Here is a 255,908-nt window from a genome sequence, read left to right on the forward strand (position 1 = left end):
TGCTGAGCTGTGGCAATTCACATCTGCAAGAGCTGTAGAGCTCCAAGGAACCCCGAGCTTCTTGGAAATGTTTTTCACCAGCATCATGTGGGTCTTAAAATTACTGGAAATGGCACTTGCGACTTGAGTGACTCAGGCTGATACAGTTTGGAAAATATCACTCAGGTCATTTTTCTCACCCTTTGAACATGATTTTGTCAAATCAAACACTTCCCCAATGCCCATTTCTCCTTTAGTGCCATGTCAGGCATCAATAGTGAAACAGCAGCACGTGAAGTTTGCTGCTGCAACACCCCAAACACTTGTGCGCACCCATGTTCTGGTGGTGACCCCGTGGGGTGACTCTGTTATCTCCTCATCTCTGACCCTGCGTGCCAGCAGATTCCAGCCTGGGCAGAAATGAAGGTCACAAGTTACTGAGCCAATCTGGGAAAGAAATTCCAGGAGAGCAGATCGGGATTGTTTTAATTAAAGGAAAGAGGCAGGGGAAGGGGGGCAGAGCAACAATTGAGCAATCAAACAACATTTTTCCCTCATGAAGATGAACAGTTGGAGGTAGGATTAAGATGGCTGAAATTGTCTTTTTAAAGGAATGTAAAAATGTGGATGTTGGATGATTGACAAATAAAGGGCACTTTCCTTTAATTTAAATATGTTCCTAGTTTGTGCAGAATATGTTAATTTATACATTGCCTAAATAGCCAGTAGCTATTGTCTGTAAAACCACATCAGATCAGGGCAGCAGGGCAGTTAATGTACTGGCTGGATGTTATGGCTGGTCAGTGAAGCGATCCGAGCTTCCTTCCACTGGCTCCCAACCCCTAAATGGAATAGCTGAGCTGTAAAAAACTGCCAGGGGCATAAACTGAAGTTCATTCTGTCAGCCTTCAATAGGACAAGGCTCTCCTTCCCACAAGGAGCCTCAGCCCCAGCGCAGCCCCTGCTCCTCTGTGACCCCAGAGCTGTTCCCCTTCCACTGGAGAGCCCTCCAAGCCCCTGTGCTCTCCATAGGGATGATTTCTTGGGGAACATACAGCCCACCCCAGGAGCTGTTCACAGCTTTACAGCACCTTCCCCTGACTCTGTGCTCCCCCCATGCCTCATCTTCCCTGGCTGCAGGCTCTCCCAGACCCTCCAGCCCAGCTCTCCTGGGGCCACGGCAGCTCTTAGCCTCTCCAAAAAATCCTGCTCTGCTCCTGCCATGCCATGACCTGCCCTGGGATTCTCAGCTGGGCCTCCTGAGCAGCCTTGGGATGCCAGCTGGATTTTTAACCCTGACATTCAGCAGCCTCTGCTCAAAACAGGTCTGGATTGTGATCCATCCATGCCTGACCTGCCTCTTCCTCTGCCTTCATGTGTAGCCATGACTTGGTCTGGTCTCTGGAGCAATTTTTAATGCAGAGAGGCTTCTAATTAACAGGATTCTGAAGTTAATTAAAACAATCTCATTTAGATCTCTCCATGAGTGCTCACAAGGGCAATGCTGCTTCTCTGGGCTCCTTGGGAGCCTCTGCTCACCTCACAAATCACACCCCAGGGGCTGTGTGTCTTTGGAAAGGGTCTGGGGTGTCACCTTAAAGGCTGCCAGGTCCTGGAACACATTTGTCCAAAGGACCAAAGGACAAGCATGGAAGTCCAGACTCCACAGACTCCAGGGCCATGCTCCAGCCTTCCTGGGTCCTCCATTCCCCTCTGGACAAAGCTGCTGTCTCCACAGGTGACTCTGAAAGAGAAACTTTTGTCTCCCATGTCAAACCAAAGCCAGCAACAATACAGACCCATCTTGTCCAAGAAAGGTCCATTGTCTGCATTCCCAAAGATCAGTCTGGATTAAGTTTACAGTGATATGATAAGTAGTAATAATACTGCTGCCTTGCCCCTAATTATTTTCAATATAATTACGTACCCTCAAGAAACCTTTTAAATAGCACACTCTCCTCAGTGCTCCGGTCCAAGGGATTCATTTGTCTCAGGAAAGAAATATTCTTGGGGCTGAATCTTTCATTAGTCTTTCCTGGAGAGACTCCAACTGAAGTCAGCAGGGTATGTGTGTCCCACTGGAGGATGTGGGGCTGGGCCTGCCTGGGCAGTGCCCACCACAGGAAGACTTTACAAGCCCCTTGGAATTGGGTTTCTTGGCAGCATAAAGCATTTGGCAGGGAAAAAAAGTCTTTCACTGTCTTTTATCAGCTTCTTATGCTTCCTTCTCTTGTGTTTTAATCCCACATAAGTGCTGCAGCTTCAGTGTGTGAAGGAAAAAGAGGGAAGGCACTCAAAGTCAGGGATCATACTGTGTGAGCAGGTGCAAAAGTGCACAACCTTCACATCACTGTGGTGCCCTGCCCCACCTGGAGATCAAAACGGGGAAGGAACAGCAAGGCCAGTGTGTTTGGAAGGAAGGAATTATATGCATACATTGAATTATTTATACAATATATTTTCAGGTGGTCCATTGTTTTTCTGAGCAAACTGACTTTTCATTCAGAGTGTGCTCAGGTGGGATCTTGTCTGTGGTACCCACATGGGTATAAAAAAAGATGTCCTTGACTGGATTCTCCACTGTCCCAGTTACCTGCTGCCCTCCTGCCCCATGGCTGGCAGTGTGTCCAGGGTCTGGGATTCCTGTGCATGCCCACAGCTGTGGGATGGGATTTCCATACATGCCCACAGCCCCAGGACAGGATCCCAGCTCAAATCTATTCTGATGCATTCCCACTTTCCATGTTCAAACCCATGGGAAGATCAAAGCAGGGTTCAGTTTGTGGCTTTTCAGCCATTCACAATCTTTTAAAGATAAAAAACCTCTATCAATGGATGCTTTCCTATGATCCTGTTTTATTTCCTTGCTGGCACAGTGGCTGTGAGTCCCACTTCAATTTTCATCCTGCAGAGACTCTTTTGTGCCTTATAGGGTGTCCTGAGCACTCCCCTGGATTTAGGGGTTATTCCTGGTGGATGAAGCATCTGTGTTAATCAACATCTGCTTGACCCCTAGACCTAGGAATAGGACCCGTGGCATCCCCAGTCTGCATCCCTGAAATCCTTTGGGGAAAGGGAAGACTCTTACTGGGAAGTGAGAGCCCAGCCCATCCCTCTCTGTGCATTCCCACACACCTGCATTCCAGGTTGTCCCTTCTGTGCACCAGTGTCTAAAAATCACAGAGGGCTTTCCAAGGAAATTTCCTCACTGAAATAGTTAATGAGGACTGATCCCATCCCCCAGCTCTCTCCCCCCAGCTCGCCACCCCTCTGAAAAAAAAATCAGAATAATAATTAAAAGATGCCTAGAAACGCTCTTGGAAGAGCATAAATTCTGAAGATGAAAGTAAATGATTAAAATAATTAAATACTTCAAGTTGACAAGCAGAAGCAGAATCTTGCCAACGGACATTTGTCGGTAATTAGTTAATTAATCCTAACACAAATTATAAGCCATAACAAACCAGTCAGGCTGAACACAGCCGGCTGTTCGGAATTAAACTTAGAAAAAGAAGGAGTGAGAGAAAGAAGAAAGAAAAGTTTGGAGATTCTTGCAGAAGGAAGATCTCCAGATCTGAATGAAGATGCTGAGCAGGAGCTGGTGTCCCTCTGGGAAGGGCAGCCAGGACAGGGGCAGGAGTTGGGCAGAACAGGGCTGTGCTCCCACCTGGCAGGAGCACATTGGGGCAGGATGCATGGAACAGGCAGTACAGGGTGGGATTTGGGATTTCCACCCTTTTTCTGAGAGTAAATTCAGCACAAAAGCTTCCCAGCTCTGTTTCCCACTCTGCACTGGTACCAGTGTGCACTTGAGAGCATCCCTGCCATGGAAATGAGCTGGTCTGGGCAGGTCTTTCAGGTCCACAGGCAAGTGGTGGCATTAATCCAGGGGTTTCTGGAAGATGTGTGGGCCAGCTCTGTGAGGGGCTCAATCCTGGGGTACCAGAAGGGCAGCTGGTTTGCAGCTGCCCATTAACACCCTGAAAGTGTTTCTAGAACAGGCTGGAAAAGGAGGGTCAGTGCTTGGGAGCTGGGTCCTGCCAGGGAAACTCGGTGCAAATGACACCAGGACACGTGTGTGGTCAGCAGGGACCCAGCATGAGCCTGATGCCATCCAAATCACTGGGACTGGGGAAGACAGAGCCTTTGTGTGATGGGAAGAGGTTAATGAGCTGTGGGCTGGTTTCTCACCTCTGGTCACCTTGGCTCAGGTCCAATTTTCAGCCCTAGATTAAGTGAGGTTGGTGATCTACAGGCACAAGACGGTGACTGACAGCTCATCTGTGGCTGCACTGCTGTGTTCACACGTCCAGCCGGGGCTGGGGAGGCACTGAAGGGCCAGGCTTTGCCCTTCCTCCAGCACGAAAAAGCTCTGGCGCAGCCAGAGTTGGTGTTCTGACAGGAGAGGACCTGCACATCCCTAGCATGGGGACACTGCTGGGTGACAGACTGGGCCAAATGACAGCTGGCAATGCAGCTTAAGTGAGAAATGGGACATACAGGTTGCAAATGGGCTTTTAACAGCACGGAAAAGAAGGCACGAAATGTTTTGAAAGAATAAACAGATAGCAGGGAAGTGTGACTATCCCACAGATCCCACATTGTCGGAGGAGCTGCCAGTGACTGATGTGCCACGTCTGGGCACATATCATGTGAGGGGAAGTACAAACATGTGGGTACACATGACCATCTCCTGATGTGATTTACAAGCAGAGGAGAAAGCGGTTACTTACAAGACAATGAGATTTAACACAGAAGAAATGCAAGGCCCGTTTCTTTTGGCCCAAACTCCCTGAGTTGCCTGCACAGCGGGCTCCTATTTTCCATCAAACCCATCCAGAGCTCTGCTGAAGAGAAAGTTTCATCCGCATGTGCGTGAGCATGTGTACGCGCGTGTTCTAAGTGTTTTGCATTATGTGAGCTCTGACCTTCAGAGGGGAACAGAAGGAATATTTTCCCCCCTGAGGCTAGAGTTGTCAGTGAAATGTCTGTCTTCCTTAATAATTTCAATCCGGGTGACAGGGGACAGGGCATTTTGCTCTGAACGAACGTACTGTAAAAACTGTCAGATAGAATTTGTCTCAAGAAGCAACATTTCTATCCATTCGGGGTCATAATTACAGGCATCTTATGACCTGTGGAGCAGCACATTTTTCTCAACTGAAAAAAAGGAGTCCTAAAATAGGTGGTTTAGTCTTCTGCAGAGCTTTGGATTGAACCTAAATGGAATCTAACAAACAACGGTGATCTGCAGCAGAATGCTTTCTTCGTGTTTGCTGGCTGCTTTTTAAAATCCAGAACAAACTGTGCACTGAAGTGACGTGGCAGAAAAGAGGGATAGAAATTGCCATTCACTGGGCTGGAGTAATGGCCTATTTCTCCTATATCCTGTCTCCTAACTGCCTGCCTCTCAGAATTTCTTCCACACTGACACTAGCCAGCGTCTTGTTAATGAACTGAATAAGTAACTAAATGGGTGATTAACCAAATGAGCATGACGATAATTTGATTGCGCTTTCCCCACTTTTAAAGCACAGGAAATAGTAAGAAAAGAAATCATTCAGTGACCAGCAGGAATTCAAAGAGTACAGAGCTAGAGGAACTAGGGGAAGCTTTGACTAGATGTGGCTGTCAATAAATCCCCCAGAGCATTGCAGAAATCTCTGGCTAAATATTTAGATTTCTTGATTTGTACCTCCACACAGGAGAAAAAAACTATTCATTGGTTTGAAGCAGCTTTTACTTTTATGGTTTGATTTTATAATTAACAACAATCATGAAATTGATTGTCCTGCCGTTATGTGCAGTTGTGAGTCACACACAACTCAGTGCTGGACATAATTTTGGGGTTACCAGCCTGGGTTTGTGTACCAGAGCCTGTAGTGCCTGCTGTTTTCCCACCTCACCAAGGTCTGAGTGACAAATCAGACCGGGAGAGGGAACCCAAAGTTCCCACAGTGGGGAGATGGTTTGCTGGGGAGGGAGAAAAGCAAAAACTGAGAAATAACACCCTATCCTCAGCCATCCTCTTCCCCACCCCAAGCAGACAATGGTGACCGTGACAGAAGCACAGGGAAGGAGCATCCAGCTGAGGAGCAGGGCCCCAGCTGGACTCTGGAATGCTCTCACCCTCAAATCAATCCTGCCAGAGATACAAACGTTAATCAGCTGTTGGTAGGGCAGGTTACAATCCATTTTCACCTGCACACTCCGATGGATGCCCAACAGGTGAAAGGAAACCACTCTGCAGTGAGCCTGGCAGTGAGGAGCAGAGCAGTTCTGGGAGGCAGAGGGATGCCTGTAGGATTCACAGAGCCAGGCACTGACATTCCCCAACACGTTCGCCAAGAATAAAGACCCTTGGAAGGAGTTTTGCTGGTGGTGGGCAAGGAGGACAGTGTCTGCACACTGATGCTAGCCTGGGAAATGTCTGAAGAGAAATGGGGCACCCCAGAGTCAGAACAATCCCCCTGGAATGCTGCTATGCCCCTGAAAGCAAGCACTGAAGAGAGATGCCCAGCCTGCTCTGCATGCCAGGAGAGCCAGGCTCAGGACTTAAATCCCACTGACATACACTCCATCCAGGTAGTGTCTAACACTGTCAAAATAAACATGTGATTCTGTAGCTTTGCTCGCTAAAAATTCAGCAAAAGCTGCTCTCCAAGCACTTTAGTGGGAAGGACAGAGCCAGACTTGGCACCAGGATTGCCACAGGCTGGGCATGGGATGAACAAGGCAAAGCTTGTCCCAGCCCATCCCTGAGGGGAATCTGTTAAAAGACACCATGTTTAAGCCTATGGAAAGTCAGTTCCAGGAGCTCTGTGGAGCCCAGACAGGGAGATTAGGAGCAAAGCCCTGTGTAAGCCTTGCAGGGTTCATGTTGGGGTTGGTGATCCGAACCACACGCTCCAGCAGCTGGAGAGAAGCTCAGTGAATCAAGACATTTCTATTCCCATCCCCTGTTACCCTGCCCTGTGATCTCCTAAATCACTTCTCCTCTCTGCACCTTCATTTCCTGCACCTGAAACAGCAGGAACATGCAGATTCTTTTCTTCTCTGGCAAGCAGGAGCTCCTGCAGGAAATTTCATCGAGGCATTCCAGAAACTGTAACATCATTTTTACTAACATCACATTGAGAGACAATAAAGGACAAAAGCTGGTACAAACATTCCCTGGAATGACAAATCCCTCCCATCCCACCATCCTGGGTCGCACCACAGCCCCACACTGGTCATATGAGATGGAGACTGAGCAAAAAGCTGAGCCCAGATCCCTCAGGACAGCATTTCCCAGCCCAAGGCAGCAGCAATGCACCCAGGAGGGCTCAGCATAGCCCTTCTGGAAGGAGAACAGGATATTGGGATCACCAGATTGGGAGACAGAGGTAGGCCTGGGATTGTCCCTTTGGCTGTGGGGAACCAACCTCAGTGGGTTTGGGGCATATGGACACTGTCCATCCCCCTGTGCTGGCACTGCTGGGCTGCACGTTGGATCCTGGGGCAGTTCTGGGCCCTTCATGGGAAGAGAGGCGTTGAGGGGCTGGAGCGTGTCCAGAGAAGGGAACAGAGCTGGGGAAGCATCTGGAGCGCCAGGAATGGCTGAGGGAGCTGAGGGGCTCAGCCTGGAGAAAAGGAGGCCCAGGTGGGACCTTCTGGCTCTCCATAGCTCCCTGACAGGCGGGCGGGTGAGGTGGGGACATCTCTCCTACTATGAGAAGAGTGAGCTCAGGGAAGGACAAGAGGAATTGGCCTCAAGCTGAGACAGAGGAGATTCACTGAAAAAAAATTTTCACAGTTTGCATGGTCAGACATTGGAACAGGCTGCCTGGGCAGGTGGTGGAGTCACTGTCCCTGGCGGCGTCCAAGAGGAGCTGGGTGATGTGGCTCCAAAGGCAGTGCTGGTTGAGGGACTGAATGATCTTAAATCCAGCCTTGATGATTCCGTGAGAATCTTTTCAGAACTTGGGGACGTGATTTAGTGGATGGCACGGCGGTGCTGCTGGGCTGAGAGTGACCTGGGAAGTCTTTTCCAACCTCAGTGCCTCATTCAGCCATTCTGTGTCTCTGGGATCTTTCCCACCTTTAACCACCCCATTATTCCAAAGGGATGGAATTTGACCTCCTCAGATTCGAGGCCACCCCGTCCTTTTATTCCACAGGGATGAAACCCAATCCTCTCAGATTCGAGGCCACCCCGTCCTCTTCCACCTTTAACCACCCTGCAATTCCAAAGAGATGGAACCCAACCCGCTGAGATTCGAGGCCACCCCTTCCTTTTCCACCTTGATCCATCCCGTGATTCCAAAGGGATGGAACCCAACCCGCTCAGATTCGAGGCCATCCTGTCCTTTTCCACCTTTAACCACCCCGTTATTCCAAACCGACGGGACTCTTTCCTTTCCCCTCACACTCCCACCCCCCCACCTCCCCTCAGGGCTCCACGGCCCCGCGCGGGCGGCGGCTCTCGCGAGCGGTGACGCCATCGGCGCGCGCGGGCGCGCAGGCGCGGCGGGGCGGGCCGGGCCGCGCTGTGTCACGGCCATGGAGTACCTCATCGGCATTCAGGGCCCCGACTACGTCCTGGTGGCCGCGGACACCGTGGCGGCCACCAGCATCATCCAAATGAAGCACGGTGAGACCCTGCGAGGCGCCGGGGCACCGTGCTGAGCCTTGGCCCGGGAGGGTGTCGCAGGGCCCCGGGCGCGCCCGCGGTGTGCGCGGTTGGGGTGCGGCGGGCCCGCCGCTCGGGCTGAGGGGAGGCTGTTCCCGGGGAGGTTTCTCGGTTTGAGCGCTGCCGGGCCCTTCAGGGAGGTGTAGAGGCTGTAGGAAGTGCCGGGCGGCCTTTGGAGCGGGGCTTAAATCGCCGCTTGCTCCGGGTAAAGTCCCCATCGTGACCGAGTGTGACCGCTCTGTGTTGGGTTGTCAGCTTAATTTACCTGTTCAGGTGAGCGTTGGCTTGTGATCCCAAACCTCGCTCTGCACAACAATTTAAAAGTGTTAAAAAACCGCACAGAGATAACGATGTGTGACAGGAGGTGCTCACTCGTGCCTAATTCACTGGTAAAACGTAATTCATGGGATAAAAGGGATTATGGGGACTAAACTAAAAGTATCAGTGAAATTCACAGCACAGGGCGCAGGAGCCAGACTGAAACATGGCTTTGGTTTCTTTGCATGGTAAAACATCTAGGGCATCACCAAGTCTCTGGAATTCTCTAAAATCAATTTTTTTTTCCTACTGGAATGAAGCTTGTTCTATTCTAAAGACTGTGCTTTAGTAGCTCTTTAAAAAAAAAGTTGTAGAATAGAACATTGCTGGATCTGTACAAATGAAAATAAATAAATCTATACAAAAATGTTATATGCTTTTACATAAAATGTTTCACTTCAAGTCTGTGATAGCCAATTGGAGCTGTGTTAGAGGATGTGGTACGTACAAAGCTGGTAGTACGTACAAAATAAAAATCTAATTACTGTAAATAATGTTTTCTAAGTTAATGTTGCTTCCAAGTAGGTTTGTTCACAACGTTTAAGTAATATGTACTTTGAACATAAGATTTAGTTGCTTTTGGGGGGGGGTTGGGAACCCATAAATTTCAGATCTATATTTAGACTATTTATTTGTAAATCAGTTTCAGCCTGGAGAAGTTTCGAGGTGACATAATTGCCCCTTCCAGTACCTGAAGGGAGCCTGCAGGAAAGATGGAGACAGACAATTTACAAGGGCTTGGAATGACAGGACAGAGGGAATGGCTTCCCACTGCCAGAGGGCAGGGTTGGATGGGATATTGGGAAGGAGTTGTTCCCTGTGAGGGTGGCAGGCCCTGGCACAGGGTGCCCAGAGAAGCTGTGGCTGCCCCTGGATCCCTGGAAGTGTTCAATGCCAGGTTGGACGGGGCTTGGAGCAACCTGGGATAGTGGAAGGTGTCCCTGCCCACAGCAGGGGATGGGCTTTGAGCTTCTTTCCAACCCAAACCAGTCTGGGATTGCAGGGCTGGGCAGTGGCAGTGGCTTTCCCTGAGCTCCAGACAGCAGCTCCAGTGCTGTGATGACTTTTGACATCATTTTAGAGGATTGTGACACCCAGTACCTGCCTTGCAGCAGAGATTGTTCAGCACCATTTATTGAGCTGGAGGGGAAGCTCAGAGGTGGAGGCTTGGTGTTTGTGCAGGCCCTCAGTGGAGAAAAGAGCACAATATCCTGTGTGAAGCTTTATTCTTTCCTACTTTGCTTCTAAGGTAGAAAACACTATATATTTTTGCAATGCCTCCCTTCCTGAAGGGCTTTGTTTCTCTTCAACAACTCTTGTGTTCTGTGTCACCAGCTGTGAGACACCAAATGTCAGTCTGTGCTCAGAAAGGCTTTTTACTGGTGCTCTAGGTCATGATGCAGTTACCCAAATCTCTTTATTGCTTCTGTAAAGTCCTGATGTGTCAGGATATTGACAAAATAATTTATTCTTCCTTGTGACCGTGGCACTCAATGTTATTTTTCTTTGCCTAGACCATGACAAAATGTTTAAGATGAGTGAAAAGATCTTACTGCTGTGTGTGGGGGAGCCTGGAGACACGGTGCAGTTTGCAGAATACATCCAGAAAAATGTTCAGCTCTACAAAATGAGAAATGGTGAGTGAAGCAGGACAGGCCCTGGGGGTTGGGAGCAGAGCTAAGGGTGGATTCCAGGTCAATGTTGGTGGAAAGTGCTGTTCTCAAACCTTCTGTAAAGATTTCTGCATTTTTTTAGTGTCCAGCAAAGGTGATGCTTCAGACAGGATGCAAAAATAGAGTCTGGATTGTACAGTATAAATTAAATGGTTTATCCAAATCCTAGCAAGCTTCTTCACCATATAAATGACACAAATATTTTACTGACAGACTTCTTATTCTCTAAATATGTCCATTGCATGCTAACTGTCACCAGGGCTTCTGATATACTGGACAAAAAAGTCAAGCTACATGTCCTTAATACTTTAATTTTTTGAAGCCATGTATTTCTGTGGTCCATACAGATAGGAAATACCCAGAATCTGAGGGCTCTGTTGCTTGTAGCTTTCAAAATAAACCAGAATTAGACAAAAGGCACTACATTTTGTCACTAAAGAACATTTTGTTATTTCTAAAAAGGCATGGGAAGGTGAAAGATGAATGATTTGGGCTGTTACCAAATAAAAATTTGTCACATTTCTTCTCCAGGTTATGAATTGTCTCCCACTGCAGCTGCAAACTTCACCCGGCGAAACCTCGCGGACTATCTCCGGAGTCGGGTGAGTAAAGCTGAGAGATTTTGGCACAGGCTTACAGGGAGCATTTCCATCCTCAATTAATGGAGTCTGAAAAAGGTGGGAGCTGCTTTCTTTGTGATGAATTTGGAACTGGCTGCTCAGGGATGTAGTGGAGTCAAGGAATAACTGAATGTTGCATTCAGTGCTCTGGTCTGGGTAACAAGGGGTTGATGGGTCACAGGTTGGACTCGATGATCTGGCAGGTCTTCTCCAACATCACTGATTTTGAGATTCTGTGAGTTCACATTGCTGAAATAATGTCTTAGTAAAATAGAACTTGATTTGCTTATTTTAAAAACTTATCACATCACTTATCAATAACTGATATAGCCATAGAGTTAAAATTCCAGCCTTGGGCCCGATAAACACTTTGTCACACACTGCAGACGTGAAGTGAATTAAACTTCTTGAACATCGAGATAAGGTTGTGGGTTTTCATGCAAATGCTCCAAATCCGTTTAATCTTCTTGGAAAATGATTTCATAGAGCAAAGCTGTTTGATGTACTTAGGAAAACAAGTGCCTTTTGTAAACAGCAACATGAGGCTTTTTGGTAAATACCACATCCAAGTTGGGGTTGTGTTTTCAAGTCACTGAACTGCAATTAGTGATGTTTCCCAGGGTGATTTTTTTCAAAGTATGAAAAGCTGCTGTGAGGGGGCAAACAAACCTTTAATGATCTAAGGTTAGGAAGCATTTCATTGAGAAGAATGTAATGTGCTACATGAAAGAAAACAGGAAGAAAGAGGATATTGAGAATGAAGTTGTTCAGCTCTGTCAAGGATAGAATGTGGTTAAACTGTGTTGCTGTTCTGACAGTGCACTGCTCGGGCCTGAAATCAGGTTTTATAGTAGCAAATAAAGGCCAGTATTAACCTCAGAGCTGTATTGTTGAGAATTACACATGTGGAGTGAGAGTTCTTCCAGAACTCATGCACAGGAACAGCCAGAGATTATTGTTCTGATTTCTGACACGGATCATGGGTGCAGGTAGAAATTTTTCCTTGTGGGTCCCTTCCAACTCAGGATATTCTGTGATTCCACAATGCTCTTCTGGTTTAAATGGCTTAATCCAACTGCATGGCTGGCAGGTGATGGTTGGCAGTGGTGCTGTTTGCTTTAGCTTGTGTTGAGGTGTGATTTGGAAGGTCTGTGTGGGTTCTGTGCATTCCTGTGCAGTTCTCCAGGCTGATGTGAAGCAGTGATGCTATTGGGGCCTGGCCCTGCTGCTGATGGGTCATCTCAGGGACATGACCTGCACAGATCAATCTGAGTGTCCTGTTCCCTTTCAGCAGGGGCAGCTATTTCTTCCATATGATTTAAAGTACCTTAACAGGCTTTTTGGTAAACCTGCACATCAGGAGGCAGCACTGATGTGGCACCTTTGTCTTCCTCTGTGCCACATCCCTTGGGGCCTGATCCTCCCTGTGGCTCCACTCCTTGCTGAGCCCACGCCTGTCTTCCAGCCCACCTTCTCCAGATGGGCAGCAGCGTGGGGAGGACACTGGCAGAGGCAGATGTGTTTATTTACTGGAGACAAAACGCTGCTCTGCTGCAGATGGCAACGCCCCGGGGCGTGCGGCGCTCTCTGACACTGCTGTCACACTACACTGATCTCCACATTGCAGGCAGAAGCTTTTTTCTCTGACTTAGCACTTCATGGTTTGTTTGTGGCATTTAGAATTTTACAATACAAGCCTTGCTATTGGAGTTGATTTTTTTCCTGTGAATTTTGTTACATTTTTGTGATAATATGTGGGATACCAGAAAGATTAACGCTGGTGCTTGAAACTGCATAAGGGATTCCTGGAGGCTACTAATGTAATCATGTGGATCATAAAAATAAAAATTAAAAGGTAAAACATGCCAGTGCCCCCTGTTAGGAGTAGGAAAATAGTTGAGAAGTAAAAAGTTTGGTGGGGAAAAGTTTGGTACAAAAATGTTTGGTACATTGATCTCACTGCTGAGGTTGTGTGTGTGGGGGGAAATAGGAAAAAAGCCCCCTGCCCTCCAAAGGTGATGAAGTTCAGTCTCTGATTGTGATGCTGTTTAATTATAGGTGACAGGGTCTGGCTGGATTCCAAAGGCAGCTTTCAGCTCCTCTCCCCATGTCCGCACTTGGCAGGAGGCTTCCTTGCTCCCACCTTTCCCCCCTCGCTGTGACTTTGGCTTCCGCCAGATGTCACGGGCTGTGTCACCCCTGAGCTGGGGTTGGGCTGTTTGGCACAACTGTGCTCTTCAGCTGTAAATTCTGAACAATTTCACACATCTCCTAATTGCTGTCGTTATTTTAAATCAAACAGCACCAAGTGCAAAACTACTTGGGATGAGAAATGGTGCTTCTGTAGGAATGGAAGTTTGGGTTAAAAATAATGTCCTGGAGTGTTAGTCATCACTCATTTGATGGCCCTTTAACACCAGCCTTGTAAAGAGTTGAGAGTTGTTGGCCTGGACCAAGTTACAGAAGTCAAGGAAGGAATGGACAAAAGGATTGGGATGCACAAGTAATTCCAGTCCCAGCATTGAGGTGTTACGCTGCAAATTTCATTTATTATCATGGAAGTAGTAAATAGATTATGTATATTTGCTAATGTTTAAATCCTGCCTTTCTAGAATAATAAGGCATGGGGGATAATTATTTACATTTGAGTTTTAAGAAGTCTCAGAGACCATTAGCAGGAGAACTTGAAACTGAAAATCAGTTTACAGATGGGTTTAAGTCTGTATAACACCATTTATTTATGGTTGAGTATCTCGCATATGCCAATGTTGGTAATTCCAAGTCACACAATAATTTGAGTGATCTTGTGTCATGGCTCTTAAATATCAACTTGTGTGATGTTTCAGAATAAATAAATGATGAAATACAGACTAATTAAACCAATACAGCTGCATGGTAACTTCTTTCCAAATATTCTTGGATGCTTTGAAGATTAAATCACACAATTTCAAGTGATGTTTTATATATAACTGTAGCCTGCTTTATTCTTTCATACTGTCTGAAAGTAAAAATATAGTGGCGTGTGATTTTTTTGTGTGTGTGTGTGGGGAAATTTACTGTATTGAGTATCAAAATGGACTTTTCCTATGATGCAGTTAATGTTTTGGCTTTAGGGTGAAATTTTGTTTGCTTTTTTAATCTGGTAGTTGCATCATCATTTTTTTTCTTATTTTGTTGCTTTGTTGATCCAGGTTTTCCAGCAGTTTGGAGATATCCTGTTAGTACAATTAATTTAATAAGAAACATTGTGTAGATATGGAAATACTGGAAGTATATAAAAGCTGCTTTTAAAAATACATACGATGCCCAAATTTTTTCTGATCCTGTGTTTAAAAATAATACAGTGCATGTGTGTTTCATGGTTTTACAAAGTACAGATCTTGGAAGGAGATATAGGAGAAGAAGAGATGTCTGATTTATTCATGATGGTGGAACACTAAACCCAGAACATGGAGTAAACTGCCAAATATTAAAGATTAAACTTGGTACATGCAATAAAAACCAAATTGCCAGTGAACAGGACACCGTGTGTAACTGCACTGTGTGAGAGCTTTCATACGTGCTGAGACGGGCCGTGCTCACTGGGAGGGGGAGTGGGAAGAGAGCACAGAGCAGGTTAAATGAACAAAGAGTTCTTAGAAACTGCAAAATGTTCACGTTGTGCTCACGTGTCAGCAGTAAAAATCCACAATTTTTATGTTGAGGTGAAAAAATCTGGCGTGAAAACTGCATTCAAGTTTTTTAAAGTTTGAGTGTGTTGTGAAAGCTGTAAAAAAACCCTGAACACACTGGTTTTCAAGAGAATAGGAGTTCTATGTTTTTATTTGCTTGTGCAGTCCATGTTACCAGAAGACCTTATCACTTTTAGCTTGAGAATGTGCTGCAGACAGGATTGATGTAGCATTTTATGATAAAGAATTGGGTAATCAACTCTGCTGCTGTTGCCTTGTGCACAGGGAATCAGGATTCAGAGATTTGCTGTGAGTGCTCTAACAAAAAAATCATTTCTCTTGGCAGACCCCTTACCATGTGAACCTTCTCCTGGCTGGCTATGATGACCACGAGGGCCCTGCCCTTTACTACATGGACTACCTGGCAGCTCTGGCCAAGGCTCCTTTTGCAGCACATGGCTATGGAGCATTCCTTACCCTTAGCATCCTTGACCGCTATTACAAGCCAGGTGAGTGGAGCCACTGGACAGGAAAATTCTCCTGCTTCAATTTAGGCCTTGAGTTTATTAACCAGTGAGACTGACATTTGCTGAATCAGGGGGCATTGCTGTGGTGCAACAGATTGGAACTTGACTTTTTGTTAGATAAATGGAGCTCGAAAGGTTGCCTTTGGTTTTTCTGGTAACAGAAAACTAGTCAACTCCGTAATTTTTTTTTCTGTTTGCAGCATAATAGACTGGGAGTAAAGGACATTTCAGTTATTCTAAAACATGATTAGACTTTCCTGGACCACTGGCAGCTGGTAGTCTGCTTTTAATAAATAAAAGTTTGACAGCTCTATCTTCTTGCTTGTCTGTTGGCTCTGACATGTACATTTTCCCAGAGTATCAATATTCAGAGGTCTGTCCAGATCCTATTGCTCCATATCTTGGATTGGTTTTGTGTATGATAAATTGAAAGCATTCAAATGATAAGATATTCCTAGCAAGATCATCTCCAACACTCTGAAGTGGTGGTGATGAATCACAGAGTATGGAATGGTTTGGGTTGGAAGGAACCTTAAAGCTCATCTCGTTTCACCTCCTGCCATGGGCAGCGACACCTTCCACTATCCCAGGGTGCTGGCCAACCTGGCCATGGACACTTCCAGGGATGGGGCAGCCACAGCTTCTCTGGGCAACAGAGAGGTTTTAGACTGATTCACAATTCTATGCACTTGGCAGCTGCTCATCATAACTCTTGCACATGTTTGTACCTGTCTAAACTTCTAGTTTTAGCATCATAATCCAGTGCCAAGGAAGATAGATGGCCCCATCCCCACTGTGCAGATAAGGAAATGTGCAAAGCACAGAATATTGTTAATCTGACATCTTTGGCTTTAGCTACAAACTATTTGACTTCTGTGTGCAAAACTGAGTTTAAGTTATTATCTCTGCTCTGAGATTAGAAATCCTTTCATCTACCTCCTTCAAGAAATGTAACTATAAACTGATAATTTTCATTTAACTTGCCTGAGCAGTGGATGCAGGTCTGGAACAAAGCCCGGAAAGAAGTTTTAGACCCACCGACCCTGTTTGTTTTCTAGTCATGTCCCTCAACAGTCTATTGTTCCATTTTCACCATTCCTTGTGGAACAGAGGAAAATAATGAACTTCATTGTCATGGCTTGTCACCCTTATAGAGTGCTGGATTTTATCCTGAATTGTGAGAATAACAGGAGCATCCCACACGTGCCTTGCCCTTTATTGAGCTCATACCCAGCAGGAACATCCACTAAACCCATCTCCACCTCCTGCCCTGGACTCGCAGCCGGCCGGGGCAGCTGGAGCTGATTTAGAGCTGCAATAAACTGCAGGAGAGGGAGGTGGCTGGGCTTCTCTGAGCCAGGCCCTGGCCATGGGAGGCAGAATTCCGTCATGCTTCCCATTCCCTGTAACAAATCGATTCTCAATGGCTTGTTGGGGCGTGAGCACTGCGGTGCAGGGCGTCCTCGGGACATCTGGAAAGTGTTTTCTGTGAGCTGGGAAGGAGAGGTTTTGGTGCTCAGCTGAAAAGTTGTTTAAATTTAATAAAAGTTTCTGTGGAGAGAGATGGCCTCTAATGAAATCAATCTGTGGATGTTTTCCCTTTCAGGTATCACACGTGAGGAAGCTGTGGAGCTCTTAAAAAAATGTCTAGAGGAGGTGAGTTTCTGAACTCAGGCCCTGATGCTCCTGAGAAAGGAATGTTTGTTTGCATTCATTCGCTGATACTTTCCTGTTCCTCTTGTCGCGTTTCTTGCTGCCTTTGCCAGAAGGGTAATAAAGGCACTGGCCAGATGTGGAATAGCTACTGAGGAAAAGGATTTACAGGCAGTTGCGTTGCCTTTGCACGGTTCACGTCCTCCAGAACGTAAACTTGAGCTTTTTGCGTGCTTAGCATAATACGGATCCAGACCTTTTCCTCTTGTGTTTCTTCTGAATGTACTGCAGCATGCTTGTCACTTCTGTTACACTTAAGAACTCTTAGAAGCATATACTAATTCTTTTCCAGCTTGTGAAGTGATACCTGAGGTAAAGCCTTGACCTTAAAGTTCATGACCAATTTTAGTGTCAGCATTAGACTCCAGACATTTCAGACACCAAGGCTTTTATTGTAGGAAAATAGTCTTTATCCTTGTCTTTAAGAGATTGATTAGAATGTAGATTTGAATCAAGAAGAAGTGCTCCAAAGAGGTCCTGTTTGAAGTATCTTTGTCATATGTATGCTTTATGTCCAAAATTTTAACCCACTCTAGTTTTCCTGTTTAAATGTCTTCCTCGTTAACAGGCCTGGCTATTTTACCTCTCTACCCAAGGTTTGTCTAATGTGGACCATCTTACAACAAACTCCCACTAATTCACTCCTGAGCAGTGAAAAAACCCACTCTAGTTCCTAATATTTCATGTCACTAGAACCAGGATGGAAATTTAAAGTATACTCTTCTCTTTGGTGTAAGCTTGGAGTGAATCTCATTTCTTCTGTCTTTTATCTTTGCTGAACAGCTTCAGAAACGCTTCATCCTCAACCTGACCTCTTTCAACGCCCGGTTCATTGACAAGGAAGGCATCCACGAAGTGGACAATATACCCCTTGCCAAAGTGGAGTCCTAACGCCCAAATCTTTCTTCAGCAATCTTCTTGTTTTGTTCTCTCTTGGTTTTTTTTTCTATTCATTTGAAGTACACGAGTAATGTACTGCAGTGGGAGCTCGAATAAAGCCTGACATTTATATAGCCAGTTTTATCTTTTTATTCCACTGATCCTTCCTGAGAGGATTTGAGTAAATTGTTCCACAGTGAAAGTGAAACTTGATTTACAGTTCATGGGGGCACATTCAGGTTATTTATCTTTCCTCTTCTGAGATTTTACTGCTCTCCAAATTTCTTATTTGTGGGAAAATTATGTTTTCTAGATGACATTGTGCTGTCATCCCTCTCATCACTAAAGCTCATCAAACCTTAGGCAAGTGGTCCCTGCCAAACATGCAGCATCTATGTTATTTTTTCAAGGATGTTACCACTCTTGCTGTATAAAATATTAATCAGGTTTTCAAAGACCTAATTTGCTTTTGATAAGAGTTTTTTTTTTCACTTGAATTAGATTGATACAAAGGTTTCCAAGTAGAACGGATTTTGACATGCACTTTTAGCTCACCTGGCAATGGTTCTGTTACTGGGAAAGAGCATTCTGCTGGCACAGTGGGTTCATATCTACATTAAATAGAATTTAAGTCATATTCTAAATAGAAACTAATATATCAATTGTGTGATGTTTCTTAATTGATGTGTCTGCACATTTAGAAATACATGAAAGCAGTTCAGTGAGAAATTAAACTGCAGCACTCCTCATAAATCTTTGAATTACTCTCAGCTAGCTAAAGCTTTGTTTCCTTGAGAATAATCCCTGATGATCCATCTAGGCTCAAGATGCTGCTTCCCTATAAAACCCCCATTCATGGAACAGCCTCAGATAATTATCATGTGGCTGATACTTGTGGTCTGCCCAGAAGTGATTTTTCTGAGAAGTTTTTGGTGTGACTCCTTCCCTATTTGAATTGGCATTAAAATTGCTCTGGGTGCTTATTTTATGTTTGAATAAGCTCAGAAAAAGAATCTTGGAATTAGGGTAGATGTGTACTGGATGGTGTGCAGACTGATAGTGTGTTGTGGCACAACACCCAAGTTCTCAGCTGGGGAAGGTGAGTGACAGACTGAACTGTTAATTTGTCTAAACTTTTTGGTCTTACCTCAGTGGTCTGTTTGAGAAGGTTCATTTCTTCCCAAAAAAAAGTTGTCAGTCTTAAAGTATTCCTGTCTTCTGGAATGGATGAGAACTGGATGAGACTGAGACTTGCTTAATGACACAGAAGAAATTTGCAGCTCCAGTGCCTTAACTCACCCTGCCTCTTACTTATATCTAATTCTTCCCTGGAGTCCCATCAGGCTTTGTAGTTTAATTCTTCCCAGAATGAGTTTAATTACAGCTGGTTTTGCTGTAATGGCTGCAATGGCTTTTATTTAAGGCCAATGGCACAGAACTCTGAAACATTTTGCTAAAACTCACTTTATGTCTTGAAAACCTTTTAAACTTTCACACTCAGCAATCCCTAGCCTGATGATTTCCTCTTGGCAGGTCACATTTTACACAAGCAGAGTCAGAGCGTTGTCGTTCCGCCACTGAAATCTCACCCCTTCGTGTTGCATTAATGTACTTGTTTAGCTTAATGCAGCATCTCTAATTTATTTTACCACTGATGTTGAATGTTTTTGCAGGTTTCTTGTCTCATTTCAAACTCATCACTGCAGAGGGGCTGAGCTGATGTGATATTTTTGTCACTGCATATCAAAGCAGCGATGCCTCTTCATTGGAGGGATTCATTGTTCAGACACCAAAACTGTGGTGTGGAGCTTTTGGATGATGTGAGCCTGGCAGAGAATCTGCCTGGAGTTTTTATTGGCACCTATTTGCATGCAGGTGATTAATAAACATAAAACAATTATGCTCTGGTTGGATCCAGGTTGGAGTGGAACATATGTTTTGCCCAAGGGCAGGGCCCAGGATCTGAATCCCCCATGGAAAGGAAGATCCAAGGGGTTGCATCTGAAGCCAATGGAGCAGCAACCTTGAGGAATGAATAAATACAGCCCTTGATTCCAAAGCAGGAACAAAAGAACTGGCCCATGATGAGATTGGACTGTAGTCTCTAACAAAGGAGATTTTTTTGAGGGCTTTCCAAGAATTCATGCTTTTTAAGGAAAAGTGTAATACTTTTGCTGTATAAGTTTTTTTTTTAATGTCTACAGTGCTGATATTCACATTCAGAAACCAGTTTTCATTTTTGACAGTATTACATGGAATCTGTTTGAAAAAACAATATTTAAGTTAATGAAAGAGTAGAAAACTTCTTACCTGCTTCAAGTTTAGCCCTAAAGCTTCTGAAAACCATATTTTACCTAGAATCCAGGAATCCCTTTTCGAAATAATTCACCTCTCCATTTGTATTTGTCATGACAGACCTCTTTCATAAGAAATCTCTGAAATAATTGAGCACTGCAAGAAAATACTGCTTTGTACTAATTTTTGTGGTTCATATTATGAGAAATGAATGTAGTAGTCAAGGTACCTTGTTCCTGGGGCACTGTGGCCACGGTGAGCTGCTCTGCCTTGCCTTGCCTGGTAATTCTGACCATATGTTTTATTCTCAAAGCCTCAGGGCCCAAAGAGTTAACAAGGCCCTTTTTCTCGTGTTAGGTTTCCTGTTTAAGGATGGTCTTTTCCTGGGGAGCAGATCATCACCAGCTCATCTCTCCAGAGCTTGGAGTTAGCTTCAAGATCAGTTTACAAATTCTCTGTGCCTTAGGCCACGTTGGGTTGGGAGTGCTTTGCTGGAAGAGGAATGTGAGCGTAGGTGCAGTGCTCAGGGGGCTTTTTCTTGGTGTTAATTACACCTTTCCATGGAAGAAAATCTGTGTTTTGGGATAGACCTCCCTGTGACCAGAAGCACTGGCCCAGAGGAGCCATCAGAGCTCAGCTGCCTTGTGGAATTGGCCTCACAGAAATTTGTGCCAAGACAGTTCTGCTGCCTAAAAGTGACTCCACGACTCAAAAGTCCTCCCTGAGTGAAGTGACAGCCAAGCAGGGACATCAATAAAAACTGAAATGCCTGGAAGGTGAAACTGCCTCCTACCCTGATGTATTCACTTTTGTGGGGAGCTGCTGGTGAGGGGGAGCCCCCCAGGCAGATTCACCTTCCTTTGCCCAGGATTTCTTTAAGAAATCCATGTCCCTGTTCTGTTAAACCAGGAGATGCTCCAGCCCTGGGCAGTGAATGGCCTCAAGCAGGGACTGGGTTTCAGTGCAAACCTGAGTGTCCTCAGCAGAAATTTGTGAGACTGCCTAGTAGTAGTAGTAATAATAATAATAATAGTAGTAACAAAAATAGAAATAAAGTGTGTGGGATCAATTCTGCAGCATATTCTCAGCAGTCCCTGAATTTGGCTTCTGCTCAGGATGATCAGCCACTGGCAGAGGCTTTGTCACCAACTGGAGCTGTCACTTCCCAGAGTCAAGATGTGGGAGCAGAGGGGAGAGATCAGGCTGAGCTCTCCCAAGGATGTGTTTTCCTTTGCTCTTGTCTCTAGTTTTGACAGTAGGCTCCTCCAAGAGGTATTAGCCCATGCCAGGGCTGACATTAGGCATTATGCTCATAGGATTTGGTTGAGTCCATTTTCCCATCTGAAGCAGGGACAGAATATTCCTTTTGTATTAAATAACTTGGCATTTAAGGAAAAAAACCCCTCTGTTTGCTACCTGTGGAGCACTATAATTATATATTTAAGGAAAAATTAATTTATCCTACATGTAAAAAATTTATCCTTCAAGCCATTTTGAATTCTTTCAGGGTTTAACCTTACATAGAGTTTCCATGTGTTGTTATCAGCCATCAACAGTAATTTAGTGCAGGAAATTTTCACTGATCAAGCTAAACAGACATCAGTTGTTTTAACAGATTTAAAAAAAAAAGGCAAAATATAAATGGTGGAATTAAAATACATAACTTGTCTATTTTCCATGCCCTTGACTGTGTTGGTTTAGATCTGACTGGCTGAGGACTATGTTAAAAAATAAGTTAGTTGTCTTGAAAATGTAAAGTGACAGTTTAAGTGTTTTGTTTCTGTGCTAATGTGCAATTAGGTCGTTATCCAATAAGTTGATTCATGTAGTTTAACTGGAGACAGCTGTGGAAGGCAGAGAGAACCCTTGGCTGTTGGGGCATGGGGAGAGGGTGTCTAAAAGGATCTGTTTCAGAACTGCCAGGATGGTATTTTCCCCTGTGTAATGCAGTAAAGTTAGCAAGATTTATGAAAAATTAAATTCTGCTGATCAGATCTATAGAGAGAAAATCAAAATGAATGCCAGCAAGTGTGGAATAATTTTTGATCTATAAATCAACTCTAAGACAGCCCTACAAGGTGGGGCCAACCTAATCAGTGAATCCTCTGAAGTGATTTCTTGGTTGGGTGTGTTTTGATTTGGTTAAATGACCTTTTCCTTAGTAGATGTTCCCTTGATGTAATTAAATATTTCTCGTGTTTATGCACAAACATGAAAATTGTGGATCTCCTCGAGTTAATTTACATCAGACAAAGGAAACTCTGGGGGTTTTTGTGTCATTATTTTGGGGATTATTGACAATATCCTGCTACTCTACCACCAAAACACCCGTGGGCCTCAGTGGTGCTGGATCTCCTCCTGCCAGATGTTGCCCTGGGAATGTGGCTGATGCCATTCCTGCTCCCAGAGGTTTTGGCTTGTAGGGAACACCTGTGTGTCTCCCCAGCTCTGGATTCAGCAGAGGGCAGTGATCTCGCACGCTGCTGCCTTCTCCCAAACTGGTTTGTCCTCTTGCAACCTTGCAGATCAACTGGTGGTCACAGAACCCATGGAGAGGGGACCAGAGCCTTGTCCAGCAGCGGCAGGTGGGATGTACAGGGTTGTTTCTTCCCTTAAGAAGACGCTTATTTTATTTTTCAGCAATTTTAATTTCACAAATGTTAGGCAATTGGGCCATGAAACAGGTAATTATCCATATTTTCACAAAGGAAGATAGCCAGTGACTCACCAAAAACTCAAAAAATAGCAGCTGGAATATATCCTGTCCTAGTTCATCCAAGCACTGACAAGCAGGGATGTGAAGTTTTTTAGGATATTACAATTCTCCCTTGCAGAGCTGCTCTGGACATTCACTGCTGTGTGCTCACAGTGAGGATGCTCACAGGATTTGATCAGCAGCTGTGCCAGGGAGGAAAAGCTCCTCCACCACATGGTACTGTTTTCAAAGGACTTTCTGTGATCCCACAGCAAAATTTGCTGAAGAAAAAAAAAAAATCAGGAAAAGTCTGCAAAGGCTGGTTTGGAATGTGGGAGATCACAAGCCATTCATTTGCTCCCTCCCAACAAGCCTGCAGTGTGCTGAGGCTGTGGCTCAAGGGTGGCATTATGGGCCTGGCTGCAGCAGAAAATGCACTTGTCTGTGTAATTAAAATGTCCCCAGCTGGATTATATGGGAATCAGAAACTTTCGAGTACATAGCCAGACTCTGACATGGGAATTAGGAAAACATTTCCAAAGCTGTCAGCTCATTTGGTGGTTTTCCTTTTTTTGGACAGCAGTTCCTTGTGTCTTTGAAACTTTTGTTACTGAGCAAGGCTGAGTTTGGGATCTGAAAGGATTTCCAGGGTTTACTTATTCCTTATTTTCTCTGATTTAAAATGATACAGTTCAAACCTGTTTATAATTTTTTTAAAAATCATCCTTAAACTCACATAGCTCTTAGTGAACACCTTCAAGAACAAAATAATTAAAACAGGGTTTTAATTTAATTTGTCTCACGGTGTTCACTCAACACACATGAGAAACCTGCCCAGAGCATCACTCTGGAGGCTTTGCTTGGGCACTTCTGATATTCCAAGGTTTTTGTGTTGGTTTTTGCCTCAGGATTGATGGCCCGTGCTGTGATGAAGGGGAAGGCTGCTTGTGTGAGCTCCATGTTCACGTGAGCCAGGAAAGGATTTGAGGTTGACCCTTCCTGATGTGTTTAGGAGCTGTGAAGCCACACAGTTACAGCTTTGGTTTTGGTTTCCATGTTGGCTCCAAAATTTACAGGGTACTAAAGCAAAAGGTTCTTTATGTTCAAAAGCTGTGAAAAAGCTTATTAACACATGGAATTAATAGAAAACATTTTTGCCCCAAGCTGAGCTGAACAGAGCTGTTTTTCCTCTCAGGATTTAATGAATTACTCCTTGGCTCAGCAGGTTCAAAGGCATTGACAACTTTTTTTAGGAATAGTTTAAAACAAGAATGTTCCTTAAATTTTTTAGCATTCTATCTAAATTTTCTGCTTTATCAGGTAAGACCTTTATATTCTCTAAATGATCCATACACCAAATATTCTGAAAGATAGTCCATAGGGTTTTCCCATCTCTTGGGCCTTCCTCACTCTCCTGAGGAGAGCTGAATGCTTCAGTTTGTCTGAAATCTCCCCTTTTTCCCAGTGCCCTGACAAGGCAGGGATGGGCTGGGGATGCCCTGTGCCTGTTTTGGCTCTGGAGAACTTCAGGGAAGTTTTTTTTTTGGAGAAGTTTTGTGCCAAACCCCATCTTCCTCACAAAGAGAACCTGAACAGGGCCAGTTCAGGGCTGGTCTCATCTCTCATGGTGATTACTGTGTGCTCCTGGAGAATCCCTGTGATGACCAAATTAGCAGGAAACTCCAAAAGCCATAATCTGTAATATATAATATATAATGTGCTGCTGCCATATGACAGGGCTGGGAGAGGAAATGAAATGAAAATGGGTCAGGAGTGGGAGGCCTGGGCTGAAATAATTCCCTGTGGTGCCAGGGTCCATTTAAGAGGCAAAACAGCAGCACATTACCAAGAGGGTGTAAGAAAGGTTGTTTTCATGGTCCAGACTGAGCAAACTGGCCTTTCCACCAGCCTCCTCCTCCTCAGCAGTGCCTGTATCCTGTGTCCTGCCCCCCTGGAAAATGTTTGCAGGTAGTGAAGTAGGACAGAGATGCTTACAGGAGAAGAGTTTTTTGTCATTGGAAATAAAATTATAAATGTACAGATTGTATTTTAGAAACAGACTGTTGAAATGAATTTTGGGGATTTTTGGAATTATGGTGCTCCAGTTGATTTGTCTGTGTTTGAATCCCAACCATCTCCTAAACTCCTCAGGTCCCTTCAGCTCCTTGTGTCACCTCTGTTTTCAGTGAGGTGCAGGTAACTGTTTCCTTTGCAAACTAATCTGCTGAAATAGAAATGTGCAGGTTAGATGTTTCAGCACAAGGTCTAATACAATGAGGATTTGATGTTTGATGGCACAACCAGGTACTGTGGGAACATAAATGTAACCCTCCTGAAACAGGGGCAGATATTTGGATTGCATAAAATGTTTTCATAGGAAATCCTCCTCTTTTTTTGAAAGTATTTGCTGCATGCTGAGTTAAAAAATATCTCTGACAAAGCAACATCCCTGGGAGATCCAATCTGCACAGGAATCTGGTCAGAATTCCATGTGGCTGGCAATGAGGTCCTCAACACATGGTGAAACTCTCATTACTCCTGAATAAAGACACTTGGCATTTCAGGCACTGATGTTCTGAGTCTCATCCAGTAAAAGAATCCACGGATCAACTTTGATCAGGTCTGTGACAGAGGAAAAGTTTGACTGGAAGACCTTGATTGTCCAGTGAGAAGAATGTGATTTACTTATAGCACATGTTTAATGATAAAGAAATCCAAGATGCCATTGCAGAATTAGCTGAAACTTCTCTCTTCTGTGAGATAAAAAACGGAATCACAGAGAATACCTGGAATTTTGGGCCAGAGGAGGATGATGGACCAGTTATTTTTTGTTGGTGCAAGTTGTTCAGTTACACCAAGAAAATGCTGCCCCTTGGGGATTTTTGAGTGAATTTAAGGCTCTAAAGAGTGGAAAAACTCAAGAAGGATTTAAGGCACTTCTGCACAGCAGAGCCATTTTCAGGTGAGAAGTTGCAGCATCCAGACACATCTTGAGGTGCTGCAGAACTTCTTGGCTTGGAGCAATAAATTGAAGTTTCTCTGAACTCATTTCACACCCCAAAAAGAGCTGAGTTGTCTCCACTTAACATTTTCTTTGGTATAACCTTTGCTACTAGAACAAAGCTATCCTAATGAGAAACCCTTCTGGACCTCAGGGATTTTATACATTTCTCTGCTGAAAATAATCAAATTAGAAGCACCTGAAGGTGTCAGGATAAAAACATACAAATGAACCATCCAGAACTTCACTGCCATAATTTTTCCTGCCTTGGAAAAGTTCTGGGATGCTTCAGCACCACAATCATGGGGTGGATGTTCAATGTCTGCAATAATTATTGCTATTTATAGTACCCTATGGAAATGCTCAGGTGGCCACAGTGGGAATTATTTTCCATATAAAGGATCTGAGATGGGATGACCAAAGGGATAACTTGGGTGATGGCTGGGTCAGACTCTCTGTGCCAGCTCTGTTTGGGTAATGAAGGCTCCACATCCTGCACATGGTCTACACCAATAACCTCAGGAGCATCTTGTCACCCTCACAAATGACATTTATTTCACTGCCTGACTTGAAAACATTTCCAGTGTTGGTGTTTTGATTCAGTTGCACCACCAGGAAAAGCTTCCCTTGCTCACAGGCTGTGTGGCTCCTGGACTCTGCATGCAAAGCTGGGAATTTAATGGACTCTCCTATAGGAAGGAATGCATTAACTACAGGTCAGCAAACTCTGGTTATTGGGTTGTTTCACACCAAGAGCTGTTATTACCCTGTTGCTTTTAAGGTGCCTGTTTAAAGGTAATTATTTAGTCTGTCCAAAGCTGTGTGGAATTCCAGCACAGCCTCTGCTCCCTGGTGTTAATGATGCAGCACAGTCACAGCTCCATGTTCCCCTTGGTTTGCCCTTGGCACAGCTGACTCTTAGGGATTGAAGAGTTTCTCTCTTTTTCTTTTTCACTTGTCAAGGATTGGTGTGTGGTTTCCCTGGATTTGTCATTCATTCAAAATTAATTCAAAAAAGATTTTTTTTTATGTTTCATTCCCCTTTAGAATTGAAATTCCAGCCTGTTCTGTAACAAGCGTAGAAACCCCGAGCCTGGATCTATTTTTACTCTTTGACACAATCCTATGTATTTTCCCACGATGAGATTTGTAATCAGTGTGGGAATTTATACTGGGCTTGAGCCTGGAATTGTGTAAAATGTTTTTTTCCTCTTAGGATGGAAAAGGAGAGGACATGTCAGGGGATGGCCTGGCTGGGAGGGGACTTCAGCACAAGAATTGGCCTTGCACGACCCCTGACTCTTCTGAAGTGTCTCTGTGGGCCTGCAGGAATGAGGGTGTCCAAAATTTTGGGAAGTCTTGATGCTTTTAGAAAGTTTCTCCTATGTGACGTGTCCATTACTCATCTTGAGCATCTGTGGTGGAATCAACAAGTGAATCCAAATCATGCAACTTCCTCCCACTCACAGGTCATTGGAGGTGTCCTGGCCTTTCAGGCACCAGACTGTTCTCCATAAAACATTCCAAAGACTTGCAGGTCCCCAAAAAGGAAAATGAGGAGGGAGGTATTTTCCACCCCATGGATGTGGTGTGTAATTACTGGAGGCAGATCCTGATTCTCTGTCTGCGTTGCTCATCCATGCTGTGTCTAAGAATTCCTTGATATTCAAAGTGCCCCAGCCAAGCCAGGTTTGCATAATGTGATTAAATTAGGAAATGATATTTCATGCCTGGATATTACAGTGTGCACACACACACTTTCATCCTGTGTTGGAGCGTCGCTTGCTCTGCTCTGATACCGTGCACCAGAGGATGTCTGCAAATGGAATTATTTCAGCATAGTTATCCTAAATAACCCCATGTAGGGAAACCTGTATTGTAGCACAAAAGCACCTTACTCTCCTTTATCATAATCCATTTAAATGTGGATTATGCTGATGCAGAACAGGGCACTCCTACTTTGGAATAATTTTAAATAGGAATAGTTTTTGTGCTTTTGGCTCACGCCCTGCATTATCCAAACTGGCTTTGAAGTGTAAACAAGCCTCTGATGTGTCTGTAATATTTCCATTCTGCTCTCTGACTCCTCCTTGTTTTTTGGCTCTTCCTTTGGGAAGGTCCAGAGCAAAACCAGACCTGCAGAGCCCGTCATTTAGGTCTTTGCTTTCACAAACCTCATACCAAGGGACGTTTCCAATCCAATTCCCAATTTAAATGCCTCCCTAAGCTTTGAAGGGAATATTTAAATGCAAGTTTCTGACGCTAAGCCATCCCCACAGATTATATTAGGACATTAAATGTTTCCTTTCACACTTTCCTGAAACGGAGGCTTGTGTTTCAAACCTCCTGTGGTCTCTTTTGGGACTGTTTGGGGTTTTTCCTCTATTACCATCAGCCTGTTCTGCACCTCCAGAGAAACCTGTGGGGTGCAACTCTGAGAAGGGTCCAATGCAGGCAGTGCTGCCATAGCTCAGTCCCTGAGCTGCTCCTCTGTGAGGAGCAATGATGTGTGGGGAAGGCAGCAAGGAGGCTCCCTAAAATCACCCTCTTCTGTTGTGTCAAAAGCCATTTTTACACCTGTTCCCATGAAAAGTCACAGCTTCTTACCTGAGGCACGTAAAATTTCCTTAAACCTGCTTCCTGACCACTTCATGGGTGTCCTGCCTCTTGGTTTGGTGTCGTCTTTCCCTGTTTGTGTTCTTTTATCCCATAATTTTCCATACCTCTGTCACATCCTGCTCATGTTCTTCCTCCTGCAGCTCCAGCCCTTGGTCCTGCCTCACGTGGGAGTTGCTCCCACCTGAGCTCCCCATGGATTTACCAGCTGGATTTTACCAGAGCCATTCAGGACAGAGCAATACAAGGCTAGCACACATAATCTGGTTTTTGCCTTGTTAGTCCTTTTCCTGACCATTCCCATTGTGTTTATTTCTAAACTCTGGGAGCTGGTGCAGAGTCCTGCTCGTGGCGACGCCACGAACAAAACACATTTGGAGCTTCATTGCCTGGAGACCAGTGGGGCTGTTTATCTTCTCTTTTATCACTGATACCATGAGGTCCTTCTGCAGCTCCTCACAGACAGGTTTAGATTTGACTACCCTGAGTAGTTCTGAAACATCAGCAAACTCATTCATCTCCACTGGCGCCAGCTGGCTCAGCACGAGGGCTGGGGACAGGGGCAGGAACCCCAGCTCCTGTCACCCCCAAGCTCTCTTTGTGACAGCACTCAACCCCCAGCCATGAAACTGGAGAATTCTTTCTTCAATCTATGCAATTTTATATCATTTCCATCTAATAAACTATATAATCCCTTTTGAGATACAACCAGAGAGGCAAAGGATCCTTCTCACAAAAACGATGGAGGTGCTTTCTTCAAATAAAAAGAGGTTTATTAAGAGAATGAGAATGACATTGTAGTGTGGGTGTTGTACATCTATTGCAGCATTAAGAGAAACAACAGCAAGTACAAAATCCTGCAGAACTTCTAGAGTCATCATCATCACAGCCTAGCTTGTCCATGCTACAGTTTGGTGGATCCAAAACTTCATTCCCATTTCTAATGGCAGAAAATCCAAAGATTTTCATCTTTCAAAAGAAAAAAACCCAACCCAAAACAAACAAACAGTCAAACAAAAAAAAAAAAAGGCAAAACAAAAAAAACCCAACTCGATTTGATATAAATAACTTGCACTGGACATTTTAAAACTTTCAGATTTTAATTACACATAAATAAATATATACAGATTTAGAAGAGTTCCATTTGGCCTGGTTCAAGTTCTGCTCCTTGTGCTTTATTTATTATTATTATTATTATTACTAAATTTAGAAACTTGTGTGCTGTTATCTGTGGGTTGTGGAGTTTTATTTAGTCCTGGGTTTAACTTCACCTGCCTTGTCCCCAGCCAGGAGGGCAGCGGTCAGGGGGGCTCCCCTGGATCCTGCCCTGGGACCCGTTGGCTGTGTGGTTTTTCCTCCCTCGTGCCGTGGCTTGGGGCTCCTCAGCCCCCAGGAAAATCCACAGTGAGTCTCAGTTTGAAGCTGTAAACAAAGCCTGGACCTGCTTTCAATCCACAGCAGTTCTGCCAGCAGTTTTCCTTGGCCTGGTGTCAGGGCTGGGCTGCGGGTGGGGAAATGGGAAGGTTTCCTGGGTGTTTGCCTCAAAACCAGCAGATAAATCCAGGTGGAGCCAGGGCTCCGTCCCCCTGCCCTCGGCTGCTCCTGCTCTGGGTCTTGCACTGATGAGGCTTTTGCTCTTTCCTCTCAGTTTTTCACTTGGAACAAATTCCAGGATTTCACTATGGGTGTTTTTTTTTTAAAAAGCAAAATAAAATCAAATTGCACATGACTTGTCTTCCTGCATCCACGTTACAGAAAAAAAAAACAAAAAAGAAAAGGCAAAACCCAAAGCCATCAGCCTGGCTTCTCTCACTCTCACTACGTTCATTAGCACTGTTTTCTTCTTATATTCTTTAAATCTTCTTTTTCCCCGTCTTTTCTTTGTTTGCTTTGCGAGTTTCCCCGCACGTTCAAGCTCAGCAGTTCAGAAAACAATGCTCTGGGTCACCTTTGGTGCCCGGGGGAAGCTCCCACCGGGGGAGGCAGCGCTGTTATTTCCGATGCTTCACCTCCTTGTCTGAGGCTTTGGAGTCCCCGGCCGTGTGCCCGTTCCCCGTGCTGTTCATGAATATTTTATCCAGCCCCTTGAGGGACTCCACCAGGTAGTTCTGGAAGGCGGTGAGGGCGGCGCAGATGGCCGGGCCGCCGAAGCCGTGGGTGATGAGGCTGAAATGGGTCAGGCAGCTCTGCACTCCCGGCTCCAGGATCAGCGAGGGGCGGCTGTTCCCCAGCGGGGAGCGATCCTGGGCGATCAGGTCTGCAAACTCCTTGCAAATTTGTCTGAAAGAGAGAGGTTTGGTCACTCTGATGCAGGTGGAGAGCTGCAGGACTCGGTCATGGAATCACAGAACAGTCTGGGTTGTAAGGGATGTAAAAGACCATCCAGTTCCAGCCCCTCTGGCTGCTCAGAACTTCATCCAACTAGCATGAAATGCTTTCAGGTGTAGGACATCCACAACTTCTCTGGGTGTATTTTGGGGTTCTTTTCCTGCTCTCTGCCTCAACAGCTGCCTACCCACTGGGAGTTTTTGGCTCCAGCCTGGGGAAAGCCCCTGAGTGCAGAACCACAGCTTTGAAAAGGCACATGGGGCAGTACCAAAATGCTCTCCAGGGCTGGGTTTACCCTCTCCCATGCAGGAACAAACCCTGGACACCTTCCCGCAGTGTGAGCCCATCTCTTCCCCACAGAAGAGCAAAGTTTGGGGGCTAATGCTGCCCTGCCAGGCTGCAGATCCCCAATGCACCAGTGGCTCCCTGCCCTCTGTACTCACTTGGTAGCCAGCAGCATGTTTTTCCTGGTGTGGAGCTCCGTGGGGTCGGAGTGCTGCCGGCACAGGTACTCTGCTGCTGCCTTGGCTGGGAACTCGGTTTCACAGACGTAGCCAAAATCCCGAGCCAGGTGAATGGCTTCACCTGAGAGCAGGACAGAGGGACATCAGCACTGTGCCAGCACCAGTGGGACAGGGAACTGGGAACTGGGGACTGGGAACTCCTGTAGAGCTTCAGCCATCTCGCTGTAGGGGCTCAGTTCTGGTGGGACTGGCGCCCTTCCCTGTCTCAGTGGCCACCCAAGAGCTCTCCCCACCTTCGTGTCTTGCTGCAGAAACACCACTGAGTTTCTTATTCTCATCTGTGAGGCAATTAGTCTGTGTGGGCCAAATAAGCCAGCCCTAAACAGCAGCTGGGTCCTTCCTTTACTACATTTTACAAGAGCATCAAGACAGTGCTGGCCTTGGAGCAGGGTGAGGAGTGACTCACAGCACCTGCTGCACAAGGAAGAATAGCAGAGGTGTTTCTCACTTGGGAACATCTCCTGCTGCATCTTCCCAAATTTCCTGCTTGGCCTCTCCAAATTGAGAAGAGATTGAAAGGGAAACTGGAGGGTCACAGAGTGACCTCAACCCCGTGACTGCTGGATGAGGCAGGGCAGGAGGAAGGGGCAGGAGAAAGGGGCAGGAGGAAAGGGCAGGAGGAAAGGGCAGGAGGAAAGGGCAGGAGGAAGGGCAGGAGGAAGGGCAGGATGAAGGGGCAGGAGGAAGGGGCAGGAGGAAAGGGCAGGAGGAAAGGGCAGGAGGAAAGGGCAGGAGGAAGGGCAGGAGGAAGGGGCAGGAGGAAGGGGCAGGAGGAAGGGGGTTACATCCCCCCCAGGGCCCTCGGGCTGGACGTGCAGGCAGCGTATCCATCACCCCGTGGAAATGCCCACCCATTGATGGAATTGATCCATCTCCAGGCGTCCCCGTGGAAATAATCAGAGCTGATGGCAATTGATCATGCCCAACACCCGAAATCCCGGTCGGGCAGGCAGAGCTAATTTGCCTTGCCCCCCTGCTGCTCACATGTATTAGGCCATCCATCCTAATAGCATTAACCCAGATCCCATCCCAGCCTGCCCAGCTCCCAGAGCTCAATCTGTGGAGCCCTGTTACAGGGAAGTGTCTCTGCTTCCCACAGAACAACAGTACTTTCCACTTCATCTCCTCCTCCAGAGAAAGAGCAAATAAGGTAAACCCAAAGCATCAGAGTTGCAGTTGTTTGGTGTTAAGAAAAAACAGTCAGAAAGGAATAACTGCTGAAAAACTGATACTGGGATAACAAAAAAGAGCTGAGTGACCTCGTGTCAGAGCCAGGGCTGGAGCCAGGATTTATTTCTTCCATGAGTGTGTGAATGGCTGCACATTTTAACGTGTTTTAAAGGCAATTTAGATGCTGGATTAGAGAGGTGCCAGGAGGAGCAGGACACTCTGGATTTAGTGTTAAAGACACATTGAGCCAGATCTTGAGGAGGAGAGGCTGCAGGAGAGTGCACAAAGGGCCACAGTGGGCAGCAAGAGCCTGGCTGAGGGCAAACCTCCTCCAAGAGCTTAGGGATGTTTCTGGAGTGGAAATAGAGCCCTGCTGCTCCCCTGGGTCCAGGCTGGAGGTGCTCTCATGGAGCACTTGCCCAAGAGAGGGTGAGTGCTTGGTGTACGTGGTGAGGACTCCCAAGGGAGCTGTTTCTACCTGGTGCTCCCTGGGCTCTGCAGGAACATCCTCCCCATCTCTCTGAGTGGCTGTGGGTCAGTGTAAGAAAAAATCTTTAATCAGCACTCAAGACCCCATCCATTGACTCTTTTAAATAATTAGACCTCAAGAAGGCAGAGGGGAGAAAACAAATTAAGCCAAGACAGTAAATGTTCTGTGTTTGGGGCAGAGGGGGACAAACCAGTTTGTGTGTGCTGGGTGATGGCAGGGCAGCAGCACCTTCCTCTGGGTGAAACATCCCCTGGTTCCATCATGCTTACAAGCAGGAGGAAATTATATCCATCAAACACACATGGCACCACTCCTATTTACTACGAGCTGGGAAGCAGGAACCAAAACATCAGCAGCCACTTGAAATCAAACTGTACGTTTCTTCCTTCCTTTCTTTCCTTCATTCTTTTCTTTCTTTTCTTTTCATGGAAATCAGCCTTTCATTCAGCACAACCAACTGCCCTGGGTAACAACCTCCGCCTAATGAAGCGGGTCATTTAATTTGCTGGCGACAATGGAGATGATTTTCTATTCAGGATCCCAAGGCAGCTGCCTGCACCGAGCTGGGCAGGGACACAATGGATTCCTGAGCTCAGAGGGAGGCAGAGCTGTCATTCCATTTGTTTGCATCCCCATGTGCTTTTCTCCCAGGGTGCAGAGGCAACATCATCATTTCCATGGTGGAGAGAAGTAGGAGGGGAGGAAGTAACCGAGTTAGGCAGGGGCACCTGACATGTCTGGGCAGGGCTCTGCCTGCCAGGGCAGCACCTTTTCCATAGCTCTGAGGGTGGCTGCTCCACACCTGAGCTCCACCTGCAAAACCTCAGAGCAGTTTGACATCTCCTTGGTGTCTCACTCATTTCCTGCAGGAGGGAAGGACTTGGATATGGGACATTTCCTTCTTTACAGGTGACATGATCCAGACCTGAGCTTGGGATGCTGCTCGAGGGTGGCGTGGTTGGAAGCACCTGAGCTGTGCCTTAGGTGGGCACATGGGAAATTCTTGGCAGCTTTATTCAGGCTTTTTTTGTGTTTGGTGTCTGTGACCCAACTATTAAAAACAGCTCAAAGAAATGAGGGATACCCTGAACCCCAGCCAGAAGGATGCTTACAGTCCTGCTTGGCACCCATGAGGAGCCTTTTCCATGGGCCACACCTGATCCAACAGAAATGGCTGAGTTTTGGAAAGCAAACATGGAAATATAGGCTTCTAAAATGGTTTGGGTTGGAGTTTGGGTTGGAAGAGACATTAAGGATCATGCAGTTCCAATTTCCTACCACAGGCAGAGCAACCATGCTCAGACATTTTCTTGGACATTTGCTGTCTTGGTTTCATTCGTGTTCTGCCCGCTGCCTTCCCAAGAGTCTGCTCATTTAAAAGGACACATCCTTTAGTCAGTGTGGAGACTTACACAGGGACATTGCCATGTTCATTCAGTGGTGACCACTCCATATTTAAAGAGTTCTGGTTTGTGAAAAGGTGGAAATTAATGGGATGGAAGTTTTGGCACCCCACCCTCCACAGGAGCAAGGAGAGACCCTTACCTTCCACGAGGGATGTGAGCAGGGTGACGTTGGCAGCTTTGCGCCTTCCTGCAGGTAGATTTAGTCCAATTTTCTCTAACCTTTCCCTTAAACACCGACCCCCATTTTTTGATTTGGCTCTGAAAAGAGAAAACAAAGAGGGAAAATAAATTTCCACGTAATTCATGTTAAAATAACCGTAATCCTAATTTAAGCTTTGACGTTTGAAAGGAAAGTAAAAAAAGCAACAGGAATACTATTCCTTAATGTACCACACACCAGAATTTCTCATCTCTTTATCTGAGGCAAGAGCTGGTGCTGAGCACAGATCTTGGGGCTCTTGGGGCAGCTTACCTGCGGAGCACCCCGCCGAGGAGAGAGGCGTTGAGACACTCGGGGGGTGAGAGCCTCCTCTGCACCTCCCCGACCGTCACCTTGTACTTGGAGGTGGAGCTGAGCAGAGACAGGCGGCCGGGCACGGAGCAGAAAACCTCGTTGGGATTGGTGACCCCTCCAATCAGGCCGTCCTTGCTCATGGACAGCGTGGAGATGGTGGTGCCGTTGGCCTTCGAGGGGATGGGCACTGGAGACAAGGGAGAGGGAGAGAAGAGGAGACCATGGCTGAGAGACCCAGACTCTCCAGGCAGCTCTCCAGCCCCTCCCAGACAGCAGCACTGGGGTGTCTCATGAGCTCCTTATTTTCCTCAATGAGAGAAGCGAGGTGGGGTGATGGAACTAAACTAAATAAAGGTTAAAGGAAAGGAAGAAGCCTGGACGCTGCCCTCGCCTGCGTTCCCACACCTGCCAGCCCAGCTGTAATTAAAGCCAAGGTTTGGGCTGGTCTCCTGGAAGATTGAGGATTGTCCATAGTGTGGCTGGCTGACCTGTGGCCAGCTGCCCTCCCTGTCCCCTCTGGGTGCTCCGTGGAGGTGGGTGGCCAGGCAAAACGTGGCTGGTCCCGCTGGCCAGGATGCCAATCCTCTCCAGGGATTGCAGCTGCAGCTCGGCTCTGTGCCAGCACACACTGCATCCCACCAGGCAGGATCAACCACCTCCATTCCCTGCCCCAAACCCAGGAGCTGCTGGGCTGGCCGAGAGCTCTGCTTCCATTATGTGCCCACGGGAGCCAGGGGAAAGAGTTCCTTTGCCTTCAGCTCTGGGATTAACCCCACAAATAGCCACAGCCCTAAACTTTCATCATCCCTGGCTTAAAGGAAGCTTGAGAAGATCAAACCAAATTAATCCAGCACAAACTTCCCTTTGCTTAATGGGCAAAAGTCAATTAACACAAGGTTAGGCAGGCACTGGTAACTGCAGCATCTCGTTGGGCCTATGGCATCACACAGGGGCACAGGGGCTTGGTTTTCCCATTTGTCATCCCATAAGAAACATTCCTAGATGCAATAAAGGTTTGTAAGTTAAAACTGTAGGTGAAACTTGTGCCAAATATCTTTGGCTTTTATGCTGTGAAATTAATAACGAATTTAACTTGGAAGAAAAAAAAAACAGGTTTTGAAGGAATCCAAAGATCATTTCAGCCCTGGCATTCTTTGTGCTTCCTCAGGAATGACTGTTCCACAGTCAGATGGTTCCTGCAAGTAATGCAGCAGTGACTGCATGGTTTATAAAGGAAATACATATGCCCAAAATGAAACAGAAGCCCCAGGATTAACCAGGGAGGGTACATGGACCAGACCTATGAGGGGGCACTTACAATTGGCATATTGTAAATCCAGCTCAACAACTTGCTGGCATGGCAATAAAAATCAGCACATGCTCCATAAAAATGACTCATGTTTTAAGACTAAGGGATGAATGGAAAGGAGCTGAAGGACATGGAGTTTCCTCCCAGCACAAAACTTGCACAAAGTCAGGCAGCAAAGGGCGAGATGCACCAGTGCCCTGCTGGAGCCGGCAGCTGCGGTCAGTGTTTGCCATGATTGAGGCTGGTCCAGGGCAGAACAAACACAGGAACATCCCCCTGAGATGTAGGAAACCAGGACTATTTCCAGGAAGGAGCAACTTCAAAGCTTTCTTCCGCAGTGCCAGAACAGGTTAGGTTAGTCTCTAGGGGATCCCTTAAAATCAAAAGTCAGAGCGTGGTTTGCAAATATCCGTGCAGAGCTGCTGAGCTGTGAGGCCCTGCAGGGTCTCAGTGATGGGGTTCTGCTGCAGAAAGGGCCTCCCCCAAACCAGACTCCCCTGGGGAGCAGGTGTTGCTTGTAGTATGGTGAGAAGAGCTGTGTGGAACTGATCCACTCTGTGATCTGGAGATATTTGGGTACATCTGTGCATGCCTGCCATCATGCCGTGGCTGCGCTCAAGCCGCATGCGTGGCCAGGGATCTGCACACACCCGAGGGACAGCAGAGCCATGCAGGGAGAGGGAGAGGGCTCGTGCCTCACCACACATCCATGGGACACAGCGCCTGGGGAGGAGGCAAACCCAGCTGTACCAGTGTGATTTCACACCAGAGCCTATGGAGAAGGGTCGGATAGAGCTCTGTGTTTGCCAGTCCCCCACAGGCAGGGACAGGGAGGCACAGGTGATGTTGATGTGCAGCATGGAGACACAACACTTGGGAAACACGTACTGGAGGTTTTAGGAATGATGCTACTGTCAGAAACAAAGCCCTGGAAAGCTGTGCCCTGGAGCTGACTGCTGGGAAGGGTAAAACCCAGCGCAGCTGGGTCAGCCCAGCTCTGTGCCACAAGCAAACCAGGCAGGCACCAGCACTGAGCGTGGGTTTTGGCATTGCTCTTCTGCCTCGAAGCCTCAGCCAAGGCCACAGCCCCGTCACTTTGGGCACGTGCAGGTGTGGGACAGGGTGGCTGTGTCACGTAGAGCTCGTGCCCTCACGGAGGATGTAAGGGACGCATGGAGCAGGCAGCAGTGCTGGGAGCTGAGCCGGGCCCTGGAGTCCTGCAGCAGTGCTTCATCCATTAGACAGCATTGCCTCAATACAACAAGAATAAACAAAGCCACATTCGCCATTAATCACGAATTATCGTTATTGAGCCTCACCTGCTGCTGTTTGCCTGGTCTGATCTGCAGCTTGTTTGCCCATAAACATGCTGCAGGAGGGAGACAAGCTACCATTAAAGCCTGACAGCTTTGTTTCCTTGGCTTTTGGGGAACCAAAATTGTCTCTTGTCATCTGAGTAAACCAAAAGTCCCCCTCGATCTTCAGTTGCTGCTTTCCTGTTCCCGCAAGCAGCAGGTGATCGGAGCACCTGAGCCAGCCTGCAGACAAGAAGGAAGCATGAGAGCGGTGCGGGCGCCGCCAGCCCCGCGCCCCGGCGCCGACCCCCTGCGCTCCGAGCTGCCCCCGCAGCCTCCTGCCGAGGGCTCATCCCGGCTGCGGCGCACAGGAGAGACCCTCCGGGGCACAGACAGGTGAGGTTTGAGGCACTGAACGGCCCCGATGTGAGTGGGGATTGCAGCGCTGAGAGAGGAGCGACCGGGCACAACGAGGATCTGAGAGCCACCCGTGTGGCTGGGGATGGAAATGTCACATCGTGTCACTGCGCTCGTCACCCCTCCTGCGGGATCAGCCAGAGGAGACACCCGTTTTTGGCAGAGTAGGACATCGCCTTTCCCACCGTGACCCGGCTCTTGCCCTCCCTGGTCCCCCTGGCAGGAGCTTGGGCAGGCTCAGGTCCCACTCCTGACCGTGGAAACCCAGAAACACATCCCAGAGATGCTCGTGCACACGGGGACATGCTGCAAAGGCTGATGAGGAAGGGCTGGATGCTGGTGCCCTAACAACCACACCTCCAGCCCTGCCTGGTGAGCAGGATGGGGCACCCCTGGGTCACCCCAGCCCACCCCAGGAAGCTATAAAGGGCTGGGCAGAAATGGGAGTTTGGGTTGATTCAGTCAAAGAAAGGGGAAGAAGGAGACCTCAGACCTTTAAAAACTGCTCAGAGCACTCCCAGGGAATGCAAGGTCCTCTTTGTTAGCTGTTCTTATTATTTATCAACTATTTATTCATGCTTGTTTGCTTCACTCTGTCCTTCTCCTTTTCTTAAGCTGCCTGGCATTTCTGAGAGGGTTTTTGCCATGGAAGTGCACTTTATTCAGATTAATCCTGCTATTTCTAAATCAGCAAATTCAGGTGAGCTCTGCTGCAGATTTCAAAAACTAAAGACCTTTTGAAGCATTTTGACCTGCCCTGGGGATGCTGCAGGTGGGCTGGACACAGGTAAGCACTGGAATGGGTCAGAGGGGTCAGACCTGAAAAGGAGAACAGATTTTGGAATAAAGTTATGCTGGCACACCTCAAAGGGCTTCACACATTGCTGATCCTCAGCCCAGTGCTGGTACAGCACCAGCCACCAAAGCCATTAACTCACTCCTGACTCAAGCCAGCTCCTCAGTGCAGCTGGGGAAAACTGAGGCACAGAGCAAGTGAAATGATTTACCACAGCTCAGGTACATGGGCATGAACTGTGTGTGTGTGCAATTCCAGTCTGTGGGAATGCCTTTCTAAGCAATCCAGGTTGCCCAAGTGTTGGGAAGTGCTGTGCTGCAGGCTGATTAAGTACAGCCTCTGTTCTCACAGCTCTGGATTTTCTGTAGGAAGCTGTGAAATTGAGCTGTTTGTCACTCCATCATCTTGGCTCCTGGTGCTGTGGTGATTTGGAGAAGGGCAGCACGGCAGTAACAGGCACAGAGCAGAATCTTGCTGAGTGTGGGAAGGGAAATGATCCTCATTTCTTCTGTTCACCTCACAGGAAGCTTTTCCATCAGACTCAGCCTCTCACTGCAGCCTTGAACCTCACTGGGCAGGTGCCACTTGCAATCTGTTCTATTCCAGCTGTGTGTGAGCAGCACTGGAGAGACCCAAACTCCCAGAGAGTCACTTGCCCCCATGACTTCATCCTCCCTGTGAACCTCAAGGTTTGTGATCTTCCATCAGAGGAGCCTTCTGTGTTGAGTCAGCTCTGATTTGTCTTTAAAATGTGCCTGGTGCAACTGTCAGATGATGAACCCCCACAACTTCATTTGCTGTGGCTCAAAAATCCCTAATGTAGAGAGTGATTTCAAACAAGTCCTGGTGTCCAAAAACACCAAAGGTTTCATCCCTTGACTTCCCTGAGCTGCAGAACACCCTGCCTGCCTGGGGTTATCTCTTTGTACCTGGCACAGCCAGAATGAAATTGTGCTATGACACAGGACAAGTCACTATCCCAGTTTGGGCTTGATTGTTTCCAGCAACAAATTGCAGATAATAATATAATAATGTCTACCTGGGAGGGATGTTATGATACCCAATTAAAACTTTCCAAGTAATCTCTGGTGGGAGATTTCTCCAGGTGAGAAGTCCTTGGGTATTGAATGCACCAGGAGGAGTTGGTCCAGCCCCTGAGCACAGGATGTGATGATGCCCCTTGGAGCAGACAGGCAATGGAAAGGCAATTCCACGAACAACAGGAGTCCCATACCTCCAGCGATGCTGCAGCCCGCGGGATGGGATGTTACAGCCTTGTCTCCCTGAGGGTTTTTCAGGAGAAAAACGCGGCTGAATGCATTGCTCAGCTGTGAATCCAGCGACTGGAATAAGGAGCCTCATGCCTTCAAAGTGTCCCAAAAGAAAGCACAAAGTTTCTGTATTTCTGGCTGGCAGAGGTAGGTCCTTTGGCTTTTAAGTTTAAGAGGTAAAAAGAAGGAGCGAAACAAACCCATTCTTCAAAGGCTTTTACTTAGAAAACCTCGGAGAATTTCCTGCTTTCGCCCAATGAAATCCAGCACGAACCGATCCGCAGCCCTGCGCCTCCTCTTCCTCATCCTCCCTCTCCCGCACGGTCCGGGCTGAGGATGCTCCATCCCTTTGCTCCTGCATTCCTTCTCCTTCCTCATATTTGTTCACTGAAGTCTATGGGTGAAATTACCATTGTGATTCCTGGAAATGGGCACTTTGAAATGTAAATATTCGGTGAAAAAGGTGCAGCTGCAGCCCGGCTCAGTCTTCCATGCAGGGATTGCCGGGAGCTGCGGGAGCCGGTGTCCGTGCTCAGGGCTAGCAGCAAACCATCGACTTTTGGGTTTAAGGGAAAAAAAACTTTGCCTACAAAAAGAGAAAAATACGAAGTACAGACTCGTTTCCATAGGAGAAATGCGGTGCCTGCTTGCAAAATTATCTATAAGCAGGAAAATTTTAGTACTTGGGAATTGAGTTGCTTCTCGTGGTGTTATTTGTTCTGTTCCATTTCCAGCTGGAGCTCGAGGTGCTGTAAGGGGAAAAACAGGTCCAGAGGGAACATGCAAATCGCTGCCCGTCTTACAAGTCTGTTTTCTTCTCTCTCCAGATACACTGCAGGTAAATTCTCTTCCTCGGTAAGGCGGAATCCCTGAATATCGGAGCTTTTATTGCGACATCCCTTCAAAAGTGGGAGTGTGCTACTCTTGAGGTTGCATTTTAAAGAGGTAGCAGTGAATCGCCTTAGGAGACGACCTGGGACAAAGCAATCGCTCATCTTCAGGCACAAGAGCTCTGTCTCCAGCCCCCCACCAAAGCCTCTCAGCCCCCCGGGCCCCGGTCGGCTCGGCTGCCTCGGGCATCGCTGCGGGGCAGAGCTGAGCCGTGCTGCCCGGCCAGGGCGCACCTGCACCCTCCCAACCTGCCGCAGGTGCCGAGGGTTTGGTTCCAAGACTCTGCAGGTGCAGCGGTGACAGCACCAACCCCCCGGTTTGTCCCCTGGCCGGGGGTCCCGCTGCTCTGACCCGCTCCGGGTCCAGGCTGAGGGATGTTTGTGTGCAGCCCCTGATGAAAGTGCTGCAGAGAGGAGAGGGATTGCTGTTGTCTTCCGGGAAGAGCTGTCAGCGAGCACATCTAACCTTCGTTTGAATGTCTCTGATGTAAATTATAAGATGGAGATACATATATAAAAAAATATCTGGATGTGGGTGTGAGCCAGGGCAGCTGCTCCTGCCATCCCTTTAAAAGCCCTTTTTCAGGGAGGAGGTGCTGCAGAGTTCAGCTGCACCAATTTCCTGGTGTTTCAGCAGAGAGGTATTTATTGATGGTCCAGGGAAGGAGGTCAGAGCCATCAGCTGTATTTCAAACGCGCAGTCTGTAATTATCCTCTCTTCCCAGAGGGGATTATACAGGTATTCTCTTTATCTCGAATGCACAACCTGAACCAAGTCCCCCTGTCAAAGAGCCTCTCTAGGAACCACCATCATTGGCCTTTTCAAATGGAAGGATGGAAAGAATCTTGGTTTTATCTGTGGGTTTTCCAGAGATCACCGAGCTCTGATAGGGAAATGAATCTCGGACCCTCAGAGGAGAGCAGGGATACAACCTCAATCTATTCCCATGAGAAAGCTGATCAGGAGAGGTCCCATGCCTATGCAAAACTCCCACATTTAACATTTTGTTTCCCATGCAAATCCATTCATCAGGTTGGGAAAGAAATATGAGGTTGCTATGCTATATTAATTCCATTTTTCATTCTGTATCTCTGTCTGACCCAGTGAAGTCCCAACTATGTGTCACTGCAGGTGTCTCCTGGGGAGCTTTGGGATGGATTGATGGAGCAGGAAGGTTCAGAATCCCCCAAATCCATGGGTACAATGACTTGGTTAAGAATGGTCCCTGCTGAGTACATCATGCTTTGATAGGAATGGCCAGCTGATATAATATTAAAATTTACTCAGCCTCCTGTGCTCCTGCAGGACTTGGGAAGAGGACTAAAAAGTGCTTTGCAATTGATAATTTCAGCTAATGCATTTTCTGCTTCACCATTTAGGAATGACTCGACCTCAAATATGCTGCTGTTCAGAATAGTTTGTCAGTTTTTTGGAAACTGCTCACAATTAATTTGTGGTGAGTTCCCACATGTTTCCTTTCCATGCTTCATTTCATGGAGTATGTTCTGCTGTCTGGGCAATCCTGATGTCACAGTCTGAGCAGTAACTGCAGAAACACTTCACTGCAAGGCACCAAACATCAGTGATTATAATGTCCCCCTAAACAGTAAAACTCAGGTGTCTGAACCTTTAAAGGGAATGAATGAAAATTATTTGGGTTCTGCTTTTGAGTGACAAAGTGTTTGGAGATATTTCCTGCGCTGTTGGTTGGAAGCTGCCCCGATGCAGCGACTTCATTGGAGAAGTCAGTTTAGTCTGGTAATTCCCATTATTTCCCTCCCCCTTGATTCTAAATTACTTTTTCTGAATCTGCAGCTATGCCTTTCCATATCTACACTAGAAAATTAACCGTTTCAATTTCAGTTCAATTACTGAATAATTATTTAAAATTCAGTTCAAATTCTGCCTGTATAGAATTCATGTTTCACAGCACAAACCAAGCAGGTTTAGAAATGGAGGCTGGAGAGCCAGAGGATTTAAGCCACACTGCTCCATGCTGACACCAAGGGAAGTTCCCCATCCAGTGTCACCCCTGGCTGTGCTGCAGCAAGTGCTCCCAGCCCCACACACTCCATAACTCTGCCTGCAGCATCAACCACCCCAAATTTACTCCTTTAGCAGCACAAACGCTTTGGCACCCAGCCTATGAGATCTTTATATGTTTAAACAGTTTGATCCATTTCACAACAACATGCAGGGGAGATTTTCCCTGTATTCCCTATAGATGCACCTGAGTTGGTGTGGCTGGGATCTCCATGAGCTAAAAGGGGAGAACAAAGCTGTGACGTCGCGGTGAGCGGTGGCCGATCCCGTGGAAGCCACTGTGATGTTCCTGTCAATTTGTTACATCTATTCAGGTTGTTGAAGGGCAAAAGACCATCCAGCAAAGATTAGACATGAATAATAATAGGGAAAAAATCTTCCCTTCATACTGAGCTCGCTGCCAGCCCGCCGAGCCGGCGGGGTTTCAGTCTGGGTCTGACCGCAGCAACGCGAATCTCTCGGTTCAGCGGCTCCTCGGAGCTGCTGGCTTGTCCAGGGATCTCTTTGGGGACAGGCACTGCTCACCCACTGTACAGCAAAAAAATCTTTTCCTTTTCCTTGCACAGATGCCCTGGGTTGCTGACACCAGTGTATTGGTGAAACAAACCCTCTGATGATGGTTTTTCAATGGCCACCCCATCTCTTGCTAACATTTTGTGCTGGAAATCTCCCAAAGCACCCCTGGTCAGATCCTCTGCTCACACCTCTCCAGCCCTGGGATGGTGGCTTTGCTTTCTCCCACACATGTGGCCACTTTGGGGCTCCCAGGGAGCCCTGGGGACACCGCTTGCTCCCTGGGACCTGTCTGACCAGTCCGGAGGGAACGGGGCCTGACCCAATCCCTCTCTCCCTGGCGCCTCGGCACTCTGGTGACTGATGCCAGATAAATGCCTGAGATAGAGGGTGGGGAGACTCAGCCCGGCTGGAATCCCAAGCACGCACGGCAGACACTGCCATGGATCTTTAAGCCACGAAGGTGAACCTGTTCCCAGCTCCCCTTGTTCTGCTCCCAGCCCCAAGCTCCTGCCATGCTGTGTTTTGGGGTTGTTTAATTGCAATGGGCACCTTGGCTCATTTCTAGCAATTCCCTCTCACTCCATTCTCTGCCCTTTTCCCCCAAACCACAACCAAAGGGAAGCAACACCCGGGCACAGTAGAGCTGGGTTGGGGACTGGCCAGGGAGATGTGAGCTGAGCACGCAGCAGCTCCAAGCATCACATCCAGATTTGCTAATTAGTTCCTCCATTAAGAATTAAAATAAACAAACAAATGGAAGGACAGCAAGAGTGAGTAATTCCCTGGATCACACAGGAAAGGGTGGGATGGTTTAGTGGTTAAAGTGCTAGTCTAGGACTTCAGAGAACCTCATTTAGGCTCTTCAAATAATTAAGAGAGATTGCAAACTTTTTTTTCTGAGATCATCTATCTTGGAATATTATTAAACTGGGAGGAATGATCTGTGTTTGCCTCTGCTCTGCTGCAGGTTTAGTGTGACTCTGGGCTGGAGTGACATTGGTGGGTCCCTATGGGTCCTGCCTGTGTCTGTGCTGCCGTGGGTGTATGTCCTGATGGACCCCAGTGAGGCAGGTACTTGTGCTGTCACACAAATTAAGATCTTGGCACCACTTCCTTTGCAGGGACAAACACCACAGGTGACACCTGGCCAAGGCTGTCCTGCTGCCTGTCCACCTGTGGATGAAGTTGCCCCCGTGGGAGCCAGGGTAGTGATGTGACAGTGGCCACAGAACTGCAAAAATACCTAATAGCCTCCAAAATGAAAGGAAAGGTGCTCCAGAGCAAGCCCAACACTGAGCTGCTCGCTTGGTGCTGTCCATGGAGAAGCCTCACCTGAGGTTCTCCTCCCAGAGCAGAGGTGCTGCTGCTTTGGCTCAAGCCACATGCCAATAAACAACCCAAGCTGGCTTTCCTGAACCTACCCTTTAACAGTTGCTCTTTATTTCAAACAAAGAAAAAAATTCATTTAGAAACATCTAATTAAACAGTAAGTCATGACAAGGTACATGAAACTTGGAGATAACACATGCCTGGGAGGCACTGGGGAGGTTGAGACAAAGCCCAGCGCCTTCACCAGTACCCGCGTGTGTTATCTCACATGAACACACACCTGGGCTTATCCTGGCGCAATTATAGGACATTAAAAATATAATTTTAATGGAGGAATGGTGATCTGGATGCAGTTCAGAGTAAAAACTTTCTTTTAAGTTTCTCTGTTTGATTAGTAGGTGTTCCCGCCGCGCACCGTGTGCGCGCGAGGGAGAAGCGGCGGGCTCGGGAGGTGTGACTGTGTTTTGAGGAACGCTGCTCTATCTCCCGGTGTGTGCGAGGGCTTGTCGAAACTTTAAAGCATTCATGAGCAGCACTAAGGCAGCAAAACTTCCAGTCAAGACCCGGCTTGTCCCGGGTGAGCCCCTTTTCCTACTCAGGCAAACTACCGCCGCAGTTGGAGGTGCAGAGAGCTGGGAGGGCTCCCCAGCGAGCCCAGCACCCTGCAGCTGACTGGAAGCCAAGTACCTCCACCCACGGCCCTGGACAGTCCTATAAAAGCTGTGTCTTCACAGCCCCAGGTGTTTTACAGGATGACCTCATTTATTACCTTGCTCGTCACAGGAAATGATGTTTATCTAATCTACCATTCTTTCAGGATTTTTTTTTCCCCCTGCCACATCTGGCTTCTTACATTTCTTACAGCTCAACTCCTCCTTGCACCAAAACAAAGGAGAAATGGCACTGCTGCTGTCATGCCAGTGCCCCAGTCCCACTGAGAAGAAGCCTGAGAAGAAGCTGAGAAGCTTCAAAACCTGGAGCTCGCGTGTGGTGGCGAGTGGATTTAAGTATCTCAGTCTTAATCTCCCTCCTCTGCTGCATTCCTTAGTAGTGACAGCTACTTCTTGCAATATTCCTGACTGTGGGCTCTGAGGCACAGCTTTCCATCTGTCCAGTATCCAGCCAAACAGGTCCACATTCCTGAGCAGAAACGCTAGCACTGCCCCTCGGAGCGCCTCGAAAGCTTCGGATGGAAACTGGAACAAGTCACAAACATCAGGGAGGGCAGCAGCAGCCAGGACCAGATCCACAGAAACGAGGGACAGATCTGGCAGAACCAGATCCACAAACACAAGGGACAGTGGCAGGAGCAGATCCACAAACACAAGGCACAGTGGCAGGAGCAGGTCCCATGCCCCAGCACGGAGCCCGGGGACGTGCACTGTGCGTGCCTGGGTGCCAGTGTGAGCCCACGCTGGTCACACCCTGCCCTGTCTCTACTCCAGGTTGTAAAATGCCACAGCCAAAACTTGTGCCCGCGAGCGGCTGCACCGGCCCCTGTGGCTCACGCTGCTCCCGCTGCCACAGGGCCCCAGCTTGCTCCTACCCACCTCCAGCAGGACCCAGGGCTGCTCCCGCACCCCAGCCTGTCCCCAGGTGCCAGGGAAAGAGATTTGTATTTTTCTTTGTAATAAAAAGGCTCTCCCAGAAGCTTTCTGCTGATCCCAAAAGGATGTGAAAGCAATAAAACCCCTCCTTATTTTACAACCAAGCTGCAGGATTTTTTGCTACTGAGCACAACGACCTAAATGCTTGATTTCATAACCAGAAGGTCGCACCCTGCACCAGGAGCTCGGGACTTGCTGAGTTCCCAGTTTTATGTCTGGGGGGTCTCACAGCCAGACCTCGGTAGCTGACCTGGACAACTAAACATCAGGGCAGCAGGTGAGTGAAGCAGAAAATTCCTGAGCTGCTGTAAACTAAAGCAGCCAGAACCCCAACTAAACTTATTCAGGGCTAATTTTAACGTTTCCCAGTCTAATATTTCCTGGTCTTATATAAATTCTTGGAAGGGAAAGTAAAATTAATAATAATAATAATAATAATAATAATAATAATAATAATAATAATAAACACAACCACAAACAAAACAACAACAAAAGAAAGGCAAAGAAAACAATTTCTGAAATACTGCTGGGAAAAAAAGGGGAGAATGAGTACAAGATATTCATAAATGCTCTGCTGCCCTATCCAAGATTTTATCCATTTAATTCCCAAACGAAATCTATCACCCCATTTGTCACGACACCACGGGGGAAAAACTCATCCTCCGTTTTTCAGAGCTATCACATCTCTCCCTGCTCCAAGTGAAATCCCAGCTCACACAACGCACCCCACAACCAACTGGACCCCTTCACCGGGGATTTCTCGGTGCCCTTCATCACCTGGCGCCTCCAGCCCGCGGGATCACCACGGCGATAACGAACCAGAACCAGTCCCGAGGGCAACGGTGGAAATGGGTATTTGAGCAGGGATCTGCCTCCCCGGGCTGCCCCCGCCGCGATGCCGGCACCGCACAGCCACCGCCGGGGTGCGGGATGGGGCTCCCGGGATGGGGATCCCGGGGCGGGCTGGGGTGAATCCCCGCTTTTCCTCTCCACTTGATTAATTCGGAGTTACCTGCAGCCAAGGGGCCGGAGCGCAGGGAAAACAGGGAAAGAAGGGCTGGGAAAAACACTCGGAGGGGAGAGGGTGGCAATGCACCGCGTCTCCGAGATGCCCACAAAATCCCCGGAATTATATTAACGGCTGGAAGTTTATTTCAGAAGGAAAAGGAGGGAAAACAGACACGCGCGGTCAGGGATGCTCCCACAGAGCGCTCCAAGGCTCCGGGCAGCATCTTCCCCGCGCCGGGCAGCGCAGCCCCGCCGGGCAGGGGGACATCGGCAGTGACCCCCCTGCAGCGGGGATGGCCCCGAAACCCGGGGTACGGGAGGGGAGAGGCTGCGGGGACAGCGCAGGGCTGCGGGCTCTTCCCTCCCGTTCCGGGCTCTTTCTGACCGAGGACTAAACGCGGCTCCAAGGACGAGAGTTAAAAGGGAGGTTTGGGGATTTGGGGCAAGGTGATTAATATTTTGTTGAACCAGGACAATTGTATCTGGGCAACTAATTAGGCGAGATAAATCTATTTCCACACGCAAAGATTTCTATCAGGTTTCTGTCCGACGGCCATTCCGCCAGGAATTCCAGGATTAATCGGCATTTGGGATCTCGGTGCGATTTAGGACAAAACTGCGCTTTTTAGGTTTAACCTCGCTGCCTTCAGAGAGGGGGTTCTCGAGCCCTGCTGCCCAGCCGCTCCCTCCGGCTCTTTCTGCCCGGGACCCGCCGGGAGCTGCCTCAGATGGCTTTAATTTAATTTTATTTTTCCTGGGGTGTCATTCACCCGCGGGGGCTCGGGCTCGGCTCTGGCCCCGCTGGGGTTCTAGAACACAGCTCAAAGCTGACAGAGCCAGCAAAGTGAGAACGACCACATTTTATACATTCTAAAAAATTAAACAAAGCCGAATGTAAAGGAATTTATTCCCCGGGCCGTGTGGAGGGCAGAACAGTTTGACCCGGGATTCTCGGCTGCAGCTTCCATAATTCCTCCGATTTCTTTAGAGCTGAACTCGCCCGTTTGGGAGCTTCCAGGGGCAGGGAAAGAGGAGCGTGGCCATGGGCTCCGGACCCGTTCTCCCGGTCCCTGACAGCGGGGTGGGACACGGAGCGGTGCCGGGACGGAGCCCCCGCTGCTGCCGCCGCTCCAGGAAGCGCCGGTGGCTCCGTCCCGCCGCTTCCAGTGCGGCTGCCCAGCTCCCCCCACAAACACGCTCTTGGCTTTGGATTTATCGATTTCTCCAGCAAACTCGGAGCTTCGCTCTCCAAGTACAGGAATAATAATAGAAAAAAATAAAATAATAATAAAGAGGGCAAAACAGAGACGGAAAAGAGATATTAATATTAAAAAAAAATTAAAATACGCAAACAAGAACGGGCGTGGAAGAACAAGTGTCCATGAGCACAGGGGCTGTGGTCGGCCAATTTTTGCGCCGTTCCTGCCTTCAGCCATAGATATTTTAATTTTATTTTTCCTTTCCTTTTTTTTTTTTTTTTTTCTTTTCCAAGACTAGACAACTAGAAAATCTCCAGAGGCAAAAAGAACAGGCAATAAACAACGACAAATCCTCCCGATAGGAGACAAAAAATTCTAAGTAATGGCGCTTTTGGAAAAAGGAGGGGAAAAAACCCAATGAACCACTATAACTCTAACCGAACTTCCAGACAAACATTCCTACTGCGGGATATTTCCCGAGCGTTCCGCGGTGCTCCTGCCCAGCCCAAGCCGCGGAGATAAGGTCGGTGCCGGCTCACGCACCCCTCAGCTTCTTGCAACCATTCCTCACTCCCGCATGTTTAATGGAACGCCTCTCCAGCGTTCTGATTAAAGCTCAATTAATGCGGGTCATTAATGTCCCGCTGGCAGCCGCGTGTTCCCAAAACAGCCTTTTCTAGGGAAAGGGGATGCGGCGCCCCGGGAGCGCCGCTCCCCCCGAAACGACCGGCGGCAGCTGGGGAAGAACAGCACGATCGGGAGGTTTTTCATGCAGTTACCGGGGATCGGCTACGGCCCGGACCAGCGCCGGGACTGCTGGGCTGTAGCACCCACCGGCCCACGTTACCGAGCCGTCCCAAGGGCTGCGGTTCCATTCTGGTTAAACGCGTCCTTCCTATCCACATATTTCTGTAAAAAATCGCCGGGAGAAGCCAAGAGCAGCGCTGGAATATTCCCTAGTAGGGATCGCCCCGAGTACCGCACAGGACGCTCCCGGGCCCCCCTCATCGCTCTCGCAACGCCCCGGCGGAAAATTTAGTACAGAAATATTTTAGGGAGTTGAGCTGTTTTACCCACCGGTTCCTTGGGATGTGGGGGACTGCTCTGGGTGCGGAGCAGAACCGAACGCGGGAGATCTCGGGGGTCGAACGGGACCTCTGCCCGCAGCCCCGATCCCCGCGCAAGCCCCGGAGGGAAAGGCTGCTCCTTCCCTCCGGTCCCGGAGCGAAGCCCCGGTTCTGGAGCGGCAGAGAGGGGTCTCCGCAGACCCGGGTTTTGCCGAGATGGGGATGCGGGACGCTCTCGGCTGCAAGGACGGGCAGCACCGGCCTGAAAGCCGCGCTACTTCTCGTCTCCGTTAAACGCGTCCTTCCCCTCGGTACCAGTCCCGCCGAACGGGCCCGATCCGCCGCGGTGTGAAGCAGTTCGCGGCCCATGCTGCCTCCCCCGCCGCCGGGTGCGGGGCTCCGACCGCGGGACGGCTGGACCGAGAGCACCGAGAGCTGCCCCCGAACGCCGCCGGGGCATCCCCGGGTTCTCCACGCAAACTGTACGCGTTCGCCGGCGGGGATGGGCCCCGGGGCTCGCCGACAGCAGGTCCCGCCCGTCAGGGCCCTCCGGTACCGGGAAGGAGCGGCGGCCGCGGTACCGCCCGAGGGAGAGCGGTGGGCGGGCGCGGGTGGGCGCGCTGGCCCTCCGGGACCCGCCGCTTTCGTTTTAGTCTCGCCGGGGACAGCAGCGAGCCTTTCCCGACGGGCGGGGGGCAGCCCCGCGGGAGGGCGGACGCGGGGGGACCCGACGCTGGGGAGCCCCGAGGGCAGGAGCGGGGCCCGGTGTCGCTTTCCGCTGAGCCGCCGCGCTCTTCTTACCTTTCTTGATCACGGACTGATCGAGCAGGTTCATCCCGCCGTCGTCCACGGCCTGAAAGCACCGAGGGAAGAGCCGTCAGCCGGCTCGGGGCACCGGCCGCCCGCGGTGCGGGCACGGCCCGATCCCCCCGCTGCCCCCGGTCAGAAGGAATTCTGAGGGCACGAGCGAGCCCCAGTAAAGGGAATCCTCGGCCCGGTGTTTCTGCTTCCCCGGGGGTACGGACGCCGTGGGGCCCGACTTGTCCCGGCCTGGAGTCCCCGGTCGCACAGGCAGAGGGATCTGGCCCCGTCCCCGGGCAACCAACCCACCCCGGGCACCCTCCCGGTGCTCCCGCCGTCCCCCCGTACCTGGATGTCCTCGAGGCCGTGGTGACCGAGGCCGTGGAGGCCCAGCGGGCCGTCGGCGAGGCCGTGGCCGCCGTCGGGCAGCCCGTGGAGCAGGCGGGGCACGGCGGGGTACTCGCGGCGAGGGTCGAGCCCCAGGGCGCGGTGGGTCTGCGAGAGCAGCCCCGGCTCGTCCTGCCGGCCGCGCTGCGGGGGCCAGGCCGGCTGCTGGTGCTGGTGCAGAGGGCTGAGCGCCGCGTACGGGTCCGCCAGGTGAGGGTAAGCGGGCTCCTGGCCCTGCGGGTAGGGCAACGGCGGCTGCGGGTACGGCGGGGGGAAGTAGGGCGGCTGGAAGTCGGCGGCGGGCGTGTGGCAGAGCGGCGGTGCCGAGCCATAGGGCGCCTGGTTGAGCGAGGGCAGCTGCGGCAGGCGGGCCCCGGCCGGCGCCCCGGGCAGCCCTTCGGCTCGGTCCTGCGGCGGCGAAAACAGCGACGGTGAGGGGGGCACGGACCCCCGGCCCGAATCCCCGACCCCCGTCCCGTCCCGTCCCGCCCCACCCGGGCTCGTCCCGCACTCACCATGCCCGGGTAGCTGTGCACAAGCATCGGTGCGGGCCCGCGGCAAGCCCCGGGCGGGCCGGGCCCCGGGGGTGCCCCCGTCTCCGCCCCTCTATCCCGCCGGAGCGGCGTCTCCCATCGCCCGCCCGCTCCTCTGCGCCGGCCCCGACTCCATGCACGCCAGTTATAGCGGCGGGGGCGCGCCCGCCGCCCCGGGAGCGCGCGTCAGAGCGCGGGGACGGGGACGCGCCGCCCGCTCCCGCGAGGCCCCGACGGCTCCCGACACAGCGGGCGCGGCGGGACGGCAGCGGGAGGCGGCCGGGGCGGGGGGCGAGGGGCACCCGCCGCCCCCTGGGAGCGTGGCTAGTGCTACCCCCGCGCCGTCGGGCGGCTCCGGTCCCCTGTCGCACGGTACAGCACACCCTCCCCCCGGTGCCACCCCGGGTCCCCTGCCCCGGGCCTGAGAATCCTTTCTGGGAGCGCCCCGAGCCGCACCGAGCGAGCCCCGAGGGTCGGGAGAGCCCAGGAGTGCGGGCGGGCTGCGGGGCCGCGGCGATGCTCTACGGTTTGACTTTATTAGCCCGAGCCGGGTGCGGGGCCCCTCCGGGAGCGCTGCGAGGGCCCCGGCGGCAGCTGCGACCTCCCGCGAGTGCGGCGGGAGCGGGACCCGGGCCGGTCCTGCCGGGAGAGCTCCGGGCTCCTCCCGGGGCGCTTCACGCTCCTCCCCGACGGGGAGCGGGGAGCTGCATCCCGGACTGGGGACAGCAAGAATTGTCTGGGGATGCTCCGGGTCTGGCTCCCTGCCCGAAGCGATGGACGGGAGGACGGGAGCCGGGTGCAACAGAACCAGGGGAAAACGGGGAGCACCGACGGGCAGCACGCCTGCCTCTCCGCCCTCCTCCTCCATCCCTCCCTCCGCCTCTCCGTCCCTCCCTCCGCCTCCCCATCCCTCCCTCACTCTCTGTTTGACCCCTCCCTCCGGGGCAGGACGAGGCGGGACCGCAACACCGGGTCCTTTAGCGCGGCACCGGGCACCGGACACCAGCGGGACGAGCCGGGCAGACGGGAAGGCCTCGCCAGCGGCACTGACATCCCCCGCTCCCTCGGATATCACGGCCACGCCGGTCCCACGGCGGAGCGGCGATGCCCATCCCCACGGGCGCACGCACACGCTCGGCCGCTCACACCCGGCGCGCACTCGCGGCTCCCGGACACCACGGTCACAGCTCCCCGCGGCCCACGGGCGCCGTGGCCGGGCTGTGGGGTGGCGTGTCACCGCGGGTCCCCGCGGTCTCACCGTGCCACCCGCAGGGTGCCGGCCGCCCGTCGCTGGGCGGGACGTTCCATTGGCAGCGCGTGTTTTACGCGGAGCAGAGCACAAACCCTTCACCCCCAGCTGTAGCACGCCGCGCTGTGTGATCGACATCAACACACACAGCCCCACACTGCAGTTAATTTAATTCCACTCTTCCCGCCCCGAGCTACAGCTCCCTTCATTTTCATTTTTCCTCTGAATTCCCACAACTCAGACCTCTTTGATTTCCAGGTTTAATTAACAATGCTCATTAAATGAATTTTTATTCATTTCTTTTAATATTACCCTGCCACCTGTCTTTAGGAGGCATGGGCTGATCGTTTATTCTAATTTATTTGAGTTAAAGATGGCATTTAAGGGTGGGAGGAGGGATATGAAGAGGTATAGAGGGTTGATCCATTCAAATCTCTTCATCCCCCTCAAATGCTCTTCAAGGACGCTGCTCCTGGAAGTTCTGTATTTATTTTCCACCAGATCCATTTCATTTGCTAGGAAAAATTGGATTGGACATGCTATATTTTGCAGTTATGTTCCAGTTCATTCTTAATGTCCTTTGCTCGTCTAGTGCGTATAATCTCGAGTCTTTATTCATCTGAAAGAGGTGAAACTGTGCAAAATCCAGGCAGGAAGGGTTGTGAGTCAGCCTGCACAGGACAGCAGGCAGCAGCCTGGAGGGAAGCAGTGTTTCCACCCAAAAATGAGACAGAGCAGAGGAAACCTGCAACACTGACAGACAAAGGGAAGGAAAAACAAAAGGCAGAGCTGTCCCACTGCCCCTCACAGAACATGCTGGGTGAACTGGGGTCGTGGGAACACATCAGGCTGGGGCAGGGCCAGGCCAGCCTGGAGCTGTAGGGCTGTGTGGGGGGGTGTTGCCCTCCCCAGTACAACACAGCATTGCTCAGGAAGGAGAAAAGGGACCTTGCAACAGACTCTGGGCTTTAGGAAACCCCCAGAAGTTCCCCTGCCCTGGCACCTCCTCTTACCTTCTCTGAGAGCACAGTCAGCATCTTCCCAGCCCTGGTGTCCCACCCAGCAGCACCCTCAGAGCCCTGCAAGAAGCAGAATTGTTGTTGCAAGATGTCCAACACCTGCCTGAGCCCTTCACTGCCCCAGACCCTCTGTACAGAACCTGTCTGATGATGAGGGCAAACCAAACTCCTGGGCCTCTCATGGACAGGAGGCCCTCATTAAGCCACCAGTGCTGATGATGAACAATTCTTCACTTTTTGCTGTCCTAGGGTCCCAGGCAGGGCACAGGGGGTTGTCAACACATTCTCCCAGCAGCTGCCTGGTTTTGTTACTGGTTCAACCTGGCCAGGACAATTGCTGGGGTCACCTGAGCACAGGAGGCTCAAACACAGCTCCCTGCTACCTGTTCTTTAGCATCCCTGTTTAAGAACCACAAATCCAGCTGTGCTTGTGTTTTTCTCTGCCAAACATTCTTTGTGTTTTCTGACAGTCCTGCTGAGGACCTCAACACCAGAGCTGCCCCCTCACTCCCCAGCTACAGAGAGCATTTGCTGTGAGTCTGGGCAAGGTCTCCACCCCAGGGACCACTTCTTGCACATGGATCCAAGCCAGAATCCCTGAAAAACTGGTTTTGTAACAAAGGTCCCAGAGCTCCTTCCCAGGAGATCCCCAGCACTGTCATGAGCGTGCAAGGGGCTTGAGGCAGCAACCTCTGCTCCTGGGGGTCAGCAACAACATCCTGGTGGAACAGGGTGATGAGAGCACCAAGACTAAAGTATGTGAGCAGAGCTCTTCTCTAGTCAAAGATGAACCAGTTCTTCACCAGAAGCTCAGCTCCTATCAACGCCTCAGGGTAATACAGGCTGCCCCTATTAATTCCCTCATCCCCTCCTCAGAAGGAATGTCCTTCCTATGGGGCTGGAGAGCCAGGCAGGGCTTTGGGGAGATCAGGGAGCCTGCTGAGGGGTGGGCAGGGAGTGTGGCAGCCCCCTTGCTACTCAGGCCTCCACTTTGACCATCCCTGCTACATCTCATGGCAAGAGGGAAGGGGCTGCACTGGGTTCTGGCAGCACAGCAGCCAAATAACAACCTTATAAAATATTTAATTTTATTGTCAGTGCTTTTGGGGTGAGATGAATAAATGCTGTAAGATAACGTATACCATGGTCAGGTTTGCAATGGCATTCTGATGTTTAAGTTGTCAAAGAGAAACAGAATGTGGATCTGCTCCTCTGGGGCCTTGTCCATCTCGTTGGAGCACAGTGAACAATCATCTTGCTCCTGGAGAGCTTGTACTGGTGTTGGAAATGCACTGGGAGATAAAGCACAGTTTGCTTTGCGTGTTGCTGGCTGCAATCCCACTCCGTGCTGGGATCTCAAACATTGGCAGAGAGAGGATGTTAGATGATGCCACATCCACCTCTCTGGCACCAGATCGTCAGTGCCCGTGGATGCCAGCTGCCAGAGGCAGAACCTGTGGTTGGGCTTGCAAAGATTGGGGTGGCTGAGGACATCCTGCAGCCTTTGAAGCCTTGGCCAGGCTGCCAGGGCACCATCTCCCTCGCGTGGGCTGAGCCAGCCGGGCGTGCTGGGGCTTGTGGACTGGCACACATGGAGCCAGCGGAGATGCCCACGTGGCAGGAGGCTTCCAACAGCTCCAGTGCCCTCCCCTCCTGAACATGCAGTGCACATGTTGTTAGCACTCAGTCCTGGGGAGGCACAACAGTCTTTTTAGGGGTGCACTGTCCAAGACTGTTTGGAAAGTGCCCTGGGACAAGAGAGCAATGATACTGCTCAAGGAGCTGCCATCTCCACTGGCATTCAGCCTGGTAGCATCCCAGAGCCATGTGGGTGTCTCACCCCTTCCATTGCCAGCTCAGAGCTGTGAGGGGCTCATGAGGAACGTGTTTTGTTTCATGCAAGGACACAAGTACATGACAACATATCAGGGACTCAGGGAGGGTCCAGCTCTGGCAGGGCACAGATGGTCCTGCTCACACCTGAGGGGACTTTACACCAAAGAGTGTGAGAATGAGGTGCAGATGCTCCTCTCCAGGCACCTGCTGGTGGCCAAACCCTACTCCCTAAGATGGGGAAGGATAAAACTGGGCTCTTGGTTTGTGCCCAGGTAGCCTCTCAGGAAATTAAAGACCAGCAGCCAAAGGCCTCTGGGTTAGGACTGTGCTAGTCTTGGAACTGTGGGCACAGGCTGGATCTCTGGTCAGGTGTTGAAGCTCCAAACATTGCCCACGGGAATGAACCATGGCCAAACCAGCTGCCCACAGCAAGCCCAGCACTGCACTGGGATAGCAGAACATCCTCCTGGTGATACAGGTCATATCTCTCATTAGCACTAATTAGTGGCTGTCATTAATGGGAAGCCTGCACCCCTGACCAGAGGCAAGAGAGCGTACAGGACTGGGAACACTTGAAGGCTTTGAGGGCTTGGGTGTTTTTTCTGACACTGCATTGTATTCCTAGCTTTTCCTGCTGCTGTGTCCCTGCGGTGCAGGGATGTGCTCCCGGCAGGCTGAGGAGCCTCTCCCAGCCCAGCTCCACAAAGTTCTGCTCTTTTCCAAGGCCAGGAGGCTCATTTGCTGGTTTGGCTCACACCGCTCTGCTGGCAGCACCTGCCTTTGTTCCAACTTGCACTGGCTGCCCAGGGCTGAGCTGAAAAGATCTGAAGATACTTTCCCTGAGCAGCAGCCTCATCTCCAGTTGTGTAAGGCACTCGCTCTAATAAAGCAGCGAGCCAAAACCACAGTATAAAGCAGGAATACACCCAGAGCCAGCTCTCCTTTTGAGGCAGCTTCGTGCTTGATTTTCCCTTGATCAGACGATTCCACAGCCCCCTCCAATGAGTTCTGATCAACGCCTCGGGCTGGCAGCAGAGCCGGTCCTGGCGAGACAGCAGCTCCCAGAGAACTCCTCGGCTGACACCTGGTGGAAAAGCGGGAGCAGGGAGCGCCGCTCGGATCAGCCTCAGCAGCCACCCTGCGCAGCCGCTCCTTCTGGGAAATGCCCTCGGGACAACGCGGTACCCCAGAACTGCAAGGCCAAGCTGGAAAGCCGCTGCTACTCCACGGTACATATGGCTTTCTCTTCTGTAAAGCAAGACGTTCTTTGGTCTGCAGGGAATCAGCAAGGGGGAGTTCACTCATTTTGGTCTCCACACCCTAAATGGAGCAGAGGCAGACTGAATCCTTCACCTTGCAAGAGTGGAAATCTCTCCCTGTACATTCCATCCTGGCAGTGAGAGGGAGCAAATAGAAAATCCCATGGATGTACTTTGTGCAGGTGTTTGATGGGGCAAAACAGGCAAAGCAAGTGGTGCTGGGAAGGTTTTCTAGGTATGAACTTGGAATGATGATACCAGTAGAGGATATGAACTGGGAGATCATCTGGCTGCACAGCATCACGTCACAAGGAGTTATTCCCAGTGCTATCAATAAATAATAAAGCTTTTCCCATTCCTGTATTTTTCAGGATTCTATGTGTAGTTAATAATATGTGCAGGACTCAGAGAAGGTAAAGTGAAAATCTGCAGGGCTTACTGTGACCATATTAATGGGAGAAGCAAGTATCCTGTCAGGGCCTTGGGGAGAAAGAAATCCCAGCACTGAGGAGTTTAAAAACCAAACTGACAAAATGTCTTTAATATCAAAACAGGCTGTTTTTACAGAGAAATCTTCACAACAGGTCAAGCAAGGGCAGGGTGAAATGTTCTGAGGCAGCATAGCTCTGCACACCGATGCGGACAGTGCTGATCATGCTGGGTGCTGCTGCATCACTCCAGTTTTGTAAAGTTTGGTCATTAAAATGTTTTTTTTGTGCCCATCTGGGAGCAAAGAGCACGGCAGAAGTGCTGAACAGACCTCGTGCAGGTGTCTGGCTTCATTTTCCACCTAGAGAGCTGCTGGCTCCTCCCTGTTCAGCCAGACACTGTTCCAGAGCTGCCATTCCATACAGATTGGCCCACTCCGTGCCGTGGTGGGACAGGATCACATCCCTGCACTGCTGGCTGGCTCTGGCCAGCTCCACCAGCACAGCCTGGAATGCAGTGACCAGCTCACAATCCACAGAGGCTGGAGCGACGCGGGACAGCAGCTGTGCCAGTCCCTGCAGGCAGCGCGCCCGGAGAGCGGCGTGGGGCAGCCAGGGGAGCAGCGGCACGCAGCCGGCCCAGGCCTGCATCCCCAGGAACCAGAGCTCCCGGATGTCGTCCCAGGCGCTGGCGTAGGAGGGGGACACGGCCAGGGCCAGCCCGTCGCTGCTGGGGTCTGCCTGCGCCGTGTGCGCCTGCGAGAGGAAGCGAATGGCAGCTCCAAAAAACTCCTTGGCAGACTGCGTTCCCTGAAGGGCTGGAAATAAAAGGAAATGAATGTTACAACACAGAGTTTGCTCTGTCAGAGAAGGGCCCTGTGGTGGGGCTGTGTGGAGCAGAATATCTTCCTGCCCTAGAAATCTCTTTACCCCAGCACATCAGCCTGCTGATTGTTTCATGTATTCCTTGCTCCTGAACATTTTTGGTTGATCACTTTTCCAATGACAAACTGGACCAGTTTCCCTTCTATTTAGTTTCTCCAGCCCAACTACCCAGCTCCTGGTCTCTGCCCATGCAGCACAACGTGGGCTTTGCCAATGGGAACTTCCTTTACCTGCTGATCCTGCGAGGATCCTGGCCATCATCAGGCCCAGAGTGGCAACGTTTGCTGCCAGAACCAGGTGATGCTTCTGGGGCAGCAGAAGTGGAAGAGACTTCAGCAACACATCCATCAAGGAGGAAAAGGTTTTGTCACGCCTAGAGAGAAAATAAACCCTTTTTGACACATTTACTGAGCAGAGCCAGAAGCACCTGAGAATGTCAAGGTTAAACACAGCACCAAAAATATAATGAATCTGGGGTTGAAAAGGGAACATCCCTGTTCAGCATGGCAGCTTAACAGATCCTCAAGTTTGATACACAAGGCACCCTTTCTTCCCAACCTCAGAGCCAGCTCCCACAGCTGTTACCTGACCAGGTCTGGAGCAGTCACAACCAGGTTAAGGAAAATCCCACACATGGTCTGGAGACTCATTTCAGTGCTCAGAGGCGCTGGGGCCGTGGACTCAGAGGTCAGAACCTCCCACTGCTGCAGGAAGTACTCACACAGCAGTGCTGGGGCCCCTTCGGCAATGAGGATGTCCCGGGGTTTGTCCTCTGCTGTCAAATGGCAAAAGCCAGGCAGCAGAAATCTGGAAGGGGAAAGAAACTGGGAGCATGAGGTAGAATGGGTCTGAGCCCTGCATTTACATCCATCTCGGGGGAGAAAACCCCATGGAAGTGGCACTGCAGGGAGAATGAAAATAGAAAAAATATTTGAGCAGGTTTGTGCTAAAATGCAACAAATATGTGCTTAAAATGCTCACCTCAGAGCATCCCGGGGTAAGGCAGAGCCCTCGGTGCTGACCAGCTCTGCCTGGGGAAGACTCACAGCTGGGCTGCCCTCCTTGAAAAGTTTCCTGGCATAATCAACAAGGAAAGGCAAGAGCTCACAGATTTCCTGCTTGAGGGAGGATGTCTCTTCAGCCATCCAAGCTCCAAGGACTCGAACAGAGGCGAAGATGAAAGGATCTTGCAGCTCCTCCTGTTTAACCTGCATGAAGAAAAAACAAAGTGACACATTATTGTCACTGTACATCAGCTACCACAGGTCTGGAAATCACAGTGGGACAAGAGGGGGAGTTTGTTCCACACAGAGACACCCCCACAACCTGCTCTTCTTTAAAAGCCCAGCCTTACCTGTCTCAAGTAGAATATTACAGCTCCAAATGCCTCCTCCATAATCCTCATAAGCTGCATTTTCTGCACATTTTCTAGCAGAGGGTTCTCTTCCCTCAGGCACTCCTGGATCCCCATCTCCATAAGGACATAGCAGGCTGTCACCACTTCTTTCTTCCCCTCCACCTCCAGGGGATCTGGCTCCTCCAGGGTCAGGCGGACCTCCACGCAAGCCAAGTTCACCAGCAGGGCCAGGAATTTGCTGCCAGCACTCCCTGCTGGGATCCACTCAGCCCCACAGGCCTGCACGAGGCTGGCTGCAAGTTTCAGAGCGGGGTCCCGCTGTGACTGGCTGAGTTTGCTGCCCAAAACATCAGCCAGCCCTTTGTAAAGTCTGCACAGGCACTCGGAGCCCTGCGAGTTCTCTGTGAGAGGAGGTGACAGGGGGATGAAGTGAGGCAGAACCTCACACAGCTCAAATTTGGTCATGTCTTCAGCCTTGAGGAAGTCACTGGAGAGCTTGCTGAGCACAGCCAGGAGCTGTGGAGCATCTCTCTGCCAGCACCTGGCCTCTGCTACGGCCAACAGCCCCATAAGCAATGTGAGGGCACGCTCAGAGCCGTGACCACCATTCAGGTAGGCCTGGCACAGGGCAGACACTGTCCCTTTGGTCACCAACTCCCTGGGGCCCCTGGCCGTGGCCAGGACAGCACTGAGGCATTGGTACACGTCATCAACCATGGATGTACAGTCTGGGTCGCAGGGGGACAGCAGGACATCATTGAAGGTCGGGATTTTGTTCAGGATCTGGGAGTGCCCAGCTAGCTCTGGGTCGGTGCAGAAACAGGCCAGCAGGGTGAGGCCGAGGGCACGGAAGGTGTGCGGGGGGCAGTCGGCTGGGGGCTGCTGGGAGATCAGCAGGCGGGTCGGGAATGTGAAACCGATCGCGTCGAAGATCTGGCGGCGGGTCTTGGCATCCACATCTCCGGCTCTGACTGCTTTGGTCACCTACGAGGTAAAACAGGAGTGAGCACAAGCATAGCAAAAGGATTTGGTATATGTACAGGATGGAACTGCTGCAAATCAGAGACCAAAACAACTTTATTTAGTGCAGGGAAGTAAGCACCGAGGTGGCACTTGGTCCAGTGCTAATCCAGACATTTACCACAGTGTTTCAAGAGTGTGGCAGCACCGACTGACTCTCCACACACCCAGGTCAAGGCCAGGCTCAACTGCTTTGCTGAAGGGAACCCCAAAGCCCTGAAGCAGCTCTGCTCAGAGGCACTAAAACCCATCCCCCAGCATCCCCCAGGCAGTCCCGCGTCCAGCAGGGTGTATGGCCTCCCCTTTACCCTCTCCTGAGCCGATCCCACGGTTCCTTACCAGGAGCAGCGCTGCGAACTGCTCGCTGTCGTTCCTCGAGTCTCTGAGCACACTGAGGCAACGCTTCAGCGTGGCGAGCCTGTCCCCGGAGTCCGAGGCCATGGCCGGGAAGCGCGGCTGAAGGACTAGAGGGGGACACGGGCAGACTTCCCTCGGCCCTGTCCCTCGCGGCTCCGGTCCCTTCCCTCGGCCCTGTCCCTCGCGGCTTCGGCCCCTTCCCTCACGGTTTCCGCTCCTTCCCTCACGGGCCCCGCTGACCCCGCCTCCCCCTCCAGCCAATCCGCGCGCCGCCTCCGCGCCGCCGGCCAACCGCGTGCCGCCTTGTTGGGCGGTGCCCGAAGCCGCCGCCTCCGCGCGGAACTGTGGGCAAATCACCTGTGGCTGCGCGGCCTCCGCGCCCGCCCCGCCCGGTGCGACCGGGAGCGGCGGGGGAGAGCGGCGGGGATCCGCGGCTCCGCAGCCCTGGCACTGCCCGCACGGCCGGACCCAGCCCTGGTGCCGGGAGGCGGCGGTTCAGCTTCCGGGTGAGCGTGCGCCGCCATGGCCGCGGGGCAGGAGGCCGCGGTGCCCCCGGGCCCGCCGCGCTGGAGCCCCGGCCGTGCCCGGCGCCCGGTGCCCGCCTGAGCTCGCCGAGGAGCCGCTGAGGAGCTACCGAGCCTCGCCATGCGCCCTTGGTACGTACGCGCCGGCGGACGGAGCGCTGCCGCCTCCCGCGGGGCCCGGGCCCGGCCCGGGGGCTCCGTGCTGGGCTCCGGCCGGGCAGGGGCGGGCACCGGGGGCTGCGGCGGCGGAAAGTTTCCTCAAGGACCTGTTGGCCGAGCGGGCGCGTGTTTGCATCCTCCCCCGTGAAGTTTCCCTCCCGTGTCTGTTTCTGCTCTGCTGCGGACGGTTGAGTCTTCTTCGAGGTGTGAGAAGCTCTGAGTGCTTGCGGAGCGCTGGTGGATCCGGCTGTCACAGCATTCCCTGTCACAGCATTCCCTGTCACAGCATCCCCTGTCTCAGCATTCCCTTTGGATTCTTCAGAACTGGCCTATTTAATGCTGTTTAGTGCCTAATGATGCTTTCATTGCTCCTTAAAATAGATACTATTTGTTACCTGTGAAATAATTAATGTTCTCCTACTGTATCGCCTAGCGATAATTTGCATTCAATTAGCATGTAAGCCTATTAAATAGCCTTTGGCATTAGAAAGGCAGAGAAGTTTGGTGGTCTCTGCCCTGTGGGACAAAACAAGAAGCAAACCAGGGTGTTAGCTCCCAGTTTCCCAGCGTTGCTGTGCTCTCGTTTCCCTGTTTCTGGCTGGCACCAGCCAGCACGGATGTGCCTGTGGTGACATCGCCGGGCAGATGTGCAGGGCTTGTCCCTCCCTGTGTTATCCTCGTGCTGCTGCTGGGTGTCCAATCCTCAGGCATATTTGAAATTGAAATGTCCTAAATGCCTGTTTGGAGACCAGTGGACAGCTATTGTGATATCAGATGAAAAATGGGGTCTGGAGGAGAAAACCACAAGGGAAAGGCTCTCTGCACTCAACACTGAGAGCTGTGCCACTACAGATTTCATTTTGGTATCAGACATTGATAGTTCCTTAGCAACAGCTGGACTAATCGCAGCTGATAAGACATTCCTTTTCCTCCACAAATGCTCTGTTCGCTTTGCACTCTCGCTGGATCTGTGCAGGAACATTTCAATTGCCACAGGATGTTTTGTGTTTCATACCCTGCGTGTTTCTAGAACCCTGCTGCTGCCCACAAAGGCCATGGAGAAGAGGTTGGAAGCCAAGCCCAGCATCAGCACCCGGTTCCTGTCCCAATACTGCCTGGGAAAAGCTGTGAGGGAGCTGGGAATTCTGCAGCTGTTCTACCTGTGCACTTGCCTGTGTGCCTCGTGCTCCTCTGCAGGTGACTCTTCTGTTCTCTCTGGGACTCTGTATGGATTTTTATAGTCTTTATCCCTCTTATTTGTTTGAAATACTGTGAGAGAAAAGTGAAATTATTTACTGGTAGACATTATAGTGTTGGTTTCTTATTGGTTTCCTTTTTAATTGTTTTTTTTTAACTGAGAAACCAAAGCAGTTGTTTTTTTTCAAACCAAACAAAGCACCACCCTCAGCAGTTACTAAATGAGCTCTCAAAATTGTAGCTTGTATCTCAGAGAGAGCTTTTTCTGACCTTAATTTTTGACAAAAGGGACAAGTGATAATCTGAAAAATAATTTAATTTAAGGAAAGCAGCCTGGAAAGGCAGGAATGTTTTTTAGCCCTAAGATGTTTAATGCTCTTCCCAAGAGCAGTGTGTCAGAAGTCTTTATTTGCCTACAGGCAATGGTTATGTTTGTTTTTTTCTTTATTTCCTGTTCAAACTTGAGCAACCAACCTCCTGCTCAAGTAAATAACCAAGTTAGTGGCTTGGATGGAAGTTTTCCTCTAATGGATTGTGTGATGTTTGGTTTGGGAAGGGGGTTGGTCTGCTTTGTTTCCCAGTTATGTGGGCATGTTCTCCAGGCAGCTGCAGCGTCGCTGTTGTGCTACTGGACCTTCCTGGACAGTTCCCAGTGGCAGATTTGATTAAGCTAATGAGCTGTGTGATCTTAATCAGCTAATTCAGACCCTGGAAAAACATGTTTGTATTCCTGGTAAGGGTTGTGTGTTTCAATGATGAGGGTTTCCTTGTCAACTGAGCTTCCTGCCTGCATTTCCTGGCTTTGGTAATTTCTTGGAAGTTCAGAGTTAGAGCTCCTATGAGACTCCTAGAGGGTGTTCTAGACAGTGTTGGTGTGTTTAAGGGCTGCTATGCTTAAAAGAGTTAAAGCCAGGACTCACAGAAATGTTAAGATTGGAACAGTGCAAGTCTGAGATCATCAAGTCCAACTGTTAAATGAGTGAAGAGTCCATCAAATTAAGGCTTTTGCGTGTGCAGAAATAAATATAATTATATGGGCATAGTTACTTTGATGTGGACATTTTTTCCATTGCAGAGTTTTTGTTATTTTGGGCTTGTTTGTGTCACTCAGGCAGCAGAGTTTGTGAAGCTGAGGAGGAGTTATGGCTGCCTAGAAATGAGCGTGGTCATGTGGAGTTACGCAAGGGGGACTGTGTTGACATAACTGACTGACTGACTGTGTGGCAGGTTTAAAAAGTCCATAGAGTCAAGTCTTTAATCATTAATCTGCTATCAGGCAGGATTAACTGCCTGGGCAAGTCTGTAAACCTAAAGTTATTAATAGAAGCTGTTCCTGTGTGTTCCATTCCCCTGCTGCTCAGCAAAGCTGTGAGCTGCTTGCCTGGGACAGGAACTCCTGAGCTCCAGGGAAGAGCAGTTTTCTCCACTGATGTGACAAAAACAGTATGGAAAAGTGACTAAGCACACCCACTGGGCAGGTGTCTTGTGACTTGTGTGGTGCTGAGCTTAGGAGGGAACTCATCCTCAGGAATGTTCCTGCTTTCCACTGATGAGTGCAAGTGTAGATTTTGTTTTCTCCCAGGGCGTGTAAAGTTGTCTGAATGTTTGATGCCCACCAAAGGCCATGGAATTTGAAAATGCGAAGTGAAAATCAGTATGTCTCTGTGGAAAATTCACATTTGGCATGCTGGGAGTTGCCTGTTCACTTCTGTCATTCCTGAGAGTTGTCTGAGTTTTAAGCTGTCCATGTACAGCAATTCAGAAGAACATACTGGCTAATTTCGAATAAATATGTCCCAAGTGGCCATTAACAGAGCTCTGGAAATGAAATGTAGCCAAAATATTATTCAAATCTTGTTTTAGCAGTGTGTTAAAAGAGAAGCAGAATGTTCTCAGCATGGCAGTGTTGTGTCATCCAGGCTAAGTCATGGCTCTGACATGCTGAGATGTTTCTGGGGGTCCAGGCTGTACATTTGAGATGAATAAATATGGTACATGTGTTATGTAGTGATTTGTCACAAGGGATATCTTCCCTGGGAACATTTTACTTTTAAATGTGCCCCCTTCTGTGTGTGCCCCAGTTCCAAGCTTGGTACTAGAAACTGCTGCTGAATTTCACTGCTTCCATATCAAGCCTTAATTTGAGTGGTATGTGTGAGCCAGGCGTGACACATGAGGAGAGATGGATGAGCAGTGATGGAGGAGGAGGAAGGATTTTAGGAATGTGGGAAGCAGCACATTTCCCTCATGCACGGGATAAATTAGCAACAGTGATTCACCTTTAACAGAAAGGGAATTTTACAGGCAAAACGTAAATCTGAGTGGATGAGATCCTGATGAAATTCACAGGGATGGTGTAATTCTTCAATTTGTTATTGTTTCTCCAAGTCTGGAGAGGGTGTGTGTGCATACACATGGATTTGGTGTGTACACACGTTCCATATTTTGCTCTAATTCCAGCCCCCTCAGGTTGGTGCCAGGAGCTTGTCCCTGCCTGTGACTGTGACAGTGGTGCCAGGGACTGGCAGTCCTGGCATTGCAGGTGTGATGAGGCTGCCAGTTGCCCTGGGCACACAGATTCCCTGTCTGCTCTCTCTCCAAGGAAGTGCTTTGTGTTGATGAGGTGTGACAAGGGTGCTGAGGTTTTTAAAGATCCTGATGTCAACTTCTCTTGCTGTTGAACATTTGCAGAGTTTCTTTTACACATTCCAGTGCTCAAGTAAGGAGCTTCTCCCCCTTCTGCACAGTGGTGGGTTCAGACACCCACAGGGAGCTCTGTCCCCCATGACTTAGTCACTAAACTCGAGTTCATTCTCAATCAGGATATTGTAATTTAAATTCAGACTTTATTTTAATGGAGAAAAATGTTTCCCATTTGTGTTGTGTTCAAGAACTCAATTTTTGACAGGAAGGGAGCCAGATCTGGAGCATATTCTCCAGCTGCACAACTCCCAGTCCAGCAACACTGTTTGTAATCTTCCAATGACCTATTATTGCTTGGATGCTGAACACAGCACAGTGTAACAGTCCCATAGGTCATTAGGCTATTTTTAGGGAGTCCTTAATCTGCAGAGCTCTGAATTTTGGAAGCCTTTAATCCATTGATCCCTGCAAGCACTCAAAATTTTCATGCTAAGAAAAAAAAGAATCCATATGCAAAGCAGTTGTTGCTTTACTGCAGAGCTGAGACTAGAAGTGACTTGTCTCTTAACTGAAATGATGTCAAATGTTTGAGGGTTTTTAATGAAAAACACTATGGCAGGGTGGGTGGCAAGGCTTTGCCTTGCAGAACCCTTTTCTAGAAACTGTTAACAACTCCCCAGGTGGAGCAGATTCATTCAGACTAAGCAACTGATGTCAAATATCAGCATGGAAGAGTTAAAAATGCCTCTGTACTGTGCACCAAGCCAGTGTCAGTGTTTGCAGTGTTTTCCTTCTGGGCAGACTATGGGCAGAGAGGCAAGACCATAACTGGTTAAAGAACTGTGCTTGGGATTTTGGGGTTCAGCTGGACCCCAAAATTTTGGGTTTCTGGCTCTGAACTTGCTGTGTGGCCTTGGGCCAACTGCTCAGTGTGAGCATTATGGGCTCCTCTGGAACAAACATTTCTGTCTTCACTTCTGTTTCTCCATCCCTGTTAGAAAGGGTGGTGGTGGCGTAGGTAGGAGGAGCAGATTGTTCCTTAAAATCTTGTGTGAGTACTGGATAGTGAGGCCAGGTAGAGATTCTGAGAAGTCAGATTTACTTTCCTGTATTCTCTCTCCTGCGTTTTTCCTGTGTCCCAGGTGATGAGATCTATTATCCACTGCTTTAAAGGACTGAGAATTGTCTGTTTGTCTTCCCTCTTCTTTCCCAGATGCAAACTGGAACGGATCTAAATGTGAGCTGGGGAAGATCCTGCTTGGGGGCCGTTTGAGATCGTGGGCAGGTCACCATTTGCAGCTTCTGGAAGGGTTCCATACTCTGAGCTCCTGTCAGACCACTTGCTGCCAGCGCTCCACCTGTGATGCCTTTTGGTTCTTGGAAAATATGTGCATCCAGGTGAACTGCACCATGCCTGGCACATGTCAGGCCAACAAGACTGGCTTTTCAGATTCTGTTTTGGTGTTTTTAAAGAAATCAAAAAGCACAGAGCACTTGTTAAACTTCCATATGGAAAATGATGGGAAGACTTGGAGTCACAAGTGGTTGGACTGGGACATCCCTGTCCAGAGGAAGAAAAGACTGCGGAGATCATTGCAGAAGTGGAGGTTGGCAGGTAACAGGGTGCAGCTCCTGAGAAGGGATCTGGCAGAGAACTCCAGAAACAGTGGAAGTGAAACAGAACACTCGAAGAATCAGGTCCTGAGGCACTTAGTGGCAGACAGAGCTGCTCCTGAGAAGGAAAAACAAAAGCAAGACTTGCTGAAAAATGGACAGAATCCAAGAGAACTGAACCCCAGAAGCCCACTCCCTCCTAAGAGCAATAATGTGAACAGGTCACAGGATGCTGACGGTGACTTGCCCCAGGTAAGTGATGGGTGGGGCTGTCTGGGACAGTTGTGTCCCTCCTCAGTCTGACTTTAGGTTGATTTTTGACTTGGAACTGCCCTGGGATGGGATACGTTTTCAGGTTACCAGTTTTTAGCCTCCTATCAACAAGGCATGGCCAGTGGTTTGGGGTTTTGTTTGGGTTTTGGGGTAGGTTTTTTTGCTTCCCTTTTCTTAGCTGGGATAAACTGTGTTGAAGCTGGAAAGTGAGGCAGGATGGAGTCTGTGGTAATGATTATCCTCTGTATAACCACACAGTATGCTTGCCAGAGAAGGAAAGGTGACATGTCAGTGGGAATTGTCTGGGAGTTGAAAACTGTGACCTGTAAAAGTACCTGTTCAGATCCACACAATAAAAAAGCTGTTTTCATTTAAATGCTGAATTGAGGCAGTTAAATACATTATTTTATAGAGTCATGCAAAGAGCTCACAGTGTACTTCAATGTCAATCTGCTTGCTTGAGTTGGCATCTTAATTCCAAATGTTCTCTTTTTTGAAGAGTGCTCCAGTTTCTCAAATCCTCCAAAGCTTACCTTGGCACTGGGTGAATGAAATCAGTTTAGTCTCTACTCCAAATACATACAGTGTTAAGCCAGTACATCATGATGTTACAGAGAATTTGGCACATTTGAATTGTTAAGTGATGTTTGTGTTTTTACATCTGCAAATGATTTTTTGAGCCTTATCTCAAAAATGCTTGTGCACTCCTGATGTGAAATATAATTCCACTTTGTTAAACTGCTCCTGAAATAGCTTTTGCCATGTTTCAGGGATTTGGCTTTGTACAAAACCGGTGCCTCTGGTTCTGGAAATGACTGACTTTCAAATCCTGGTTGCAGGTAGGGCTGTGACTTCCTGAGCCACCTCCCTGGAGCAGGATGTGGCCAGCAGCCAAGGGACACTGCTGAGAGCTCCTGGGCAGCCTGGGTGACATGTGAAACCAGGCACTAAAACTCGACAAATGTTTGATTTCCCAGAACCCCCCCAGCATTCCAGGCTGACTTGAGCTCAGATTTCTTTCTCCCCTGCAATGCTGCAGCATTTCCACCCTTCCTGTTCTTTCCTCCTCCTAGGAGTTGAGCTGAGATGGTGACCCCATTCTCTCAGCTGTCATACATGTGAGGAGATGTCTTTGCAGCCCTCTTAAATGTCTTCTCTTGCTCTTGGGGAACAGCTTTTACATCTCCCTGCTTGTTCTTTTTGCAGTTTTGCTTTCCAGGTTATCCTGCTATTACTGTCCAACGTGTGTCTAGTAAACTGGGTGGAAATATTAAATTACACTGATTAATCAGCTTCTGAATGTTGCTGAACGTGCAGCATTTTCCATCTTTAGGAATTGCTCCCATTGTCATTAATCTGCACTGTTGGATGTGTGCTGGGGAGAGGTTTTTACTCTCCTTGATGATTTTTGCTAATAAGAAAGTCCATGGCTCTTAATAAAATAAAAACATTATACAAAAATATAGTGACATGATGGAATTCCTGGCATTTGTATTTTTGAGGTTTAAGATGGAGTTTTTTAAGAGAAGGAAGAATTAAAATATCCACCTGGGCTAATTCCAGGATTATTGAACCATCCAACTTTACCTGCAAAATGCAGAGCCAGCTCTGCAGTTGTCCTTGCACTTCAAATCCAGCAGTTTAATGTGAGCCAAGGATAAAACACTGGGGGCTGTGTTCTTGGAACATGGCCAGACCTTCCAGGAGGGAGGTATTCCAAGCTGGGACCAAAATAAAGTTACACCCATGCTGAAATCAATAGAATTTCTCCTGGGCTACGTTTGGCCCCATCCATGGAGCACATGGCTGGGGTTTCATGCTGTTCTTTAGGAAGGAAGATGGGGACAGTACTGGCTGTTCATACCTGAGAGCATCAAACACCTGAAGTAGGAAAGGACATTTGAAATCAAAGTGCTTTTTCTCCTCTGCTGCTGCTGAGCATTGAATGTATGGAAGGTAAATCTTTTCCTTTGCTTTTGCAGGCTCAGAGAGGAGGAAAATGATAGTTTTGGGAAAACATTGCCTCTGTGGGTTTTAATTTTCCTCTTGCAGTTCTGATGGCTCCACAGCCATCTGCAATGGCATTTGCTAATGTGCACTGAGCATTAATTTCTGGTTTTACTGTATCCATGCTGTGGAACCAGGATAAACCACAGTGCAGCCTGCTCATCAGCCCTTAACTAAGGGAGATTGGTACTTTTTCATTAAAGTGAGTGACATTTTCCAGGCACCAGGATTTTTTCTGTCTCATTGTAAAATTCCTTGTCAATTTTAAAATATAGCCACATATTTAATAGCCAGTCAGGAGAAGTATTTAACTGTAGCACTGCTGATGAGCAGGGTTGCTGCAGCACTGCAGCAGCTCTGCAGACAGACTGGGAAAGGCTGGAGCAGGAGTGTTGCAACAGAGCCAGAGAACTCATTCCTGCCCTCACATCAAGCCCACTGTTTGGCTCTTGCTGTCACTCTTCCTGCAAGTGCTGGGTGCTTTTCATCCACAAGTAACAAGGAAATGTCTCTCTTTACCACCAGCACTAACTCTGTAATGGTTTGTGACATTACCTACATTTTAGTGTCTTAAGAATCTTCACAGATGTGGCACTTACTGCAGAAAGCAAGGAAACCATCTAAGTTGAAAAGAGCCCATTTTGTAAATTCAGACCAGGCCTATTTAAATTAAAAAATAGAAGTAATTTCTAGAACAAAGGTATTTTTCTCTCAATTAACTTGGGCTCAGTGTGGATTCTGATGCGCAGGGCTGCTCTAGTCCCTCTACCAGACATGGGACTCTCAGACAAGGACACTGGGTTATTTGTCTCAGGCCAAAGGCATTTAGGGGTGGAATCAAAATTGTCTGAGGCTCCTGTGTTGACTCAGGCCAATGTGTCACTCCTCTATATTTTCTAAGCTAATAAGATAGGACAGCTGGCAAACTTCTAGTCTCCTTGTCATTTATCCCCAAGAATGAAATAATCTGTTCTTTGCTTTAAAGAATTCAGAGTTATGGAGCAAAGATAAGAAATGTCTCAGCTTGCAAGCATTAGAGGCATTTTTGACTGTTGTGTTGCCCCAGGCAAAGCTTATCTAATTCAAGCTCTCCACAGACATTTGGCTGTCAATTCATCCTGAAGATTTTTGGAAGGAAGAGGATGTCTCTTAACTGTAAAGTGGGGTTTTTTTGGGAATTAAAAGTGAGTCAAGAAAGCATTCAGCTCATTGGAAATATTGCCAAGCAAAGTGGGGACTCTGCTGTGGCCAGCAGGTGATTGTGGATCTCCTGTGTGTTTTTTGTGACCCTTCTGGGTTGATTCTTGAGAAGCAAAGAGTGATTTCCCATAGTGATAGGAAGTCATGGGAAATTCTGCTCCTGTGCCTTTCCTAAAGAGTCTGTCTCACTTGAGTTCCTGCCTGGCTGTTCCCCTCTTTCTTCTGCCAGCATTTCAAACTTTATCTTGAGGAAAGGGAGTCAGTACCCTTTGCAGTTGTCAGTGGGTGGAAGATGATACAGCTTGGGACATCCAGCTGTCCTGAGGCCACTGAAGAAGAGCAGCATGCCAGATTTTTCCTGCATGGATTCCAAAGAATCCGTACTTCTGTTTAAGTAAGCCCATTAGCAAGTAACCAAATAAAGGAAGACAGCTTATGTCTGTAACACCAACAGTGTTTGATTCCTTGGTACATAAAGCTCAGATGTTAATCAAACAGTTGTTTCATATTCTGTGAGCTAAGGGAGCTGAGATGTGGTGAGAGGAAATTATTTCCCCGAGGCTGGAACAAAAACCTTGCAGAGAAGCCCTCAGTGCCTTCACTGCTGCTCCTGGCTTGGCTGGTTGTTCAGTGTGGGCAGCACAGCTTTATTTTTACAACCAACATTTAGTGTTTTCTAAAGCCCAGCCCATTTACTGACAAGGCTGTTGCCCACCATGGTCTGGAGTGTTTTCCCAGTTCCTGTTTCCTGGACTGAATGCCAACAGCATGATCTAAGAGTGTATTTGAGTATATTTCCTTCAATATGAGCTTTTAATCACTCCTCTAATGGGCAGTAGTGGTGGGAAATCCAGCTCCAAAGCACTTTCTGAATCAAAGATGGTAAATTGCTCCATTTTAAATATTTAGCAGATATTCTCAAAATAGTTAGCTAAAAAAAAAAAAAAAAAGAACATGCTACACACATGGGCTTCACAGTGGATGGTAAATTGTCAGGAGTACGGCCTGGCAGGCTGGGGACTGGAATGGGGCTAGGTAAAAGGAATTTTCTCATGAACCAAAGGAAATTGTTCCTGCCACTCTGATTATTTTCAATCAAGTGGCTTATCCTGTGTGGATGTGAGCAAACTTTGTGCCCTCCTGCTCCTCTCCCTGCCCCAGCAGCATCTCCTGGGGCAGGCACGCAGGGAGCTGTGTGTGTCAGCTCACTTTGCTTTGAAGAGTGATTCCAAAATAAATTTCCTCTTGCTGTAACAATTCAGTTATTACATAAAAATGCCACTGCAATCCTCCAGCTTCATGCTGGCCAACTGCACAGCTTCAGGAAATCACAGCCAGAGTAAATGAACCCCAGTTTGTGGTCCCTGTCTTCAGGGTCTGTCTTATCCCACCTTTCTGTTCTTTTGGCTCCACTCACTGCAGTTTTGAACCTGGATCTTGTCTTATATTTGCCACATCAACAGCCTTGGTGCTTAAATGCTGTAGCTAAATCTGGTGTTAACTGGTGTTCAGCTGGGGTAGAAATGGCCTGTCAGCTCTGGAGGAAGAACATGGAGAAACACTTCAGGAAGAGAGAAGGGGAAGCTGTAAAAATTCCTGCTTCTGGAAAAACAAACCAGGGATTTTTCAGCCTCCCTAACTGTGGAGGAGGAGAAAGGCAACTTAAAACTGGCATTCAGCATTCAGGTCAAACTCAGACAATTTCTTCCTTTACAGATGCACACAGGAACATCTGCACCAGAATCATCAGTGCTGGCTACGTTCTCCAGCCCTGTGGCACTGGACTTGACAGCTCCAGGGAAGACTGAGAAGCCTGGGCAGCCTGATGATGCCCACCCTCAGTTTCCCACAGCCATCCCTGTGCCAGTGAAAAGCACAGCAAAGGCACAGGCAGAGACTTCTGTGCCCAGTGGGGTCCCCACAAATGGCAGTGTTCCTACAGCCCAGAGCAGCACTGCTGCAGCCCCAAGCACTGCTGCCACCACTCCAGGTGAGGACCTGCAGGGCTCCAGCAAATGTCACCTGCTCAGACTTTATCAAGCCACAGCAGTGTGGAAAAATATATATAGAATCTTATATATTTATCATTATATATGAAAAATAAATATCATTATATATTTTTATATATTAGATATATAAATATAGAAGTATATATTATAAATATATAAATATGTGGTATCAAGGTACCATAATTTATCTATCTAGTCAATCTATGTATATATATATATCTCTATATATATTAGATATAGATATAGCTAGATTATATATTATATATATAAAATATGTATTATATATGAATATATATAATATATAAAAATTTATTAATATATAAAAATATATCTATTTTATATATATAAACGCACACATATAGTCTATATATGTGTCTATATATCTATATAGATATGTGTATATCTATCTATATATCTATATCTATCTATATTATATATAGATATAGATATAGAATATATTCAAATATGTATAAAATATATAGATATCTATATATCTAATGTGTGTGTATATATCTATATCTATATGTATGTGTATGTATCTATATTAGATATAGATATAGATAATTATATATTATATATATTATATATGTTTTTATGGATAGATAGATTAGATAGATAGATGGATAGATATAGATATAGCTATATATAGATATATAGATAATTATGGTACCTTGGAGAAAATACTGAGGTATATGTGTCAGCACATGTGCTCTTGGATCCCAGTAATTCCTGAGGTCTGGAATGGGGCTTGAGCATCGTAAATCTGCATGTGACCATTGCATGTGAGGACAGCTGGGAGCTAATGAGGATATATCTTAGTTCCCAAAGTGAAGGCTGAGATGTGATGCAGGGCAGAGTCCTGGCAAGTGTTTTTCCAGTAGCCTTGGCATGCTGCTATCCATCAAATCGAGCAGAAATCTTCATGTGTGCTCAAAAAAGGGTGTAAGTGATTCTTTTCTGTCCCTGAAGTGTCAGTGCACAGTTCAGCCGTGGAGAACAGTGCACTTGGCTGTTGGCCCATGCTTTGCTCTGCAGCATGCTGATGTTTCTGTTCACACTGGTATTTCCTAAAACAGCCTGTTGAAAGTGCACACAGGCCAAAATGCCCTTTGGCAGCTCTGTTCCCTCTGGCAGGCTGTCAGCTCTCCCTGGAGGGGTGGCTGTGCACAGGGAATGGCGTGTGCTGCTCGGGTGGCGTCTCAGAATTCACTCCATCCAGTGTGCTGAAGCATTCACAGCTGAATTTCTTTTGAATTTAGGTGCCTTTCCCTTACAAGGGAACAAATGGAAAGGAAGGGAAGCACTGCATCCAAAGATGGTTTTGGCAGGAAGCTCATTGGCTGCTTGTGCTGACAAGTTAATTCTTATTTTTTTTTAAGGGCTTACCTCACCTAAAACTGGAAAATGTGCTTTAAACATCTTCTTTGGTTTGTCTGGGAAGACTAACATAGCCAGGGCCTCCTAGTTTTGCTAACCAATGCAAAGATAATGTAAAGAGTAGTTTTTCCAAGGTTTTCTATCTGTTTGTCTGGGGTTTGTTTTTATTATTTCCTACTGAGGTCTGATTGCTTTTTGCCTTGGAACTCTTTGAAGGTGAAAGATTGATGGAGTATTTGAGAGGAAAAAAAAAAGGGTGGTTAATTCCACTAGCTATTAAAATTGGAAGATAGATAGATAAATAATAGATAATAAAGTGGGAAAATAGCAGAATGTCTAAGGTCCTTTTCTCCCATTTTTTAAATTTGGATTTTTTGTGCATACCTCTGAAACATTGTCTTTGACAGGGTCAAACTAAAGAAAGAATATTTTCTATGCATAATTCCTAGGTCCAATAATAAAAAGACAAATATAAAGCAAATGGGAAGGGAAGAGAGAGATGAGGAGGCCAAGAGGTGTTTTTAAGAAATGTGTTGAACTTTCTGGTTATCTTAATGCTAATAAAAAGCAGAAAAAAATTTGTCCCTGGCTATAGTTTTCAAGGTTACCCCATAGTTTTTAAAAGGAACCTGTCAGTTTATTTGAAATGGAATGGCAAGAAAATTCTTGAGCGAGGGTGGAAAAGAAAATAAATAAAAGGACCAGGTTTGTATCTTGAGCTTCCATACCCTGTGGCAGCTATGCAAGTTTAAAAAAATTCTCTTAGCCCTCAAGCAGTTTTTCAAAAAAGAAATTCTGTGGATTCTTTATATATTTGTGAAGCTCTGGAATTGCAGTTTGGAAGTAGCAGTGTTTGTCTTGCTGTGCCATGAGCCTGCAGCTGAGTTCTCTGCCAAAAAGCTGTCAAGTAAAACCCTTCCCATCCTGCTGGACCTGGGTGAGGAGACTCCCAAGGGCCACGTTTCAGCACAGTGTCTGCAAAGAGAGAGGTGACTGAGCAATTTTGGGCTTGTCTATAAATTGTAAACCCCCATTAGTGCTTTTACATTGTCAAGGAGAGCGAAACCTGAAATGGGAGGGCTCTTGAGGAACAGGATGTTTACAAAATACATCATCATTTGTAGCTGGGGTTTATTCCATAAACTGAAACCAGGGTGGGTTTTTTTCCCCCTCTTCCTCTCCAATTCTGCATTTGTCTCTTTCAGCTATGAAGGAGCTGGTGGTTTCTGCTGGAGACAGTGTTGAAGTGACCCTGCCAAAGAATGAAGTTCAGCTGAATGCATTTGTGCTTCCTGAACCACCCCCTGGTAAAACTTCCCTGGGAATTCTGCTAAGGGCTTGGGATGTGAAAAGGCAAACAGTCATTATGTATGGCATGTAATAAGGGCATGAAAATGTCTTTTGTCAGAGAGCACTTTCCTGTGGAAATTTTTCATACTCAGCTATTGCCTTGTGCTTCCTCTTAGAGAAAATTGTGAGACACAAAAAAATGGAAAGTGCTACAAAGCCAGTGGATTTGGGAGATTGTGGGCAGAGGTGGCACATTCTCAGGGTGGTGTGTGAGGAAGAATTGGACTTTTAGCATCTGTTCTTGATATTTGCTGATAGGAACTGAGCTGTATTAACAAGTGATCGAAATCTGAGTTGGGGTATTTGCCTGCTGAGGAACACATTCTATGCACTTCTCATTCCATCATGCAAATTGCTGGCAGGTATTTTTAAAGTTCTTCTCTTAACTCTGTCCACTGTAGCACTGAGAGCTGTAGAAGAAAGCATGTTCCATGTTGTGGGCAGCAGGGATTGATTCATTCCTGTTCACAAATTGGCATTCCTGTGTCTGCAGGATCTGAGGATGTGATGAGGCTTTTCTCTCTTATTATCCTGGAGCTGTGATTGTTCCAAAGCTCTTTATTGCCTTGGAGGCTGAAAGATGGGTTTTGATTCCAGAGTAAAAGAGTTAAGAAGCACAGATTGTCTCTTTTCCTGGGTATATTCCCAAAAAGCCACAGCCCAAGCTGTCTCATTTCTCCACAGTGCAGCAGAATGTGCCTTGTAAATGTTTAATACCTTTGCAGTTCTTTAGCATGGCAGAAAGACAGGCTTTGAAAACAAACATCTGGACCTTTTCTTTTTGTTTAAGGAACCACATATTCCTATGAGTGGGAGTTGATTACTCATCCAAAAGACTACAGTGGAGTAATGGCAGAGAAGCACTCCCAGACCCTGAAGTTGTCTAAGGTAAAGCTTTGGCTACTTCCTATCCTGTTGTGTTAAATGCCAAGTGGAGAAGATGGGGAGCCCAGCAGCCAGGAAGGACTTGTGTGGGATTTCAGGATGAATAGGAAATTGCATGATGGGCAGGCAGCCAACATTGGACTGCAAGCCCTCTTCTGAGGCTCTCAGAAAAAGGAGATTGATCTGGCACGAGGGAAGGAAGAAATTGATTTCAGGAGGTACAAGCTGCCTACAAGCAGTGTGACAAGGCACACAAATGTCACAATTGAACAGTAACAAGGGGTGGGAACACTCCTGGAACAGTGTGCTAGTCTGCTTAGGTCTGAGCCTTGCACTGCCCACTGGAGGAGGGTCTTGCTGCTTCTGTTAACAAGAGCCCTGCAATACCTTGTGGCATGTCCCTGGCTGCTGCTCTTAGACAAGCTCTAACAGGAGAAGGTTCCCAGTTCCTGCACGTGGGGATTCTTAACAAGGAAATGACTCTAAGTACTGTGAATATACAGTTCTGGACTTGAGACATTCCTCTGAGCAGCCTGGGTTCTACTGCACTCAGAAAAAAAATCTACAGGCTTTAGTAAGGATATCATGCAGAGCCAAACTTTGGAAAGGAGTGTGCAGGTCTCTGTCAGAGTTTCAGCCTTTTGGATATCAAGATTTTTATCCAGCACCTGGTCCCTCAACCTCTCATTTTGGCTCAATAGTGGATGGTGAAGAGGTGACTGCCTGGTTCATGTCACCTAGAAGGAAAAGAAGAAACACTTGCATTTATAAAAATACACAAGAAGAGATTTTCTTCTTACATGCAGCTCTTTTCACCTCAAATGCAATCTGCTAGTTCAGATTCCTGTGGCCAGACAATCTGAACTAATCTCTATTATCTCTCTTCTGTTTGCCTTTTGTTGCTGGAAAATAAAGCTTGACTGACAATCCTGTGGCAGAGAGAAATACAAGTCTTTGGTTTCTGCATAGCCATTGTAAACTAAAATATCTGTAATGCCATTTTGGCCTGGAAACCCTCCTTTGCTGTGTATGCAGAAGCTGAAGCACAATTGCCTGGGTGCTCCTGTGCCAAAGCACAGGAACTTGACCTTCCAATAGGTCCTGACAGGGTGCCACCAACCTGTAGGTAAATAATCCTTTGTGTTTGTTTCCAGCTTACTGTTGGCCTGTACGAGTTCAAAGTTGTTGTGGATGGGGAGAACGCTCATGGAGAGGGATATGTGAATGTGACAGTGAATCCAAGTGAGTGCTGGGATTGGATTTTCCTTGACTTCACCCATCTCTGACAAGCCAAGGCAGCTGGACCATGGGGTTAGATTATTTGGTTTGGTGTGGTGATAGTTCATTGTGCTGTGAACTTGCAGCATGTGTGTATATATATATATAAAAATACACACATATATATGTATATATATTAAATAATTTCCTGAGATCAGAAGCTATTGCTAACACACTGCTATTTTTGCTCTACTGTATCAAGCCAACCACTTGATAAAAGAGCTCTAATCCTGCTAGGGAAGTGCTCAGCAAACACCTCACCCTGAAAGGCCACTGCTTCCATAAAAACTAGCTGTAGTCTGACAAAAAGCTTATAGCAGCAGGAGCAGAAACTGAAGAGAAGCCAGAGCTTTGAAGCTCCTCTGGAGGTTCCTTTCTTTCCTGTCCATAAGGAATATCATTCCCACCACAGGCAGGCTAAGTGAAATCTCATTCCCTATTGTAAGACATGGTTTGCAGATGAGCTGGTGGGGATAAAGCATCTTGTGCAGCCTCACTTTTTAGGTGGCCTGTGTAGGGACAACCACAGATGTCAATAAAACCCCTTCATTTTGCAGTCTTCAGCAAGACTTCTTGTACAAGCTTTGTGGGCAAAGAAGGGCTCTTGCACTCCCTAAGTTAGCAAGAGTGTGTGGCTGCTCTTCTGGGTGCTGTGGCTGATCATTTCCTTATAAGCAGTGACTTTGCAGCTGGCAGCATGCACCAAAATCCTTCACTTTTCAGAGCAGCAGCCACACTGTGGCAAGAAGCTGTAGGTGCTTGACCCAGTAGAGGAAAAACTGATGCAGTGCAGCTTTCCCAGAGCACTGATGTGCTGGCTGTTCACCTCCACACTGTTTGAACTCTCTTTTGGCAGCATTGATTCCCCAAGCTGGTGTAGAACGTGCTGGAAGCACAAATCACTGTTGCTGATAGTTATGCAGTTCCTTGGCTAGGGCTTTCTGCCTGTAGTGTCGTGGTAACAGCTGGGTTGTTGTTGCAGAGCCCCGGGTGAATCAGCCTCCTGTTGCCATTGTGTCCCCACCGTTCCAGGAAATCTCCCTGCCAACCATTTCCACTCTTATCGACGGCAGCAGTGAGTACCTGCAGGTTTAAGTGCAGCATCCAGCAGGGGGCTTTGTGTTTGGTCCTGGGCTGGCCTTTTGCATTAAGTTTAAGAGAAACAGTGACACTGTCAAACACAATTCAGGGAAAAGAATTAGCCTCTCTGGCCAGGAGAGCCAGAGAACACACACAACAGCACCTCTCTGTGTTCCTTTTGAAGGGCACTGGCCTGAGCCAATCTCCTAAAAAAGGAAAAGATCTGGAGGTTGCTGCTCAGAATCAAAAAATAATTACTGTCAGTCAAAATTACTGGGCTCTTGGGTAAGCTTCAAATGTGTAAGTTGCTGACAGGACACCTTCAGTGATCCTGGCCTGCACTAGGGATTTTCAGGAGTTCCTTCATACAAATTCAGGTTGTCTTAGTCCCAGCTAGCATTGATTTGTTACAGTTTGGGTGTCTGAGAATAACAGAGGCTCTGGGCTTCAACCAAAAAGACCTTTGCCCACTAAGCCCAGGGCAGAAGTAGGGACTGGCTATTTGGAACCTGTGAAGCAGCATTTTCCAACTCCTTGTGTGTGTGTTTTCCTCCATTACTGAAACAGAAAGCACTGATGATGATAAAATTATCAGCTACCACTGGGAAGAGCTGAAGGGTCCCCTGCGGGAGGAGAAGGTTTCCAGTGACACTCCCATACTGACACTGACCAACCTGGTACCTGGGAATTACACATTCAGGTAGGTCACACCTGGCAGAGTCCATCAGCTCTCAACCCTTAAGAGTGAAATGTATGAGATTCCTGAAGTGTTAATCTGGTTTAAAAAAAAACCCAACACAAAACATGGAGAGAACTCCATTTTGTGATGTTCCCTCTCTCCACTCCTACACTTTCAAGTAGTTTTGTAGCTTTGCACTTCAGAAGAGATAAGCTGTCCAGCTACTTCTTATTCTTGACTTGCAGCCCTGGTTAAGATGATGGCTGGTCTGTCAGTACTACAAAATGTCTCTTGAAATGTCAAATCTAAACTCTTGGGTAAAGGCTTAGGAAGAAATGCAGTCTTCAAATCCAGTTTTTAAATGCAGTGTGTTTGTCTCAGATAAGTGACTGAGGTCTAATGGGTTGATGCACAGCCTGGGCAATAGGTGGTAGCTGATTTTACTTTTGTATTTGTCCTGTGTTTTTCCTTTGGCCTGTATTTTGGTGTGATGTCCATCACTGCATCAGCAGATTTATTTAAAGTAAAATAACCTGGAGTACCCCTTACTGAACACTGCTTTCTTGTTAAGCAGTTGGCATAAACTAACCAGATCCATGTTCAGATCTAGATTTAGCAGAAAGCAGTTGTGTTTTGTAACACCACCCTACCTGAGGAGATGTGCTGTGTCCAGGCCACTTGTGGGTTAGTAATGCACTTCTGTGTTTCACCTTGGAAATGCTTGTTAGATTCCAAGTGAGAGATAGATGTGACTGTTGAATTCCTTGCATCACTTTGAGGCTGATAATTGGACATTTGGGGGAAGTTTCTAATCAGAAAAGGCTGTGTTGTGTTCAGCTCTGGTCACCATCGCTCTTCAGTGCTTTCACTTCTATTTTCCCTCTTCAGTCTAACAGTCGTGGACTCAGATGGTGCCAGCAACTCCACCACTGCCAACCTGACTGTGAAGAAGGCAGTGGATTATCCTCCAGTGGCCAATGCTGGCCCAAACCAGGTGATCACCCTGCCCCAGAACTCCATCACCCTCTACGGCAACCAGAGCACGGACGACCACAGCATCGTCAGCTACGAGTGGCTGCTCAGCCCCAACAGCAAAGGGAAGGTGATGGAGATGCAGGTCAGTGTCTCCTGTGTTCCACCTGGGTTGCTCACTAGCTGGGTTTTTATCTGTAATCAAACCAATTTTAATGGAGTGTTAGCAAATGTCTTTTAGAATCCTACTGAGCAAATGTGTGATAATTAAGTATGTGCTTGGAGTTAAATCCTTGTGAAGCTGGTGTTGGTTTAGTGGCTGAGCTGGTGCACCAGCCTCACCACTGGCATCCTGTTCCTTTCTTGAGCAGTGGAGTTTTAAATCCTCCTTGAAGAAGGGGGATTGAGAGAGGTGGGAATTTTTGAGCTGAATCTTGGAGTCTAAATTTTGCTGATACTGACCAGAATCTTCTCAGTGCTAAACAGGAAATGTTGGAACTTGTTTCTATGTCATCATTTTTCTTTTAAAGATTATTACTACTGTCAAATATATAGAATAAGAAAGTCCATGAATCAGGTTCACAATCTGTGGGATTTGCACATGGCTCCCCAGAGATTTTACTGGAGTTGGGAACTACTGAATCCCTAAAGGTCTGCTTGTATGGCATTACTCTTGTTATGTCCCACAGCAATGTCCTTGTAGTATGCATAAATTTAGCTGCAAGAGCTTTGCTGAAGTGGCACAGACTCCTGCTCCCATAGCAGGAGTTGGTAATAACCCCCTAGAATGTGCTGGTAATAGTTACTGTAGAATCAGAGTCTTCTGGTCCACCCTCATCTGCATGAGGATTGTTTTTAATCCATGAATATCTTTTCTCCCAGGGTGTGAGGACACCAGTCTTGCAGCTCTCTGCAATGCAGGAAGGTGATTACACTTACCAGCTCATAGTGACTGATTCTGCTGGGCACCAGTCCACTGCAGAGGTCACTGTGATAGTCCAGCCAGGTAAGCTGCCTTTACCTGCTCTTGCTACTTCCCTTCCAGGGGTTGGAGGTGAAGTAATCTGTCAGCAACCTCTAGATCTTATGGTGACTTTCAGAAAAGCTGCTCTGATTTAGGACCATTCTGGGCTGGTATATTGCTGATAAATGAGCAAAAGAAATCTTGTAGGAATACTGCCTTTGTGGGCCATTCTCTTATTTTACACAGTGTAACCAAATTGATATTTTCCTACAATAAAGGCAGGATTGTATTTCCAAACAGCTGTGGCTGTCCACAATGCTGGGTCCTGGGACAGGGGCAGGAAAAGTGGAGCAGTACTGAGAGAATGAGAGCAAAAATGAGAACTCCTGGCTTTCAGTCTCATTTTATTGCAGATGTGTGAATGAAATGCTCATTGGAATTCTTAACTGCTTTCAACCTCACTTTATCTGAGTACAAGCTAGTGGGCAAGGGATGTACTGGGGATCATGCAGAAAATCTTAATAGTGGTGTTTTAAGCTTCACCTTTATGGTGTGTGTTTGAGAAATCCTTCATTCTTTTCCAGAGAACAACAAGCCCCCAAAGGCAGATGCTGGTCCAGATAAAGAATTGACTCTTCCTGTGGACAGCACCACTCTAGATGGCAGCAAGAGCTCAGATGACCAGAAGATAGTCTTCTATCTTTGGGAAAAAACACGGTGTGTATCACCTTCCATGTTCCTGTGTATCCAAATCTTTCAGTTAAAACACCCCCACACCTCCCTTGTGTTCAGTCATGGTCACATGAGGCCTGACAAGCTTTACCAATGACCTGAATAAGACAAGGATTTATGTTTGTTTGGAAAGAACTGGAGTTTTCTTTGAGCATGAGAAATAGCTTTGCCTTCATCTCTAGGCCTGGCTCCCACTCTGAGCATGGTGTGGCTCAGCTGTGTTTCCATTCACAGCAGTGGAGCTTGGGCTTGGTCTCTTGGAGAGACTGACCCTTGTAATCAGCAGCAGCAGGGCCTCCTAACTTGATGCTTTTGCAGTTTGTTTAGAGGAGGTAGAGTTCTCTTCAACTTTAAATTCCCTGAAATGCTTTAGGGCATTCAGGAAAAAGCCTATGAGCAACTTCCAGTAGCTTTCTGTTTGCTAATGCAAAGTCTGTGCAAAACCCTAGAAATGAAGCACTGGCATTGCTTTGCACCTTTTCTTTTTTTTTTTTTAACACAATTGGCTCATTGTGCAGTTCACAAGCCAAGTTGCTGAAAGTACTATTTGTAAACACCACCTAAGTGCTGTTATCAGTGTTCCTCTGGTTGAAAATTAACCAAAACATTAACCTGCCAGAAATTATGCTTTTTGTTCTGGATCCTGCACTTATTCTTTAGATTATCTTGCTGTAACTGGAGAACATAATTATTTTTATAATGGTCTATTATTTCCAGGCTCCTGTTTGGAGCGAGGTTGCCTCCAGTGCTCCGTGCAAAGTTTAAACTTATCAAAACCCCTGAAAAAGGTCCAAAACTAACCAAACCCCTTGTGTCTTGGTTAGGGGTCCAGATGGTGTGAAGCTGGAGAATGCCAACAGCAGCATTGCCACTGTCACAGGCCTCCAGGTGGGGACATATGAGTTCACTCTGACAGTGAAAGATGAGAGGAACCTGCAGAGCCAAAGCTCCGTCAACGTCATCGTCAAGGAAGGTACGTCCAGCCACGAGCAGAGCTGCTCAGTCCCAGGTTATCTCTGAGCAGTTCAGCAAAACCTGTGTTCAGAGACACAGCAAAAGTAAGGAATGGAGGGAGACAATGTGGAGAGCACTGAAGTGGCCTTGAGATTTGCCCTTTTCTGGAGGGATGGTGTTTTCAGCTTAATCCTGCAGTATTTCCCTTCTCTTCCCTGGGGTTGGTGATTTCTGGAGTACACTGGAGATCCAATGCAGTAATTTTTGGTTGGGCATTACAAGATCCTTCTCCAAGTGTCTTCTCTCTGTTTATTTAGAGATAAACAAGCCGCCGGTTGCAAAGATTGCAGGTAATGTTGTCATCACCTTGCCCACAAACACAGCAGAGCTGGATGGATCGAAGTCCTCTGATGATAAAGGGATTGTCAGCTACTTGTGGACCCGGGACGAGGGGAGCCCTGCAGCTGGGGTGAGCTTTCTTTTGTAAAGGATCACAAAAATCACTGCAAGGCAGTGTTGACAGCTCCTGAGGAAATACAAAGCTCCTTGTTGGGCTGTTACTCTGTCATATCCTGAAATATGACAATATGTGGTGCTACTTTGATCCTTTGTTTCCTCATACTTACTTTGTTCTGCCTTCCAGGAAGTCTTAAATAATTCAGACCATCATCCTGTCCTCCTCCTGTCCAATCTGGTTGAAGGGACCTACACATTTCACCTCAGAGTAACAGATGCCAAAGGAGAGAGTGATGTGGAAAGGACCACGGTGGAGGTCAAACCTGGTGAGTCTGGGTTTTGTGCTGTACCACATTTGCCTGCAGCCCTCTGGATACAGTATACTGGTATTAAAATGTGTCATCTAGTCCAGTTTAGAACTGTAACCATCAAGAGTTTTGGGGGATGTGGTTTCCTGTGGTTTTTGAGGGCTGACTCTCACTGCTTCTGTTACCTGTGAAAGCCATACTTGTGTCCCTTCCCACAGTGCCACTCTAGTTCTGTGTTCAAATCAGAAACATCCTGGAAAGATAGCTAAAAACCTGCTTTGTGCCCAGGCTGCTAAATAGAAACTCTAAAGATCTGTACAATCTACATTCTTTTAGATCCTAGGAAAAATAACCTGGTGGAGATAATTCTGGATGTGAACGTGAGCCAGCTGACGGAGCGGCAGAAGGGGATGTTCATCCGGCAGATTGGGGTGCTCCTGGGGGTCCTTGACTCAGACATCACCGTACAAAAGATCCAGCCATACACTGAGCAAAGGTGGGATTCATCTGGGAGGGTACACAGCAAGGAATTGCTTGAGGGTTTGGAACATCAAGGCCTCTTGGAAAGCAGATTGGATCATTGGAACATGTGGAGTTGTTGCTTAACGTTGATATTCCTGCTCAGATCAAAGTTGCCAAGCAGGTCTTGAGTATCTTTCCCCTCTGGAGATGCTGCATTGCCCTTGAAAACTGCTGCTGCTGTTGTATTTTCACCTCAAACCTGTAAAATAAGAACAAATCTGATTTGTCTTTTGAAAATTGTGGAAGCTCTGTGAAGGGATGTTCTGCAGCTGGAGAAGTAACGGGGCTTGGTGCAGGAGTTTGCTGAAACACTTACAACACACCAGAGTGTGTAACAGTCCCCCTCACCTTCATGCCAAATTGGTAGCTCATACAATCACAGACTGGATTGGGTAGAAAGGGACCTTAAGGATCATCCAGTTCCAACCACAGAGCCCCAAGCAGGGACATCTTCCACTAATTCTGCAGTAGCTTTATTGCCTACATAACTGCTTCGACTTAGTGTATGAAAAAATGTTGAAAGCCAATGTAATTTCTGTTTGAAGAGATAGAAAAGCTTAGTTTTGATTACTAATTGGCTTGCAGAAAACTACATTTATCCTAAACACACGGAAGTTGGCTGCTGTAGGTCAGGGTGGGGGTGGTATTGCCTACCTGGAGAGTGGCAACAAGCCATGAGTGGAAATCTGTTGAAATAAGTGCAATATTGCACTGAGTTTTTATTAAAAAGGGAGTAGTTTTAAAGTACCTAAAGCATTGAAGAAGATTTAAGGGACATGCTTAAAGTCCTGCAGCAAGTCAGCAATAAATCTGCTGTTACTTTACACCTAGCTGAGTGCTCTGATGTATCGATTCCTTTGTGCCCACCTGGCCTGCTGTAGCAGGAAAATCAGAATTCATTGTCCATGCAAACCTAGAGAGCTGAGAACAGAGGAGCCAGCACTTTCTGTTGTAACTGTAGCTCTCTGTCTCTGCCATGAGCAAGCCAGTCGCCCCTGAGTAAGGCAAGTAAGGGATTCTTGTCATTAGTGCTTCATCTGTTTTTGTGTTCAAGCAGACAAAAGAGTGGGAAGTGTTATAAAGGAGCAGAGATTGTTTCCTGACAGATGGCTTTAAGATCCCATTTTTGCTTCCACTGTCAAAGTAACTTGTGCTGTTAAAAAAGAGCTTTTTCCTCTGACTGTTGGTTCGTTTTCACATACTCTGAGGGTTTCACTGGTATGCCATTGACTCATAAGCTCACTAGTGATGATAAATCCCAAACATTCATGCATCCTTTTGTGAGTATAAAGGATCCACAGGGCTCTACAAGGTGAGCAAGCCATGAGGAACAAGTTCTTCTATCATAAAGTTATTGCAGTAAAGCTGCAGAATACAGAATCCTTCACACTTGGATTGGTTTTGGGCTACAGCACTTTGTGCATTCAAACTCAACTTTGCAAAAAACTGTAAATTTCCATTGTCTGGTGCTGGAGCTCTATGCTGAGCATGTAAAGCGACCCCCAAGTTTCAGGGTAGTAAAATCTCAGGATCCCACAGGAAGGAAGGAAGGAAGGTATGAAAACAGCAAGACCTTAAAATTTGGGGGTTTGATGCTTAGCATGAACGTGCAAAGATCTGCTTGATGTGCAAAATCAAGAACAGTGGAGCCCTAGCTTGGAAAACAGGAATGGATCAGATATCCTGAAGGGTTTTCTACTGTAGGACCAGGTCTGCCATTACTGCTTTCAAACAGAGCCAGAAGTCTGGTCTTCAAATAAATTTGGGATTCTGAGTAAGTCCCTCTCATGACAGACTGGAGAGTGCGGCTCTCTACCTGATATTTGGAGAAGCAGCAGATAATTACTAATTTTTACCTTTCTTCCAGCACCAAGATGGTGTTCTTTGTGCAGAACCAGCCTCCCCATCAGATATTCAAAGGACGAGAGGTGGCCTGGACGCTGAAGAACGAACTGAGGAAACAACAGTCAGACTTCCTCATCTTCCGGGCACTGGAGATTAACACAGTCAGTAAGTGAGAGTCTCTTGGGACAGACTGAACATCTTTTACCTTCTTTTCAGCTGCCTGACAGAAATAAGAGTGCTAAAACCACCCACATGCCCACACACTTACACTCACTGCAGGAGCTTTCATGTTAATAAATGGGAAACAGAAAATTAAGTCTATTAGACTATTCACTAATCACTTATTTACCAATTAATTCTGTCTATTCACTAGTCAACTTCTTATAAATAATTACTTGCAGTGTTGCTGTGAAGATAAGAGTTCACAAAACCACGAGCAGATTGATACTTATTAAACTAAAATACAGTATTAATAGACTATAGCCACTGAAATCAGTGTCATCCTGAAAACAATAAACTGCACATCTTGGTAGCTGTGAACCCACTCGTTTCCTGTGCAGCACAAACATCAGTCTGGAAGAAATGTTCCCCTTCTATCATTATTTTACATCTTTACATTAGCACTGCTTTTCTTTTATGAGATCCATCCTGTGAGGATCGTTTGCTGATCAGTTAGAGATTTGAAACTAGAATTGTGTAAAGGAATTATTTTCATTGCTTCCTGATCTTACCATTTTGTGGCCTTCAGAAGCCAGTTTTCAGTTCTGTTTGGCGCCTCCAAAGGATCTGTTTGTTTCTTGTCTGTCTCACAGGCGGGGATTGAATTGGAAAATCAAAACTTTGTTTAAAAACATTTACTTGACTAATATACAAATTCCATAACTTGTATATCAAAATGAGGATTTATTAGGCAAAATGTATGTTGCTGGTGAAGTGGGATGTTTCAGTTTGGCAGGAAGCCCAGGTGCTTACTTTGCACTTCTCACCTCTTGTGATTACGGCTGAGCTATGAATGAGCTACAGAGGGACCACATTCAGATCAGAGCCTGCAGGAGGGGTTGGCTGTATTGAACTATTTTGTCCCATTTTTGCCTCACCTGTGAGTCATTTAATTCACCTTGCTGGTTTTGGCCCCCAGCCTGTCAGCTGAACTGCTCTGAGCACGGGCGCTGTGACTCCTTCACCAAGCGCTGTGTGTGTGACCCCTTCTGGATGGAGAATTTCCTCCGGGTGCAGATGGGGGACGGCGAAAGCAACTGCGGTACGTGACCCCCCCGGGGTGGGCACCTTGGCAGAGAAACCCCTGTTTGAAACCCAGGCTGGGCACATGCCAGGCACCTGCTGTCTCCCTGTTGTTCTGATGAGGTGCTTACACCAGGACACAGACCCTTTTCTCACCTCTGGGCAGATGTTTGACGGGAGAGTGAGTCCCCTTCAGACCTTCCCAGTGGACACTCACTAAGAGTTGAGTCCATTCTGGGTGTATAAATCACAGCTCTCTTCTGTCATCTCTGTCCTGCCACAGGAGAGCAAATTTTATAAACCAGCACACAGTGAACACTGCCCAGCAAGTCCACACACTGGATCTTGAGCTTCCCAAGGGGATCTGGTGGTGCTGCCAGTGGGGAAGGCCAGCCTCTAATTTTGCAAAGAGGCAGGCCTTGTCTTTTCTTTCCCAAAGCCAGTCCCCTAAAATGTGTACTGTCAATTGTATGAGGTTCCAAAACGTGTTTATCTCTGGGGTTTTGCTTGCAGAGTGGAGTGTGCTGTATGTGATCATTGCATCTTTTGTCATCGTGGTTGCCTTTGGAATCTTGTCATGGATGGTGATCTGCTGCTGCAAGAGGTGGGACTGAGACTAAACCCCTGCTGTATCCAGGTTTCACAGCCAAGTGTCTGCAGTAGGAGGTTAAAGATTCAAACCCAGCAGGTCATCTGCTGAGCCTTGGGATGCTGGGTTTTCTCACTTAAGTGTTTCAAGTTAAATGTTGAAGTTCCAGAACTGTGGGTTATGTTAAGAAGCAAAATTTGGATTAACCTATAAATGTGCAACTGAGCAACATTTTAATGTTTCGCTTTGTAATGTGAACATAATCCTAAATAGAAAGTGCTTTAGCTTTGAAGATCAGAGTTGTTTTTCTTCTGGCTCTTTTGGAAATGGACTCTTTCTTAATTCCTTTTTCTCCCCTTTAGACGGAAAGGGAAATCCAAAAGAAAAAGCAAATACAAGATTTTAGATGCAACGGATCAAGAAAGCCTGGAGTTAAAACCAAATCCCAAAGCAGGTAAAACATGAGAGGGAAGAGCTCAGCACTTCCAGAGTGCTGACTGAGGACTCTTCCTCAGTTGACTTAAAATCACAGTGAAACAAACGTGATGTAGGGACTGACAGAGAGGTCTCTGAAGATCTGAGAGCTTGTCTCAGGTCTGTATATGGGGTATTTAGTAAAGTCATCTAACTTTTAGGTTTGGAAATTGAGGCTGAAACTGGCCTGGTCCTGATGTCTCCACTTGGTACCTCAGAAGTAGGAAGTGGATGCATTAAGCTGTGCAGAACAACCTGACTCAGGAAGCCCAAAATTGGGTCTTGACTGTAACTTCTCCTGCTCTAATGTTTTCCCCTGGGTTCTGGTAGTTCCCTTCTTGCCAATATGGGTCATTCTCTTCAGCAAAGCAGGAATTCAGTGGCACAAAACATTACATTAAACTGATCAACACCTGAGAACAACCTCAAAATAGTTGTGTGCTGGAGAGATTGAGGTTTATTTGTGCTCTGCTGCTCACCCACCACAAACAACTGGTTCATCAATTTATCTATTCTTGCTCCTGAGCGCATCAGACTATGAAAATTTCACTATTTTGCTCATCCTCTAGTTTTCCAGTAAGGAGGTGCATTTCAGAGGGAGTTCCATGAATTCCTCAGTGCTCCATGTGGCTACAGGTCCGTTGGCCCATTCCAGAGAGGCAGGATTTGTCTTCAGTGTTCTTAGCCAGCATTTTCCTGCCTGCATTGCTGACCCGAGAGTGCTTGTCAGTGCTTTGCAAAGATCAGGGAGTTATTTTAGGCTGGAGTGTTTTTATCTGATACATGAACCAAGCCATGGCCACCTGCTGACTGACCAGGAAAAGAGGGAAGTGTTGGGAAGGATGTGCCAAGTACAACCCTGCTGAATGCCAGGGAGCTCTGCGGCTGCTGAGTGTGTGTTTCATATCAGAGTGTGTCCTGGTTTTGTTTAGAGAAGGGGATGTGTTAACTGTGCATGGAAAAGAGTCCCTGATCCTTGTTTGCTAGCAGAAAATGACTGCTCATCCTGGTATTATCCCATTTAATGGTGTTCCAGCAAAGTGAGCAGTGCCCAAGAGCAGCATGGAGGGCATTGCAGTGACAGACTGATCAGCTGTTCCTCCGAGGACCAGGCTGTCCCAACTGCTCAAACACCGATACCCTTGCAGGAAACCCGGGTGTGTTTCCCTCCCTCAGCACCCAACTCTGCTTTAATCTGACCATCTGTCACCTCAGAGCCCACTGTGCAATGAATGTGCTAAATGTGCCTCACCATTTGCTCTCTGGTAACTAAACTCATCTTGCTGCTTCTGAGGCTGGCTGCTGACTGAAGTCTTTTTTCCTGCTAGATATGTCCAGGGAGCTTTCTGCTAACAGAGGAAATGTTGCATTTCTCCATTAAGGAAAAGCTAAATTTAAATATTTCCTCTGCTGACAATATCAGTAAATGTCTCTCTCCCGTCCTTGTGCATTAATCTAAATTCATCCTGCTAATTTATCTCTCTCCCCTTGCAGGCAGGCATAGCAGAGAGGAGAGTAGGGAGAGGGTGGTGAGATGGCAGAGATCTTCCCTGACATACCTGCATATCCTCTTACTCCAGTTGTGAGCCCTCCAAGCATTTTCTAGGCAATGCCCCAAGCAAGGTCAGAGAGACAGAGCTCCCACGTGTACTCACAGCCCCTTCTGGTCACATCATTGCCTCCCTGTCTGCTTGTTGTGCTTTGTGCTCTCTTGGAGTGTTGTTGTGACCTCTGACATGCCAGAGTGTCTGAGACAGGATCACTTTGGCTTCAGCATCACAGGGAATAAGAGACACACAGAGGAAAGTCAGATTCTGCTGCCTCTTAGACGTGATCAGAAAAGGAGACTTAGAGGGGATGGAGCAAGGTGAGGTCCTCACTGGTGTTAAAAGCTTTTCTAACCTGGGAATGTTTCCCCTTCAAGGTGGCAGACAGAAAGCCCAGGTCCTCAACACGAGCCTGATGCACTCAGAGTCTGAGCTGGACAGTGATGAAGCCATCTTCACATGGCCTGACCGGGAAAAAGGGAAACTGCTCCGCAGCCAGAACGGCTCCTTGCGCAACGGCCAGCTGAGCCTCAAAGCCAAGAACCAGAGGGAGGAGATCCTATAGCTCCCCTTGGGCAGCCTTGGCTGGAGCTCAGCAGGGAAGGCCAATCCCGTCCCTGTCCTACCACGGCCTTTGGAGGCCACTTTGACTAGGACAACGCTGCTAACTCGTTTCACAGAAAATAACTTTGGTTTTGTGGGTTTCTTTTCATTCGTTTAAAACTGGTTGTACTTGAATTTGAACTTCAAGGGAAATCAAAGGGAGGAGAAGGCAACTGTGAACCCCAGGAGAAGAGTCAGAAAAGGATGGAGCTGGCATCTGGAGAGGGCAGGACAGAACCACTTGGAGCAACTGTGAATGTGCAGGACCCTCCTAAGCCACCTCAGACTGCAGTGGAGGGAGCAGCTGTGGACTTCCAGCTCACTTGCCTTGCAGCTCCTTGGAGAAGGAAAGTCAAGTCCTTGAGCTGTGCTCTGAGCTCCCTTCAGGTTCCCATAGCCTACCACAGGCTACTTGTGCTGTCCAACAACTTTCTTCTCCTTTACTCCCACCTTTCCCTAATGGTTTAAGCACTATTTTAATGTAGATTTGTCCTTTCACATGCCTTGGCTGCTGTTGGAGTGTAGAGGAGGGGGAATGTAAACACTCTGGCCACACTCTGGCAATTTGCAGGTAGGAGAGGGGTTTGTGGCTGTTCCAAATCGCTGTCAGGCCGCTCTCTTGGGGAATGTTGGGACTTGGTGCCTGTTCATGTGTGAAAAGCTGACCTGTGGTTACTGCCCAAGCTGGGAGATCCCCTCCTGCAGCAAAGTCCTGCTTGGTACCAGAGCTGGGGGGAAACACACCCACCTTTGGTACCTGTGTCCAACGTCTGGCTTCATTCCAAAGCTGTGACATGTTCTGTGGCCCCAGCACCTTCTGTTGGTCACCAGGCCGTCCATGAGGCTGGACATTAACCATATCTCAGTTATGGAACACTATGTACTGTGGTTTTTTGATTTGGGTTTTTTATCCCCTTAAAATTTGCACATCCCAGGTGATGGGGATTGGTCTCTGCAGTCCCCAGCTGGCTGCTCCCTCAGGCTGGCAGCTCACTGGCCTTGTGCTGTTGTGGCTGCAGAGCCCCGTGTGCTCCTATCGCAGTGTCAAGAGCACACGTGGTGTCCTTTCGTGGTGGAAAAGGGAACTCTGGGTGCCCAGGGGTGGTGGGCAGTGCCAGCAGCACGTGGCACAGTGTGTCACTGTGTCCCTGCTGCCTGAGCCCAAGGGCAGGCAGGGGGTCCTTTCCCATTCCCACTCCCTTATCTCACTGTGCTGCTGTCGTGAGTTGCACCCTGTCCTCGGGCAGAGCTCAGCCTCGTGCTGGCATGAAGGATGCCACTGCTTCTCTGGGGATGGGTGGGCAGTTCATTGCCTTTCTTTGTGTTTAATTTAAAAACTGGAAACTGGTTTCATTGGCTTTTTTTTTTTCTTCTTGAGCTATGAAAGCCAAAAGGCTTTAAGTTCCTCAGTTGTATTTATATTGCTGCACTACTGATTTGTGTTGAGCTAGATGAAGATTAAACACTATTGAACGTGAGGGGATGTTCCCTCACTGAATGTAGTCGTGGCTGCTGTTGAGTTTATTTTTTGGGCAATCAGCTGTTCCTCGGGCCCAGCACTGGAGCCTGCAGCTCTCCCAGTGCTGAGGCCACGGCGTTTGCTGGCGTCACAGCACAGGCCACCCTCTGCCTGGGCTCACAGCTGGGGCTTGGCTCAGGCTTCCCCTTCCTGGAGGCTCCTGCGCCCGCTCTCCCCAGGGCTCCTTCCCTCCAAACCCACCCAGGACCACACACGGGGAGGGCTGACCCTGGGATGCTCCTCAGAGGGCACAGCTCAGTGCTGGCTGTCCCATGGCCCCACACTTAACTCTTGGGTGACACCACCCTCATGTCCCTTCATTTGGATGTAAGTGAACAAACTGGGAACAGGAGGGTTTGGAGCTGCAGGGATTGGCCAGGTGTGGCCCTGAGGCTGCACCTGGGATCACTTTGTGCTGGGAGAGAGGATCTGTTGGGCTCTGCTTGGTTCTGGTCCTTGGAGATTGTGCTTTTTGAGCCCTCACTGCCCATCCTAGGGAGGGCCCCCAGCAGCAGGTGGGGGCTCAGCCATTGGACATGGGTTGCTGCAGGGGTCAGTGTCCTTCTCAACAGACCCAGGGTGGGCTTTCAGTGAGCCTGGCTGCTTGTTACAGGAGAGGGAATTGCCATTTGTGGAGCTGTTACCTCCAACACCTTTGTTCACCTGCAGTTGTTTCCTTCACCTCTGTGTTTCACTGTGGGGTCACAGCCCTTCAGGTGGGGGTGCTGTACTGAGGGGCTGCACCCCAACCCAAGTTTGGGCTTTGGGGAGGGCTTTGGCCTTCCCTCTGTGCCCAGCAGCTCCAGGTCACTTACCATCTCTGAGTGCAGGTTTGTGACAGCACAGCATAAACTCACACTCGATTCCTGGCTCCCATTAGTATTCCCTGGCTGTGCAGCCTCTTCCCCCTCCACGTGTAACCCTCAGTGCCACCAAGCCTTTGGGAATGGGGACTGGCTCTGCATCCCAGCCTTGGGGGACACAAGGATGTGTGGGGCTGACAGAGGCAAGGAGACCCCCCAGGCTGAAGGTGGGAACTTGTGGCCCAGGGTAGGAGCAGGATGGGCTGTCTGCTGTAATGCCCCAGGAGCACAGCCCTCCCCAGGTGTGTGCACAGAGCCTCCCTGGGGTTTTGGAATCCCTTTCCCTGTTCTCCTCCTCTCCCAGTGTCACTGATTTTGCTGCCGGTTTGTTACCCGAGCGCCGTGAGCGTGACCTTGCTCAGGAAGGTTTCTGCATTGCTATGCTTTATGATTTCACAATTAGACACTGGCTACAAGTTGCCCACGTGTGGAAGTTAAAGGCTGAGACATCTGTCAGATGAGCCAGCAGCTTCACTCAGTTTTGTTTCCTTTAACATATTCAAATGCTGGTGAAGATGTTTGAGGCAGATTCTATAGTTTTAAAATAGTTTGCTCTTAAATCTTTTCCACATCCTACTGCATAGCTGGGGGTGCCCAACCTGCCTGCACTTTGGTTAATGATGTTTGGTGATTCCAGTGTTACTTGAGTTTTTTTGGGGTTTTTTTGAACAAAATGCTTCTTGCAAATGGGAAGGTGTTTTGCTTCTTTGTCCAGTTTCAGCTGTGGGACTGTTCTCACCTAAGACTTGATTTCACAGGAAAGCAGAACAGCAGCTGCCCCACACCTGGATGGCAGCACCTCCTCCTGCAGCAGAGGAACATTTATTAGTTAGTGGAGTCCTTGAAGGAGATGACTGTGGCCACCCAGCTCTTGCTGGGGCTGGCTGTGTAGGGAACACACTTCAGCACATGGCAGTCAGTAGGGACCGATGGCACTCGGACGCAGATTTTTTGGAGAGGGAAGGCGATTCACCTTCAGAGTTGTCCTTCTGTCCATGCACAGTTCACGTGGTCCGTGGGGTGGGCTGGAGCCTCTGAGTTCACTTCCCTCAATGTCACCTAAGGACAGAGGAAGCTGGATCTGCTGAGCTTCCCAGCTTGGTTCCGCTTGGTGGGTGGGGAGAACTTAGAGCAGCCCCGGGGCAGCGCCAGAAGAGGAGAATGGGGTTTCTCACTGCCCTGAGGGCAAAGAGCTGCTCCTGCCTTCAGCAGTTTCTGGTCTGTGTCACATCCACAGGGGGGGATCAGGGCCTGGGCTGGAGCCTCAGAGCAGCCGCAGTCTGTGAAATGGGTTTTATTGCTGGAATTTCACAGCTCAAGAAACTGAGGCAGCTGTGACAGTGGCCAAGGCGGCAGCTCGAGGGCTCTCCCACCACGGCTGTCCCGGTGTTTTGGTGGCTCAGCAGCCCGGGGAAGCCCCTCAGTCCCTCGGGTGCCGGGATTTGGCCGCAGGCACCGAGGCCGAGGCCAGGCGCCTGTCGGACCGTGACGGAGCCGGGGAGGTCGGGGCTGCGGTCGCAGCTACACCACTTGTGCCTCCCTAAGCAGCACGGTGGCTACGAAGAGTTAAAAAAAAAAAAAAACCAAAAGGCTCTTTCCGGAGCCAGAGGAACCCGGTTTTTCCTCTCTTTGTACTCATCCTGCTGCATGTGCTGTCCTTGCTCCGACCGTGTGGATTTGGCGCTGCTCCCCAGCGCCTTCCTGTCATTAGGATTCCCTGGATTGCTGCTGCTTTCCTTCTTCCAGCCGGGCTCTCCCTGACAGCAGCTCCCGCACCTCGCCCGGGTCTCCCGTAGCCGCGGGGGGGACACAGTTACAGTAACGATGTGCTCCGTAAATTATCCCTGTGCCGAGGATGTGGGCACGCCGCAGGGTGCTGGTGGCTCCCTGGGAGCTGGGGACACATTGTGGCATCGCTGGCACCCTACAGATGTGCCAGAGATGCCACAATGTGACACCTCCACCACCGGCTGCGGTAGATGCCTCCGGGGCTGTTCAGAGCCGGGCAAGAGCGTTGGTCACGGCCCTGAGAGAGGCCGGGATTTGCGGGGGCTCAGCTGGAGGACCGACCCTGTGCCGGCCATGTCCCAGTGGGAACTAGTGGCCCCACCACAGCCCACCTGCTCCCCGCCACCAGCACCCCTCACGTCCCTCCTGACCGGGCACACACCCAGCGTCACTCCCCGGCTCGCTGCTGGCCCGGTGGGGGTTGTTACAGGCATTTTGGGGCGAGCGTGGCTGGCTCGGAGCCGGAGTCGCAGAGCATCCCTGCTCCTGCCTCCCCTCTCCCGCTGCTCCTCCTGCTGAGACAGAGCCCCGAGTGGCATCGGGGGCGATCCGGATGCTGCGGTGGAGGCCCGCGGGCATCGTCACCCTCCGTCCATCCCTCCGTCCGCCCGTCGGTCCAGGCGGGGCCCCGTGCTCCGAGTGAGTCCGTCTTTCCATTGTTCAAACAAGCTCTTTTCCACACGCGGTGCCAAAGGCTCCCCGCTCGCTCCCGCACGCGCCAGTATATTTAGCTGCCTCTAAGCCTCTACCTTTCCTTATATAGGAGAGGCCAAACGAATTTCTCACTCTCATTATTAATAGCCTGAGAGGAGCTCTTAGGAGGCTGCCAAAAATAGCAGGCAAACAGAGCGCACCCGGGGTGGGGAGGGTGTCGTGGCAGGCAGGGAGCCGCCGGGACCGCCGCGGGAGGGATGCCACGCTGCTGGCCCTGGCTTTTCCCTTTGGGAACCACGCTAAGGTGTCTCCCAGCATCCTGCCCCGGGCAGGGGGTCCCCCTTGCCCTGCCAGCTCTCCGCAGGTAGGACAGGCGGGGCTCCGGGTGGGCAGAGCAGCCCTGTACCCCCGGACTTGGCAGCTGAGGATGCTGGAACAACCGCCCTGTGGTTGGGGACACCCCAAGCGGGTGGCCTGGGGCAACCCAGGGACCTCCATCCCCACGGGGTCCCCTGGCCATGGGAATCTCGTGTGGCTGAGGTGGTGACAGGTTTTACACGCACTCCACGAGCTCTGTTTTGCCCTCGAGCTGCCCTGGGCTGCTGCTGGGCCAGTGGTGTGTGCCGGCTGCCCCACGATATGGCTTTGGGACCCCCGCGGGCACCCGGGGGGCGTGGGGCAGGTGGCAGAGCTGGCCGGCTGTCTGCGTGCTGGTGGCAGCCCTGGCTGTCTCTGTCCGGGAGGGAGAGGGTTTCTCAGCAGAGATCACCCGAGTCGGGCACATGTGCCGGGACACCGAGACCAGGATGGGGGAGAGCGAGGAGGGAGCTTTGGGGTGCCCAGCGAGCGAGGGGTCTTCAACTGCACCCGTAGATGTTGCATCCCCGGCAGGGTCTGCCTTAAATCCCTCCCTCCTCCCTCCCTCCCTGGCGAGGAACTTCTCCCGCTGAACTGGAGGATGCTGCAAGCTCCTGCGGACGAGCCGGAGGAGTCCTGTGGCAAAGTCAAGGCGAGCAGGGAAGCAGCGTGCTCGTGCCGGGTGTCACCGCAGCTCGCTGCCGCCAGCCCAGCCTGCTGCTGCCGGTGTCACCTCCAGGACCGTGAGTGGCCTTGCGGGCGGGAGGTGCGGGGTCTGCGGGGGGCAGCGGGGCTTTCCCCGCCGCCAAGGTTTAACCTTCAGCGAGCCCGGCCGGTGCTGAGCCCGCCGGGGCCGGGGATGCTCCTGCTGCGGGGCGCCGGCAGCGGCTCGGCGTGGGCGGGGAGGGGACACCCTGGGGAGGGGGACACCGCAGCCCCCCCTGCTTGGGGCCAGCCCGGGTGTAGGCGGCGGAGCGGGGGGTGGCAGCAAGTCCCTGTGTGGCTGGGGGGACGCTGGGCCCCCCCGGCAGGTCCCGGCTGCAGAGGGGTCCTGGGTGGTGAATGCTCGGCTCTGCGGGCAGCACTCGGCCCTTCTGCCTGCGGGTGTCCCCCTGCAGCGGGGCCGGTCGCCCCCTCCCCAGGGAGCCGGGTTCCCTCCGCCACGCAAAGTGGGGACACCCCACGCCTGCGGGATAGGGTGGGAAACCCAACTTCTGGGCACCTCGGCATCGCATTTCGGACTCGCACGGAGGGAAGTGCTGACCACCACGGCCGGGTGCAGCAGGGTCATGCGCCCACCGCCCCGACACGGGCAATGCCGGGCGAAGGGACGGCAGGACGGGAGCCGGGGCGCTTCCCCGGGCACCCTGTGCCAGCGTTCCCCTTGCACCCACCTCCCTCCTGCTTGCTGGGCCTCTTGGTGTTTTATAAGTCACTCAGCAGCTGCTGCAGTGGGTTTGCCGGGGATGGATGAGCCGAGGGAAGCCGGCTGGGGGGGCAGCGCTGGATGGGAAAACTTGGAAAGGCCCCTGCGGGGCAGCGGCTGCAGAGCTCGGCCAGGGACGCGGCGCTGGCGGAGCCAGGGAAAAAAAAAAGACTCTTCCTTTTATAGCCAAGCTGGGGTTGTTGGGTGCCTGCGGGCGCGTGGGTGCCACTACGGCCGGCCTCGGCAGCCCCCCAGCTCCTCCACCTCCCCCTGCAAAGCCGCCTGGTGCCCACAAACCACCCTGTCTGGGCACGGAGCTGCTCTCAGGGCATGTAGAGAACACGGGGGGCTGCCCTGGCCGGGGACTCACAGCCGGTCTGCGGGCATGGAGAACTCCTGGAAGAGGGGCTGCCCCAGGCCACAGCTTCCTGGTGGGTTTCGGCTCGGGGTCTACAGCTGCAAAATGCAGCACTGGGGTTGGGGAGAGCTCGGGGATGCCTTCGGTGGTGGGGGGCACGCCCAGGGCTGCAGAGGGGTTGGTGGCGGCGATGACAGGGAATGTCTGGGCACAGAGAGGGCAGTGGGATAGAACCGGTCTGTGGTAGGGGCAAGGAGGGGTGGTGGGAGCAGGCAGGGGGGGCCGGGCTGGAGCGGGGGACACCAGGTGGCCTGGATGCAATGAGCATCCCCTGGAGCTGGGTGCAGCCCTCCAAGGTCACCGGCAGAGCCCGGCTGAGGGCTGGGGGAGCAGTGCCATGGGCTGGGGCTGCATGGGCCACTCAGGCTGGGGTGTCTTTAACACCCAGCACTGGGAGGCTGCCCAAGGTCAGCCGAGGTGACTGGAGATGAACTCGGCTGCGATGTGAGAGCCTTGGCTTAGCGGTTTCAGAGTAGGTGCAGCCGTGAGCTTGTGGTCCTGGCAGTCCCTGGGACCCCGGCACTGCTGCAGCACATCCTCAGGGCAGCATGGCACAGCCCTGCAGGGCTGGCAGAGCCCCAGGGGTGGAGTGGGTGCATCTCTGCAGCCTCGGGCTCAGGACACCCACTCTGTTTGATGTGGGGTGGGACAGGGGTGCTGCTCCTGACAGACACGCTGTGCCCACTGCTCCTGCTGGGCTGGGCACTTGTCTTTGCTCCTGGGAGCCGTGTGTGGGATCCTCAGGGCCGGATCCCTGGGGCCCAGCCATGGGGGAGCTCCTGGGCTGCTGGCAGAGCATCCTGGCTGTGTCATGCTGTGCCCCACAGCAGTGGTTGGTGTCTTGGGGGCCACTGAGCAGCGACTGCTGCCTGTGGCTGCTGTGAGCTGGGCTGGTGACGTGAGGCTGTACTTGGCACCCGGGGGCTCCTTGCAGGGAGCTGCGGTGCGTGTGGCCACGACTCCTGGTGCTGAGTCACGGCCATGCCGTGTCCAGCCAGCCCCTCCTGCCCACAGCCAGACCCCCATGCACCCCTCACTCCCCTGTCCTGAGAGGGGGCAGCCCTGGGAACCCAGGAACACCCCCTGTACCTGCCATTGTCCCATTCCAACTGCAGATTTAGGGCTGAGAAGGTCACTGAAGTCAGGGTTTATCCCTAAGGTCACCCTGCCATGGCTGAGCTGTGCTGGGCATGGGAAGCCCCCACAGTCCCCTCAGACTGTCAAGCCTCTGAGTTGTCAGCTGAATCCCACCTCCCATGGGCAAAGGCACCTCCAGCCTTCCCAGTCCAGAGCTGCTGGGTGGGGAGGGGGTGAGAGGGGGCCAGAGTCCTGTGTCCTCCTCCTGGCCCTGCCAACGAGATGGGCAGGGGCATGGGGGTGTAGGAGGTGGGTGCCAGCCTACACTGACTTCATGTGCACCAGCCTGAACCACTACTCTGGCACATGGACAGATTTGGGGATGTGGAGTGGGGATGCAGGGGGACAGAAGAATGACTTGGTGTATCCTGACCCAGCACAGCAGCAGCAGCAGCAGCAGGGGGGAACCCTGCCAAGCCAAGAGCCAGGGCCAAGGAGGATTCCCCTGTGGAAGTGGCTGCAGGCACAGGCACCCATCTCTGCCATCCATCCATGCTGGCCCGTGTGGGGTCACAAGACACGGCCCTTGGCTGTGTCCCTTTCTCCTCCCAGATGCAGCTCCACAGGTGCCCCCACAGCCCACAGCACTGAGCCTCAGCAGCATGCCAAAGCATCCCAGCACCCTCAAAGGGCAACCAAAACCCCCCAAAACACCAGCCTGAACACGCTCCAGCTGCCGAGGGGCTCTGGGTTCGAGGCACACATGGGCTGGCCATGGCCCCAAACAGAAGGAGCTGCAGGGTGCCTGCGGGCACAGGGGCCATCCGGGCAGTGCCTCCACCTGGGCTGCACCGGGCAGACGCCCATGGGACTGCGGGTGGGCAGGAGGTGCTCCCCAAAGCCCCTGCCCAGTCTCGGGATTCACCATGGCCACTGACTCCTTCCAGGATCTCGCTGGGGCTGGAGGACACGGCCGGCAGAGGGGCAGCCCCGTGCCCTGTGCCCCCAGCCCTGCGGCTCTCCCTCCCAACCCTACATACTTCTTCATATGCCCATATGGAGCCGGCCGGTGCTATGGAATGTTAAGAAGTATGTATTTTTGGGCTGGGACCCCCACGCCGGGAGCCTCCATCACCAGCAGCGACCAGACGAAACCTCCGGAGAGACGATGCGTCCCTGGGGCTGGTAAAAAGGAACCAGATCAACTTGCAACTGGATTTGGTCCCCTTCAACCAGCTGCAGCGGCGCATGAGCCACGGCACCCGCTGGCCCTGAGCGCTGCCGCCGCCCTGTCCCGAGCGGGCTCGGGCTGAGGAGTGGCTGAAGGGAGCGGGACAAACGGGGGGTGCAGGGAGGAGCTTCGGGCGGTTTTTGGGGATGCCCGCTGGGGAGGAGGCAGGCAGAGCGCTCCAGCTCTTATCTCCAGACTGCTGTGGGTGCTCCTTAGAGCTGCAGAGTTTCATCGGTCCCACACCTGCTGGGCAAACGCCCCGTGAAGGCACAGGAGGAGCCCTGGCACAGCCTGAGCAGCCCCAGCCCGGCGCGTCCTTCCCCCTCAGCTCCCGCAGGTCCCGTCGGGGCGAAAGGGCTCCCTGAGAGGGCACCCCCAGGGTGCGACCCCGAGGACGGGAGAGCTCCAGTCCTGCTCTAGCACAGACAGCACCGTCAATGATTAACCAGAAAGCGAAACTGAGCGATCGGCTTCAGAATTCTCGGAAATTACCTGACCAGACACACCCTTGCTCGTACTTTTCTGCAGTCCTGGGCGCCTCAGAGCACAGTACGCACAGGACAGGTTGGTGGCGTGGGGTGCTGCGGTCCCGTGTGGGTGTGTGGGGACAGCAGCCTTTCTCTGAGGGGGGACAGTAACGGGGGGCTGCTCCCCTCGCTGTGCCGGCGGAGCAGCCACCAAAACCCGGCCGGGCAGGAGCCGGGGCGGGACTGGGGGATCTCTGCTTTTAAGGGGAGGGGGCCGGGGTCTCCCGGGTGGGAGAGGGGCGGCTGGGGGCGATCACACCGGGCAACAAAGCTGGCCCCATCTGCTGCCTACGCAAAAAAAACTTGTTCTTGCTTCTCAAGGTACCGGGATTACAGCAGACTCATCGCAGATCTCACTCCCGGCCAGCCCACCATGAGTAAATTGGATGGATTGTGGGGTGGGGGCCATGGGTGATGATGTGGGACAGATCGGGGGGGCACAGAGACCCTGGGGTTCGCCCCTTCTCCCCTCTCCTCCCGGACCTCTGCAGGGTTAAATGCGGGCGGCTCTGGCAGAGCTTCTGCTGCCAGCGAGCCCCTGCCCTGCCTGGCACAGGGCACGAGGGTCCAGCTGGGAGTAGCTTTAGTGCCCACACTCCTGCCTTTGTGTCCCTTTCCTTCTCAGGTTTGAAATGCATTGGAGTTGCATTCTTAGTGGGACTCATCATTGGAGCTGCATTCATAGGTGAGTGTGGGGCACGGGGGGAGCAGTGCTCAGCTTTGCTGGTTGTGCTGCTGAGGGAAGGGGCAGCTCTGGGCGCTGCCTGCAATCTGCCTGCCCCCGCTGCTGCAGCCCTGCACGCTGCCCCTCTCCTGCCACCCATGGGTGTCCCCGTCCCTGCAGCCCCAGCCCTCGCTCCCCGCTCTGGTCCCTGGGTGCTTTTGGGGCGGCCGGTTCTGGTGCAGGGGGCAGGGGGAGATGTGGGTCACAGCGAGCACCCTGACACTGCTCTGTCCTCCCTGCAGCCGTGGCAAGTGGTGCACCAGTGGCCATCGCTGCAGCGGGGGTTAGCAAGACCAAGGCTGCTGCCTTCATTCTCACAGTTGGTGAGTGAGGAGGGCAGAAGATCTGAGCGGTCCTGGAAGGGAACATGGGGTTGCACCCTCTGCTTGCTCTAAAGCCATACTAGTTTTTTAACTCCTCACTGGTTCAAATCTCCCCAAACTGTGGGAAAGGAATAAACCCCCTATGTGGTGGGAAGAGCCAGGACCCACTGGGGTGGGGGGTCAGGGCTGAGGGCATCAGGGGCTGTGCAGGCAGGTGACTGCTCTGTGGCAAGAACTGCTGTGTCCACTGGCAGCAATGGTCAGAGGTGGAAATGGAGAGCAGAAAGGGGCTGGGTGTGCTCAGGGAGCAGAGCTGACTGCAGGCCAGCTCCCTGACACATTCCATAGAGGCCCTTGCCTCTCCTGCCCAGGAGAAGTCATTGGATGTCCCTGCTTCATGCTTGTCCCTCAACAGGCAGCGTTGATGTTCCTGGAACAATACACTTCTGTCTTTGCAGGGGCAGCATAAATGGCCTGACTCTGCCCTTAGGGCAGCCACCCATCGCATAATGATTCTCTATGATCCATGAAAGGGAACAAGAGCAAGATTCCTTCCTTCCAAGCACTGGATTCGCCTTCAAATGGCCAGTGGTGGAACGCGAAATCCCTTCCACAGCTTCTGCTTTGAATGCTTTGGATCGATTTTACTTACAAATTCACGTTAAACAATAAATGGGCAGCACCAGGGTGTCTGTGTGGTGGTGCTTGGTGTGCATCATGGCTCAGGTTCCTGTCCTGCACCTGGGGATGTGCTGTGCTCCAGGCAGTGTTTCCAGCCTTGCTCCCTGTCCCCCTGCACACCCACTCTGTTTGATTTGGGGTGGGACAGGGGTGCTGGTCCTGCCAAACACGCTGTGCCCACTGCTCCTGCTGGGCTGGGCACTTGTCTTGGCTCCTGGGAGCTGTGTGTGGGATCCTCAGGGCCGGATCCCTGGGGCCCAGCCATGGGGGAGCTCCTGGGCTGCTGGCAGAGCATCCTGGGGGGAGCATGGCTGTGGTGGAAGCCACGGTGGTGAGTCATGGCAATGGTTGGTGTCTCAGGGGTGGCATGGGATGGTGACCCTGCTGCCTGTGGGTGTTGTGAGCAGGGACAGTGGGGTGAGGTTGGGTTGGCACCCAGGGGCTCCTTGCAGGGAGCCTGATGCTGAGTCAGTGCAAATGAGGTGGGCAGAGGTGTGGGAGGTGGGTGGCCCCCTCCCCCTACACCGATCCAGCTTCATCAACCTTCAGCACTGCTCTGACAAATGGACAGGGACATGTTGATTTTGGGGGTCCTGTGGAGTACAGGGGGACAGGGAAATTACTTGGTGCATCCTGACCCAGCTCAGCTGCAGCAGCAGCAAACGGGAGGTGCAGAGAAGGGTTTTGACTGGTTTTTGAGGATGCCCAGTGGGGAGGAGGCAGAGCGGCTTCAGCTCTGCTCACCAAACTGCTGTGGGTGCTCGTTGGAGCCGCGGAGTTTCATCGGTCCCACACCCGCTGGGCAAACGCCCCGTGAAGGCACAGGAGGAGCCCTGGCACAGCCTGAGCAGCCCCAGCCCGGCGCGTCCTTCCCCCTCAGCTCCCGCAGGTCCCGTCGGGGCGAAAGGGCTCCCTGAGAGGGCATGGCCAGGGTGCGACCCCGAGGACGGGAGAGCCCCAGCCCTGCTCTAGCACAGACAGCACCATCTAGAGTTAAGAAGGGAGTGAAACTCAGCGATCCGCTTTAGAATTTCTCGTAAATCAGCTGATCCACAGCTGCCCCGCCTGGAGGGAGATTTTTCGAACGCCATTGGACCCTCAGAGCATAAACAAGACTTTGGTGTCGTAGAGTGTCGCGGTGGGTGTGTGGGGACAGCAGCCTTTCTCTGAGGGGGGACAGTAACGGGGGGCCGCTCCCCTCGCTGTGCCGGCGGAGCAGCCACCAAAACCCGGCCGGGCAGGAGCCTGGGCGGGGCTGGGGGGGGGGGGGGGTCTCTTCTTGTGAGGGGAAGGGGCCGGGGTCTCCTGGGTGAGAGGGGAGTGCCTGGGGGCGATCGTGACGGGCAGCAAAGCCCCGCTGACCCGACCTGCCGGCCAAGCAAAAAAATCTTGTTCTTGCTTCCCAAGATACCGGGATTAGAGCAGACTCATCGCAGATCTCGCTCCTGTCTACCTGTCCATGAGTAAGTTGTGTTGCTCGGGGGCGGGGGGCACGGACCCTGGCGTGGAACAGATCGGGGGGGCACAGAGACTCTGGGGTTCGCCCCGTCTCCCCTCTCCTCCAGGGCCTTTGCAGGGCTGAAGGAGGGCGGCGCTGGGAGAGCTGCTGCTGCCTCTGGGACCCTGCCCTGCCTGGCACAGGGCACGGGGCTCCAGCTGGGAGTAGCTTCAGCGCCACACACACCCGCCCATTTGTCATTTTCTTTCTTAGGCTTTTTTCCAGTTGCCGTGGCATACCTCGCGGTACTTGTCATAGGCGCTGCAATTTTGGGTGAGAATTTGCCACGGGATGAGCAGCGCTCGGTTTCACTTGTGTTGCTGCTGAGGGAAGGGGCAGCTCTGGGCGCTGCCTGCAATCTGCCTGCCCCCGCTGCTGCAGCCCTGCACGCCGCTCCTCTCCTGCCGCCCATGGGTGTCCCCATCCCTGCAGCCCCAGCCCACGCTCCCTGCTCTGGTCCCTGGGTGCTTTTGGGGAGGCCGGTTCTGGTGCAGGGGGCAGGGGGAGATGTGGGTCAAAGCGAGCACCCTGGCGCTGCTCTGCCCTCCCTGCAGCAGTTGCAGTGAATCAGCCCATGGAGGCCTCTGCGAATGCCGGGGGTGCACATGGTGATCCTGGTGAGTGAGGAGGGCAGGGGGGCTGGGCTGTGCTGGGTGGAACACGGGGTTGGACCCTGGGCTTACTCTGAAGCCAAAGCAGCCCTTGAAGCCATCACTGGTCTGAATGTGCCCAAACTGTGGGAAAGGGATCCATCCCAATGTGGTGGGAAGAGCCAGAACACGGTGGGGTAGGGGGTCAGGGCTGAGGGCATCAGGGGCTGTGCAGGCAGGTGACTGCTCTGTGGCAAGAACTGCTGTGTCCACTGGCAGCATCAGAGGTGGAAATGGAGAGCAGAAAGGGGCTGGGTGTGCTCAGGGAGCAGAGCTGACTGCAGGCCATCTCTGTGGCACAGACTGAGGAGATTCTTGCTGGAGAGACATTCTTGACTCTCCCTGGGTCGTGCTTGTTTATCAGCAGCTTGTTTATCAGCTTGTGCTTGCTTATCAGCATGTTTCTGGGAACTGATACTCCTGTCTTTGTAGGGGCGCAAAAAAAGGCCAGCCCCCCAGGCTGCAGCCAATGCCGTGCTGACCAGAAGAAGAAAGACTGATTACTATGGCCAGTGAACAGAAGGTGATTTACTTCCTTTCAAGCAGCCGGCTTCATGTCTTCCCACAACATGAACTAGAATGCCCTCACTGGCCAGCAGCTGCCCCTTTAACACATTTGGATGGCATTGAGCCATAAATCCTGAGAAAGCTTTAATAAAAGTGCATTATTGGTGTGGGTGGGTGTGGTGGTGCCTGGTGTGCATCATGGCTCAGGTTCCTGCCTCATGCTTGTCCCTCAGCAGGCAGCTTCAATGCTCCTGGAGCATCACACCTCTGTCTTTGCAGGGGCAGCATGAATGGCCTGCCTCTGCCCTTAGGGCAGCAGCTGATTGCATGCTGGTGCAGAAACAGCTCCCTATGCTCAATGCAAGGGAGCAAAGGCAAGATCCCTTCCTTCCAAGCACATGGATTCATCTTCAAACGGCTGGTGCTGGAAAGTCCAATCCCTCCCACAGCTTCTGCTTTCAGTGATTTGGAGTCAAGCAGTGAATAAGTAATAAATGAACAGTGCTGGCATGTCTGCATTGTGGTACTTGGGTGTGTGTCATGGCTCAGGTTCCTGCCCTGCAGCTGCGGATTTCCTGTGCTCCAGGAAGGGATTGCACAGGCAGCGTTTCCAGCCTTGCTCCCTGTCCCCCTGCACAGCCAGGACCTGGCTCCCAGTGCAGCCTGACAGTCCTGGCAGTCCCTGGGACCCCGGCACTGCTGCAGCAAATCCTCAGGGCAGCATGGCACGGCCCTGCAGGGCCAGCAGAGCCCCAGGGGTGGAGTGGGTGCATCTGTGCAGCCTCGGGCTCAGGACACCCAGTCCCGAGTGTCGTAGAGCCCCCATCCTGCTCTAGCAGAGGCAGCAACATCAAGAGTTAAGGAGACAGGGAAAGTGAGCCCGGAGTTTCAGAAAGTTCTGGAATATTCGAAGGCTCACGTCATATTTCCGGCCGTCGCCATTGCTCCTCGGCGCACAATAGGCACAAAAGGATTGGTGGCAGGTGCTGTCCTAGGGCGCTGCAGTCCCGAGGTGGGTTTTTGGGGAACACAGCCTTTCTCTCTCTGACCGGGGGACAGTAACGGGTGGCTGCTGCCCTCACTGTGCCGGTGGATCAGCCACTGAGCCCTGGGCCGGACAGGAGTTTGGGGGGGGGTTGGGGGGGGGGGGTTTGTCTCTGTTTCTAAGGGGCTGGGGTGGCCAGCTGGGTGGGAGAGGGTATCTGGGGGTGATCGTGCAGGGCAGCAAAGCTCCACTGATCCCACCTGCTGCCTATGCAGACAAATCCTGTTCTCCTTCCCCAAGGTACGGGCATTAGAGCAGACCCATCGCCGCTCTCGCTCCCGCCCAGCCCAGCATGCGTAAGTTGGGAGATTGGTGGGGTGGGGGCGCGGGACCTGCAGTGGGACAGACCGGAGTGGGGGGGGGGGCACAGAGACCCTGGGGTTCGCCCCTTCTCCCCTCTCCTCCGGGGCCTCTGCAGGGCTGAAGGAGGGTGGTAGTGGGAGAGCTGCTGCTGCCTCTGGGACCCTGCCCTGCCTGGCACAGGGCACGGGGCTCCAGCCGGGAGGGGGTCTTTACTGCTTACACTGCTGCCGTTTTGTCATTTTCCTCCTTAGTTCCACTTGCAGCCATCCTTGGAATTATAAAGGCCGTTGAATTATTGATAGTCATGGCAGGAATTACAATTATAGGTGAGACTCTGGCACGGGATAAGCAGCGTTTGGGTTCTCTTGTGTTGCTGCTGAGGGAAGGGGCAGCTCTGGGCGCTGCCTGCAATCTGCCTGCCCCCGCTGCTGCAGCCCTGCACGCTGCTCCTCTCCTGCCGCCCATGGGTGTCCCCATCCCTGCAGCCCCAGCCCTCGCTCCCCGCTCTGGTCCCTGGGTGCTTTGGGGGTGGCTGGCTCTGGTGCAGGGGGCAGGGGGAGATGTGGGTCACAGCGAGCAACCTAAACGCTTCTCTCTCCTCCCCGGAGCAGCGATACGTAAAGGCAAGATAACCTTCAAAATTATCAAGGACAAGGGATCTTCTTCTTTCATTTTTGAAGCTGGTGAGTGGGGAGGGCCGGGGGGCTGGGCTGTGCTGGGTGGAACACGGGGTTGGACCCTGGGCTTACTCTGAAGCCAAAGCAGCCCTTGAAGCCATCACTGGTCTGAATGTGCCCAAACCGTGGGAAAAGGATCCATCCCAATGTGGTGGGAAGAGCCAGGACCCGCTGGGGTAGGGGTCAGGGCTGAGGACATCAGGGGCTGTGCAGGCAGGTGACTGCTCTGAGGCAAGAACTGCTGTGTCCACTGGCAGCAGTGGTCAGAGGTGGAAATGGAGAGCAGAAAGGGGCTGGATGTGCTCAGGGAGCAGAGCTGACTGCAGGCCATCTCTGTGGCACAGACTGAGGAGATTCTTGCTGGAGAGACATTGTTGGCTGTCCCTGGCTTGTGCTTGTCCATCAGCAGGCAGCCTCAATGCTTCTGGGGCATGACACTCCTGTCTTTATAGACGAGAAACGTAAGAACTGACTCTGCCCTGCAAGCAGCAGCAGACATCATGCAGTCCATTGGAAGAACTCCTGGTGCCCACTGCCGGTAAACAGAAGATAATTATCTTCCTTCCAATTGGCTTGATTTGTGTCTTCCTACTTCTGGAACTGGAAAACCTCCACAGGCCCCAAGCTGCCCATTCAAATTTTTGGATTGCCCTGAGCAATAAATGTGTTTGAAACCTTTAATAAAAGTGCATTGCTGATGTGGGTGTGTGTGGTGGTGCTTGGTGTGTGTCACGGCTCAGGTTCCTGCCCTGCAGTTGCGGAATTCCTGTGCTCCAGGAAGGGATCGCACAGGCAGTGTTTCCAGCCTTGCTCCCTGTCCCCCTGCACAGCCAGGACCTGGCTCCCACTGCAGCCTGACAGTCCTGGCAGTCCCTGGGACCCCAGCACTGCTGCAGCAAATCCTCAGGGCAGCATGGCACTGCACTGCAGGGCTGGCAGAGCCCCAGGGGTGGAGTGGGTGCATCTCTGCAGCCTCGGGCTCAGGACACCCACTCTGTTTGATGTGGGGTGGGACAGGGGTGTTGCTCCTGCCAGACACGCTGTGCCCACTGCTCCTGCTGGGCTGGGCACTTGTCTTGGCTCCTGGGAGCCGTGTGTGGGATCCTCAGGGCCGGATCCCTGGGGCCCAGCCATGGGGGAGCTCCTGGGCTGCTGGCAGAGCATCCTGAGGGGAGCACGGCTGTGATGGCAGCCACCGTGGTGGCTCACAGCAATGGTTGGTGTCTCAGGGCTGGCACTGAGCAGTGACTGCTGCCTGTGGGTGCTGTGAGCAGGGACAGTGATGTGAGGCTGGGTTTTGCACCCGGGGGCTCCTTGCAGGGAGCTGTAGCATGTGTGGATGCAGCTCCTGGTGCTGAGTCACTGCTAATAAGTTGGGCAGGGGCATGGGGGTGTGGGGGGTGGGTGCCCCCTATGCATGCCTAACTGCACCAGCCTTCAGCACTGCTCTGACAAATGGACAGGGACATGTTGATTTTGGGGGTCCTGTGGGGTACAGGGGGACAGGGAAATTACTTGGTGCATCCTGACCCAGCTCAGCTGCAGCAGCAGCAAATGGGGGGTGCAGAGAGGGGTTTTGACTGGTTTTTGAGGATGCCCAGTGGGGAGGAGGCAGAGCGGCTTCAGCTCTGCTCACCAAACTGCTGTGGGTGCTCGTTGGAGCCGCGGAGTTTCATCGGTCCCACACCTGCTGGGCAAACGCCCCGTGAAGGCACAGGAGGAGCCCTGGCACAGCCTGAGCAGCCCCAGCCCGGCGCGTCCTTCCCCCTCAGCTCCCGCAGGTCCCGTCGGGGCGAAAGGGCTCCCTGAGAGGGCATGGCCAGGGTGCGACCCCGAGGACGGGAGAGCCCCAGCCCTGCTGTAGCACAGACAGCACCGCCAATGATTAACCAGAAAGCAAAACTGAGCTATCGGCTTTAGAATTTCTCGTAAATCAGCTGACAGGACACACCCTAGATCGATGTTTTCTGCAGTCCTGGGCGCCTCAGAGCACAGTAAACACAGGACAGGTTGGTGGCGTGGGGTGCTGCGGTCCCGTGTGGGTGTGTGGGGACAGCAGCCTTTCTCTGAGGGGGGGACAGTAACGGGGGGGCGCTCCCCTCGCTGTGCCGGCGGAGCAGCCACCAAAACCCGGCCGGGCAGGAGCCGGGGAAGGTGGGGGGGGGATCGTCTCTGCTTTTAAGGGCAGGGGGCGAGCGTTCCTGGGTGGGAGAGGGATGGCTGGCGTGATCTCGCAGGGCAGTAAAGCCCCGCTAATGCTACCTGCTGCCTACGGAAAAAAATCTTGTTTTTGCTTCCCAAGGTACGAGCAGACTCATCGCAGCTCTCGCTCCTGGCCAGACGACCATGGGTAGGTTGGGAGGCTCGTGGGGTGGGGGCATGGGCCCTAACGGGGAACAGATACTGGGGGGACGGGGACAGTGGGGTTCGTCCGTTCTCCCCTCTCCTCCCGAGCATCTGCAGGGCTGAAGGAGCGCGGCGCTGGGAGAGCTGCTGCTGCCTCTGGGACCCCATCCTGCCTGGCACAGGGCACGGGGCTCCAGCTGGGAGGGGCTTTATTGCAGGTGGGCTGGGCTGGGCTGTGCTGGGTGGAACACGGGGTTGGACCCTGGGTTTACTCTGAAGCCAAAGCAGCCCTTGAAGCCATCACTGGTCTGAATGTGCCCAAACCGTGGGAAAGGGATCCATCCCAATGTGGTGGGAAGAGCCAGGACCCGCTGGGGTAGGGGTCAGGGCTGAGGGCATCAGGGGCTGTGCAGGCAGGTGACTGCTCTGTGGCAAGAACTGCTGTGTCCACTGGCAGCAGTGGTCAGAGGTGGAAATGGAGAGCAGAAAGGGGCTGGGTGTGCTCAGGGAGCAGAGCTCATTCCAGACCAACTCTGTGGCACAGATTGAGGACACCCTTAGTGGGGTGCAGCCTTTCAGGTGCCCCCGCAGCCCAAACCACTGAGCCTCGGCTGTATCCTGGAGCATCCCATCACCCAAAAAGGGCACACACCCCCAAAACACCAGCCTGAGCATCCTCCAGCCACTGAGGGCTCTGGGTCTGAGGCATACATGGGTTGGCCATGTGTCTAAATACAGGAGCTGCGTGCTCAGGGGTGGCTGTGGGCACAGGGGCCGTCTGGGCAGTGCAGGTGACAGACTGGGCTGATGCAGGCTGTGTGTCCTGTGCTGTTCTGGGTTGGTGGTGGGCAGTGGGTGGGCAGGGCACAGCAGGGGTGTGCCCCTTCTCCCTGTTCCTCCCAACCTGGGGGGGGACACTGGGACCCATCCCACCAGAGCCCTCTTCCCAGGGGTCTTCAGGGCCTGAAGGCAAGGGGAGGCTGAAGGAGCTGCTGCTGCTCAGGCGAGCTTTGCAGTCCATGCTCATGTTCTTCCTCTCCTCCTGCCATTTTCTTTTTCAGGGGAGAATGGAAGTGTCATTGGAACTGTCATTGGAGCCACACTGGGAGCAGGTAAGGGTCTGGCACTGGGTGAGCAGTGCTGGGGTTCACTGCCTGGTTCCAGCTCCATGGGGTCCTGAGGATTGGTCTGGACTGGGGGCTGCAAGTACCAGGGCTGGGCAGATTTGGGGTGCATGTGGGAGAAGAAGGGGCAGCTCTGGCCCTCCTGGAGTGGAAATCTGCCTGCAATCTGTCTGCCCCTGCAGCCCCAGCCCTCGCTCCCCGCTCTGGTCCCTGGGTGCTTTGGGGGCGGCCGGTTCTGGTGCAGGTGGCAGGGGGAGATGTGGGCCACAGAGAGCACCCTGACACTGCTCTGTCCTCCCTGCAGGATTGCTACTGATTGGCGTTCCGGCGTTCCTCGGCGCGCTGGGGTTCACCGGGGCCGGCATCGCCGCCGGCTCCGTCGCTGCCAAGATGATGTCGGCAGCTGCCATCGCCAACGGCGGCGGAGTGGCTGCTGGCAGCACCGTGGCTGTGCTGCAGTCCATCGGTGAGTGGGGAGGGCAGGGGAGCACGGCAGGGAAACCATGCTGGCTCCAGAGCCAAAGCAGCCCTTTAACTCCTCCCTGGTCTGCATTGCTCCAAGCTCTCTGGGCTCTCCCTGCCCAGGAGGGGTCCTTGGCTGGCTGTGCCCGGTGCTTGGTCACTCAGCAGGCAGCCCTGATGCTCCTGGGAGTTCACATCTCGATTTGTCTTTGCAGGAGCAGCAGGTCTTTCTGCTGGTGCCAAAATTGGGCTGGGCTCAGCTGGTGCAGCAACTGGTGCCTGGCTGTCCAAGTGAAAGAAACCTCCAATGGATAAATACAAAAAAGGATAAAAACCCAAGTGACAAACCCAAGGAAAAGTAACTTGGGTGACAAGTTGAGAAGGAGATGAGAAGATGAGAAAGAGACAACTCCAGAGGAGCAAACCTCAAGAAGCCAAGCAGGTTCCTGATCCCAAGGCCTTGCCATGCTCTATGCAGGTGCTGGGAAACCCCCACAGACCCATCAGGGCTCTGCCTCCCCTTTCAAAAGCTTTGGATTCTTATGAGCAGCCATTTCCCTGAAGCCAATAAATGTGCTTTGCTTGCACCAGGGTTGGTGTTTGTGTGTGGCTGCAGCTCTTGGGTGATGGTGGCATTAGAGGGGGACAGGGCACAGGGGGTGTTCAATCCCCAGGACTGAGCTGCTGGCTGATGGTGCCCCCAGCTGCCCTGCACTCAGTTTGGGGCAGGGAAGAAGTTACAGCCCAGGCCAGAGGAACAGAACCAAGTGTGAGTGGGAACACCAGGTGGGAACCATCAGGTGCTGCTGTGCAGGTGATCAGCTGCAATTTTAACTGTGGCTTAGAAACTACTGAGCCCTCCCCATATGAAATCTGTGAGATTCTGCTTTCAGAGTCTGTACTGGTTTGTAAACTGCTCTTAGATTCCAATGTCATAGAGGAAAGGAGGAGGGATGCACTCTTTTGTTAAGGTTCAAGGTTTTTAATCACTTTTCCAGAATACAGATACGATTGAAACAAAAACTCTTCTGAGGGTCTCAATAATTCACTTTTGCACACCATACATTGAACTCTATAAATTCTCATATGAGAAAATGTCTGTTTAGTATGGGTTATGATGCACTGCTGACCTAGTTACATCTTCTGAAGTAACACTTTGCAGTTTTTTAGCACCTGTCATCACGGGGCTGCAAAGCATCCTGTGGAATTCTGCCTCATAGTGCCCCAAAGAGGTAGGAAAGTCTGGCCAATTTACAGAGTGTACAACCCAGGTTGGAAGGGACAAGACATGGGGTGACATCAATCCTCAACAGTGATGGGATCTGTCAGTGCGCTGGGGCTGGGGGATGAGTTGGTGCCTTAGCTGGGGAGAAAGGTCAGGTGCCACCACCCTCACCCTTCTCTCCAAAGCTGCACCCTGGCTCCCAGCAGGTCAAAAAGACCTTTGCAAATTGCTCTGGCTGTTTGTGCTATAAATATGCAGAGGAGAGGATAAAAAGCCCAGCACTCACAGGCCCAAGCCCCTGTGTTGACATATCCAAAGGCTGACTAAGAATCAAAAAAACCAAGCTGGGGCATGTGGCTTGTGCTGCCCACATCCACTTGGATCTTCCATGATTAAAACCATGTTCTTGGCATTCATTTTGAGATGTGGGGTGTAAACCTCTGTCTAACTTCACTATTTCATTGTCATAAATTCCCTTCTCCCACCTGAAAGGTGCAAGTCAGTTATCCCAGGTCTTGTTTCTTTAATAAAAGCTGAATGTCTGCTGAAAATCCATCAGCTTAGGCAATGTGATGTCCAATGGACATTTCAGTTCTGTGGCTAGAAGAATCCAAGCTGCCCAAGTTCTTTTGAGCCTTTATGACTTTAAAAACCATTCTGCATCTGCTCCCTGGAGCAGAGCCAGCACTGGTGCCAGTGGCTGAGCACCAAGGACCTCCTCAATGAGATGTTTGGAATATAAACCCATTAATCTTAGGGTCTTAATACTTATATTAGTGTTTTGCCATGTACCATCAATTACCTGCCTCCCCAAAGCACATTCCCAGCATCTTGCAACAGCTCTTCTGCCACTTTCTCTTCCTGGCATGTCCAAAATTGTTCCCTCTGAAAGCACAACACAACAGAAAACTTCTGGAATGCTCCTTGGGATTGTGGTGGGGAACTGAAGATAAAAAGGCAAGTTCTTAAAGCTTTGCTGCTGGAAGAAGTTGGTGCCAGTGGTCAAACTAAATGAGTGGTTTTTTCTCTTGGTTTAAAAAAATCCTAAAAAAGGGCTGGGGTCAACTTCCTAACAAACACAGTAATATTGTGCAAAACCATTTGACTCCCCCATCATTTCCAAACCAATTGTTTCTTCCTGGGGAAGATGCAAAAGCAGAGTCAGTCCTTCCTGCCCAGCTCTGTGGGGCTGGAGCAAAGGGATTTCCCTGTAAGGCAAAGGAGGGGAGCCCATGGGGACTCCTCTGCCACATCACCCACTGCAGGTGTGAAGCTCTGGCAACATGAGACAAGACCTGCAGGTCTCAGAGGCACAACACACCCGTTTCAGTGCTCCCAAAACTCCTTCTAGCCTTTCTCCTCAGCAACAGTCTGTGATTTTTACAGACTTTTGGTGCTCATACACAGGTAAAGAAAAACCCCAACAGATAATGCTAGGGAGCTCAAGGGCTCAAACCTTATTTCTTACATAACATCTTACAAGGCTGATGATGCTACAGGGGAAGTACTGCCAGGGAGCTGCTCTTTAATGAAGGCAGCAAATCTTTGTTTTTCCTCTGGAATGTTTAAAAAGGACAAGAGGTCAAGGAAGAATGGGGAGGGACCTGTTGTGCTGAGGGGAGCAAAGCTCCAGCCACACCAGGGTCATGAGCACAGTAAGCACTGGGTGCAGGAGCAGTTTCTCTGGGTTACCTTTGGTTGTTAAGGCAACAGTGAATCTGCTGCTTAGGAGACCTGGGAGTTACTGAGATTGTTACCAAAAAAACCACAATGATTTTATTGCACATTCCTGTGAGTCACCTCTGTGAGCCCTGGCACTGAAGCAGCATGTGATGAGGACTTTGCTGCTGTTTTAAGTCTCTGAGGAGTTGGAAACTATTCCAGAGAAATCCTGGAGTGTTTTTTTTAGCAGTAGTTGGCAGAATAATTCTCAAGGTAATCTAACTTCCTTTTGCACTCAGTTCTGTGGCTTTCAGAGTGCCCCCAGCTCCCTTCTTCAGTGAACTGAAGGCAGGATGGAGCAGCAGGTTTGCACTGAGCACCTCCTGCACTGGCAGCTGCTGGAACCCTGTAGCAGGAAGTTTTCCATTTTTCTTTCTCACGCCCATCTTTATTGCTTCTCTGTCTACACTGAAACTACACTTTAAGACTGGATGTGTCACAGTGCCATGGTGCTGGTCTCAGGGTAGACTCAATGATCTCAAAGGACTTTTCCAGCCCAGTTAACTCTGGCATTCAGCAGGACAAAGCATGATTTTTTTATTTAAAAGAATATCTCAATAAATGTGGTGTGCTCAGCAGTCAGAAATGTTGATTACAAACAAGACTGTGTTCAGAACTTTGAGCCTGTGTGTATAATTTGTATATTCTTTAATCCTTCAAGGTAATCCTTCTTGTGTTATCTGAGTGAACTTGAGCTGACAAGAAATCCCTCAAGAGGCAAAACCAACCCAGGCAGATCCTGGGAAAAACAGACCATTGCCAAAGGGCCTCCAAGCAGGAGAGAAATAGAAACTAAAACTACTTACTGTGTTAATTATTACCATGGAACTGCAATGAAATGTTTGTCATGTCACAGCCAGCACAACAAAGGAGTTTACACAATGTTTAACAACTCTGCTCTCAGCCAGTGAAAGTTAAAGTGATTTCACTTGCCTTGCTGAGGGAATGTGAAAGGCAAGTATCTTTCATTCTAGTGCCTGCAAAAAAATGACCTCAGTGAAAGTGCTCCCAGACAGGAAACAGTGAGGATGTTCAGAGGAAGAAAAGTGTTTCTCATTAGGTACAAATACCCTACTTTATTTTATGGGGATATTTCTGTTAAGGTCTATTAAGGAACACTCAACTTTGGGATTATTTTTCACACCATCCCCATCCTGCCCTCCCTGCTGCCTTGCCCATTCCCAGGGGGGTCAGGGAAGGAGGGAGCACCCCCAGCAGCTGCCAGGAGACACAGGAATTCCTGGAGCCTCCCTGTGCTACAGCCACTGTGGCTCTGGGCACACCTGTGAGCAGCAGACACACCTCAGACATTCTTAATCCCCTACAAACTGATCTTTCCAGCATGATTTTATTTTCCCTGAACCTTCCCAATCCAAACCATGCCTGCAATGTCACTGTCCAATGTAACAATGGGGAGGGGCAGGTTGGTGTTCATGGAGCAAGAACTGAGCCTGCAGGAGCATCCCTGTGCTGAGGAGTGGCCAAAACATCTCCCCAGGGAATGCCAGGCCATGGAGAAAGCAGAACCTTTGCTCAGAAATGACAGACACAGATGGGCTTTGGTCAGACAGAATCAGGGCCAGGTTTTACTTTTCACATAATTTTCTGTATTAAAAAATACATCAGTGAAATCTGTTACAGGCAGGGACAGGACTACCGAGTACACAACGTCAATAGACTACTTTCTGATTTTATTTTTGTTAAATTACTTTTGTAACTGCTAAAAAAATAATAATAAAAAAAAAAAAAAAACAAAAAAAAAACAACCAACCAAAACAAAACAAAAAACCTGAAATATTATTCAAGGCTGTTGATTTTCATCTCTTGAAATTTTAGTGACAAGCTCAAATATCAGATCCTTGTTACAGAAGATGGATAACTGACCAGAGCTAGATAAAAACCATATGATTCTCCTCTTCAAAAATAGCTTGGGTTTCCAATGAATTTGTGACCACTGGTCATCAGAAACACACACCTAGAGCTTGAGAAAACAGAGATACAGACAGTATCTGATAACGTCCTGTCCTCTAAACACCACATGGGAGCTTTACTCTTCCAAAAGTCTCAGTAACAGCCAAGCCTTAAAAAAAAATCTCTTTCAATTTCCAACACTATGACTAAATCTCTTTGGGTGGGGCGGGATAAAAACACACATGGTCATTTTCTACCACAGTTCTGTTGTCAGAAGTAATACTGCATCCTTTGTACAACACTGCCCGTGTTGCAAAGGTGGAAAGAGAAAGAGAGTGTGTGTGTATTCCTGTTTGAAATGACAAAGCCCTCTCTAGATTTGCCTTACAAAAGAATCAAAACCATAGGAGTAGGGAAAGAGGAGAAAGGAAAGCTGCCTTAAGGGAAATAAACTTTCCACGCACCACAGTATTCACTGGGTTATATGGACAGACTGCAGAGCTACTGGGCTGGGAAAGGAATTCTGCACAGAGCCCAGGACATCCCCTCCTGGACATTCCCCAAAGGTCACTCAGAAGTTTGACCTGCAGCACCTCTTCCAACACAGCTAGAGTTGGTGTGAGCCCGGAGTGGGAGCGGAGTCTGGCCTCGTGTGACCAGTGAACAGCAGCCAGAGTTGTCCCTTGGGATGGCCAGTGGCTCCTGCCTTCCTAACACTTGATCCCAGTTAAAAAAAAAAATTATAAAAGTGTAGGTGTAGGTGTATTTATAACAGAAGGTGTCTGTTTGTCTAAACCTCACCCCTTTCTCTCGTATCCTCTGGAAGAGCTCAAGGATCTCCACGTGTTCCCTGGCAGCAAGGGCTGCCAGCCAGCAGGCTGGGAAGTCACCTGAGCCACCCACAATCTAGCTCTCCATGCCCACCAGTGTGAGGGTAGATTTTACACAACCATTTTCCTTAAAAATATCTCACAACTTTTAAAAATCCTAAACAGATAAAGGATTTATGCACCAATCCAATGGGTGAGTTCCACTTGGATTTTTTCTGAGGATTGATCAGTGCTGCAGGACGTTGGGATTTGCAGCTTACACAGCTTGCTTCCTTCCAGTTCCAGTTTGTACATCCACTGTGGTACAAAATCTGCCTGTAGGTGACGTTATCTTGGCTTATTTGATACACATTTTCCAAAGGCTGGACGTATTCACATTTTGGTGCTTCTGATGTGTATTCAAAGGAAAATACCCCACTGCAGTTAGTCTGATAACTCAATATCAGAGTCCTCTGATTTGACTTTGGCAAGTTCTTCGTGTACCTCCCTCACCATAAGAATCCTTGTTAACATGATGTCCAAGGTTCCTGGGTCTATTGGCAATGTGGAATACCAGATGGGGCTGTTGGGGACGCAGGAGCGCTCGGGCTGCAGGTAGAACACATCACTCCTCTGCTTCACGCTTTCAGAACTGCCAAGGCAAAGGAAACAAGGTTCAGGAACATCAGGCTGCATTTACAATCTTACCAAAAGTTTAAGAGAGAGTCAGCGAATAAATCAAAGTTACATTGGCATGGCAACACTGTCTCCCCATTAGTTGCTTACAAAGAAACAAAGAAAATCAAAGTAACTTCTTTACAGCAGTGGTTCTTCAGCGTCAGCCAATTAATGGTACAATGATAAATGCATTTCACGTGTAATCTCTGAGTGAAACTGGTTCTGGGATTCCAGAATTGCTGGAAATGGCCTCAAGGCTTGGACTGGATATCAGTGAAAATTTCTTCACTGAAAGGGTTGTCCAGCCCTGCACAGCTGCCCAGGGCAGTGGTGGAGTCCCTGTCCCTGGAGGGAATTAACAGCCATGTGGATGTGGCACTTGGGGACATGGGTTGTAGTGGAGGAACAGCTGAATTTGATGAGCTTATACGGCTTTTTGAACCTGGTGGTGTTTAAGAGTGAATAAAACTAAATCCCAGCTTGCCTGGCCATGCTGCAATGCTGAGCCCATCTGCCTGAAAGCCTGACTGACTCCAAGGCAGCTTCCAGGCTCTGGTAGGGTTCTAAGTCCCTCCTGCCTGGTTTTGGGATAATCACACCAAAACAGCAAAGGGAATTTGCACTGCTGCCTGCACCACTGCAGAGCTCAGCTATGAAATGTGATGGGGAGCAGGAAAATGCTTTCCCAGCCCAAGAATAATTAAAAACTTCTAATAATGTGCCAGTAAAGACAAGGAAGGTAAGAAGATGGAGAAAGAGTCTGGACAGCAGCATGCCTGCCTCTGCCTCAGGAGTGGGATATTTGTAGTAAGCTCAGTAGATACATTTCTGAGGGTGATTTATCTGAGTTTCAGCTGGCACTAATGAGATGCTGTTTCATTTTACATGTGTATTTCCTTTGAAGAGAGAAGAACATCACCTTCCACCTGCTCAAGGATCTAACTGAAGTTTATATAGAAACAGGAGAGAAAAATGATTTATATCTCTGTCCTTGCTATAGTCTCCTTCCTAACTCCTAAACACTAGTTAATCTCACATCTCAGCAGGCAAAATTTATCAGGACTTTTACCTAATTCACTCTTCTATACTCTTTCAGAAGGAACATGAAGTTCCTTGGGTATTAGTTATAATCTCCTCACAACAAGGAGGGTGTATGGGAATTAAGGGAGATGAGAATGCCATGGGCACTGTAGTAATGTTTCACATTTATATCTAAGAATTTATTTTTTTAAAGAATACATCTCTCTTTGTAACTCTTGTTCTTGACTCAACATCATTAACAAACAAAAAAAAGCTGTTTGGGGGGGGTCTCACAGCAGGGCTGCTGCTGGAATTCCTGTTCTGCTCCCACTGAGGGATTGGGAGCTGGGGAGAGGAACCACAGCACAGGCACAAAAGGTCTGAGTGGGCTTCTAGCCCAAATGCCTGTTCTAATCTACACACAGACCAAAACTCAAATTCTGCCACTCACCATTTTGATAAGTAAAATTCATAAAGTCGCACTGGGCACCGGAGGGGGTTATCTGTGTTTTCAGCCATTTCCACTGCTGTTGGAACCTCCTCATCTTCACTGCGTTTCCTCTTGCCTACTGATAATTTATCTGGATACACAAAAATGGCATCACAGAAGCTCAGTGAAAAGCAGCACCTTCAGAAACAAGGCCTGGTGTTTCAGCCCAGCACCCAGTGATGACTCTATAACACCCAAAGCCACTCCTTGAATCGGTTCTGTCACGTGTCACCATCCAGCCACGGTCACCTGGTGTGATCTGCTGGGTGGGCAAGGACTGCACACCCTACAGGCCAGGTCCACAGCCCATTCCTCATCTGGAAAACCCACAAAAACTAGCAGGAAAATATGGAGGATATAATTTTATTTATTAAAGACAAATTCATGTAATGCACTGGAGCTATGAACTGAAGAAGCCAAAAGGATCAAAGACTTCCTTTTCCCAAGTGCCAAAATTTTTGAGTTTTTTTGAGTGTTTTTGAGAACAAAAATCTGTGTCTTTGCCTTTGAGTGCAAGCCCCATATTGTTGTCCTCCACTGGGGCTACCTGGTCTGTTCCACACACAGACCCAGGACAAATATGGGAATTAAAAAAGCACAATAAAGGTCTGCACCTGCAAAACCCAAGATTATGAAGTGCTGAGAAAAGGAGTTTAGAAAATGCCTTTAACTCTTGCAGTATTAATAGAGCTTTATGCAAGCTGAGGATGTTATGAAAGACTATGAAACAAATTTGCAGCCAAATCTGTGACACCTTTGTAAATTTTTCCTGGGTGCCTTGGCTCTTGGAGAATTTCTCTTTAAAGCAGTGAAAAATACTGCAAATGTATTCAGGATAACAGCATATGCTTAGCTCTGCTTACTGCAGAACATATTTCTCCCCAGTAATTTTTAAAAGAGAAGCAGATGATATAAAATCACAGAATTCTCTGATTCTGTAATTCAGACCACACAAATGTGATTGCCCAAACACCAATGATCAGAGAGCACTCACCTGATTCTACCTCTTGTTTTTGAAAGGGTGGGAAAAAACGTAAATATGTCATCTTAGTATTATACTTCAGAGTCCGGGTGCGCCTCATAACATGGGCAAAGGAGAGTTTCAGGTGCTCACTGACATTCTTTAGTTGGAAGTATTTGGTGTTGAAGAACAGAAGAGTGTTCAACAAAACGATGGGGGAGTATGCACCCAGCTGCTTACATTCCCACAAGTGTTCCTCTTCAATTCTTGAGAACATATAACCTACAGAGAATGGGCAAAGAAATAGAAAATAGTTATTTATGCATATAAAGCCTCTTTCATTCTATTAATGAACCACATATCAAGTCAAATTCACACTTATCATCAGCAACTGTAATTCAATAAAACCAGAATACTGCATGGGCAAACATAAGAGGGAGCATGGAGAACCAAGCTGTGGAACAGCATGATCTTCCAGTACCTGAAGAGAAGGATAAAAAGGAACTGCAGACACCAGCAGATTCTCACTAAGTCCCAATTTCACTGTATTAAACCACAGTCAGCCAACTGCAACATGTAATTCCTACAATGTGAAGTATGAGTTTAAAATGTCCCATTTTGTGTATAAATAGCCCATTGTGATTATCCTAAATCAGGAAAGGGAGATGTGGGGGCTTAGAAGAAATTTGTTGTAAAAAATATCACTGTGTGCAGCAAACTATGGGTAATTGGACTACTTCTGTATTAAATAAAAAGTTCATTTTTCTAAATGAAAAGGCAGTTGTGGAGTTACCAACATTATTCAAACTTCACTGATACTCTAAAGATGTTGTGTGTTCATAGGGCTGGTGTCCAGCTCTATAAACCACATAATCAGGCTTGAAAACCAAATAAAAGTATCTGCAGAATTTGGGAAGTCTTACTTTGGAGTTGAGACAAGATTCCAATGATTTGCTAATGTGAGCCCCAAACTCAGCAGGAGTATTTCCAGCACTAATAGAGAAATATCAGTGCAACTGTACACAGATTTTGCAGTACCTCATCTCAAAAACAGTATTAAATTCTGGCTACTTGTATTAAAAAAAGAGCTAAAACTTGAGGGATGAAGAAAACTAATGTGTTAAAACATTAATTTATGATACATCTTTGTCATGCAGCTACATAAACCAAAAGAATTGTCCTACCATTTGGAAGAATTGTAGGTTCCCAGATTTTCAAAAGTTTTGTAAGTTCAATCATAAACCTGGAATAGGGCTCAGTGAAAATGTTATCTATTCTACCATTCTCAAACAGGTACTACAAGAGAAAAAAAACAGGAAGAAAAATAGTTTGTGATTATATAACATTGTAGAGAAGATACAGCACATCAAATCCTTTTCCTTTCTTATGTCCCAGTGGCTTATGGGGCCAAACACTTTGGTGAAATCCCCAGTGAAACAGCAAATCAAATTTTCTGCAGGGACTGGACCACTCCATTTGAAAGGAGAGATCTCAGCAGGAACTGTGGTTAATATTTCAAGCTCTAAATCTGTTTTCTGCAAAATCATCTTCCTCTTAATATTTTTGAAAGAGTCTGCCTGTAAAAACCAGAATAGTTATAGAGAACTTTTCTATTGAAATGAACTTTACATGTTAATATCTCCTGACAAGAGAGATGGGCTGCTGAAATTGCTCAACTTGCAGCACCAAGGAAGAAAAGTTCCTTAAACTGTCAAGGAGCAGGTTAAAAATTTTTTCTAAAAGGAGCTTGTATCAATAAATAAGTCAAAACTGTGACACAAAAATCCCTGATACTCTGAGAACTTATCAATGGCACTTTGAATTTTAACTCTTTCTACACTTTGTCCAAGCATAGTAAGGAAAAAAAAAATAGATAATTCCATGTCTAATTAAATAGGTTTGATTCTGTATCTCAAAATGACTGTTTCAGAACAGGATCAAGCAGGCTGTTCTAAAGGAAACAGAAATGTACTGAACATGGAGTTTTAAACACAAATTAGCATTATTCTAAGTTTGTACTGCTATTGTTGCAAAGCTGATAATAAGGACTTATTACATTATTCTTAGTATTTTCTAATTACAATGCAGTTATTCCTGGTGTGTTTTCTTTGTAAATATTGCCAACACAACAGGTACTGTCTTGTCACTGAGAATCCTTCCTAGGCAACCTCTTCCACATAAAGTTATATACTGGAAGAGCACTATGCAATTATTTTAGATCTAAACCATTCCATCTTAAAACAAGGATTTTTGAGGAACAAATCTTTCCTAAACATGAAAAATGATCCAAAAAGTTCCAAATCCAAGTACTTATGTCTAGGTAGAAACACTCAGCCCCAACATCACGCTCCTATAAAAGGACAGAAGAACTTGGTCACTGTGACCATAAGAAAATCCAGAAAAATGGGTCCTACATAGGACTGAGGCAAAAAATGAAACGCAAAAAAGAGACATTCTTGCCTCCTCTATAAAACCCAGGCTGCTCTGTGGGACTGTGGATGTCCCATAAGTGACCAGAGCAGTTCTGCATGTTCTCAGCAGTGCCCCAAGTCCCAGAGTTACCTGCTGAATTCCAAGGCACAAGTATAAGATGCTGTCAGGGTCGTATTTTTCTCCGTTTGGTCTCCGCACCTCTTGAATAAACTGGCACAAGCCAAAACTGAGCTCAGCAAATGTGCATGAGAGAATGTCCTCCTTGAGCTTCACAGGATGAACTGGGATCAAGGAAATGATTAGAAAAATTAATTCAGCACATTAAATCTTCCCACTTCCCTTATTATTTCATGTAGGCAGAACTCCTAAATTCCTGTCTCATATATGAGTTACCCTGTATGATTAAATGGTGAACTCCTTCTTATCTGTTGGCTGAGAACTGAATGATTTGGCCAATAAAACTCAGACCAGCTGCATGTGCAATCAGTGTAAATGTTACAATGAATGCTGAGGCTGCAGGAATTTAGAGCCCACACATGGAAATGTTTGGGAATCTGCTGAACTCAAAATGTGGGACAGCAATGGCTGCAATGAGCTCGAGGCTGATAAATGGGTTTCACCCCTCCAGCTGGACTCAGGGGAATGAGAGACTCACCAGAGTCAGAGAAAGATTCTGAGTATTTCTGGCCATGAGTTGAGTGCAGGATATCCCACTTAAAGGAAGAAGGAGTTCAGTGGGACATGCAGGGGGTTTGGAAAGGGAAGCAGCAGAACCAGGAATTGATCGATCAAATGATCTGCAATGAAATTACCAGGCTTGGCTGCTGCACACCTCAGAAATGCCTGCTTGGGAATAGCAGGGAATCTTTCTGGGAGTGGGCGCAGTTTCCTGGAAATGACTGTAATATTATTTTTCTTATTTCTTTGGCCTCAAGAAGAAAACATAGTAACTCATGAGAATACTCTTCTGGGAAATAAACCCCAGCTGTTCTCATGGAGTGACAACAAAAATTCCAAGTAAGAGATGAACAAGCAGATCTTATCCTAACTAGAACTTTTCCCTTTGCAAGTCTTACTTATCACAGTCCTGATTTCTAATGCTTTAGAGACTTTTTTTAAAGGAAACAGATCAATTAAGAATGTAATAGCTCTGATTTTTAAATGCATGGAAAGATGCAAGACAGAATTCTATAAAATCTGTTTTCTACTAACAGGCATTGCAAAACCCAGTGGTATCTAATCCTAATTTTCACCTGAACAATTAATCAAGCCAAGTGCTCTTCAACTAAGTATTTCTGCTGCCACTTGAGAGACAAATTTACCTGAAAACTTCAGGTCCCCTTGTTCCTCCTGTGCATTTTTCCATTGGACCCAGTTCTTCCAGGCATTTACCCCATACATATATTTTAGGGTCATCCCAGAAACAGAGCAGCCAGGGTAGGAGCCCTGCATCAGACTCCGGGGCTCCACAGCAACTACAGACTTCTTCCGTCCCTGCAGGCAAGCAAAGACATCCAAACAAAGCAGCATTTCATCAGCTCCTCATCCATGGATGGTTAAATTAGGGCACATAGTGTGGACATTTCAAAATGGAAGGGGTTTGTGCTCCAGAAGTATTTCCTTACCCTTCTTTTTGGCTGTGGGAAGCCATCCCTGTGTCTCCGTCTTGCCCGTGAACGTGAATGCAAACCCGGTCCTTTACTGAGAGGGTCAAATGAGTCTGGAGTCAAATCAACACCATGAAGAGTTTAATCACATGATTTAGCAGCCCAGGTAGAAGTGTCACTGTCACTGAGATACTATGGAACACCTTACAGCTGACAATCACACCTGTATATTCAAATAATCCTGACATTTGACTAATTTAGCAATCTGTGCACTTGCTGTATAAAGATAGTAAATTCTCAGTAGGACAAAAAAGCCCCCAAAACAGTGGGTGTATTTATTCAGGCAAATATCTTAGCAACCACTCCACATGGATTACACCCAGGGACACAGAAATGATGAATTCAAAGGAGATAAGCCAGAACTTCTTGCTACTCCTGTCAGGGGTTCTGCAGAGTGCTGTCTTTAAAGACAGCAGTAATATTCTAAAAATAATAATATTTTGTAGATGTGATCAACTACTGCAGCTTTAAACATCCACTGTCACTACATGAAAATGCACAAGCAGGCTGCTGGGACAATGTTCAGGCAGAAAATTGTGTGTGCTTTTATAGAACAATGAGTTTTTCTTCACATGACACCGACCTGATGGGAAATCTGCCTCCAGATCCTGTTCCACATCACCTTTGGAGAACTGCTTGAGTTCTGGATCAGGCTCTGGCAGGGCATTGGATCGTAAGGTGTAGTGATTCAACTCCTCCTCCCAGCTGTGTGGAGTGGACACTGCTTCTGATTCCAGATCTCCACTGTACGTGCTGCCCTGGTCTGCAACGAGAGGGACCATGTGCTACAGGAAAGGCAGAACCAGGAGTTTGCAAGAAAAGATGCAGCAGGATCAAAATCCATTTGTAAAATCAAGAAATCTGACTGACCTTTCTCAAATATCTTGGGGTCCAGGAAGAGCTCGTGCTCAGATGTTTGAGATCCTTTAGAAAAAGAAGGAAATCTGTATCTACACATGACTGACAGTTTGCACAACTAATATAAAATACTTTGAACAGCAAAAATCTACGTATTAAGTCATAACATGAACACACATGCTGTGCCTTCTCCTCCTAGGAGCTCTCCTGGCAGCTTTCTACCTTGGTCATTCTATTGCAGGGGAAACAGAAATCCCAACTAATGTAGGTTTGCTTTTCCAAAGGCTTCCATCCCTCCCTGTTTCTTGTTTAAGACATCTGTAGACCAGTAGGATATTTTGTTTATCTCTTTCCAGCTTGTTTCACTTTCATTACATGGATTGGTTGCTCTCCAACAAACTCTGACCTGCCTCACCCTTCAAGAATCCTCCATAAAAAGCTTGATAGGAAAATTTTCTTTTAAGGCAGCTGCTCTGTCTTCTTGATTTTGTCTCTTCCTTCTAACACATGATGTACTGATCTGGAAGTTTCTATCTCTGGTAACCTGTCCCTGTCACCACAAGTAAATCAGCCTGCAGAATCAGGGAAAGGGAAATTTCTGTGGTGAGAAGACCTTCACCTCACTGCATTTCCCATCATTTTTAAAACCACCACCTACCACCATGAGAGTGTGTTTTTTCTCTCTCTGCATCTTCTGCAATCATTTCTGCCATCTGAAGGAGATCAGCTTCAAATGGATTCATGGAAACCTTTTCTTTGTTTTCCTGAATGTTTTCAATGATCTTATCAGCATTATCCGGGGTGGTTGGGATGAGCATGGGAACTGGTACCTATGGAACATGTGGAAAATGTCAGAACATACTTAGGGGGAAAGTGAAACAGCAAATACACTAGGGAGATCCCTCCCATTTAACCTTATGTATATTTTAGGATTGCTAAAATGAAGTTAAAAATAACTCCAGACTGCACAGCTCTGTACTCTCCCTAAAATTAGGTAGTTTCGTGTGATAATGTTTAACCAAATATGATGCAGTAAGGAGGGAAATGGCATCAAGGACTCCAAATCCCACTTGCATGAGCAGACACAGCAGCCAGTGACACAGTGCTGGATGCAAAACAAGCCTGCCAACCCCTGCCTTCTGTAGTGAACTGCAGCATAACTTACAGGTACTGGCATTCCCAGGGGAACTGGTGTGTACTGGGTGTAGAGGTGGAGGGGCACTGGCACAAACACTGGTACAGGAACAGGTACCACAATGATCTGGGGTTGAGCAGGTGCTTCTTCTCCTTCTGTAATAACAAAAACAGAACAGAGCAAAAATTGTAGGAAAATACCATACAACCACCCAAAAACTAGTCAAGGTTTAATAATACATTCAAAAATACTCTCTCAACTGCAGTACAGACAATTCCAACAGGGGCAGGAGGTCAGACACTCACCTGTCTGGCATTCTTTGTTTTGTGTGTGAGGTTTGCACGAGGTGGCCTTAGTCTGGGTGATTGGCTTACACAATAAAGCTTTGTTTTTCAGAAGCCTGGGTGGTTTTGATGATGGGAGCTTTAGGGCATCTGTCTGGGTACTTGCCTGTTTGGAAAACACAAATGAGGGTCAAGTCAGTATTGGTTTGAAAGATGACATAAGATTAGAGTTTGTTCTATACTAGGGGAAGCTGAACAATTTAAAACTGTATTTGCTGATAAAAATGATGATTTAAAAACTACTGCAAAATGAGCTTGCTTATTTGGTGCTTTCTGGTCTCCATCTTAATTTAATTTGATCTAACAATAATGTTGTTTAAAGCTAATTTTGCTAATAAAGCTCATTTTGTTAACAGTGCAGTGAACAAATCTGCAAGAATATTTGGTTTCTGTCATCAAATAACTGCTATAAACTTTTGACCTTGGAATTTTACTGATGGCAGAGACATAAAGAGGAATTATGTTAAGATACTTTTGATGACTAAAAGTCTGCCTGATACAGACACTGATAAAATTGAGTAAACCAATGTGAAACCACTGAAAACAAATAAATGCAAAAATGAACAGCAATGCTGGCAGCAGCAGGATCATTTCCTGATACACACAGACTGACTATTCATGCTTGTACTAATGTCCTGCTAGCTGTAATTTTCAGTCATGCATTCAAATAACAGGATCTATTTCAAGAGGGAAAATTCATACTCTAATTCATAAGTGACACTCCAGCTAAAAGCAGAGCTGTCAGTCTTCCAGAACCTAAAGCTACATAAAAGCATCTCTGTATTTTAGGAGAGTTGTGAGATGTTATACCACAAGCTCAAAGAGCTCAGGAACATGAACTCTCTGAGTTATCCCCAGATAAGTGGTGACTGGCTCCCCACAGCTCTGCCACCACACTGCCAGGGAGTGGGGAAGGAAAATGAAGCTGTAGGAGCTTGGTCATGCCAGTCCCAGCAGCCCAGGCTGGTCCTTTTGCTATCCTATCCCACTTCTGGGCACAAAAGGCAGCCTCAAGTGCAGAAACCACACATGAATTACTTGGGAACCACAGACACCTCAAGAGCTACAATCTGACAAGTTTTGCCTTAAAACATCCAATCTGTCAGTGGACACAAGACTTTTGTACCATCTAAGTTCTATCCATTTTTTAAAAAGCATCTGCAAGCTGGATGAATTTTAAATCTTCATCAAAAATTAGTTACAAAATGATACTGCCAAACTCTTGGATGCTTGTTATTGATACAATCTGGGCAAAACTGAAAAAATTCTCTTGTAAAACTTACATCTCCTATTGTTTTTGCTGTCACAGTAGGGACTGCACCTGTGAAGGAAAAAAAACCATACGATAACATGTCTACTTATCATCAAGAACAATAATCCATATTCTGCCAAGGTCAAGAAAAAGAATTCCAATTAAAACTCATTCCCTGATGTATGTACATAATTTTAAGTCATCATTTATCCCTAGATAAAGGAAGGACAAAAGCAATCATCTGCACTGATGTGAAGCATAATGAAGAAGTGGCCGTTGTTCTCAGTAAAATCCCTGAGCAAATATAAATGTTCAGGAATAGAGATGTAAAAGTACAGGCATGGTATTCAGCTGCCTTACCCTGTAAAACATTGTTGGAGTTAACAGTAGGCTGGGCAGCTGGGGTGCTTGCAAGGGACACCACGTTTGCTATGACAGGGGTTGAGTCCTTTCTTAAAGAAGGAGGGCCTGAGGAGGAGGCTGGTGCCATGGAAAGGTTTGCTGGACACAGTGGACAGAAGAAAATGAGAATAAGCAGTAAGATAATTGAGAAAAAAAGCATTTCTGAAACAACACCCACCCTTCTGATCTGTCTCCAGATGAAAGAGGCTGCTGTGTGAGAAGGGGATGTAGGTGTCAAGTTGCAGCATTTCAGTTTAAACAGGAGCTAGTTCCACAGGCAAATCAAGCAAGAAGGGAAAAGAGCTCCCACCAATGTAAGAAGCAGATTGCACTGAATTGAAGCAATGTGCACCATGGTTCTGGAGCACACTAAAATCTTCCAGTTAATATTTTATTGGTTTTGGGTATCCTACTCTTGCAGCCACTCAGTGGGAAATGATGCCCTTCTTTAGGATCAGTGATATTCCTGCCTTTTGTTTCCCTTTCTCTTCCTGTCCTTGAAGGCCTTTCATCTCTTTGTGTCTCATTCCCTACAGAAACTCATAGTTCCTATTCCTGTGGGCTTCATTCTTACCCTCCTTCTACCTGCTCAAGGAAACAGCTACAGCACTTGTACACCCTGGGACTGACACTTCCCAAGAATCAGCACTTAATGACACAGAAAGGGGAAGTCTTCATATGCCTACAGACTGCACAGAAGTGGCTGGTTTAAGGGCATATATAGGAGTCTGTATTTAAAAACATTCAGTCTACTAATTTTACCACTTGGTTGTTAAAAGAATATTAACATTCTACCATATCTTCTTGGTGTTATGAAGACAGGCTAGATATTTAACATGCCTGTACTAAATATCAGTAGATTTTACCCCAATGAAACAGGTTTTTGTTTCATGAAAGTGACTGAAAGCAAGAGCTTTTGCTTCATCTTCTTTAAAATTTGTTTGGTACACAAAGCAATTGCATTTCACACCTACAGAAGTTTGAAATGGTCTCAAGTAAGAGTGATCTAAACCAGAGCCCACTCAACAGCAACAGAAAAGCTCCCCAGGAGAAGACAGATCTTAAAGAGTTCACTGAAGTGAATCTGCAGATAAACATCCATCTCACCACCCCACACATCAAAAGGTAACACCATCCCCAGGCTGCTTTACCTGTGTTGTTTGGGAGTGGAGGGTCAGGAGCACCTTGCTGTTTACAAAACAACAGAATACAAAGCAGATTGCAAAAATGCTTCATCTCCCCTTGCCATTTTATGGACTCGTTGAGTTTACCTTGTCTCTTACAACCATCACACTTTGCCATCTAGAAAAACAAAGTGAGGGAGAAATTGAACACATTTGGAAACACCAACAAGGGGAATAGGTATAAAAACCTAGAGGATGTGAGAATAAATCTTACCTGGTAAAACAAAACAGTGAATTTAGACATGCACTCCTCTGAGCAAAATTCCTCTGTTTTTCCCCCAAAGTGATTCTGGACCAGTTTGGGGGAGGTTTGTAAACAGTAACTGCACATTTTACAGTGGTTTCCCCAGCGCTTAGACAAGTCGTGTTTATAGAGCAGTTTACAAACTAAAAGAAAACAGCAAAAACATTCTTTAGTACCAATATGATAATCCCTCAGCACTCCTAATCCCTGTCCTAAGTGATATCTGTAATAATTCATTAAAACATACCATTAAAATGTAAAGTGTGAACAGAGTTCTGTGTTCCTAAACCTAAAAACCAGATTTCTAACTTAAAAATATTAATTTTTTTTAGTATTACTGATAATTTTTAGGCAAAACACTTGTGACTTATTTCTTTGAGGCAGGGTTTTGCCCTTTCTTACCTTCACTACAGAATGTTTTATCTATGCCTGAGACTCTCACTGTCTCCTTGATAATTTTCTCAAACCTGCAGTATTCACACAAAGCCATCATATTGCCCTTCTTCTTATACTCATCACAGCAGGTCTTCCCACAGAACTGGAACATTTTACCCTGCAACACAGCCAGAATGTTTTGGTTTCAGTGTTTGAATGAGTCACATCCCAGATAATACATTTAAATTGTTAATAGAAACGCAGAAGAGTATTTATACCCTTAGAAATCAGCAACAGAGCACTGGCAGATGATTCTCCCCATTTAGTTTTATAATAAAGCAAAATTTCTTGCAGAAAGCCTTCACCAATGTTTTTTGTCCTTGGATTAAAAGGTACATCCCTGGGTCCAAGAGACAGGGATGTGTTTATTTAGGCAATTGTCTGGTTGGGGATTTTTTTTTGAGTTTTTTTCCTGGTTTTAAGACCATAGAGATAGTATCAGTATTAATTTGATATTGGTTAAATCAAATCAGTTTCAAAACCCTTCATAGCAGGTCTATGCAAGCAACAAAAGCAGTACTGACAGATCAGTCCACATAAATTACAATTTTTTGGGGTTTCTGTTGTGAAAAAAGAGCTTGGAAAGCCCTGATCTTTATTACCTTGTAGTCAAGCAGTTCTGGTTTGGTGGCAAACGATCTGTTACAGTGCTGACACTTGATTTTCACAACAGAACGGGTAAAGGTGACCTGCTGGCACTGGGCAGCCAACCTCTGGAGCCCTGCTGCAGCTGGGGTGCTCGTGGAGCTGGGGGACACAGTTGAGGTGGTGCCAGTGGCTGAGACTGTCCCCGAGGAGATGCTCACAATGACCTGGCCCTGAGACAGGGGCACCACCGAGGAGTTCAGTCCTGTAGGCTTGTTGAACAGATTCTGTGGGAAAACAAATAGACAGGCTTTACTTTACAGGGTTCCATCTTGCACCTGGGTATTTCCACCAGCAATTCTGTTAATTCAGCTAAGAAGAAATCCTAGATGTCACACCTGAAAAGCTACTACACAATTGTAGCTGCAAAAATTGCGTATGCTCCCATCTGACATAGCCAAGTGATACTGAGGGTTTGCTGAGGTTTTACAGCTGTTGCACTGAACTTGAACACCTGAGGGTGAAACAGAGAAGAAAAAGTGATTTATGCAACATCAAGTTGTATTGCAGCTAATTTTACAAAAACAGAGTCTGAGTGATGAGCCAAGGCACAGACAGAAGCCCACGACGATGTTTCCACAGATTCAGAAGCAGACACTGCAGCTGCTGTGCCTGTTGCTTGCCAGAAATTTAATTAATCTCCCAGTATCCCTAGGATGTCAGTAAGCATTTCTCTATTTCCACATGAAAAATAGCTGAAAATGTTTGCCTAGCTCCATGCAACATTGGGCAGAGGTAATAAAGCTGATTAGCCCAGGGAACAAGGGCCAGGAGAGTCCCTGCAGTGGGATGGCACATGTCCACACAAGAGGTTTGTCTAGCTGGAAAACCCACCAGCTGCACTTGCAAGAGCAAAAAAAAAAATTAAAAAAAAAAAGATTTAAGATTGGTTATCATGTGGAGTTCCCTAAAACCAAAACTGAAATAGCTGTACTGTCACTGCTGCATTTATCTACAATAGAATCCCTTTCATTCCCATCTCAGCACTTCCCTTTAAAAAAAAACACATCCCACCCTCCCAAAAAAAGAATATCAGCCTTAACTTTCAAGACAAATAAAGTTGGGATAGGAGCCACAGGAAATGAAGTTTCTATAGAAGTAAAAGGATAAGCTTACCTGAAGAAGTGACCATTTTTACTCTGTATGCTGACAAACAGTTAACAGAACAAAACAGTTCCATCTTCCCCAAGTTATTTGTGCCCTCCACCATCTCAGCTGAAGATCTCAGAGATTTACACAGTGTGCAGGGTGTAATTTTAGCTGACTTCTGTGGAAACAGGGAAATTGCTTGTTCATTTGAAACTTGGCATTTTTCAATTAACCTGGAAATTGTTGCTAATATATAAAATATTTATAAAACCTGCTGGTGGTGCTTGATATAGAACTTGTTTTACAGCTGTGTTTGATGGTCAGATTCATTGATCTGAGCTGTGGTTTGGCTGTCTGGGTACTGCCAACACTCCTACAGGTACTGGCACAGATCAGCACCTTGTATCAGACAACTTCCAACATTTGCTGACATTTTGTTTATGGTTTTTAATAATCAGCTGTGGAGATAAACAATATTCCCACTGAAGAGATGAGGAAACAGGGAACTGGGAGAAGAAGGTTCCCTGATGATGTTTGATAGCAAAATGGGAAAGAGATCCTTATTCTAGCAATAATCACAGTTTTCAGAGTGTGGTCTAAAAACTTCTTTAGAAGAGAGACACAGGAAAAAGCCAGATTTTCATAGACACATTTTCTGTGATTTAAGATTTTTTTAAGGTCTTTAAGTTTGGAAAAAACTTTGAGAACAAGTGCACCAGATTATTTTAGTATGACAGCCTTAAAAATGCACTTTGTTCTACCACCAGCAATTCCAGCTCTTCACAGGACAGAACAGAATACAAGCTTTTAGGGATTTTAAAACACCCACAAACCTCCAGAAACTATCAGAATGTACCTGACAATTGTGCTGAACACTGTTTAAAAATCAATTAAAAATAGATTTGACTTAACCTTATAAGCTTTGAACATACTGTATTTTCAAGAGAATTATCACATATGGGGTTTTGATGTGTGATATAAAAGCAGCATGAAAATGTTTCCAGCTTATTTAATTTTATCTCCAGATTTGTTTCAGAGGACAACTAATTGTGAAGGCAATTTTCTGGATGAAATACATTTACCATAATTTTTTTTTTTTCAATTCATTAGGCCTTTCTTGACCTAAGTGGCCTGGATAATGGGGCAGCAGAGTCAAGTCATAAAATGAAGTTCCATTCTTTTATCAGAGGGCAATTTTTCCTACAGTAATTGCATTAGAATAAATAATTCAAAAATAATTGAGCTATTATAATAAATTAAGGTTCTCTTAAATGCTCAGGTCTTCAATAATCAAAAATAAATATGAAAAGTTTAAAAGTTAAAATCATAATTATCAACTAATTATTACTTTTCTTTTCCACTTAATTAAAGGCTACAATTTAATAAAGAATACTCTTTAAGGAGCATCTCAAGGCTGAAAACAGTCACAGGAGGCTGCTGCTGGAGGGTCCCACTGTGGAATTGTTTGGTAGCTGGTCCAGTGGTGAGAAAAAATCACAGCAACACATTTGGGCAAAGATTAAGCAGCAAATGATCATCTCTGGAAGTGTTCAAAACCCACTTTGACCTGTGACACTGTGATATGGTTTAGTGGGCATTGGGTATTTGGTTGAAGGTTGGATTTGATGATCTTGGAGGGCTTTTCCAACTTTAATGATTCTGTTATTCTTGAAATGACAAAATCAGTTACCTTAGACCAATACAGTAACAGAAATAATTAACCAGTAAATTGGATGTTTCTTAAACCACTTAAAATCTAATAAAAAATTAGATGGATTCTATTTTTAGTATTTTGTCCAAATACAGAATCATGGAATCCCAGAATGTTTTGGGTTAGCAGGGACCTTAAAGCCCATCCTGTTCTACCCCTTGCCATGGGCAGGGACACCTTCCACTATCCCAGGTTGCTCCAAGCCCCAATGTCCAACCTGGACCCTTCCAGGGATCCAGGGGCAGCCACAGCTTCTCTGGACACCCTGTGCCAGGACTTCCCCACCCTCATAGAGAAGAATTTCTTCCCAATATCCATCTCAGCCTGTCTTCTGGCAGTGGGAATCCATTCCCCCTTGTCCAATCACATATACCTGCTTGTAACCTGTCACACATATGGAACTGCAGAACTTTTTGGACTGTCCCTCTATCTGCAGGATGTGACACTGGCCAGAGCCACTGTAGCAGTATCCCCCACAATATTCACAGCAGTTCATGGTCAGGTTGTTGGCCGAGCGGAACTGGGAGAAACAGGCGTCGCTGCAGAGCTTGTGCACCACGTTCTGGTAATTCACCTCGTGCCTGATCTGCAAGAAAAGAAATATTCAGCAAGGACAGGAAGAATATGTGTGGGAATCTCTGAGACAGCGAGTTGTGCTGAGCTAAAGAAATTTAAACAAGGAAATTGGGAATTACCACTGCGTTCTTCTGGCACATGCTGCACTTGCTGGAAATGCTGTTGGTGTGGATAGTGACAATGGGTTTCCTTTTCAGTTCATATGTGGACAGACAAGACTGGCTGCAGAAATCCTTACTGAAGTCTGTGTTGTCAAACTGGGCAGTGATTACATCCTTTGGATTTAGAATTTCTCTATGGAAAAAGAAAAACAAACACAGAGATAAAGGATTAATGTGAGTTTCATGTCAACTCGCTGTTCTTGCTTATTCTGGAGACTAAACATTCTCCAGGAGAGGGTGGATCATTTAATTGAAACCTTGAATACATTAACTACCCATGTTTTACTACATTTTAGGGATTCATAAATCTATTTTTCTTTAGAAGAAATAATGCATAAAACACTTTTTGATAATGTACTCTGGTTAGTAATTTTGAGAGTGCAATGACATTTTGAAATGGCAGGCAGATGCTGCACCTTTTGAAACAGTTTTTCATGTGTGGCTCATTTAAATAAAAAAAGAAGATGCATTCTGCACCACAGAGGCTTTTAAATCTATATATGTGTAAAACCCAATTAAGGAAATGGAACTGCAAGCAGACAGACCAATTAACAAAGAACAGCATCAGCCACCAATTTTTGAAGGGAAGCATAAGAGGAGCAGCACTACCAACACAGCGAGGGGCACAAGAACAGAACAGAAGCCTTTCATTATCTGCTTGAATATCAATTATTAGTAGAACAAATGAAAGCACTGTCCTACTTTGAGCAGCTTGAGCAGGTTTTCTTGGTAGAAGCTGGTGGGCGAGAAGCTGGAATGGTGTATCCAGTGAGGCACAGTGTGGAGCAGAAGAGCTGGGTTGAGCCTTTCCTCTGGTAGGCAGTTTGTCCCTTCTGCAGGATTTTTTTACAGCCAGAACAGGAAACCCGAACAGCTGTGCTTGGAACTGAGGGTAGCATTTTACTCATGCCAGAGGATGCCACAGCAGGCTGGAAACCTGATGACAGCTGTGGAACTAAAAAAAAACCACACAGAGAAAACACAGAGTAAATGTTACAGATCCATTACAAAGAACTCACTGATGTGCAGGGGCAAGCTCAAGGCTCATGGCTTTATTTGGGTTGTCAGGGTCTAGAGGAGAATCAAAGAGCAGATGAACTCTCCACAAATATATGCCCTGTGCTGGTTTTCTGCATAGCAGATTTTTATAACTACTCTGAAGATGGAGAATGCACTTTTAACAACCCTTTCATGGAATCACAGAATGGTTTAGGTGGGAAGGGACTTTAAAGATCATCTCATTCCACCCACCCCCTGGCATAAGCAGGGACGCCTTCCACTATCCCAGGTTGCTCCAAGCCCCAATGTCCAACCTGGCCTTGGACACTGCCAGGGATCCAGGGGCAGACACAGCTGCTCTGGGCACCCTGGGCCAGGGTCTCTCTACTCTCACAGGGAAACAGCTTAAGACTATTTAACACATTCAGTTCTCCTATGCATTTCACATTCAATTTTCCTATGCCTCAAAAGGACAATTATTTTATAATCTCAATTTCCAAACTAGTTCTTCATTCCTACTGGGATCAGACACAGCGAATGAAATGCAGAGTGACCTGCAAGACTTTTTGCAAAGGTGACACATTTTACACATTTAAATGAAATTAGTCTTGCCTATTCCTTACCAAGAGGATTGCCACTGACTGAAAATACAGCACTGATTTTCAGCTCCCCTTCCTGAGATTTTGGCTGTTGGCCGTACTCCTAAAACAAAGGGAAAGGAAAAGGAGAACAAATACACACATGTAATAACAGGTTACATGATTCCATTCTTTCACAATGCTGCATTGAACCTCAGGGAAGAGTGGGTGTCCTAAGCCTGCTCTGAAGGCTGGGTGACAAGTGAGCACCACACACAGCTCCTGCTCAGAGCTCCACAGCAAACCACACCTGAGGGGGCACAAATGGACAGGTGGGGCTGCCTGGTGCATCCCCCTCTCCAGCTGCACCCCAAAGACACCTCAGAATTCAGCCAAAGCTTGAGGAAATCTTTGCTTTCCATTCCAACTTTCCAGCTGGAAGTGCTTTTGCCCCTGTTCTGGGAAAGAAGTTTTATCTTCACATCAAGGAGGACAGCAATGAAATAGAGCTGGGACCTCGTAGGGGAGCACTCTGTATTAACTAGGAGTTAGGACCTAGGAGCAGCCTAAGGTGAAGCTTTGCAGCAGACCAAGGCTGGCACCACCAGGGCCAGACCATCACAGTCCCAGCTCCAGCACGAGGGGAATCACCTCACATTTGGTACAGGATGAGAAAATCCCTGGACAGCTGCTGGTGGAATAGCTGACATGCTCTAAATGACTGGCTTAGTCCCCAGCAGCTATTCACACTGACAGCACACTTCCTGCCCCTGCTCTCCCTAGAAATCTGAGCCAGAAAGCAGCTTGGAACACTCCACATGGAAATCTTAATAGGCTGAATAACATAATCTCTTGGAACTACAGAGATGATAAGATTTAGCCTACTTACAGTGGTTTGGGAGTAGTGAGGCATGATGTCATGTTATGACTGAGCTAAATTCACAGTTGCTGCCTGGCTGCCAGGGAAACCAATTCAGAATCACTAAGCAAAAGGAAGCTCTCCCTTCCCAGTGGCAGTGAGATGCTCCCCCAGCTTCTGCCAGCTCCCAAAATCCCACAACAACCTCCACTGAGCACGTGCTCAAACTGAGCACTCCTCTCACTCCTGTGGGAAAACTGGAAGTTTCTATACTAGACAAGCAAACTACTTCTCAAGATGTTTCCCAGGAGACAGGCAGTGGTATTCCTTGACCATGTGAACCATCAGACTGAAACAATCAAATCTTGGGTTGAGAAGCTCAAAGCTGGGTATGGGCATGCTGTGATGAGACTCTTAAGCACCATTTTTATTATTATTACTTTAAAATTAATCATTTGCAGACATACATTTTTTAAGCACTTTAACTGTAATTGTATCATTAGTCAAGAGTAGGAAAAGAAATGGAGGCAAATCCTGACATCAACTGTGCATGATCAAGCAGTTTCACAGCAGCTTAACAGTGCTGAAAGTCAAAAACCTTCAGCTCCAACTATTGGTTACAGCAAGAAATGCTCTTATCTTTCAGGAAATATTGAAAAAAAAAATCCATAAAATCCCCCCCATAGTAATTCCAATCTAAAGCAAAACAAAATGAACTCAGTTCTCCTACTTTTCCAGTATCAGGCAGAGTTGATAATCACAGGATTTTACTCCAGGAAGGAATTTTTTGAACCATACGATATTTGACATTTAAATTCTTCAAGTCTTCATTTTTACTTATTAATATGATCTTTGATAACCACAGACATCTCGCCTTGCATTCCACACAAATCCACACAGCAGATGCCATCTTGGGAGGACAAAAGAAGAGACAGATTTAACTAATCTACACGTGGTTTGACATTCTACAGGTTCAAGGAAAAATAAACCCAAACAATCCCACAGAGACTGAACAAATCAGAAGGACAGTAAAATCTGAAGTTGCAAATATTTGACTTATTAAATTGAGAGTATTATGGGAAAAGAAGAAAAAGTGCTGGGAAGACAGGCCCAGAGAGCAGAGGAGGTTCAGCAGAAGGACAAAGACTGATGCTAAAAACTAACACCTGCACAGGAACACCAACACTTTGTGTTGGTACAAAGGGATGCATCATTTTGGGAAGTTTTGCACATCTTTAACATATAAAATCTGATATGTAACCTAGATATGAGCAGTGAGGAGACAGGAATTGCAGCACAGCTTGTTTCCCTGGTGTCACACAGCAAACCAGTGGCACAGAGGCTCAGCAACCCTGGCCCCAGCACTGCTCAATCCACAGGTCAGACCTTCTCCAGATTGCAATTACTGAGTTTTACCTGTATCATCACAAAAAGTGTCAGTCTTGAATGAGAAAGTAACTTAAACACATACTTAAATTGACTTCACTGATGTGTAAGTACTTAAATATTTTGCTAAGTCCTTAAAGTGCTAATTTAAAACAAGAACAAACTACTGTGCTTGCAAAGGAAGCTTTTGAAAAGGAAGCAGCAGCAATAGCTGCTTAATTCATATCTCTAATTGTGACCACTCATAAGTTATTTAACAAAATGTGATTTACAGTTTATTTCCTAGTTAGATAAAGTGTCTATGTTGCCACAGATTTAGTTATAGAAGTTTTAGAGCACTTGGCTTTGTTTCTAACTGAAAAGAAAAACATTTTCAGAGACAAGGTAACAAGACATCAAAAAGTTGAGGGGGGGTGGGTAATTTTTTCATAGTAGTGCAAGAGGGAAAAATCCTTCTACTAAACTATGTTCTTCAGGTTAAATTTCGGTCAATAAACCAAATAAATGGCTGAATTTTGTTCAGCTTAAGCGGTCAGCTGTCAGACCAAAATGAGAAATGCAATGGGAAACTTACCTCAGAATTACCAGGTTCATCTTTAATTTTGTCTAATAGTCCCTGCTGTGGGGCCATAGCTTTAGCATATTCGTCATCCAAAGGCTCCTTCTTAATTCTAATATTTGGTGCAAAGGAATTCCCCAGCTCTTGTCCAATAGATTCCTTACTAGAAAATAGGTAGCTAGACTCCTGAAACAATAATATGAAAAAGAATTCACCCTCCTGCATCTGCCATGAGGAGTTGGGCTGCTGCCAAGGGGAGTTTGTGCTGCAGACCAAGAGATTTGGGTCCTGCCAAGGTGGGAGAAATGCTGGGCAGCAGCTGCTGCCTCAAGCTCCCTGCAGCCCCCTCTCTCATCCCTCCCCCAATGCTTTCCACTCCTCTGGCCAAAGCAGAAGACACCCAGCTCTGTAAGTTGGTTGTTTGGGAGTGTCTCCTGTGGATACAGCTGTTCCCTGGCTCATGTGGAAAAAAAGCAGCAGGTCAGGTGGATGCATCCAGCTGTAGGTTCGGCTCACCGGTCACTCCAACCATGCTGAACAAGAAAGTGGCTACCAAAAGAATCCTCAATCCAAAGAGAGGCTCAGGAAAATTTTACAAAATTATATGTACTGTTTAAGTAGCAAAGATGTCTAAGAGTCAGAAGATCAGTTTCCTTAACACTCAAATTTACACTCAAATACAAAATACGTATTTTGAATTATTCCAGCATATTGCTGCACTTGCAAAAGTGGTTGAAAGATCTATAGCTTACCCTGAAGTTAGTTTCTGGAGTTTGTGGCGCTAACTGCGTCCGTAATGTTTCTTCTACTTGATTATGAACTGAGGAAAACATATACATTAAATAGAAATGAATACAGGTTCCAATGCATTTCCTTTAAAACTATCAGAGTCTCATCCTGCTCCCCAACCCCAGTGTCTGACAGCACCTCACCACTATTAAACTACTCCCTTTCTCCTCCCTGTAGGTAAGGTGGTAATCCCTAAAGAGAATTGACTTTTTGAATTATTCTATTGGATCATTATTTTCCCGTTCCAGCAAAATAGTTGCAAACTTCCGATGCAAATTCTTCATTCAGAATTTTCCACGCCTCAGCAGGTTCTGAACTCCCCTGTTTTGACATTTAAATCAGAAAATACTTTTCAGAGCAACATCTTCCAGCTTTTTCTTTGCTGTTCTGTTCTTTTGCCTTTTCCCCTCTTCTCAGGAAATAGCATCTTCTGCTTTTTTAGAATATATCATTTAAAACTTTGCATTTGCCTAGATACTGGATGCTACCACGAGCATTTATCATTCTGGTTTCAACTACTGATTACTTTACCTGATCTTTTAACTGTAGATGTTTATAACTTTCTGAAATACAGAAACATTCTTCCCTTGACTTCTAACTGAAGGTACAAGTAGAGATACATCTGTAACTCTCTTTTAAAAGATATCTTTATTGCTTCTCTATCATTGGTGCCACCTGGAAGCATTGATTTTAAGATGCTGTTGCTGAACATTCAAAGTTTAAAGCTCAGAACTATAAGCTGTGAATGTGAACAAGCAGCCAGGAGTCCCTCACGTGCTGGCTCACCCTCCCTCTGCTGAATAAGATTAAACCATGTGTTCCTGCTTGGTTATTCTTAACTCCTTCATTCACTGTTCTGCTGTAACATTCAGAGCTTGGGAAGACAAAAATAAATGTGTGGGCAGCAAGATTATGGAGACTGTCAAATGAGAAAGGGATTTTAGGCATCTTTGCTTCTTTCCATGTTGGCTGGATGAAGTCCAAGACACAAGTATTTGAGGAAGAAGGGGAGCAGTCTCCCAGGAAAAGCAGATTTCAAGCTATGTTCTAGCTTAGTTCCTGCAGACACTAACTCCTTTCTAGCAAGCCTTTTCCTGATACTATCATATCCACAGTGCTTTAAATGCCTAGGCACTAGTGAAGAAATGGTGCTTTGCTCAAAAAATCTGTACTGGCCACCAACTTAACCTAAACTTCATCACCTTTTCTTTTAAGAAGCTCCATGGTCTATAAAAAACAGTGAGAAAAACCAAAAGGAAGCTTGAATTGTCACCCAGCTTGGTTTAGGAAACCACAACAACAAAGGATATGTTGAGGCTCTGTAACAAGCTGTGGAGGAAGAGACCTCCCTGACACTGCCAAGCCCTTTGCAAATCCTCCTTCTAAGACAGAGTTCATTGGATTTCAGGGTTCTTCATAAAATGCTCCCCTACACACAGCTCTGCCTGTTCTCTTCAACAAGGTGATGTTTTGAATAATTAGCCCTATTGCTGATTTCTCTCTAGTTCTTTCTTCCTCTTTGCTGGGCAGCCAGGTCTATGATGTCAACAGTTACCTGCTTTGTCAAGAAAACTGCTTTTCAATCTAGAATCCGTATCTTTAGGGATTTTTTCCAACCGTTTTTCACGTTCTTGAAAACGTCCTTCTCTATTCTTGTCCTTTGCTGAAAAAGTCTCTTTGCCATTATCTCGTGTTCTGCTAAAATCTTTACGAAGTGATTTAAATATGGGGCCCTGCTCAAAGGGGGAAGTGAGATCCTTCTGGATTGCATTCTGAACCTGAATTTCTTTTTCACTGTCCAGTTCATGATCTGGAACTCTCTTGCCCTCTTCAAGATGATCTTCATCATGAATTGCTGAAGAAAGAGTGTCTTTTGGAGTGAAATTCTGATCATCTTCGTTGTCACTCCCAACAACAGGTATGCCTGCAAGATCCCCAGAGTTCAGAAAATAATCATGATCATCACCCTGCAGTGAATTCTCAGCTCCTGCTCGGTTCGGTACTCCGTAAGACAAGCTGTCCAGGGCGGGTGCTAAGTTGTGCTCAGCGTCCTCAGACATCTCTGCATCCAGAATTTCACCACCTAGGGAGAAAAAAATCCCAGTGAACTGTCAGAAAATTGACCAATTTCATTGTGTAACAAAGGAGAAGCGTGAGTGTCCTAATCTGGCTGATGCTGTAATTCCTTGAATATTCTCAGCCTTTTCATGCCAATATAACTGTGAAAACATTGCTGACATAGGAACAGTTCAGTCGCCCTCACCACTCTGAAGCAGAAGCTGAACTGAGTTAAACTAACCAAAGAAAGAAAAAAATATTAATTTCCATTCACCTCACTTGTAGCACTTGTGGAGAAGGCAATGCAGGAGGGAATGAGCAGGAAGGGCTGGGATGAGGGCAAGACAGTCCTGTTCAGCAGCAATGACACTTCCAAGAAAGGCTTTGTGAAACTATGACATTAGAGAATAAACAGAAATACTTACATTTTTCTGTAATATCAAATACCGCATCAGATTTATCTTCAAACTGTAAAAAAGGAAAGCACTGTGTCATTGTCTTGGTCAGCTGCCACGTACTTTGTTAAAAAGTATGTGATCAAAACCAAGCAGAAGGATCACAATTCCTCCTCCTCCTCCTTTTTCCTTCCTTGCCCCAAGCAAATTTTTATGAATTAAGACTCTTACATCACTGAGAAGCCACACTAACCCTAATGAGTTCAGAATACATAGAAAAGGCACACAAGGAAAATTTAGAAACAGTGTTGCTTCCCAGAGGAGAAAGGGAATGTCAATTTTCTCTACTACCTGGGATACCAGTACCAGGTCAAGGCCACAGATTCTGCCCTGATACCCCACGAGCCTTCATTCCCTCTGAACATCATAAATAAAAACCAGGAGCATGGGCAGCTCCTGCTGCCATGGGCTGCACAGGCGCGAGGGTTCCACTTCTCCTACAGGGAATTTTCACCTTTCCAGGAACAGGGAAATGCAATGCTTAACTTCCCAACACAGAGTGTCAGTGTGAGCGTAAGCACAGAAGACCCAGATGCTGAATGCTGTACAAACATCTGTCTGCATTAAACATCCTCTGACAGATGTTGAAGTTGTTGGCATGCTTGGATGGTGCCTGGAGAAGGATAATTAAAGTTTCCTTCAGCCTTCTTTTCTGCCCAAGAGATAACAGTAATTCATTTAAGTCCTCTCTCCTTTCTCTGCCTTGCCAGCTCTACACTTCTTTCCTGGTAGATCCTGCTCACACTGCAATTCTTAAGCCATCTTAGGGAAAGTAATGGGATTTGATAGCAAAGGGATGAGCCCTAATTTCATTTAACTCAAGTCATTTAGTTGATAAATCCGGTATTTCTCAGGACTGTGATGGGAGCTATCAGTTTGGTAGCAGGCAGCTCTAGGAAAGGATGACAACAGACTGTCCCAGAGGTCATTTGATGGCAAAATATCCCTTTCCAATACCACTTGCAGGTCTGCAAAGACAAGGTAGCTCCTTCAGCTTAACTGGACACACATGGAATAGTGAGGACATGTCCAGCATGGCATCAAGTCAGTTGGATACTGCACCAGAACTTTCTAGTTTCTCTGAGCAGACACTTGAGGCTGGAAAAGTAAAAGAGAACCAAAACAAAACAAAAAAAGGTTACAGTTCCACAAGGCTGATGTAAATCTTCTCCATGTAATTATCTACAAGGAAAGAGTAAGGAAACACCTCCCAGGAAGGTTTGCAAGGCCTGAGCTCTGTTCCTGCTGTAATGATCTCAGGAGTGTCTGGAAGATGGAAGTTTAATGTTGATCTAGAAGCCCATTAACAGTCAACTAAATTTACACAGGTGTAAAACTAATCTCCATAAATGCTGGCTATACTAAGTGCTCATACAAGCTGCTGAGGACAGGGCCAGAGAGGTGGGCTGCTTTTAGAGAAGAACATGGAAAGGAACTTGATGCCATTTGATAATAATATCAGAGCATGAAGTTTTTGGAGGCAAAAACAATAGCCCAGGTCCTTGACTCTACACTGACCTTTTTTTGATCCTTTTTTGCTTCCTGTCAGAAATTCTCTATGCTCTCCAAAAATGTCACAACAGAATTTGATGTTAGGATGAAGGGAATTTTCAGATGAGCTCATCCTTTTCTCAGGACAGATTTGTATCAAAGTAGTTCTTTAACCCTTTTGAGACCCAAAGTACCTGGGGGAAAATATTCCAGGTCCTACACAACCCTGGCTGCCTTACACACCCAAACCCTAGGTACTCCTCCTCTTCTGGTGGTTACAAATCTTTTGCCAACAGCTGACAACCCCAGGAATGCTTGTATTACCAAGGGATACGTTTTGCAGTGTGGATCTCTCTCAATGTTTCATTCAAAGAAACACTAACAGGCAAGTCAGCAGAAGGGGCCACCTGCAGGAGCATGAGGGACTCCCAGAAACATTATGGAGAAGCTGGAAAACATTTACAAACTACCTGGAAAGAACCCAAGACACTTCCAAACACAAGGTCATCTTAGGGCAAAAAAAAAAAACAACCCTGTTTTGTTTCTTCACTCATTCTTTTGTGAGGATAAGAAAAGAAAAGATGATCTTGGATATCTTCTTCTTTCAAAAGGTTTTTGGGTACAGAGGAAGATCTGTGTCTGTGGTCAAAAGCTTTCCCTGGAAATATTTATAAACCAGGAACTCCAGCATCTGACTATACCAGCAGCCTTATCCAAGCCACCATTTAGTTTCTGACTGTGAACAGCATCAGAACTCCCACATAGAGTAAATTTAAAGGGAGAAAACTAGGGAAAGTTGGGATGATTGTGTGTGTGTACACAAATGTATCTACACACCCATAAATATATATATATATATCCCCAACAAATTACTCATTCTACAAGTCTATAACTGGACTGTCCCTGAAATTAGAGCTTTTTTTTTTTTTTTTTCAGCATTAATGTAGGGTATTCTCTCAGTTATACACTTCTAGTCCCTTCCCCAATGTCACTGCAGTCTTGTTTAATGCCATCTCAGGAGGAAATTTTGTGTATCACCAGTTACAAAAATGTATCACTTTAATAAATCATGTGCATTAGCTTTTAACTGGATTATTGTCTTGTATCACACAGAAATGTGAACAACAACACCCAACTCACTATTTCTATATTATTCTATTACAATTCTGCAAGGCAATTCCCTCCCTCCAGTCCTCATGCTTCCTCCTTTCATCACTGTTAATTCCTTTTATTTCTTCTGCTCAGATTTTTTAAGATTTAGTGAGAAGTGGAGCAAAAGTACTTGAGGGGCAAATATGGAACTGATGGCATTTCCTCTGGGTTACTTTTGCCAGAGCTAAGGAGAAAGGTATCTCAACACCCCACATTAATTCTTTGATAACTACAAAAGGAAAGTCTCAGGAACAGAGTTTTCTGTTTAAATACTGAGGCTTCAACTCTTCAACTCAGTCCTCAAAACTCACTTGCAGTTGTAAAATAAAACTCAATAATACAATATTCTAAACCACCTTCATTAAATCATCTCAGCAAATATTTGCCAGAGAATAATAATTCTTGGTGGTTTTAATCATTTAACTCCATAAGAGTTTAATACAGAACAGTTTGAGTTTGGTATTAGTGAAATTCAATGTTTTTAGGCTATACTTTTTCAGTGACTGCCTCATTAACTAGGACTGCACACAAAGTGGTGCTCTGCCTACTCAGGCTGTAAAAAACAAATAAATGAATCAATGAAATGAAACAAGAATACAGAAATGGTGACAAAACAATGAGTTATTTCTGAAAGCAATGTGACTTGCTTAAAAGTAACTACTCTATAAAAAAAGACAGCATTGCTTTTATAAACAAAATAAAATTCCACCAGATATGTCACTGTTTTTTTATAGATGTACATGAGACTGAGGGAGCAGTGTCACAGCCTCAGCACTAACCTGCCTTTGCTGGGAGTGGAGGACAGAAGGACACATATTTACACTTCAATACAACATGCTAATTTGAAATAACTAAAAAGCTGATCCATACCTTCATGGTGTTCAACATAGCCATGTCATCCATAAATCAAACAATTCATAGATTATTTTTGTGCAATATAAAGAGAGAAGCTGCCTATGGCTACAGTATTGCTTTGTATGCAAAACAGAGAATTCCATTAAGAAATAAGCAAAACAGTGTATCTGCTTTACACACACAGAATGTCTTTCTAGTAAGCTTCTGAAGTTTGATCCTAGATTTTAACATACCCATAAGCAAACTGTGGAAAGGAAGCAGATGTTAAGAGAACTGCAATTAAAAATAGTCAGAAATGATTCTCAGTTTGTCTGTAGTTTCCTTGTCCCTCTATGCACAGCATAACCCCCACTCCAGAATTCATTCAAGACACTGTATGAAACAAAAAAAAATAATAAAAAAGGAATTGAAATTTCCATCGCTATTCTTGAGGCAGGTGGGGTGAGCTCAGGAAGCATCCCCTGACCTTTTCCACATGGCAGAGCCGTGGCAGGGATGCCGGGCAGGGATGCCAGGCAGGGATGCCGGGCAGGGATGCCGGGCAGGGATGCCGGGCAGGGATGCCGGGCAGGGATGCCAGGCAGGGATGCCAGGCAGGGATGCCGGGCAGGGATGCCAGGCAGGCAGCCAAACCGCGCTGCACCTCTGCCACCGCTGAACTCCGCGGCACGCGCGGAATTGCGCAGCGGGTCCTGCCGGAGCTGCTTCCCACCGAAACACGGCCGGCCCTACGGATCCGTACCTTCCGAGCACCTGGGGAGGGAAGAGACGGGGTAACAAAGAGCCAGGCTGCTGCAGATACCTGCCACAGGAAAAGAAAGGCTGCGGCAGGAAGAGAACCTGCCGGGGTCACAGCCATAGAGCCGAGCGCGGCCGGGCCGGCAGAGCCCCCCCTAGCCGGCTCCGGGACCCGGGCACCGCCGGGACACGGCACCTTCCTGCCCGGGGACGGGCTCCGAGTCCCTCTGGGGACAGGGTGCCTGTCTCTGAGGCTTCCCTGAGCCATGTTGAACACTTGAAAAGATTCTTAATCTAGGCTGAGGGTAATACAGTGGAGATGGTGATGGGAGTTTTTAAAGGCAAATCCCAAACACGTAAAAAAGCAGCGTTTTCCAGCTGCTTGTGGCTTACTACATTCTGTTCAAGAAATACAGTTTTACCTTGCAACTCACACATCTTCAATTTTTAAGTATCAGGACAGAAGATTTAGGACAGAAGATTTAGGTAATACAGTGGAGATGGTGATGGGAGTTTTTAAAGGCAAATCCCAAACATGTAAAAAGCGGCATTTTCCAGCTGCTTGTGGCTCACTACATTCTGTCCAAGAAATACAGTTTCATCTTGTGTCTCACTTACATATCAATTTTTAAGTGTCAGGACAGAAGATTTAGGCATGTGCTGCTCCCCTTTCATTTCTATGTTTTAAGAATTCTGGATCATTCACCAGAAATCACAGGGAGCAGCTCAGCATGGAATTTTATCGTCCCTTTCTGTCACCAGGTTTTTCTGATATTCCTGAGCTTTTGGAATATTTACAGGCCAATACCAAACAAACCTTATAGTTTCCATACCTACCCAGCACACACACAGAACCTCCATACTGTTACCAACATGTATAGGGCCAAAATGAACTTGTCAAACACACAGAAGTTGCAGGAGAGCCTTATTTTTTCTGGAATATTGGTGGGTTTAATCTATATCTACAGAAACCACAGGAGGATCCAAGCCCTTCTCCCATTCACACACAAAATCATGGATTTGAGAAGGAAGCAGCTCCACATGTGATGGTTTCACCTGGCAATCACAGGATCCCAGACTGGTTTGGGTTGGAAAGGACCTTCAAGATCATCTTGTTCCAAACCCTGCCATGGGCAGGGACACCTCCCACTGTCCCAGGCTGCTCCAAGCCCTGTCCAACCTGGCCTTGGACACTGCCAGGAATTGGGGCAGCCACAGCTGCTCTGGGCACCTGTGCCAGGGATTCACTACCCTCAAAGGGAAGAACTTCTCCCTCATATTTGTTATTAACAACAAATTGTGTTGCAATGGTCTTTGCAAAGACACCAGATTTTGATGAGCTTTGGGTTTTTCAATTAAGAAACAGACACAAACCACTGAGCAAGCAAACAAACCAAGACATCCACAAGAAATACTTTGTTTCCAAACAAAGAACTTCTTCCCTCAAAACCTCACCCCTGGGTCTGTGCTGAACTTCTCTGCGGCTGGTAAGACACAAACAACCACTAAGGCTGGGATTTTGGTTACACTGAGGCTGTAAACGAGCTGAAATAAAAATAATTCCAGTTTGCCACAGCATAAGGCAGGAGAACTAAATGGAAATTGCAAGGATATAAAAATACCCAAAATTAAAGCAGGGCCTGTGTCACAATATGTATGTTTATGCTGTGATGCTCAGCAGTAACTTACTCCAAACCAAGTGTTTCAGTTCAGTTACATATTTTAGCTTATTCCACAAGCAGACCAGCACTGTCCAGATCACAAATGTGTGCTTTTGGCCACAGCTTTCAAAAGTATGGTTAGTGAGAAGGTTATGTTCTGCAAAGCATGGAATCCCCTTAATTCCATTTAGCTCAGAAGCTGAACAGCTCATCAAGAGAAAGCCATCACTGTGTCCTTTAAGGAAAGCCAGTCCATGGAATACAACTAAGAAGTGCCAAGGGTGACAATCCAGGGTGGAGCAGCAGCACCAGAACCTCAGGAAGATCACTCTATTCAATGTCTCTTCCAGAAAGATGATTAACTATGTTAGTAATTAGCTGCTACTAGCTATACTACTAATAGGAGAAAAAATAAACCCAACCCACTGTAAATTAATTTTTAAAGACAGTGAACTGTTTGAACCCGAAGTTCTCTGCTCGTCATTACAATCTGTCCTCAATTAAGAAACCCACAAGGTGGTTTTGTGAACAAATTGGGAACATTTACAACTGTAGCACTTTTTGCTTGACAAACTCAGCAGGACCATCTCCTGCCCAGCCTGGTTTGTGTTACCCAGCCCCACTCTGGTGACTGGGCTCAGCTCCATCAGGTACTGCAAGTCCTCTCCCTTCTCCTAAGAGTTCAGTGCCAAGAGCAGTTGATGGTGCAAATAGGAGAGCCTGGATGTACATCCAATTCTATTTCAGTATTTTTGTCCTTAAAGAGACAAAATATCTACTTCATTCTTCAAAGTACCTTCCTAACTCTGGCTTCCTTTTTGCCTATTCCATGATTAAACACAACAAAATCCTGTTAATAGCCTGCATTAACTGTACTTCATAAAGCTTTCTGAGCAAACAGCACCATATAAAGATGAATTTCAATGCAGATGAAATCTTTTCATGTACTTTCAAGTATTTTAAGAAATATCAAGATCTGCACAAATACACAAATAAGTTATTAAGAATTTAATAATAAAAAAAGGAAGTATTCCAAAATGCCTCCTGTGGGAATAACTCTGTATAGTTGTGCTAATTCTGTTTCAAGTTCTTCTCACCTAAATTTAGACAACTAAACATTAGTTTATTAGGCTAATGATTCAGGTTTCCTCTCTTTCCAAAGGAAATTAAAGAATTCTGGCAGCAGCAATTTATCCTGCCCTGGGACTGTGGACCAGATATCAAAAGGGAAAAGGACCAAATGTAGAATTAAAGTCTTGGCTTTCTCCCCAAAAATCTGATGTATTAAACTTTGGTTATGACAACAATTGGTCATCACACTTGTTAAACTAAAAAATTCAAAGGCATTAGACACAACACACTTTTAAACTATCTAATGTAGAGGTAACCCCTATAGTACTTCCAGCTACTTTTAATTTTAAACAAATTTATCTAAAACAGTAGAAAACGTAGTAACCAAAATTAAATACATTACCATCATTCTTCAATCAGTGTTTGCAGAAAGGACAGATACACCACATAATTTTTGATAGATATCAGTTTGGTAAAGCAAATTACAGTCTCTTAAACTTTTTAATTCCCTTGGAATTTCTGAGGAGCACTTCCAGAGGAAGAGAGAATGACACTACAGGCAGAACACAGGCTGAGAGAATGGACACTGCAAGCACCCCCAATCCTGCTGACATGTCCTCAATGAAATATTCTCTGCTGCAGAAACCTTCTTTTGAAGAGTTCAGAGGGTTCCAGAGAACAAAGTGTTACAGGCAACAGCACGAGTGAGGTCCAAGAACTCTCAGGCCTTTACCACACTCATGGAATGGATGATGGAAATCATCTGAACTGAGTCAGTCATTGACAGAAAACCTTGGAGTTTGTGAGAGAAAACTTCCTGTAAGACTTACTTAGGGAAAGGCATTCTGGAAGGAATGATGGGGTACAAGTCATCAGTCATAGAATCACAGGATGGTTTGGGATGGAAGGGACTTTAAAGATCATCCAGTTCCAACCCCTAGCGAGAGAAGAGTTGAGATAACCACTTCAAGAACATTGTGAGTGATTTCAGAATTAAATTCCACCATCCTAAAGATGCAAAAGGCCTTGATTTGGGCACAAAGACCTGACTTAACTTTCTGTATTTTACACAATATGAAAAGTCTTAACCTAAATGCCTGGGATCCATTATGCTCATTTTTGGAAAGAGAATTCAAAGGTTATGACATTAAAACATCCTTTGAGAGGTGCACAAGCCTTGGCAGAGGAACATTTTCATCATCTTTCTACCACTCTGGAGTCATTCAGCAACAAAACTTTCTAAATAAGATGCTCTCCTTCAATTTTTAATTACAGTCATGCAAAATTAAAAATCTTTTACAAACATCTGTTTTATTAATGTGGACACCCAAGTGTTCACCTGTTCACACCACATTAATTTCCAACAGTCCAAGTGTCAAATTTCAGTACAGCCCAAATTGTCTTGCGTAGTCCAAGGGGTTATCAACAACTGTAGTAAATAAATGAACATTCCAGTCAAAACAATTAACTGTTCAAAACAATAATATTATACACAAATTAAAGCTGAATTGCCAAAAATATTTTTATAAACTGCATAAAAAACATACTAGCAGATATCTTTCAAGTTAATATTGATCTTATGTAGTAAATGTTTTCTTAGCATACACAACAGTTTGATTCAGAGCAGAAATTAACCTGCTTTAAAACAATTTAGCTATAAAAACTTCCCAAAACCTATTAAAATCAAATTAGATAAACTTCTGTCAGTCTTAGACTGGCAAAAACTTTATTCTTTAGTTTGTTGCTCATTCATGGATTGAGTTAAAAGATGGTGACTGCTTATCCATGGGATTTGCAACATGCCAGTTTCAGTGTATGTGCTTCTGGAATAATTGCAGAGATGCTAATACTGAAAAGAACAATTCTGAAAACACCACCAACTGCTGAGCTCCTGTCTGAAGAAATCATTAAATCACTCTTTATTTTCTCCACACAAAGGAATATAATTTTTACAAGAAATCCTTGTTATGCCTTAGGCACAAGACTTGGAAGAATCCAAAACCATGACCTCCTGTAGAATGGGAACTGGGCCACTATGGGGAAGAGAACTGGGATATGCAGGTCTTCCATGACCTCATTAATTATTAGGAGATCTCTGTGTGCTGGATTTAGAGTTTGCTAACCTCACTCCTCACAGGCTCCATCAGCCTTGGGAGCAGCCCAGGATTCACTTCTCCCCACGTTCCTCAAGAACATCTTGTGGCAAAACCAGCTTTGGGACGATGCCTCGTGGGCAAGTTGTGTTTCCTCTTTCTTAATTTACTTGCCCAGGGCAACACCACAACACCACTTCCCTGGATCATTCCTAACTTTTACTGAAGCCCTCTGCTTCAGCAGGAGCAGAGAACATGGTCAATGTCAACAGCATGGGAAGCTTTCAATAACCTACAGGGACACGTGGAGCAGTGACTGATGGAGACTTCCAGACTTGGCTCCCAGGGAATAATTAGCCAACAGAGAGAAATGATTTTTCCTAAGACCAATGAAGATGATATTGAGCAGATGATAAACTTTATTCCTCAGTGGGTAAGTGACAAGCTTGGGAAGAAGCTTGTTACCTCTCTTTCTGCAGGTAACACCAAGTAACTCTACTGATAAAAGGAGCATGTCAAGGCAGTGAGCATGAAGAAACCAGAGGCACCAGGACAGACTGCACAACCTCTGAGCAACCTGCTCCAACACTTGACTGTCCTCATGGTGCACAAGTGTTTCCTTATGTCCACTAACATTTCAATCACTGGCTATGAAGTTTAATTCAAGATTTCTCAGGTTACTGTCCGACATGCAGCCATTTCCCTTCACACTTCTGGCAGCTAGCCAATATCTGATTCCCCCAAAGACCTGCACGTTTATGTACTATCTGTGAGCAATTCCACAAAATTCCTGGAGCCTGTAAGTGAAGTGTTTGAAAGACACAGGTTTAAGAAATTCACAGATGATGTTCACTCCCTAACTGCAGAGTAGTCAGACACCTACACAACTCACTCAAGTGAGACCTGAGAGGTCATGCTCTCTTTAGTAACAATTAGTTTCAATGTATATCAACAATTACTTTCACAAGTTTCAAGTTCCCTGATACAAATTCAGCAACTGAACTTCTTTTCCACGAACCAATGGAGAACTTGAGCCTCTGCTCTTGTCTTTCCCAAGGCTGGAGAATGGGAAAGCTTCCTCATCTTTGGGAAAAGGGAACTGGACAGCTCAGTCTTGTAGTGGGCAATGGACTCTTCCACACAAGCATAAACATGATTTAAACCTCATTCCTGGCAAAAAGCTTTCAACTAAATGCTACATGTGTGCAGGAAAGAGGACTGGACTCATGGCAAGATTATTTTCAGTACTGCTTAAAACATTCACCCACAGTTCCTTCACAGCTACAAAGTGTTGGCCACAAAGAACCTTCCACTGATTTAAGAGATGAAGTAGTTCTTCAAGCAAAGTTGGACTTGATCATCTGGGAGGTGTTTTCCAACCTTCATGATTCTATGATACCAAATAGATGAGAATGGACAGTGTGCTTACAGACCAAGAGGTGACAATGATGGCCCAAGCTGTGACAACGAAGGACCAAGAGCTGGGATGTTCATGGCTAAAGGTACTGGCACAAGGGTTACAGCCAGGTCCTGGAAGGGGCATGGCTAACACGAGTCACACAAGGGTTGCAGCCAAATCCTGGGATGGCCATGGCTAACAGAAGCCATTCAATGGTTACAGCCTGAGCACCCAAGAACTGGATGGTGCTGCCATCTTGACTCACTCTGGCCTGACATGGACAACTGAAATTAAGAGGAGCAGCAAGGACATCGTGCTTTAAACAAGGAGACGGACGGTGACGACAGCTCCTGCTTAGCTGCAAGTTTATTATTTAAGTGATGCCAAGACGCTCGTGGCGGTGATGCTTGGGCACTGCCCTGGGGGAGAGGAAGCTGAAGGGCCCCGAGGGGCAGCGCTGCTGGCCTGCGGCCGGGCAGCTCGTGCGGCTCGGTGCCCCCGGGACCCCCGGCGGGGCCGCGCCTCGCCCGCCGCATCCCGCCCCCGCCCGCGCCCCCCGCGCCCCCCACTCACCCTGCCGCGGGGGCCGGGCCCCTCCTCCTTGGCCTCCGCCATGTTGCGCCCCCCCTCAGCTGTCCCAGCCCGGGGCGAGGGGCCGGGGGTCACTCCCTCTCAGCCTCCCCCGCGCTCCGGGGGGCGGCGGCTCCGGGGGGCTCCGCGGCGCGGCGGGCGGGGCTGAGGGGGGGCCCGGCGGCTCCCCGAGGGTGGCGGGGGGGGGGCTCGGACCCGCCAGGCCGCGGCCGCTGCTCCCGGAGCTGCCCCGACCAGCCCAGCGCGGGGCCGCTCCGCGCATGCGCCGCACGCCTGCGCGCGCCCGCGCAGGCGCGGCGGGGGCTCGGCGGGGCCGCGGGGTCGGGGGTGCCCTGAGGCGGGGGGGACGCTCCGGGATCCCGCGGCGGGCGCGGCCCGGGAGCTCCGCCGCCCTCACGGCGCTGCCAGCGGCGACACGGGGGCGGCCACCTCGTGGCGTGGCTAACGGGGCTGTCGCGCTGGCGGCAGGTGGTCGGTGGTCTCCTGGCTCCTCTGGCGCCGCCGGGGTGAGGGCCACAGCACCGCCCTCACGGCGCCCACCTCACCTGTCCTGCCTATTGTAGCTCTGCTGCGTCATTCGTGAATGAATTCATTTTGAATTAAGTAATTTTTTAACTGAGTTTAATTTAATTTTGTCGATATTGTTGCAAAACGTGGAATACGTAAAAATTTTCTTCATGATCTTTCGTGATGTTTGATGCATGTGTGCTTTCAAGCCTCGTCAGCAAGGAGAGAGGTTTAATCCGTGGAACAAATGGCAGCTCACAAGATCTAAGCGATTTCCAGGTGTTAGAGAAATAAGTTATTGTTGGTAGAGTTGCCTTGTTGAGGTTTAGGCCTGGACATGCTTCATGATCTCAGCCCTAGAGGGAGTTTAACAAAGCCTGGAGAGAAGGATGTGCCAATCGTGGTGGACACAGGAAATGCGCCATTGATGGCCACAAAGACATCTGGCAGGACTGCAAGAAAAGGAACGTGCTGATAAACCCACCCTGGCAATCGTGCTGAATCAACTGCAACTGGGTGGAGGGTCATTGTGGCAGGGGGAGATCACCCCTGCCAACCCATGGACCACTGACCCAAGAAACCACCAGCCCAAAAGCAAGAAACACCGAGCATGGCACTAATTAGCATGAATAGCAAGAGAATCATTACCCAGCAGAACACTAATTAAAAGAGAACTATGTAACATGTAGCCAATGAACACTGATGGCCTATTAAGAAAACCTTTGAAACCGTATGTGAGATTCAGATTATTGAGGGTTTTTTATTGTGAGCAATGTTGGACATTGCCAGCACCCAGAAGTTGATAAGGACAATGCATTCTTGTCTCTTTAATAATTAATTAATTTATCTGCTAATTAAAACTTGGTCTTAAAGGAAATCTCCACTTCCCAGTTTATCTGATTTGCACAATTATAGACTGGTGCTGAGCTGCAGCTGCATTTCAGTGGTGACTGAAGTGATCCTTATATAAACACTGTCCTTCAGCTGGCCTGAAATGCTGGGATTCATTTAGGAAATCCTGTCAGGTCTCTCTTAGAAATCATGGCATTCCAAGGACAAAGAGATAATTAATGTGATAATTTAATAATTAATGCTTTTCACTTATGCAATAATCCTCATCCTCAAGTCTAAATTAAAATAATCCTTATCCTGAAGTCTAAAATAATTACAGCTGATTAGTTGTTTTGTGAAATTTCTCAAAAAAAATGGGGTTTTTTAATGGCAAAAGATGTTAAATGTGAACTGTGAGCCTGCTGTGAAATTTTATAGTAATTTTTAAAATTTTATTTTTAGGTAGCTACAAAGAAAAGATTGAATATTTTAATTTTTTAATGGGGACAAAATACAATAACAATAAAAAAATTAATAGGGATTTATATTTAAGTTTTTTAAGAGTTAGAAATTCTAATACTCTCTCAATATAGGGCTGCACATATCAGGGTTCCCCAGGTATTTTGCACAAAAGTTCACTGTGAACACACAGGTGTCCCAAAAGCACTGGGGTCACAGCACAGATGTGCTGTACCTGTGTGGACCAGCTGAAAATGCGCAGATTTCTCAATGGGATTTTCTAGGAAGACAGAAAACAGAGAAGTAAATTTACTACATAGTAAATATAATAAAGAATAAATATTTATTAACTAAAATGCTGAGAGGTTCAAGTATGAGGGAGACCTTAAAAGTTTGCGTTTGGTTTAGGAATGAAGATATTTAGGAAAATAAACTTGCTTTTTCTTTTTGCCCTCTGCTTTCTGAGGCTTTGCAAAGGCTGCCTTCATGTTTTCAGGCTGAAGTTTAGAAATTGTGGGTGTTTTTGAGTTGACTAAACCTCTTTTTCCATGTCATCCTAGTGCCCAATGCTGAACCATTCAGGACAACCTCAAGTGCCAGGAGAACTCGACAGAACTACTGTAACTTCTTGGGGCTACATTGTAAGTTTCCATATAAAATGAACTTGTTCAAGCATTTTAATGGGAACAGACATCTTTGTGCCATTGTGTGATTCTCCTGAGTAAACCAGGGAGTGATGGAAATATCCGAACTTTGAACATCCGACAGAAAATGCTTTCAGACCACTGTACAAAGAATTCTGTGAGAAATACATCCTGTCACTACAACAGGTGATAAATCAGCCATTTGCTGTTGAAATCTCTGCCTGCTGCAGGTTTGCTGAGGGTGATGCCACAATGAACAGATGAGGGGGTGACAGTGAGAGCCACCATTTAAAGCCAGATCGACCTTGGTGTGGGCTGAGACATCCAAACCCGTTCTCTGTAGGGTTTTGGAACCAGAGCAGGACATTCTTCAGCTTCTTCAAACTCCTGACTCTTGGGTGGTGTTGCCCTGCTTTGGGAAGACCTGCCTGTGGCCTTCCAGTGCCTGAAGGGGACAACAGGAAAGATGGAGAGAGGCTGTTTCCAAGGCCTGCAGTGACAGGACAAGGGGAAACAGCTCCCTACTGCCAGAGGGCAGGGTTAGATGGGAGGTTTGGAAGGAATTGTTCTCTGTGAAGGAACAGGGGGCTCTGTGTGTTCACAGGAGGCTCTGGCATAGGTTGCCCAGAGAAGCTGTGGGTACCCCATCCCTGGCAGTGTCCAAGGCCTGGTTGGACATTGGGGCTTGGAGCAACCTGGGATAGTGAAAGGTGTCTCTGCCCATGGCAGGGAGTGAAACAGGATGGGCTTTAAGGTCCCTTCCAACCCAGAACATTCCATGATTCTGTGATTCTGCAGGAACTGTCTGTGCACTAATGTGGCTAAAAAAGACACTGCAGAATACATAGATAATGTGGTGATGACTCCTGCAGAACAGAGCAAGATAAATGCCTGAATAAGGCAGGGAAAAGATAAGATTGTTCCACACTATTGTTTTTGAATTGCTTTTTAATTCACCCCTGGAGTGCCCATATTCCAATCTGCTGCACAATCCTGAGTGAGACTATTCCTCTTTAAACCAGTGACATTTAAAAAGGAACCACAAAACCCCCTCCACATGCAGGCTGCAGTTCAGTGAACTGGATGAATGATCTTTGCACATCCCCACGGGCATGCACAGCTGAATATAGATCACCCAGAAAACCTCCCAGCTGTACAGAGTGGGGTTGGGCACTCCTGCAAACCTGCCAGCCTCATGGATTTGGGCTGGGCACTCCTGCCTCTGCTCCAACACAGGGTCTACAGAGAATTCCAGCTGCAGGTGGAACAGCCCTGCTGTGTGTTTCAGGCCAAACATGAATTAGTAACAACAAATAATCTTGTTTCCTTTCCAGTGAGCATCCGAACAGGACAACTTTGGGAGATGGGTGGAGGAAAACATGGCTGTTGCAGATGTTGTACCCACAAAGAATCATGAAATGGTTAAGGTTGGAAAAGACCTCTTAAGATCACCAAATCAACCATCAGCTCAGCACCACCACCACATTCACCACTAACCATGTGGTGCTTTGGGCACTTCTTTGTCCTTGTTGTTGTCATGGACTGAAAAGGGATGTGGACATGATCAGCCAGTGGCCTTTTCTGTCCCAGAGATGGGCAAAACTGTGAACACCTCTTAATTTTAGGTGCTCTCGTCCTGCAGACTCTTCTGAAGCAGGGCTGTAATGCTGTGAGAAAATACAGGGAATATTTCAGGGGAAAAGCAATTGCAGTGGTGTCTCCTCTTGAGCCCTGAGCAGACAGGGGAGACCTGGGGACAGTGAGGACATGGGTTTGTGTCCCAGCTCAGGGGCTGCTCTGGTTTGTCCCTCCACGTGCTGGGTGGGATTTGCGTTTCCCTGGCGCTGGTGATGTCAGGAGCTGCCAGGACAAAGGGGAACAGGAGGCTTGGAAACAACAAGGATCAAGGAAAGAGAAAAGCCAAGTTTTAAAAAGCGAACGCTTAGTCATAGAGACACAGACGCAGGAGGGCTGGCAGGGGCCTATTTCCATCCTGAAACTCCCCCTCATTCCCAGACTTGCTCTGGCTGTGTTTGCTGTTAACATCCCCTTCCCCCACCACCCACAGATAACTGAAGGAGCAGCCGTTGAAAAAGGAAAAAAAAAAAAAGGCAGTTGCCTTGCTCTGCCTGCAGGAGAAATGTCAGGAAGTGTCTGGTGGTGGGTGGGATGAAAGGAGGAAGCTGAACTCTAAAGAGAATATTCTAGCTCTGCTCGTACAAACAAATGCCCCTCTGTATTCTGTTTGATAAGAACATCCAGGAGCAGGTCCTCCTGCGTGCAGAAGTGTGGAGTAACTTACACACCTCTGAGTGATTTATTTGTACATGCTGCATTACCCCCAGCACTCCATGAACTGGAGGGGAAAAGATGGAAACAGCTTGGGAAAAGCACAAGCATCATCAATAATTAATAGTGCCTTTTTTGTTATAGGAATGATCCAATATTAATTATGAAGTTAATTTCTGTTTGGATGGTTTGTGCATGTGTATGAAATTTGGACCAGGATTTAAGTTCAGTGCAATCATGCTTTTATTCTAATTACAATAATTATAAATCTATTTTGCATCCTCTTTTTAAGTCTCAATGACACAGGCTTTTGTTTCCAAACATGCCAGACAGCAGTTTTTGCACACCAAATATGGCAGATCTCAGCTCCCCAAAGTGAATCTGGTTATAAATAAAAAAGAAATTGTTTTGCTTCATTGTCAGTGTGCAAATGTGAAAATAAGCCCAGAATGGGTCAAGATAAATACTTTGGATTTCTAAAGTCACAGAGTCAACAGGGAGGAAAGAACTTAATTGCACACATCATGAAATATTTAAACAGACATTGACCAATGTGCAGATGTGGGATGCAGACTTTTATAGCTAATTCTGTCTTACAAGCAGCTGATGCTGCTCTGCATCAGGGACTCTGAATCTTTCTTACTCTGGAGCTTTAAAAATTGTCAGTGCACCATTTTAAAGCTTTTTTTTTTTTTAATGTACTGGGTGGTCTGTTGGGAAAAAATTCTATGGCAGAAGCACAAAACCCAGACAGAGAACTGCGTTTCTTATTTATCTGTAGACCACCTCCCTCTTGGGACATGGGTGCATCTCATCCACAGCAGACTGATGAGTGGAGGTTGCCATAAGAGCAAGTAGAAAATTTGTTTTTTGTTGCACTTGGTTTTCTTATAAGTCATTATCTATTTTCCAGCTGTACTCATGCCTTTCTTGTGCTACCAGGACACTTATTGGAAAGTTTTTCTAATGGAAATCCAGCTTATGGTAACAGAAGTTTTGTAGCAGGTTCATGGCAGATTCTTTTGTTGAGGCAGAAGAAAGGAAATGTGAGTTTTCTCTTAGCTTTTGGGTCTTTTTGTTTTTCTATCTGCTCTTGTCTCCCTGCAGAAAATTCAAACTCCCACCCCAAGTAAACCTCCTCCCTGTGACAGCCCCATGGTCCCTTGGCAGTGGAAGAGTTCATGCTGGCACCACGCTCACCCTGTGAGCCCCCAGAGTAAAATGGGGTGAGATCAGTAAAACCTGCACAAGACATCTCAGATTGCTTGCAGGCCCTGCTAGCCATCATGTTACTGTGATGTTTAGATCTTATTATTTGCCATAATAAGATGCCAAAAGTAATTTTGAAAAAGGGGACTGTTAGACTTTTGCAAAATCTGATTGTGCTCAAGGTCTGGGGTAGGTGTCAGGTTGTCAGAGCAGTCATCCCCTGGGAAGTCTCTTCAAGTGCCTGCTGCTACAGCAGGATTAATTTTATCTTTGTCTTCTGAGAGTCACTGAAGAATGACATGAATAACCTCTGGAATTCTTTGGCCATTTGTGTTGTTTGGAGACCTCCTCTCGAATCTTTATTGGCAATTACTGCCCACTCACAAACTCTTGTTGCTGCTTTTTAGTATCATCCTGAATTCATGCTGTGACTACATCACTTTTTCCAAAGGCAGAATAAACCAGTTAATTTTAAAATATCCACCATTTTTGTGTTATGAAGAAAAAAAGGTTTTGATTTTCTGTTTCATCTTTTGTGTTTGTCTTTTGGAAATAGCAGTATATTAAAAAAATAATTATAGAGAAGACATTGCCAGTCTTTGGATTTTTGAGAAAGTCATGGCAGCCTTATGAAATACAGCACTGTGAGTCTACTCCCTTCTGCCCCACTGACATTCCATGCATAGCCAAACATTAACCAGAGCTCAGCTCAGAACTGCTGGGATTTTGCAGAGTTGATGTATCTGTTTCCCTGCTTGTCTCTGTGAGATAGAAGAACAGGATTCTCTGTAACAGTTACATCCCATTCTTGCCACATATTTATTGTCACAGAATCCCACACTGGTTTGGGTTGGAAGGGACCTTAAAACCCACCCAGTTCCACCCCCTGCCATGGGCAGGGACACCTTCCACTATCCTGGGGTGCTCCAAGCCCCATCCAACCTCTCTTTGGACACTTCCAGGGACCCAGGGGCAGCCTCAGCTTCTCTGGGTACCCTGTGCCCACCCTCACAAGGGAGAATTTCTTCCATATATCAAGCCTAAATTTCCCCTCTTCAGTGGGAAGCCATTCCTTGTCCTGTCACTCCAGTTTCTGATGCAGAGTCCCTCTCCAGCTTTCCTGGAGGCCCATGCAGATCCTGGAAGATGCTGTGGGGTCTCCAAACAACCTTTTCTTCTCCAGCTGAGCAGCCTCAGCTCTCCCAGGTTGTCTCCATAGGGAAGGTGCTCCAGCCCCTTTATTAAATTCACATCTCTCTTCTGGACTTGCTCCAACAGTTCCATATTCCCCTTATGTTGGGGCACCAGAACTGGATGCAGTATTCCCAGGTAGTCTGAGAGAATCCCCTCCCTCAACCTGCTGGCCTCACTCCTTTGGATGCAGCCCAGGGCACAGCTGGATTTCTGGGCTGCATCTAAAGGACCATGGCCAGTAGGTGACAAAACGTGACAGAGTTTTAAATTCTCTTAATCAGAGAAATACAAAATTAAATTCTTTCTAGTAGAAAACCACAGAAAATTAAATTCTCTTAATAGATGGCATGCATACTGTTAACTGTAGGGCAGTGGGATAAATTCTAGTTATGTCTGTCTCATTTCTCTCCACAGCTCAAGGACATGTCTGGATTGACAGCTTTGTCGTACAACTGTGCTGAGTGTTCCCGCAAGGCAGTGAGCATCCTTAACTCCAATTAACATCACTGGCAATGGAGGGCTCTTGGAGCCTCTCTGAAGACAGTCTTGGCATACTCAGCTGTCCAAGGATCACTCTGCCCACTGCAAGAGCAGCTACTGCTGAGAGAGGAGACACAGGCAGCAAGAGGAGGGAAAGATCACTTTTTCCACATTGTGTTATTTCGTCAAGTCACTGAACTTCCCAAGCTCAGAGCTCTCTATTTTTAAGCCTATAGGCATATTTGTGATGGTACAGAGGAAAAACCTCTTGGAGAGCAGATTTAATCCGTGCTCAAGGAGAGGTGAAAACAGCACTGGAAGGAGAGGAGAACCCTCATCATTGAGTGTCAAGGAAGGTTGCTGTGAGCTGAAGAGCCTCTGCAGCAGCTCTTGGCCACTCCTGCAATCCTGCCTCAGCTTCAGATACCAGGTGATGCTATTGGCATTTTGCTTTCTCCTTATTTCTATCAAAGGTCATGCTTCTTCATGACACTGTGGTGAGCCCCTGGATGTTGAAATGTTCTGCAGGAATCCCTATTCTTCCAGGCAGATTTATCCCAGTGCACTACAGACTCGGTTTAGGAGAGTCTGCAGCAGGACAAGGACTCTACCCTGCACCTTCTGGGTGCCTCCCTGCTCTGCACTCCCTTCCCACTCCTCCCTTTGCTTCCTGATTCTTTAAATTCCTGAGCACCTCTAGTTCTGGGACATACTGGAATTTGTGCACACAGCACTTAAACTGTTTTCTTCTGGGTCAAAATTTTCCAGGGAATGCCCAGGGAATGCAGACATCTCCTCACAGCATTTAATTGCTTCTTCAGTAGGAAGGGATGTTAGTGGGATTTGTGTTTGTTTGTACTTGGGACACTTACAGAACCTCATGGGGTAATTATTCCTAATTAGCAACTTGGACACACGCTGCTCCTTCCTCCTACAATCTGCAATTAATAATACAGACATAATTCAGATTTCCCCTTGCCAGTCTTGTGTTTATGTTTATAACAGGAGGAAACAGTTTAGGGAAGAAAATGTATCTGAATCAATCACCTGCTGAGCTTTGCACAGGGATTACCTGAGGATTATCCTGTGCTCGTGGCAGCTGAGACATTCAGAACTTTGGGCACCTCTGTGTCAGCCTGATTCCCTGTCATATTCCTCCAAGGTCTTTTCCTCATTAGTCACAGACTGCTTCTTACCACGGCTTAATTCAATTTTTAGATCAGTTGTACAGTATGAAAAATCCTCAGAATTAGTAACACTAGTGTTATTTTTAAATAGATTAATAATTTGAGGATGAGATAGGTCTGGAGTTCCTCCTTTTTTGCTTCTCTCAACGGCCCCTATTAAACTGAACTAATGTATGTGTGCACTGAACATTCCAATGAAAAGGTCAACGTAAGGATGGAGAAATTCTTCAACTCTTACCCCAGGTGTCATAGAACATTTCCAGTCTCAGATATATTTGTTTACAGTGGAACATACTAGGAAAAATATCCCAAGCTTTTTTCCTCAGTGTCTGTTTTTATATGAAACCAGCCAGCTGCCCAGCACGAACATTTACAAAAGAGGAGATTGTTACCAGGTTGTTTTTACTTCAAGTCCTACTCAGAAATCAGTTTTTCTCTGATTTGAAAACCAGGATATACACTCATATTGCAGCTGCAAAACACGGACTCTTACCCTGGCCTCTACTAGATCTGGAGAAATTCAAAGCCACTTTGCAGACTTCAGATAAATTCTACAGATTCTTGTATAAATTTTTCATAGAGTCATAGAATCACAGAATATCTTGAGTTGGAATAGATCCAGAGGGATCATCGAGTCCAGCTCCTGGTCCTGCCCAGACACCACATCAATCCTCCTGCCACAGCTCCAGCCCTTCCCTTGGGCCCTGCCCCTGGTCACACAGAGCAGAGATCTGAGCTGCCCCTCTCTTTTTCTGTTCTGATCTTTGTTCTGCAGATTTTTGCAGAATTAGGAGAAGAATTGTACTTTTTATTTCTTTTGAAGAATGATAAAAATTAGTAGCTCCCGAAAATACAGTTCGCTTATACCTATCACACAACACAGACAAACTCAACCCTTTTCCACTCAATATTATTTGTTTCCTGAAGAAACAGAATCAGATGTAACAGCAAGGCGATGCCAATTGTTTGTGATAAGAGCCAATCCCAAATTTGCTCTTGCAGTGATTTAACCTCTGAGACACCTCGTGGTGGAAACACTCACTGCCGGCAGCAGGGCCACTGCCAGAATCCATTTTAAAACAACCTGGAGTTTCCATCCTGAAGTGCTTGGAAGTGGCTGAGGTCCCACAGCCAGTATAACACTGATTCAGGGCCAGAATCAATCTGTGGCTCCTTTTTAATTTAAAATATATAAAGCCACAGAGACATTTATTTTGTTGCTCTCCTATAAGGAAAGGCTGGGAGAATTGGGATTGTTCATCTGGCAGAAAAGACTTTGAGAAGACCTAACTCTTTCCAGTACCTGAAGGAGCTGACAGGAAAGACAGAGAGACAATTTATAAGGGGAAAGGGGAATGGCTTCCCACTGCCAGAGGGCAGGGATGGATGGGATTTTGGGAGAAAATTGTTCACTGTGAGGGTGGGGAGGCCGTGGCAAGGGTGCCCAGAGAAGCTGTGGCTTCCCCTGGATCCCTGGAAGTGTCCAAGGCCAGATTGTCTGGGGCTTGGAGCAACTTGAGAGAGTCAAAGGTGTCCCTGTGCATGGCAGGGAGGGTCCCTCACAACCCAAACTACTCTGTGATTCCATGGTTCAATGAAGAATGAAACTGACCTTTGACTTCCCCAGGGTATCAGAAATATTTGTGCAATTGATGGTGTTTTACCAGAGCACTGCCCCAGTTCAGGTCTGTGAAATTAACGTGGGACTTTCCCATGGGTTTCACACGGGGTTTGATTTTTTCTATTTCAGACTTGAAACTGAATGTGAAACATTCCTGGGAGTTTGAGAGGGGGATGAACGGAAACACTGAAGGGAAGGTATAAAAATGGGACTGCAGAAACCAGGGACACTAAAGAGCTGGAATGTGCTTTTGGCCTGTTTTCTGTAATAGAACACGCAATGTCGGGACTGTAAGCACTAGTCTTGGTACAGCTGCTTTATTTTTCACCTCAGAAAAATGCACGTGGACATTCTGGGGAGCTGACATCGCTTTTTGTTTGCACCAAGCTCAGTTGTGCTTTCCTAGGGCGTCTGGAAAGTAACTGCGGATCCTTGTTCCCAAAGCAGGGCTCTTTTTAGGTGCTTCCCTGCCCGACTTTTCACACAAAACACTGAGCGTGACTGGCGCCGGAGTTCCACTACCACCCTTATATGCATAAATCGGATATTTTCAATCTCAGATTTGGTTTCAAAGCAGAAGCGAAGGCTCCGGCCGCGCTGAAGCAGCGAACTCTAATTGAAAATACGTTTATTTGACATTTTTCCAGCCGCAGCCAGGGTTGAGTGCGCCCTGAGGCGCCGCGCAGCCGGGCCCAGGCCGCGCCTCCGCCTGACTGACAGCCGAGCCAGCCAATCACGACCCGCGCTCCAGCCGTGACTTCGCCTCCCGCGGCTCAAACTGCCCAATCAGCACGCGGGGGGTTAACGGACCGTCCCGTGCCAACGTCGGCGGTCAAACGCGCCAATGGACAGAGAGCAGGCTCGTTACCAATGAGATCAAAGAGTTAGCGGAATTGCGACACGCTATTGGTGACTTTGCTTGTCAGTCACCGCCGATGGTGTTGGTGGTTGGCTGGTTGGGAGGAGGGGGGCTTCCGGGGGCGGGCATACTATATTAGGGGCGGACAAAGGCGGCGGCGAGGCCGTCCTGCTCACCGCCATTTTGCGCAGCGGGCGCTGAGCAGTAGCAGCCGCCGCGGCCGGAGCTCTCTTCTCATCTCCGCCTCCTCCCTCCGCTACACCATGTCGCGGGATCGCTTCCGTAGCCGTGGCGGCGGTGGCGGCGGCTTTCACCGGCGTGGCGGCGGTGGAGGACGCGGCGGTCCCAACCACGATTTCCGCTCGCCGCCGCCCGGCATGGGCATGGGACAGAACCGCGGCCCGATGGCGGGCGGCCCGCAAGGCCCGGGCGGTCCGCCGGGAGGAGGCCCGAAGCCCGAACCACCGAAGCCGCCCACGTCCACTTCTGCTCCGCCTTCTTCATCCTCCTCAGCCTCTGCCACCACGGCGGGACCCACCGGTAGCCAGGCGGGAGCGCCTCCATCCTCTGCGCTTCCCGCGGGGCAGCAGCCACAGCAGCAGCCGCCAGTTTCGGCTCCTTCCTCGTCTCCTTCCGGTGCACAGCCGCAATCCAAGCCCAGCCCAAGCCCCACACCGGCCGGCGGCCCTAAGAAAGGACAAGGACAGTCTCCCGGCGGCGGCCCCAAGGGGCCGGGCGGCCCGCAGCAGGGGCCGCACAAGGGCGGCCCGGGGCACCGCGGCGGGCCTGGCGGGGAGCCGCGGGGCCGCGGGCAGCAGCACCAAGGCCAGCAGAGCCTCGGGCCACAGCAGGGCTCGGGAGATAGGAGCGAGAAGCTGTCGGACGAGGTGAGTCACGGCCCCCCCACACCTCCCTCAGGCACAAGATGGCGGCGGCTCCGCGCGCCCGCGCCGCCATCTTGAGGGGAGGAGCGGGGGAGAGGCGGCGGCGCCTCAGCGGGATGCGAGCGGTCCCCGGTGTCAGGGCGGTCCCGGGGCTGCGGTTTGGGTTCCCTCGCGGTGCCCCCGGCGGTACCGGGGCTGCGGTTTGGGTCTCTTCGCGGTGCCACGGGGCTGCGGTTTGGATCCCCTCGCAGTGCCCGGGCGGTCCCGCGGTTGCGGTTTGGGTTCCCCCGGGGGTCCTCTGGGCTCCCCGCAGTTCTGTGTGCAGCACTCAGTGATAGCTCGAACTGGTCTGATTCTTTGTAGGGGTTTAAAGCGAACCTCTCTCTGCTGAGGCGGCCCGGGGAGAAGACGTACACACAGCGCTGCCGGTTGTTTGTTGGGAACTTGCCTGCTGATATCACAGATGAAGACTTTAAAAGACTATTTGCCAAATACGGGGAGCCGGGAGAGGTTTTTATCAACAAGGGGAAAGGCTTTGGATTCATTAAATTGGTAGGCATTCGTGTCGTGTGTTCATCCGTTTCGTTCTCGCGATGTGGTGATGTACAGCTTAGTTTTCTAAGACTGGGTTTTGCACTTCCCCCAGGAATCTAGAGCTCTTGCAGAAATCGCAAAGGCAGAGTTGGACGATACCCCCATGAGGGGCCGGCAGCTCCGAGTTCGCTTTGCCACTCACGCCGCTGCCCTGTCGGTGCGGAACCTCTCACCCTACGTGTCCAACGAGTTGCTCGAGGAAGCTTTTTCCCAGTTCGGTCCGGTGGAAAGAGCTGTTGTCATTGTAGATGATCGAGGTAGATCAACAGGAAAAGGCATTGTTGAGTTTGCATCAAAGCCAGCTGCAAGGAAAGCATTTGAACGGTGTACTGAGGGGGTGTTTTTGTTGACGACGTAAGTACTTTGTCAGGATCTTTCAGTTTTAAGCTGAATAAAGACTGTAGGATTCTAGTTTTTCAGACTAAGGGCTTTTAGAGGAGTAAAACGAGTATTTTCTGTTCAGCACTCCCAGACCAGTTATTGTGGAACCGTTGGAACAACTGGATGATGAAGATGGTCTTCCAGAAAAACTTGCTCAGAAGAATCCGATGTATCAAAAGTAGGCACTATTTTTTGATATAAAGAGGGCATTACTGATGTTTTAAGTGGTATTGTCCGTGGCACTGAGGAATATGGAAAATTTTTCAGAAACAGGCTTTAGATTTTCGGTTGTATTGCCAGTTCTTGGGGGGTTTTTTGTTTTTTCGTAGTTTAAAGTAACAATGATTTGTTTAGTGTATTCACTGAGTGTTACACAAGCAGTTTTCTACATTGTAGTACAAAGAAATAGCAGCTTGACACATGGGTTTGGTATGTAGAAACTTGAAAAATCAGACTTGAACTGTTTCATGCTATTGTTAAAAGCTGTCATCTCCCTTAAGGCATGTCTCGGGTTGATGATCCCGTGGGGAACATGAAAATTTACATTCATGGTTTGAAATGAGAAACAAAGTAAAACTAACTCATTCCCTGATTTGTATAAACTTGTTGCATGTGGATTTGCCTTATGAGCTGACTACTGGCATAAAGGAACAAAGAGTCTCGAGGAGTATTAAAAAGTCAAGAGAGATCTTTTCTGAAACAGCAGTTTTGTGTAAGAATCTGTATATTAAACCTGTTGTAGGAATTTTATATTTTCCCAGATCATAAAAGGGTGTGCAGGGAGGGAGATCCAGCCAGTCTTGCTTGGCTTAGAAAGAGCTCAAAATTCCTTGCTTTGATCAAAAATTTTAAGTGGTTTAGAGGCAGCTTTGAGAATAATGTGGATTAATATGGTGTTCCAAGTGTTGAAATAATTCATATTGGTAATGTATGGAAAACTTTTGAACTTGGTAATTTTGTTCCATAAATTACTGAATTTTATGTTGGAGTTTATTTATATGACAAAACAACCCGTTGGCCCTCAGGCACTTTTATAACTATTTACCTGAAAGTGAAGGCTGTTATTTGCCTTTGACACAGAGTGCTTTGGCACTGGAAAACTCCACCTTGATTGTGCCTGCTTGAGCAAAGGCTTGTCTTTTTTGAAGATTTTCCATCTGCAATTGTCAGCAGTGAAGTGCCTAAAAACAGTTAAGAATGAGGCAAACAAGCAGTCAGTGGATGTGATAGTGTAGAAGTCTCCACATGTGCTGTGATAATTATTTGTGTTCAGTGCTGTTGTCTAAGTGTGTAAGATGCAGCAGTTCCATCACAGCCAGTTCTCTCTCCTGTGGTTGTCAGGTGTTCTCGGGATGTCCTTGCTGTTCCCTGATAATTCAGTTATTTTGGTCATGATCTTGTATTGACCTTGAGTTTCCAGGGTTGCCCACTCTGAGTATCTTCCTTTCTGCAGGGAAAGAGAGACTCCTCCCCGTTTTGCTCAGCCTGGCAGTTTTGAATTTGAGTATTCTCAAAGGTGGAAATCTTTAGATGAAATGGAAAAGCAACAGAGAGAGCAAGTGGCAAAAAATATGAAAGATGCCAAGGACAAACTTGAAAGTGAGATGGAAGATGCTTATCATGAGCATCAGGCAAACCTCCTGCGTCAGGGTAAGGGTTCTGAACTCTTACTATCTTTTTGCTTTAAATATTGGCTTAAGTGTATGGCTCTAATGGTTGAGTGTGGAAATTCACGCTTTTGACTATGAACTTGAGAATTTCAGAGTTAAAGAGGAGCTGGTAGTTTTTTGATATTTCAGTGGTGTATTGGTAAGAACAGTGACACTGGAATGTACTTCTCTGCCACAGTGCAGCTGAGGCAGATTTAATTCAGATGTAGTTCAAATGGGACATTGTGGAAAAGCTGCTCACAGGCTTCATTCCTGCAGACCTCATGAGGCGCCAGGAGGAGCTGAGGCGTATGGAAGAACTTCATAATCAGGAAATGCAGAAACGCAAGGAAATTCAGCTGAGGTTAGTTTGGCTTTCATGGGATGTTATTCAAAGTTACATTTACCTTTTTCTTTTTTCAATTACTTACATATGAAAGTTTTTATTTTTCAAGAAACACCATTGCTGCTTCACTTTGTGTTTGCGAAATTGAACTGCTGTGTAAGTTTCTCCTTAAATATTTTGGCATCATAGAGTATGGTTTTTTTTTTTTCTGAAATGTAATTTTTCAGTGCCTTTATATTGCTGGAGAAGTTGATGTTATTGTGTGTTCAATGTGCTCCACTCCTGGGATTTAACATCTGCTTTGTGGTGACCAGGCAGGAGGAGGAGCGTCGCCGGCGGGAGGAGGAGATGATGATCCGTCAGCGGGAGATGGAAGAGCAGATGAGAAGACAGAGGGAAGAGAATTATAGTAGAATGGGTTACATGGATCCAGTAAGTGACATGGTGGTGGGTTTGGGTCACGTTACCATGCTCAGGAATTTTCTAGATGTATTTTCAAGATGGCTGTGTTTTGCTTCCTTTGGGTTGGCGATTGCACCATGTTTGTATACAGTCAGTGGCAGTAGTTGGCTGTACATGTGCTTTGTCTCCTGAAAAGTTTGGATTTTGGTGGTTGATGATCCAAGTTAAAAGTTGTTTCTTCTATGCAGAGGGAGCGAGACATGAGAATGGGTGGTGCTGCCACAATGAACATGGGAGGTAAAGAACCTTTAAAGTAATTACTTTGTGTGGCTAACTTGGAAACGGTCAGAATATGATTATATATTTCTCTCTCTTAGATCCTTATGCTTCAGCAGCCCAGAAATTTCCACCTCTGGGAGGTGGTGGCGGCATAGGTTATGAAGCTAATCCAGGAGTTGGCCAAGCAGCCATGAGTGGTTCTATGATGGGAAGTGACATGGTAACGTATCCTGTGGTGGCTTTAGCTTAGCACAAGGGAGTTGTTGTGGTTGGGAATGAGTTCTCCAGTGTTCGGATGGTTGTGGAAATGTCACTGTTAACTGCTGACTCTCTTGTCAGGTGTTTAACACAGGACAACGTGGCAGTGTGTAGCACTAGAGTAGTTGATAACCTTTACGGTAGCTTACACACTCAGAAATTGTTTGTAAGTGGATTCAAATGTGCTCTTAAGCATATTTGCAATTAACTGACTTCATTGGACTTTGGAAATTCTGCGTCACTGTTAGGCTTGGAAGGATTTTTTATGAATTCTAGAGAATCTGACAAATTTCATCAAAATACTTAATGTAGTTTTTCGGTAATTTGATGTTCTGTATTGATGGACAAGAGAGATTTTTTTGTTCTCCTTCCCAATGTGTGACACTGTTTTGGCCCTTCCAAGCCTAGATAGGCTGGATGCATGTTGGTCTGGGTGTGCTGTTCAGTCCAGAATCTGTGCTCAGGTCTGTTCCAGCAGCAGATGAGCTTAAATTATCAGTGGTGAACAGCATATCCCTTAGTCTGTGCTGATGTTGCTGTAGAGAAGCAGAAATGCTGGTTTTTAGCTTCAGGCATGTTCCAGCTATCCTGGACTGTAGCCATTTGTGATTCCTGTCTCCCAAAGGAATGATAGCCCGGTCTGTTTTCCTGTGTTGGGCATGACACAAAGGTAGAGCCTGTTAAAACTACAGCATATCTCCTGTTCCGAGGTATGTTTCCAAACTGTACTAATTTCTGGCACACTACATGTGTGACTGGGCTTGGAGCCTGTTTGGTGTTCCTACACTGAAGCACCACGGATGTAGATGACAGAAGTGTTTAATGGGCAGGATGGGAATCTGTTGGCTTAGGTGGCGATACCAGTGTGCTTTTACCCTCCTGAAAGGGTGTACACATGCAGCACAAGCTGAACTAAATGATTTTTGGGTGGGTTTAGGCCTCTGGCTTATTGAGCTGAGCTACCATAGTAGCTTGTCAGATACCTTCTGTTTTATCTTTTTGGGGAACATATCTTTGGAATGGTAACTTCCCAGAGCATCATTGATTCAATAGACAGTGCTGTTGGCCTTAAGGTACCTCAATAACCTACTGATAGATACATAAGCAGTTCCTGAGCTTTCTGTGAGCAGTTAGGCAGTGTGTGGTGGATACTATGTACATTTTTCTCCTAAAAACCATGGTAACAGGTGCATGTTGAACTTGTGTAATCCCTGAAATGTGATCTGGTCAAAAGATGTGACAGTGAGGTGGATTAACTGCCTGGAGTTTCTTAGGTTGGGGATCTCTGCCACACAATGCGGTCACAGTTCCTGGGCTGATACCTTTAAACAGAGCTGGAGATGAGCTGAAGCTGCCATGAATTAGGCAGAAAAAACCTAATATTTGTGAAACTCCTTTCTTGGAAGGATTGATGCTGACTTTCAGAAGTCAGGAGCTCTGAAGTGTGGAATTTCAGTTGCAGATACTTTTTGTAACAAACCACCTACCATTGTTCTGTGACTCAGTAGTGGGAACCTTGGCTGAAATGAAAATTTAAAGCTCTCTTTGACCTCATAATGTGTAACTTCTGTAGGTTGAATGCTGATCACACCTAGTAATCCAGTAACTGAACAAAGTACATGCAACTAGAGGTACTAGTAAATAGACCTGAAGTCTCTGCTTTATTGCAGAGTAACTTAGCTGTTACACCTTGGTGTGAAACCTTTTCAATTGCTGTGAAGCTGTGAATTTTCCAAGAGCTTGTGGTGAAGCTGGGGTGGGAAGGGAGATACTGCCTGGATGCACACAACCCTCTGTGCATAGCTCTAACTGGAAACACTGAGTGCTTGGAACACGTTTTGCATCTGATGCAGCACCAGCAGCTCCGGAGTACGTTGGGTTTGAACAAGTGCCAGTCTTTGCTCGAGCAGTTGCGTTGGTTAGGTAAAGCACTGGTCAGTAGCTTTTTTCATATTTTTTTTTTTCTTCTTGCAATGCAGTAGTGCTCACAATGAGTTTTGGTACTGCCAAAGGCCTCTGCAGTTTAGTCAGCAGACCGTAGTCTTAACCCCATCTTGAAAAGCACATGGTCTCTAGACAGCACATGCCAGTCCTGGTGAGTAGGCATTCTGTTACATTTGATGAATGTCAGCTCCTGCTTCAGCCAACTGGAGCTGCATTCTCTCATTAGGCTTATTTGGAAATGACAGTGATGTAATCTGAGCTTTTACTGCACTAAAGGTGAGACGTTCACAAGCTATTTGCATTAACTTGGTTGAAAATTTTGCTAGAGCTCATTTGGAAAAGTTGTTAATTCACATCTGCACTAATGCTTACATTTCTAGCACTGCAGGGAGGATCTGTTCTTTGTAACAGATGTATGAGAATGCATCAAGTGGGAACATACCTCAAGGCATGTATTACAATAAACTAATTTTTAAATTACCCTTTTTTCCTTTCTATGTTCCCGGTACCTGTGGATCGGCTCAATGGTGATTGTATCGACGAACCTTGACTACGGAACCTTCTAAAAATATATACTTAACACACATGGACATCAACTACTTATAATGAACTGTTAATTCTGTTCCAATAGCGTCCTGAACGCTTTGGGCAGGGAGGTGCGGGGCCCGTGGGTGGCCAGGGTCCTAGAGGAATGGGGCCTGGAACACCAGCAGGATATGGTAGAGGGAGAGAAGAATATGAAGCCCCAAACAAAAAGCCCCGATTTTAGATGTGACCTGTAGTTTCATTCCAGTTTGTTTTTGTCTGTCTTGTTTAGACACCGACTTCTTAATTCTTGCATTTTAGTAAGAAAGCTACGTTTTTATGGATGTTAGAAACTTACTGACCTAATATTTGTAAGTGGTCTGTTTGGGCGAGTACAATTTAATTATGTAATGCAGTGTTTCAAAATCAAATTTAGCTGTTTTTTTGATGTATAACGTCCCTAACTTGATGGCAGTGTACCTTGTGCCACTGAATTCCCAAAGTGTACCAACCTTTTTTTTACTGTGCTTAAAATAAATAGAAAACTAAATGTAGTAACTCTTCTTGCCAGTCGTGGTTAAACAAATGAGGCCAAATGCCACACCTGCCACAGTAACCTGAGAGCCTCGAGCTGAGGTCGGACCTAGACCAGGGTGTGGAACTACAGTGAAGAGTGAGATCTCTTCCCACAGTGCCTCTCTAGCCAAAGATTGGGTTAAATTGTAGCCGAACTTTGCAGTAGGTGCAGATTTTTTCAGCAGTAATTGTGCTGCAACAAGGAAGCAAATGGGAATCTTACAAATGCTGTAAGATACATTATTTAAAGCTTCACTGCAAGCAGTGCAGTAATGAATTCCATATTTTAGCTATGGGTGGTGGGATGGTAGCACTTACCACCCTGGCAGTTACTGCTTGGAATCTTTCAAAGACTTTAAGCAGAAGACTAGCAATGGTTATTTTAAAATAAATTCATAGAATGCCTTGTATTGGCTGACTTCCTCACTAAAGGATTGTTAATGTGATATTTATATGCTCTTAAGCTGTTTTGAGATTACAGGATCTGGCCTTGCTCCATATTGTACACCTGCCTGAAATTGCTTGGCAAAAAGACCAGAAGTGTTACTCGAGTGATTAAGGTTAATTTGCTTATGTCCTCATGCTAACAGTGGACTAATTTGCCTAGTTCAGAATACAATCATTTGTATTATGGGGACTGCAGGAACTATTCTTAAATTGTGTAGCTGGTGGGCAAATCCTAAAATCCTGTATGTAAAATACAGCAATCAGCTTGCTTGCATGATGGTTATCGCTTTTTTATTATTGATGTTTGGAGATAATGCTTCAAAAGTAGTATCTGAATCTGGAGTTTAAAGAGTTACTACTACACAGTGCAAATAAACTCCCTTTAAGGTTCTTTTTGTAGAAGATCTGATGAATTCGTTAGTTTGCTGTTCATTTTATTAAGCCCCAGAAGAATTTCAAAGCATTCTGGACTCAGTGGTAAGGTAGTTGCTTTGCTTGTTATTACAATGTACCAGGTAAACTGGGAACGTGACTTCCCAGTGTCAAATACCTCAGTGTTAATGCAGGATACATCAACCTGCTTGGCACAAAGTAGGTAAACTTAGCTTGGCTGTACCTTCACATGATCCCCAACCACTGGAGTTCTGTGAATAGCTTTAATCTTCCCAATATCCTTCCATTCCTCCTGCTGAGCATTGGCTAATTCTAAATTTTCTGCTAAATTTTCCCTGTGGTTAAAACCTAAAGTGTCAGATTGCAGGGTTGTAGGGTACAGATGTCTGATCCCTCTTGAAGTACTGTTATCCCTTAAATGACAGAATAGCAAGTTGGGAAATGCTGATACAGGTAACACTGAGGTGGAACACGAAGCTCACTAAAGAGTGATTCAGCTTGTTTGGTGAATGCTTTCTGTTTACCCAGAAAAGTTGGGGGGTTGATAACATGCTACAACAATGAATTGCTCTTGAGGAGGAAATTCCAAATTGGCAGTTCCTAAACTGCAGACAAGTATTTGGAAGTTGTATTGGACAGTTTACAAATGAGCAGTATCGATGCAATTTGCATTATTGAAGCGGTTTTAAACAATATCTTTTCTGGAGGGTGTTCATGGGACACCCTCAAAAGGTGAAGGTGTCCGAGGTGGGGAATTCTGAACGTGAACATTAAATTAATTTTTTCAGTTTATTTTTCAGATTACATGTCATTCTTTATTAAAAGAGATGCTGGTGCATATCCTAAAGTATGTTCTTTTATAGTTCTGTAACTTGGAAGAGTGAAGGATGCTGCTGTCTTTGTACCTTACAGAGCTTTTCTTTGGGTACCCCTGTTTTGTACGTAAGCTACTGTTGCTAGGTATTAAAATAGCTGAGCTGCAAAACCATGATTAGTAAATATATTTGAAAGATTTGGCAGTTTTCAAAAGATCTGAAAGTTTGGTTAAATCTGGCTTTGTTGTAGCTGCATAAGCAGAATTTCTAAAACAAGTTCTGCTTTGAGTTGCATGTACTAAACAGGCATATGATGAACTAGCCAACTTCTTTTCAAGACCTTTTAAAGATGGTGTCTTAAAAGCTGGCAAACATGTCAACTTTAAAATCTGATAAAAGTTACTAAATGTGGGAGGCGAGAAAGTGACATTCCTTTGATCTATTCCTATGAGGTTTTGGACTTCTTTCATAAACTCAGATTTATATAATTGAATCTTCTAAAATCATTCAGAAAAGTGCTTTGCTGGTCAGACCTGTTTTTGGATGGTCTGGATCACATAACATTTTTGTACTGGACTTGGAGGACATTGGCTGTTGCAATTTAGCTTGTTTTATCAAAATTGAGCCCATTTTGACACTCAGAGCTCTAAAAACTGCAGCAAGTAGAAACTGGTATCGTTACACATGTCTTCACACTTTCTCAGAAATGAATACAGAATAATCTTACCTTCTGGCGTAGATACACTAATCATTTATACAGCTGATGAGAAATTGAAAATGCTTTTGAGATTTTGTGGTATTTTTGTGGTAGACAAATTCTTGGCTTCTCCTTGGCAACCATTTACTGTGGCAGCAAGTTCTTGCTGGAGTTTGAGACTGCAATTTACACTTTAAACTAGTGGCCTGCTACATAACTGCACTTAGCCAGCATTTCTGCAGTTCATAACTGTGAGGAACGTAGTACCACAAATGGCAATGGACATTAGGACCCGGATGTAGTATTCCTGCTTGCTCCAAGATTCTCATTGCCGACTGCGTACAGGTAGGTAACAAGCAATATAATATAACTTGGTGACTTTCTATGTAATCTTATACTGTGGGTATTCTGACATCACACTTCTGACTGTGGAATTACAGTGCAGCACTCCATACCTGTATGCTGAGCTTGCATCAAAGCTGTGTGGTTTTTGGTTTGAAGCTTTTGTCTCGCTCAGAGACAACAAGTAACTTACTGTGGCTCTTAGATGAGGATTTCCAGACCCGATTCCTCTGTGCTTACGACTTGGCTTGGGTGGATTTTTCTTAGTTCCGATGTAATGAAGATACTCTTAAATGAGCACTGTGGGGAAGAGGGAATGTGATCTTAAACTCAGCTGAGTAGTTGACAAGGTGCTCTCAGTGCCTGGAAAAGAACACGTTTAAACTTTCTGTAGTAATGAAGTGGCCCATCTGCAGCTCATCCATGTGTAGAGTCTTGGCTTGGTGGGAATGTGTTAGTAACCACTGCTCTTGCCTCGTGTGTGCTATGTGAGAGTCACCTCAAGCTACTGGTGCAAGCAGTTCTGAGACTGATCCAGAATATTTTTGAGGACATAAATAAGTGCTTGATTAAATATCCCTGTGAGTTTCATAGAGCTTATTGGACATTGCAGTAGTCTTTATTTTAAACTTTGATTGACAAGCCTGATATATTCCTCTGCTTTAATTGACAGTGATGAGATTCTGTACTTCTGCCTCGTAGAGTCATCTTGATAGTGTAATGTACAATTTCATTTTTCATCAGTCTTGGGATGTTATTCTAAACTCTTCATTACTAGAACTCCTGACTATAGTGTTCCAGGATTAACATGCTTACGTTGCTAGACATGCAGACTTGCTGATCTCCAGCTCTTTTGCATTAGCTCTTGAACCTGAATTTCAAGGTCCCTTGTTCCAGCGAGTGATCTGGCTCTTGTCTGATACTCAGTTTATTTCACAGGTGTTGTAATGTGTTTTCTCTTGTTCTGCAAAGTTCTGCTTTGCATACTTGTTTCTGGTATTGTCACTTCTGGACCCTTCTTTGTTACCTTCCAGGCAGGACTCTTGCTGGTGAACAGGGATCTGCTGGACAACCTTGCCCTCTGCTGTAGCCACCTTTCCATGTTCCAGTGAACCCTTGAAGTAGCAGATGCACCATAAGTTAATGACAACAGATCTTTGGTTACACCACAGTGAGTGTAGCCCATGCCAGCTGGTCACACAGTGACACCTTGTCACAATGTCAGTTTGGCTTTTCGTGGTGGTTTGCCTTTACCTGTGACTTGAATCCATTTTGTGATGGCTTATCCTTACGTGGGACTGGGATCCAGTAGCAAACCTGCTGGCAGCCGCTGTGCTGTCAGGTAGCAAAACTGAACCAGTGATCTTAAACCATTGCTCAACATCTGACTTAAGTTTTTCCATTGTGCTCTGGATACTTGACCTGCAGGAATGTCATGGAGGGGTTATTGGCACATCTGCCTCATTCTACGTACTTGAACTAAGCAGGTTTTTGACACTCTTGGAGCAAGCAATTTGTGACTGAAACCATGGGGCTCAAACCAGCTCTGGCTGCAGTAATGGAACTTGGTGTGGTAGCAAACTTAGTCATGTCTGCTCTAAGTCAGTCTGTAACAAGTGGGTACAAGAAATGACATTCAAGTGCTTGCATTGTGTTTCATCTTGGTTTTATCTGTGTGTGAAATACACTTTTTCTCAAAAGTTTACCTGAAGCTCAGAAGTGTGGTGTCAGAATACATCTGCGTACTGCTAGGCCCTCCGAGCAGAGCCTGGTGCTGGCAGGAGAGCACAGCACAGCGTGGATGGGGCTTTATTGTAACATTGAGCATACAAAGTGTTGATTTGCTTGCAGTTCTCCCCATAGCTAAACACTATGAGGCCTGTGAGTAGTTTTAGGACTGGAGCAGTAATGGGGTTGCATGTCTCTGTTAATCATTGCCAGCTGCAGTGACATGATCAGGAAGGCCAGTGTTCTGTTCCATTATGTTCAATGAGGCTGAGCATGTTGGGAAGGATGCATCCAAGTATGCTGCTCTGGGGAATCACTTGGCTTCTTCCACTACCAGCAAGTTTTGCAATCAGCTAATTAGCTTCAGATTTTTTTTCACTCTCCATACCAGCTAGTGGGGCTGTTAAATAGCTGCTGCCTGGAAAAGGAAAAAAGGGAGGATTGGCCTTCTCCCACCTGTGTCATTGCTGCTAGGTAATGATTGACACGTTAGGACTTGGCTGTGCAATCCCGCAGTGGTCTGTGAACACCCCATCTCTATAAATGTTGCTTCTGAACACCAGTACTGAAGAGCTAACTGGGGAGGGCTGGGAGGAGTGTGGCTAGCAGGGAATCTGCAGTGTTCAAAGGATGCACAAAGATATAGTATCCCTTATGCATGGTGTTTGTTGCTATGGCAGAGAAAACAAAACGTGCATAACTCTCCTGGTCCCAGGGGCTGTGAGGAAACCCAGGTGGGTGGTGGGTTGGAGACTAAAGCCTGAGGTTTTCCCTGCCTGGTCAGATCATGCTGTGCCCATGGTGGGATCTGCCTCCCAACTGGAGCTGTGCAGAGCCTTGCACCACATCCCCAGCTCTCACCATTGCAGGCTGCCCTCAGCTATAGTAAAGGGAGGCCTTGAGGAGGGAAGAACCTTGCTGAGGATAAAAGCAGTGACAGTGCCAATCTCTAGTGTCTGCCTTTGGCTTCTGAAGCACTTGTTCGACTGTAGAACATGAGAGCTCCAAGAGGCCAGGACCACTGCACTCCCTCAGGAAGGGGAAGAGAGAGGGCATTGCTATAGGAGACAAATAGGGTCATAGAGTTGGAGTAGCTGATGAAATTAAAGCCTTCACATAAGGGATAGTATACCTCTGGCTGCAATCAAACCTCACTGTGCTCAGACTGGGGTTATGGTTTGTGCTCAGGGTGCAGTTCTTCAGGCAACTGCCTGCATATTCCTTCAGCTCTTGATGAGTGTTCAGGCTAGCCTATTTCTGCCCCTTATTCTTCCACATAATAGTTTGGAATAATTGATAAGTTCCCCCTCATAACTAATCAGTCCATGTATGTTAAAACCTTATTTTTAAGTTAGTTTTGAAATGGTCACAATTTGCTGTGTATGACTCTAATAACTTCAGTTGTTATCCTTTAGGTGAAGATGAAAGCTGAGTGACACTGGAGTGCTCATCCATTGGAAGTAAGTATCACTTTTTTGTCTTGGATGGATGAAATAATAAAGGTTTTTGGACACTTGGTGTTCAGTCACTGAGTACCTTTGAATTGGGGAACACTGAGAAATGGATACAATTAAATGTGTAGGGTAGAACACAGTCCCTGCTGTCACACTGTGAGCTTGAGCACCCTGACTCCACCTGGGCTTGATATCTTGACAGCAGCAGCTAAAAATACCTTTCTCGACGTGGGTTTGTACAAAAGATTTCAAAATCACTTGGGGGTGTAATAACTTGGGGAATGTTTTTCCAGTTGAGGAGTTGAACATGAGCACATCCAGCACGGTGCCCAGTGGTGTGTGGAGGGACCAAGGGAACAGGTGGACAAGTAAGTATTTGGTGTCCTTACACTGCTGTGAGGGCTTGGTAACCCATCACCCTGTGCTGGGTTATGTAATTCCTGCCTGAAATGTGTGATTAATCTCAGTTCTAGATAAAGTTTCTGCATCTTGCTTTTGTAGAGCCAAAATGTAACCATTGTCTGAGGCTTTTCAGCCCTGCAGCAGCAAATAAATTCTGTCCTTTGTCTGCAGCAGGTGGTCAAACAAGAAATGACCATTCCTGTGCTCAGGCAGCAGTTGGTGATTGTCAGCATGGGAAAAGGAAAATAGAGCAGCTGCTTCTCAGATGTTAATTCAACTAAACCTTGTTAAAAAGCTATTTGCTGAAATACTTTAACATTGAATTAAAAAAATAACCCGGTGCATAAATCAGCATGTATAGGAGTGAAGCAAATAGCAATTCAGGGAAATAAACCTATTTGCAGAGCTGGAATTAATGACATTTTCCCTCTAATTTGCCACTAAACTACAAGGGGAAACTTCAGATATTTAAAATCTTATTTGAGGAGCAACATGCTGAGTACCTTAACTCGGGAGTCACAGGTGAGTAACAATAGACCTGTAAGGTGTGAAGCCATGGGTGAATTCCTGTTGAATCCTCTGTGGTTTGTCAGTGCTGCTCCTTGCTGTGGGGTAGGAAAACACACAAAGCCATATCTGATCTTAAAAATACATGAATTCTGTTCATTTAATCTAAAATCTGATGTGAATACTTGAGAATATTTGGCAGGCACATGGCTTGTTACTCTGAATGGTGATTCCATGTCACGTAGTTTCTGCTGTTGTTTTCTGTCTTTCTTTACAATCTTTCTAATTGTGTGCTTTGCTCTTGCAGAAAAAGAAGTCTGAGTGCAATGAAGAGGAACCAGGAACATACAGTTTTTAAAAATAAAATATTTAAATATTTTTATAAATTACTTCTGTTTCATTCCAGAGGGTATTCAGTGAATAAGCAGTCTGTCAGTGTGGCTGGGTCTGAGAAATGCAGATTTCTGGAAACTTCACTCATTCCTTACTCTCATTTTGTGTGTTACATAGTTTTGTATTGCCAAATTCCCCGTGTTTACCTGTGCCTGGTTGGTTTTTAATAGCTTTCTTGGTGATGACTAGTAATTAAGCCTGAGATGCCAAGAGTTAGGAGTTCTCTAGAAGCCAGAGCAGTGCTGGGTTTAGCTGTTGCAGCACAAATTGTAGTGGTTCACATTGGTTTCAGTTCATCCTTTGGCAGCTGCACTGTGCACATACAGTGTGGTTCATGCTGTCATTGATTAAATACAATCCTTTGTTTAAATAACAAGTTGTTTCATATGTTGAAATACACCAGTGGTGGCTGTGCTCATTGTAGCAGGGTTTCCTCCTGCAGTGGCACAAAGTGTTGTCAGCATTTCACTGGGACCTGCTTTGCCAGATTAGAAACGTGAAAATAAATTAAATTTCATGTGGCAAAGTGGTATGAAATGTTTGAGAGGGGTCTGAATGCCTGGGAGTGCTCATGGCAGGGGGGGGGTGATGCTGCACTAGGAGCTTCTGCTGTTCTCTCTCAGGCAATCAGGTGCTGGTTGAGGCCAATCTGAGGTGTTTCACTCTGATTTGATGACTTTGTGGTATTGTTTGGATCCTGAAAAGGCTTCAGTGAGGTTTGTGGCTGCTCAATAGCTGCCCTGCAGGGGCTGTGGTTCAGTGTCTTTGTCTCCACAGCTACTGTGGCTTGTGCAGAATTTTTTCTTCAGATTCTGTTATTTTCCAGTAACTTGTCCTCATTTCCACTGTTGCAGCACTGGCTGCTTCCTGTGAGAAAGTGTTGCAGCATTCCATGTGCTGAACTGCATCTCCCCAGCTCCCTGCTCTGCAGCCTGGGTCCTGTAGGGACAGGATGGGTTTTCCCTGGTGCTGGTGTTAGCTTTTCCATCACCTGGGGTGTCCTCTGCTGAGGCTGACACCTTGTTCTACCAAATAGTTCATTAAGTAGCTTCTGTAATCAATAAAAGATCAGAGACTGAGAGCAGGTACACTTGAACAATATCCTGGGAGCAGTGCCCTGCTGATTCCATGTCCCTGCATGTGCACTGAGCTGCTGCAGGTTTTCAGGTTTTGATGTTTATTTTTTAATTCCTTTCTAACCAAAGAGCCTTCCAAGCCATGGAGGCCTGGAGCCTGCCCTGGCCTGTTGCTGTCATTGCATAGTGTGCCAACCCCAGCTCCAAATCATGTTGAGCAGCTGAAGAATCATGTGCTGCAAGGAGTAAAAATAGTGTCACTGTCACTGGCCCCTGTCCAACTAGTGCCTGTGGCAGCCCCTGCAATCTGGTGGCCGAGCTGGGGCCGGTGCAGGTCCAGGCTGGCTGTGCTCTCTGTGCCCCACAGTGCTTCCTCGTGCCTGGAAAACACTTCGGGCTCTCATGATTTATTGGCATTAAAAAAATATTTCCACTTGAATTACACAAACGTCAGCGCCCGCGGCTCCCCTGGGCCCGGCTCTCGCCAATCCCGAGCTGCCGTAGCTGGGGCTCGGCGTGTGCCGGTGCTGGAGCAGCGCAGGCGGTGACGCAGAGCCCGGGGGAGCGCGGCCGCCTCCGTCCCCCCAGCGCGGCCTCCCTGGGGCCGGAGCATCCTCGCTGCTGCCGCTGCCTGCTCCGGAGCTGTGCCCAGCACTGCCCGTGCCCTGCCTGCCACCGCTCCCCGCAGCCCCTCGCACCCGGTGCTGCCATGGATCACACCCGCTCACAGAGCCCACGAACCCCAGCTGTGGGATTTGTTGCGGGGTCGGGGTTCCCTTTTTCCTCCGGCTCTGTTTCGGTGGGAGGATGTGTCACAGCTTGGGGGGTGATGCTGCACATCTGAGCATCCCCTGCCCCGGCGGCAGGGTTAGGGGGTCCCTCTCCCTGCGGGGCCGGGGCTGGGCCGCGCTGAAGCGGGCAGGGACCAGAGCGGAGCGGGGCCGGGCTGGGATCGGGGCCGGGCTGGGAACGGGGCCGGGCTGGGATCGGGGCCGGGCCGCTCCGCTCCGCCCCCGGGCCCGCCCGTCCCGCCATGGCGGCGGCCTTCACCGCCCTCCGTGTCCTGCTCGGGATCTTCTTCTTCCTCACGGGCGCTCTGAAGGTCTCGGACTGGCTCTCTGCCGACCTGCACCGGCACATGGTGAGCGCGGCCGCGGGCTCGGCGGGCTCGAGAGCCGCAGGGCCGAGCCCGGGGGGAATGAGCAGGATGGGGGCAGTGCAAAGAGCAAAGAGCGCTTCGGCGTGCAGGGCTGAGCTCCAGGGGAAAGGGGAGGAACAGGTTGGGGTGCAGGGCTGAGCTCCAGGGGAAAGGGGAGGAACAGGTTGGGGTGCAGGGCTGAGCTCCAGGGGAAAGGAAAGGAACAGGTTGGGGTGCAGGGCTGAGCTCCGGGGGAAAGGGGAGGAACAGGTTGGGGTGCAGGGCTGAGCTCCAGGGAACAGGAGGGGAACAGGTTGGGGTGCAGAGCTGAGCTCCATGGAAAAGGAGAGGAACAGGCTGGGGTGCAGAGCTGAGCTTCAGGGGAAAGGAGGGGAACAGGTTGGGGTGCAGGGCTGAGCTCCAGGGGAAAGGAGGGGAACAGGCTGGGGTGCAGAGCTGAGCTTCAGGGGAAACCTGCAGGGCTGATCCTGTTGTGGTGCAGGGCTGAGCCTCAGGTGAGAAAGAGCAGGTTGGGACTACAGGGGTTCAGGGTGGAGCACTTTGGGTACGAGGCTGAGCCTTTCATTGTGAGTCAGCCAGAGTCCCTTGGAGCGCAGGGCTGATCCCCTTAGGGTGTGTGGTTATTTAGGATGCAGAGCTGGGGTTATTTAGGATGCAGAGCTGATCCCCTTGGAAGACAGGGCAGGGCAGGGCAGAGCAGACACTCTGGAGGGACTGTATCTCCCCAGGCTCAGGGCTGCCTCTCCCCTCTCCCACCCTTCCCAGGCATCAGAGTTCGTGCGTTTTGCCAAGGTGTTTCCCCTGAAGGACCTGGGGTTTGTGCCGGAGCCGGGCAGGTACCTGGCGGCCGTGGGCTGGGTGGAGGTGACGGCCGGGCTGTTGCTGGCATTTGGGCCCCAGCTGCTGCAGGAGATCAGCAACTTCATCCTCAGCGTCGTCATGATCGGTGAGAGCTGGTGGGGGCCCACTGCCCATCCTGGGGTCTGGGGACACCCTTGGCCAGAGACCCCCATTCCTACGCTCTGCTCCTTGCCCAGGTGCCATCTACACTCTGCTGGCGCTGCAGGAGCCGCTGGCCATGTGTGCTCCGGCCACCCTCTCCCTTGGCCTCCTCCTGCTGCTCAACATCCGTGGGTACCCAGCTGCTCCCCGGCCCAAGTTCGAGTGACAAGAGGCAGGAAGGACAGACGGGAAGGACAGACGGCTCGGCGGCTGGGGAGCTACGCCTTTATGGTGTTTCAGGGACGACGTCGCATCCTGCAGGGTAACTTGCTGATGAGACACAGTGTGTCCTCTCCTGCCTCTGCCAGTGACTCTGGTGCTGGTTGTCCCCTCACTGTGGGACCTGGGCTGGTCTGTGGGACGGTGGCCATGGCACCACTGTGACGCTGCCGTGGCACTGCTCTGCTGCTGAACTCGCACAAGGTGTCTGGCTCTTTCCAGCAGGGGCTGGCTCTGCTCTCTTGGGGGCTTTCAAATTTTGGAATAAAACCTCTTGTTTTTCATGTTTTGCCTCCGTGTTTGTTTCTGCCTTCCCCCCATGCTGAGTCTCGGGGGCTAAGGAGATGTACTGGGGCTGGTAGACCCAGTCCCTGGGGACATGTGGGAGCTGGTGCAGGAGCTGGCACAGAGGCAGATGGACAGTGGGGAGAGCCCATCTGGGGTGGGATCCCTCAGCCACCCACAGCCCCCCAACAATGTGCCAGGCCCCTTCTTGCACACCCAGGGAGCAACAGGAGCCAGTGCCCAGGGAGTGCCCAGGCAGCCATGTGCTTCTTGTGGATCCTGCTCCCACAGGGAGCCACCCTCTGCCACCCCAGATGGGCACAGGATAAATCACAGTTCACCTGAAGTGGCTCCCAGCAAGGGGCTGGGATGGCTGTGTGGGGAGTCTGGCTGTTGGGATAAGCAAGGGGCGTAAGACACCTCTGTACCCCTGGTGGAATCTGAAGGTAGGTGTCACCTACCTCAGGGTGACATCTTTGGTGTCCCAAAAGAGCACACAAAAATTGCAGGGCCACACAAAGCAGCGACTCATATGCTCACAGATCTTAAGGGGGGCCTGTAGGGCTGCTCCCCTTAAAACCAGCTTTGAAGCCAACAAAAGCACAAAGAGCCAGGAGGAGGCAGATTCCTGCTTTGATCCCTTTGGGGCATCCCTTTTCTCCCCAGCTGCCGGGTGCAGAAACTTGACCCTCTGCTGCTTTCATCCAGGCGTGGGTGGGAGAAGGGCCCTGGGAAATGGAATTAGATGTGGCTGGGGGCACGGGAGGGGGGTCAGCCAGGCCAGTGCTGGCCACTCCCACATGCCCCCAGCCCCGTCAGCCGGCGCAGGGGATCTTAGGGTGGCTCCAGCAGGGAATTCCCCATTACATACACACACAGGTGCTCCCCCCACTCCAGCTGCTGTCCCACAGGCACTAACACAGAGAGGATTGGGATGGTGGGTGGGGGTCAGGCAGCCCCTGCCTCCCCCAGCACTTAAAGCCATCCCCAGCCTGGCTGGGTCAGAGTGAGGAGCAGCCAGAGGGGACGGAGACGCTCCTGCCTGACCTGACAAGGTAAGAATCATGGTGTGGGTGAGATGGAGCATTCACTGTGTGTATGATGGGGAAGGGGGGGGAAAAGGGGAGCACTGAGGGATTCAGAGGTTCCTTTGGGGTCCAAATGAGGTCCCCCAGACTCAGCAGCTCGTGCTCTCCGCGCCTCCACGTGGGGCTGGGTGCTGTGCGTGCCGAATCCAGCCCTGCTGTGCTGGAAAACACCAGCTGGTGACTCAGTGCCTTCGTTGGCGAGGTGTGGGCAGGCAGTGATGAGAGGTGAAGTAACTGCAGCCCTGGATACAGCCACTGCAGCAGAGTGTGCTTCTCCATAGCCAGGACCAGAGGCAAACCCCGCTGTGCAGGACTGGGGGGCCCGGGGGGATGCTGCCCTGGATTTGTACCCCCTGTCTCTACCTGGGTTTCTCCATTCCGGAGCTCACCGAGCCACTTGGTGACTTCCTCATGCCTGGCTCCATGGGGAATTTGGGGTGCTGGGAGAGGGCTGGGGTGGGTGGCCCCACAGGCACGTGCTGTGTGGGAGGTGTTAAGCCCTGCAGCTGCTGACTGGAGCCAGTGTGGCACCTTCGGGTGCCTCCGGCTGCAGCTCTGTCCCCTGGCTGTGCTGCAGCTGTGCCTGCCACTCCCTGTGAGCCCTAGCTGGGCAATTGACAGCGGCCTTTAGGCTCCCTTCATGTGTGGGGGGACAGGGCTGGGGTCTCCTCCTCTCCTGTGTGAGCTGAGCCCTTCTGGCAGATGAAGGCATCCCTGCAGGGCTCTGCCTCCAGTGCCCAGCAGCTACTGCAGGTGCCAGCCAGAGAGGTCATTCTGTCCAGATTAATGTCCCTCCCCTGTCCCCAAGGGTTGTGCCACTGACTGTTCCCCATCTTTGCAGGAGCCCGGGATGAACAGCTCGGTGCCGGGACCCCTGCTGGTGGAGCACCCTGGCGAGTGTGTGCCCAACAACCCGGTGCAGTTCGTGCTGGTGCCCGTCATCTACTGCCTGGTGCTGTGTGTGGGGCTGCCGGGCAACCTGGTGGCGTTGCTGGTCTTCCTGCAGAGCGGCAAGGTGAGGAAGGCCATCCGCATCTACCTCATCAACCTCACTCTGGCTGACATCCTCTTCAACCTCACCCTTCCCCTCTGGATCCACTACTACCTGGCTGGGGGGGACTGGCTCCTCTCGGAGGCCACCTGTCGCCTGGCAGGGGCCGCCTACTACCTGGCGACCTACAGCGCCATCACCTTCATGGCTCTCATCAGCTTCAACCGGTTCTGCGCCGTGCGGGCGGCGCGGCGGGTGCTGCCGCTGACGGGGCCCCGCGGCGCCGCGCTGGCCTGTGCCCTGGCCTGGCTGCTGGGGCTGGGCTGTGCCGTGCCCACCCTGGCCACCCACCAGACCTTCCCCACGCCCGCCGGGACCACCGCCTGCTTCGAGCAGCACGGGCGGCAGCGGGGCTATGCCTACGCCATGGTGGCTTTCTTCTCCGCCGCCTTCCTGGTGGTGCTGGGCACCTACGCCTCCATCGCCCGGGCGCTCTCGGTGCCCGCCGCTGCCTCGCCGGGCTCCCACCGGCAGCAGGCCCGTGCCATGGTGCTGGGCATGCTGCTGGTCTTCGTCGTCTGTGTGGCCCCCTACCACCTGACGCTGGCCCCCTGGGTGGGTAGCCGGCCCCCTGCACCGCTCTGCGTGCCCCCCGACACCCTGGATGTGCTGCACACGCTGAGTGTGGCCTTGCTCAGCCTCAACAGCTGTCTGGACCCCGTCATCTACTGCTTCTCCATCCGGCGTTTCCGCGCTGACCTGCAGCGGACCCTGCGCAAGATCGGCCGGTGCTTCCCGCTGCCCCCGCCGGCCCCGCCCGGGCCAGCGCCTGCCGCCCGAGCGTCCTCCTTCACCTCCTCCTAGCGGGGTGGGCACCAGGGTCCTGCCCCCGCCTGCCCCGGGGCCTCAGTCCCGCTGGGACGTGGTCCCTGTTGCCAGGTGAGGGATCGGGAGCAGCGTGGGGGGAGCTCTGGCTTCGTGCGCTCCCCTCCTCCCACCCCCTCTGCTCTCTGTGCATTCCCACGCGCCCGCAGCTCCTGCTCGAGCACAGATCCTGCCCCGCATTGCAGGCACTGGGAGGGCGGCACTGGCACTGGGAGGGTGGCACTGGCACTGCGAGAGTGGCACTGGCACTGGGACAGTGGCATTGGCACTGAGAGAGTGTCACTGGCACTGCAAGAGGGACTCACCCAGCAGTGGGAGCTGAGCCACAGTGGGGTGTGGGAAGGCAGAATGGCGAGGGATGCTCAGTGGTTGCTGTCATCTCCCGGGGGTCTGCATCCTGCAGGGACATGCATGACCCAAGACCCCCATGGTGTAAGCTGGGCTGCTGAAGGGGCTGTTTGAGGCCCCGTGGCCATCCCTGTCCTGCAATGTCCCTAAGCCTCATGCCTGCACCCCTCCTGCTCTTGGCCAGGATTAAAAATGAACGAACCCAAGGCTTCTTCGCTGGCCCCTCACCGAGAGGTTTCTGCGCCCCGGGGAGGGCTGGATATGGGGCAGCCCCAGCCCCCAGCCCAGCCCCGCTCCTGCGGCAGGAGCCTGTCCCAGGGCAGATATTGCACGGGGGGCTGCTGACCGCCCCCCTGCCCGGTTCCCTGCCCCATCCCCTGCCCTGCCCATGGGGGGTCGGCCGTGCTGGGCTCAGCCCCCACCCCGCAGCCGCCGCCCCCGCCCCGTGAGCCCCGGCGCGGCGCGGGCGGCGGAGCGGGCTCGGGGCCGTGGGCGGCTGTGTGGGCGGAAGATGGTGTTTTCCCAGCCCTGGCTCATTCCTGCTGCCAGCACAGCCCCGCTCCCCGTGCTGCACCGGCGGGAGAGCAGAGCGGCTGCTGTGCAGCCACGTGGGTTCTGGGCATGCTGGGGGGCAGGGGTGCATCAGCTGCTCCCCAGCTCGGGGTCTTGCTCCCCCAGCACAGGGCTGCTCTCCAGCACATGTGCATGGAAGGAAATGTGAGGCACTGGGCAGGAGGAGATGTGATGCCTGGGGACTGCTGGCACGGGATGGGCAGCGTGGCAGTGGGCACCAGGATGGGTGGGTGATGCTGTACCTGTGGGTGGTCAATTATTAAGGGCTGCCTGGATGCCAGCAGAGAGGTGGAGATGCAGGGCAAGGCCTGACCCTGGGGAACGGGGACTCCATGTGCCATGGAAACTGTGCTCCACTGTGACCCAGGGACACCATGGCTCAGTAAAGCCAGTGTGGGTTCATGGGGTGCCCGTGCTGCCCGTGGTGCCTGGACACTCAGCCCCCATGGCTGGGGCTGGATGATGTCTCCATGTGCCGCAGTGCTGCTGCTCAGCAGAGCTGGGACGTGTCCCAAGGTGCCTCTGCTCCACACCCGGCCCCAGGCCAGCTGCCTTCGACCACCCAGTTTTTCCCCTTTTGAAGTTCATATTAAATTTTAATCCTTTTATATAACTGCTGAAGGAGGGGGCAGAGCTCTGCTCCCCGCATGCAGCAGGAGCAGCCGTGTCGGCAATGCAGGATGCTGCAGGGCCTGGTGGGCTCTGGGACTGGACATCTCTTCCTGGGGACACCAGGACTTTTGGGGGGCTCTCTGCACACCAGGAGTGGGGACAGCCCCAGTTTCAGCTCTGGCTCTGCCAGCGTGTCCTGTTCAGGGGAAAAACCTGGGCACTTGAACCACAGCACTGGGACATGGACACCACTGCTTAAAAACACACTCTGGGCACTCGTTTGGGCCATGTCCCCCCACGCACTGGGCAGGGCCTGGTGAGGTGTTCTGGGCTCAGCTTGGCACCAGAACGGGGCTTGTGCCACCACGCTACTCCTGCCACCGTGCAGGGCGTTACCCAGGTTATTGTTCCTGCACTTCCAGCCCGCGCTCGCTGTAATTATTATTATTATAATTATTATCAAATTACAGGGTGTGGTTTGAGTGGCTCAGCGGGCAGGCAGCAGCGGGCGGCCCTGGGTCTGCTGGGAGAAGGCCGGGCCTCGGGGGCCGCACCCTGCCCGGGGCTGTCCTGGCACCCTGGGGCTGTCCTGGCACCCTGGGGTTCTCCTGGCACCCTGGGGCTGTTCTGTCACTCAGGGACTACCCCAGGGCTATCTCAACACCCCGGGACTGTCCCTGCACTCCGTCCCCTCCCTGGCAGGCAGCGTGCCCGCGGAAGGCATGGGGGATGGTCCCGGCAGGCCCTCGGCTCGCTGGGGTGATCCGGGGGGTACCCACGGGTGGGTACGCCTTGTCTCGGTGCCAGTCCGGCTCCGCAGGGTGCCTCAGGGGATGCCCACGGGTGGGTACCACTCATCCCGGCAGAGCCCGCGCCGGTAGCATCTCCCCGGCCCCACGTGCGGCTGCCCCCGCTCTCCCCCCCCGGGGGTCCCGGGGCGCCGGGAGGCGGCGGCAGAGCCGCACCGGAGCCATTTTGCGCCGCCGCCGCCCGCTCTGGCTCCCGGGGAAAATCCACCGCCGTGTCTTGGCGGCGCCGCGGCGGCCCCGCTCCGCTCCCGCCGCTCCGCGCCCGCCCGCGCTGCACTGCGGGGCCGCCGCCACTCGCATGCTGCCGCCCGCCGCGCTCCCACGCGCGGGGCGCCGGCCCGGGCCGAGCCGGGACCAGCCGAGCCCAACCGAGCCGGGCCGGGAGCAGCCGGGCCGGGGGCGGCCGCGCCGGGCCGTCGGGGAACCGCCCGGGAGCCGCCGGAGGATGTAGGAGGCGGGAGCGGGGTAAGAGCGGCGGGGGCGGCCCCGGTGCCGGGGATAGCGCGGTGCCCAGCGCAGAGCGGGGGCCGGTCCCCGGGGTCCGCCGTGCCCAGCGGGGGGTGCGGGGACGCGGTCCCGGGGGTCCGCGGTGCTCAGTGCGGAGGGGGGCTCTCACCAACGAGGCACCGGAGCCGTGCGGAACCGGCCCCGCGGGAACGGGACGTGTCACCTGCGGACCCCTCCGGCCCCGCCGAGCGGGTGTCCGGGGGTGAACCGGGGAGGGTGGTCCGGGGGATGGCCGGGGGCGTCTCACCGGTACCATGGCGCTCAGCTCCGCCAGGATTCCCCAGTGGGTGGGGGAGTGGGGGTGCCAGCGGGCGTCCCCATCTCCTGCTGCCCGAGGCACTGGGGAGAGAGGCACAGCCCGCAGCCTCTCCAGCCTCCCCTGGATGGCGGCGCCAGCCATCCTGCGTTCTCCCACTGCGGAGGGCTCGGGGCAGGCCCAGGACCCCTCCCCACCCGATGGGCTCCCCCTCCCCATCCTGCCGGGGGGGGCGGCGAGGACCATGCCCGGCCGGGTGCTGAGCTGTGCCCATCACCGTGCATCTAGGCGCCATGGTCCCAGCCAGCCTGGCAGGCAAGCAGAGCTTCGGCGGCCCCTGTCCGGGTGCTCCCTCTTGCTGCTGCCTTCCTTCCTCCAGACTGTTGGGATTTCTTGGAGGAGTCGGTCTGGTCTCTCCATCCTGTGCCAAACCTGCAGAGCAAGTTGGTGCTGGGACTGCTGGTCTCTCTCCATCCTGTGACATCCAGCCCCTCATGTCACCTCCCTCGCGGGGTCCAGGGCTGTGCTGCCCACAGCAGATCCCTGCTTGTCCCCTGGCCAGGAAGAGGGGACAGAGCCTGGCTGGTGGGTGTTGGTTATCCCTGTGGGAATCCAGGCTGGGAGCAGAGAGCCTTCCTTGGTGTAAATGGAGCAGGATCCAGTCAGCAGTGCAGATTCTCCTTTAGGAAATGGATGTAATTTTTGTCTTTCTGTTTCTCACCCCCCCGTGCTCCACTGTTCCCCCCTGAATGCATCCATGGCTCCCAGCCCTTGAGGACTCTGTCTGTGCAGGGATGGAGCAGGGGAAGGCCACTGGGAGATGGGCATGGCTGCAAGGAGCATGTCAGCCCTTTCAAGCATTATTACAGCTCCAGCAGGGCTGGGAATGCAAAAATAGCCATCAAAGTGACCGTGGAACATCCGAGCCTGGAGGGGCCCCTTTTGGCTGTTGGTGTGAGCCAACTTTGGGGCTGCCCTTGGTGTTGTTACCTCACTGAGCCAGGGCACCAGGATCAGCTCCAGGCATCCCTGCTCTGGGGAATGGGGTGACAAAACCGTGATGTCCCCCTCCAAGCCTGGGTGAGATGGTGCCGAGCTTGGTGCCAAATCTCCCTCCTGAGTGCCAAGGCTTGTGCCACGTGGGCTTGGAGGTGCAGCCCCCAGCCCCCTCAGTCCTCCTGCTGGGCCTGGCTCCCAGCAGCTTGGGCAAGGCTCGGGATGAGTGGATGGTGTTGGGAAGCCCAGGCTGGGGGTGTCTGGGGGGGCCCTTCCTTCAGCCTCCCCATCAGTGGCTCAGAGGCAGAGCAGTGCCAGGACCTGTGGGATGCAGAGCCTGTGTGGGTGGCTGGTGGCTGTGCTGGTGTGGGTGTCCCCAGCTCTGCCCATCCTCAAGGGCAGGGTCAGGCCCCGTGCTGGGGTCTCATGCCCAGGTGGAGCTGCTGCGGTGGGGGCTGGGGCTCCAGATCCAGGTTTTGCAGACGCTCGCATCTCTCCAGCAAGCTGAGCCGAAACCCTGGATCCCACCCAGCCAGAAATTTGGATCTGGAGCCAAAGGTGACTCTTGGCCCTTATTGCCAACACGGGCGAAGCTAAAATCTGGATCTGAGCAGAAACAGGAGGAGCCTGGATCCAGCGCAGGGGCTGAATGTGTGGCTTGTGCTCCTTCTGGCCATCAAATTGGATTTCCTGAAATAGCCTGTTGAAGACCAGAGCCCAGCAGGGACCGAATGACAGGTCACCAGGGGTGTGGAAGCCCCATCACGATCCTGGCTGCCTGCTTCAAGACGTTGGCAGCCAGCAATAATAGTAATATACGGTGCCATTGCCGGGAGAGCGCAGCGCTGGAGAGCTAAGAATAGCAGGCGAGACGTGCCAGCAGAGGGGGACTCTGGGGCGGGCGGGGGCCGGGGCTGCGGCTGGACGTGCCCCGGGGGACACCCCTGCCGTGGGGTGGCAGCTCCTCCCAGCGGGAGGACATGCAGGTGGCACAGGGCATGGCAGGTGCTGCGGAGGGCAAGGGGAGGGGGATGTGGAGAGCGGTGCCTGGTGCTGCAGAGCCTGGGTAGTGCCCCTTCAGCTTGGCCTCTGGGCTTTGCCATCCCCAGGAACCAGGGGTAAAGCCTGCTCTGATGAAGTGGACTTCAGACCTTGGCCATCTCAATGGCCCTGTCATGCCTGGTCCCTCTAGGAGGGACCCTCTGGAAAGCCACGGACAGGGCAGACAGCTCAGCACTCCGCACTCACCTCCTCCAAACCAGGCAGGATTGAGCCCCTTCTGCTCACCCTGTCCTGCCCAGCAGCTCATTCCCAAGGCTGCACAGTGTCACTGGCAGGGGACAGAGAGGGCCTGGCCACCACAGGTCCAAAGGCTGGGCTCTCTGTCAGCTGCCACAGCACGTGGCAGAGGAGCAAGTGCCCATCGTATGAAGGAGAATTAATTTGTACCTTCTCCATTTCTGCAGGGCCAGGGGTGCTGCAGCACCCCGTGCCCCCCTCCCACAGGCAGCTGTGCTCCTGCAGTGCCTGTGTCAGTGCCTCTGCAACCTGCCCTCAATCTTAATTAGATTTTCCACGTCGCCCCCCAGCTCACTCCTCCCCAAATGCTGGAGCAGGAAGAAGCCATGACATGGTTTCTAATCAGCTTCTGAATTCAGATCCCTCTTGGCTGTTTTTGGAGACTCCCCTCAGCCTTTGTTTGGTGCTGCCTGAGCACGGTCTGCTCTGTGGCTCCCCTTGAAGCCAGCACCCCTGGGATCAAGTGGCTCAGCAGCTGGGACACCCTTGGAAACACGCTCATGTTTGGTGACAGCAACTTGAGGAACATCCCCAGCACCTGCCAAACCCATCAGAGAGGCAGCCTGCCCGCTGTCCCCAGCTCCAGCGGGCACTGTGGCTCTGCCAAGCACTGGGCACCACTGCTGTGCTTCCCTGGGGTTCATTCTGCATCTCTCCCTGGTGTCTGTGCAGCCGGTGTGGGAGCTGGGCACGGTGCCCCATGGCCGGTCCCGGTGTGGCTCCGCTGCAGCCAGTGCCGTGCCAGGTTTGGCTCTGCCTCCAGCACCCAGACCTTGTCAGCAGCGAGTTGTGGCTCTGAGCAAAGCCAGGGGATGCAAACAGTTCCCAGTGCTGCCATGCCCCAATTAATAGCCTGTGAATCACGGTGCTGCTGGAAGAGCAGATGTTTGCGGCGTGGTTGCCAGAGCTCAGTGTTTCACCCGGAGTCTGCTTGGCCTTAAATTGGCAGCTCTGGGCAGCGGGTGGTGATGGGGCCTTGCTGCCTGCCTGGCCCTCTCCTGCAGGAGGATCAGGAGATGTTTGGGCTGGGAATCAGCTGAAGTTTTTGGTGGGCAGAGGGAAGGGGGAGAACAGCCTGTCTGTGGGCATGTGGGGGTGCTGTGTTGGAGTGAGCAGACTACAAAAACTGAAGGTATCGAGTCCCGTTGTGACAGGACCTGCTGATTTCCCATTCTTGGGGAACCTCTCATCTTCCCAAAGGGATGCAGGTGCTGTGGTGGCACAGTGGCTGCTGGGGCACTTGTTTGGGAGTGTTGAATGGTTGGTACTGGGGAAACACTGTATGCCTTGGAAGTGGCTATCTCTGCTGTGGTTGGTGTCCCCAGACGTGGGGTTGGGGTGAGACCCCGTGGTGGTTGATGCACCCCAGCTTGGTGCTGTCTGTGCAGCTGAGCTGAGGCATGGCCTCAGCTTTCATGTTTTGTGTCATGACACCCATCTGCCTCAGGCTCCCCTGGGCCCTCTCTGGGTGGGGACACACTGGGGACAGCCCCATGGTAGGGGAACCACATGGTTCCCCTGCAGCAGGTGTGTGTGGGGAGCTGCTGGGGGCGAGGGCAGCACTCAGGTGCCTGTGGGGTGCACTGGAGTGTGTGGGGTGGGGCACGTGGGACGCTGGGAGTGGGAGCAGCCAGGTGCACGTGGCCATGTGCAGTGATACAGAGCTGCTGAGTGTCCATCTGTGTGTGCAGGGTCCTGTCCATCTATCCATCCATCCATCCATCCATCCATCCATCCATCCATCCATCCATCCATCCATCCGTGTGTGGGGCTGTGTGTCCATCTGTGTGTGTGTGTAGGGTTGTGTGTCCATCTGTCTGTGCAAGGTCCTGTCCATCCATCAGTGTGTGGTGCCACGTGTCCATCTGTGTGTGCAGGGCTCTGTGTCTGTCCATCCATCCATCAGTGTGTGGGGCTGTTTGTCCATCTGTGTGTGCAGAGTCCTGTCCATCCATCAGTGTGTGGGGTCGCGTGTCTGTCTGGCCGTGCAGGGCCGGCTGTCCATCCATCCGTCAGCCTGCGGGGCTGTGTGTCCATCTGGCCGTGCCGGGTGTCCGTCCATCGGTCGGCCTGCAGGGCTGTGTGTCCGTCTGGCCGTGCGGGTCTGTGCGTGGGCGTGCGGCGCTGCCGGCGTGGGCAGCCCCTTCCCGGGGGTGCGTGTCGGTGCGCGGGGGTGGCCGAGCGCGCCGGGGAGCGCGCGTGGGTGTGTCCCCAGCGCGCGGGGGCGACGGCTCCGCCACCGCCTCTCGCCGGCTGCGAGGTGCCGGTGCCGGTGTCGGCACCCGGAGCGTGGCCGCCGCCGCCGCCGCCGCCGCGCTGCCGTGGGTGGCCGTGACCCCGGGGACGCCTCCGGCCTCGCTGCGCGGCCTGGCCGCGGCATGGGCAGCCCGCGGGGAATTTGCAGGATCAGAGGGAATCTAGCCGCCGTGCCGCGGCCATCCTCCGGCTCCCGCCGAGCCCAGGCCGGCAACTTCATGGCTTAGCAGCGGCGGCGGGTGAGTGGGGTGGTGGGTGGGAGGGGAGAGGGCCTGGCTGCGTGCAGGGGGCTCCGTGCCTTGCAGAGCCCCAGTCCTGGGAGAGCCCTGCTTGGTGCCCAGCTGTGCCAGTTCAGCGAGCTCCCCCGGCCCGGGCAGAGCGGGAGCCCCCGGGCAGCTCACAGCCCTAACCCTTTCCTGGCCAAATCCTCCTCCCTGGCAGCCACGTTCTTGCCTCGGTGTGCAGCCTGTGGCTCCCGGCCAGCCCTCGCTCAGACGAGCCTCGGCACAGCCTTGAAGCTCGCCCGACTGGGATGGGGAGATCCCAGCCCCGAGGCCTCTGCTCCCGTTTCCTGCAGAGCTGGGCTGGGGTCTGTGTGTGCTGCAGGGGGTGTGTGCTGGGGCTGGGGGCTGTGTGTGCTGCAGGGGGTGTGTGCTGGGGCTGGGGGCTGGGAGCCGTGAGCATTGGGGGAGGGGATGTGCTGAGTGGGGGCTGTTCACTGGGGGTGTGGGGAGCAGGGCAGGGCTGCCCCTCTGTGTATGCGACGGACAGGGTCCCCTCTGTGTGTCTGTGTGTCTGTGTGTCTGTGTGTCGGTCCGTGGATGGAGCCGGGGAGCCCCAGCTCTGCCTGCCAGACGGCCCCGCTGCCGGGGAGCGGCACAGCCGGTGCCGACATCTGTGCTTCGAGCCCTGCCTGTCTTCAGTTGGCTCCTTGGCACAGTCACAGTGGCAGTTGGGTCCCTCCATACCTCTCCGTGGATTCCCCCACCACCCTGCCTCTCTGTGACACAAACCTGAATCTCTGCTGTGCTTTCTTGGAGGAGAAACTGAGGCAGGAGGGAGGGAAGCGGCAGAGCCCTCTCCCGATCCCTGTCATCCTGAGGCTTGATCCCGTGCCTCACCCTGGCTTTTTTTTTCCTGCCAAGTGGTGCCAAGAGCCGGGAGGAGTGAGGGCGTCCTGGGACACAGCTCCCGGCTGGGTTTGCCCGGGGCCCTGGAGCCGCCCAGCTCCTCCTGCCGCTGTCTGGCACAGCCCTGGCCTGGGGCTGCCACAGGGGCTGCTGGCGGGGCCACCAGTGGCACGTGTTGTTGGGCACTGTGGTGACACTGGTGGCAGTGGTGGCCATGGTGGCAGTGGTGGTAATGGTGGCCATGGTGGCCGTGGTGGCAGTGGTGTCTGTAGTGGCTGTGGCAGTGATGCTCGTGGTGGGAGTTTATCATGGTGAGAGTTTCTAGTGGAGGCCATGGTGGCGGTGGTGCCACGGCAATGGCAGTGGTGGCCATAGTGGCAGTGGTGGCCGTGCTGGTGGCGGTGGTGGCGCTGGCCGTGGTGGCGCTGGCCGTGGTGGCGCTGGCGGCGGGCGCTGTCCGCGGTGCTGATCCCCGGCCCCACGCTGCGAGTCCGAACCGCAGCACGAACCGGCGGCGGTCCCGACCCTCGCACCCCCGGGGCTGCCCACCGGTGAGGCTCGGGGTCCCCCCGCTTCCCTGGGGACGTTCTGCCCTGCCCCTGACCTTTGATGTGCGGCAGCTCCAGACAGGGCTGGTGGGACGGGAACAGCGCGGAGCTGTGTGCCCGTCACCCCCGCGCTGTGCCCGTCACACACACCCTGCCCGCCGGGCTGGGCACAGCCTCCCCTCCACGGGCGCTTCTGATCGTCCCGCCGGGCAGGTCGGACAGGGACGGGCTGGAGAGCGGGACCGGCCAGGGCAGGGCGCGTGGGGACATGGGACATCAAGGCTCCATCACTCCCTGCCGGGTTTGGGACAGCCAGGGAGGGGCTGCCAGGCTGGCACAGGTTGGCTGAGGTGGAGCGCCTGGGGCAGCGCTGCTGGTTGGTGACACTGGGCTCACCTCGGCCCCCCAGAACCGTGTCCCCAACCGCAGTGCCGGTGTCACTGCTCCCAGAACAAAATGTCAACCCATGCAAATGAGACTGCGGGAGCGGCTGATTGAAGGGCCCTGCCCCGCCCCGGAGTTGCAATCAAATATGCAAATGGCTCCCGAGGAGGCTAGTGAAGGCTATTAATAGCGGGGATGAGGCTGGGAGAAAGCGTGGTGTTCCTGAGGGAATGAGCCTGGGGATGAGCTGGTTCTGCGTGTCCCTCTGCCCAGCGTGTCCCTCTGCAATGCCTGGGCAGGTGACAGGTAGTCCCTGCAGGGAGCCCGTGGGCACCAGGGATTGCTTTGGCCACCATACCCTTTGAAGGGCAAGTGCTGCCCGTGTGCCCACTGCCCAGCATCCACAGGGAAACCCAGAGGGAAAATCACAGCAGCTGAAACCCCTGGGCTGAGATTTCAGCCCTGGGGAGTCCAGCCAGGAGGGATGAGGTGCCCAGTGGGACCTGGTCTCTGCTGGGGGGGTTCCTGTGGCTCAGCCTGGACAGGGAGCTCGGCCCAGGGCAGCTGTCACCGTGCTGGGGGAGGGATGGAGGGGCTCCCTCCCACCCCCCACCCTTCACCCTGCGCTTCCACACCCCCCTCCCTCTCCTGGTTTCCCTCTGTTGCCATTGAGACATTTGATGTCCCTCTCCTCCCAGCTCCAGTATGAGCACAAGGCACTGGTGGGAACCACATTGTCCCCAGTGTCCCCCAGACAGCTCAGGGGTCTCGGTGTGCTTGGCCTCTGCTGCAGCCCCTCCACCCCATCTCTTGGGTTTTGGGCTCCAGGAACCGTTTGACCTTTTTATAGAAAATTGCGGATGTCAGGCTGGAGTCAACAGTAACTAATTATTTAAAATCTGAAACTGGAATAATTAGCCCAATTAACAGTCTCAGGTGACGTCTGATTCCATCTGATAATGGCCCAAGGAAGAGGGAAAGTAATTAACCTGTCAGCCTGACATTTGTAGGTCAGCATCGGCTCCTCATGATGTTGGGGTGGGCACAGGGGTATTTTGGGGGGGTCCCATCTGTCTTGCTGCAGAGTGTCTGCACCTTTGGGGGGTCTCAGTGCAGGGAGGGGGCTGTGGGTGAGCCCAGGTGGTACCTGTGGGAAATGGGCTGGGGGGACGGGGTGCTGGGCAGGGGCTGAGTGTCCCCCAGAAATGCCAGAGCCATTGGTGAGGCAGCACCTGTGGGCCTTTAAGGTTGCTGTGGAAACGGGGCTGCTCGTTACCAGGAGGAGCCTCCTGCTTTCCAGGCAGGGCCCCCATCCCTGCAGGAGGGGATCCCCAGCCCGGGCACCTGAGACTGCACAGACCCCCGTGCCTGTGAGGGACATGGTGAGGGCATGGCTGTACACGGGCAGGAGGGTGGCTTTGGGTGGCATGAACCCCTCAGCCCAGCTTGCCCTTGGCATGGCCGGTGGTGCCAGGTAGGGCTGGGCATGCCTGGACACACCTGGACACAGCTGGACCCACATGGACACGTATGGACACACGTCCATCCTGACCTGCCCGTGCCCCTTGGGGGCCTTGTCCTCACACCTCAGCTGGCACATGGACCCAGCCTGGCACTGGGGCAGTGCTGGCTGCCCCCTGGCAAGGCACGGGGCCCACGGGGAGCAGAGTGTGCCCAGGCACAGCCCCCGGCCACGGCCCGGTGCCACGCTCGGCTCTTGGAGTTTTAATGAGGTAAATTGTATAAAAAGCTTCGTTTGCCCTAAATGCCCATCCCTGCGTGAAGCTGCTGCAGCACAGCCCGGGCACACCCCTGGAGCTGGGCAGGGGGCTCCGGGGCTGGGCACACGCTCCCGGGCTGGGCACGTGGCAGCGGCAGGAGGAGGAGGAGGAGGACGAAGGCGGTTTAGCACATTTGCAATCATTTCCCTCCTCCCCCCCAAGTTTACAGCTTAGCTCAGCGGCTTATCAGCCTCCAATCTCATTAAATCAGGCAAATTGTAGCATCTGATATTTTATGGAGATTAAGGTGTGCGCCCAGACTCTATAATTATCGGCAAAGATGTATTTACAATACCTTGTTGCTAGTAAACAAAAAATAACTTCAGATCAAAGCTCTCTTACAGGGGAATAAATCTGCCCATCGAGCCCCGCTGTGGAGCACGGCAGGGAGACACCCGGGGTGGGTGGGCAACACGGGGGGACCCGGGGGGGCCGTTCCGGGGATGTCCCCGGTCCCACGTGGCTGCTGTGAGTCCCCTGTGCTGGATCCATCCCCAGGGTCTCCCTTGCTGGCATCTCCCTGGTTGCACCCACCCCTCCGGCCGCGGCTCCAGCGGGGATTTCCACCGCAGGGACCTCCCTGCTGAGACGAGTCCAGGATTTATCGGCACATGTGCGTTGCCCCTGGATTCCTCACGGCGGTGGCAGCGCTGCGGATTACCGATGTGGTGACGCTGGTTTATTGCTGCCTGAAGTGGATTTATCCGTGCGGCAGGGCCCGGGCTCGCAGCTGGTGTAAATCACCACGGCACGGCTGGCAGGAGCCTCGGGGCTGTGGCTGCATCCTTGGCATTCCAGCCTCCCTGGGGGTTTCGTGGCCGGGCTCCCCACTGCACCATCCGCTCCACACCACAGATCAGCCGCCCCTTCTCCATCTCACTCTTGTGCCCACTGAAACGAGAATAAAATGGTGATAATGCTGCAGACGTCCTCTGGAAAGGGCTCTGAGGCAGATGAAAAGCCCTACTTAGGAGTGAGGCCATTATTATTAATAACTTGGAGCGAGGCTGTAAATTCAGCCGACACAGCTATTATGGGAAATGAACCTGCTCCCGTGCTGGATCACAGGTGTGGGATGGGGATGGGCACGGGAGAGCAGGGCTGGATGGCCCCGTGGCTGCTGCTGGGCCGTGTCCACAGCTGGGGCAGCAGGGCCAGAGGGGGCAAAACCACTTGACTCCCTCTGGGCTCTCTGGGATGATTTATTGGCTTTTCTGGGAAGCTGGAGGTGTGAGAGAGGGATCCTGGGGCACAGGTCTCCTCCCAGCAGGAAAGGAAGTGGCTGAGCTTTGCAACAAGGCTGAGACCTGGCCCAAGCTCGGTTCAGGGGTGACGTAGGGTGTGAGGAGCATGGGCAGAGCTGGGTGCTGGGAGAGGCCAGGGTGGTGCAGCTGGCCTGAGGCTGGGCTGGGCAGGACCCTCCGTGGCCATCCTGGGCTGACTGTGCCCGTCTGAGGAGCATCCAGGGCAGCATCACACCTTGGCAATGGTTGCATTAAAACAAAAATAACTCGGTGCCATTCAGTGCCCAGCGCCTGCAGCCAGGTCAGAAAAAGGCAAAGCTGCCGTGGCTCCCACTCCATCGGGATGACTTCACCTCCAGCACTGCTACCCCTGAGCAGGGCAGCCCCGGGGCCGGCGGGGGCCCAGGGTGGCAGAGCTGGGCATGGAGGGGGTGTGAGTGCCACGAGATGCCACACGGGTGTCACGGGGGTGCAGAGCACGGCCATGGGCTCGTGGTGCTGCCTGTACCCGGCTCGGGAGCTTCTGCGGGGGAACGAGCTTTGATATAAATATCTTTTTGCTCAGCACACGACCTACTTTCCAGACAATGCCATTAGCCTCCCGACTCCCTCATTCATCTTCTGCCGTCCTCCCCCAGCCCTCCCTGCGCTGGCACCCGTGCCAGCACAGCACACAGGCCATGGAGGGGTGAGCCAGGATGGGCACCTGGCTCGGTGGCACCCTGGGGACCCTGTGCTGGCCTTGGGGACATCCAGCAGCCCCGTTGTCACAGCTGTTGCTGCCTGTCGTCTGCCCCTGCTCTGGCTTGGTCGAGGGTGGCTGGGTCCCCTTGGGGGTTTCTCCATCCCATCCCACAGGATACTCAGATCTGCCTCCTCCCTCTGCCTCCAGCCCCATTGCCTGCAAAGTCCATGGCCTGGGTGGCAAATGGCCCCATCCAGGGACATCCTCAGGCAGGCACGGCCTCGCTGGGTACATCCTGGTCAGGGCAGAGGGGAGCACAGTGAAGCAGCCATGCACTGGCTCAGGGCTGGCCCAGGGGCAGCATGTGGGGTCAGAGACCCTCCTGAGCCCCCCCCCGAGCTGGGGCTGGGCTCACACACGTGGTTCATCTGAGGATGATCCTGCAGGAGCTCCACGTGCTGGCAGAGGCTGTGCTGTGCCGTTGGCAGCAGTAGGTGGCTGGTGGGATTAGGGGCAGGTTGGGCAGAGGGTGCCCAGTCCCACTGCCATGACAATGCCCAGCCCCTCTGGCTCGTGGGGATGGCTCTGACACCAGTTTTCCCCCAGGAGCTGGGAACATCTCTCCAGGCCCACCACCTGCACACCTCCGTGCACCCCTGGGATGAGCCCCCGCTCCTCCCCTGCAGCTAAAATTAAATATTCAATTTGTATTGCTGGTAAATCCTGCAAATCTCTTTTATCTCTAAGCTGTTGTAGCAGGAATATCAGTGGTGTAATCTCCATGGGGGCTCGTCCCCCTGCCCTTCACAGCTCCCTGGCTTGGACCATGCTCCCTTTTCCCCACATTTCTCTCTGGGATGCTTCTGGGTGGTGGAGCAGGTCTCCAGTGCCAGCAGCAGATCTCCCCATGGCACCCATTCTGAGGGTGCTGCTGGCTTTGGGGACAAGGGTGTGCATGGTCCCCAAATTGTGATGGCTCTTGGCCCAGGTGATCCAGGTGGTCCCACCAGGGCATCCCCCACACCTACTGTGTCCTCACTCAGCAGCCATGCCCCCCCTCCCCGTGCTCTGTCCCTGCACTAAGAGCATTGTACAGAATTATGTATTTAAATATTTAGGTTTTCATCAGCTTTGCAAATTAAGCCCATCCATTAAAGCGGCAGTTTGGGTCCTCTGCTGGCAAGCTGGGCTGTGCCATGCCTCGGGCTGGCTGTGCTCATCCCAGCCCTGGCCCCAGGGGATGCAGCCTGGGAATGGGACGTGATGGCCCGGAGCATCCCTGCTGGCACAGGGACCAGGGCTCTGCTTCCTCCCCATTCCTGGAAACTCCGGCCCCTGCGGGCCCCTGGGAGGGGGAGGTGCCTTGAAGGGAACCGGTTGGGATTAGTGTTATTTGGGTTGGAGCAGAGAGTGCCTCGTGCCGGGGAAAGCAGGATGAGGAGCAACTCTGGTGACAGGTGAGAGCCCCTGCTCAGCCAAGCCCCTGGCAGGAGCAGAGCAGGGATGGCAGTGCCAGCCTGCTGGGGGCTCGGTGGGACTGAAGCTGGGCATGGAAGGGGCAGCCTGCCCAGGGGCTTGGAGGAAATGGGCAGGAGATGGCCAGAGCTGTCACCGCTGCCACGCTCAGCGCTAAGGCTGTGCTGCTCCCAGCTCACCAAAGAGGCTTTGGAGTGATCCCTGGCTTAAGTCATTACCCAGCATGGCTGGGGAGTAAGTGGCTCTTTAAGCCTCGGCAGCCTGGCCTAGCTGGTGGCTCCATGTGGGTGGGAGGGAAAAATGGGGGTGATGGGGAAATGGGGTTCATCCAGCACCGCTGCCAGCTGGAGCCCCTGGCACAACAGCAGGGCCTGAGGGGGCTGCCATGGCCCCCAGTGCCTCTGGCACCAGCAGATCTAACTCGTGGGAGCTGCTGGAGCCCACCTGGGGCACCCCAGGTGCCTGAAGTGCCCATGGGAATGTGGGCAGAGCCCCCAGGGTGAGCACAGCACAGCACAGGGGGTGTCCCTGCCTGTCCCTTCCCTTCCCTGCAGATGAACAGCAGTCTGTGGTCTCTCCCTGGCGTCACCTGCATGTCCCCCTTTCCCACCAAGCCCTGGAGGCACCACAGGAGCTGCTGGCTGCTGCTGGCCCCAGGCAGTGTGGGCAGATGTCGAGTGTGTCCGTGGGAGGGGAGCTGTCCGTGGGCATCACCGGTGATGGGTGCTCATCCGCGCGCCTCAGTGCCCACAATCCCTGTGCCAGCTGCCATGGGCTGGGGTCCCTGGAGCCCTGCCTGGCCTGGGGGTCCCTCCATGGGGGTCTCCCAGCTCAGCTGGTTGTGCTCCTGATGCTCTGACTGTGGGGTTCCACCTCTGGCAGTCAATGTGTGCCATGTCCTGGCTCCTGTGGGCAGGATGAGCGCTGCTGCAGGGCTGAGGGGTCTGGAGGTGCCTGTGCCATGGGGCTGCTGGCTTCTCACCCCTGCCAGCCCTCCCTCTGCATGCTGCCATGGCCCATTCTCTGTGCCACCTCTTTCCTTCTCAGCCAGCTGCTTGGCATCTTGCTGCCAGGCCCAGGTGTTCCCCATCTTAAAGGGCTTTTGAAGATGTGGCTCTTCCACCAAGATCTGGTTTGGGCTTTGCAGGGATGGAATGCCAGACTCCTTTCTCCTTCTCAGCCAGCTTCCTGGCATCTTGCTGCCAGGCCCAGGTGTTCCCCATCTTAAAGGACTTTGGAAGATGTGGCTCTTCCACCACGATCTGGTTTGGGCTTTGCAGGGATGGAATGCCAGACTCCTTTCTCCGCTGGCTTTGCCTTGGCAGCTCCAGGATGCTCCAGCTCCTTTGCACACCCAGCACAGCAGCACAGCTCTTGCCCCCTGAGAATGAGGTCTGAGGCCAGGGTGGGTGGTCCTGGGCTGTGTGTGCAGTGCAGGGAGGGGGTTCCTGCTCCCCCGAGGTGGCAGCAGGCAGAGTCAGCGGTGTTGTGGCGGGAAGTCCCAGCGCTGGCGGCCGTGCCGGGATCCCTGGCAGCTGGGCGCCTCGTGGCCGTATTTCCTCGCTCTGCTCCAGGAGTAATTGCTCAGATGGGGACGTGGGGCAACTCCCATCCCTCTCCCGGCATGGTAATGAGTGAAGAAGACTCAAAGACAAATGGCTCATTAAGAAGCAGTGCTGCATTGCAGGATTTTTCATCCCACCAACCGCTGCATCAGCAGAGGCAGCACCTCTCGCGCTTGCTCTCCCAGCCCTGGAGAAGGAGCTGTCAGGCAGCTGGGGCTGGTGCCAAAATTAATCATGTGCTTAATAATGTGCCCAGCCCATCCAAAGGCCTGTCCTCAGCCTCCCAGCTCTGGAGCAGGGCAGCTGTGCTGGACTGGAGCCCTGGGGCACCGTGGATTTGGGGTTGGTGCCTGGGAGGTGCCCGTGCTCGGGGAGAAGGGATGTGTCAGGGCAGGGCTGGGCCAGGGGAGATGCCCCCAGCCTCGGGGTGCTAGAGCCTCTCAGTTATGCTGGGGTGCCTGGATCCTCCAGATTTTTGGGGGTGCTAGATCCCCCCAGACCCATCGGGGTCCCAGCCAGCTGTGCTGGCTTCTGTGGCCTTCCCAGTGGCCTCAGTAAACACTTCCTGCTCCACTCATATTTGCAAATCCTCAGCTTGTGTTCGTCTTTCATGACTTTTAACAAATCTTGCCTCATCCCTTTTTTCCAGCGGTGCCCAGTTGGATCCTGCCCCTCACAGCCCTCTGCAGGCAGTGCCTGCCTGCAGCTGCTCTGCTTTCTTTTATTAACAGTAATTGGTTTTGATTTCCTGATTGCAGCCAGTGTATTTTCTGTGATCTTTGCATCCTGCTCACACTGTTTTCTTCTTTCCCTTCTCCTCATTCCCTTATCCTTTTTCCCCTTCCCCCTTTTCTATTGCCTTTTCCTCTCTTTTTTCCCCTTTCCTTTCCTATTCCCTTTCCCTTTCTTCACCTTTCCCCTTTCTCTTCTAAATTAGGCGATCTCTTACTAAGCCCCTCTTTTTTTTCCTCCAGACTGAGTAAATTTTACTAATTCAGTCTCATAAAATAACAGAGCAATTAGTAATAAAATAAAATGTTTGCTTTCCACAATCCTTCTCACTTACAACGAGCAGGGAAAGAGTAAATAGATTAAAAGCACGGTGGAAACGACCTGGCGGTATTCCATATTTATTTTCTTCCGACGACCGTAGATCAAATTTGTTCAGCCCCTAAGTGGGAAAACCACTTTATTTTATTTTTTTCCCCGGCTCCAGCTCGCTCACGCTGCGTGTTTGTTCTCTCCCGCTTTCATCCCAAGCCATAAAGGTCCCCAGCAGGACCCAAGCTGGCAGAACCTCGCATTAATTTGCAGAGTAGAGCAGAACGGGCCGAGCTCGCACCTCTCCCGGGCTGGAAGGTGGAAAAAAAGTCCCTTTGGTGGCGCTGGAAAGGCGGGGTGGCGGGAGGAGGCTTTGTGGAGCGAGCGGCCGGAGCCGGAGCAAATGAAAGTCGATGGCGAGGTGGCCGCTGGGCCGGCTCTGGCACCCGCTGGCAGGAGATTGCATAACAGGATGGGACTGGGGATGGTTTTGGGGCTAAACTGAGTGAAACACGTGGCCGTGGCCGTGCGGAGCTGTCCCCGTTGCTGTGCTGGTGTGGGGCGGCCTCAGGGGAGGATGGAAGGCTGGGCTGATAAAAAATACACAGGGAGGTGGCTCAGGCTGGTTTTGGGGGGGAACACCCTTGCTCTGGTTTCATCCCCGTCCTGTTCCTCCCCCAGAGCCTGCTGCCCCAGGGATTCCCAGCGTGGAGGAGCTGCTGCTGGTGAGACCATGAGGACAGCATCCCCCTGAGCGCCGGGCGGTGAGTGCCACCAGCAGCCTCCACTGGCACCCCAGCATGGGCTGCCCATGGTGGGGCTGCTGGGGAAGGGCAGGGGGCCAGGACCCCCTGAGGGCAGGGCCACCAACCCCAGCTCTTGGGGTTAGACCTGGAGGTGTTGGAAAACCCAGCCTTGCCCTGTGTCAGGGCGGTTTGCCAGACCCAGACATTGTAGTGGGGTTTTGTTGTCCTCTCGCATCCCCGCTGGTGTTCCTGGAGCTGGAGGAAAGATGGGAGGATCCAGGGAAGCTCAGGCTCCTGGGGGGTCTGCCCTGAATCCCTGCAGCCCTGGGCCTCAGCACGGTGCTGCCTCCAAGGCAGGGATCTCATGGGGCAGCTGCTGGGAAGTGGAGCTGCCTCTGCCAAGGGCTCCCATGGGAAATTAAGCAGGAGGCTGAGTTTCAGGATGGCCTGGAGCACCAGGGACTACGGGCCCCTCTCCTCCCTGTGCTGACCCTGGCAATGGGGAGAGACATCAGAGGGAGGTGGTGATGGGGAGCCACTGGTGGGCGTTTCTCCAGGGCTGGAAGCAATAAAGGCGAGGAGTGAGTTATTTGTAATGGTAATTATGCTCTTCCAGTTTATCCTAGCACATAATTGTGTGGGCGGTAGGTTCCCACTGGTGGTAATTACCCTGGTGTTAAATGGCACAAAATTCAGCTGGGCTGGGTTTTTCCCCCTTGACTTAAATCTGTGCTTTGGTGGCACAAATCCTTCCATCCCAAGGGCTGCTCAGTGCATTGGCCTTTGGAGGGACACAGCTCCAGCTCCCGGCCACCTGCCCGTGAGCCACACTCTGGGCAGCCTGCCCCAGTCCCCCTGCCAGCCTGCCCACACTGGGACAGGGGAGAGGAGTGGGCTCTCTCATCATGGCACGTGGCCATTCCTGCTGGCACATGGAATGGGGATCCTGCTCTGTACCGCCCGTTCTGAGCCCCACAGGTCTCTCCCGACCTTTTCTCCATCCCGAGGTTGCCCTCGGAGCCTGGCTGGTCCCTGGGCAGGGCATAGACGCCTGTGTCCCTTGGTGAGCTGGGACATGGATCCTCCACCGCGGCATGTCCCCACCCGCTGCCGGCGCTCCACAGGTGCGGGGGAGCTGCGGCGCTGCCTCGCCCGCGGTTCCGGCTTTGTTGAATTCCTGCACCTGCCGAGCACAAAAGCCCGGCGGGCTCGTGCTGACAGGCTCCGCAGATATTTTGACTCCTTCTTGCCGCCGCGGCAGCAATATTTGGATCAGCTGAGAGCTTCCCTCCCCGAGCAGGAGATGATAGCTCATCCCGCGGAGGCAGAGCTGGGCTGGGAGCCTGTTTGTCTGTCCTTCCATCCTGCTGCTCGATCCCAGGCCAGGGAGGCAGCTCCATCCCACGCTGCTGCTCCTGCTCCTCGCAGCAGCTGTCTCAGGAGGGGAGAGGATTCATCTGTGCCAGCTGCACCTTCCGCTCAGCAATTAGGGAGCCTTGTTAGAGCAGGAGCGGGATCTGAGGATGGGGAGCAGTGCAAGATGGAGCATCCAGCCTCGAAGAAGCTGGGAAGGAAGGTGATGGCAGATGTGTTGCCAGGGCCCTCTCTGCTGCTCAGGGCCACAACACCATCGCTGCCCGCCCCCACACTCCTCGGGGACCCCCAGTTGCTCTCTCCTCCAAGGCTGCTTGGGGACACAACCCCCTCCCACCAGCCCTGGCTCTCCCAGTGTCCCTTGTTTCCAGTCTCCGTGGTCAAATCCCCAGGTGCCACAGGGAGTGTCCCACGGTCACCTTTCCCTGCAGCCAGTCTGGGAGATGTGCTGCCTGCAGCACCCTGCCCAAATATGACAACAAGAACGTTAACGATGCCTGTTAATTAGCCGAGATACTCTGGAGAATAAGTAATTTCCTCATTTAGAGTCCAGCCAAAGACAGAGCCTTTGAGGGACTGCAAGGCACACAAACCTTCATGGGTGCAGGCAGCTCAGCCTTGGCTGGCACAGGCTCAGCCTAGCTCAACGCTGTCCATCCTCCTGCTTTGCCCTGGGGCTGCCCCTCACACAGCACAGCCACCTCTGCTGCTGGCTCCCCATCCAGAGGGCTTGCAGGGCAGGAGAGCCCTGGACCGTGGGTCTCCATGTGGGGCTGGATGGAGACATCAGAGCGTGGCCCCCCCGCGCCCCGCGGCAGCTCATTAGCGGCGCTGTGAATCGCAACGGCTGAAAAACTCAGCCAGAGCCGCTTTCTAATGGAGAAACACTTCATAATATTTGGTGTTGGAGAAGAAAACAAGGATCTGCTGATGGCAGCATGTCCTCCCTCGCCGTCTGCAGGCCCTGCTGCCTGCATCGCTGCTGGCAGCACCTTCTCCTTCCCACTGCCCCCTCCGAGCACCTGAGCTGGGGGTAACCCCAGGTGCCCGGCTTGGGCACTGTGCTCCTGTCACCACATGGAAAGCCAGGATTCTGGCACTTCCCAGGGCTGAATCTTGTCCTGGAAGCTCTCCAGCCTTCTCAGCCGGTTCCTGTGAGGTAGCCCCCAATGTTCTTCTGGTTGTGGGGGTGCAGAGGAGGTCTTGACACTGTTCTTGTCCTTGTCCCCACAGATGAGCCCTCAGGGGCATCCCGGCAAGATGCCGAGGCTATGGGGTGGGTGCTGATATGATGAAGGGCTACCATGGGGAGCGTAGCCAGACACAGCCCTCCTCCGGCCACCGCTGCCGCTGCATCCCTGAGAACTGCGAGCATCCCGCCGACTACATCCCGCACGGCCCCGAGGGCCGGCCGCCCTACCTGCTCAGCCCCAACGAGCCGTGTTCCCTGGAGCATCCCTACTGCCCGGCGCGGAGCCCCGGCGCGGGCAGCGAGTGCCCGGGCGGGCCCCTGAGCGAGCCGCCCTCCGCCAGCGCCAGCAGCACCTTCCCGAGGATGCATCACGCGCAGCAGCCCTACGACTCCTGCGACGAATGCATGGCGACCGCCCACCCTGCCAGCAAGATCAACCGCCTGCCCCCCACGCTGCTGGACCAGTTCGAGAAGCAGCTGCCGCTGCACCACGACGGCTTCCACACGCTGCAGTACCCCCGGGCCGGCGGCGCCGAGCCCCGCAGCGAGAGCCCCAGCCGCATCCGCCACCTCGTCCACTCCGTCCAGAAGCTCTTCGCCAAGTCCCACTCCCTGGAGGCGCCGGCCAAGCGGGACTACAACGGCGCCAAGATGGACGGCCGCGGGGACGGCTACCACCACCACCACCACCACCACCATCACCACCACCACCACCAGTCCCGCCACGGCAAGCGCAGCAAGAGCAAGGACCGTAAGGTGGACTCCCGGCACCGGTCCAAGATGTTGGGCTGGTGGAGCTCCGATGACAACCTGGACAGCGACAGCAGCTACATGGTGTCCGGCCGGCACGCCGCCGACCAGGGCACCCAGTACTGCGTGGACGCTCCCGAAAGTGCCTTCAGAGACTTGACCTTGAAGAGTCTAAAGGGCGGCGGGGAAGGAAAATGCCTGGCCTGTGCCGGCATGTCCATGTCTCTGGACGGCCAGACGCTCAAGAGGAGTGCCTGGCACACCATGACCGTCAGCCAGGCCCGTGAAGCCTATCCCAGCGCCGGCGGCACCGAGAAGACCTTGATGCTTCAGGATGCAAAGGCCAAAGACCGAGCGTACCAGTACCTGCAGGTGAGGGGCTGGGCAGGGAGAAGGGATTGGGGCTGACTGTGCTGTGGGGCGAGCCAGGGCTGGGACTCTCCAACCAGCAGCCTGGGGTGCTGTGAGGATGCTCCAGCTCTGTTCCGTGTCCCCAGCACCTGTGCCCCATTCCCATGGTCCTGTGCCAGTCCCCGATGTCCCCTTGAAGCCCATCTGCTGCCTCCTGCCCTGTGCCGCTTTTGGGGTCAGATCAGCTCTGTCAGCTCAGGGCCACCAGCAGCCCCTGTGCCTGCTCCCTTCTCACTGCTTTTATCCTGCCTGTGTGTCTGGCTGGGTGCCACTGCCTGCCTCATCACTGGGCTCCCTTCTAGGTCACCCCCCTTCCAATTAAAAGCTAATTAACTCTTCTCTCCCTTTCCTGGGGGAAGGAGACAGGGAGCAGCAATGCTGTGCTGGCCAGGGGTGGGGGTGGCCGGGGTCTGTCTCTGCTGGCAACAGGGGCATTGGGGCAGGGTGCCAGCCCCATCACCCTGGCTGGGGACCCCAGGGGACACCGTCCCCCTGCCACTGCCCTATAAGGACCCCGTGGTGCTGGCGTCAGCAGCACGTGGTGGCACTGGTGCCCGATACGTCAGGCGGGTGCTGCCCTGGCATGGGTGGGATTTGGCCCAGACGGTCCTGCCAGAGGGGCTGTGAGGTGGGAGCTGCTGCGTCGCTCTACATTGTGGGAATGGGGAGCTGTGCCTGTTAGGAGGGATCTGCTCTCCTGGATTTTGGGGCTTTCCAAAAGGGTCAGAGCCCCCAGGGTCTGTCCCTGCAGCTCTGGGGTGCATGGGGATGACAGGGGAGCCGGGCACACGTGCTGGATTTGGGCTGGATTTGGGCTGGCACGTGGCCTGGCTCTGCATCCCACCTGTGGGACTCCGGCCACCACGTCCTCCCAACGCTTGCCTCCTGCTCCAGGTGCCGCAGGACGAGTGGAGCGGGTACCCGGCGGGCAAGGACGGGGAGATCCCGTGCCGGCGGATGCGCAGCGGCAGCTACATCAAGGCCATGGGCGACGAGGACAGCGCCGACTCGGACATCAGCTCCAAAGTGCTGCCCAGGGCGGCCACGCGGCGAGACAGCTACCGCCGCTCCTCCAGCGCCGACCAGGCCAGGACCAAGTAAGGGCTGCTGCCTCCCAGCCCCATCCCAGCTCTGCAGGCAGCAGCAGGGCCATGGGCCAGGGCTCTCTGGGAGGACAAGTGGCACATCCCTGCTCACGGCATTGTCCCCACTTGCAGCACCATCCCTGCTCACAGCACTGTCCCCGCTCACAGCTGCAGTCCCCAGGGCAGCAGCACCCAGCCCTGTCCCTGCTCTCTGTCAGGGCACTGGGGGGGTCATGGCTATGCTGGGCTTTTGGGGGGGACCTGCTGCTGCAGCCACATGCAGGCTGTGGGGAGAAGAGGCATGTTCAAAGGGGGATGAGTGAGACATGCTCCAGTCCTTGTAGGTGACAGGTTTGGGGGCAGTGAGGAGTGGGGACAGCAGCAGTGGCCAGCGGGAGGATCGCTGCGGCTGCATTTCCAAATGCTCTGCTGGAATGTGTTGCTTTTGGTGCGATCCCTTCTATTCCCACTGTCTCTCATTAGGTTTGCAAGTAGGCACTATTCTGATTCATATATCTGTAACTGTCCCAGCTGCTGCACGCCACCGCGAATGCTCCCGCGGGGACAGAGCTACGGGCGCTCCTTCACCACCGGCCAGGTACGTTCTGTGGCTCCGGTTCCACGGGGCAGGCTGGGGCAGGGATGTCGCTCTGAGCATCCCCTGCCCTGGCTCAGCCTCACCCACCGCTCTCCCCAGATCAACGACGAGCTCAACCACCAGTTTGAGGCCGTCTGCGAGTCGGTGTTCGGCGAGGTGGAGTCGCAGGCTGTGGAGGCGCTGGACCTGCCCGGCTGCTTCCGCATGCGGAGCCACAGCTACCTGCGGGCCATCCAGGCGGGCTGCTCCCAGGACGACGACTGTCTCTCACTCTTCTCCATGTCGGCCCCTCCTGGGCCGCCCATCACCAGCAGCATCCTGAAGCCCAGCACTTGTGAGTCCTGGGGGGTGGTGAGGGTTTGGCCGCGTGAGGGAACCCCCACATGTCCCTGCCTGCTCACCTGGGCACCTGCCAAGGGCTGCTGCTGCCCTCCTCCTGGCCCTTGACCCCTGTATTGCCCAGGAGAGGGTGGGAGCATCCTGCTTGTCACCCAGCCCCAGTCAGGGGGGTGCTCTGTGTCCCCAGCACCCATTTGCCATCCCTTCCTTCTGCCCCTTGCTGGGTCCTGCAGCAATGTGGCCAGTGTGGGTCTGGGGTGTTTTCCAATCCCAAAAACTGGTCAAACAGCCCCTCTGGACTCTGGCCAATATCTAACCCAGCTTATGGGCAAACCCTGTGGGGCCATGATCCCCATGCTGTGGGAGGAGACGGGCAGCATTCCCCGGGGTCCCCGTTCGTGGCGGGAAATGAGCAAGTGTCTGTGTTTTCACGTGCCTTTTCATCCTGCGCCTCTCCCACCACAGCCTTCAGTTACAGAAAAGCTCCACCTCCCATCCCTCCAGGAACCAAAGCCAAACCTCTCATCTCCGTCACGGCGCAGAGCAGCACCGAGTCCACCCACGAGAGCTACCTGCCCAGCGAGGTCGCCCGCAGCCCCGCCTGGTCCAAAGATGCCGCGGCCCGCTGCAACTCGGCCGAGAGCCTGGAGAGCTCCAAGGTGACGGCCGTGGCCCTCGACCTGCCCCCGGTCCAGCCCCGTGCCGCTCCCAAGCCCTCCACACTCATCATCAAGGCCATCCCAGGCCGGGAGGAGCTGCGGAGCTTGGCTCGCCAGCGGAAGTGGCGTCCCTCCATCGGCGTGCAGGTGGGCTCCGCTCCTCCCTGCGGGCTGCCCGAGCGGTGTGGGCGATGCTGAGCCGCCACGCTGTGTTTTGGGGCTGCCCTCCAGCTCTCTCTCTGCCCCTCGGCAGGTTGAGGCCGTCTCTGACTCAGATACGGAGAGCCGGAGCCAGAGGGAGTTCCACTCCATCGGGGTGCAGGTGGAGGAGGACAAAAGGTACCACATGGCTGGACTGGACTGAGACCTGCCACACTCACTGCACCGGGGCATTGGGTTCCCAGGGGCTTCCTGCACACCACTGCTACCCCACAGCACCTTTTCCCTCTCCCCTCTGGCTGAAATCCCAGAGCTCAGCACCATCACCATCCCAGGCTAGCTGCCCCCACCTGAGGCAGGATTTGGTCTTTCCTTTGTCCTCTCTGCTGCCCAGGGAAGGGGCTACCCTATTCCTGCCCTGTGCTGGGTCTCCTCTGCTGGGCTCAGCCCTTAGCTTTGAGCCCACGCCAGGTGCAGGTGAACCTTTGGGCATTTCTGTAGCTAACCATGACATTTTGGCTGGGATGGGAACGCCAGGTGTGCCAGAACCTGCATGGCCTGCGGGAGGGGAGCTCTGGCATTGTGCCCATGCAGCCTGGTGCTCCTCTCCATCCCCAGTCCAGCACTGGTAGCCATGGAAACAGGCTGAGAGCAGAGGAGATGAGGGACTGGCAGATCGCAGCTGCTCAGGGTTGCACCTGTGGCCCTGAATGCTCTGGGATCCACCCTGGCATCCCCAGCCCCATCCTACCTGTGGGTGTCCCTCACCTTGCCCCTGCCACTGTCATACCCGAGAGGGGTGATTTATTAAAAAAATATGGATATTGATCTAGTACTGATATCCAGCTGTGGTGGACAAAACTCTCTAACAGTTTAAGGTTAGAAAGTGTGTGTTTATTGTGGGATAGCTCCCAAATACACGCTGTGATTTACAGGTGATTACAGAGCCCTTTTATCTGTACAAGCATTGAATACCCAAAATACAAATGCATATTCATTACTTGGGGGCATCCCATTTCCCATATGGTAATTAGTTCAAACGCCATTAACCATGAGTAGTTTGTGCCTTGAAATGGGTCGGTGGTCCTTTTCATGGGGAGGGGTCCCAAAATGAGGAAGTCAATGAAGTCTTCCTCCTTCTGACCTTTCTACCTTTTCAGTGCAAACATGACAAATGAACCCTTGGTAGGACTCCCATTCCCTGTCTCCAATTGGTTTCAGAACAGAGGAGGCCACAATTGTCTTATGTTTCTAAAGCCATTTATCAGTTTCTATATTCTTCATTATAAACCCAGCTAACCAAACATTGTGTTGACAAGCAATCAATTATCAGTTAACTACTAACTCTTAACTTCATCAAGGCCCACCCATTTATTTTAATTAACTCCAATAAAGCCGATCTCTAACTAAAACCTTAACTCCTCTAAAACCTCTAAATTCCTTTAAGTTTCTGTCTCAGGATCCTCACGCTCTCCCTGTCTCCTCAGGCGAGCGCGCTTCAAGCGCTCCAACAGCGTGACAGCGGGAGTGCAGGCGGACCTGGAGCTCGAGGGCTTCACCGGCCTGGCCGTGGCCACCGAGGACAAAGCCCTGCAGTTCGGGCGGCCCTTCCAGCGGCACTCCTCGGAGCCCGAGTCGGGCCGGCAGTACGCCGTGTACAAGACGGTGCACACGCAGGGGCAGTGGGCGTACCGCGAGGATTACCAGCTGCAGTACGACACGGTGGAGGTGCCCCGGCGGGACGCCTGGATCGAGCGGGGCTCCCGCAGCCTCCCCGACTCCGGCCGCGCCTCCCCGTGCCACCGCGACGGGGAGTGGTTCATCAAACTGCTGCAGGCAGAGGTGGAGAAGATGGAGGGCTGGTGCCAGCAGATGGAGAGGGAGGCGGAGGACTATGACCTGCCCGAGGAGAGTGAGTCTGGTGGGGTGTCACAGCAAAGGGAGAGGCTGGGGATCCTGCAGAGTTGGGGGGCACAGTCATTGTCCTGCAGTGCTCCCACCTTAGAGCATCTTCCCTGCCAAGGCTAAAGGTTGGGTGAGGGCAAGAAACACTGGGAAAGCCTCTGGAGCTAAAGGGATAGGAAGGAGAGAAGTGACACGGTGTGTTGGAGGGCTCTGAGCTGCCTGTGACTGTCTGCTCTTCCCCCCAGTCCTGGAGAAGATCCGGAGCGCGGTGGGCAGTGCCCAGCTCCTCATGTCCCAGAAGGTGCAGCAGTTCTACCGCCTCTGCCAGCAGAACATGGTGAGTGTGGGCAGGGCAGGGGTGCCAGGGGTCAGCAGGGCTGGGGAGGGGGTGTCTCATACTCTCAGTCAGTGACTGTGGACCACCGTGGAGGAGAGCTGAACGTAGAGCCCCCAGCACAGGGGGCTGGGATGGCCCCATGGCCAGCAGAGCCAATGTCCCACTGATGGATGAGGATGGCACTCTGTCCCTCTGTCCCCACAGGATCCCAACGCATTCCCTGTGCCCACCTTCCAAGACCTGGCTGGCTTCTGGGACCTCCTGCAGCTCTCCATTGAGGACGTCAGCATGAAGTTTGGGGAGCTCCAGCAGCTCAAGGCCAATGGGTGGAAGATCATGGAGCCCAAGGTGAGGGCAGGACTCTGCCACTGACATTTGTACCTGTCACCTCTTCCTCCCTCCTCATCCCCAAGCACTTTGCATGTGCTTGCACCCAAACCACTGCTGGGCTCTCACTGGTGACTGCTTTTAGCAAACCCTCGAAAAACAGAGCTGGGAAAACGAAGGCTAGAGAAGGGCTGTTCTCCCACTGATGTATCCCAGCAAAGGGCCAGGCAGGGTCCTGGCACGGGATGGATAAATTCATGTGCAGCCCTGCCTTAAACCCTGTGGGAGGGTCTATGGAGCCTCTCACCGTGGCTTGAGCCTCCTGGGATGCCCATTCCTGGGAGGTCCCAGCCTGAAGCCCTTGTTGTCTGTGCAGGAGGAGAAGAAGGTGCCTCCCCCGATACCAAAGAAGCCGCCGCGCTCCAAGGTGCACCCGGTGAAGGAGCGCTCCCTGGACTCGGTGGACCGGCAGCGGCAGGAGGCCCGCAAGCGGCTCCTGGCAGCCAAGCGAGCCGCCTCCTTCCGCCAGAGCTCGGCCACTGAGAGCGCGGACAGCATCGAGATCTACATCCCCGAGGCGCAGACCCGGCTGTGACCGCAGCCTCCGCTTTTCTACCCGGACTGGACGGCGCGGCCGTAGCTCACTGTGATGGGGGGCCGCGGGGACACCCTGGGGCAGCTCTTGGCCCCACTCACAGCTTCTCTCTTTTCTATCTTAGCCCTTTCGTGGATCCGACGGCGGGTGAACGCAAAGCCCGGTTCTGCCCCGTCCCCTTGCCCCCCCTTCCCGCCCGCATGCCCCTGCCAGCCTCTCCTGGGGTCCGGGGCTCTCCCTCCCTCTGCCCTCCCTGGGGCTGTGTCCCAGCTTTCTGTCCCCTTCCCACTCCCCAGCCCTTCTGCACACCCGCCCCTGCATCCCAACCCAAAGAGAGGTGACCTTCAGCGCCCGGCCCCGCCGGGCTGGAGGGGAGGGGGCTGCAGGCAGGCCCCCCCGCCTCTCTGTACTCAGTGCAATCCCCTGGTGTGTGGCGGGACGGGCCCCCAGCCCCTGCCCGGCCACAGCCCCCAGCCCTGCCCTGCCGGCACGAGGCTTTGGGACGCGCTGGGGACAAAGGAGTCCCCTCGCTGCTCCCCCCGCCCGCGGCTCAGGTGCCGTGGGGACCCAGGGCTCCCTCCCCTATATACATATATAAATATAACCCAAGGAATAAACCAGAAACTACACGTGACCAGCGCTGTGTCCTGCCTGGTGGGACGGGCCAGAGCAGCAGAGGCCCCCGGTCACGGCGAGCCGCCCCGCTTCCCTCGCACGGAGCATCGCCACGCGCTTCTCCCCTTCCCGCTCAGCCCTCCGTCCCTCAGTCCATCCCTCATCTGTCCGTCCTTCCCTCCTGCCAGCCTGGAGGCCAGGAGCGCCTCTGCAATGTGGCACTAGCCAGGGACAGGCAATAGTCCCCCCGTGCCTTGCTGCGGGTGGGAGACGCTCCCCCGGTGAGCCCACTGCAGTGACAAGGACCACACCGGGCTTGGCACCAGCGGGTGGGACCGGAGTGTGGGCATGGCCAGCAGCTGTCCCTTGAGTGTGGAGCTAGAGACCCCCCTCGTGGGACACCCCTTCACCCTGAGCTCCTGGAGCCCTGCGGGATGGGACACCCTAGGATAGGGCTGTCACGCACCTGATGCCTCTCAGGGCCAAGGGACACCCTGGGACGTGGCTGTTCCCAGCTCCCCCATCACTGTGCACAGAGCCAGGAGCAGGGTGGAGAGCTCCCTCCAGGACAGAGCAGTGTGGCGGGGCAGGAGGCTGCATCTGCCTCATCCCTGTCCTTAACCCCGTTCTCCAAACCTCCTGTCCCCCCCTCAGTGTCCCTTTTGGTGGCAGAGGGGGGAGGATCCCACCCCCGTCCCTCACTCTGCCGCGCCAGCAGCCCCACGCAGCATCACCAGCCACCCCCCAGGGCAGGGCCAGTGGGTGCCAGGTAGCTCCTGAACTCTGGGGCCAAACCTCCCGAAATCTGGGGCCAAACCTCGCCCAGGCCCTCAGGCAGGGCGGTGGGCTCAGAGGCAGCTGGGGGACGCCTCGCTGGGGTCCCACGCTCCTGGGGGTCCGTCGGTGCTAAACACCTCCGTGACGGCAGCACCCACTCAGCCACCCCAAGCCCTTCCCCACCCCACTCCCCCTGCACCCCCAATTTAGGGATGTGCCTGGGAAGGGCCCCCGGCCCCCGCCCCGGCCAGCGCCGTGCAGTGACCGTGACACGTGGCTCCCTTTTTATTGTAACGAACCGCCGCAATTAATAAAGATGACTTTGGTTACTCCGGGCCAGCGGCCACTTCCCTGCGGGGACATGGCCGGCACCGGGCTCGCCTTTCACCTGTCTCCCATCCTTTTGTGTCCGTGGGGTGGCAAAGGCGCGTGTGTGGCGTGGGAAATTGGTGACCGCGGGGTGGGAGAGGGGCTTTTGCAGGTCTCCTCGTGGTTCTCCCCAAGAAAAACCTCCCATGGGTCTTTTCCAGCGGGGTTTCTGCCTCTGAGTGCCCCGCCATGGATGTCCCCCTGTGGGTGTCTCTTTGTGGATGTCTCCCCGTGCCTCCCCCTGTGACTCCCCACGTGAGTCCCCGCTGTGACACCCCCGTGGGTGTCTCTCTGTGACACTCCTCGTGACTCCTGCATGACTCCATCTCCCCGTGGCCAAGACACCCTCTGTGATTTGTGCATGTCTCTCCTGAATCGTCCCTGGGTCTCCCCATGGGGGACACGCTGTGACTTTCCCCGGGGGTCTCGCCCTGTGGGTGTCTCCCCTTTGCTCCCCCCGTGACACCCCTTGTCCCCTCCATGGCTCCCCTCCATATTCACCCCTTGTCTTCCTCCGTCCCCCCTGATGACTCCCCCTCGTGTCCCCTCCATCCTCCCCTTCGTGCTCCCCCCCGTGTTCCCCCATGTCACCCCATGACTCCCCCTCGCTGTCCCCCCACTATTCCCCATGACTCCTCCTCGTGCCCCTCTTCGTCCGTCAATCTTTTTTCCCCCAGTGTCCCCACAATGTCCCCCTCGGTGTCCCCCACGATTCCACCACGGTGTTCCCCCCGTGTCCCCTTCGGTGTCCCCCCCGTGCCCCACATAACTCCCCCTCGGTGTCTCCCGGTGTCCCCAGCCGCTGTCGTTCCCCCCGTGTCCCCCCGTGTCCCCACCGTGTCCCCAGATGTCCCCCCGTGTTCCCCCGGTGTCCCCCGGTGTCCCCCCGGTGTCCCCAGCCGCTGTCGTTCTCCCCGTGTCCCCCCGGTGTCCCCCCGTGTCCCCCGGTGTCCCCCCGTGTCCCCAGCCGCTGTCGCTCCCCCCGGTGTCTCCCCGTGTCCCCCGGTGTCCCCAGCCGCTGTCGCTCCCCCCGGTGTCTCCCCGTGTCCCCCGGTGTCCCCAGCCGCTGTCGCTCCTCCCGGTGTCCCCCGGTGTCCCCCGGTGTCCCCAGCCGCTGTCGCTCCTCCAGCGCTGCAGTTCCCGCGCTGTCCGCCAGGGGGCAGCCCCGCCCCGCCGCCCCCTCACGGCCGTGACCGGAACGGGCGGGGCCGCGGCCGGGGCCGGGGCCGGGGCTGGGCCCGGGTGAGCGGGGCCGGGCGGGGGTCCCTGCGGACCCGGGCGGGGGTCCCTGCGCGGCCCACGGGGGTCCCCATTCCCTGCGGCCATTGCTGAAGCCCCGGTGCGAGCGGGCCCGGCCGGTAACCGCCGCGTCCCGCCCCCGGCAGGCATGTGGTCCGTGCTGTGGGCGGCCGTGCGCTCCAAGGCCCCGTACGTCACCTTCCCGGTGGCCTTCGTGGTGGGGCTGGTGGGCTCCCAGCTGGAGTGGTTCCTGCGCGGAGACCCCCCGGCCACGGCCCAGGAGGAGAAGAGCATCTCGGAGCAGCGGGAGGACCGCAAGCTGCAGGAGATCGTGGGCGAGGACGTGACCAAGGTGGTGAGCCTGAAGGACAAGCTGGAGTTCGCCCCTCGGGCCGTGCTCAACAGGAACCGACCCGAAAAGAGTTAATAAAGGGTGATTTGGGCAAAGGCGGTGCTCTGGAGCTGGGGACTCTCCTGACACCTGCACTGCTTCCAGCAGCCTCCCTCCTGCACCTGCTGCTCCTCACCCTGCCGGGCCCTCCGGAGGGTCAGGTTTGCCACCCCATGGATTTGCTCAAGGTACCCAGAGCTCGGTGGCAGAGTGGGCAGGGAGCCCTGTGTGGAGATGGAGAGAGCCTGAAACTCCTCAGCTCTCGCCAGGCCTGGCTCCTGCACCGCAAAACACTCTCGGCCTGGTTCCATCTGTGTCTCCTCAGGTTTGATTTCTTCCATGGTGTGAAAGTAGAAGAATTTTGGACCTGAGTGCCATGGGATGGGGTCAGGCTGACCACCAGTGACAGGAAGAACTGCTGCCCTGCTTCCAGATCTCCTGTGGCTCTTGATGAACCCCAACACATCCCCACACCACAATCTACTGCAGCAGCCATGGAGCTCTCTGGGGACCCCCTCCCTGCATCATCCCACCCAGGAACGGTGACAGGGGGAGCTGAAAGTCTTGGTCCTGCTCCGTTGTGGTGCTCTGAGCGTGGCGATGTGTTGGGAATGGGGAGATCTCTGCCCTCTGCACAATAAACTTCTGTCAGTCCTTGGGCCTCTGTGTCTCCTGCATCAGCACAGCCCCAGCCCTGTCTCTGGGCATGTCTCTGCTCTCTGCATGTTCAAGAAGCGGCTGCTGCAGTGGGACAAATGCCATTGCTGACCCTGGGCGGGCACTGCCCTCCAGGCCTGGCAGCAGGGTGGTGGGCAGGAAGGAGGAGGAGGAGGAGGCACCAAATTCCCAGCCTGTGCTGTGGCTGTGTCTCACTCCCAGCTCCCCCAGCTGCGTCATCTGCTTCCGTTTGACCTCTTTATCTCGAGGAGAAGGGCTGTGACAGCAGAGGGTGGGGTCCCAGGGGACAGGGGTCCCACTGAGGTGCTGAGCAATGAGAGGCTGGCAGCAGGCACTGGGGGCCAGTGGCTGGTGTCCCCACCAGGCTCAGGCATTGCTGGCACAGTAGGGACAAACCTCAGCCAGAGCTGTCTGAGCAGGGCCAGGGCCGGGGTTATCGCTGCCTCCTGGCTTGTTTTTTCCCGTGGTGCCTGAGCAAGGCCCCGGCTCTGCCCCGGCCCGGCCTTCCCCTCCCGGGGACGATAAATCTGCCGTGCCGGTGCGAGCGCCGAGGTCAGCAGGCAGTCAGCATTCACACCGCGCTGTGCTGTGCCCCAGAGCCATTCCTGCCCCGCTGACAGCTTTACTGCTGTGCTCCCGGCTCTGTTTGCTGCCCGAGCTGCTGTCCTGGGCTGGACTACTGCCCTCAGCTGGGCTCATGGCCCGCTACCGCCGGGAACACTCTGACCTTTGCTGCGAGGCCGGCTGAGCCTCGGGAGAAGGTGCAGAAGGGGCCTGGGTGTGATTTAGGGCCTGTCCCAAACCTGTGCCACTGCCACATCCCGCACTGGGGCTCACAGTGCCCACCGTGTTGCCCCCTGGCATGCTGGCACGGTGCCCTGAAGTAGCCCCTTCCCCTTTGTCTCCTGCTTTCCCAGCCAGGCTGTGGGGTGACGGCTGTTCCCTATTGTGTGCTGTGGTGGGAATGGTCCTGTTCCTTCTCCCAGCTGGGACCAGCTCGGAAACTGTCTCTGAAATGCCTTTGTTCACCCCGCGCCGCAGCGGCTCCCCCGGCTGTTTACAGCCCATTGATCCCCTCGTTCCCAGGGCCGGCCGGGCACAATCGGCCTTTGGGGGGGCCTCGCTGCCCCATTTCCTGCCCCATGCAGTGTCGGTCGGGGAGGCTCCTCCAGCACAGTGCTGGAGGGATGCCCCGGGGAAGGACTGAGCCCTGATGGTGACAGCTTGGGCATTGATGGCACCTGGCTGGCAGCCCCTGCCCTGCTCCCATCCCCTGCCTGTGGCACTTCCAGCTGTTTTCCGTGTGTCTGGGGACTCCCGTCCATCCGCCGGCACTGCTGCAGGTCTGTGGAGTCCTGCAGGCGCTGGGACAGGGGTGAAGCTGCTTCCCAGACTCGTTGCCTTTTCTCCTAAGCCTTCAGTGCTGTAAACCCACCCTTCCTCCCATTGAATCCCAACAATGTGCCGCTTGGGAAGTGCCGGCGGGACAAGAATAGGAGCGGGCAGCTCTCGAGGCTTGGGCGAGCAGCCGTGGCGGCTCACAAAAAGGCAGAGGAAGCTTTGCTGAGTAAGCCATTATGGTAAAACCCTGCCCTCCCGAGCCTGCACTCAGCCACTCTCGTGCAAATGCTAGGTCTGGTGCAGGGGGTTTGTGATCCAGCTGTTCCCAGCGTGGCACAGCTGGGCACTGCTGTGGAAGCCCTGCGTGCAGTGAGCCTGTCCCTGGGCAAGGAGTCCCATGCCTGGCCAGGAGGCCAGTGTTTGGTATGAGAGCATCCTCCAGGCTTGTCCAGCTCGAGGGATGTTCCTGCATCCGTGACTGCATGGTGCCACGGATCAGGGGTTGAACCCAGCAGCCACAAGCACTCCTGGTCTCAGCCAGCCTGTGGTGGCCATGCCCCAGGCTCACAGGGGGTCAGGGTGACTGCAGTGCTCTTGGCATGGCCTGAGGGCAGCTGCAGCTTCCCTATGGACCCTCTGTCCTGCCCAGGTCCTGCATTGCTCCTGGAATCCATCAGAGCAGCTGGTGAGAGGAGCAGGTGGTGGTTTCCTCAGGCAGGATGCTGGCAGTGTGCTTGCCCCAGCTCGCTGAGGGGACTGGGACAGCTGCTGTGTCGGGGGGACAGTGACATCCCCTGGCCATCCGGCACACCTGGATGGCTGCTCTGGATGTCCGGTTAGATCAGAGCAGGGATGCTCCAGCTGGGGATGAGGTGACCCTGTGCTGGCTCTGGGATGGCCCAAGGCCATCTGGGCCCTTCCTGCAAGGCCTGCAGCGATGATGCTTTGGGAGCAGAGGAGCAGGGTGGGAGCTGGCGGGGGGAGCAGGGGCTGGCAGTGACTCACACTCTGGTGTCCCATCCTGGTGCAGTGCAGTGGCCCCAGGACACCCTGGCCCTGCCCACAGTGGGGTGGGCCCGGGGCACCCAGACCTTCCCGCAGCACGGTGTCCCCACAGCCCTGGAGCACGGCGGGTGCTCACCCCGGCTCTGCTGGAGAGCAAATAAAACATCCCTCAGCGAGTGTCCCACAGCCCCTGGAGACTTCTGCTCCCTCCCAGCCCAGGCTTTTCCCAGGCTCTGGTTTTGCCCTTTTCCTGAGAGCAGCCAAGTCTTTCCCAGACTCCACGTCTCGCTTCCTGCTATGGCTCCCTCCACGCTGCTCCTGGAGGCTCCTTCTGTGGCCAGAAAAGGCCCTGAAGTGCCGTGGGAGAGGAGCAGCTCTGCTCTACACCAAGTCACATCCCTTGAGCCATAGCTGGGGACAGCTACAGGGGAACATGTTCCCTTCCCATTCAGCACTGGCTCTTCCTGCAGGTACAGCTCAGGCTAGATTCCCTATCCCCAGCACTCCAGGACCACTGTGGGTCCTCATTTTTAGGCCACATGGATCTTCCCATGCCACAAAAAGCCCCTGGCTCTGCAGGCAGCAGCCTCTGCTTGCCTGGTGTTGCATCAGGATGATGGCCTGAGGTGCTGGCAGGGTTAGGAGCCATGCCAGGGTGGGCACAGGGTGCTGGGCACTGCAGTCCTGGTGCCTCCACACGAGGAAACGGCCAGGGCGAGCGACAATGTCAGGATGCAGCTATTGAGTGCATTTCCTCCCTCCTGCAGTTCTCACACAGGGCTACATTGTCTGCCATGCCTGTGCATGGAGGGACCCTAGTGGAGGGCTAAATATAACCCCAGGGAGGAAGGGAGCTCCGTGGGGTTTGCTTTTCCTTCACTCTGCACCACTGGCAGCGGCTGGAAAGGGCAGGATTATTCCTGGTTTGGGGTTGCCCCAGTGGTGGCTACTGTGGGCTCAGAGTGCTGGGGTCAAGGCTCTGTGCCCGGCCTGGCAGGATGCTCCTGACTGCTCCCACTCCCCCTGAGGACACACCTGGGCATTGACAGGGCACTGTGGGCAAGTGTGGCCATGCTGCCACAGGCCTGGCACCCTCCTGCCCAGCTCTCTGCCCTTCTTCCCCCTCAGATGTGGTTCTGCTCCCACCTCGGCTCTCCCTGAGTGGGTCAGAATTAGACACTTCTTGTTTGCTGTATGCTGGGAAAGGTTAAAAATAAACTCCTTGGTGCTTGGCCAGCAACTCAGACAGAGCCTTTCAGGCAGGACAGCCCTCTGTCCCAGGCCATGGCAGAGCTGAGCAGGGTGACTGGTCCTAACTGGGAGGAGGGCAGAAACCTCCCTGCAGAGGAGCCCCAGGGCTCCTGGGGACTCTGACTGGCATTAGACCAACATCCCCAGCAGGAATTGGGGAGTGTGTGGTCCCTCCAGGACTGGCAGAGCTGCCTCAAAGTGTTTCTTAACTCTGGGGGTGCCCATGGGAGCCCCTCACCTCAGCCCCCAGGCTGCTTGTGCCAACATGGGACTCAGCATCATCATCCAGGGCCGGGTGTTGGGGGTGTGAGTGCCGTTCCCACAAGGGACCAGAGGGAGCTGTTTACTCAGGAGGGAGAGTGGAGGTGTGAGAAAGGCCTGTCTGGCCACTGTCTGTCCCCGGGCTGTGCCAAAGGGTTCAGCCTGGGCTCTTATCAGCTCCAAACTTTTATTTGCCTAAGGGCTGCCCGCCCACCTTCTGGGAGGCTGCTGCCAACCCCGGCCCCGCTGCTGCCCCCTCCCCAGCCCGGCCTGCAGGTAAGCCCCTCGCTGTTGTTGTTGGCAGCATGTCCCGGCGGCGGGGGGTCACTGCAGCTGCCCCGAGGCACTTTGTCACAACACGGGAACAATGGTGGGACACGGAGCTGTGTTTGTGCAGCGCCTGGGCACTGCACTATCCAGGCAATGGGAGGGAGGGGGGTCTCAGCTGTCTTGTTTTCCACCTTGCAGGGTCACTAGGAAAAGCGTGATGCTCCCCCCTGCCAACAAAAATAGGAGTCCAGGAGAGGGGAGGTGACCCGGGGACACTGTGGTGGGTAAACATGGCACGGCTGCTCTGTTCCCTTTCACTCGGGTGTTTCCTCCTGACCCAGCACACCAGGCTGCTCCCCCCAGAGCTCTGCTGATACCTGGGGAGCAGTGGGAGAAGTGGGATGTGGTCCCCCATTGTGCTGGGGTGGCCTGGCAGGTCCCAACTGGGCAACAGTGGGAGCAGGGCAGGATCCTTCCACAGCAGTTCCACCCCAGCATCCTCCAGGAGGGCACAGGGAAGAGCTGGGAGCTGCTGCTGTGCCCAGACCCCCACCCCAGTGGGTTTCAGCCCCCTTGGCCCCATCAGGGAGGAAGCCAAGGGTGTGCTCGGCTCCCAGCCCAAGGGCAGCACAGCTGAGTGCCTCCCTCCTCATTTCCTCCAGTGGCCGATGGCAGTGATACTGCCCCATATCACCCATATTTCATTTTCTCCAGGGTATTTTTAGCCTGTCCCACCCTCACTGGAGAGGCCCTCGACAGAGAGCAGGCTCTGCTCTGGCCTGGCTTGGCTGGGGAACGAAACAACAGCCCCAGCCACATTGTGTGCCTTTATCTGTGGCTCATTTCCACCTATTATGCAGCCACGAGCAGCTCCATGGCTCTGCTGGGTTTATCTGCAGCAGAGGGAGAGGGGCTGAGCTCTGCTTTGGTCCAGAACGGGGCTGGGACGTGACAGTTCTGTCAAAACCCTGAGTTAAGGCTGGCCTCAGGGGGATAGGAGGCCACAGCAGGGAGGCTTGTGCTTTCAGTGGGTGAGTGGCACCCACAGCACAACTGGGTGTCCACTTTCCCCTTCACCCCAGAGGACAGCATTTCCCCCTCCCTCAGCCCCAAACCCTCACCTGCCCTCCCAGAGGCAGCTGGAGGCTGCAGGAAGCACAGTCACACCTCCTTCACCTTTTCTCATTCATCCAACTTTATTCAACAAGATGCAACACGGAATCTGCCAGGGGAAGGGAAACAGTGCTGAGGGCAGTGCCCACACCCCACCCTCACACCTGGGTCACACAGGACCTGCAGCCCCTTGGTCACAGCAGGACAATTCCCTCTCACAGCATCAGTGGGCTGGGGAAGTCAGGGTGACAGCTCCTGTGACAACAGTTTGTCCTTCCACCCCCCCCTCCCCGGCCCCTCAGCCCACAGCAGGAGATGACTAGTGCAAAGTAATAAAAACCCCAAAACCCCCAAACTATCAGGTGCTGGGCTGATTCCTCCCTAAACCCCACGGGGCTCCAAGGCACATGGCCAGGCTGGACACGGCTCCCCAAAGTCCCTGCAAACTGCACCTTTAAGGCAGAAACTCCATGCTCAGCCCAGCAGGTTAAAAATAACTTAAAGGCACACATCCCATGGGAAAGAGCCCAGGGCTGGGAGGGGAGGAACTCGCACTCCTGGGTCACCCACAGTGACCCAGGGAGCTGCTGGTGACAACACAGCTGGCTTAACCCCTCTGTGTCCCATGGGGAAGGGGCAGCTTCTGCAGCAAACCCTGGGCAGGTGCCAGGGCCACAGGAATGGGATGGGGCTGGTGGCCAGGATCAGTCAGAGCTGCCCCAGCCCAGCTTTCCCGGCAGTCCCCGGCTCAGCCTGCTCGGTGTGGAGGCTGCAGACGAGCAGCTTCCCATGGCTGCACTCCTGGCTCTCACGCCGGGGTCTGGCTGAACCACAGCTCCCAATGGCCAGCAGGCTCCAGCCATGGCCTCAGGGACAGCCTGTTCCACGGCGTGGCTCCAGGGCTTTCTCCCTTTCCCACGGCAAGGCACACAGGACACGCTGTCCCGGGGAACTTCGTGCAGTTTCCTTCCTTGCAGGGTCTGTGGGGAAAACCGGCTCCACGAGAGCTCCACGGCCGTGCTCCCGAGCATCCCATCCCAATCCCAGGGCGGGCAGGTCTCTGGAGCCTCCAGAGGGGAATGTGTACAGCACAGAACCAGGCAGGAGACAGCTGCCTGCCCACAGCCAGCACCTTTGCAGGCACAAGGGACGGAGGAACGTCCCCCTGCCAGCCGGGGCCAGCCCGGCACTACACGTATTGCTTTTTGGAGGCTGAGCTCCCGGGCCGGCTGCCCGGCTTCTCCTCTGGGGCAGAGGCTTCAGCAGCCCCGGGGGCGTAGGGGTCCGACAGGGGCCTGCTGCCACTGCCCAGTGCCAGGTTCTCCTCGTTGCGGTAGTTGGCCCAGTTCTGCTCGCTGGAGAGCTTGTTGTAGGTCTGGTAGGAGGGCGCGTGGCTCTCGGCCATGGGCAGGAAGGGATAGTGCTTGGGCGCGTAGGGACTCGAGACCATGTCATCCACAAAGGTGTCCTGACTCGGTCCAGCTGGCCCCGACACCTTCTTGATGTTACTAAGCAGGCTCTTGCAGCAGAGGTGGAAGAGCTCCAGGAGGTTCAGGATTAAAGAGATCAGGCCCATCACCAGCATGAAGATGATGAAGATGCTCTTCTCAGTGGGGCGGGAGATGAAGCAGTCTACCTGATGGGGGCAGGGGTCCCTTTTGCACACGTAGCGGGGCACCATGGAGAAGCCGTACAGGTACCACTGGCCCACGAGGAAACCGGCCTCAAAGATGCTCTTGCAGATGACGCTGGTGATGTACGTCCACATCAGGGCCCCTCGGATCTTGAGCCGCCCGCTCTCTGTCATGTAGATCTTGGACATCTTCTTCTCCAGGGCTGCCAGGGCCTGCTCGATCTTCGGGTCCTTGCTGTGCACAGCCCGAAGCTCGCTCTCCTGCTTCTTCAGCTTCTCCTCCTTGCGGGAGAGATAGACAACGTGGCCCAGGTAAATCAGGGTCGGGGTGCTGACAAAGAGGAACTGGAGCACCCAGTAGCGGATGTGGGAGATGGGGAAGGCTTTGTCATAGCAGACGTTGGTGCAGCCTGGCTGCTTGGTGTTACACACGAAATCCGACTGCTCGTCCCCCCACACGGACTCCCCGGCCAGGCCCAGGATGAGGATGCGGAAGATGAAGAGCACGGTGAGCCAGATCTTCCCGATCACGGTCGAATGCTCCTGGACTTGGTCCAGCAGTTTCTGCAGGAATTCCCAGTCACCCATCTTCTAGGAGCCCTTTGCCTCTGCCAGCAGAGAGAAGAAGCAGCCACGTCAGTGCCCTGTTTCCATGCTGGGGAGCACAGGGCAGATGTGACCACCTAAACCCTGCTTTTTCAGGATATAGCTGCTCTGCAGAGTGCCCCAGCAAACCCTCTGAGGAACATCCCACTTCTGAGGGAGGGAGGCTTCCAGGCAGCGTTTAGGAGCCCCAGAGGGCTCCTCCTACACAGCGCAGGAACAGAGATCTGGGAGAGACAGGGATTCTCCCCTCCCAGCAGCGCCCACGGCTCGTGGCTCTCCTGGCCGCTCTGGGGACAGCCCGCAGCCAGTGGGGCTCTGGGGCTGCCCAGGGAGCTCCGGGCACCTGGAGAGGAGGCACTGTGGGGACTCACTAATTTGCTGCTGCCCTGTTCCCCAAAAAGCAGAGAGGAGGATGGTCTAGAGGGGAAGCACAGCCCCTTGGGGTACAGCTGCCACAGTGCCTATTCAAGGCTCACCCCAAACTGAACAGACAGCCCCCCAGCAGCTCCCTTGCTGCAGGGAGATGGACACCCAGCCCCAGTCCCCTCCCATTGCCAGGGGATCCCCAGCACCGCTCACCACCCTGCTGCCACTCCCGGGATTCTGGGGAGCCAAGCCCGCACCCCGCGGGCGCTCAAGCCCGGCTGTGAGGGAGGGACAGGGCGGCCGCAGCCCTGACTCCTCATTAACCGCTGCTAATTAAGCAGAGAAGTGCTGGCTGTGCCGTTAAAGGAACCCCCAGCAGCGGTGGGGTGCCCCGTCCCCAGCACGGTGTCTCCGAGCGGTCACGGTGTCCCGGCGGTGCCGGCTGCCCGCACTCACCTCCGCCGCGCCGGGCACGTCCCGCCGGGCTCGGGCCGCGCTGAGTGTGAGGGGTCGGGCCGGGTGGCTCCGCTTATTCGGGGCCCGGGGAAGCCGGAGGAGGAGCGTGGGCAGGAAACTGGGGGCCGGGGCTTAGCACCGGGCCGGCCCGAGCTGCAGGTGTGCGGGGCCGCCCCCTCCCGCGGCCCCCGGACGAGGGGGCGGCCCCGGCAGGCGGGGCGGGGGCGGCCGGACCCGTCGGGGCCGAAGCTGGAGAGGAACGGTGGGAAGTTCGGGGGCTCCCGCACTCTCATCTACCGCTGCGGGTCCGTCACCGGGCAAACCCGCTGAAGCAGAGACCCCGGGATGTTCCGTTCCCCGCCGGTGTCCTGGGGATGTTCCGTCCTTGCCCGCCCCGCCCGGACCGCGGCTGCGGCGCTCGTGGTTTGCCCCCGAGGGTCCGTGCGGCGCGGCGGGCGCTGGGTGGTGCTGGAGCCCTACCGGAGCCCGGCTGCCGCCCCGTATCCCGCCGGTTCCCGGGATGGGCCCCGCCGGTGCCTGGCCCCCATCCCGTATCGCGCAGGCTCCCGGGCTGAGCCCCACCGGAGCCCGGTTATGATCCCGCGTCCCGTCGGTTCTGGGGATGAACTCCACCGGAGCCCGGTTATGATCCCGCGTCCCGTCGGTTCTGGGGATGAACCCCACCGGAGCCCGGCCGGGAACTCCCGCGCAGGTTCCAGACGGAGCTTTGCTGTGGGGGTCTCAGCACACCCCGACACGCTCGTGGGGCTGTGAAATGCGGGCGGGCCGAGCGGGGCTGGGAACAGCCGACCCTCAGCTAGTGCTGCTTAAGGAGAGATTAAATGGAAATCATTTCTATTTATTGTAATATTTATCAAGGTTTAGTAAATAATTGATGCTCATCCCTCCTTGATTTCCTTGGGGGCCAGCGTGAGGTTCTGCTGAATTAAAGTTTAACGACGCGTGACAAGCTGGGAGAGGCGGAACGGGCGGACGTGAGCTCGGCTGTGGGCTCGACCAGTGCTCAGGCGGATGAGAAGGACCTGGCTGCAGGCTCCTGAGGAACCTCTGCAAATCCATGTCTTCTGCCCTCACCAGCCCCCCAGTTTCCAGCGTGCAGAGCAGATCTTGGTGTCTCCAAACATGACATTTATTGGACTTTTGGATCTGTAGCCTGTGCCAGGTGTGATGTGCATCTGAAGTTAGGGGGGACACAGAGGTACCAAGGGAAGCAGCAGAGCCAGCAAGGGCTTTTGGGCAAGACATGGCTTGGTGCTTGTTTGAGCCAAGGGGGAGAAATAGCAAACTGGGCAAACTGGGCCAGCAGAAGAGTTGCCAACAGACTGGGGCCCTGGTCCTCTGTCATTACTTCGGGTGCATGAAGAGAGCTCTGGCCACAGAGCCCAGAATTCCTTTGGTTTCTTGGTACAAAAGAAAGCAGTGCATGAGTGAGGCATGGTGAGCTGGAAGCACTGGCACACACTGGGTGACACCAGCGCTGGCTGGGCACCAGCTGGGGGCACTCACACCCAGCACGGGAGCAGCAGAGCTGCAGGACCCAGGAGAAGCTCTGGACACGGAGGATCTGTGTGCTGCTGTGATGTCCATGCTTGTGGCACTGCTGCCTGCAGAGCTCCAGGGCTGCCCTTGCCTTACCTGTGTCTGCTCAGGCACCTGTGGGTCTCTCTCCAGGGACATTACTTTGTTGGGTTTATTCAATTTTCACACAGGTTGACTCTTGAGGGTTCAGGGATTTGCCAGGCTGGAAAAGTCAAGTTGAGGGGAATGTGAACCAGCTGGGATGGGTGAGGTCACAGCTCTTCTCCTCTGTAGGAAGAACAGACACCCTCAGTCATGGCCACAGGCAGCCAGCACCAATCTGCCACTGAGCGTGTCCGCACCACTGGGACAGCCAGGGATGTGCCCGTGGTCCCAAGCAGGAGAGTTCCCATGGATGTGTCCCCCTCCCCTTACAGCCACCAAGGTCCTGGTTGAAGAGTCTGGTGGTCACCCGTGGTGCCAACCATCCCTGGCACATACCAGGACACTTCTTCCCCCACCACCCTTCCCAGCACCCCTCAGAGAGCAGTCAGGGCTGCCACACACCTAGGCTGGGCCTTGTTGTCCTTGTCCTCTGACTTGACGTGGCAGTGGCAGGTGGAGGCCTTGCTGTAGCTGACAGAGCGCTTGGTGGATTTCCTCCAGTTCCTTGTCCTCCGAAAAAGTCGCTTGAAGATGAGGTAGAAGATCTCACAGACGGTGAGGACGATGCAGATGGAGGAGGCTCCGACCATGAAATAGGTGAAGACCCTTTTCTCAGTTGGCCGAGCGATGTAGCAGTCCACGGTGTTGGGACAGGGTTCCACGTTGGCGCACTTGACCAGCCGTGGCAAATCGAAGCTGTCCCACATCTTGTGGAGGAGGTAGAGGAACAGGATCTCTATGATAAGCTTGAAGAAGAGGCTGAACAGGTAGGTCCACCACAGCCCGCCGTGCTTCTTGCCCGTGTTGCTGTAGAGCTTGGGGCAATTCTCTCCATTCTTCTCCCGGTTCTTCCTCTCGCGGTCCTCCCGGTAGGCCACGTGCATGATGACCAGGAGGGAAGGACAAGTGACAAAGATGAGCTGCAGGGCCCAGAGGCGGATGTGGGAGATGGGGAAGAAGTGATCATAGCACACATTGGCGCAGCCCGGCTGCCGCGTGTTGCAGTCGAAGTCCTTCTGGTCGTCGCCCCAGACCTTCTCGGCCGCCACCACGTAGACCAGCACACGGAAGACAAAGACCAGGGAGAGCCAGATGCGGCCGAAGGCTGTGGAGTACTTGTTGACCCCGCTGAGCAGCGCCTGCAGTGTTTTCCAATCCATGGCAGCTGAGGGAGACCAGAGTCACCCAACCTGGAGAGGTAGAAGGAGCAATGGAGACACCGCTCGGGCTGCACATCTCTCACTACACTAACCCTCACTGGCCTCTGAACCCTCTCCCACGCCACATTACACTCATCTAGGATGGAAGCTCTTCGCCCCTGCAGACAGTACAGCCCATCCTCACACACTCTCAGTGACAGAAGTGACTCAATCTCTCTGCACTTCCTTCTGACAGAGCCTTTGCTGTCAGGGATGAGCCACCCAGCCAAGTCCCTGCCACCAGCTCTGTGCCTGATTGTGTGTGCTGGTGCAAACTGGCAGCACAATCTGCTGGAGCAGGCCAGGATCACCAGCCAAACGGGAAATGGCTGCTCCTGCAGCGCTGAGGTGCTGGGACATGCCAGTGACATGTTTTCTGTCTCACAGGTGATTCCTGAGGCAGCCGAAGGGGAAATGGCTGCTCCCGTCCCAGCTGGGGTGCTGGGACATGCCAGGGACATGTTTTCTGTCTCACAGGTGATACCTGAGGCAGCCCAAACACAGGTGACAGTGGGGCTGCAGAAAGTGAGAGTCCATGTGTGTCACAGTCTGTGTGTGTCACCAGCATGTCACCCTGGCCAGTGCTCTGCTCCTGCTCTAGCAGAAACCCCGGAGGTGCCGACGGCCAAATCGGCTCTGCAGCTCAGCCTGGGGCTGCCCTGTGTGAGGAGGGAGACGTGCTAAGCCTGACCTGGAGCTTTACTGCACCTGGATTTACAAACCCAGGTGGTTTTTACAACCCTCTGGCCTGTGAAGGTGTCTGCCCTGGCAAAGGGATTCACAGAACACCGGGTGGCTCCTACTTTTAAGGAATTGCTGCTTCCTGGTGCCCACCCACTGCCTTCCAAGACGTACCTGGAGGAGGCTCAGGCTCCTTCCCCACTCACCGGGGGCTGTGGGGTGGGAAATGTCCAGCACGGGGCATAGCCAGGGCACGATGGCAGACTGGTGATCAGGGTCCTCTCATCCACTGCACTGCGCGGTGTCCCAGGGCTGTGGGGTGGAACAGAACCTGGAGCACTGCCCGGGTCCCATGGAACACTCTGGGAGTCTGTCCTTGCCCAGGGCCACCCCGCAGCAAACCCCAAACCTGTGGCTGTCCTCCCACACTTCTGGCCCAGGGACGCACTGGGAAGAGTGGCTGGGCCGAGTGGCCCCAGGCTGGGGTCCCTGGGGTTCCATCTGCCAAGTGCCAGGGCTGTGCCTCTGCCCATGCCCACACACCTTCACTCACCACCCTGTCTGAAACCAGATCTTCCTCCCTGGCAAACCCTTGCCCGGGAGTCAGGGTGGGGAGCAATCACTGCGTTCCCACCCAACCCTTGGATTTAAAACTGGGAGAGGGGAGCTGCTGATGGAACCTGGAGACTCTGCATGCCCCCAGTGCCAGCCTGCCAATTCACCCACGACCCCATCCCTGGTGCCAGTGAGACCAACCCAGCACCCACCTGCCCATAACCCACCTGCCCAGCACCGGTGTGCCCAGTTCAGCCCAGCGCTGGCTCCAGTCATGGACCCGCAGCGGGGCAGGAAGGGGTTGTGGTCTCCGTGCCAAGCTCCGTGCCAATCCCCGTGGCAGCGGGTGAGTGCAGCACTCCGTGAGCCCCCAGGGGCTCCCCAGTGCTGGATGGCAGCCAGGCAGAGCAGGGGCAGCGCTCAGGTGTGCTCAGCTGCGCCGGCAGTGCCCGTTTGCCTCCCGCAGAGCCCGGTACCTTTGCCAGCCCCCAGGATGCCAACCCACTGCGTCACAGTCCTGCCCTGTGTGGGCGCAGGGCGTTGGACCCGACAGCGCCCTGCTCCCACCTAGCTGCAAACTCAGCAGAACTTTTCTCAGGGGGTCTCTGCTCCTTTTGGGTGTGGGACAGAGGTGGCCATGGGGTGGCCATTGCTGCTCCTCAGGGTGCCACGCTGTGCCATCCCCCTTCACCACCCCATGAGATGGGGACCCCGGCACAGCCTGGGCGTCCTGATGTGGCACTGTGTGATGTTGGGATCCCCACCTCTGACCCCACAGTCACAGCAGCCCCAGGTCCCACCTGCACCCTGTTACACCTTACCACAGCTCCCACCTGCCCCCCGATACCCCGCGGGGCTGTCCCCCCTCAACCCCGGCAGCCCCGGAGTACCCTGTGCCCCGGCAGGTACCTGTCCAGGTGGGAGAGCCAGAGGAAGGTGTCCGGATGGGATCGGGGAAGCTCCTTCCCAGCCTCAGCGCTCCTGCACACACAGGGTTTGTGTGAGCGTGCGAGGGGAGGGGAAGGGTGGTTGGTTTGGTTCCCAGTAACTGGGTGAGTCTGGCAAACAGCTCCCGGAGAGGCTCTCGCCGCGCACATGCACACACACGCTCGGCTCGAACAACAAAAGGCAGGTCAAATCCCGCAGGGAGATCGGCACAGATGCATTCCTCCCCAGGAAACACCGGCAGCTCCTTCCAGGTGATGTCCCATCCCCTGCAGGGCACTGCAGACTGGCAGCAAGGCCAGAGACCTCGCTCTGTCCCCCTGCTCTGGGCCCACCGGCAAGCGCTGCCCAGAGTCCCAGATTATGCAATTGCAACCCACTTTTGAAATGATTTTGCCTTAGTAATAGTTTTGCAACAGCTCATCGGTATCTCCAGCCTACAGGAACTTGCAGGCACCGCCCTGGCGGGGCCGGTGTGGCCAGGTGGGACCTTTCCCATCGAGCAGGGTGGCACCAGGGTCCCCGAGCAGCCGGACCCTGCTCTGCTGCTGCTTCATGCTGCACCTCCATGGAACCTCCGAGGTGTCCCTAAGGGGGGTGTCCCTCTGTCCCTCTCGCCAGAGCACTGGGGGTTTCCAGGAGGCTGAGTCAGCCCCATCCCACCGGATGTCCCATGGATCAGCCGCGATAGATGCCTGTGCAGGAATGTGCTTCCCTTCTCTCACCTGGTTTCTGAAGTGCCTCGAGGCTTCCCTGGAATCCTCCGGCACACCCTGGGGCCGATCAGCCGTGCTGGAGCCACCTCGGCAGCTGGCCAGAGCCACCCCTCCCATGGGGACACGTCTGAAGAGCCCCGGGGTGCTTGGTGCCTGCAGAGATTTGCTCCCTGCTCTCCTGGCAGACAAGGAGCCACTTGCCCGGAGGCTTTTAGTCTCCAGGAGGTCAGATAAAGCAGTGAGAGTTTGCCAGGCTGGGACAATGGAATGGGAGCCTAGGAGACCCAAAGCAAAGCCAGGTGGCAGCCTGGGGGTGCAGGGTGGGGTGAGCCTGGAGGAGGGGACAGCCACAGGCACCCCAATCTGAGATGAGAGCCAAGCAGGGGCTCTGGAACCTTCCTTCACCCCGGAGCTGCCCGGATCAGGAATTTGAGCTATGCTGATGCAGAGAGCTGGTGTGGCAGGAGCTCTGCAGGAATCTGGGGGCTGTGGCCTGTGAGGTAAAAAACCCTGGAGAGAGGGAAGTTGCCAGAAGCACTGGCAGCTGATTCCTTGCAGAGGCAGCTGCTCCCTGCCCCACGGCCAAACCCTGTAAGGGCCAGGTGAAGAGTGGGGCCAGATCCCCCTGGGCAGCCTCTTGCCTGCAGTTTTGGAATTTCTGGAGCGGCCGAGTGGTCACAGAGTTCAGGTGCATTTGGTAGGGGCAGAAGATCTCCCTCAGGCAGTTGGGTGGGGAGCTGAAACAGCCCATGCTTTGCAGTGCTGGAAATGCTGAGCTGGGTGTTTTGGGGAATCCATAAATCCATCAATGGGCACATCCCTGCGCCCCCGCTGCACTCCCTCTGTCAGTGTGGGCGCAGGGACAAGGTGGCAGCGTGGTTCTGCAGATCTCAGCACTTGGGAGCTTTAGGGCTATGCCCAGGACCTGGTGTCACCCTGGTGCCACCCTGCTCCTACACAGCAGGGTGACAGCTGAGAGGCCTCAGGGCCAGATGTGAACACTGAAACACTCAGTGACTTAGGGGGGGCCAATCTTGGCTCCTCCATAAAGGAAAAACCCAAACTGTGGAGCTGATGGATGCCAAACCAGCAGGAAAAGCTCAAACATAAAACCCTTTTTAGAAGGGTCTTAAATGGAGCATGGCAGGATTCTGCCTGCCAACAGCTGTCCCCCTCCAGGGCCACGTCCCCAGGGACAAGACTCCCCCGCAAGATCAGGGGCAGAGGAGTCGTGGGGTCCTGGGAGCTGGCAGCCAGGGCTGGACATAAATCAGAGAGTTTCTCCTCAATTCCCAGCAAACAGGCAGGTTTTGGCCAGGGCAGAAACAAACCCAAGCTGGGGAGGTCAATTTACCCCTGACCTGTGCATGCAATCCCCTCCACATCCCTGCCTGGGCTGGAGTTAGTGGTGAGTTTCTTTAAAATCCCCTCACCCCAAAATTTAAGAGGTCTTCTGGGACTGCACAAACAAATACAGGGGATTTCCTGTGTGAGGATGCAAAATGTGGGAAATATTCAGCTTTTATTGTGACACACCCCCTGGTTTGCTGACCCTGGTCCTGCCTCTGCATTCCAGGAGATATCCCAGTATCCAGACCTCTGATTTTGCAGCACCAATATCAAAAGAAGCAGCTGAATGCTCCTGTTTTCTGGCTGACTGCCTGGATGGTGCAAGACACTCAGAGCTCTGCAATGTTTGCTCTGAGCATGACAGAACAGCACAACAACATCCAGCAACTGGATCTTCAGGCGTCTCTCAATGGGCAGCAGCTCCAGCTGTGCTTTGGTGTGCAGAGGTGGCACAGGGTGGTTTTTCTGGGGCTCATCTCTGTCCCCATTAATGCCTGCAGAGGGGAACTCCTCGGGGTTTCACTCTCCAGCCTGGAGCAGGAGTGGCCAACCTTGCTGGAAAACAAACAGCCCAGCCCATGCTCTTTAATTCGGGGCAATGGCTCGCACACAAAGAACAACTTGTGTCCTCTGACGTGATGCACTTCATAAAGAAAACTTTCAGCTGGATAATCCAGCAGCAGGAGTGGATGGAAGGAAGGCAGTGCCAGCACAACTTCCCCTGAGAAGTGGAAAAATTCTATTTCATCATCTGTATGGATGTATTTGATTTGTACATCTGATAATACAGATGGATTTTATCATCTGTGTCTCTGACCCCAAAGGTCCCCAAACTCAAGGAGCTGCTGTGGGCTCAGAGGGCTCAGTGCCTGTGGCCAGGATCCCCCCAGGGCTTCTCCACCATCCTCACCCCCACCAGTGGCTGGTTCAGTCCCAGCCCTCCCATCCAGCTGTGCTGCAGCCCCAGCTGCTCTTGGCTTCCCTTCAGCCCTGCCTGTCCCCAGCAGCCCCTCAGCCTCCCATCCAGCTGTGGGAAAGAGCTCAGTTTTGCCCTGGATCACTGCAATGATCTGTCACTGAGAATGGCCTCAGTCACAAAAAGGACACAGTGATGGTGTCCCCTCACCCCCTGTGCCACTTCCTTTGGGACAGAGCCAGGGAGCGCTGGCACTGTCACTGCTCATGGAAAAAATAATTATCACACCCTCTGAGTAAAGCAAAACCAGTAACAGATAGAGCTGCATGTTCAATGTTAGTGTTGCTTGTGAGTGCATTTGCCATGAAATTATTGTTAATTATTCATGCCAGCTAATGCTCAGCTGCCTCCGATGGCCTCGGAAGTGGCAGCACCGCCCGTGTCACGGCCGAACGCGATGTAACACAACAACAAACGAGATCAGATTCTACCATTTAATGTTATTGTTTAATCATTGCTTGGGCTGTTTCCTCTCCTGTGTTTGGCTGTTTTGCTCAGGTGTTTTGCCCTGGCCAGGCAGGATGATCCAGCAGCCCACAGCGGGCTCTGCCTGCCTGGCTGGATCCTCATGCCTGAGCTTCGTTGTGGTGGCTGTGACACCAGGGACCTGCTCTTGTTCCCACTCAACTAATGAGTGTTATTAATGACAATTGCATCAGTCTGAGGTGGCCCTGACACCCACTGAGTGGCTGATGTAGGATGAGATAGGGAGAGGGGTTTCCTGGGGGATCAGGGTGTCTGTCCTGGCTGGTACAGGCTCAGAGTCTGGGCACCACTGTCAGTTCACAGCCAGGGACAGAACGTGCTCTACAGCCCCAGTTTTACCCCAAATTTAGCAGAATGATGTAAAGTGTCTTTCCCAGGACAGGAGAGGCAGAGACCCCTCAGGCCCAGCCCAACTCCAGGGTGCTGCCACCCTCAGTGCTCCTGCACTGGAGCACAGAGGAGCAAGAGCAGCCAGGAAGTTGCAGGCCAGGTGAGCAGCTCCTGCTTTCTCCTGGGCAGCTCTAGGAACCAGCCTCATCCTCGGGCAGCGTGCTGGGATAGGAGGCCGTGAGCGGGATGGTGACCGTGGGGGGTTTGTAGTCAGCCCCGTGGAACACCTGCCCGCCCATGCCCACGGGGTTGGCACTGGAGATGGCGCAGTCGTGGCTGTTCCGCCGGCTGTCCCCTTCTTCAGCCTCCAGCTGCTCGTGGCAGCGCTTCCCGACCAGGTAGGTGGCCTCGATGAGGTTCAGCACCACGCAGACGCAGGTGGTGACCACCATGAAGAGGGTGAAGATGTTCTTCTCGGTGGGCCGGGCGACGAAGCAGTTCACCATGTTGGGGCAGGGCAGCAGCTCGCACTTCACCACCCGGGGCAGGGTGTAGTTCTCGTAGAGGCGGAAGAAGATGTAAAGGAAAACCACGTCCACGATGGCCTTGAAGATGAGGCTGAGCAGGTACGTCCACCAGAGCCCGCCCCGCTTCTTGCCGGGGTTGGGGTAGATGCGGCGATACTTGTCCCCTTGGATCTCACGGAGCCTGTCCTCCTTGGCCTCCCTGTAGGCCACGTGCATGAGGACCAGGAGGGACGGGCACGTCACCAGGATGAGCTGCAGGGCCCAGAGGCGGATGTGGGAGACGGGGAAGAAGTGATCATAGCACACGTTGGTGCAGCCCGGCTGCCGCGTGTCGCATTCAAAGTCCTTCTGGTCGTCGCCCCAGACCTTCTCGGCCGCCACCACGTAGACCAGCAGGCGGAAGATGAAGACCAGGGAGAGCCAGATGCGGCCGAAGGCTGTGGAGTACACATTGACAGCCCGGAGCAGCCCCTCAAGCGACCCCCAGTTCATGGCTCCCCGATCCTGTTAGGCAGCCTGGGAAGAGAGAAGACACCGTGACACTGAAGCGGCAGCAGAAGGTCCCCACTGGAGCTCCTGCGTGCCTCAAAGCACTGAGCCGTGCTCCCGGGGCCACCTCTGACCTGTGCTGGCACTCAGGGACACCACTGACAGCACTGACCTGCTCTGGGTGATGCATCTCCTCCGAGCACCGTCCCCCACTCTGGACACCTGACACCACTCGGGGTTTCTGCCGCAGCCACAGCATCCTCCGGCCACCTCCGGTGCGCGGCTCAGCCCCCATCCCGCCCCAGCTCCCGCCTCGCTGCCCAGGTATTTGTTATTAATTTCCCTTACGTTGCCAGGCCTGGCCCAGGCAGACAACAAATAGGAGCAGCCGGGGCGTGACTCACCGGGCTGCGCTGTCCTCTCCCACCGCTGGAATCTGCCGTCGCCTCCGTGCCCCCCTGGGCAGCGCAGGAGGAGCCCGGTGCCACCGCTCCGTGTGCCCACGGGGCACCGGGGAGCCCACGGCACGGCTGGGGGGCTGCACGGCCCCTGCGATGCCGAGGGGCTGTCGTGGGGTCGGGCATCCAAAACAATCAATTTTCACCAGCCCCAGGCACCTGCGTGGCCGATTTGAGCCCGGCTCGCATCGTGCCGGGTAAACGCACCCCGTGCGCCCTGGAGCTGCTGCGAAGACTCCCAGGGCTGCGTTTGGCGCTGGCTCTCCTTAAATATTTTGCCTACCAGTGAAATAACAAAATTCCCCCTCGCTGAGAGGTGAACACATCCCCTGCTCTGCACAGCTGAGCAATGCACCCACCCGCAGGACTGGAGTGGCCACGGACGCTCCCGGTTCTCGTCCCTCCCGTGGGAGCCGGTGGCTCCCTGGAGGAACCCGCACACCCCAAATTCCTCCTTCCGTGTGCACGCTGCCGTGCCCTGGTGCCAGGCTGGGCAGAGGCACTTCCCCAGCGCCCTTCCCACCTCCTCGGCCCGGGGGTCGCGGCAGAGGGGATCCCCAGGCCGCTCACCTGCGGGTGTCCCTCGGCGGCGCTGCTGCAGGATGGTGCCTGCCCAGGGCAGGAGCGCATCGCCCGGTACAAGAGACAGCACAGGAGCCACCCCCGCGCTCCTGGGAGCGAGGAGGAGATTCCCGGGGGAAGGGATGAGGATCCAGGCGGATCCCCACGTGTCCCATGGCAGATTTCCAGCCAGATTTCCCGAGGCGAAGGGCGGCCCCGCAGCGCTGCCGTGCCGGGAAGGGCTGAACCGGCTGCTCCGCCGTGGGGAGGGGTGGGAGCTCAGGGCTGTCAGTCCTCAGCTTCTGCGGGGATGTTCAGCACTACCTGGGGCGCCTCCCTGCCTTCTCTGTACCCATCTACCCTCGCTCCAAAGTGGCCGAAGCCCTGGGAGTCCCCACCTGCAGCACCGGGAGCTTCTCAGTCGAACACCGCCCTTTATAATCCTTTTTTATTGTAACTTTGAGCCACGGCAATAATTTAGCAGAGCCTTTATCCCTTACCACCCTCTATTTAGTGGGTGGCAGTTGATAACTTCATTGGCAATTAATTAACTGCTTACCTGTGCTCCCCTCACCTGCAAGCTGGCACAAGTCTCTTCCCCATCACCCCTCCTTGATACCAGAATCTGAAACTTCACCAAGATGAACCCCCAGCTCAGAGAACCCCCTCTTGGAGGTCTGACCCCCATCTCACAGCTGTGGGGTGCAGGGATGGGGGTCAGAGGGGAGGGACTCCAAGGAGGTGTGGGGTGCAGGAGTTCAGGTATGGCTGGAGTCATTTGAGGAGCAAACACACATTTCATTTGCAATTCTGCTGGGGCTTCAAAAAAAAATGTAGAGAAACAAATCTAAACAGCTGTAAAGTAAATTACCAGTGTTTGCGGATGGCTCCAGGGAAGAGTTCTGCAGTTTGAAATCAAACAAGCCCATTTTTATTTTTTTTTAACGTGCCTGTGTAGTGGCTGTGCTGGGAAGGGGGTTCCCAGGGGCTGTGTCCCCCACGGGCAGGCAGGGAAGACCCAGAGCAGCACCCAGTGGTGGGTGGGGGGATGTTCTGCTCCTGGTACCCCTCATTTTGTGGGTGTCAGAGGTGGCTCTTTGTGCCTTTCTGGGTTAAAATCCTCTCTTTTGGGGAGCTGCCAGGTGTGATGGGCAGTTTCTGCTTTGGGTAGAGCCCCTCCATCCCTCCACAGGTGAGTCCCCAGTGCAGGGGACACAAAGGTGTATTAATGGCAGCACTTTATCTTCCAGGAACAAGCCCCATTAGTACATTTTCACTACAACATGAAATATTAATAACACTTTGCATTTATATAGCGTCATTCATCCCGCAGTCACCAGCCAAGCCTCTGACATGAATCAAACACTGCAGCCAGCTCTGGAGGAGACAGGTAAACGGGATTAGACCCATTTTCCTGCTGCACACACCGAGGCACAGGGTTTTCTGCAGGTCACCGGTGCCACTGAGGATGTTTTGGAGGAAAAAACCCGACCAGACGAGGCCAGGGACTGCTCCGACCTGGCCTTCCTCCTCCTCCAGCTGCTGCAATTGCTATTTGCTGTTCCTGATGCTGTGCTGACAGTGCAGGGAGGGGAGTTAGGAAACCTGTCAGCCCACGGAGAGGCAGGCCCTGACACAACCCGAGGGCTCCGGCAGCATGAAAGAGCAAGCAGAGAACCAGTGGGGAAAGAAAGGGCTCTTTTCATCTTATTAAAGAGCCTTGTATTTAAACCTCCTCCAGCTCCGTAGCACGGGGTGATTGCGAAGGCTTTTACACACCAGCTGAGCAGGACTGGCTCCTGCTGCCGGAGGTGCTGCATGCAGATGCTGGTTAGCAGGGCGGAATCCCGCGATTGATGTTGGGTAAGGACAGATAAACAAGTCCTGGGCAAAGTTCCGGAGCGGTACTGAGCGGCAGGGAAGGGGTGTGGGCACAGCCCGCTGCCCCCAGCACCATTGTTATTCCGTGAAGAAGGCACCTTGTTTGCAGATAATTAAAAAACCCCAAACAGATTAGTGAAAATTAAACACCCAGAGCAGGCTGGATGTTGGCTCAGCCGCCGGGAGAGTCGTGTGAGCATCGCTGGCTGCTGCTTCCAACCCGGCTGCTCCGTGCCTGGCTCAGCCCCGGGACCCCCTGTCCCCAGCTGCATTCCCCATCCCGTGGGATTGTTTGGAAGTTCTTCCACGGAAAATCTGTGTTCAAGGAGTGTCAGGATGGGAGCAGGCAAACCCTGGCTGGCCCAGCCTGGTCGTGGCCGTCTGACACGGCCAGCACCCATTAATCTTACATTTATATGTGAGGCTGCAGGGAGTAACCTCATTTCTAGGGAGACCTTAATTAATCACCGATTCAAACTGCCTCGATGAGGTGGTTTGCAGCCGAGGAGATAAATTGACACGGTCAGCAGTGGCTGAGGATGAGGATGAGGTTAGCAGGGACCTAAATCACGGCAGGTGATGCAGTGAGCAGAGCAGGGGACACACGAGCAGGGGACAGGGCACATCTGTCCTGCAGGCTGATGAGTGGGAGATGCTGCTGTGGCTCTTTGCCCCTGGAAAGGCAGAAATGAGAAAGTTCTCAGCCTGTGCAGCCCACGGCCCTGCAGCGGCGGCAAGGGGAAGATGTGGAGGACAAATTCCAAAGCAGGAGGGGACCGTGGGCAGGCACACAGCCCCAAACCCCAGGCGGGGAGGGGTTGGGGGCTTGATGCCCTCACGGTAGGAGCAGAGTGTCAAGGACAGACCCATCACTGCCTGTTTTGGGTTGTTTGGCCAAATAATCACCGTGCAAAGGACATCGTCGCCCTTGCCGCCGACCTTGGCAGCCTCCAAATGGGCGGCCCGCGGGTCAAAGTCTTTATATCCCATCACCATTCTCCTGAGTCACGCCTGTCTCCTGGCAAGTTACATTCTTTTCAGATGGCAGCTAAACGGGAAAGAGGTCGCGCTCCCAATACGGCGACAATAGGACATGACAGCACTTTTCTGAGTGATTAAGCCTCAGGTGATGGCAGGGCTATAAGACAAGTGGCTGAAGGCTGAAAGACTTTAATCACCTCGGACACGGCACTGCATCCTCGCACTCCATCCTGCCAGGGTGGGTTTTTAGTGCGAAACAGGAGCGATAATAAAAATAATCCAGCCCGGCCTGCGCACCCATCCGTTAGTTATCCGTGCTGCTGTTAATAACCAGCCCGGGCAGCCTGTTGGCCCTCAAAGATCCTTCTGCAATAAATCAGCGCTGATGCCTTAAAATAACTGTCCGGGGCTGCCGGAGCTGACACTAGATGGCATTGGGAGAACGCGCGGCGCGGCTCTGCCGCCTTCCCCGGAACAGTCTGGCAAAACAGAGCAGAAAACTCAGGATGACGGAGCAGAAAATGTCTCAGCCGGGGAGAGGCCACCAGCTCACCTCCATCCTCACATGCACCAGTCCGACTCCATCCTCATAGTCCTCACTTCACCTTCATCCTCACATTCACCAGTTCACCTCCATCCTCATATCCACCAATTCAACTCCATCCTGAACCCACCAGTTCAACTCCATCCTCACATTCATCAGTTCAACTCCATCCTGAACCCACCAGCTCATCTCCATCTTCACGTCCACCAATTCACCTCCATCCTCACAGTCCTCACTTCATCTCCATCCTCACATTCACCAGTTCACCTCCATCCTGAACCCATCAGTTCATCTCCATCCTGAACCCAATTCAACTCCATCCTCACATCCCCCAGCTCATCTCCATCCTCCCATTCCCCAGTTCACCTCCAGCATCTCACCTGCACTGAGAGCATGGTGCTGGGGCAGAGCTCAGGGTGTTTCACCTCTTCTCTGAGCTAGTAAAATAGGTTGTCCCCAAACTATTTTTTTTTTTTCCCAGTGAGAAGCTGCACTTGTGGCTCCCCAGAGCCCAGCTGCCCCCCTGGCACCAGCACAGCCCTTTGGGACTCGTGGTGCCCTCCCTAGCAGGGGTAGGTGCACCTGGGCACCTGCAGCAGGGATGGTGATGAGGAGTGGGGCTTTAAAGTGAGTCCCAAACCCCAAATGATGCTGCTGCCTCAGGATCCCACCAGCTCCCTTCACATGGAAAGGTTTTCCTGCTGCAGCCTGGGCTGCTGCCTGCCCTGATCAGTCTCTCCCTGGAGATCTGTTTGCCTGTCTGTCTGTCCATCCACCCCTCTGTGAGTCATGCCTGGGTGCATCCCTGTCCCCAGGGCTGGTGCAGACAGGTCTCTCCTGGGAAAATCCCGGGATATTCTCAGTGGAGCAGCGCAGCTCACTCACCCTCCCAGCCCTGCAACTCGGCTTGGAGCCAGAAACTGTTTGCAGGCGCCAGCATCAGTCTGGCCTTCCCCCATCACTCCAGGCTCCTTCTACCTGTCAGAGCCAGTCTCTCCTTCCCCCAAATCACCTTCTGCACCCCACTGAGCCGAGCTGACTTTGTCTCTTAATGCTGCATTGTGCCGGCAGCCCGAGAGCCACAATAGAGCTCCTGATTGCAGCTCCCTCCCTCCCTCCCAGCCCGCCCAGCCCCGTGTCGGCCCCTCTGGCAGCACATGGCACACGGCTCTGCCACAGCCCACCCTCCCCTGCCTTCCCAGGGGCACCCCAAAAACCTCCCTCCTCCAGAAAACTTCACCGAGTTGCATTTTATGTCGCTGTTGTTGGGGTGATGCTACAGGTTTTGGGGTGTGCAGCAGTTTACCCCCATGTTGTGGGGCTGGGGTTCTCCTCCCCTGTTCTCCCTGCAGGGTAAAACTTAACAGTGCCAAGACTCAAATCCTCTCCCAGGCACCTGAGCTGGAGAGCTCCACTTTTATTTGGGATCTCTGCCCAGGCAACCTGACAGGATTCTTCCAAAGGCTAAAAACTTGCTCACACTGTAAGGACAGTACCACATTAAGAACAACCCATCACCCCTCTCAGCTGCTTGCACCTCTCCTGGAAACTCTGGGCAGCTGAACTAAACTCTGCAAAGGGCCCAGACTTGGCTTGAAGCAAGAGATTTCACATCATTATGTCTTAAAATGTCAGCACTTTAATTAGCTCCATCTGAAGCTGGAGTGGGTTTGTCACCCCTCTCTGCTTTCAGTTCAGGTTGAGAAATTTGCTCAGGCTGACCTTTTCCCTCCCAGACCCAAAAAAATCCCCAATCCATATTGGCATTTCCTAAAAATAGGACAAAATAGCCCCCCAAAAATACCAGCCAGCTGTAGGGATGATGTTGTGCAGCATCATGCCAATGCAGGGAAAAGGACTTCAGCTGTGAGATGCCTGCCCTGGCAGAGCTGAGGGGATGTTCCCTGGTTCCTGTGTCAGGTTTTTCCCTTTTATCTCCTTCAGACTGCTGCTAGGCTCCCTTCTTCCAAAGGGAACCCCCAGTTAGATCAAGGTGTCCCCTGCTCAGTGTTTTCTACAGCCTCATTTACATCTCCATCTCACCCACCCTTTTCATTTCATTTCTTGTACCTGTATGGCTGCTGGAGCCATAACTTACACTCCAGAATAATTTCTTGCTCTACAGGATACAGTGAACTTCTCCACAATTTGCTGACCAGCTGGGAATGCTTCTCCAGGTGGGATCCACTGGGTAATTATTCCATTTCATCTGCTGGAGATGGAGGCTCGAGCCCACTCATCCTCTGTGTGCGTGTGATAAACCAATGAAAGCAAAGCCAGAGGAAACACCTGGAAAAACACAGGGAAGTGGGAGGCCACAGTGCCCCACCACAGCTGTTGGCTTGGGAATGGCCGTGCTGAGGTGTCACACCAGGAGAGAAGAAGCCACCAAAAGCCAGTGACCACTGTCAGGAGGGTCCCAGGCGTGCCCACCATTGGGATGGCCGGAGGGATGTGCAGCTGTGGAGGGCTCAGGGATGTTGGGTTTGAGTCTGGCCCACGGAGCAGCTCCTGGGCCATGGTGCTGTCCCTCTGCCCTCCTGGCGTGGCACAGCAGCAGCTGATCCCCTCTGCAGAGCGAGGCAGAGCTCCAAACGCCTTCCTCCGAGCCTGATCATTCCTCAGCACGTCAGAGGAAGAAGAGAGGCATCAAAAGCAAGCTGGCTTTTGCTCATTGCTCGTTGCCTCCCCGCTCATCGCCGGCCAGCCCGGAGCCCCGGCCTTTGGTGGAGCGTGACTCTCCTCTGCGGCGTGCCACGCAATTATGGCTGGGAAAGGAAGGGCCAGATCGCCCCGGGAGGGGGAACAACGAGAGCCTTTCATCCACACCCCGCCTGCCGCTCGCTATTCTTCTCCCTCCTGATCAAGGGAAGCGTTTCCTCCTCCAGCCATTGAAGCCCCGACTGGGATGGGTTTCCCCAGCCCCACGCTGCGGGGCATGACCCTGCCAGGATGGGTTCTGAGCTCAGAGAGAAGCCGCTGGGGATGGGCATTGATGTGGAGATGCAGGTGCGGCTCCGGCGCCGCTGCCCGCCGAGGAAGGTCGGCCTTGGTTCGCGCTTGATGCGGGAAACGCCGGAGCTGCGGTGGAGGGATGGCTCCTGTGCCTGTGGGAAGGGGAGGAGAGGAGCTCTGGGAGGGAAATGTGGTCATTGGGATTTAAAAATCCCCTCGTGCTTTCGTAGGAGAGGCTCGGGCTCTCGTTTTCTGCTTGGGTGGCTTTGCCCCCAACTCATCCTCGTGAGGAAAGGAAGGTCCCGTAGTGACGATGGCAAGTGACCCCTCCAGGTTGTGTCCCACTGCCCTGCAAATGGAAGGTGCCATTAGCACCAGCAATGGCACCTTGGTGGTGAGGAGAAACCTCCCCAAGAGCCTGTGTCCATCCCATCCCCTGATGGCCAGGCCAGGTGGTGAAACACAACTGCAGCCAGTGCCCCAAGGAGGTAACTGAGCCCATCTCTGAAAAGTGATCCCAAACCAGCAGAGCTATCCCAGGGTCCAGGAGGCACCACACTGCCCTGGGGATGCTCACAGCTGTCCAGGAGGCCCCACACTGCCCTGGGGATGCTCACAGCTGTCCAGGAGGCCCCACACTGCCCTGGGGATGCTCACAGCTTCCAGGAGATCCCACACTGCCCTGGGGATGCTCACAGCTGTCCAGGAGACCCCACACTGCCCTGGGGATGCTCACAGCTGTCCAGGAGATCCCACACTGCTCTGGGGATGCTCACAGCTGTCCAGGAGGCCCCACACTGCCCTGGGGATGCTCACAGCTTCCAGGAGACCCCACACTGCCCTGGGGATGCTCACAGCTCACACCTGCTACAGGAACGCTTCCCTCATGCAGCACACGGGTGTTGCTGGCACTTCCACGCTGTCTTTGCCGCTCTTTTGGTCCTTACAAAGTTTTCCAGGAGTTAACAAAACCCAAGGTTTCTGGAGATGCTGGAAGAGGAGCACTCCAAAAGGCAGCTCCTCCTGCCCTCAGGAGCAGAGCCAAGCCAGGACTGCAGTCCCCAAACAACCCCAGGCTGGGCTGGAGAGACCCCACTGAACCTGACCTGCTCCACCACCACGTCAGGCTCACAGCTCCCCTCCAGCCTGTCTGGAAACAGAAGCTTCTGAGCACCTTCTCTGTGCCAACAGAGCTGCAGGAAATCAGCTTCATCACCTTGAAGGACCAGGGGCTCTTCCCAGATGTCAGAGGTCCTGCAGAGAAATAAAATCCAGTAAAAATTCACCCTTCAGTTTGTTCCCAGGGAATTCCTCACCACCAAGCTGAGGATGACTCATGGATGAAGCCTCGTGTTTCAGGAGCCAGAGCTGCTCTCTCCCAAGCTCCAAGGTCACAGATTTAAGGATTTTTGGCTTGTGGGACTGGGGGTGCCCCACCATCCTGGGGAGATGCTGAGGTGGAACAGCCCCATGGAGAGGAAAGCAGCTCCCCACACCTCCTTGCACTGGGCTCCTTGCTGCTGGTCCATGCCTAACTGCAATCAATGTAACCTTTTAAAATTAATCTGCTTTCTATCCTCTTTTGCACACAAATACAGTTGCTGAAATTCCTCCATTTCCATGACATTTGGGAAAAAATTTGTGTCTCAGCGGAACGCTTTCTTTACACTATAGATGTCATTACTTTAAAGGGGAAATTAAAGTAAAGGTGGTGTGTATTTTTTTTTAATTTTTTTTTTTTTGCCTGTGATATTGGAAAATAAAGGTTCTTTCTCCCTCTGCACTTGTCTAAGTTCAAGCAGCTGCCAAGTGGAACGAGCAGAGCAGCCAGGACAGCCGGGGTCTGCTCCCAGCGCTCCCAGTCATCCTGCTCTGAAACCAGGGGAAAATCCCTGCTAAAAGTTCATGGCCAAAGGGCAGCCACCAGAGAGCCAGGGCAGCAGCCCCAGCACGAGCACAGGGAGCTGCTGCCTTCTGCTCTGGCTCCTGATTTCTCCACACAGGAGGGAAATTGGGGGTGGAGGACCCCATCACCCACCGTGGGACAGGGGGAGGCAGCAGCTCCCGGCGGAGGGGCTGGGCAGGAAAGGCTGGCAGCCCCAATTTACACATCACTCTGCTTTTGGAGCTGAAACACGAACTGCAGGCCTTCTTCCCTGTGTTCCAAAAGCAAAGCTCAGGTCACTCCCAGCCCTGGAGGGTGAGGAGGGGATGAGGAGCTGTGGCCTGTGTGTCACAGGAACAGAGCTGGGTTGGGACGCAAAGGGACGCGGTGTCAGCTTGTTCCCACGGGCAAGGCTGCAAAACAGATCTGAATGCAGGAGGGAGGAGAATCTTCATCCATGGAAAGGGTGGGAGATGCTTCCTCCTTTGGAGATAAATATGAACTCTCTGTCGAAATGGACCTGTTGTGCTCCAGGACAGCAGCCTGACCTCCAGCTGCCTCTGGGAGAGAAGGAAAAGGGTTTAAACAGCCAATTCAGGCTCTGTGGGTGTCCCCACTGCTCCCCCTCTGTCCAGAAATGCCCTCACTGTGCTCTGTGTCCCTGCCCAGAACAGCCCCACAGAGCCAGCAGGGACTCTGCCATCCCTGGGAACATCTTTCTGTTGGTGTTTCAGGGCATCTGAGGATGCAGGTCCTGAGCATCTCCCTGTGCACACCCCCTGTTTCTGGGAGTCTGAGGATGCAGGTCCTGAGCATCCTCCTGTGCACACCCCCTGTTTCTGGGTGCTGTGCACACCCCCTGTTTCTGGGTGTCTGGGGATGCAGGTCTGGGCAGAGGGCATGGGCAGGGCAGCAGGACCATCATGGACCACACGAGGTCTTCCATGGAGAGGAGGATGGAAAGGGCAGGACAGCACGTCCCAGCCAGGCATGGTGAGGAGTTTGCAGTGTCCCCTGGCATGTGCAGGATGGTGGCACTGCCCACACAGCCCTCCAGCCACCCCTCAGTCCCGACGTGGCTGCATTGCCTGGAACAAGCCCAGCATCCCGCTCCTTCCCTTTCCCAGGCTAATTTTATCCTCCTCCCAGTGACAGATTGAGGGCTTCAAAACCCAGCCCCTGAACTCTCTCCGGCTTCCCCGCCATGGAAATTGCAGCGCGGTGGTTCAAAATGGGAGAGCAATTTGCAAAACAAATAAGTCTCGGATTAGCTAACGAGTGTCAGGCTGACCTTACAGGGACCCCTTCATTAGGAGACACTGAGCACCGATTAACTGCTCTGGGATGGAGGGAGCCACTTCAGACTGGTTTAATGAATTAAATATATGCTCCTATTTGGCTCTTAATGTAAAAAAAAAATGTTAAGTACAGTAATTGTCGCGTTCCCGAAGTCAGTCATCTCCCTACCTCGCAGTTCACCGAGACTTTCCCCTTCCCAGCCCCAAAGTTTAATTTGTTAATGTGCTTCTGGTGTCACGGTGTTTCCCTCCATTAACACCAGCCCGTCAGAGTGTTCTGCTCTGGGAGCTCGGGAGTGCTTTCCTCCAGGTCTCCTCCTGCTCTCCAGGAATATTCCAGCACTTGGATTGCTCTAGGCTCTGTCCTGGGGCTGCATCTTCTCCTCTCCTGCTCCTCCTTGTCACACAGGACAAGAGGGAATGGCCTCGAGCTGTGCCAGGGGGAGGTCAGGTTGGACACCAGGAGGAATTTCTGCATGGAAAGGGCTGCCAGGCATGGGAACTGCTCAGGGGGGTTTGGTGGCCACCCCTGGAGGTGTCCAAGGAAGGGCTGGATGTGGCACTCAGCTGAGGATTGACAGGAATGGTGGATTTGTCTTTCCAAACCAGCTGTGGGTCTGCTGGGAGATAAAACCAGCACTGGGAGAGAAAAGAAACAATGGGAAGGATTCCACTGATTGGTGAATGGTAAAGAGATTTGATTTTACAAATAAACTTTAGATTTGCTGAGAAATGAAATTAGACATTGAAAGGTGAAAGAAATAATGGGGAAGAAAAAACCCTAAATTCCATAAGAATTAGAAATGCAAAGGGAGGGTTGTACATTAGAGGGGAATCTTGGGGATCAGGTGTTCTGGGGAGTCTGAACCTCTCAGGTACCTCAGAAATGGGGAAAGAGAGAAGGGAAATGCAGCTGGGAAATTGGGATAAAAAGGAGGCTGTGTCCTCCAAAAATCTGAGAGACCCCAGGGGATGCCCCATGGCCTCTGCCTTGATTGGAATAAAGTTCCAGGGCTGCTCTGTCTCCTTTTTGGCCACAAACCTCTGGTGTCTGTGGATGAATTTTCCTAACAGGATCATGCACAGATTGGACACGATGCTTTTCCAACCAAAATGACTTGTGAAAAAGAGACAGAAAGGGGAAAACCAGTGACAAGGGAAGGAATGAAATGCCTGATTGTCCTGGCCATGGGCTGTCCTGCAGCCCTGCCCACGGGCCTGTAAACTCACACCTTTGGTGATGTGCCTCTGCCTGGTGGTAATTTAATTACAGCACGCTTAGAAGATTAAATCCACGATTAAAAGAATTTATATGGATTAGCCCAGGATGATTTTAAATCACTGCCAGCTCACAGCAAAGCAAAAGTGCAACCTGCAGCAAGAGCTGGAGGAGACTCTGTGTGCCAGGAGAGCTGGGGAAGGGCCAGCAGGGAGCCCCCAGCCCCTTCCCAGCAGAGCTGCTCCACCTGGGGCACTGCCATGGACAGGAGGGGTTCACCTGCCCAGCATTCTCCTCTCCTGATCCATCACTCCATCACACCCAGACCTGCTTAAAAACATTCAGCTCTTCCTCCCCAGATGTGGATTTTAGTCCCTTTTAAAGCCAATCTGTTACTTTTCTGAAGTCTTTTATTAGATGTGGCTTTATGGGGAAGGAAAGGAGCCGGATGGGAGGAAAAGTAAAGAATGCAAAATGGGGAAATTTACCAAATCAACTGGTTTAAATCTAATTCCCAGGCCTCCAGCTGAAGCTCTGCCCCAGAAAGCTTTATTGTTTCCCTCTCTGGGGTGAGAGGGAGAATGTGAAATTCATTTTTCTGTGCTGGGTGGGGAAGGGAGGATCACTGGCAGCTTTTTCATCAAATCTCTTCTTCCCAAACAGCCACTTGCAAATCTTCATCCCTTCATCCAAGCAGCCACCTCAGCCCAAACTGGACAGGGGTGGGGACTGAGTGGGTCCAGGGTTAAACCAGGGAAAATCCTGGAGCACTCCCAGCCTCTCTCTGCTCTGGGGAGTGCAGGCACAGGCTCAGCACGGCAGGGATGGGCTTGGGGATGCTGGCCAAGGATGCTCCTGCAGCCATCTGCTCCCAGCCAGGCAGGACACAGAGGAGCCCTTCCCAGGCTCCATCCTGCAGGGGATGGGGTGAATCCCTCCTTTTGGTGCCTTAGGATTTGGCTTCTATTTAGGCCTGAAACTCAAGGGCACCTTACAGTCTCAGGCCCCAAGAGATATAAACAAGAGTGAATTAGAAGGGGCAAACTTGGAGTAAATGACTTCATTACCTAAGACTAGAATTGGAGGATTAACTCCTATATAAAAATTCTATTATATTAATTATTAATTTTATTATAGAAAATGGTGATATCATTAATACTACATTAAATTTTATATATATTATGTAATGTTATGCATATAACACAATATAATATAACATAATATAATATAAATAATAAAATGTAACATAATATAATACAATTAATATAATCTCATAATATAATATAATCTAATAGTATTATTATATTATATTATATTATATTATATTATATTATATTATATTATATTATATTAATTATATTACATTACATTATATTATATTACGTTTTATTATTTATATTGTATCATATCATATCATATCATATCATATCATATAATGTATATTATATAATATAAATTATATTTATTATATTATATTTATTATATTATATTGTGACAATATTAACTCCTATATATAAATGACCAAACTTATAACTATATGAAAAACTCCTCACAGTTTTTCATCTTGGGAGCAGCCCCTTTGAGACTTCTGACTGCCCAAGTTGTATCTATTGAAGTCATTCAATAAATAAAATAAATACCCACTTTTATTCTCTTTTTGGTGGCCACTCCAAGCATCAGTTTCCCTGTGCAGGATGGCAGCGCCACCAGGCCCTGTGCAATCTGTTTGATTTGAAATATTAGTGAAGAGATTAGAAACAGTGCTCATGATTTCGTGATGCATATGGTAATTAAAGTGTTACATTGCAATTATGATGTAATTAAACTGTGGGATGCTCTTCAAGATGCAATTGCCACTCATTTGCATAACTGACGGATTTGCTTATTAGCACCCTTTTAATATATGTATTAAAAAGAGCATCAAGAGCGTTGGCTGCAGGAGCAGCATTTCATCATTTCATCTTCCTCCAGCAAGCTGCAGCGCCTGGGCTGCTGCTGCTTCCCAGCTCCCACTGCTGCTGCAGCATTCCCAGGATTTTGCATTTGGAATCCCCAAAATTCCAGCCCCAGCTGGAGCAGACACATCTTCCTGCACATCCAGCTTCTCACTGGGGTTCCCCCAAGCAGCTCCTGGTCACTCCCCTCCTCACAAACTCTGCCATGCTCCAAATCTGCTGAGCTCTTATTCCAGAGGAAGAGGTTTTCCCCTTTTCCAGCCTCCCTGAGCCAGTTCTCAGTTATTCACCCTGCCAAGGATGCTCTTTGGGGGTCCCTGCCTGGAAAGCCACCAAACCTGCAAAATTCCAAGCGATTCAGACAAATCCCTCCAGCTCTACACCCACCAGCTGTGGTCAGCCATGGAAAGGCTCCTGCTCTGTGCCACAGCTACCCCAACTCATAAAGAACATTTCTGGAGTTGTAGATTCTTGAAAAAAAACCCACTTGAAAAATCAGACAATTTTTTTCCTCTTTAAACTCATCAGAACTCCCTCTGAGGAGCTTAAATAAAATTACTCCCAGCTGGGCTGTCCCTAACCTGGTCCTGATCCCACATCAGGCAGCGAGCTGGGAACACAACTTGCAGAGAAAATCATCACTGAAAGCCAAGTCCTGTGTGTGGACCTTGCTTTTATATCGAGCAGGCCATGCCTTAAAACATCCCTGACTGCTGCTAATGCCTCAATCTGCAGCGTGCAAGGAAAGGGAAAAGATCTTTTCAAATGGTTCCTTTTAGCTGCTGCTTTTAACCCACGCTGGGGAACATGAGATTCCTGAAAAACATGATGGCTGGTGTTCTGCAGGAATGGATCCATGGGGAAAATAGTGCTGCTGCTGGGAGAGAATGATGGGTTGGGCTCTGGGGAGTGTTTTGTCCCCTGCCTGGAGAGATCCCAGAGAACATACCCAGGTTTAACGCTCCATGGGCAGGACATGGAGCAATCCCACCAGCTAGCCTGAGAGGTGTTGAGTGAAGAGGTGTTGTAGGCTGCTTCTTCTCCCCACAAACCACTCCAGGGTGGCTTTGGGAGGTGGCAGGTGATGGAGGTCTCCATCAGTGAGGTCAAACAGCAGCTCATAAATCGCCAGCCCCCTGTGAGCCGGCATCTCCGAGCCAAAAACATTTACAGTCATTTAGAGGAAAAGCTTTTTCCCTTCTCTCCGAGCTACAACAGATCTATGATAGGGCTTTTCAAACTTCAGCATCCCCCTGGCAGCCTGTGTTAGGCCTGGAGGTGGAAATGAATGATTCCTCAGCAGATTAAAAGATCTGTGTGACAGCAGAGCAGCGCTGCGCCCGCAGCCCGGGGAGCGCTGAGCACAAGCTGGGCTGGTGCCTGCAGGGCACCCTTGGGGCTCACTCCCCCTGGCAGAGCCACCTGGGACCCCAAAACCAGCCCTGAGCAGCCTCCAGTGCCCTCCCTTCACCACTTATTTTGGTTTGGTTGGGAAGTTGTAGATGGCTGCTAATTAAAATTGATGTCGTGTTCACCAGAGCCCGATTCCGCATCGAACTCCTGTTGCTTCCTTCTCTGCGAGAGCAGGGCTGCCATATTTAGCCAACTTTTAAACTCATTAGCAGAAGCAGATGCTTGGATCTGCAGTCCCTAATGACTGTAAATGAGAGTATTAGTTTATTGACTGATGCTCTAATTGTTGCCACCACGACCACAAGCGACAGCTCCAAGCCCCAGCGCTGGCTCCGTGCTGAAGGACACCCAGCCCGGGGGGGAAGGGGACAGAGGGACACTGCTGCCAGGGCTGGAGGCAGGACAGAAGGACCAGCAGCCCCCAGGGTGTGACCCACGTGCAGATGACTCCAGCAGGTGAAGAGCAAAGCAGGAGTAAATTAAATTACACTTGCCCCAGCAGAGGTCAGGGCCTCGGAGCGTGTTGATGCGTGACCTTTGCAGGGGACTTGACTTTCCCGTGCTCTCTGCCTGGTAATGAGGAGCCTGGTGGGGCCTGGAGCAGCAGCCTGTGCCATCCCTGCTCCCCTCCTCCTTCACTTGTCCGTGGAAGTGTAGCTGAGTGGGAGGAGGGCAAAGTCAGAGCAGCCCTGCGCTGCTGGGGGATGTGCCAGCCCTGCCCTGGCCCCTGATGGACACTCCAGGGTGATTAACTGTGGCTGTGCTTTAATTAAAGCACCTCCAACCTGCCCTGACCCAGATGGGCACAAACACCTCCAAAATGAAGAGGTTTTGAGCATGTGAATGACCCCCAGAGCAGGGATGGACCTCAGCCACGGGAACACATCCCTGCCTGGGGATGCCAGGCACTGCTCCACTTCACAGCAAGAACAGGAGGAGAAATGTGCTCCAGCAGCTGTGGGAGCCCCCAGAGCACAGAATGCCAGCCTGAGGCCAGGGGGAGGGGGCTCTGGTGTCCCCCCAACCAGGCAGGGCTGGCACTGCACCCCACAGCGGGCTGGGGTCACCTGCAGGCAGTGCCAGCCCCTGGGAGGGTCCTGCTCTGCCCTGGTACCCCCAAACTTGGTACCCCCTTCCAAGATGCATTGCAGCCTTTTTTTTTTGGCCACTATTTCATTGGAAATGAGACCAAAAATCTGCCCCACAGGGCCTGTGGGAGCTGCTGCATCATGGAGCTGAACTGAACCCCCCAAAATCTGGCAGGGCATTGTGCCTGCCCAGCTGACTCTGGGGAAGAGAAAGAGCCGTGGAGAAAGTTGTGTCTGCCTCGAGGGATTGGTGGATGTTTCCCCAACACCTAGAAATCAACAGAAAGAAACATATTTACCAGAGGATTTAAGAGGCATCAAGTTACCTGGATACCAGATCCTGTAACTACCCCCAAAAAAACAAAGTAATTATAAAAGCAAGAAATCTGTCTTGGCTAAGCAGGTGGATGGGAAATTGGAAATCCATTTGTGGGAGACTTTCTGCTTTCTAACAAGGCAGGTTAGAGCTCAGCCCTGTTCTCTGCTGCTCCTGAGGATGCAGTGCTGGCTCCTGGCCTTCCCAGCACTGTTCTGGTCACTGCTGGGCTCCAGATGGCTGCCACACGCCTGTCCCCAGGTCCTGTCACTTGCACAGGCTCTGCTCTCCCCTGGCAGCCACTCAGCTCCTGCTCTCAGTTCAGGGATGAGGTTTGAGCTTCCCAAAAACCTCCCCTGAGTGCTGCTGGGGGGATGGAGCCCTCAACCCCTCCTGGCAATGCTGATGGGCTCTGACTGCACTAAAACAGCCCCCTGAAAAAGAGAAATCCACTTCAGAACCACCTCTGGGGTTTTTTTTCCTCTTGGAAAAAGGCTGAAAAAATAAATAAAACCAAAAAACTCCTCTCTGTAATCCCCAAATCCAAATTTCTTTGCACAGACTCTGTCTCATCCCACTGGTGCATCACAAGGACTTGTAATTATGACTTTTGCTGCTGTAACTGTTTTTCTGTGGCCTGGGAGGAGATGGGTTGTGTTGGAAGCGAGAGAGATTTTGCTGGAGCATGAAAAGCAAAGCTATTTAGTTTAGGTAACATCTCTGGAGCTCCAGGGGTCAAGAATGAGAACTCCAGGAAAATAGTTTTCAGGGCAGGATGGTCTGGAGAAGGGAGAGGAAAAAAGAAGTGAGAAAATGCATTTATTTGATGTCCAATTTAGCCTCTCCCAGGCTGTCTGCTCCTTTTCAGCCACAAAAGAGGGAAGGAAAAAGGAGCAGTGGCAGTGCTGGAGCCACTGAGCAGGCAGGGAGCAGGGACACAGGGAAAACAGGGCTGGGGGAAGGGGATGGGAACAGTGGGTTTGAACTGCAAGGGGCTGCAAGAGGAAGGGGAGAGAGCTGAAATCTGCAGGAGAATCCTGGTGGCAGCAAAGCCACCAAATTTATCCCAGCAGGGTGGTGACAGCCCTGAGGCTGCCAGAGCTCCAGGAGTGCTTGGACAAGGCCTGTGAGCTCAGGGTGGGATTGTTGGGGGGTCTGTGCAGGGCCAGGAGCTGCATTGGCTGAAGGAGGAATTGAGAATCTGAGTCCATGTTCTTACAAGGCTAATTTATCATTTTATGATCTATTCTATTCTATTCTATTCTATTCTATTCTATATTTCAATATATTACATTACATTATATTACAATATATATTATATTATATTATATTATATTATATTATATTATATTATATTATATTATATTATATTATATTATATTATATTATATTATATTATATTATATTATATTATATTATATTATATTATATTATATTATATTATATTATATTATATTATATTATATTATATTATATTATATTATATTATATTTTTCTATATTTTTCTATATTTTTCTATATTTTTCTATATATTGCATTACATTGCATTACATTACATTACAATATATTCCAATACATTGCATTACATTACATTACAATATATTACAATATATTACATTACATTACATTACATTATATTACAATATATTATATTATATGACATAATACCATATAATATCATATTACATTATATTACATGACATTATGTTATGTTATATAATGCTGTACTAAAACTATACTAAAGAACAGAGAAAGGATACAGACAGAGACAAGATAATTACAAGATGATTATGAAAAAGGTAATTAACAAGATAATGATGAAAATTTCGTGACTGACTCCTCAGAGTCTGACACAGCTGACTGTAATTGAACAAGTCAAAGCAATTCACATGAAACCAACCAAGCAATGACCAGCTGGATAAACAATCTCCAAAGCAGCAAGACACAGGAGAAGCAAATCAGATCATTATTGTTTTCATTTTCCTCTGAGGCTTCTCAGCTTCCCAAGAGAAGAAATCCTGGCCAAGGGATTTTTCAGAAAATGTGACAGTGATGGGATAGTCCATAATTCTCTGGGCTCTTCTGCTCCAGCCACACACAGACCCACGGGCTCCCTCTCCTTCAGCCACTCAAGCACCTTCCTTCTCCCTTGCAGGCAACATTTCTCCCTCCAAGAAGCCTCATAACTCTGCATTTCTGTGCTTTTGACGAGAAAAAGGGGTGGCTTGGTGCCCTCCCTGTGTAGATCAGCTCATTAATGCTGTGTATGGAGGGCTTTGGTGCTGTGCATCAGAGAGGGAACAAAGAGGGATGGAGCTGGAATATCCCTCCCTGCGGCATCCTGAGAGCTGGGGCTGGCTGGGGTATCCAGGAGGATGGCAGGGATGTGGGTGGTAGGGGTAGGAGTCATCCTACAGCAAGAGGTGACCTTGACCCTGAAGATTTCTTCTTCTTCTTGGTTGTTTTTTCGTTGCACCTCTCGGCAGCGTTGTGTTTTCACAAAGGCAAGTTCCGGGCTCCAGAGCGAGGAATTGTTCAGCGTTTATCACAACTTGCCCGGGGGGATGTGGAATACAAGAGGAAATCTCCCCCCCTCTGCCTCCCACCGCACCCTGCCCTGAATCGGGCAGGAAAAGTCTTTTGAGTGATCTCAGTGGGATCAGAACAAGCATTTACAGCTCTTTAAGGAGCCATAAACCACTCCAGCGCTTTGCTGCTTTATATCTGACTATCTTCCACATTAGCCATTTAAATTAAAACATTTATAATTAATTGAACAAATCATTTCCTCTTCTTCCCCCCCCCCTCCCTGCCCCTTTGGGGACTGGAGCATGTCAGATTTCAGTGAATTTTGGTCTCCTAAGCCATTTCCTTGAGAGGGCTGATTCTCCTCTGGGGTGGGAAGCAAGGGCAGGCACAGAGTGGTTTTAACTGGAAAATCAATTGATAGGAAAGACAAATTAGCACATTTTTTTTTTTTCAAAAAGGGAAATGAAAAGGGCACTGTGAGCCTGCCTGACAGCTGCCCAGGATGGAGAGGAGCAGGAGCAGGGCTCTGGCAGGGTGGGTCAGTGCCCTTGTGCTGGCTGGGAGTGGAGAGCAGCATCCAGGCAGAGCTGAGCAGAGGGAGCAGAACCCAGGAAGGACATCACTGACCCAGGACACACCATGCAAGGGCTTCTCTGAGTGGGTGACACGTGAAGTGACTGTGATGGGGCTCAGGAGCCAGCCCTGAGCATCCCAGGAATGCCACTCTCAGCTGGGCAGCTGCAGAGGCGAGGGAGCTCTGGGGGATCTGTGGTCTTCACAGAAAATACAGTTTATTTTGATGCCCTGGAAATGCCTTTGTCAGCAGATCTATTCTTTCATTGTGAAAAAGCCTATTAGCTTCTGCTTTCTACTTCTGTGGGAATTTATTCCTCCATCAGATCTGCAATATAAAAGTGCTTTCCTCCCAGAGATTGATACTGTGTGTGTGAAAAGCTGCGGGCCAGGCAGTCCCTTCCCTCAGGAGGGATGAAGGATGGCTTTGAGAGCAAAGCACTGAGCAGCTCCACAAGATAAAATCTCAATTCCAAGGGCTGCTATGACATCCTGGTGACCTTGGGCTGTCCCCCAGGCGCCTGTGCAGGGCAGGATGAGCTGGGGTTTCAGCAGGGGAGCAGAGCCCTGGCCTGTCCTGGGGTGCAGCAGTGACCC

General features: G+C 51.1%; 14 protein-coding genes and 2 long non-coding RNA genes across 30 annotated transcripts; 10 read left to right on the top strand and 6 right to left on the bottom strand.

The window, feature by feature from the left end:
• The first annotated feature begins 8,479 nt into the window (after positions 1–8,479).
• Positions 8,480–18,183, top strand: PSMB2 (proteasome 20S subunit beta 2). Its single transcript, XM_084222486.1, has 6 exons — positions 8,480–8,611; positions 10,483–10,605; positions 11,173–11,243; positions 15,279–15,441; positions 17,066–17,115; positions 17,956–18,183. Exons 1-6 carry the CDS (start codon positions 8,521–8,523, stop codon positions 18,061–18,063), a joined length of 606 nt encoding a protein of 201 aa, XP_084078612.1. The 5' UTR covers positions 8,480–8,520; the 3' UTR covers positions 18,064–18,183.
• A 12,466-nt stretch (positions 18,184–30,649) lies between these two features.
• Positions 30,650–51,568, bottom strand: TFAP2E (transcription factor AP-2 epsilon; the record flags this gene model as incomplete). Its single annotated transcript, XM_084222670.1, has 8 exons — positions 30,650–30,938; positions 31,430–31,571; positions 34,716–34,834; positions 35,049–35,277; positions 37,719–37,937; positions 50,640–50,691; positions 50,988–51,434; positions 51,542–51,568. 8 exons carry the CDS (start codon positions 51,566–51,568, stop codon positions 30,650–30,652), a joined length of 1,524 nt encoding a protein of 507 aa, XP_084078796.1.
• A 5,914-nt stretch (positions 51,569–57,482) lies between these two features.
• On the bottom strand, positions 57,483–61,178 carry NCDN (neurochondrin). The gene is made up of 6 exons (XM_084222654.1): positions 60,952–61,178; positions 59,590–60,576; positions 59,217–59,443; positions 58,821–59,042; positions 58,466–58,608; positions 57,483–58,168 (listed from the first exon to the last, which is right to left on the bottom strand). Exons 1-6 carry the CDS (start codon positions 61,051–61,053, stop codon positions 57,702–57,704), a joined length of 2,148 nt encoding a protein of 715 aa, XP_084078780.1. The 5' UTR covers positions 61,054–61,178; the 3' UTR covers positions 57,483–57,701.
• Positions 61,179–61,323: 145 nt separating this feature from the next.
• On the top strand, positions 61,324–91,954 carry KIAA0319L (KIAA0319 like). Its single transcript, XM_084222907.1, has 21 exons — positions 61,324–61,625; positions 62,683–62,849; positions 66,706–67,358; positions 72,303–72,576; positions 75,178–75,279; positions 76,113–76,210; positions 77,362–77,449; positions 78,468–78,560; positions 79,133–79,265; positions 80,133–80,361; positions 81,099–81,222; positions 81,765–81,897; positions 82,737–82,885; positions 83,184–83,335; positions 83,510–83,648; positions 83,967–84,126; positions 86,020–86,162; positions 87,136–87,258; positions 87,753–87,843; positions 88,191–88,282; positions 90,227–91,954. The coding sequence occupies exons 2-21, from the start codon at positions 62,708–62,710 to the stop codon at positions 90,412–90,414; spliced, it is 3,306 nt and encodes a 1,101-aa protein (XP_084079033.1). The 5' UTR covers positions 61,324–61,625; positions 62,683–62,707; the 3' UTR covers positions 90,415–91,954.
• A 3,544-nt stretch (positions 91,955–95,498) lies between these two features.
• Positions 95,499–107,371, top strand: LOC311163738. 5 transcript variants are annotated; one of them, XR_014616797.1, is made up of 10 exons: positions 95,499–96,376; positions 103,448–103,503; positions 103,752–103,811; positions 104,093–104,155; positions 104,621–104,711; positions 104,975–105,707; positions 105,981–106,036; positions 106,295–106,369; positions 106,655–106,726; positions 107,173–107,371. It is a non-coding gene; the product is annotated as an uncharacterized lncRNA (long non-coding RNA). The 5 variants fall into 5 exon arrangements; XR_014616798.1 differs by lacking the exon at positions 95,499–96,376 and adding an exon at positions 97,299–97,490; XR_014616799.1 differs by lacking the exon at positions 95,499–96,376 and adding an exon at positions 102,794–103,178 and having other exon boundaries at positions 104,929–105,707.
• LOC311163739 lies at positions 99,807–102,041 on the top strand. Its single transcript, XR_014616802.1, has 5 exons — positions 99,807–100,349; positions 100,634–100,689; positions 100,938–100,997; positions 101,279–101,359; positions 101,818–102,041. It is a non-coding gene; the product is annotated as an uncharacterized lncRNA (long non-coding RNA).
• Positions 107,372–108,665: 1,294 nt separating the features above from the next.
• On the top strand, positions 108,666–111,238 carry LOC311163553 (interferon alpha-inducible protein 27-like protein 2A). Of its 2 annotated transcripts, none has more exons than XM_084222498.1 (5): positions 108,666–108,729; positions 109,023–109,070; positions 110,128–110,178; positions 110,495–110,656; positions 110,868–111,238. In XM_084222498.1, exons 1-5 carry the CDS (start codon positions 108,681–108,683, stop codon positions 110,945–110,947), a joined length of 390 nt encoding a protein of 129 aa, XP_084078624.1. In that variant the 5' UTR covers positions 108,666–108,680; the 3' UTR covers positions 110,948–111,238. The 2 variants fall into 2 exon arrangements, with proteins under 2 accessions (XP_084078624.1, XP_084078625.1); XM_084222499.1 differs by lacking the exon at positions 108,666–108,729 and adding an exon at positions 108,753–108,762.
• Positions 111,239–115,173: 3,935 nt separating this feature from the next.
• LOC311163580 (zinc finger MYM-type protein 4-like) lies at positions 115,174–152,417 on the bottom strand. Of its 6 annotated transcripts, none has more exons than XM_084222550.1 (29): positions 152,321–152,417; positions 141,258–141,300; positions 140,741–140,857; positions 138,738–138,805; positions 138,001–138,171; positions 135,227–135,305; positions 134,307–134,559; positions 133,563–133,737; positions 133,241–133,453; positions 131,184–131,334; positions 130,406–130,521; positions 130,025–130,294; positions 129,390–129,540; positions 128,958–129,130; positions 128,711–128,861; positions 127,518–127,658; positions 127,189–127,226; positions 125,867–126,011; positions 125,592–125,716; positions 125,085–125,256; positions 124,439–124,492; positions 124,152–124,331; positions 123,527–123,621; positions 123,224–123,395; positions 122,031–122,182; positions 120,653–120,764; positions 119,502–119,750; positions 118,469–118,598; positions 115,174–116,971 (listed from the first exon to the last, which is right to left on the bottom strand). In XM_084222550.1, exons 1-29 carry the CDS (start codon positions 152,360–152,362, stop codon positions 116,764–116,766), a joined length of 4,146 nt encoding a protein of 1,381 aa, XP_084078676.1. In that variant the 5' UTR covers positions 152,363–152,417; the 3' UTR covers positions 115,174–116,763. The 6 variants fall into 6 exon arrangements, with proteins under 6 accessions (XP_084078676.1, XP_084078674.1, XP_084078677.1 ...); XM_084222548.1 differs by having other exon boundaries at positions 140,330–140,857; XM_084222551.1 differs by lacking the exon at positions 138,001–138,171.
• An 11,368-nt stretch (positions 152,418–163,785) lies between these two features.
• SFPQ (splicing factor proline and glutamine rich) lies at positions 163,786–178,256 on the top strand. 4 transcript variants are annotated; one of them, XR_014616810.1, is made up of 12 exons: positions 163,786–164,505; positions 164,866–165,054; positions 165,149–165,450; positions 165,560–165,655; positions 166,931–167,127; positions 167,406–167,490; positions 167,787–167,904; positions 168,123–168,171; positions 168,252–168,373; positions 170,987–177,338; positions 177,626–177,700; positions 178,187–178,256. XR_014616810.1 is itself a non-coding variant. In XM_084222861.1 (11 exons), exons 1-10 carry the CDS (start codon positions 163,882–163,884, stop codon positions 177,312–177,314), a joined length of 1,803 nt encoding a protein of 600 aa, XP_084078987.1. In that variant the 5' UTR covers positions 163,786–163,881; the 3' UTR covers positions 177,315–177,338; positions 177,626–178,256. The 4 variants fall into 4 exon arrangements, 1 of the variants encoding a protein (XP_084078987.1); XR_014616811.1 differs by having other exon boundaries at positions 177,294–177,338; XR_014616809.1 differs by having other exon boundaries at positions 177,626–178,256.
• A 2,445-nt stretch (positions 178,257–180,701) lies between these two features.
• On the top strand, positions 180,702–182,368 carry TMEM35B (transmembrane protein 35B). Its single transcript, XM_084222700.1, has 3 exons — positions 180,702–180,851; positions 181,635–181,815; positions 181,907–182,368. The coding sequence occupies exons 1-3, from the start codon at positions 180,744–180,746 to the stop codon at positions 182,035–182,037; spliced, it is 420 nt and encodes a 139-aa protein (XP_084078826.1). The 5' UTR covers positions 180,702–180,743; the 3' UTR covers positions 182,038–182,368.
• Positions 182,369–184,313: 1,945 nt separating this feature from the next.
• Positions 184,314–185,318, top strand: LOC311163679 (platelet-activating factor receptor-like; the record flags this gene model as incomplete). The annotated part of the gene is made up of 1 exon (XM_084222723.1): positions 184,314–185,318. One exon carries the CDS (start codon positions 184,314–184,316, stop codon positions 185,316–185,318), a length of 1,005 nt encoding a protein of 334 aa, XP_084078849.1.
• A 2,713-nt stretch (positions 185,319–188,031) lies between these two features.
• Positions 188,032–213,326, top strand: DLGAP3 (DLG associated protein 3; the record flags this gene model as incomplete). Its single annotated transcript, XM_084222650.1, has 12 exons — positions 188,032–188,146; positions 203,531–203,613; positions 206,203–207,283; positions 208,217–208,419; positions 208,939–209,005; positions 209,105–209,339; positions 209,810–210,150; positions 210,257–210,342; positions 211,650–212,074; positions 212,313–212,404; positions 212,609–212,752; positions 213,108–213,326. Exons 3-12 carry the CDS (start codon positions 206,258–206,260, stop codon positions 213,324–213,326), a joined length of 2,838 nt encoding a protein of 945 aa, XP_084078776.1. The 5' UTR covers positions 188,032–188,146; positions 203,531–203,613; positions 206,203–206,257.
• A 2,960-nt stretch (positions 213,327–216,286) lies between these two features.
• Positions 216,287–217,371, top strand: SMIM12 (small integral membrane protein 12). Its single transcript, XM_084222561.1, has 3 exons — positions 216,287–216,329; positions 216,473–216,905; positions 217,043–217,371. The coding sequence occupies exon 2, from the start codon at positions 216,475–216,477 to the stop codon at positions 216,751–216,753; it is 279 nt and encodes a 92-aa protein (XP_084078687.1). The 5' UTR covers positions 216,287–216,329; positions 216,473–216,474; the 3' UTR covers positions 216,754–216,905; positions 217,043–217,371.
• A 5,347-nt stretch (positions 217,372–222,718) lies between these two features.
• GJA4 (gap junction protein alpha 4) lies at positions 222,719–225,867 on the bottom strand. Its single transcript, XM_084222624.1, has 2 exons — positions 225,698–225,867; positions 222,719–224,877 (listed from the first exon to the last, which is right to left on the bottom strand). Exon 2 carries the CDS (start codon positions 224,855–224,857, stop codon positions 223,826–223,828), a length of 1,032 nt encoding a protein of 343 aa, XP_084078750.1. The 5' UTR covers positions 224,858–224,877; positions 225,698–225,867; the 3' UTR covers positions 222,719–223,825.
• Positions 225,868–227,368: 1,501 nt separating this feature from the next.
• On the bottom strand, positions 227,369–229,581 carry GJB3 (gap junction protein beta 3; the record flags this gene model as incomplete). 2 transcript variants are annotated; one of them, XM_084222581.1, is made up of 3 exons in its annotated part: positions 229,456–229,581; positions 227,804–228,591; positions 227,369–227,524 (listed from the first exon to the last, which is right to left on the bottom strand). In XM_084222581.1, exons 2-3 carry the CDS (start codon positions 228,559–228,561, stop codon positions 227,509–227,511), a joined length of 774 nt encoding a protein of 257 aa, XP_084078707.1. In that variant the 5' UTR covers positions 228,562–228,591; positions 229,456–229,581. The 2 variants fall into 2 exon arrangements, with proteins under 2 accessions (XP_084078707.1, XP_084078706.1); XM_084222580.1 differs by lacking the exon at positions 227,369–227,524 and having other exon boundaries at positions 227,776–228,591.
• Positions 229,582–234,375: 4,794 nt separating this feature from the next.
• Positions 234,376–236,780, bottom strand: LOC311163573 (gap junction beta-5 protein-like). Its single transcript, XM_084222538.1, has 2 exons — positions 236,684–236,780; positions 234,376–235,682 (listed from the first exon to the last, which is right to left on the bottom strand). Exon 2 carries the CDS (start codon positions 235,656–235,658, stop codon positions 234,831–234,833), a length of 828 nt encoding a protein of 275 aa, XP_084078664.1. The 5' UTR covers positions 235,659–235,682; positions 236,684–236,780; the 3' UTR covers positions 234,376–234,830.
• Positions 236,781–255,908: the final 19,128 nt, after the last annotated feature.

The sequence above is a fragment of the Fringilla coelebs genome (assembly GCF_963513975.1).
Source record: "Fringilla coelebs genome assembly, chromosome: 28".
NCBI classification, from domain to species: domain Eukaryota; kingdom Metazoa; phylum Chordata; class Aves; order Passeriformes; family Fringillidae; genus Fringilla; species Fringilla coelebs.

Coding starts and splice junctions, on each gene's coding strand:
- KIAA0319L (XM_084222907.1), top strand. CDS start 62,708: ATGGAGAAGAGGTTGGAAGCCAAGCCCAGCATCAGCACCCGGTTCCTG. Junction 86,163..87,135: donor ACTGGAGATTAACACAGTCA/GTAAGTGAGAGT, acceptor TTTGGCCCCCAG/CCTGTCAGCTGAACTGCTCT. Junction 87,259..87,752: donor GGACGGCGAAAGCAACTGCG/GTACGTGACCCC, acceptor TTTTGCTTGCAG/AGTGGAGTGTGCTGTATGTG.
- SMIM12 (XM_084222561.1), top strand. CDS start 216,475: ATGTGGTCCGTGCTGTGGGCGGCCGTGCGCTCCAAGGCCCCGTACGTC.
- LOC311163580 (XM_084222548.1), bottom strand. CDS start 152,362: ATGGCGGAGGCCAAGGAGGAGGGGCCCGGCCCCCGCGGCAGG. Junction 130,295..130,405: donor ATTGTGTAGTAGCTTTTCAG/GTGTGACATCTA, acceptor GTTTTCCCACAG/AATCTGTTCAACAAGCCTAC. Junction 122,183..123,223: donor AGGGGACCTGAAGTTTTCAG/GTAAATTTGTCT, acceptor CCTTGATCCCAG/TTCATCCTGTGAAGCTCAAG.
- SFPQ (XM_084222861.1), top strand. CDS start 163,882: ATGTCGCGGGATCGCTTCCGTAGCCGTGGCGGCGGTGGCGGCGGCTTT. Junction 167,905..168,122: donor GAATGGGTTACATGGATCCA/GTAAGTGACATG, acceptor TCTTCTATGCAG/AGGGAGCGAGACATGAGAAT. Junction 168,172..168,251: donor TGCCACAATGAACATGGGAG/GTAAAGAACCTT, acceptor TCTCTCTCTTAG/ATCCTTATGCTTCAGCAGCC.
- LOC311163553 (XM_084222498.1), top strand. CDS start 108,681: ATGTTTTCTGCAGTCCTGGGCGCCTCAGAGCACAGTAAACACAGGACA. Junction 109,071..110,127: donor TCCTGGCCAGACGACCATGG/GTAGGTTGGGAG, acceptor TTTCTTTTTCAG/GGGAGAATGGAAGTGTCATT. Junction 110,179..110,494: donor TGGAGCCACACTGGGAGCAG/GTAAGGGTCTGG, acceptor TCCTCCCTGCAG/GATTGCTACTGATTGGCGTT.
- GJA4 (XM_084222624.1), bottom strand. CDS start 224,857: ATGGGTGACTGGGAATTCCTGCAGAAACTGCTGGACCAAGTCCAGGAG.
- TMEM35B (XM_084222700.1), top strand. CDS start 180,744: ATGGCGGCGGCCTTCACCGCCCTCCGTGTCCTGCTCGGGATCTTCTTC. Junction 180,852..181,634: donor CCGACCTGCACCGGCACATG/GTGAGCGCGGCC, acceptor CACCCTTCCCAG/GCATCAGAGTTCGTGCGTTT. Junction 181,816..181,906: donor CCTCAGCGTCGTCATGATCG/GTGAGAGCTGGT, acceptor CTCCTTGCCCAG/GTGCCATCTACACTCTGCTG.
- LOC311163573 (XM_084222538.1), bottom strand. CDS start 235,658: ATGAACTGGGGGTCGCTTGAGGGGCTGCTCCGGGCTGTCAATGTGTAC.
- PSMB2 (XM_084222486.1), top strand. CDS start 8,521: ATGGAGTACCTCATCGGCATTCAGGGCCCCGACTACGTCCTGGTGGCC. Junction 8,612..10,482: donor CATCATCCAAATGAAGCACG/GTGAGACCCTGC, acceptor TTCTTTGCCTAG/ACCATGACAAAATGTTTAAG. Junction 10,606..11,172: donor GCTCTACAAAATGAGAAATG/GTGAGTGAAGCA, acceptor TTTCTTCTCCAG/GTTATGAATTGTCTCCCACT.
- NCDN (XM_084222654.1), bottom strand. CDS start 61,053: ATGGCCTCGGACTCCGGGGACAGGCTCGCCACGCTGAAGCGTTGCCTC. Junction 60,577..60,951: donor AGTTCGCAGCGCTGCTCCTG/GTAAGGAACCGT, acceptor TTTACCTCGTAG/GTGACCAAAGCAGTCAGAGC. Junction 58,169..58,465: donor GATCCTCGCAGGATCAGCAG/GTAAAGGAAGTT, acceptor TTTTATTTCCAG/CCCTTCAGGGAACGCAGTCT.